The sequence below is a fragment of the Tachypleus tridentatus genome, unplaced genomic scaffold (assembly GCF_004210375.1).
Source record: "Tachypleus tridentatus isolate NWPU-2018 unplaced genomic scaffold, ASM421037v1 Hic_cluster_2, whole genome shotgun sequence".
Lineage (NCBI taxonomy): Eukaryota > Metazoa > Arthropoda > Merostomata > Xiphosura > Limulidae > Tachypleus > Tachypleus tridentatus.
Window position 1 is genome coordinate 50,720,675 of NW_027467782.1, and position 241,858 is coordinate 50,962,532.

At 32.0% G+C, this 241,858-nt stretch overlaps 3 protein-coding genes across 11 annotated transcripts; all 3 read left to right on the forward strand.

Annotated features, from left to right (window-relative positions):
* Window positions 1-44,936: 44,936 nt before the first annotated feature.
* LOC143243333 (uncharacterized) lies at window positions 44,937-77,292 on the forward strand. 4 transcript variants are annotated; one of them, XM_076487181.1, is made up of 9 exons: window positions 44,937-45,109; window positions 50,240-51,053; window positions 53,657-53,773; window positions 67,697-67,883; window positions 68,937-68,982; window positions 71,001-72,476; window positions 72,970-73,167; window positions 75,427-75,588; window positions 77,190-77,292. In XM_076487181.1, exons 2-8 carry the CDS (start codon window positions 50,242-50,244, stop codon window positions 75,504-75,506), a joined length of 2,916 nt encoding a protein of 971 aa, XP_076343296.1. In that variant the 5' UTR covers window positions 44,937-45,109; window positions 50,240-50,241; the 3' UTR covers window positions 75,507-75,588; window positions 77,190-77,292. The 4 variants fall into 4 exon arrangements, with proteins under 4 accessions (XP_076343296.1, XP_076343297.1, XP_076343295.1 ...); XM_076487182.1 differs by lacking the exon at window positions 44,937-45,109 and adding an exon at window positions 49,177-49,334 and having other exon boundaries at window positions 71,001-72,314; XM_076487180.1 differs by lacking the exon at window positions 44,937-45,109 and adding an exon at window positions 49,177-49,334 and having other exon boundaries at window positions 71,004-72,476.
* Window positions 77,293-101,791: 24,499 nt separating this feature from the next.
* On the forward strand, window positions 101,792-141,150 carry LOC143243269 (zinc transporter ZIP6-like). 5 transcript variants are annotated; one of them, XM_076487117.1, is made up of 11 exons: window positions 101,792-101,926; window positions 118,183-118,797; window positions 119,234-119,337; window positions 124,785-124,974; window positions 125,983-126,152; window positions 127,232-127,405; window positions 128,241-128,361; window positions 129,763-130,107; window positions 132,072-132,152; window positions 132,631-132,818; window positions 139,837-141,150. In XM_076487117.1, exons 2-11 carry the CDS (start codon window positions 118,302-118,304, stop codon window positions 139,987-139,989), a joined length of 2,022 nt encoding a protein of 673 aa, XP_076343232.1. In that variant the 5' UTR covers window positions 101,792-101,926; window positions 118,183-118,301; the 3' UTR covers window positions 139,990-141,150. The 5 variants fall into 5 exon arrangements, with proteins under 5 accessions (XP_076343232.1, XP_076343235.1, XP_076343237.1 ...); XM_076487120.1 differs by lacking the exon at window positions 139,837-141,150 and adding an exon at window positions 136,198-136,341; XM_076487118.1 differs by lacking the exon at window positions 101,792-101,926 and adding an exon at window positions 117,462-117,924.
* A 4,957-nt stretch (window positions 141,151-146,107) lies between these two features.
* Window positions 146,108-173,338, forward strand: LOC143242587 (uncharacterized). Of its 2 annotated transcripts, none has more exons than XM_076486056.1 (12): window positions 146,108-146,385; window positions 150,081-153,093; window positions 155,009-155,145; window positions 155,508-155,635; window positions 157,377-157,623; window positions 158,186-158,335; window positions 158,463-158,529; window positions 167,949-167,995; window positions 169,450-169,528; window positions 170,290-170,461; window positions 170,727-170,873; window positions 172,129-173,338. In XM_076486056.1, exons 1-12 carry the CDS (start codon window positions 146,304-146,306, stop codon window positions 172,237-172,239), a joined length of 4,380 nt encoding a protein of 1,459 aa, XP_076342171.1. In that variant the 5' UTR covers window positions 146,108-146,303; the 3' UTR covers window positions 172,240-173,338. The 2 variants fall into 2 exon arrangements, with proteins under 2 accessions (XP_076342171.1, XP_076342172.1); XM_076486057.1 differs by having other exon boundaries at window positions 155,009-155,139; window positions 172,129-172,390.
* Window positions 173,339-241,858: the final 68,520 nt, after the last annotated feature.

Here is a 241,858-nt window from a genome sequence, read left to right on the forward strand (position 1 = left end):
TGTAAAGTTACAAAAAACAGGGATAAAGCAACGAAATACACTTTTATATATAAAGTTCTATTGTGAAGTTAAAAGGAACAGGGATAAAACAATGAAATACACTTTTATATATAAAGTTCTATTGTGAAGTTAAAAGGAACAAAGATAAAACAATGAAATACACTTTTGTATATAAAGTTCTTTTGTGAAGCTAGAAGGAACAGGGATAAAACAATGAAATACACTTTTATATATTAAGTTCTATTGTGAAGTTGGAAGGAAAAGAGATAAAATAATTTAATACAGTTTTATATATAAAGTTCTATCGTGGAGTTAAAAGAAACAGGGATCAAACAATGAAATACAATTTTATCCATAACGTTCTATTGTGAAGTTAGAAGGAACAGGGATAAAACAATGAAATACACTTTTATATATAAAGTTCTATTGTGAAGTTAGAAGGAACAGGGATAAAACAATGAAATACACTTTTATATATAAAGTTCTTTTGTGAAGTTAGAAGGAACAGGAATAAAACAATGAAATGTACTTTTATATATAAACTTCTTTAGTGAAGTTAGAAGGAACAGGGATAAAACAATGAAATACACTTTTATATATAAAGTTCTATTGTGAAGTTAGAAGGAACAGGAATAAAACAATGAAATACACTTTTATTTATAAAGTTCTATTGTGAAGTTAGAAGGAACAGGGATAAAACAATGAAATACACTTTTATATATAAAGTTATTTTGTGAAGTTAGAAGGAACAAGAATAAAACAATGAAATACACTTTTATATATAAAGTTCTATTGTGAAGTTAGAAGAAACAGGGATAAAACAATGAAATACACTTTTATATATAAAGTTCTATTGTGAAGTTAGAAGGAACAGGGATAAAACAATGAAATACACTTTTATATATAAAGTTCTATTGTGAAGTTAGAAGGAACAGGGATAAAATAACGAAATACACTTTTATTTATAAAGTTCTATTGTGAAGTTAGAAGGAACAGGGATAAAACAATGAAATACACTTTTATATATAAAGTTCTATTGTGAAGTTAGAAGGAACAGGGATAAAACAATGAAATACACTTTTATATATAAAGTTCTATTGTGAAGTTAGAAGAAACAGGGATAAAACAATGAAATACACTTTTATATATAAAGTTCTTTTGTGAAGTTAGAAGGAACAGGAATAAAACAATGAAATACACTTTTATATATAAAGTTCTATTGTGAAGTTAGAAGAAACAGGGATAAAACAATGAAATACACTTTTATATATAAAGTTCTATTGTGAAGTTAGAAGGAACAGGAATAAAACAATGAAATACACTTTTATATATAAAGTTCTATTGTGAAGTTAGAAGGAACAGGGATAAAACAATGAAATACACTTTTATATATAAAGTTCTATTGTGAAGTTAGAAGAAACAGGAATAAAACAATGAAATACACTTTTATATATAAAGTTCTTTTTCTAAGTTAGAATAAACAGGAATAACACAATGAAATACACTTTTATGTATAAAGTTCTATTGTGAAGTTAGAAGGAACAGGAATAAAACAATGAAATACACTTTTATATATAAAGTTCTTTTGTGAAGTTAGAAGGAACAGGAATAAAACAATGAAATACACTTTTATATATAAAGTTCTATTGTAAAGTTAGAAGGAACAGGGATAAAACAATGAAATACACTTTTATATATAAAGTTCTATTGTGAAGTTAGAAGGAACAGGGATAAAACAATGAAATACACTTTTATATATAAAGTTCTATTGCGAAGTTAAAAGGAACAAGATAAAAAATGAAATACACTTTTATATATAAAGTTCTATTGTGAAGTTAGAAGGAACAGGGATAAAACAATGAAATACACTTTTATATATAAATTTCTATTTGTAAAGTTAGAAGGAACAGGGATAAAACAATGAAATACACTTTTGTATATAAATTTCTTTTGTAAAGTTACAAAAAACAGGGATAAAGCAACGAAATACACTTTTATATATAAAGTTCTATTGTGAATTTAAAAGGAACAGGGATACAACAATGAAATACACTTTTATATATAAAGTTCTATTGTGAAGTTAAAAGGAACAAAGATAAAACAATGAAATACACTTTTGTATATAAAGTTCTTTTGTGAAGTTAGAAGGAACAGGGATAAAACAATGAAATACACTTTTATATATAAAGTTCTATTGTGAAGTTAGAAGGAACAGTGATAAAATAATGAAATACAGTTTTATATATAAAGTTCTATTGTGGAGTTAAAAGAAACAGGGATAAAACAATGAAATACACTTTTATATATAAAGTTCTATTGTGAAGTTAGAAGGAACAGGGATAAAACAATGAAATACACTTTTATATATAAAGTTCTATTGTGAAGTTAGAAGGAACAGGGATAAAACAATGAAATACACTTTTATATATAAAGTTCTATTGTGAAGTTAGAAGGAACAGGGATAAAACAATGAAATACACTTTTATATATAAAGTTCTTTTGTGAAGTTAGAAGGAACAGGAATAAAACAATGAAATACACTTTTATATATAAAGTTCTATTGTGAAGTTAGAAGGAACAGGGATAAAATAATGAAATACACTTTTATATATAAAGTTCTATTGTGAAGTTAGAAGGAACAGGAATAAAACAATGAAATACACTTTTATATATAAAGTTCTATTGTGAAGTTAGAAGGAACAGGGATAAAATAACGAAATACACATTTATATATAAAGTTCTATTGTGAAATTAGAAGAAACACGAATAAAACAAAGAAATACAATTTTATATATGAAGTTCTTTTTCTAAGTTAGAATAAACAGGAATAAAACAATGAAATACACTTTTATATATAAAGTTCTATTGTGAAGTTAGAAGAAACAGGAATGACACTTTTATATATAAAGTTCTTTTGTGAAGTTAGGAGGAACAAGAATAAAACAATGAAATACACTTTTATATATAAAGTTCTATTGTGAAGTTAGAAGGAACAGGGATAAAACAATGAAATACACTTTTATATATAAAGTTCTATTGTGAAGTTAGAAGGAACAGGGATAAAACAATGAAATACACTTTTATATATAAAGTTCTATTGTGAAGTTAAAAGGAACAGGGATAAAACAATGAAATACACTTTTATATAGAAAGTTCTATTGTGAAGTTAGAAGGAACAGGGATAAAACAATGAAATACACTTTTATATATAAAGTTCTATTGTGAAGTTAGAAGGAACAGGGATAAAACAATGAAATACACTTTTATATATAAAGTTCTATTGTGAAGTTAGAAGGAACAGGGATAAAACAATGAAATACACTTTTATATATAAAGTTCTATTGTGAAGTTAGAAGGAACAGGGATAAAACAATGAAATACACTTTTATATATAAAGTTCTATTGTGAAGTTAGAAGGAACAGGGATAAAACAATGAAATACACTTTTATATATAAAGTTCTATTGTGAAGTTAGAAGGAACAGGGATAAAACAATGAAATACACTTTTATATATAAAGTTCTATTGTGAAGTTAGAAGGAACAGGGATAAAACAATGAAATACACTTTTATATATAAAGTTCTATTGTGAAGTTAGAAGGAACAGGGATAAAACAATGAAATACACTTTTATATATAAAGTTCTATTGTGAAGTTAGAAGGAACAGGGATAAAACAATGAAATACACTTTTATATATAAAGTTCTATTGTGAAGTTAGAAGGAACAGGGATAAAACAATGAAATACACTTTTATATATAAAGTTCTATTGTGAAGTTAGAAGGAACAGGGATAAAACAATGAAATACACTTTTATATATAAAGTTCTATTGTGAAGTTAGAAGGAACAGGGATAAAACAATGAAATACACTTTTATATATAAAGTTCTATTGTGAAGTTAGAAGGAACAGGGATAAAACAATGAAATACACTTTTATATATAAAGTTCTATTGTGAAGTTAGAAGGAACAGGGATAAAACAATGAAATACACTTTTATATATAAAGTTCTATTGTGAAGTTAGAAGGAACAGGGATAAAACAATGAAATACACTTTTATATATAAAGTTCTATTGTGAAGTTAGAAGGAACAGGGATAAAACAATGAAATACACTTTTATATATAAAGTTCTATTGTGAAGTTAGAAGGAACAGGGATAAAACAATGAAATACACTTTTATATATAAAGTTCTATTGTGAAGTTAGAAGGAACAGGGATAAAACAATGAAATACACTTTTATATATAAAGTTCTATTGTGAAGTTAGAAGGAACAGGGATAAAACAATGAAATACACTTTTATATATAAAGTTCTATTGTGAAGTTAGAAGGAACAGGGATAAAACAATGAAATACACTTTTATATATAAAGTTCTATTGTGAAGTTAGAAGGAACAGGGATAAAACAATGAAATACACTTTTATATATAAAGTTCTATTGTGAAGTTAGAAGGAACAGGGATAAAACAATGAAATACACTTTTATATATAAAGTTCTATTGTGAAGTTAGAAGGAACAGGGATAAAACAATGAAATACACTTTTATATATAAAGTTCTATTGTGAAGTTAGAAGGAACAGGGATAAAACAATGAAATACACTTTTATATATAAAGTTCTATTGTGAAGTTAGAAGGAACAGGGATAAAACAATGAAATACACTTTTATATATAAAGTTCTATTGTGAAGTTAGAAGGAACAGGGATAAAACAATGAAATACACTTTTATATATAAAGTTCTATTGTGAAGTTAGAAGGAACAGGGATAAAACAATGAAATACACTTTTATATATAAAGTTCTATTGTGAAGTTAGAAGGAACAGGGATAAAACAATGAAATACACTTTTATATATAAAGTTCTATTGTGAAGTTAGAAGGAACAGGGATAAAACAATGAAATACACTTTTATATATAAAGTTCTATTGTGAAGTTAGAAGGAACAGGGATAAAACAATGAAATACACTTTTATATATAAAGTTCTATTGTGAAGTTAGAAGGAACAGGGATAAAACAATGAAATACACTTTTATATATAAAGTTCTATTGTGAAGTTAGAAGGAACAGGGATAAAACAATGAAATACACTTTTATATATAAAGTTCTATTGTGAAAGTTAGAAGGAACAGGGATAAAACAATGAAATACACTTTTATATATAAAGTTCTATTGTGAAGTTAGAAGGAACAGGGATAAAACAATGAAATACACTTTTATATATAAAGTTCTATTGTGAAGTTAGAAGGAACAGGGATAAAACAATGAAATACACTTTTATATATAAAGTTCTATTGTGAAGTTAGAAGGAACAGGGATAAAACAATGAAATACACTTTTATATATAAAGTTCTATTGTGAAGTTAGAAGGAACAGGGATAAAACAATGAAATACACTTTTATATATAAAGTTCTATTGTGAAGTTAGAAGGAACAGGGATAAAACAATGAAATACACTTTTATATATAAAGTTCTATTGTGAAGTTAGAAGGAACAGGGATAAAACAATGAAATACACTTTTATATATAAAGTTCTATTGTGAAGTTAGAAGGAACAGGGATAAAACAATGAAATACACTTTTATATATAAAGTTCTATTGTGAAGTTAGAAGGAACAGGGATAAAACAATGAAATACACTTTTATATATAAAGTTCTATTGTGAAGTTAGAAGGAACAGGGATAAAACAATGAAATACACTTTTATATATAAAGTTCTATTGTGAAGTTAGAAGGAACAGGGATAAAACAATGAAATACACTTTTATATATAAAGTTCTATTGTGAAGTTAGAAGGAACAGGGATAAAACAATGAAATACACTTTTATATATAAAGTTCTATTGTGAAGTTAGAAGGAACAGGGATAAAACAATGAAATACACTTTTATATATAAAGTTCTATTGTGAAGTTAGAAGGAACAGGGATAAAACAATGAAATACACTTTTATATATAAAGTTCTATTGTGAAGTTAGAAGGAACAGGGATAAAACAATGAAATACACTTTTATATATAAAGTTCTATTGTGAAGTTAGAAGGAACAGGGATAAAACAATGAAATACACTTTTATATATAAAGTTCTATTGTGAAGTTAGAAGGAACAGGGATAAAACAATGAAATACACTTTTATATATAAAGTTCTTTTGTGAAGTTAGAAGGAACAGGGATAAAACAATGAAATACACTTTTATATATAAAGTTCTATTGTGAAGTTAGAAGGAACAGGGATAAAACAATGAAATACACTTTTATATATAAAGTTCTATTGTGAAGTTAGAAGGAACAGGGATAAAACAATGAAATACACTTTTATATATAAAGTTCTATTGTGAAGTTAGAAGGAACAGGGATAAAACAATGAAATACACTTTTATATATAAAGTTCTATTGTGAAGTTAGAAGGAACAGGGATAAAACAATGAAATACACTTTTATATATAAAGTTCTATTGTGAAGTTAGAAGGAACAGGGATAAAACAATGAAATACACTTTTATATATAAAGTTCTATTGTGAAGTTAGAAGGAACAGGGATAAAACAATGAAATACACTTTTATATATAAAGTTCTATTGTGAAGTTAGAAGGAACAGGGATAAAACAATGAAATACACTTTTATATATAAAGTTCTATTGTGAAGTTAGAAGGAACAGGGATAAAACAATGAAATACACTTTTATATATAAAGTTCTATTGTGAAGTTAGAAGGAACAGGGATAAAACAATGAAATACACTTTTTTTATATATAAAGTTCTATTGTGAAGTTAGAAGGAAACAGGGATAAAACAATGAAATACACTTTTATATATAAAGTTCTATTGTGAAGTTAGAAGGAACAGGGATAAAACAATGAAATACACTTTTATATATAAAGTTCTATTGTGAAGTTAGAAGGAACAGGGATAAAACAATGAAATACACTTTTATATATAAAGTTCTATTGTGAAGTTAGAAGGAACAGGGATAAAACAATGAAATACACTTTTATATATAAAGTTCTATTGTGAAGTTAGAAGGAACAGGGATAAAACAATGAAATACACTTTTATATATAAAGTTCTATTGTGAAGTTAGAAGGAACAGGGATAAAACAATGAAATACACTTTTATATATAAAGTTCTATTGTGAAGTTAGAAGGAACAGGGATAAAACAATGAAATACACTTTTATATATAAAGTTCTATTGTGAAGTTAGAAGGAACAGGGATAAAACAATGAAATACACTTTTATATATAAAGTTCTATTGTGAAGTTAGAAGGAACAGGGATAAAACAATGAAATACACTTTTATATATAAAGTTCTATTGTGAAGTTAGAAGGAACAGGGATAAAACAATGAAATACACTTTTATATATAAAGTTCTATTGTGAAGTTAGAAGGAACAGGGATAAAACAATGAAATACACTTTTATATATAAAGTTCTATTGTGAAGTTAGAAGGAACAGGGATAAAACAATGAAATACACTTTTATATATAAAGTTCTATTGTGAAGTTAGAAGGAACAGGGATAAAACAATGAAATACACTTTTATATATAAAGTTCTATTGTGAAGTTAGAAGGAACAGGGATAAAACAATGAAATACACTTTTATATATAAAGTTCTATTGTGAAGTTAGAAGGAACAGGGATAAAACAATGAAATACACTTTTATATATAAAGTTCTATTGTGAAGTTAGAAGGAACAGGGATAAAACAATGAAATACACTTTTATATATAAAGTTCTATTGTGAAGTTAGAAGGAACAGGGATAAAACAATGAAATACACTTTTATATATAAAGTTCTATTGTGAAGTTAGAAGGAACAGGGATAAAACAATGAAATACACTTTTATATATAAAGTTCTATTGTGAAGTTAGAAGGAACAGGGATAAAACAATGAAATACACTTTTATATATAAAGTTCTATTGTGAAGTTAGAAGGAACAGGGATAAAACAATGAAATACACTTTTATATATAAAGTTCTATTGTGAAGTTAGAAGGAACAGGGATAAAACAATGAAATACACTTTTATATATAAAGTTCTATTGTGAAGTTAGAAGGAACAGGGATAAAACAATGAAATACACTTTTATATATAAAGTTCTATTGTGAAGTTAGAAGGAACAGGGATAAAACAATGAAATACACTTTTATATATAAAGTTCTATTGTGAAGTTAGAAGGAACAGGGATAAAACAATGAAATACACTTTTATATATATAAAGTTCTATTGTGAAGTTAGAAGGAACAGGGATAAAACAATGAAATACACTTTTATATATAAAGTTCTATTGTGAAGTTAGAAGGAACAGGGATAAAACAATGAAATACACTTTTATATATAAAGTTCTATTGTGAAGTTAGAAGGAACAGGGATAAAACAATGAAATACACTTTTATATATAAAGTTCTATTGTGAAGTTAGAAGGAACAGGGATAAAACAATGAAATACACTTTTATATATAAAGTTCTATTGTGAAGTTAGAAGGAACAGGGATAAAACAATGAAATACACTTTTATATATAAAGTTCTATTGTGAAGTTAGAAGGAACAGGGATAAAACAATGAAATACACTTTTATATATAAAGTTCTATTGTGAAGTTAGAAGGAACAGGGATAAAACAATGAAATACACTTTTATATATAAAGTTCTATTGTGAAGTTAGAAGGAACAGGGATAAAACAATGAAATACACTTTTATATATAAAGTTCTATTGTGAAGTTAGAAGGAACAGGGATAAAACAATGAAATACACTTTTATATATAAAGTTCTATTGTGAAGTTAGAAGGAACAGGGATAAAACAATGAAATACACTTTTATATATAAAGTTCTATTGTGAAGTTAGAAGGAACAGGGATAAAACAATGAAATACACTTTTATATATAAAGTTCTATTGTGAAGTTAGAAGGAACAGGGATAAAACAATGAAATACACTTTTATATATAAAGTTCTATTGTGAAGTTAGAAGGAACAGGGATAAAACAATGAAATACACTTTTATATATAAAGTTCTATTGTGAAGTTAGAAGGAACAGGGATAAAACAATGAAATACACTTTTATATATAAAGTTCTATTGTGAAGTTAGAAGGAACAGGGATAAAACAATGAAATACACTTTTATATATAAAGTTCTATTGTGAAGTTAGAAGGAACAGGGATAAAACAATGAAATACACTTTTATATATAAAGTTCTATTGTGAAGTTAGAAGGAACAGGGATAAAACAATGAAATACACTTTTATATATAAAGTTCTATTGTGAAGTTAGAAGGAACAGGGATAAAACAATGAAATACACTTTTATATATAAAGTTCTATTGTGAAGTTAGAAGGAACAGGGATAAAACAATGAAATACACTTTTATATATAAAGTTCTATTGTGAAGTTAGAAGGAACAGGGATAAAACAATGAAATACACTTTTATATATAAAGTTCTATTGTGAAGTTAGAAGGAACAGGGATAAAACAATGAAATACACTTTTATATATAAAGTTCTATTGTGAAGTTAGAAGGAACAGGGATAAAACAATGAAATACACTTTTATATATAAAGTTCTATTGTGAAGTTAGAAGGAACAGGGATAAAACAATGAAATACACTTTTATATATAAAGTTCTATTGTGAAGTTAGAAGGAACAGGGATAAAACAATGAAATACACTTTTATATATAAAGTTCTATTGTGAAGTTAAAGAAGGAACAGGGATAAAACAATGAAATACACTTTTATATATAAAGTTCTATTGTGAAGTTAGAAGGAACAGGGATAAAACAATGAAATACACTTTTATATATAAAGTTCTATTGTGAAGTTAGAAGGAACAGGGATAAAACAATGAAATACACTTTTATATATAAAGTTCTATTGTGAAGTTAGAAGGAACAGGGATAAAACAATGAAATACACTTTTATATATAAAGTTCTATTGTGAAGTTAGAAGGAACAGGGATAAAACAATGAAATACACTTTTATATATAAAGTTCTATTGTGAAGTTAGAAGGAACAGGGATAAAACAATGAAATACACTTTTATATATAAAGTTCTATTGTGAAGTTAGAAGGAACAGGGATAAAACAATGAAATACACTTTTATATATAAAGTTCTATTGTGAAGTTAGAAGGAACAGGGATAAAACAATGAAATACACTTTTATATATAAAGTTCTATTGTGAAGTTAGAAGGAACAGGGATAAAACAATGAAATACACTTTTATATATAAAGTTCTATTGTGAAGTTAGAAGGAACAGGGATAAAACAATGAAATACACTTTTTTTATATATAAAGTTCTATTGTGAAGTTAGAAGGAACAGGGATAAAACAATGAAATACACTTTTATATATAAAGTTCTATTGTGAAGTTAGAAGGAACAGGGATAAAACAATGAAATACACTTTTATATATAAAGTTCTATTGTGAAGTTAGAAGGAACAGGGATAAAACAATGAAATACACTTTTATATATAAAGTTCTATTGTGAAGTTAGAAGGAACAGGGATAAAACAATGAAATACACTTTTATATATAAAGTTCTATTGTGAAGTTAGAAGGAACAGGGATAAAACAATGAAATACACTTTTATATATAAAGTTCTATTGTGAAGTTAGAAGGAACAGGGATAAAACAATGAAATACACTTTTATATATAAAGTTCTATTGTGAAGTTAGAAGGAACAGGGATAAAACAATGAAATACACTTTTATATATAAAGTTCTATTGTGAAGTTAGAAGGAACAGGGATAAAACAATGAAATACACTTTTATATATAAAGTTCTATTGTGAAGTTAGAAGGAACAGGGATAAAACAATGAAATACACTTTTATATATAAAGTTCTATTGTGAAGTTAGAAGGAACAGGGATAAAACAATGAAATACACTTTTATATATAAAGTTCTATTGTGAAGTTAGAAGGAACAGGGATAAAACAATGAAATACACTTTTATATATAAAGTTCTATTGTGAAGTTAGAAGGAACAGGGATAAAACAATGAAATACACTTTTATATATAAAGTTCTATTGTGAAGTTAGAAGGAACAGGGATAAAACAATGAAATACACTTTTATATATAAAGTTCTATTGTGAAGTTAGAAGGAACAGGGATAAAACAATGAAATACACTTTTATATATAAAGTTCTATTGTGAAGTTAGAAGGAACAGGGATAAAACAATGAAATACACTTTTATATATAAAGTTCTATTGTGAAGTTAGAAGGAACAGGGATAAAACAATGAAATACACTTTTATATATAAAGTTCTATTGTGAAGTTAGAAGGAACAGGGATAAAACAATGAAATACACTTTTATATATAAAGTTCTATTGTGAAGTTAGAAGGAACAGGGATAAAACAATGAAATACACTTTTATATATAAAGTTCTATTGTGAAGTTAGAAGGAACAGGGATAAAACAATGAAATACACTTTTATATATAAAGTTCTATTGTGAAGTTAGAAGGAACAGGGATAAAACAATGAAATACACTTTTATATATAAAGTTCTATTGTGAAGTTAGAAGGAACAGGGATAAAACAATGAAATACACTTTTATATATAAAGTTCTATTGTGAAGTTAGAAGGAACAGGGATAAAACAATGAAATACACTTTTATATATAAAGTTCTATTGTGAAGTTAGAAGGAACAGGGATAAAACAATGAAATACACTTTTATATATAAAGTTCTATTGTGAAGTTAGAAGGAACAGGGATAAAACAATGAAATACACTTTTATATATAAAGTTCTATTGTGAAGTTAGAAGGAACAGGGATAAAACAATGAAATACACTTTTATATATAAAGTTCTATTGTGAAGTTAGAAGGAACAGGGATAAAACAATGAAATACACTTTTATATATAAAGTTCTATTGTGAAGTTAGAAGGAACAGGGATAAAACAATGAAATACACTTTTATATATAAAGTTCTATTGTGAAGTTAGAAGGAACAGGGATAAAACAATGAAATACACTTTTATATATAAAGTTCTATTGTGAAGTTAGAAGGAACAGGGATAAAACAATGAAATACACTTTTATATATAAAGTTCTATTGTGAAGTTAGAAGGAACAGGGATAAAACAATGAAATACACTTTTATATATAAAGTTCTATTGTGAAGTTAGAAGGAACAGGGATAAAACAATGAAATACACTTTTATATATAAAGTTCTATTGTGAAGTTAGAAGGAACAGGGATAAAACAATGAAATACACTTTTATATATAAAGTTCTATTGTGAAGTTAGAAGGAACAGGGATAAAACAATGAAATACACTTTTATATATAAAGTTCTATTGTGAAGTTAGAAGGAACAGGGATAAAACAATGAAATACACTTTTATATATAAAGTTCTATTGTGAAGTTAGAAGGAACAGGGATAAAACAATGAAATACACTTTTATATATAAAGTTCTATTGTGAAGTTAGAAGGAACAGGGATAAAACAATGAAATACACTTTTATATATAAAGTTCTATTGTGAAGTTAGAAGGAACAGGGATAAAACAATGAAATACACTTTTATATATAAAGTTCTATTGTGAAGTTAGAAGGAACAGGGATAAAACAATGAAATACACTTTTATATATAAAGTTCTATTGTGAAGTTAGAAGGAACAGGGATAAAACAATGAAATACACTTTTATATATAAAGTTCTATTGTGAAGTTAGAAGGAACAGGGATAAAACAATGAAATACACTTTTATATATAAAGTTCTATTGTGAAGTTAGAAGGAACAGGGATAAAACAATGAAATACACTTTTATATATAAAGTTCTATTGTGAAGTTAGAAGGAACAGGGATAAAACAATGAAATACACTTTTATATATAAAGTTCTATTGTGAAGTTAGAAGGAACAGGGATAAAACAATGAAATACACTTTTATATATAAAGTTCTATTGTGAAGTTAGAAGGAACAGGGATAAAACAATGAAATACACTTTTATATATAAAGTTCTATTGTGAAGTTAGAAGGAACAGGGATAAAACAATGAAATACACTTTTATATATAAAGTTCTATTGTGAAGTTAGATAAAACAATGAAATACACTTTTATATACAGGGATAAAACAATGAAATACACTTTTATATATATATAAAGTTCTATTGTGAAGTTAGAAGGAACAGGGATAAACAATGAAATACACTTTTATATATAAAGTTCTATTGTGAAGTTAGAAGGAACAGGGATAAAACAATGAAATACACTTTTATATATAAAGTTCTATTGTGAAGTTAGAAGGAACAGGGATAAAACAATGAAATACACTTTTATATATAAAGTTCTATTGTGAAGTTAGAAGGAACAGGGATAAAACAATGAAATACACTTTTTTATATATAAAGTTAAAACAATTGTGAAGTTTATTGTGAAGTTAGAAGGAACAGGGATAAAACAATGAAATACACTTTTATATATAAAGTTCTATTGTGAAGTTAGAAGGAACAGGGATAAAACAATGAAATACACTTTTATATATAAAGTTCTATTGTGAAGTTAGAAGGAACAGGGATAAAACAATGAAATACACTTTTATATATAAAGTTCTATTGTGAAGTTAGAAGGAACAGGGATAAAACAATGAAATACACTTTTATATATAAAGTTCTATTGTGAAGTTAGAAGGAACAGGGATAAAACAATGAAATACACTTTTATATATAAAGTTCTATTGTGAAGTTAGAAGGAACAGGGATAAAACAATGAAATACACTTTTATATATAAAGTTCTATTGTGAAGTTAGAAGGAACAGGGATAAAACAATGAAATACACTTTTATATATAAAGTTCTATTGTGAAGTTAGAAGGAACAGGGATAAAACAATGAAATACACTTTTATATATAAAGTTCTATTGTGAAGTTAGAAGGAACAGGGATAAAACAATGAAATACACTTTTATATATAAAGTTCTATTGTGAAGTTAGAAGGAACAGGGATAAAACAATGAAATACACTTTTATATATAAAGTTCTATTGTGAAGTTAGAAGGAACAGGGATAAAACAATGAAATACACTTTTATATATAAAGTTCTATTGTGAAGTTAGAAGGAACAGGGATAAAACAATGAAATACACTTTTATATATAAAGTTCTATTGTGAAGTTAGAAGGAACAGGGATAAAACAATGAAATACACTTTTATATATAAAGTTCTATTGTGAAGTAAAACAATGAAATACACTTTTATATATAAAAGGAACAGGAACAGGATAAAACAATGAAATACACTTTTATATATAAAGTTCTATTGTGAAGTTAGAAGGAACAGGGATAAAACAATGAAATACACTTTTATATATAAAGTTCTATTGTGAAGTTAGAAGGAACAGGGATAAAACAATGAAATACACTTTTATATATAAAGTTCTATTGTGAAGTTAGAAGGAACAGGGATAAAACAATGAAATACACTTTTATATATAAAGTTCTATTGTGAAGTTAGAAGGAACAGGGATAAAACAATGAAATACACTTTTATATATAAAGTTCTATTGTGAAGTTAGAAGGAACAGGGATAAAACAATGAAATACACTTTTATATATAAAGTTCTATTGTGAAGTTAGAAGGAACAGGGATAAAACAATGAAATACACTTTTATATATAAAGTTCTATTGTGAAGTTAGAAGGAACAGGGATAAAACAATGAAATACACTTTTATATATAAAGTTCTATTGTGAAGTTAGAAGGAACAGGGATAAAACAATGAAATACACTTTTATATATAAAGTTCTATTGTGAAGTTAGAAGGAACAGGGATAAAACAATGAAATACACTTTTATATATAAAGTTCTATTGTGAAGTTAGAAGGAACAGGGATAAAACAATGAAATACACTTTTATATATAAAGTTCTATTGTGAAGTTAGAAGGAACAGGGATAAAACAATGAAATACACTTTTATATATAAAGTTCTATTGTGAAGTTAGAAGGAACAGGGATAAAACAATGAAATACACTTTTATATATAAAGTTCTATTGTGAAGTTAGAAGGAACAGGGATAAAACAATGAAATACACTTTTATATATAAAGTTCTATTGTGAAGTTAGAAGGAACAGGGATAAAACAATGAAATACACTTTTATATATAAAGTTCTATTGTGAAGTTAGAAGGAAGATAAAACAATGAAATAACAGGGATAAAACAATGAAATACACTTTTATATATAAAGTTCTATTGTGAAGTTAGAAGGAACAGGGATAAAACAATGAAATACACTTTTATATATAAAGTTCTATTGTGAAGTTAGAAGGAACAGGGATAAAACAATGAAATACACTTTTATATATAAAGTTCTATTGTGAAGTTAGAAGGAACAGGGATAAAACAATGAAATACACTTTTATATATAAAGTTCTATTGTGAAGTTAGAAGGAACAGGGATAAAACAATGAAATACACTTTTTTTATATATAAAGTTCTATTGTGAAGTTAGAAGGAACAGGGATAAAACAATGAAATACACTTTTATATATAAAGTTCTATTGTGAAGTTAGAAGGAACAGGGATAAAACAATGAAATACACTTTTATATATAAAGTTCTATTGTGAAGTTAGAAGGAACAGGGATAAAACAATGAAATACACTTTTATATATAAAGTTCTATTGTGAAGTTAGAAGGAACAGGGATAAAACAATGAAATACACTTTTATATATAAAGTTCTATTGTGAAGTTAGAAGGAACAGGGATAAAACAATGAAATACACTTTTATATATAAAGTTCTATTGTGAAGTTAGAAGGAACAGGGATAAAACAATGAAATACACTTTTATATATAAAGTTCTATTGTGAAGTTAGAAGGAACAGGGATAAAACAATGAAATACACTTTTATATATAAAGTTCTATTTGTGAAGTTAGAAGGAACAGGGATAAAACAATGAAATACACTTTTATATATAAAGTTCTATTGTGAAGTTAGAAGGAACAGGGATAAAACAATGAAATACACTTTTATATATAAAGTTCTATTGTGAAGTTAGAAGGAACAGGGATAAAACAATGAAATACACTTTTATATATAAAGTTCTATTGCGAATTTAAAAGAAGGACACAGGGATAAAACAATGAAATACACTTTTATATATAAAGTTCTATTGTGAAGTTAGAAGGAACAGGGATAAAACAATGAAATACACTTTTATATATAAAGTTCTATTGTGAAGTTAGAAGGAACAGGGATAAAACAATGAAATACACTTTTATATATAAAGTTCTATTGTGAAGTTAGAAGGAACAGGGATAAAAAATGAAATACACTTTTATATGTAAAGTTCTATTGTGAAGTTAGAAGGAACAGGGATAAAACAATGAAATACACTTTTGTATATAAATTTCTTTTGTAAAGTTACAAAAAACAGGGATAAAGCAACGAAATACACTTTTATATATAAAGTTCTATTGTGAAGTTAAAAGGAACAGGGATAAAACAATGAAATACACTTTTATATATAAAGTTCTATTGTGAAGTTAAAAGGAACAGGGATAAAACAATGAAATACACTTTTATATATAAAGTTCTTTTGTGAAGTTAGAAGGAACAGGGATAAAACAATGAAATACACTTTTATATATAAAGTTCTATTGTGAAGTTAGAAGGAACAGAGATAAAACAATGAAATACACTTTTATATATAAAGTTCTATTGTGAAGTTAGAAGAAACAGGGATCAAACAATGAAATACACTTTTATATATAAAGTTCTATTGTGAAGTTAGAAGGAACAGGGATAAAACAATGAAATACACTTTTATATATAAAGTTCTATTGTGAAGTTAGAAGGAACAGGGATAAAACAATGAAATACACTTTTATATATAAAGTTCTTTTGTGAAGTTAGAAGGAACAGGGATAAAACAATGAAATACACTTTTATATATAAAGTTCTATTGTGAAGTTAGAAGGAACAGGGATAAAACAATGAAATACACTTTTATATATAAAGTTCTATTGTGAAGTTAGAAGGAACAGGGATAAAACAATGAAATACACTTTTATATATAAAGTTCTATTGTGAAGTTAGAAGGAACAGGGATAAAACAATGAAATACACTTTTATATATAAAGTTCTATTGTGAAGTTAGAAGGAACAGGGATAAAACAATGAAATACACTTTTATATATAAAGTTCTATTGTGAAGTTAGAAGGAACAGGGATAAAACAATGAAATACACTTTTATATATAAAGTTCTATTGTGAAGTTAGAAGGAACAGGGATAAAACAATGAAATACACTTTTATATATAAAGTTCTATTGTGAAGTTAGAAGGAACAGGGATAAAACAATGAAATACACTTTTATATATAAAGTTCTATTGTGAAGTTAGAAGGAACAGGGATAAAACAATGAAATACACTTTTATATATAAAGTTCTATTGTGAAGTTAGAAGGAACAGGGATAAAACAATGAAATACACTTTTATATATAAAGTTCTATTGTGAAGTTAGAAGGAACAGGGATAAAACAATGAAATACACTTTTATATATAAAGTTCTATTGTGAAGTTAGAAGGAACAGGGATAAAACAATGAAATACACTTTTATATATAAAGTTCTATTGTGAAGTTAGAAGGAACAGGGATAAAACAATGAAATACACTTTTATATATAAAGTTCTATTGTGAAGTTAGAAGGAACAGGGATAAAACAATGAAATACACTTTTATATATAAAGTTCTATTGTGAAGTTAGAAGGAACAGGGATAAAACAATGAAATACACTTTTATATATAAAGTTCTATTGTGAAGTTAGAAGGAACAGGGATAAAACAATGAAATACACTTTTATATATAAAGTTCTATTGTGAAGTTAGAAGGAACAGGGATAAAACAATGAAATACACTTTTATATATAAAGTTCTATTGTGAAGTTAGAAGGAACAGGGATAAAACAATGAAATACACTTTTATATATAAAGTTCTATTGTGAAGTTAGAAGGAACAGGGATAAAACAATGAAATACACTTTTATATATAAAGTTCTATTGTGAAGTTAGAAGGAACAGGGATAAAACAATGAAATACACTTTTATATATAAAGTTCTATTGTGAAGTTAGAAGGAACAGGGATAAAACAATGAAATACACTTTTATATATAAAGTTCTATTGTGAAGTTAGAAGGAACAGGGATAAAACAATGAAATACACTTTTATATATAAAGTTCTATTGTGAAGTTAGAAGGAACAGGGATAAAACAATGAAATACACTTTTATATATAAAGTTCTATTGTGAAGTTAGAAGGAACAGGGATAAAACAATGAAATACACTTTTATATATAAAGTTCTATTGTGAAGTTAGAAGGAACAGGGATAAAACAATGAAATACACTTTTATATATAAAGTTCTATTGTGAAGTTAGAAGGAACAGGGATAAAACAATGAAATACACTTTTATATATAAAGTTCTATTGTGAAGTTAGAAGGAACAGGGATAAAACAATGAAATACACTTTTATATATAAAGTTCTATTGTGAAGTTAGAAGGAACAGGGATAAAACAATGAAATACACTTTTATATATAAAGTTCTATTGTGAAGTTAGAAGGAACAGGGATAAAACAATGAAATACACTTTTATATATAAAGTTCTATTGTGAAGTTAGAAGGAACAGGGATAAAACAATGAAATACACTTTTATATATAAAGTTCTATTGTGAAGTTAGAAGGAACAGGGATAAAACAATGAAATACACTTTTATATATAAAGTTCTATTGTGAAGTTAGAAGGAACAGGGATAAAACAATGAAATACACTTTTATATATAAAGTTCTATTGTGAAGTTAGAAGGAACAGGGATAAAACAATGAAATACACTTTTATATATAAAGTTCTATTGTGAAGTTAGAAGGAACAGGGATAAAACAATGAAATACACTTTTATATATAAAGTTCTATTGTGAAGTTAGAAGGAACAGGGATAAAACAATGAAATACACTTTTATATATAAAGTTCTATTGTGAAGTTAGAAGGAACAGGGATAAAACAATGAAATACACTTTTATATATAAAGTTCTATTGTGAAGTTAGAAGGAACAGGGATAAAACAATGAAATACACTTTTATATATAAAGTTCTATTGTGAAGTTAGAAGGAACAGGGATAAAACAATGAAATACACTTTTATATATAAAGTTCTATTGTGAAGTTAGAAGGAACAGGGATAAAACAATGAAATACACTTTTATATATAAAGTTCTATTGTGAAGTTAGAAGGAACAGGGATAAAACAATGAAATACACTTTTATATATAAAGTTCTATTGTAAAGTTAGAAGGAACAGGGATAAAACAATGAAATACACTTTTATATATAAAGTTCTATTGTGAAGTTAGAAGGAACAGGGATAAAACAATGAAATACACTTTTATATATAAAGTTCTATTGTGAAGTTAGAAGGAACAGGGATAAAACAATGAAATACACTTTTATATATAAAGTTCTATTGTGAAGTTAGAAGGAACAGGGATAAAACAATGAAATACACTTTTATATATAAAGTTCTATTGTGAAGTTAGAAGGAACAGGGATAAAACAATGAAATACACTTTTATATATAAAGTTCTATTGTGAAGTTAGAAGGAACAGGGATAAAACAATGAAATACACTTTTATATATAAAGTTCTATTGTGAAGTTAGAAGGAACAGGGATAAAACAATGAAATACACTTTTATATATAAAGTTCTATTGTGAAGTTAGAAGGAACAGGGATAAAACAATGAAATACACTTTTTTATATATAAAGTTCTATTGTGAAGTTAGAAGGAACAGGGATAAAACAATGAAATACACTTTTATATATAAAGTTCTATTGTGAAGTTAGAAGGAACAGGGATAAAACAATGAAATACACTTTTATATATAAAGTTCTATTGTGAAGTTAGAAGGAACAGGGATAAAACAATGAAATACACTTTTATATATAAAGTTCTATTGTGAAGTTAGAAGGAACAGGGATAAAACAATGAAATACACTTTTATATATAAAGTTCTATTGTGAAGTTAGAAGGAACAGGGATAAAACAATGAAATACACTTTTATATATAAAGTTCTATTGTGAAGTTAGAAGGAACAGGGATAAAACAATGAAATACACTTTTATATATAAAGTTCTATTGTGAAGTTAGAAGGAACAGGGATAAAACAATGAAATACACTTTTATATATAAAGTTCTATTGTGAAGTTAGAAGGAACAGGGATAAAACAATGAAATACACTTTTATATATAAAGTTCTATTGTGAAGTTAGAAGGAACAGGGATAAAACAATGAAATACACTTTTATATATAAAGTTCTATTGTGAAGTTAGAAGGAACAGGGATAAAACAATGAAATACACTTTTATATATAAAGTTCTATTGTGAAGTTAGAAGGAACAGGGATAAAACAATGAAATACACTTTTATATATAAAGTTCTATTGTGAAGTTAGAAGGAACAGGGATAAAACAATGAAATACACTTTTATATATAAAGTTCTATTGTGAAGTTAGAAGGAACAGGGATAAAACAATGAAATACACTTTTATATATAAAGTTCTATTGTGAAGTTAGAAGGAACAGGGATAAAACAATGAAATACACTTTTATATATAAAGTTCTATTGTGAAGTTAGAAGGAACAGGGATAAAACAATGAAATACACTTTTATATATAAAGTTCTATTGTGAAGTTAGAAGGAACAGGGATAAAACAATGAAATACACTTTTATATATAAAGTTCTATTGTGAAGTTAGAAGGAACAGGGATAAAACAATGAAATACACTTTTATATATAAAGTTCTATTGTGAAGTTAGAAGGAACAGGGATAAAACAATGAAATACACTTTTATATATAAAGTTCTATTGTGAAGTTAGAAGGAACAGGGATAAAACAATGAAATACACTTTTATATATAAAGTTCTATTGTGAAGTTAGAAGGAACAGGGATAAAACAATGAAATACACTTTTATATATAAAGTTCTATTGTGAAGTTAGAAGGAACAGGGATAAAACAATGAAATACACTTTTATATATAAAGTTCTATTGTGAAGTTAGAAGGAACAGGGATAAAACAATGAAATACACTTTTATATATAAAGTTCTATTGTGAAGTTAGAAGGAACAGGGATAAAACAATGAAATACACTTTTATATATAAAGTTCTATTGTGAAGTTAGAAGGAACAGGGATAAAACAATGAAATACACTTTTATATATAAAGTTCTATTGTGAAGTTAGAAGGAACAGGGATAAAACAATGAAATACACTTTTATATATAAAGTTCTATTGTGAAGTTAGAAGGAACAGGGATAAAACAATGAAATACACTTTTATATATAAAGTTCTATTGTGAAGTTAGAAGGAACAGGGATAAAACAATGAAATACACTTTTATATATAAAGTTCTATTGTGAAGTTAGAAGGAACAGGGATAAAACAATGAAATACACTTTTATATATAAAGTTCTATTGTGAAGTTAGAAGGAACAGGGATAAAACAATGAAATACACTTTTATATATAAAGTTCTATTGTGAAGTTAGAAGGAACAGGGATAAAACAATGAAATACACTTTTATATATAAAGTTCTATTGTGAAGTTAGAAGGAACAGGGATAAAACAATGAAATACACTTTTATATATAAAGTTCTATTGTGAAGTTAGAAGGAACAGGGATAAAACAATGAAATACACTTTTATATATAAAGTTCTATTGTGAAGTTAGAAGGAACAGGGATAAAACAATGAAATACACTTTTATATATAAAGTTCTATTGTGAAGTTAGAAGGAACAGGGATAAAACAATGAAATACACTTTTATATATAAAGTTCTATTGTGAAGTTAGAAGGAACAGGGATAAAACAATGAAATACACTTTTATATATAAAGTTCTATTGTGAAGTTAGAAGGAACAGGGATAAAACAATGAAATACACTTTTATATATAAAGTTCTATTGTGAAGTTAGAAGGAACAGGGATAAAACAATGAAATACACTTTTATATATAAAGTTCTATTGTGAAGTTAGAAGGAACAGGGATAAAACAATGAAATACACTTTTATATATAAAGTTCTATTGTGAAGTTAGAAGGAACAGGGATAAAACAATGAAATACACTTTTATATATAAAGTTCTATTGTGAAGTTAGAAGGAACAGGGATAAAACAATGAAATACACTTTTATATATAAAGTTCTATTGTGAAGTTAGAAGGAACAGGGATAAAACAATGAAATACACTTTTATATATAAAGTTCTATTGTGAAGTTAGAAGGAACAGGGATAAAACAATGAAATACACTTTTATATATAAAGTTCTATTGTGAAGTTAGAAGGAACAGGGATAAAACAATGAAATACACTTTTATATATAAAGTTCTATTGTGAAGTTAGAAGGAACAGGGATAAAACAATGAAATACACTTTTATATATAAAGTTCTATTGTGAAGTTAGAAGGAACAGGGATAAAACAATGAAATACACTTTTATATATAAAGTTCTATTGTGAAGTTAGAAGGAACAGGGATAAAACAATGAAATACACTTTTATATATAAAGTTCTATTGTGAAGTTAGAAGGAACAGGGATAAAACAATGAAATACACTTTTATATATAAAGTTCTATTGTGAAGTTAGAAGGAACAGGGATAAAACAATGAAATACACTTTTATATATAAAGTTCTATTGTGAAGTTAGAAGGAACAGGGATAAAACAATGAAATACACTTTTATATATAAAGTTCTATTGTGAAGTTAGAAGGAACAGGGATAAAACAATGAAATACACTTTTATATATAAAGTTCTATTGTGAAGTTAGAAGGAACAGGGATAAAACAATGAAATACACTTTTATATATAAAGTTCTATTGTGAAGTTAGAAGGAACAGGGATAAAACAATGAAATACACTTTTATATATAAAGTTCTTTTATTGTGAAGTTAGAAGGAACAGGGATAAAACAATGAAATACACTTTTATATATAAAGTTCTATTGTGAAGTTAGAAGGAACAGGGATAAAACAATGAAATACACTTTTATATATAAAGTTCTATTGTGAAGTTAGAAGGAACAGGGATAAAACAATGAAATACACTTTTATATATAAAGTTCTATTGTGAAGTTAGAAGGAACAGGGATAAAACAATGAAATACACTTTTATATATAAAGTTCTATTGTGAAGTTAGAAGGAACAGGGATAAAACAATGAAATACACTTTTATATATAAAGTTCTATTGTGAAGTTAGAAGGAACAGGGATAAAACAATGAAATACACTTTTATATATAAAGTTCTATTGTGAAGTTAGAAGGAACAGGGATAAAACAATGAAATACACTTTTATATATAAAGTTCTATTTGTGAAGTTAGAAGGAACAGGGATAAAACAATGAAATACACTTTTATATATAAAGTTCTATTGTGAAGTTAGAAGGAACAGGGATAAAACAATGAAATACACTTTTATATATAAAGTTCTATTGTGAAGTTAGAAGGAACAGGGATAAAACAATGAAATACACTTTTATATATAAAGTTCTATTGTGAAGTTAGAAGGAACAGGGATAAAACAATGAAATACACTTTTATATATAAAGTTCTATTGTGAAGTTAGAAGGAACAGGGATAAAACAATGAAATACACTTTTATATATAAAGTTCTATTGTGAAGTTAGAAGGAACAGGGATAAAACAATGAAATACACTTTTATATATAAAGTTCTATTGTGAAGTTAGAAGGAACAGGGATAAAACAATGAAATACACTTTTATATATAAAGTTCTATTGTGAAGTTAGAAGGAACAGGGATAAAACAATGAAATACACTTTTATATATAAAGTTCTATTGTGAAGTTAGAAGGAACAGGGATAAAACAATGAAATACACTTTTATATATAAAGTTCTATTGTGAAGTTAGAAGGAACAGGGATAAAACAATGAAATACACTTTTATATATAAAGTTCTATTGTGAAGTTAGAAGGAACAGGGATAAAACAATGAAATACACTTTTATATATAAAGTTCTATTGTGAAGTTAGAAGGAACAGGGATAAAACAATGAAATACACTTTTATATATAAAGTTCTATTGTGAAGTTAGAAGGAACAGGGATAAAACAATGAAATACACTTTTATATATAAAGTTCTATTGTGAAGTTAGAAGGAACAGGGATAAAACAATGAAATACACTTTTATATATAAAGTTCTATTGTGAAGTTAGAAGGAACAGGGATAAAACAATGAAATACACTTTTATATATAAAGTTCTATTGTGAAGTTAGAAGGAACAGGGATAAAACAATGAAATACACTTTTATATATAAAGTTCTATTGTGAAGTTAGAAGGAACAGGGATAAAACAATGAAATACACTTTTATATATAAAGTTCTATTGTGAAGTTAGAAGGAACAGGGATAAAACAATGAAATACACTTTTATATATAAAGTTCTATTGTGAAGTTAGAAGGAACAGGGATAAAACAATGAAATACACTTTTATATATAAAGTTCTATTGTGAAGTTAGAAGGAACAGGGATAAAACAATGAAATACACTTTTATATATAAAGTTCTATTGTGAAGTTAGAAGGAACAGGATAAAACAATGAAATACACTTTTATATATAAAGTTCTATTGTGAAGTTAGAAGGAACAGGGATAAAACAATGAAATACACTTTTATATATAAAGTTCTATTGTGAAGTTAGAAGGAACAGGGATAAAACAATGAAATACACTTTTATATATAAAGTTCTATTGTGAAGTTAGAAGGAACAGGGATAAAACAATGAAATACACTTTTATATATAAAGTTCTATTGTGAAGTTAGAAGGAACAGGGATAAAACAATGAAATACACTTTTATATATAAAGTTCTTTTTGTGAAGTTAGAAGGAACAAGGATAAAACAATGAAATACACTTTTATAGGAGTTCTATTGTGAAGTTAGAAGGAACAGGATAAAACAATGAAATACACTTTTATATATAAAGTTCTATTGTGAAGTTAGAAGGAACAGGGATAAAACAATGAAATACACTTTTATATATAAAGTTCTATTGTGAAGTTAGAAGGAACAGGGATAAAACAATGAAATACACTTTTATATATAAAGTTCTATTGTGAAGTTAGAAGGAACAGGGATAAAACAATGAAATACACTTTTATATATAAAGTTCTATTGTGAAGTTAGAAGGAACAGGGATAAAACAATGAAATACACTTTTATATATAAAGTTCTATTGTGAAGTTAGAAGGAACAGGGATAAAACAATGAAATACACTTTTATATATAAAGTTCTATTGTGAAGTTAGAAGGAACAGGGATAAAACAATGAAATACACTTTTATATATAAAGTTCTATTGTGAAGTTAGAAGGAACAGGGATAAAACAATGAAATACACTTTTATATATAAAGTTCTATTGTGAAGTTAGAAGGAACAGGGATAAAACAATGAAATACACTTTTATATATAAAGTTCTATTGTGAAGTTAGAAGGAACAGGGATAAAACAATGAAATACACTTTTATATATAAAGTTCTATTGTGAAGTTAGAAGGAACAGGGATAAAACAATGAAATACACTTTTATATATAAAGTTCTATTGTGAAGTTAGAAGGAACAGGGATAAAACAATGAAATACACTTTTATATATAAAGTTCTATTGTGAAGTTAGAAGGAACAGGGATAAAACAATGAAATACACTTTTATATATAAAGTTCTATTGTGAAGTTAGAAGGAACAGGGATAAAACAATGAAATACACTTTTATATATAAAGTTCTATTGTGAAGTTAGAAGGAACAGGGATAAAACAATGAAATACACTTTTATATATAAAGTTCTATTGTGAAGTTAGAAGGAACAGGGATAAAACAATGAAATACACTTTTATATATAAAGTTCTATTGTGAAGTTAGAAGGAACAGGGATAAAACAATGAAATACACTTTTATATATAAAGTTCTATTGTGAAGTTAGAAGGAACAGGGATAAAACAATGAAATACACTTTTATATATAAAGTTCTATTGTGAAGTTAGAAGGAACAGGGATAAAACAATGAAATACACTTTTATATATAAAGTTCTATTGTGAAGTTAGAAGGAACAGGGATAAAACAATGAAATACACTTTTATATATAAAGTTCTATTGTGAAGTTAGAAGGAACAGGGATAAAACAATGAAATACACTTTTATATATAAAGTTCTATTGTGAAGTTAGAAGGAACAGGGATAAAACAATGAAATACACTTTTATATATAAAGTTCTATTGTGAAGTTAGAAGGAACAGGGATAAAACAATGAAATACACTTTTATATATAAAGTTCTATTGTGAAGTTAGAAGGAACAGGGATAAAACAATGAAATACACTTTTATATATAAAGTTCTATTGTGAAGTTAGAAGGAACAGGGATAAAACAATGAAATACACTTTTATATATAAAGTTCTTTTGTGAAGTTAGAAGGAACAGGGATAAAACAATGAAATACACTTTTATATATAAAGTTCTATTGTGAAGTTAGAAGGAACAGGGATAAAACAATGAAATACACTTTTATATATAAAGTTCTATTGTGAAGTTAGAAGGAACAGGGATAAAACAATGAAATACACTTTTATATATAAAGTTCTATTGTGAAGTTAGAAGGAACAGGGATAAAACAATGAAATACACTTTTATATATAAAGTTCTATTGTGAAGTTAGAAGGAACAGGGATAAAACAATGAAATACACTTTTATATATAAAGTTCTATTGTGAAGTTAGAAGGAACAGGGATAAAACAATGAAATACACTTTTATATATAAAGTTCTATTGTGAAGTTAGAAGGAACAGGGATAAAACAATGAAATACACTTTTATATATAAAGTTCTATTGTGAAGTTAGAAGGAACAGGGATAAAACAATGAAATACACTTTTATATATAAAGTTCTATTGTGAAGTTAGAAGGAACAAAGATAAAACAATGAAATACACTTTTATATATAAAGTTCTTTTGTGAAGTTAGAAGGAACAGGAATAAAACAATGAAATACACTTTTATATATAAAGTTCTATTGTGAAGATAGAAGGAACAGGGATAAAACAATGAAATACACTTTTATATATAAAGTTCTATTGTGAAGTTAGAAGGAACAGGGATAAAACAATGAAATACACTTTTATATATAAAGTTCTATTGTGAAGTTAGAAGGAACAGGGATAAAACAATGAAATACACTTTTATATATAAAGTTCTATTGTGAAGTTAGAAGGAACAGGGATAAAACAATGAAATACACTTTTATATATAAAGTTCTATTGTGAAGTTAGAAGGAACAGGGATAAAACAATGAAATACACTTTTATATATAAAGTTCTATTGTGAAGTTAGAAGGAACAGGGATAAAACAATGAAATACACTTTTATATATAAAGTTCTATTGTGAAGTTAGAAGAAACAGGGATAAAACAATGAAATACACTTTTATATATAAAGTTCTATTGTGAAGTTAAAAGGAACAGGGATAAAACAATGAAATACACTTTTATATATAAAGTTCTATTGTGAAGTTAGAAGGAACAGGGATAAAACAATGAAATACACTTTTATATATAAAGTTCTATTGTGAAGTTAGAAGGAACAAAGATAAAACAATGAAATACACTTTTATATATAAAGTTCTTTTGTGAAGTTAGAAGGAACAGGGATAAAACAATGAAATACACTTTTATATATAAAGTTCTATTGTAAAGTTAGAAGGAACAGGGATAAAACAATGAAATACACTTTTATATATAAAGTTCTATTGTGAAGTTAGAAGGAACAGGGATAAAACAATGAAATACACTTTTATATATAAAGTTCTATTGTGAAGTTAGAAGGAACAGGGATAAAACAATGAAATACACTTTTATATATAAAGTTCTATTGTGAAGTTAGAAGGAACAGGGATAAAATAATGAAATACACTTTTATATATAAAGTTCTATTGTGAAGTTAGAAAGAACAGGGATAAAACAATGAAATACACTTTTATATATAAAGTTCTATTGTGAAGTTAAAAGGAACAGGGATAAAACAATGAAATACACTTTTATATATAAAGCTCTATTGTGAAGATAGAAGAAACAGGGATAAAACAATGAAATACACTTTTATATATAAAGTTCTATTGTGAAGTTAGAAGGAACAGGGATAAAACAATGAAATACACTTTTATATATAAAGTTCTATTGTGAAGTTAGAAGGAACAGGGATAAAACAATGAAATACACTTTTATATATAAAGTTCTATTGTGAAGTTAGAAGGAACAGGGATAAAACAATGAAATACACTTTTATATATAAAGTTCTATTGTGAAGTTAGAAGGAACAGGGATAAAACAATGAAATACACTTTTATATATAAAGTTCTATTGTGAAGTTAGAAGGAACAGGGATAAAACAATGAAATACACTTTTATATATAAAGTTCTATTGTGAAGTTAGAAGGAACAGGGATAAAACAATGAAATACACTTTTATATATAAAGTTCTTTTGTGAAGTTAGAAGGAACAGGGATAAAACAATGAAATACACTTTTATATATAAAGTTCTATTGTGAAGTTAGAAGGAACAGGGATAAAACAATGAAATACACTTTTATATATAAAGTTCTATTGTGAAGTTAGAAGGAACAGGGATAAAACAATGAAATACACTTTTATATATAAAGTTCTATTGTGAAGTTAGAAGGAACAGGGATAAAAAAATGAAATACACTTTTATATATAAAGTTCTATTGTGAAGTTAAGAAGGAACAGGGATAAAACAATGAAATACACTTTTATATATAAAGTTCTATTGCGAAGTTAAAAGGAACAAAGATAAAAAATGAAATACACTTTTATATATAAAGTTCTATTGTGAAGTTAGAAGGAACAGGGATAAAACAATGAAATACACTTTTATATATAAAGTTCTATTGTGAAGTTAGAAGGAACAGGGATAAAACAATGAAATACACTTTTGTATATAAAGTTCTTTTGTGAAGTTAGAAGGAACAGGGATAAAACAATGAAATACACTTTTATATATAAAGTTCTATTGTGAAGTTGGAAGGAAAAGAGATAAAATAATTTAATACAGTTTTATATATAAAGTTCTATCGTGGAGTTAAAAGGAACAGGGATAAAACAATGAAATACACTTTTATATATAAAGTTCTATTGTGAAGTTAGAAGAAACAGGGATAAAACAATAAAATACACTTTTATATATAAAGTTCTATTGTGAAGTTAGAAGGAACAGGGATAAAACAATGAAATACACTTTTATATATAAAGTTCTATTGTGAAGTTAGAAGGAACAGGGATAAAACAATGAAATACACTTTTATATATAAAGTTCTATTGTGAAGTTAGAAGGAACAGGAATAAAACAATGAAATACACTTTTATATATAAAGTTCTATTGTGAAGTTAGAAGGAACAGGGATAAAACAATGAAATACACTTTTATAAATAAAGTTCTATTGTGAAGTTAGAATGAACAGCGATAAAACAATGAAATACACTTTTATATATAAAGTTCTATTGTGAAGTTAGAAGGAACAGGGATAAAACAATGAAATACACTTTTATATATAAAGTTCTATTGTGAAGTTAGAAGGAACAGTGATAAAACAATGAAATACACTTTTATATATAAAGTTCTATTGTGAAGTTAGAAGGAACAGGGATAAAAAAATGAAATACACTTTTATATATAAAGTTCTATTGTGAAGTTAGAAGGAACAGGGATAAAACAATGAAATACACTTTTATATATAAAGTTCTATTGTGAAGTTAGAAGGAACAGGGATAAAACAATGAAATACACTTTTATATATAAAGTTCTATTGCGAAGTTATAAGGAACAAAGATAAAAAATGAAATACACTTTTATATATAAAGTTCTATTGTGAAGTTAGAAGGAACAGGGATAAAACAATGAAATACACTTTTATATATAAAGTTCTATTGTGAAGTTAGAAGGAACAGGGATAAAACAATGAAATACACTTTTATATATAAAGTTCTTTTGTGAAGTTAGAAGAAACAGGAATAAAACAATGAAATACACTTTTATATATAAAGTTCTTTTCTAAAGATAGAAGGAACAGGGATAAAACAATGAAATACACTTTTATATATAAAGTTCTATTGTGAAGTTAGAAGGAACAGGGATAAAACAATGAAATACACTTTTATATATAAAGTTCTATTGTGAAGTTAGAAGAAACAGGGATAAAACAATGAAATACACTTTTATATATAAAGTTCTATTGTGAAGTTAGAAGGAACAGGGATAAAACAATGAAATACACTTTTATATATAAAGTTCTATTGTGAAGTTAAAAGGAACAGGATAAAAAAATGAAATACACTTTTATATATAAAGTTCTATTGTGAAGTTAGAAGGAACAGGGATAAAACAATGAAATACACTTTTATATATAAAGTTCTATTGCGAAGTTAAAAGGAACAAGATAAAAAATGAAATACACTTTTATATATAAAGTTCTATTGTGAAATTAGAAGAAACAGGGATAAAAAAATGAAATACACTTTTATATATAAAGTTCTATTGTGAAGTTAAAAGGAACAGGGATAAAATAATGAAATACACTTTTATAAATAAAGTTCTTTTGTGAAAGTAGTAGGAACAGGAATAAAACAATGAAATACACTTTTATCTATAAAGTTATATTGTGAAGTTGGAAGGAACAAAGATAAAACAATGAAATACACTTTTATATATAAAGTTCTTTTGTGAAGTTAGAAGAAACAGGGATAAAACAATGAAATACACTTTTATATATAAAGTTCTTTTCTAAAGATAGAAGGAACAAGGATAAAATAATGAAATACACTTTTATATATAAAGTTCTATTGTGAAGTTAGAAGGAACAGGGATAAAACAATGAAATACACTTTTTATATAAAGTTCTATTGTGAAGTTAGAAGAAGCATGGATAAAACAATAATATACACTTTTATATATAAAGTTCTTTGGTGAAGTTAGAAGGAACAGGAATAACACAATGAAATACACTTTTATGTATAAAGTTCTATTGTGAAGTTAGAAGAAACAGGGATAAAACAATGAAATACACTTTTATATATAAAGTTCTTTTGTGAAGTTAGAAGAAACAGGAATAAAGCAACGAAATACACTTTTATATATAAAGTTCTCTTCTAAAGATAGAAGGAACAGAGATCAAACAATGAAATACAATTGTATCTATAACGTTCTATTGTGGAGTAAGAAGGAACAGGGATAAAATAATGAAATACACTTTTATATATAAAGTTCTATTGTGAAGTTAGAAGGAACAGGGATAAAACAATGAAATACACTTTTATATATAAAGTTCTATTGTGAAGTTAGAAGAAACAGGAATAAAACAATGAAATACACTTTTATATATAAAGTTCTATTGTGAAGTTAGAAGGAACAGGGATAAAACAATGAAATACACTTTTATATATAACGTTCTATTGTGAAGTTAGAAGGAACAGGGATAAAATAATGAAATACACTTTTATATATAAAGTTCTATTGTGAAGTTAGAAGGAACAGGGATAAAACAATGAAATACACTTTTATATATAAAGTTCTATTGTGAAGTTAGAAGGAACAGGGATAAAACAATGAAATACACTTTTATATATAAAGTTCTATTGTGAAGTTAGAAGGAACAGGGATAAAACAATGAAATAGACTTTTATATATAAAGTTCTATTGTGAAGTTAGAAGGAACAGGGATAAAACAATGAAATACACTTTTATATATAAAGTTCTATTGTGAAGTTAGAAGAAACAGGGATAAAACAATGAAATACACTTTTATATATAAAGTTCTATTGTGAAGTTAGAAGGAACAGGGATAAAACAATGAAATACACTTTTATATATAAAGTTCTATTGTGAAGTTAGAAGGAACAGGGATAAAACAATGAAATACACTTTTATATATAAAGTTCTATTGTGAAGTTAGAAGGAACAGGGATAAAATAACGATATACACATTTATATATAAAGTTCTATTGTGAAGTTAGAAAAACAGGGATAAAACAATGAAATACACTTTTATATATAAAGTTCTATTCTGAAGTTAGAAGGAACAATGATAAAACAAAAAAATACACTTTTATATATAAAGTTCTTTTTTGAAGTTAGAAGGAACAGGGATAAAAAATGAAATACACTTTTCTATATAAAGTTCTATTACGAAGTTTGAAGGAACAGGGATAAAACAATGAAATACACTTTTATATATAAAGTTCTATTGTGAAGTTAGAAGAAACAGGGATAAAAATGAAATACACTTTTATATATAAAGTTCTATTGTGGTGTTAATACGAACAGGGATAAAACAATGAAGTACACTTTTATACATAAAGTTCTTTGGTGAAGTTAGAAGGAACAGGATAAAACAATGAAATACACTTTTATATATAAAGTTCTACTGTGAAGTTAGAAGGAACAGGGATAAAACAATGAAATACACTTTTATATATAAGTTCTATTGTGAAGTTAGAAGGAAACAGAGATAAAACAATGAAATACACTTTTATATATAAAGTTCTATTCTAAAGTTAGAAGGAACAGGGATAAAACAATGAAATACACTTTTATATATAAAGTTCTATTGTGAAGTTAGAAGGAACAGGGATAAAACAATGAAATACACTTTTATATATAAAGTTCTATTGTGAAGTTAGAAGGAACATGGATAAAACAATGAAATACACTTTTATATATAAAGTTCTTTGTGAAGTTAGAAGGAACAGGGATAAAACAATGAAATACACTTTTATATATAAAGTTCTATTGTGAAGTTAGAAGGAACAGGGATAAAACAATGAAATACACTTTTATATATAAAGTTCTATTGTGAAGTTAGAAGGAACAGGGATAAAATAATGAAATACACTTTTATATATAAATTTCTATTGCGAAGTTATAAGGAACGAAGATAAAAAATGAAATACACTTTTATATATAAAGTTCTATTGTGAATTTAGAAGGAACAGGGATAAAACAATGAAATACACTTTTATATATAAAGTTCTATTGTGAAGTTGGAAGGAACAAAGATAAAACAATGAAATACACTTTTCTATATAAAGTTCTTTTGTGAAGTTAGAAGGAACAGGGATAAAACAATGAAATACACTTTTATATATAAAGTTCTCTCTGAAGTTAGAAGGAACAGGGATAAAACAATGAAATACACTTTTATATATAAAGTTCTATTGTGAAGTTAGAAGGAACAGGGATAAAACAATGAAATACACTTTTATATATAAAGTTCTATTGTGAAGTTAAAAGAAACAGGGATAAAACAATGAAATACACTTTTATATATAAAGTTCTATTGTGAAGTTAGAAGGAACAGGGATAAAACAATGAAATACACTTTTATATATAAAGTTCTATTCTGAAGTTAAAAGGAACAGGGATAAAAAAATGAAATACACTTTTATATATAAAGTTCTATTGTGAAGTTAGAAGAAACAGGGATAAAAAATGAAATACACTTTTTTATATATAAAGTTCTATTCTGAATTTAGAAGAAACAGGGATAAAACAATGAAATACACTTTTATATATAAAGTTCTATTGTGGAGTTAATAAGGAACAGGGATAAAACAATGAAATACACTTTTATATATAAAGTTCTTTGTGAAGTTAGAAGGAACAGGGATAAAACAATGAAATACACTTTTATATATAAAGTTCTATTGTGAAGTTAGAAGGAACAGGGATAAAACAATGAAATACACTTTTATATATAAAGTTCTATTGTGAAGTTAGAAGAAACAGGAATAAAACAATGAAATACACTTTTATATATAAAGTTCTCTTCTAAAGTTAGAAGGAACAGAGATAAAACAATGAAATACAATTTTATATATAAAGTTCTATTGTGAAGTAAGAAGGAACAGGGATAAAATAATGAAATACACTTTTATATATAAAGTTCTATTGTGAAGTTAGAAGGAACAGGGATAAAACAATGAAATACACTTTTATATATAAAGTTCTATTCTGAAGTTAGAAGTAACAGGTATAAAACAATGAAATACACTTTTATATATAAAGGTATATTGTGAAGTTGGAAGGAACAGGGATAAAACATGGAAATACACTTTTATATACAAATTTCTATTGCGAAGTTAAAAGTAACAAAGATAAAAAATGAAATACACTTTTATATATAAAGTTCTATTGTGAAGTTAGAAGAAACAGGGATAAAAAATGAAATACATTTTTATATATAAAGTTCTATTGTGAAGCTAGAAGGAACAGCGATAAAACAATGAAATACACTTTTTATATAAAGTTCTAATGTGAACTTAGAAGGAACAGGGATAAAGCAATGAAATACACTTTTATATATTAAGTTCTATTGTGAAGTTGGAAGAAACAGGGATAAAACAATGAAATACACTTTTATATATAAAGTTCTATTCTGAAGTTAGAAGAAACAGGGATAAAACAAAAAAATACACTTTTATATATAAAGTTCTTTTTTGAAGTTAGAAGGAACAGGGATAAAACAATGAAATACACTTTTTATATAAAGTTCTATTGTGAAGTTAGAAGAAGCAGGGATAAAACAATAATATACACTTTTATTTATAAAGTTCTATTGTGAAGTTTGAAGGAACAGGGATAAAATAACTAAATACACATTTATATATAAAGTTCTATTGTGAAGTTAGAAAAACAGGGATAAAACAATGATATATACTTTTATATATAAAGTTCTTTGGTGAAGTTAGAAGGAACAGGAATAACACAATGAAATACACTTTTATGTATAAAGTTATTTGTAAAATTAGTAAAAACAGTGATAAAGAAATGAAATACACTTTTCTATATAAAGTTCTATTGTGAAGTTGAAGGAACAGGGATAAAAAAATGAAACACACTTTTATATATAAATATCTCTTGCGAAGTTAAAAGGAACAAAGATAAAAAATTAAATACACTTTTATATATAAAGTTCTATTGTGAAGTAAGAATGAACAGCGATGAAATAATGAAATATAGTTTAATATATAAAGTTTTATTGCGAAGTTAAAAAAAACAAAGATAAAAAATGAAATACACTTTTATATATAAAGTTCTATTGTGAAGTTAGAAGGAACAGGGATAAAACAATGAAATACACTTTTATATATAAAGTTAATTTCTAAAGTTAGTAGGAACAGCGATAAAACAATGAAATACACTTTTTATATAAAGTTCTAATGTGAACTTAGAAGGAACAGGGATAAAGCAATGAAATACACTTTTATATATTAAGTTCTATTGTGAAGTTGGAAGGAAAAGAGATAAAATAATTTAATACAGTTTTATATATAAAGTTCTATCGTGGAGTTAAAAGGAACAGGGATAAAACAATGAAATACACTTTTATATATAAAGTTCTATTCTGAAGTTAGAAGAAACAGGGATAAAACAAAAAAATACACTTTTATATATAAAGTTCTTTTTTGAAGTTAGAAGGAACAGGAAAAAAACAATGAAATGTACTTTTATATATAAACTTCTTTAGTGAAGTTAGAAGGAACAGGGATAAAACAATGAAATACACTTTTATATATAAATTTCTATTGTGAAGTTAGAAGGAAGAGGAATAAAACAATGAAATACACTTTTATTTATAAAGTTCTATTGTGAAGTTAGAAAGAACAGGGATAAAATAACGAAATACACATTTATATATAAAGTTCTATTGTGAAGTTAGAAAAACAGGGATAAAACAATGATATATACTTTTATATATAAAGTTCTTTGGTAAAGTTAGAAGGAACAGGAATAACACAATGAAATACACTTTTATGTATAAAGTTATTTGTAAAGTTAGTAGGAACAGTGATAAAGCAATGAAATACACTTTTCTATATAAAGTTCTATTGTGAAGTTTGAAGGAACAGGGATAAAAAAATGAAACACACTTTTATATATAAATATCTCTTGCGAAGTTAAAAGGAACAAAGATAAAAAATTAAATACACTTTTATATATAAAGTTCTATTGTGAAGTTAGAATGAACAGCGATGAAATAATGAAATATAGTTTAATATATAAAGTTTCATTGCGAAGTTAAAAAAAACAAAGATAAAAAATGAAATACACTTTTATATATAAAGTTCTATTGTGAAGTTAGAAGGAACAGGGATAAAACAATGAAATACACATTTATATATAAAGTTAATTTCTAAAGTTAGAAGGAACAGGGATAAAACAATGAAATACACTTTTATATATAAAGTTCTTTTGTGAAGTTAGAAGAAACAGGAATAAAGCAACGAAATACTTTTTTATATATAAAGTTCTCTTCTAAAGATAGAAGAAATAGGGATCAAACAATGAAATACAATTTTATCTATAACGTTCTATTGTGGAGTAAGAAGGAACAGGGGGAAAAATAATGAAATACACTTTTCTATATAAAGTTCTATTGTGAAGTTAGAAGAAACAGGAATAAAACAATGAAATACACTTTTATATATAAAGTTCTATTCTGAAGTTAGAAGGAACAGGGATAAAACAATGAAATACACTTTTATATATAAAGTTCTATTGTGAAGTTAAAAGGAACAGGAATAAAAAATGAAATACACTTTTCTATATAAAGTTCTATTACGAAGTTTGAAGGAACAGGGATAAAACAATGAAATACACTTTTATATATAAAGTTCTATTGCGAAGTTAAAAGGAACAAAGATAAAAAATGAAATACACTTTTATATATAAAGTTCTATTGTGAAATTAGAAGAAACAGGGATAAAAATGAAATACATTTTTATATATAAAGTTCTATGCGGAGTTAATACGAACAGGGATAAAACAATGAAGCACACTTTTATACATAAAGTTCTTTGGTGAAGTTAGTAGGAACAGGTATAAAACAACGAAATACACTTTTATCTATAAAGTTCTACTGTGAAGTTGGAAGGAACAAAGATAAAACAATGAAATACACTTTTATATATATAGTTCTTTTGTGACGTTAGAAGAAACAGGAATAAAGCAACGAAATACACTTTTATATATAAAGTTCTCTTCTAAAGATAGAAGGAACAAGGATAAAATAATGAAATATACTTTTATATATAAAGTTCTATTGTGAAGTTAGAAGGAACAGGGATAAAACAATGAAATACACTTTTTATATAAAGTTCTATTGTGAAGTTTAAAGAAGCAGGGGTAAAACAATAAAATACACTTTTATATATAAAGTTCTCTGGTAAAGTTAGAAGGAACAGGAATAACACAATGAAATACACTTTTATATATAAAGTTCTATTGCGAAGTTAAAAGGAACAAAGATAAAAAATGAAATACACTTTTATATGTAAAGTTCTATTGTGAAGTTAGAAGGAACAGGGATAAAACAATGAAATACACTTTTATATATAAAGTTCTATTGTGAAATTAAAAGGAACAGGGATAAAATAATGAAATACACTTTTATATATAAAGTTGTATTGTGAAGTTAGAATGAACAGCGATGAAATAATGAAATACAGTTTTATATATAAAGTTCTATTATGGAGTTAAATGGAACAGTGATAAAACAATGAAATACACTTTTATATATAAAGTTCTTTTGTGAAGTTAGAAGAAACAGGAATAAAGCAACGAAATACACTTTTATATATAAAGTTATCTCTAAAGATAGAAGGAACTGGGATCAAACAATGAAATACAATTTTATCTATAACGTTCTATTGTGGAGTAAGAAGGAACAGGGATAAAACAATGAAATACACTTTTTATACAAAGTTCTATTGTGAAGTTAGCAGAAGCAGGGATAAAACAATAATATACACTTTTATATATAAAGTTTTATTGTGAAGTTAGAAGGAACAGGGATAAAACAATGAAATACACTTTTATATACAAATTTCTATTGCGAAGTTAAAAGGAACAAAGATAAAAAATGAAATACACTTTTATATATAAAGTTCTATTGTGAAGTTAGAAGAAACAGGGATAAAAAATGAAATACATTTTTATATATAAAGGTCTATTGCGAATTTAAAAGAAACAGGGATAAAAAATGAAATACACTTTTATATATAAAGTTCTATTGTGGAGTTAATACGAACAGGGATAAAACAATGAAGCACACTTTTATACATAAAGTTTTTTGGTGAAGTTAGTAGGAACAGGAATAACACAATGAAATACACTTTTATATTTAAAGTTCTATTGCGAAGTTAAAAGGAACAAAGATAAAAAATGAAATACACTTTTATATGTAAAGTTCTATTGTGAAGTTAGAAGGAACAGGGATAAAACAATGAAATACACTTTTATATATAAAGTTCTATTGTGAAATTAGAAGGAACAGGGATAAAACAATGAAATACACTTTTATATATAAAGTTGTATTGTGAAGTTAGAATGAACAGCGATGAAATAATGAAATACAGTTTTATATATAAAGTTCTATTATGGAGTTAAAAGGAACAGTGATAAAACAATGAAATACACTTTTATATATAAAGTTCTTTTGTGAAGTTAGAAGAAACAGGAATAAAGCAACGAAATACACTTTTATATATAAAGTTATCTCTAAAGATAGAAGGAACTGGGATCAAACAATGAAATACAATTTTATCTATAACGTTCTATTGTGGAGTAAGAAGGAACAGGGATAAAACAATGAAATACACTTTTATATATAAAGTTCTATTGTGAAGTTAGAATGAACAGGAATAAAACAATGAAATACACTTTTTATATAAAGTTCTATTGTGAAGTTAGCAGAAGTAGGGATAAAACAATAATATACACTTTTATATATAAAGTTTTATTGTGAAGTTAGAAGGAACAGGGATAAAACAATGAAATACACTTTTATATACAAATTTCTATTGCGAAGTTAAAAGGAACAAAGATAAAAAATGAAATACACTTTTATATATAAAGTTCTATTGTGAAGTTAGAAGAAACAGGGATAAAAAATGAAATACATTTTTATATATAAAGGTCTATTGCGAATTTAAAAGAAACAGGGATAAAACAATGAAATACACTTTTATATATAAAGTTCTATTGTGAAGTTGGAAGGAACAAAGATAAAACAATGAAATACACTTTTATATATAAAGTTCTTTTGTGAAGTTAGAAGAAACAGGAATAAAGCAACGAAATACACTTTTATATATAAAGTTCTCTTCTAAAGATAGAAGGAATAGAGATCAAACAATGAAATACAATTGTATCTATAACGTTCTATTGTGGAGTAAGAAGGAACAGGGATAAAATAATGAAATACACTTTTATATATAAAGTTCTATTGTGAAGTTAAAAGGAACAGGGATAAAACAATGAAATACACTTTTATATATAAAGTTCTATTCTGATGTTAGAAGTAACAGGTATAAAACAATGAAATACACTTTTATATATAAAGTTCTGTTGTGAAGTTAGAATGAACAGCGATGAAATAATGAAATGCAGTTTTATATATAAAGTTCTATTGTGGAGTTAAAAGGAACAGGGATAAAACAATGAAATAGACTTTTCTATATAAAGTTCTATTGCGAAGTTTGAAGGAACAGGGATAAAACAATGAAATACACTTTTATATATAAAGTTCTTTTGTGAAGTTAGAAGGAACAGGGATAAAACAATGAAATACACTTTTATATATGAAGTTCTATTGTGGAGTTAAAAGGAACAGGAATAAAACAATGAAATACACTTTTATATATAAAGTTTTATTGTGAAGTTAGAAAGAACAGGGATAAAACAATGAAATACACTTTTATATATTAAGTTTTATTGTGAAGTTAGAAGGAACAGGGATAAAACAATGAAATACTCCTTTCTATATAAAGTTCTATTGTGAAGGTAGAAGGAACAGGAATAAAACAATGAAATATACTTTATATATAAAGTTATATGGTAGAATGAGATGAAGCAGGTTAAAACAACCAAGAAAATAGTAAATCACATTTACCCTGTTTGAACACTAGTCTTTTAGTTTCAAATGCAGTTTTAGTGAGTTTTGTGCATTTGGTATTATTAAACATGGCCTTCAGAATTCGTGTTCGTGTGAAGTTAAAGATGTGAAACGTTTGTTAGGATATTAGGCCTAAGTTTTCATTTGGCATCCTTTTCACGGTATTTTCGTAACAAAAGCGTTTATATTTTATGAAAATATATATATAATAACTGGAAAAATATATTCACCCTGTCTATGATTTCAGTGAAAATTACAGTTTTGTAAAACAGCAGGTAATAGTGGCCGTGGAATTGACAGACTGATTGAAAACGTCTTAGGAAAGCACGGGACTTGAATATATCATTCTTATAATGTACGATTAACCATCAGCACTTGAAGGTAATTATAATTACTTGTCTAGTAAAGTTAATAAACTCTAAATAGCTTTAGACTCTTTCTAAAATGTATTCTCTGCAGCTTGTGTAAACACAATTTGGCATACTTTCACAATGCAAAAATACTCTTTCATGCAAACAAAAGAAAACCTGGATCAGTACTATTTAGCACGTTATGAACTCAAAGTTTTCTTACTTTGGCAACAGGATAAATTATACTCTTCAAAACAAGAAACGCAAAAGGAATATTTTTGTTATTTTGAAGAGAAATATATGTAATAACGTTACAAGCTAAGAGTATGTGATGTTACACGTGTTAAGGCACTGATTGTCAGACCAAAATGACAATAAAAGTTGTGCACTTTGAAAACGAAGGAAAACATCGGATTTTTTGCCAAAACGCATACGTGTCCAATAAATTTGTTTGAGAGATCTGCATGTTCTGCAAGTGCAACATATGCAAAATCCTTATAAAGGTGACGGGTTCTCGGTTTCCATAGCTCAGTGTTAAGCCACCGACACGCAATACAGTTACGCCAAGACTGACTGAAGCACAACGCAACAACGCCATTGGTCGTTTGATCTCGATCAGATTTTGCCAGAGCTGTGAATTTACACCCAAGCACCATCACAAGGCTATGGAATCGTCACCAACAACATGGATCAACTCGTGACTGTCCACGATCTGGCAGACCTCGTGTGACCACGCCCACACAAGATCGCAACATCCGGTTACGTCACCTTCGGGATATGACCACCACTGCGACGTCTACTGCCTCAACCACACCAGGGCTGCGTAGGATTTCTGATCAGACCGTACGCAACCGTCGACGAGATTCTTAGGCCCCATGTGCAACCCATCATTGTGATCGTCAACGACGTTTTTCAACATGACAACGCCCGTCCTCACACAGCCCGATTCACCACTGTCTTCTTGAGACACCACAACATCAACGTTCTTCCCTGGCCCTCCAGATCACCAGATTTAAACCCCATCGAACATCTTTGGGACGAGTTGGACCGACATCTCCGATGGCGACAACCTCAACCGCAACTCTACCTCAGCTTGCAGCAGCTTTGCAGGCTGAATGGACAGCCATTCCACAGGATGTGATTCGTCATCTCATCGCTTCCATGGGCAGGAGATGCCAAGCAGTTATTGATGCTCACGGGAGGCATACTCGTTATTGACGTTGAGTGACGTTAAACTTCACCTAGTGAGCGTGGACTTCACCTTTGCAGACTTTGGATGTTCAGCAGTGAATGTGCAATGTTTCACACATGTCATACAGAACTACCTGAAATAAACTTGTTAACAATTTGTCTCATATTTTGCCTTTTGCGTTTCTTTTTTTCAAGAGTATATTTTAAACTTTGCTAGAACCTAAACTTTATAATAAGTTCCTAATTAGAAAATAAAACCTGCAAATGAATTATTGAGAAATACTTTAATTTTCATCAGTTCATCTGAATCGATTTCTAATTGAAAAAATATTAATTATTTCTTTCTCAAAAAATGTTCACAGCTCTCACGTATTTGTAACCTAGCTTTCTGTCAAAGAGATTGTTTGTTTTTGGAATTTCGCACAAAGCTACTCGAGGGCTATCTGTGCTAGCGTCCCTAATTTAGCAGTGTAAGACTAGAGGGAAGGCAGCTAGTCATCACCACCCACCGCCAACTCTTGGGCTACTCTTTTACTAACGAATAGTGAGATTGACCGTCACATTATACGCCCCCACGGCTGGGAGGGCGAGCATGTTTAGCGCGACGCGAACCCGCGACTTTCCGATTACGAGTCGCACGCCTTACGCGCTTAGCTATGCCAGGCCTCTGTCAAAGAGAAAAACGCTGATATCAACTTAGAATTTTCTAAACGTTCCCATCCTATCTTAACGTTAAACGCCCTCTTTCTAACAAATAAATTACAATATTAAAAATAAAGATCACAAGCTGTTCAGTTCGTTAAAGATCTCTTCGTCAGGTGTATTAACAAATTTATGTGATATAAAGAAAAAACCCTAGATTCAAAATATGCTTTCACGAGCTGAAAGTGTGAATAATAATAAGAAACAGAGAAACATCACCACAGTGAAAACATTAAAATTCAATGTTTAGTTTTCTAAGAATTGTCTTGGAAGAGTTAATGTTGTGATTCCACTTAACGGATAGCTCCGTAATGACCTGTTAGACTTGCTGTGGGTGAGCAAAACATTATATCTTAATTCCTTAATTCAGTCTGTAAATATCTTTTTTCTTCTATTTATTCGACATTTCGGAATACACATATTCACTCACCACCAAATAATTCTTCTCTTTAAACAAAATCCACGTACTTTAAACAGTAACTCATGAATCGGAGTAAACTTTTGTTTTTCCTTCTCGGTTGCAGTACATAGGTGTATTTATTTATCATCACTATTTTTTATACCCACACAGTACATAGGTGTACTTATTTATTATCACTATGATTCTGTACTCACACAGTCTATAGGTGTATTTATTTATCATCACTATGATTCTATTCCCACAAAGAATGTATATGTATTTATATATACCATCACTATGATTCTATAACCACGCAATTTACTTATGTATTTATTTATCGTCGAGTTAATTCTATACCCTCACAGTATATAGGTGTATTTATTTGTCATTACCATGATTCTATACCCACACATTATATAGATGTATTTGTTTATAATCACTGTGATTCTATACCCACACATTATATAGATGTATTTGTTTATAATCACTGTGATTCTGTACCCATACATTATATCGGTGTATTTTCTATCATCACTATTACAGTAATGAAGAGAACGATTATTTCTAAAATACACTTTCAAAAAGAGAGAGTGAGAAATATTGGAATAAAGCAAAGAGGAAAGAGTGAGATATTCTGAATGCTAAGGTTTGGATTTTTAATTATAGTATGTGTAGTTTCTTTCATCATATATTCGTTATCATTTCATAAATAAACACGATGTGGTAATGTTTCGTCATGTTCTTAAGACACTGTACAATCACTCGTACATAGCTGTAAAGCCCTCTGGACAAGCAAGACTTTTCGCCACTTACAATATTCGCCTTAGAACACATAAGTCTCCTCTATATTCTCACAATGAAACGTTATCACATACACATCCTTAGACTACTTTAAATTCTAATTATAGATGTAATTATCACGAACCGTTAATAAAAGAAAGTCTACGTATTATAAATAAAAAGCCTCAACAGATAATGCAGCTCTTCCCTACCCCTTATTTTATTCAAATATTTCTATTATCTCTATTTGGCCAAGTGGTTACGGCGCTCTCCTAATCTAAGGTTTGTGGGTTTGAAACTCAGTCGCACACACCAAATATGCTCGCTCTTTCAGCCGTGTGGATGATATAATGTAATTTTCAATCCCATTGTTCTTTGGTAAAAGAGTTGACAGTTGGTGGTGATGGTTAGCTGCCTTCCCTCTAGTTTTACACTGCTAAATTTGGAACGGCTCTTTTGAAAATAGTACCACGCTGGTACAACTGTAAGTCTACAGGTTTACAACGCTAAAATCAGGAATTCGATTCCCCTCGGTGGACTCAGCAGATAGCACGATGCGGCTTTGGTTTAAGGAAAACACAAACACACTTTTGAAAATAACTATTTTATAATTTCCTAACACTATTCGTTGTGTTTCCCCTTCAGTAATTATACTAAATATTGTTGCCTTCATTATTATTACAGATTTACTGAAGATGAAAAAGTGTAATTCCGAAATTTCATTAATGATGTTTACAACTGTTACCATGGCTCCGTTATTTATTATCAGACTTCGTTTCCACTGAATGAATCAAGTTTATTTATTATTTTTGTTGTTATTGCTGGTTCTCCCTCTTTCAAGTCCCTATGTTTCCATTACAAATGTTTATGGTTGTTAAAACATTTTATTCTGCCTCAAGCTACTATTTGTAATTATTGTCTGTATTTACTGTAAGATATTTTATTAGCAAGTGGTTTTGCGCAAAACTACACGAGGGATATCTGAGCTAGCCGTACCTAATTTAGCAGTGTAAGACTATAGAGGGAAAACAGCTAGTTATCACCACCCACTGCCAACTTGGGCTACTCTTTTGCCAACGAGAAAGAGCTGAAATGGCGAGTATGTTTGGTGTGACGGGAATTCGAACCCGCGACCCTGAGATTACGAGTCGAATGCCTTAACCACCTGGCCATGCCGAGCCTGTTAGCAAGTGTAGGGATTTAGTAGACATTTCTTTGAGCACATAAACATTCATTGCCTTCTTGTATGGAGACCTGAAACATTTATTACAATAAACTGATATTTACTATGTTGTTATTATTTAGTCAATGAAATATGACAAATATAAATTATATATGTAGAATATGTTCTGATTTTCCAGAAAGAAAATTATACTTATACGTTTTCGAATACCCTATTAATTAATTATTTGTCCGCTAGATGGTGCAAAAGAATACGTTAGGATATCTTGTTGACATCGACAATAAAGTTTGGTTAAGAATTAAGGTTGTTTGTAATGAAGTTGACGTGTAACGAAATGTGATTGGTAGAATAATTGATATGAACATTTCAATTAGTAATTTGAAATATATTATCGAAGTATACAGACTTAGAGTGGCTTATTTTTAAAGATTGGTGAGTTGTATTTGGTTAATATTATAATACAGTGTATTCTGTGGTTGTATGTTCTCCTAATAATTACAATTTCAGACTGGCAGGTATGACCCAGAAGGAAAAAATAGAATTGCAAACCATAATTGAAACACCATCCAGAATGTATGTTTTATATTATTGTTGAAAGTTGGACCTATAGTGATGCTGATAGGAAATGTGAGCCAAAAGAAAGGACAATTAAATGGAAAGAGTGTTTATGGGAAGTTTACTTATTTTTTATTTTTTTAATTTCGCACAAAGCTACTCGAAGGCTATCTGCACTAGAAGTTTACATCAGTTCGTTTTATATAACAAACTTTTAAATCGTAGAGCAGAGAGAATCTTAAGTTTAGAATATTTGTGACTGATAGAGAGAATCAAAGAAGAGTGGTGAATGGTGATCTAGTGTTTAGAGGTGTATTTTAGAGGTAGAGACAAATTAATTTTAGTTAAGGTCTATAATTTTCATTAATCATTCAACAGTAGTTTCTCATCATAAGTTACTAATAAATTAACATGTTGAATGTCACTGTTTTTATTTTGAGTTCATTTATTGCTAGTGTAATTTCAGTTCTGTTATAAAGATAGTTTTGCATTATTGACTTACTATATGTATTTATAACTAACCTAAGTCTTCTAAGTTAAATGAGCTTTGGGAAGTATTAGCTTGGATTATTGTTGAAAAATATTAATAATGGGGATACTGAACTGACAAGATAATGCATTCTATTCTTTATAAGTAAAGAAATCTGAGAAGGATGGCTTTAATTAGTTATACTGGTTACAAGGTCAATTTTTAGTTTTTCTCTAAGTACTTACTTATTTTGTTTGGAAATTAATAATATTTTACAAAAGAACATGGAACAAATGAATGTGATAAAGTTATTTCATTAATAATGATATTGATAAACATAAATTTGATTTTATAACACTACCGGCTACAATTCACATCGAAGATGGATGACTTTTCAATCATACTGTATTTAACTTGTTCAACTGCAAAGTGTATCAAAGAATCTCATTAGTAGAAGGAATATATTATTACAGCAGAGGAAATTAACATTATAAAAGTAAGACACGTCATCAGAACCTATATCATTGTGTAAAAACCAAAGCTCATATCTACATAATCTGTGTAATTGAAATTAAGTTACATGTAATTACTTGCATATGTCTGTAATAGTAACTTTTGTCACCTGTATTTGTCATCCCTTCTGCTGTGATTTAATACCTGTATTTTATTGTAAGTTCTTTGCATAAAAATCTTATAATAAATGAAGTGTGTTAACATAGGAAACTTTATTTCTTATACACTTCATTCTAAATAAACCAAATGTATTTGTTTAGCCATTTGTGCATGAATGTGTAGTGATTTTAATGAAAGGTAAGGATCACAGGAAAATAACTAAACTTGGTTTACAGCAGGTTCAGATAAAAATAAAATCAGTACAAAAATATGTGAGGTACACAGAGTTTCATACTCTCAAATCAAATCTAATTGTGTATGGATATTTTCAAGTGGTTACATTTTTCAGTGGTTCAACAACTTGTCATCAAAGATACTGTATCTCTTGATAAATGAGTGACTAGTCCAAGTGCTCACTAGGATTTTATATTAAATTTGTTGGTGGTTGAAAACCTAGTACATGACAGTAGCAGGTGTTATTTTTAAACAAATGTGTAATATCTAATTCCATTATCCAAAGCGGGGCTCTTCTGTGGGCAGTGAAGTTGTTTGTTTGCACATGGAGCCAACTTGAAGGGGGCATAAATTTCCTGATTGAGTAACAAAGCAAACTAATGGCTTTATACCTGCATCAAGGCAGCTCTTCCAGATAAAATGAACAGTTCCACACCGCTTGTAAAATGTGAGCTTACAGTTGACTGCATATGTATCTTTGGCTTGTTTACTAAGAATTCAGCAGTTAGTTGTATTCAGATTTCAAACTGTGCTTGTTGATAAAATGGAAGTTGTTTTTGTTTTTTTTCAGTTTTTAGTAATTATAATAATTGGTTGTAACTACTTATAAGAAGTTATTTTGGATGCCATCAAACATTGGTATGGCCCCAGTAACACATCACAATTTCATTCTGAAAATTAAAACTGGGACTTCAGGTTCATAATTTGTATTATATTTATCTTAAATATGTTTGAAATATTAAATTTATATTATGATTTAATTACATACTAATAAAATGGAAAAACTATTTTTTTAGTAATGTAACTAAATGTATTTTAGTTATGTATTTTCATCTGAAAATATTACTGTTGTAGTTATAGAAATAGGAGAGCAAAGTGTCATATCACTAACATGTAGCTTAACATTTTAACATGTTCACCTCTTCATATTATAAAATCTTTCAGGCTAAAAGACATTGGTAGTATTATTAAAATTTCAGTATTTATTAAGCATGTTGTCTAAACAGTTTAATATGATTAATAAATCTCCCTGTAGTAATTGTTTTATACTTGTGTAAGAATAGCACTTGGTATAAACAGTAAAGATCTCGTTAGGTTTTTAGGTCCCGTATTAATGACAGAATTATTGGATGTTTTTATCAAGATATAGACTAAATTTATAAAAGGTAAAAATCTTAATAAATACATAAATACACTGATAAGATTATTAATGGCTTTTGAATACCAAAAGCTGAGGCTATGGAAACTTGTACCCAGGAACATTTCTAAGCAAATGTGTTTCTTTCTTTAGAGTTTTTAGATTATGGAGTTTGCTTGATGATATATTGGATAGTTAATGGTTTGGATTTTTTTTAAGAGTTTGGTATTTAGATGTTTGTTTAGTGGGTTGATGTTTGTCTTCATTATTTTTTGAAGTACAGAAAAATGCATCGCTAAACAATGTTTCTTTCATTGCTTCCTGTAATGGATAAACAGTATCTCGTGTAAGTTCTTTTCACTACGTAATCATGGATTCACCCATACGTGGTGTAAGATGTTGTTGAGGCTTAGAGTTTAGTCTGTAATCTTCAAAAATCTAGAAGTGACATGTTTCAATTGTTTAGAGTCATTGGTGTTTGAAACTCATCCCACATCAATTATGTTACTGAGTTTAAGGAGTGCATAACAGGAAGAGAGAGCCTTGTCTGTTGCTTTGCAAAACTTTTGTTTAAACTTTAAGTTTGTGGATGAGCCACTTATGTCAATATTTTAGATGTTAAAAGTTGGTATTTAAAAATAGATCTAACTTTTGGAATCCATATGTACATTATTTAGTTTGAATGTAATCTTTCATACAAAAGCCCACATATAATGTTAGGTTTGTACCTTGTGTTCTGGGAATATTAGTATAGACAGAGTAACAGAACTTTCTAAGCAGTAACATTTTTACAAGAATGCAGTAAGTCTTAAACACTTGAAATAACTAGGATACATTTATGAAAATAGAAAAATAGGTATAATTATTGAACCAGCCAGAGTGTTCAGGAACAATGAATAGTAGAGCAAGTTTTAAAAAAGCCATTCAGATGTTCAACATTAAGTTAAGTTCTAGCTTGTGGTACAATTTTCTGTGATATATCAGATACTGAATTGTTTTATGTGCAAGATAAATATGTAACTTAATATATATTATCTATGGGGTTTTCAGTCTGTTTTACTTCACCATATAGTAACTTGATTTAGGTTTGTGACTAATGTTATAACACTATTGTAAAAATTGTTAAGGGACTGATATATTAATTTACTGTAACTGTGTCCTCAACTCATTTGATTGTGACACTTTTCAGTGGAAACCTCTATTATATATTGTTTTGTGTTAAATGTATTGCATGACAGACTACATTAACTAATGGGCTTTGTTTATACCCATACAGTGTCACATGAACACGTGTATTAGATTATAAGGAGGGAGTGGCCTTAGAGTTGGTCATGTATAGCTGTGGGAGTGTTACAAACCAGTTTCACAGGTTTATAATATACCTGTAGACTTCGTGTACATGTATTTTGTAAAGATTTGATTTTCTCATGTTTTTGGAATAAAATATTTTATATTCTTCTTATTGAATATTTAACTAAAAGTTCATTGTGTATGAAATTTAAAATATATTTAGAGTTTCAATTAACTATTACATTCTTATCTCTATTCATATCATGAGAGATATGTATGTTTGTGTATATACATATGAATGCATGGTACAACACTGTATAATCTTTGTTTTAGCCTTGAATAGTGTATCATGTCCAAAGGTGAGTTTGAAATTTCCTACCACCATGAAAAAGGATATTTCTCTTCAAACATTCCAAACTTTTAGATAAATAGAAAATATTAACACACATCTTTATGTTCTTTATTATTTGTCTCTAAACAAACCTGGCATTGAAAAGAGCTATTATTAAGAAAAATATTTTGTGTAAACATGTGTTAGTTTTCATAATGTTTTGACTAGACACATGTAATATCTTGTAAACATATAAAGTGAAAAATTTGTTTTTGCCTTCTGTATATAAAACTTTGTAATATTTCATTTTAAAAGTTTTTGATTTTGTTAAGGATAGCTATCAGAATTATAGCATTTGGATCAATAATTAATTAATACTTTATTTACTTTAGTCAATGTTATAATGTTATTTTAACATGTTTTCTCATGCCTTGTTCTCCTTAATGAATGGGTGGGTAGAAGCACATTATTAGTGGTACACTGTCACAGTTTTGTCAAGCTGGGTTGTAGCATATTATTAGTACACTGTCACAGTTTTGTCAAGTTGGGTAGTAGTGTATTATTAGTGGTACACTGTCACAGTTTTGTCAAGTTGGGTAGTAGTGTATTATTAGTGGTACACTGTCACAGTTTTGTCAAGTTGGGTAGTAGTGTATTATTAGTGGTACACTGTCACAGTTTTGTCAAGTTGGGTAGTAGCATATTATTAGTGGTACACTGTCACAGTTTTGTCAAGTTGGGTAGTAGCATATTATTAGTGGTACACTGTCACAGTTTTATCAAGTTGGATAGTAGCGTATTATTAGAAGTACACTGTCACAGTTTTGTCAAGTTGGATAGTAGCATATTATTAGTGGTACACTGTCACAGTTCTGTCAAGTAAATGTTTACATTGAAGAGACGTAACTCAACTTTCTTTACCTGTTGTTATAGACATGTCAAACAAAGACCACATGAACAGCATATCAAAGGAAGAGATTGAAACAGATGTTCACTGTGGAAAATCCAGAAGTGTTTCAGAAGAAAATAAAAATTCAGAACTCACTGGAGATAATGCCACAATCTCAACATCTTTACTAGAAGGTAGAAATGATCCACTAAATGCTCAGCTAACACCAACACACAATTACTGTTTTTATACACCTCAGAACAGCTATATTGATACATTCTTGTACAACCATCACAAAGAACCATCTGATCCATTCCTTGTTTTACCTGACATAGACAGTCAGGAAATGGTTAAGAAAGTTACTAAAAAGAGAGAACAACTAAAAGACCCTGATGAAGCCACAGATGTATTCTCTGGTCAACATGAGACTGTCGTAAAGAGTATTGTGAATTATGGTAGTGAAACAGTTCCAAGTACTGAACTGCTGTCAGGCAATGTGTTACATCAGGGAGAAATGGGAGACATCCAAGATCTACAAGAAACTAGTGGTTCCTTATTAAATACCAATCTTACAAACATAAGCAATGCATGTAGCAGATGTGAACCATTTATGTCTGAATCCCTAGAAAAGGAAAACAAATGTGGAAATAAGGGTAGTGCTCAACATGCAGAAATTGGCTTTAAGTCAGATGAAGCAGGAGATTCTGGATACATTGATGTTTCAGGAAGTGAATCTTCTTCAATTTCTCCTCTTAGTCCAGATGATGAATTAGTATTCCACAAGTCTGCCACTTCCATCTTATCAGATGACAATGTCTCAGCAGAGAAGCAGCTAGGAGAGTTCTCTTCTGACATTTGGTAGGTTCTGTCTGCCTGGGTATTATTGTGCTGTAAATGTAATTATAGTAAAGAAACGTTTTCTTTACTGGAAAATGTGTTTACCCTGCAGTATATATTGTTATATATATATATATATATATAATAGCCTTCTAAATGGATGCCTATGTAAATTTGATGTATTTACCCTTGTTTTACAATGAAACATGACAATGCATATTTATTAAACTAGTAAAATATATTTTTGAGGGAGTCACACTGAAGTTTACTATTTGTAACCTAATAATATTATGTTCTGAATATAATCTCATGTTAGCTTACCTTGTTTAGCCCAACAGTGTTATTTTCTGAATAAGATCATATGTAAGATTATGTTGACTAGTCTAATAACAGTCATATGCTGTAAGTGTGTGTCCAGTGGTGTAGAACTCCCAGAGTGAACTGGATCACTATTGTAATCTTATAGTGTTATTAGACTAACTGTCATGTCCTGTAATAAGATTGTGTGTCCAGGGATGTAGAATTCCCAGAGTGAACTGGATCACTATTGTAATATTAGTGTTAATAGACTGTCATGTCCTGTAATAAGATTGTGTGTCCAGTGATGTAGAATTCCCAGAGTGAACTGGATCACTACCATGTCCACTAGTAGAGTTAGTCCACACTGCTCATTATGTACAGTCTCTCTCTTAGGAAATAGTATAAAGGACCGTATGGTTACTCTTAACTTAAGAGCAGGTGCTGGAGCATGTAGTGGTAGAATGTTATGGTTGTTAAAACACTTCAGAAAATATTACTTACTGTTACACTGTTTTTAAAATATAGACTTTTTTAAACTTATAATGTACGTGATATAGAGTTAAGTCTGTTTTATTTATTAGCGTTGGAAAACAAATGTGTATGTTTTTACATACATGTATATATATTTTTCTCTGCAAGTGGGTTTTCTCCTCATCACGGATCACGTCTTTTAATATCGTTTGCTTTGCTGACAATTATTACAAAAACGGAAGTTGAATGAAAATAGAATTATATATATATATATATGGTACCCATAACTAGCGTTGCACTTTGTTTCTTTGTTTTCTTTTTAATGGACTCCCAAGAATAGACATTAGGTTTAGTGCGATATATTTATCCTGGTGGTAAATCACATCAGACAAATTTTGGCAAGGCTCCAACATTATGTATATGCTTATGTCAGTTCACTTTGTTAAGCTTAAAAATCTGAATAAGAAAGAAAAATATGTGTACATGAGATAATATATGTAACAACGTTAACCACCTAGTGTAATATGTTATAATAATTTCCATACATTGAATAAACAAATAGTTACTAAAATAAATCCGTATGTAACAACGTTAACCATCTAGTGTAATATGTTATATTAACTTCGATATATTGAATAAACAGTTACTAAAACCTGTATTAACAATGTTAATCTCTTATAAATTTCCTGACAAATTTAATAAACAACTAATAACTGAAGCTAACTAGTTTGTTTTACTTTAATGTAGCATAATTTATACCCATTATTTAAGTTTTATTTTTTGTTAATGGTACAGTAAATAACAAACGAAGATTTTTTGTCACCAGAAATAACGTATCACATTTTCAAAATAATTTGTTAACAATGCTTACGTCAAGAAATTTACGGAAAACGTTCTGCAGATTTAGTTTGTTATAAACGTGCCGTAATGAGCAAAAGAAACGATAAAATAATTATTTGTGACAGTTACAGGTTCAAATATTTTAGGTTATTAGTGGTGACTAAAGAACTATACACCTAATTGAATTAGTGGTGTTGAAGCTTAAGTAATTAGAGGTTAGTATAAGATAGTTAATGCTCTAATTTGCATATTTGTTAAGACAAATGTTGCTGAAAAGATTAGAAAGTTGGACCACATTTCCAGCTGGTATTATTGATTTTGTTGTGTGTGTTAAGCGACCTGCTTCTTGCAACACAGTTGACTGAGCATGCGTAACTTTACCAATAGCGTCTTTTATCGTACGATGAAATATAGTATGTATATAATAAAAAAATAAGCAAACAATTTTGTATTTCGTGAATTTGATTTCTTGTACACATTTTTGTACCGATTATCAGATTTTTATTTAAAAGTTGTGAATTATAATATTTTCCTGACGTCGGTAACCTATAACGTTATTGATTTAATTCAACCATGTAGTTGGTCGCTTGCGATCTAGAATATCCTTCCTTAGGTGGTATCATTTATTTAGTTTTTCAACTTGAGTAGAAATATTGGTGGTATCATATTATTAACTTACGTATTGAACTCGCTAAGGAATCAAAGTAGTGCGAAATGCCATCTGTTGAATATGAAATTACTGAATATGCGTCGCTTTTGTACAAATATAAGAGTAATATTGAACCGTAAGTTTTTCTTTCTGATATATGAATAAACATTCAAGTTATCTGTTCGTGGATTACATATATGTACGTTAGTGATATCTTTATTTGACTTCCACGCCTGTTTTTATTTCTGTTTAGTGTATTGTCGGTTTAATAGTTTCAAGAAGTTGAGTTACCGCTTATGTAATGCATAAATGATAAAACAAATTAGTAGTATAAATAAACTACCTGTGAAATATTCTATTGAAGGAATGAAAATGCAGATTGCAACCTGAAGAAAAATGACAGAGTGGTTAATGTGGAGAAAGACAAAATCATCGTACATGGGCGTCTTTCCCCAGATGATTCAGATACTGCCAAAGATCGGTAAATATCTGTAGACATACTTAATTCACATAAATCTGCTTCAGAATAAAATGTACAAAATTAATGATATTTTCTTCTATCTCAGAGTTTACATTGGAAACATTAGTGTTTATGTTTGTCAACCACTTAGCTATTTATAACAGATGTCTCTATGGGTAATTGAACTTAGGTTTTACTTAAAATATATAAATAATCTAATAATTTAAATTGTGATAACTCGCATAGATTATCTTACATTTTTTTATAATTAAAATCCATCTCCCATTTATTTACCCAACTCACTGAATGATGTAAATCCTTTTGTAACATAGCAACACCCAAGAATTTAATACTATCAGCAAATTTAATCAATTTATTGACTATTCGTTCGTCTGTGTCATTAATGTAAATCAAAGAGAGGAAAGTTCCTAAGACTGAGCCGTAACGTACACCAGTCGTAACAGTTCTACATTTGTAACATTTGGCCAGTTTGACCAAACTTTATTTGTAACAACCTTATGTTTTCTTCCACCCAGTTGCTCTTCTATAAACTTTGCTAACTTATTCCTTACGCTTGTTAAAACTGTCAAAAAATTTCTGAGACAAAGTTTTCCCTCAGTGAAACCAACTTGGCTCTGAAATAAAATCATAAACTTTGTTAAATGACTTTGTAAACCATCTTTTATCAGGCTTTCCAAACTTTTCATACAACACAAATATAAATACTAAATACATTAGCTAACCAATCCTCTGATACTTGTTAGAAACATCTAGTATACTTGACTAACTATGAAGAAATCCTATGTTTCTTTGCTTGTTCAAGGCTTTACATATGAAATTAATAGATTAGTTTGTCATCTGCACATACAGAGATGCCATATTAAATTAGTTTATGTTCAAAATTGTGTGACTTGTTTGTAAGTCCAGGAAGAGGTTGAGAGGGGATTTAGTGTATGTACTGTCAGCTCAGAAATTGCTAATTTAGCTTAACAACAAGTTAATAGCTGTATTTAAGTACATTTTTGGAAATATATTTCTGACTGTATTAATAGAAGTTGTATTATATGCTGTGGTACTATTATTGGAAGACAAAACAGTTTTCTGTACATTGAATAACTCAAGGTGAAGCAAAACAATAACTTAACAGACTATGGATAAACAAATGTCTTATACACAGAAAATCAGATATGTTGTAAAATTAATTGTGAGATATGTCTGACAAAGTACATCTGGCTTGGACTCTAACAAGTCAGAATGTATAGTAATGTTAACTACAAAGTAACTTGATCTCTGTCAAGTTGGAATGTATGGTAGTGTTAATTACAAAGTGACTTGGACTCTGACAAATCAGGGTGAATGCTTATATTAATTACAAAGTAACATGGACTTTGAAAATTCACAGTGTGTGGTAATGTTGATTACATAGTAACTAGAACTCTGAGAAGTGTGTGGTAATGTTGATTACAATGTATTTAGATTCTGACAGATCAGAGCTGATGGTAATTTTCACATCTAGAATAAAGATTTATTTTCCAAGGTATGCATTACAAAATGTGTTTCCATAACCTCTGAAATGCACAGATATATTTTCTTCTAGAAACTGTGCATAACGTATCAGGTATTTACTCTTATCTATGAAAGACTTGCTATATTGGAAATGTACAGAAAAATGAATTTATATCTGACAGAAAATTCATAACTCCATGTTGAATGGAACTTTATAAAAGATTATGCTATGAGAATGTTGATCTCCACCTATGGACACAGGGTAAAAACACATAATAATATTAAGGATATTTTATTTTGTTTTAAAGTGGCTTTTTCTAAGTCTTCCTTGTGATTTAATCTCTGGTTCTTGTATTAATTTTGTAAATAAAAATTCAAGATTGTACAGAGTTAATTAGTTCCAAGAATTGTGTTTCAAACCAACTACAAAACAGGTTTCAGAACAAATGTAATCTAAACCTCATTAATCATTGTTTACTTTTTAATAAAATCTTAATTTAAAAAAATAAATTTTAAGAATCACAAAATATTTTAATGAATACCAACTCTATAACTTATATTAATTAAGTAAAATTACTTCAGCTACAGGTTAAAATAAAATTTATGTTTAATAATGCAGTTCAGGAAGAAGGATTACTGATCTAATGAGACTATGTTCATTCAAGGAGAGTTATTACAGATCTAATGAGACTATGTTCATTCAAGGAGAGTTATTACAGATCTAATAAGACTATGTTCATTCAAGGAGAGTTATTACTGATCTAATATGACTATGTTCATTCAAGGAGAGTTATTACTGATCTAATAAGACTATGTACATTCAAGGAGAGTTATTACATATCTAATAAGACTATGTTTATTCAAGGAGAGTTATTACTGATCTAATAAGACAGTATGTTCATTCAAGGAGAGTTATTACAAATCTAATAAGACTATGTTCATTCAAGGAGAGTTATTACAGATCTAATAAGACTGTATGCTCATTCAAGGAGAGTTATTACAGATCTAATAAGACTGTATGCTCATTCAAGGAGAGTTATTACAGATCTAATAAGACTATGTTCATTCAAGGAGAGTTATTACTGATCTAATAACACTGTATGTTCATTCAAGGAGAGTTATTACAGATCTAATAAGACTGTATGCTCATTCAAGGAGAGTTATTACAGATCTAATAAGACTGTATGCTCATTCAAGGAGAGTTATTACTGATCTAATAAGACTATGTTCATTCAAGGAGAGTTATTACAGATCTAATAAGACTATGTTCATTCAAGGAGAGTTATTACAGATCTAATAAGACTATGTTCATTCAAGGAGAGTTATTACAGATCTAATAAGACTGTTCATTCAGGGAGAATTGTTACAGGTTTAATAATACTGTATATTCATTTAGGGAGAATTATTACAGATCTAATATCACTGTATATTCATTGAAGGAGAATTATTACAGATCTAATATCACTGTATATTCATTGAAGGAGAGTTATGATAGATCTAATAACACTGTTCACTCAAGGAGAGTTATGATAGATTTAATAACACTATGTTTATTCAGGGAGAGTTATGGTAGATCTAATAACACTGTATGTTCATTGAAGGAGAATTATTACAGATTTAATAAGACTGTATGTTCATTAAGGGAGAATTATAACAGATTTGATAAGACTGTATGTTCATTCAGGAAGTATTATTACAGATCTAATAACTCTGTATGTTCATCCAAGGTGAGTTATGATAGATGTAATAAGACTGTGCTCATTCAAGGAGAGTTCCTACAGATTTAATAAGACTACATGTTCATTCAGAGATAATTATTACAGATTTAATAACACTGTATGTTTATTCAGGAAGAATTATTACACATTTTATAAGACAATGTTCATTCAGGGAGAATTATTACACATTTTATAAGACAATGTTCATTCAGGGAGAATTATTACACATTTTATAAGAATGTTCATTCAGGGAGAATTATTACAGATCTAAAATCACTGTTCATTCAGGGAGAGTTACTACAGATTTAATAAGAGTGCATGTTCATTCATGGAGAATTATTACAGATTTAATAACACTGTATCTTCATTCAGGAAGAATTATTACAGATTTAGTAAGACTGTATGTTCATTCAGGGAGAATTATGATAGATCTAATAAGACTGTTCATTCAAGGAGAGTTATGATAGATCTAATAACACTGTATGTTCATTCAAGGAGAGTTATGACAGATTTAATAAGACTGTGTTCATTCAGGGAGAATTATGACAGATTTAATAAAACTATGCTCATTCAGGGAGAGTTACTACAGATTTAATAAGAGTGCATGTTAATTCAGGGAGAATTATTACAGATTTAATAAGACTGTATGTTCATTCAGGGAGAATTATTTCAGAGTTAATAAGACCCTTCCAGTCAACAGGAGGTCAAGTGTATTTTTGTTAATGTTGCCAGTGATCAGCTGATTCCTGTGACATCTTTTGGGCCTTTGTTGTGGCTGTCACAAGGAATGCCAGAAGAGGTCCTGAGGCTGAAAATTCTGTCTCCCTGTTCTGTGTGCATGAGAGACTCTCTACTCTGGCATGCTGGTTGCTGGCACAAGAGTGTTATATCTTGAAGAAAGAGTGACAGCTGGTTTGTTGCTTCTGCTGCAAGTTGGTCAATCATCTTAATTTACTTGACCCCAGCATGGCCTGGGACACACACAAATGTGGGAGACTTATCACAGAGATAAGGTGTATCCTCTCTCTGCTCATCAGGTAACCAGCCACTCTGGATTCTCTGCAACACTGCCATGGAGTCAGTGGCAAACACAACTGTGGCAACATCAGAGGATTCTCAGACAAGCCATCCAAGAGCTCTCTTGACAGCCTCAAGTTCCATCCTGGTGCTACTTGTGTACAGGGTGCATGCTCCAGACTTCTCAATTATTGGTGTGCCATCCAGAAATGTAGCAAATCTCCAATCTTTTCTCATGATCTATGGTGTGAATGAGCCATCCATTGCAATGATGAGATTTCTTTTCTGGCTACCCCTCGGTGTTGATTTGTGTATGTGGTGAGGAGACCTCTCAGGGAAGGTTCTGTTCTTTCAGTTTACCTCCTCTGGGATTTAAACATCCACCCACATGTTTGCCATGCATGGCAACCTGAGAAGGGGAGGAAAGGATCCTGGTGGTTGAGGGGTCTAACTTTAACACACCCCTTTGGCCTTGAATTCCTGTAGACGGGCAGCCTTAGGGTGGCCCCCTTTGGGTCATTCAGCTGGTCCACGTAGGCTGTGGTTAACCAAGTACTAATGTTGTATGTTCTCAACAGGTGTTGTGGACATTATATCTGATGCTGGTGTTTGGGTATAGCTCATGAAACCCTGGCATTGCTGCAGTGTCCTTGTTTAACACTGTAGTACAGCCCCTCATAGGGCTCCATGGTGGGTGGGGTCAGTGAGCACCAAAATTTCTCTTTCTTTATTGTGGATACTTCAATTAAAAATCTTAATAAAATAGTGAAAAAACAATCTATAGGTACACAACCACATCTTGACAATTCTAAGCAGCAATCTTCACCATCTGTACCACCTGTTGTACCTCATTTTCTTATATTGCACTCACATTCAAACAAATCTTCAGGGCAAATGTCTGCCTTTTTTCATTCAGAATGGACTAGAGGGACTTGCTAGCTCTCCATAGTTAGTAAAAAAGCTTCGATCTGGTGACATATTGGTGGAAACATCCACACCTCAACACAGTGAACTCCTGTTGCATTCAAAGGTTCTTGGGGGGACATACCTACAGAGGTTACACCTCATGCTACTTTGAATTCATTGTGAAGAGTTATTGTTGAGAGGGATTTGAAGAACATCCCAGAGTCAGACATTCTCGCTGATTTCTCCGCCCAAGGAGTCTCTACAGTGAGGTGTATCTCCACTCGCAAAGATAGAATTATGGTGCTGACCAATGTCCTCATTCTGACATTTATGTCACCATGTCCACTGGTTATCTTAATTGCAGAGTACGGCCATATATTCCAAACTCTTTCCGATGTTTCCAGTGTCAATGATTCGGTCACTCGAAGACATCATGTCGTGGTTCCTTGACATGTGCTCATTGCAGTGGCAAGAATAATGATGCCTATGAGTGTGAAACAGACCCTCATTGCATCAATTGCAATAGCTCTCACCCATCCTACTTTTGTTCTTGCCCTAAATGTTTGGAAGAATAAGAGGTGTAGCATTTGAAAACGATTTATAACATTACCTATCCTGAGGCTCGAAAATTGCTGTCCACCTCATCTCGAATCCCAAGGTCCACATGCTTTGTTCCTCTCTCACCTCAAGATGCAAAACAATCATTTTTTTACATCCTCAGTCTCTGGAATCCCCTTTCAACTGCAAAGACCTGCTGAATTGACCAACGGCAGGATCCATGGAGGTCGATAGACCTCCCTCGAATAAGGAAAGTAAGGAAAAAAGACGTGGTCATAAACAAAATGGTACTCCTACCAATTCACTTGCAAATAAATAAAAATGGCCACCCTGATACAATGGAACTGTCAAGGTTTACGTTCTAATCTAGCTGACATCAAAACACTGATTGCTTCCTACTATCCTGTTTGTCTTTCCTTACAGGAAACATTTCTGAAACGTGCCAATACAGTCACCTTTTGGCAGGTTTTTTATACAGAAATGACAGGATGTGTGATGGACGAGTGCATGGAGGGGTGGCACTGTTGGTTGATCAGCATGTGCCCACACTGTCTTTGCCACTCGTCACATTTTTGGAGGCCGTAGCCATCCATGTTTCCTTGGGTCATACCATCACTATTTGTTCTCTCTAGCTGTCACCTGAAGAGACATATGATCTATCAGACCTTGATGCTCTCATTGAACAGTTGCTGTCTCCCTTTTTCATCCTGGGGGACTTTAATGGACATCATCCCCTCTGGGTAAGTGCTGGTATTGACAGGAGGGGTTGCTCTGTAGAGCATATGCTCTCTAATCACAATCTTTCTCTTTTCAATACTGGTTCTTCTCTTTATTTCCATGCACTTACTCAGTCCTTTACTGCTATTGGTCTCTCAATTTGCTCCCCTTCATTATTTTTCCATTTTTTATGGAGGGTTGAAAATAATCCACGAGGCAATGATCGTTTTCCTATAATTTTGAGAGACTGGCCGTGGTCAATGCCACCCGATCCACATGCCCTGGTGGAAGCTGGGTCAGGCAAACTGGCCCTCTTTTACTGCCCTTGCAGAACTTGATCCTGCCATTATCTGTAAGCCATCAATATACGACTGTGTGGCAGCAGTAACTGACTGTATTATACAAGCAGCTGCTCAATGTATTCCTAAGACTTCAACACATTTTCCACTATATCCTCATCCATGGTGGAATCCTGCCTGCCACATGGCACAGAACGCTATAAATGAGCCTGGGGTATTTTTCGTAGATATCCCACACTCTCAAACCGCATTGCTTTCCAGCAGGTCCGTGCACATGCTCGATGGGTAAGATATCAAAGCCAGAAGGAATCTTGGATTAAGTTCACAACCAGCATATCCTCTACCACCAGTTCCAAAGTTATTTGGGACAAGACTCGAAAGGTCACTGTGCTATATCACTCTGTCCTCCTCTCAATCGTGCTCTCTTATGGTCAGGAAGTAACTGATACCAAGAGCATTGCTGATACTCCAGGTGAAAGCTTTTGCCAGGTATCTAGCACTTCTCCTCTTCTTCCATCTTCTTAGCCATCAAGACTCGGGCAGAGCAATCACCTCTTTCCTTTCAAGCTGATTGTCTCTATGACTATAATCATCCCTTTACACTGGTGGAACTCAAACTGGCCCTTCATCTGTCTGGCAGTACATCAGTTGGACCTGATGATATACACTATGAGAGGCTGCACCATCTATCTCATGCTTCTCTTACTATCCTTCTGGTTGTTTTTAACCAGATCTGGAAGGAGAATGTTTTTCCTGATGTCTGGTGCTAGACTATTGTCCTGCTTTTCTCAAAGCCTGGGAAGGATCCCAAGATTCCTTCAAACTATTATCCAGTTGCCAGTTGCTTTGATGAGCTGTCTCTGTAAGACCTTAGAGAGGATGGTTAATGCTCATCTTGTTTGGTTCCTTGAATCAAACAACCTCCTCTCGCCCACCCAGTGTGGGTTCCGACAACAGTGCTCTACCATGGACCACCTGATTCGACTTGAAGTGTCAATCAGAGAAGCCTTTCTCAAATGACAACATCTTGTATCGATATTCTTTGACATTGAGAAGGCTTATGATACAAAACAAAGGTATGACATTTTGTGAGACTTCCATATATATGGATTACGTGGCCATTTGCCCATTTTTATTAAAAATTTTTTAATGGACAGGAGGATCCGAGTTTATGTGGGTTCGACACTTTCCCATTCTTTTCTACAGGAACTTGGAGTCCCTCAGGACTGTGTTCTGAGTGTCACACTTTTCAGTATAAAAATTAATGTCATCACTGTTGTAAACTGGTTTTATATTGACAACTTTCCCATCTCATGTCAATCGTCAAACATGAGGTATATTGAGTGGCAGCTACAGAATGCCCTCAATTGTTTACTGAAGTGGACCACAGTAAACGGCTTTACATTCTCTCTCTCGAAAACCGTTTGCATGCACTTTTGCCACCAACGGGGTATTCACTCTGATCCTGAACTCTGTATCGGTGAAGTTGTGCTGCCTGTGGTCTCTGAGGCTAAGTTCTTAGGGCTTATCTGTGACTGTAAGCTAACCTTTATACCACACATCAAGCAGCTATGGGTCAAATGTACAAGAGCACTGAACATCCTCCGTGTCCTCTCTACCACCATTTGGGGAGCAGATCAACATTCTATGCTAAAGATATATTGTGGTCTTATTTGATTGAAACTCAACTATGGATCACTGGTCTATGGCTCTGCCAGATTATCAGCCTTAAAGATGCTAGACCCTATTCATCATCAAAGACTTCGGCTCTGCACTGGGGCTTTCTGCACTTCCCCAGTTCAGAGCTTGTACATAGTCTCATGAACCTTCTTTGCACCTCCACCTTTTGCAACTGTCTTTACTATATGCTTCAAAACCTCATTCCTTACCAAAGCATCCCACCTGGGGTTCTGTTTTCCTTCCTCAATGGGCCATACTTTTTCAGACCAGATGGCCTGTCATTGAATTGGGTCTGTCCTAGGATAATATTGTGGTATCCACTGGTCAGCCCATCCCACCATGGCTTCTTATAGTCTCCAAATGTTACCTATCTTTAAGTCATCTGAGAAAAGTAGACACTACCAATTGGAAATACTGTCTGTTATTTGCTGAACATCTTTTGAACCATCCTTCCATTCCTATTTATACTTATGATTCAAAGTCAGGTGACTGTGTGGGTTCTGCCATGGTTTGTTGGTTTGTTGGTTGCACACAGAATCCCCTCTACAGCTTCTGTCTGAAGTTGACCATAACATTAAGTAACTGTAAACCAGGACTGGAAAGGCCAACTTCAAGTGACTGATAGTGGTTTTTGTACTTACCTGTTTGTCTTCCTGGTGAGTTATAATTATTACAGTCAAGCTACAGAAAGTCCTTTACAACTTGAATAACTGTAGTTTTCTCTTGATGTTGTAGACTACATGTAAACATTGGTTTTATGCTATTTTTTAACTTTGTTTTGTTTTACCTTAATTTCCTTTTATGAATTTTACTGAATTTACTTTTACCTTTTTACCAGACGTTTGGCACAGATAGCCTAGCTGCTTTGTGCCATAAAATACTAAATCAACCAACCAACCCTTCTGGCCAAGTTACTGGAACATCTCCTGGCATGCCACTTCTGCTGCACCTTGCGGCAACTCTCTACAATCTCTTTTGAACTTGACAATCACTGCAGGTTGGCATGGCCATTCTTCTTCTGCAGATCAAAGCCATGTAGGTTGGTTGGAAAGGGAATATGAATTGCAGATCTTTCCAATGCAGCTATTTCAAGCCATGACTTCCTCTTAGATGCGACCTAGATGTTACTTCAAATCTTGTGTGGTGTAGAGAACATCTTTGTTGGTTGGATGGTTCAGCAGTGAAAGAGTACTTCTTTTCCTGGCTTTAGCACAGCACTTATGAAAGCATCTGTCCAGACTTCTGGGATGACTCCTGACTTCCAGCTCTGTTCATAAGTCTTTGCTAAGCTCTGGATCACCTCTGGTGGCAGGTCTTTAACATTCTTCACAGTGATGCTATCTGGTCTGGGTGGTCCTTCCTTGCTGGTCCTGATGGCATCCATCATACTTTCCATGTTGAAGCACTGCATGGACTCACTCAACTTAACCATCTCTTTAATTTGATTCCTGACCACTATCCTGTTATCCTGGTTATTGTGACTACTTTGATTGATGAATCTAGCAAGAAAGGCTTTTCCTTGGTCCTCTTTGGTGAGTAGTACTTGTCCAGAGTCGCTGTACAAAGTGGTTCTTCCAGAAGACCTTCGAGCTTTCAGCTTGTTATGGAACCTCCAAAACTCCCTGGTGTTGAGGTTGGACTTATCACATAACCTATCCCATTGTGCTCTGATGGTTCTAGATGCAGTTCTCTTGAACCTTGAAGTAGCATGGTTTTCAGAAATATTGCTCAAAGTCTTTCTTTTCTGTTATTTTCTTTGCAGGCTGCATCCACTTCAGGATTCCACCAGTTTAGAGCATTCTTGTATGTGATTATGGTTCTTGGAGGTTTCTCTTTCCTGATCCTGTTCTTGACAGTAGCCCAAATCCTGGTTTTGTCCCTCTGACTGTACAAAGCATTCTTCCTTGAAGGAGTGACATGATGGACCTGGTAAAAGAAGCATAACTCACACATGAAGTAGTCAATCCCAACTCGGTAGCTCCTCCAAATGACCAAATCCCTGGCATCTGCATTTATCAGTGCCAGGTCAATCACAGTATCAGGGTCTTAATATTCCTCTGCAAGCCTTGTAGGTTCTTCAGTGTTGAGGAGGCAAAGATTTAACTCAGCAAGGGCCTGAAACAGTTCTAGGCTATTTTTGTTACAGCCTGAGAAACCCCAGGTGGTGTGGCATGAATTGAAGTCTCCCAAAATGACAAATGGGCTATAATTGAAGCTCAAGCCCTGAATGAATTTCCTACTCTTTACCACTTGGTGCACAGTCATAGGCCATGATGAGTGGGCTGGGTAGTTTGGGGTCAGACACTCTCACTAACTGGACCTTCCTGTTGTGGGTGTTGTATTCTTGGTCATCCAGACATTCCACTATAATAGTGCTACATATCCTCCTAGTGATGGCTAGTCTACTATTGCCTAACAGTCTATCCAAAGTCCATCATCCCAGATCAAATTCAGCATTGTCTTGAAGCTTGGTTTCCAGCAGATGTATCAGGTCAGATGTCCCAATTACCTTCTCTAACATAAGTTTGCTTCCTCTTTTTTCCCTGATGTTGCAAGAACTATTACAGAGTTCAATAGACTATATGTTTATTCACAGAGAATTATGATAGATCTATTAGGATTGTGTGTTCTTTCAAGGAGAGTTATGATACATATAATATCACTGTATGTTCAATGAAGGAGACTTATGATATATATGTATATAAGACTGTTCATTCAATGTGAGTTATGATAGATATAATGAGACTATGTTCATTCAACGAGAGTTATGATAGACATAATAACACTATGTTCATTCAACGAGAGTTATGATAGAAATAATATTACTGTATGTTCATTCAAGGAGTGTTATGATAGACATAATAACACTATCAGTGATGTCGAGAAACCCACTTGTTGAGAAATTTATGTGCAAAAATGGCTCGTTTAGGTTGAGAAAATATTTTACTTAGAAGAGCGAACAACGTTTCGACCTTCTTCGGTCATCGTCAGGTTCACAAAGAAAGAGGTAACTGGTCGGAAGCTGACCACATGTTTGAAAGGGGTTGTGTAACTGAGTGTCGAAATGTAGAGGGCGGTATTAGATGTTTGAATATATAATTTTATTTATTTTATTATATTAATATAGGTATAAAGGCATTCCTTTATATTGGTTTATTTTGGGTTTAAGTTGTTGTATAAGTAAGGCTTCTTTAATTTTGCGTTTGTTTATGTTTGTTTCTTTATTTAGTATTTGAGTGTTTTCTATGGTTATGTTGTGTTTATTTGACTTGCAGTGTTCGAAAACGTGTGAAGGTGACTTTTTTATGTTCTTTGAATCTGGTTTCCATTTTTCTACTTGTTTCTCCAATATAGAAGTCGTGGCAGTTATCACATTGTATTTTATAAATAATGTTGGTGTGGTGTTTGTCAGTGTAGTTTTACATAGTATAGACCTCAGTTTTGTGCCTGGTTTTGAATAAATTTGGAATTAACTGGAATGTCATATTTTGTTACTAATTTTGCCAAATGTTGGTTATTTGTTTGCTGATGTCAGGAATATATGGTATACAGCAGTATATGGTTTTGTGGTTTTTTGACTCGTGAGATATATTTACTTTAGTTGGTTGAATTTGCTTTCTGTCTAGGTGTGTGCGTATAATGTTTTCTACGGTTTGTGGAGGAAACTTATTGATGTTGATGAAGTATTGTTTTATTTTGTCTAATTCATCGTTAATTTTATCTGGTGAGCATAGTTTTATGGCTGTGTTTATTTGGTTTCTTAGTATGTTGAGTTTTTGTTTTGTTTCATGTGCTGAGTCCCAAGGAATGTATAGTCCAGTATGGGTGATTTTTAGGTGGACTTCTGTTTTGAATTGTGTGTCAGTTCTTGTAATTCTGAGGTTAAGAAATGATATTTGATTGCTTTCTTCCTGTTCACATGTGAAGTTAATGTTGGGATGTATAGAGTTAATGTGATTGAAAAAATTAAGTATGTGTTCTGTAGATGTGAATCCCGCAACCGTGTCATCTACATATCTGTACCAGTATAGTGGTGGATGTAATGCTGTGTTAATTGCTTGTGTTTCAACTTGTGTCATAAAAATATTGGCTAGAACTGGTGATACTGGGTTGCCCATGCTTAGGCCATTTGTTTGCATATAGTTGTGGTTGTTGAACATGAAGTTTGTCTTTATCGTGGTGAATTCTATGAGGGTTGCTAACTGGTTACTGGGAATTTCTATAGTTGGGTTAGGGTCTCGGATATAGAGTTCTAAGGCTATCTTGCAGGCTTCAGTGGTTGGAACTTCTGTAAACAAACGTAAACAAACGCAAAATTAAAGAAGCCTTACTTATAGAACAACTTAAACCCAAAATAAACCAATATATAGGAAGGCCTTTATACCTATATTAATATAATAAAATAAATAAAATTATATATTCAAACATCTAATACTGCCCTCTACATTTCGACACTCAGTTACACAACCCCTTTCAAATATGTGGTCAGCTTCCGGTCAGTTACCTCTTTCTTTGTGAACCTGACAATGACCGAAGAAGGTCGAAACGTTGTTCGCTCTTCTATGTAAAATATTTTCTGAACCTAAAAGAGTTGTTTTTGCATATAAAAATAATAACACTATGTTCATTCAACGAGAGTTATGATAGAAATAATATTCTGTATGTTCACTCGAGTGTTATGATAGACATAATAACACTATGTTCATTCAACAAGAGTTACGATAGATCTAATAGTATTATGTTCATTCTAGGAGAGTTATAATAGACATAATGAGACTATGCTCATTCAAGGAGAGTTATAATAAATCTAATATCTCTGTATGTTCATTTGAGGAACATTATAATATAAAATCACTGTGTGTATTCAAGGAACATTATCATAGATATAAATATCACTGTTCATTCAAGGACAGTTATGATATAATAACACTATGTTCATTCAGTGTGAGTTATGATAGACATAATATCACTATGTTTTTTGAAGGAGCATTATGATAGATCTAATAAGACTATATATTAATTCAAGGAGATTTACAATACATGTAATAATACTTCATACGAGGAGAGTTATGATAGATATAATATCACTGTTCATTCAAGGAATGTTATGATATAATATCACTAAGTTTATTCAAGGAACATTATCATAGATAAAATATCACTATATGTTCATTAAAGGAGAGTTATGATAGATATAATAACACTATTTTCATACAAGGAGAGTTACGATAGATATAATAACTAATTTCATTCAACGAGAGTTATGATAGAAATAATATTACTGTATGTTCATTCAAGGAGTGTTATGATAGACATAGTAGTACTATGTTCATTCAATGAGACTTATGATAGAAATAATATCACTGTATGTTCATTCAAGGAGAGTTATTATAGAAATAATATCACTATGTTCATTCAAGGTGAGTTATGATAGATGTAATATCACTATGTTCATTCAGTGACAGTAATGATAGATACAATATCACTATATGCTCATTCAAGTAACGTTATGGTAGATATAACAACACTGTATGTTCTTTCAGAGGTACAGAAAAAGAAGATATTGGACAGAAATATTCATATAATAAAACAACTGACAGTAGCAAGGATAAGAGAAATGATTGTGATATTCATCCTTATATCTACCCTTCAGAAACTGTGGAATTTCCTGACAGCCCCCAACATCTGAGTCTGGTCAGAGAGAAGTTTAAAAAGAATACTGAAAATATGGTAATTTATGGTAGTTTAAAAATAACACTAATAATATGGTAATTTTAGTTTTCCAATTACAGAATGATCTAACTAAGAAGTAGAATATTTTTTGGTAATTTTCTTATAGATAATTTATTGTAATAAGTCTGTTATAGGTACTATTCATTATTTATACATGAAATACAAGTTTGAAATATTGTATTAATTACATTATAAGTTTGCTTGTAAATTGCTGTATAAACGACTGGAACAGTGTAAGTGCTTGTACTTTTATGGTTCTTTCTGAAACTGTGTACACTATCAGTATGCTACTGTACTCATATCCTTACATTAGAAGGGAAGAAATCCCATGATATTTGTATTTTATATCCATTTCCTTAAGTAGTTTTAATATCATAAATCAAACACTAAGGTTTACTTGATGTTGTGTGCTGTCATTGTGTTCATTACAGTTAAAACTTTTTGTCACATATATTTTAACACACTTTAATCACACACTGTATTTATTACTTATAATAATATTTCTATATTCATCGACACAATTTTAAGCAAATGTTAGTGAATAAAAGAAATGATTGGATCTAAAATGACATCTAATATTGGTTTTAAACCTTGTGGTACAGTAATCTCTTCTGTATGTCCTTTTTTTTTTCATTTTTTTTATTATAAAAACTGCATTTATGAATAACTGGATTTAATTTTAATAGCTATACCAATTTATTTTGTAATGTTTTTTATTCTAAGGTTTTTAAGATGTTTTATTTATCTAACATTTTTCGTGAGCTTGTATTAGCTCTATTTGATTTAAAATGGTTGATTTCAAGGAAACTGTCAAAGTTTCCATTTTAAGCCAGAAATGAAACATTTTCAAGTTTAAAATCATATGCTTAAAAGTTTATTTTTGTTTCAGTGAAATGTACATTGTAAGAATTAAGAAATGTTGTATTTGTTACTGTGAAAATGAATCTTCTAAACTTACCATCCTAACAAATAGAATAAGAATTGTTACATTTTAGATAGGGTTTTTGTACCTTTCAGTGTGGTAAATTTGTAATAAATATTTTTTCACAGGATGATGAGCAAGTGAAGATGTTAGGATCAGAAAACTCAAGAAATGGTAGTGAACTTAAATATTTAAACATGTGCTTACTTTTCAGTTGTCTATTAATTGATAACAGTGCTAAAATAAGTATTGCTTTTCAACTATAGTATGTATGCTTTTCTAATTATCATTGTTTGTTGATAGCCTTTAGGTTTGTAAACGTTTCATAGTAACGTATGTAACTTCTAAAAGAAACCGATATTTATTTTGTCTTAAATTATGACATTTAACTTTTAGTGTATTTTCACTATGTACTTTATTTAGTTGAAATGTACAATACTAATGACTGAATTATTTCATTAATTAACTTGGGAAGTTTATTTTATACCTGTGAATTTTGTGAAGTGTTTGTGGTGAGTGTTTGTTTACATGTCTATATGTACTGCTTCTTATTCCTTGGTTATCTAATATATACATGCACAATGCTTGTAACTATATAGTGTTTCATCTCATATGTTTCTATCAATATTAAGTTTTTCATAACATGCAAGTGAAAGGTTTGTGTAAAAGTTACGTTTTACACCATATGAAGAACATTGTAAAAAATTTGTCACAACAGCAAAATACCATAGAAAGAAGAAAAAGTATAACAAACTGTATAAACATGTTATCAGTGATAGTACTGTCTGTGTAAACTAGGCCTACCAACACCATGTTGTCAGTCATATTAAAATAAATACAAGGAAGATTATAACAAACTGTATAAACGTGTTATCAGTGATAGTACTGTCTGTGTAAACTAGGCCTACCAACACCATGTTGTCAGTCATATTAGACTAAATACAAGGAAGAGTATAACAAACTGTATCAACATGTTATCAGTAACAGCACTGTTATCTGTGTACACTAGGCCTACCAACACCATGTTGTCAGTCATATTAGACTAAATACAAGGAAGAGTATAACAAACTGTATCAACATGTTATCAGTAACAGCACTGTCTGTGTAAACTAGGCCTACCAACACCATGTTGTCAGTCATATTAGACTAAATACAAGAAAAAGTATAACAAACTGTATAAACATGTTATCAGTGATAGCTCTGTCTGTGTAAACTAAGCCTACCAGTTTTCAGTTGATAGTCCATCAAACTACATAATGCATGGAATTTTACTGTATTGCAAAATTAATGTAATTATTCATGATTCCAGTGGAATGTGTTTAAGACTTAGAATATATTTTATAATAGTTCTTGGTCTAGCAAAGCCTCTTGAAGAGGATATACTTTTACAATCTAAATCATTAGATAAAGAACAGTTTAAGTTTTATTTTCTCGTTGATAGAAGAAAACTGTGATTACAGTTATAACCTCTGAACCATGACTGTTCTTCTGTTTTAACTTTTGTTTCTACCAGCTTTTTCAATTATCTGCAGAATTATGTAAAAATTTCCAATTTTGAAGGTATTGATTTAAAATAGCAGAAAAATCCTTTAAACAGATTTGATACATGTTATTCTAAAAATATCTTATTTATACAACGTATGCTATTTAAGGATTATCTGATGTATAAAATATGTGCCATTTTTGACTTATTGACCTGTATAATGCATGTCATTCTTAGTATCTTAAAAACTTTGGATTTATTACTGCTTGTATATATAAATTTTGCATAAATCAAATTTGTTATTTTTTGAGGTTTTCACATTTTTTTGTGATGCAGGACAGTTTTTATTTTATGTAGCTGTAAAATCTTGTATCTCTCAACAAGTTTGTTAAACCGTATTTTGATGAATATTGTATTTGTGTCTACATGTTGAGTGTTGGTAAAAACACTTTATATTTGTTGTTGTGCATGTTATATTTTTATATTTGTTGTTGTTGTATTTGTTTGTTAAATGTTTATATGATTATTTTCTTGGTTTCCTACATCTATATCTCTGATAGATTTAATTATTTCATCTATATATGCATGTTTATCTTTATTTGGATTGTTCTTTATTGATATGCTCATTAGTTATTTATGTTTTGCATGTTAAGCCTTTTTATCATAATTTTATTTATTATGTTATAAACTGCATGCTACTGTTTTTCAGAAGATTCTTCACTTATGACTGAGGATAGTACCCATTGTGAGGGATTTTCACTTAACACAGAGGATTACTTTGAAGATAATTTAATGGCATCACATATAAGTACACCTCCTGACAGTATAGAACATAAGGATTTTGGGACAGATAGTATAAATGTTTTTGGTTCCAAAGAAATGCAATCTCTCCATATTAATTCCAACCCTGAGCCCTTCAGTATGTTTCCCAGTATAAGTGACATGCCATCAACAGATCAGAGTTTTTCCAATGATACATTGGGCTTCGATCAAAGCTTGTCTACAGAGATATCAGGACTGTCTTTTGACTCACCTTTTGTGCCAGAAATGGTCCATAGTCACCATCAAAACCAAATTTCTTCAACACCATTGTTTGAGGACACAGTTTGTAACAGAATAAAATCCACAAGTCCATATGATGTTTTCACTATTAGTGAAGAAACCTTTGATAGCCTTGTGTCAGATGGAATAGCTGGAGATGAAGCTCCAGATGTGTGTCTTCTACAGAAACTTAAAACATGTTTTGATCAAGAAAGAATCAAGGATATTTATACGTTAAGTGGCCGACTACAAGATATTCTCAGCCCAGTGGAAATTGAAGAGATTCTGTCACACACCAATGTTTATTGTAAATTTATTAAAGATGAAGTAATTGAGGTTCTCTCTTTGGCCCATTCTGAGATGATGTCTGGAAACTTCAATGAAAAACCAAGTAGTGAAGAATTAAACAGTGTTGTAGTTGAAGATACAAATGTGAATGTGGAACCAGCAGAAGTTAAAAATGTTCATCTAAATGTTGGAGTAGAAAATATGGAAGTTTCAAAAGAAACATGTTTTGTAAATAAACAATTAACTGAAAACAATGTCACCATTTGTCCTACAGGTGAAGTAACTGATTGCCAAAATACAGAATTGGTCAAAGATAAAGATTTTTCTTTTAAAGATTTATCAGAAAGAGATAATTGTATTCAATGTTCCAATGAACAAAAAGACACTTCATCTTCAACAGATAAGTACCAGTTCTTTAAAGAGGAGAATAGTAGAAAGTATGATGAAGAAGATTGTTCACTTCCAGTAAACTATCCAAAAACATCTCTTGTTCTGGAGGTTGGTCTACTGGAAGAAGATGCTATGAAAGAAAGAAAGCATCACAGTTCTAAAGTAACTGTTGTCAATCCTGATGGAAGTTTAACATCTTTACTAGTGGCCTCACAAGCACATAAAGAAACCTATGGTGCAAGTTCCAGAGATGCCGGTGAAACTAATACAGGTTTGAAGTTTTATGAAGAGAAAAATGTGAAAGGTAATTATACGTGTAGTTCTGGGGCCAAAGAACCCGAAAGTATACTGAACTCTAACCTAGAAGCTATTTATGACACTGGAGAAAGAATCACTGGTAGTAGCACAAGTTTGAAAGAAAGTAGTCGTTATGATGGGGCAGATGCTTGTGGAATAGAACAGTCAGGTTTGTTGAGTTCCACAGGAATTATGACTTTTGTCTGTAATGGTGATGATGGATTACTTTCAGTCAAGTTATTTGGTATTTTTATTTTTACTTTCTTTACACAATTTGAAATAGTATTATGTTGGGTGATAATTTAACTAACATGTTCGTAAAGCATGCATTATAACACCTAATAAACATGCACTGTGTTTGAAATGGAATAAGCTATGTCTTTATTTACTGTTGCTGGTGGAGAAATAACACTTTGTAGTTTATTTGATATAGAAGACTGTAGTTTATTTGATATAGAAGACTAGTTTATTTCATATAAAAGACTAGTTATTTTCATGTGTGTATTTACAGTATATACACATTTAAAATAAAGCTACACAATCATCAACCACTATGAGACATAAATATTTACCATGTTATTGTAAAACTATTTTTTCTCACTGTGTGCTGTACTCCTGATTGGCTGAACAAATGGAATTTTCTAAAGATTTTGTGCTTTCAGACCGACCATCAAGTTTGACATTTGATGATAACACCTTTAAAAGAAAAAAAATTGCCTTCCGTTACCTGGACATTGTAGCTGGGAATGATGAAGACCAAAAGAGTTTTTCATCCACCAGTAATAAGAGTGATGCTGATCCAATGTCCCCAGTGGATGACCTTGAAACACCTGATGACCTGGATGAAAATATATTTGAAGGTAATGTACTAAATTATCATAAGTAACATTTTATTTACTTATTGTAAATTATTATGAATATATTACCAGATATTCATTTGTTATGTTACAGTCTTGTCCTTCCAACAAAAATAAAATTATTTTATTTTACCACTTTCAGTAAAGGTATCATACAATGTTTTATGGAGTTATATTTGAAATTTAATTAATTTTCACATGATGTACATGCATTCTGTTTTATCATTTTAGTTTGTATATCTTTATTAATAAAGCTTCTACAATATTTATAAACACAAACTATTAATAATTAAAAGGACAAATGTACAGTTTTGTCATCAGATCTTTTCCATTTGTTGAAATATCAGTAGATATATCAGTGATATCACTCTCATTTGAGGCTGTCCATAATCTAATTTGTCATGGAATTGAAACAGGGGATTCTAAGGCAGGCTGCTTTTGTTAAGGATCCAGAACAATCTGGAGAGAATTTGGACTCTCCTTTTCCAACATTTTCATTTATTAGGTTGGCTTCTCATGAAACCAATTTGAATTGGTCACCTTCTGAGCAATTTCATCAGTTAGTCAATTTGGTTTGTGAGGTTTCAGGATTTTTTCCAGTTGCCTTTATATCTATTCCTTCCTTAATGGCTGAAGGGTCTGAGGGTGACTACTTAGTTGTTTTTTTTTTCACCTGATATTGCTGTTCATCCTGGGAGATTTTACTGCTCAATTACGTGACAGGATAGCTATGCCTTTTTAACCACATTTGTCTGAACAGCATGCTTTGGCTTATCATTGCCAGGAGGATGTATATTTAGATTCCCAAAGACTTGATCTTCTTTTGGATATCTGTGGTCCTAGACTGCCTCTCTGATCACTTTGAACAGATCACAGTTTTAATTTGGTTCATTTGCTTTTACTACTGTTCTGAAATATTTATCTTTCCTCCAGATTTTGTCAGAATTCTGTCAGCATTCCTCACATCAGATTGAAAGTAAATTGGATCCTTTGCTGAGTTCTACTGTGGTAAGATTGTCAGCTTCTCTTTCTTTTCTTTCCTGGCTGGTATGTTGTAGGTATTTATTTGGTAGAGATGCCTTGTTAGAGGGAGTTTGTTTGCCTATTATAGTCCTATGTGAGTTATGTGAGGCTCCTTTTCTTTATCTCTTGATGTTTGCAGGCATCCCAGAGCCATTGGAATCACAAATCAATGTTGTCCATTAGCATTCTTCATTGTCATTATTGGACTCTAGGCTCTTTTTGACTCTTGCTGAAAGTTGTGTTTTGACTGCTTGTCATGTGCCTCAGTCTCTGGCTTATTCTCCTTGATCTGTTTGTACTTAGAAAATATTCTATCCTTATCTTTGAGGGTCCTTCACTCAGGTGGACTGCCATCAATGGCATCAGTGACTACCCTATGTAATGAGGTCTGTGAGAGCAAAATGACAATATTTTCTGATCATCTGAAATTCTTCCATCACAGATCCATGAGTACTTCAGGTTCTGGTGCCAGACTTGGTTGTTCAGCTCACTTCTCCACCTCCATTATCCTCCCAACAGTTGTATTCCACCACCACCCCAACAGATCTGCAGAGTATGGATCTATATTCCAAGGATGTCAGAGAATTATTGGTTAATGGAGTTGTAGAGAGAGCTGATTCTGTTCTTTCCAGATTTCATTCCCATTTATTTGTTGTGCCCAAAAAAATTGGAGATTGGCAGCTGATCCTCAATCATTTATTTGTGCTTTTGGTCAATGTTGTATGCACATGCATTATTAAAGTGAGAAATTTAAGGATATGTGATTAACCCAATTGTCGCAGCACTATGAGAAAAGGTTTTTATGACACTGTAGGGTAAATTTTCTTGTTGCATCAAACAGCTATAAATGTCAAATCAAATAAATCCAATTATAACATCCAAAGGATTAATCTAGCAGCTTGATTTAACAGTTTCTGGTTAAACGTGCATTAGGCTTAAACAACAGTTGAAAACTTTGAAATATTAGAATTATTATTTTTTGAATAGTTATCATAAGTTATAACTATTTTTGAACTAATTTAGGGATTTTTTTCTGCATTGTTTAAATAAACACAGTAAATATTTTCTTGTTAGTGAAAGAATATTTATTTTTTCTGTTCTTTGGTCTATTTCTAAAAATGATTAGTTTATTTCAAGTTCCAAGATAAAGATTAGGTCTCTGAATCATCTTTCAGTTTGAACTTATATGTAATAATTACTGTGTACACCATTCATAATGAAATTTTTTATTATTGTTAGACGAAGAAAAGGAAATCAAAATTATAGATCCAATTCCTGAAATTTCTGCTGCAGAAGAACTGGAAGAGGAACGATGGTGACGTAGCTGTTGGATAGGTGGCGCTGAGAAGAAAGTGGACATGAAAGTTATACAACCTTACAAAAATGTTTTATCTCATGGAGGTGAATATTCAGAAGACTGTAATTATGAACTCATAGAAATCTAACAACTTCCATATGGCTAAGTTTAACCTTTAATTAGTTATATGTGCTGTAATCGGCAAAGCTTAGTCCAGGTAATAGTTATTACTAAGTACTCCAGACCTTATCACACTACCTGTAACTAGTAATATGTAGTCTGTACTATACCAAGTAATATGCAATACAGAGTGTAACTAGTAATATGTAGTCTGTAGTGTAGCTAGTAATGTGTAATACAGACTGTAACTAGTAATATGTACTCTGTACTGCAACTAGTAATATGTAATACAGCCTGCAACTAATAATATGTAGTCTGAACTGTAGCTAGTAATGTGTAATCCAGACTGTAGTTAGTAATATGTAATCCATACCCTAACTAGTAATGTGTGGTCTGAACTGTAGCTAGTAATGTGTAATCCAGACTGTAGTTAGTAATATGTAATCCATACCCTAACTAGTAATGTGTGGTCTGTACTGTAGCTAGTAATGTGTAATCCAAACTCTAGCTAGTAACATGTAGTCCATACTATAACTAGTAACATGTAGTCTGTACTGTAGCTAGTAATATGTAGTCCATACCCTAACTAGTAACATGTTGTCTGTACTGTAGCTAGTAATATGTAGTTCAAACTTTAACTAGTAATATGTAGTCCATACCCTAACTAGTAATGTGTAAAAGAGTGTAACTAGTAATATGTAATCTGTACTCTAGCTAGTAATATGTAGTTCAAACTTTAACTAGTAATATGTAGTCTGTGCTGTAGTTAGTAATGTGTAATCTAGCTTGTTGTTACTAGTATGTAGTCCAAACTGTAGCTAGTAATATGTAATTCAGGCTTTATCACACTATCTGTAACTAGTAATATGTAGTCTGTACTGTAGCTAGTAATATGTAATTCAGACTGTAGCTAGTAATGAGTACCTAATAATATGAAACCCAGATGATAATTAGAAAAGTGTTGTCCTGACTGTCGTTGGTGATTTATAATCCATCCTGAACATTTATAAGTACTCTCTATGACATATTCTGCCATTCATTCCCAAGTATCACTTTCATATTACTCATAGTTTACATTTCCAAATTTTTAAATAAATATTTAGGTGTTTCTAAATAACTAATTTTTTTCAGTGAATGCTTACAGAATCTTACTGGTTTTATTATAACCATGAATCTTCCAATGTTGTTTTTTTATCATATTTTACTTTTTAAAGATGTTGAGAAGGAAACTTTAATTTATACATAAAAACATTCAGGATATTATAGGCTGTTACTTTGTTCAGTTTTATTACTAACAATAATTATTTAATTTTACAGTTGTATCTCCCAGGTTATTTTATTATGTAGGAATTACTTGCTAACAATAATTATTTTATTATACACTCATATCTCCTATGTTAATTTATTATGGAGTAATTACTTGCTAACAATAACTATATTATTTTCCCAGGTTATTTTATTATGTAGAAATTACTTGCTAACAATAATTATTTTATTATACACTCATATCTCCTATGTTAGTTTATCATGGAGTAATTACTTGCTAACAACAATTATCTTATTTTATTTCTCTTTTGTACAATAGGGTATTTTGGGCCCACTAGAAATGCTATCATTGTATTTAGTGCTTGCTACCTTCCAGATCGTAGTCGACACGATTACAACTATGTGATGGATAACTTGTTTATGTAAGTTCAACATCATTGTTTTGTCTTTGTTTTAAATTGCAGGAACCTGGGTAAGACATGTTTATTTATTGTGTTATTCACTTTATAAAGTACATTCATAATATCTACTTATAATTTTTGGTCCATTACAAAGTTTATGCTGTTTTGCCACTTTATTTAATTTTTCTGAAGTTTCATGTGACTATATAAAAGAGATATGTGCATCATCTGTAACACACACATCATATTCTCTGCTTTATTTTTTCAAGTTCCATGAGTCTAATGAATGTGCATATTGTATTTGAGGTAATTAATATTAATTTTCCTGTAATCTAATGCAAACTAACGTAAATCCATAGAATAATTATACTGTAGAGCTTTTGAAATATATTTATAAAAGTTTGAAGTAAAGTTTCACTTTTTAATCCTGACATTTTGAACAGTACCCACAAACTTTGGCTGGAGGGATGCTATTTGTTAAAAATTCTGTATTGTTATTAAGATATATTGTGACAGTGTTGAATAAACATTGTTCAGGTACTTGGTAACAACCATGATAAACTTTGTTATTGTTCAGTTACTTCGTAACAACCATGGATAAACTTTGTTATTGTTCTCTAACTTGGTAACAACCATGGATAAACTTTGTTATTGTTCAGTTACTTGGTAACAACCATGGATAAACTATTTTATTGTTCAGTTACTTGGTAACAACCATGGATAAACTTTGTTATTGTTCTCTAACTTGGTAACAACCATAGATAGACTATTTTATTGTTCAGTTACTTGGTAACAGCCATGGATAAACCTTGTTATTGTTATTAAGTTACTTGGTAACAGCCATGGATAAACCTTGTTATTGTTATTAAGTTACTTGGTAACAACCATGGATAAACTTTGTTATTGTTCATTTACTTGGTAACAACCATAGATAAACTTTGTTATTGTTCAGGTACTTGGTAACAACTTTGGACGAACTTGTTGCTGACGACTACGTTCTGATCTATCTCCATGGAGCAACTCAACATAACTGCTTGCCAACATTTGGGTGGTTAAAAAGATGCTACTATATGATTGACAGAAAGTGAGTTTTATGATTTATAGTATGAATGATATTCCATATAAAAGTGATATATATTTCAAGTTTAATTTTTTTTTTGTACATTCTGAAAATATTTATAGTTATTTGTAATAATGATTAGCACATTTTATGATACTTACAATTTGAACAAATGAAATCAGTCCTTTCTTAATAATTATTTACAATCTTAAATAAAGGACTGATTTATGTAATAAGTGAGAAAGCTTAGATTATAAGTCTTTAAAACTCCAATATTATTTATATAATGGTTTAAAGCTGGTGTAACTGTCTTCTCTTTGTTGAGGTTGTTATTTTGTTATCAGTGAAAGATATGAATTCTGTTACTACTAGCATTTCAGAAAACATAAATTGTAAGGATAGATTGGGATTCATGCTAAGAATATAAGAACTTCTTAAGTGAAAATGAATGTCTTTTAAACACTTGTGTTAATTATCAAAAAGTGTTTCACAAAAACTCTGGTTGTACCATCAACAAAGAAACTTGCACAGCCGTCATGTAATAAGTATATAAAGTGTTTGTTCGTAACTAGTTACGTTACTCTGTATTTTAATCTGATTTTACACTGAATATTTTATGTTACATATAACAGTTTTAACATATTTAATTCTAGAATACATTTCTAATAACTTGAAAGAATATTGCACCATATTGCCTGCTTCTAAAATGTTGGTTTTTACACATCTGTGATATATGATTTTGTACTAATGCTACACTGAACAAATGTTATGATATGATGAAATTTTTTATATAAAATTACATATTATGATAAATTTACAGAGCTATGTATTTTTTTTCTTCCTCATAGATTGAGAAAAAATTTGAAGAGATTGTGCATTGTTCATCCCACATTCTGGGTAAAAGCTCTTGTCCTTATGATCAAACCCTTTATCAGGTAGCTGAAATCATTCACTTACTGGTCTAGAATGTGATAAACAAATGTTCCATTCAAAACACTATAAAATATGAAAAGCCAAACCTAAGATCAACTTTTGTAAGTGATCAAGGATCACAGTAGAGTGATGGTTTCAAAGAAAGTAACATCATTCAGACAATTCTTATAATTCTTAAATATTCCAGTTTAATATAAAGCATAAAAAATGAATGACAAAAAAGACTAGTAACTCACTTGTTCTCAAGCAAACTGTCAGCTCATTTCAAAATTTACTGTAAACTTACAAAAAGAAGATGTGTCAATTTTTTGCAACAGTGTTAACTTATTTCTGTACTACTATAGTAAAAGGTGGTGTATTATTGTTTATGTAGGTACATTGTCTTGTGTTTTCTCTGAAGTCATTTAGAAATATTCTATTATTCTTAAATGGTTACTGTTAAGACTCATCAGAGAGTCTTTATATAAGTGTTAAATAAGGAGATAAAACCTGATTATTTCTTCACACTGATGTGTCTTAGTCTGATTTTATCCTCTTTTGTTTATTTTAATGTAAAATTTACAATTTTTGATGGACCCTCTGGATCTATGTAGATGTATGTATGTGTGTTCTGTGGCAATATCCCATCTCTACCTGCACTTACTTTTGGGTCATTCAGTTTATATAACAATATAAACACTATAATTATTAAAAGTACAGGTTTACATGAAATTTCTGAGCATTCTGTGTAAATTCTTTACAGATCAAACATGTGGTTACTGTCTTGTATACAGTTTCACCAAGGTTATTACTAAACGAAAGTTTCCATGTCTAATTTTAGACATCTTTCCTACCAATTTTAGTACACTTCTATAAATTACACCATTATTTATGAACTCAGAAAGTAACAATGTTTAAATATAAAAGGAATAGAACCTTGGTAAAAAACTCACTTTTACCTGGAGGGTCATTGGTTATACATGAAACTTTTAAAGAAGTAAAAAGACATTTTAGAATGTGTTGTTTTTTTATAGAAACTTTTTTGTTCTGTATATCAAACAATTTGTAACCAAAAAAATCTTGATTTCAGCTCTAAATTCAGTAGGAAGTTGGAGTTTGTGCACAGCCTAAAAGATCTGTCCATCATAATTCCAATGGACAGTGTTTGCATTCCTGACAGAGTGAAACAGTAAGTGAAACACTATGAGACTCAACCAACACTATTTTATTGTGTAATTGTACACAGTTTAATTTTCAGCTGTTGTTTGTTCTGTAGTAGACAAGAAAATTTGAAACCAGGTGTTTTGTAGAGTTACAGTCTTTCTTTGTGTGTATACTAAATGTTGTCAGTTTTAGTGTTTCTTTAAATTGAAAGGAAGAAAAAGCAAAGTATTGTTTGAATTTTTATAAAGTTTAGATCAAAAGAAAAGATCTTTCAGAAGATAGTTTTAGTGTATCTTAACCACTTGATACATTTTTTTACTATTAATGTTATATTAAAGTATGATGTATTCTGTTGTGTGATGTAATAATATATTGTTTATCTTAAAGATTTGCTGTGTTGCTTCAGAAAGATGGTGGTGTTACTTGCGTATTAATTTGAATTTGAATATTTTTGTTAATGCTAGATAGTATAAATATTGTTGAAATTATTATACATTAAAGTTGAAAGTTTATAACAAGCATGTGAAGTTCTTAACTAGAATAAATTGTTTGTGAGATAAATGTTTGTTCAAATGAAGAAGTCTGATAATAAAATAGTAGAGGGCGTTATTGTTTGTCTAGTCATATATCATAATATTTAGTTGAAAAGACAGAACGTGAACATATTCATAGATGATGTATTCTAGCTGTAGGTTTACCAAACAGTTTCTGTTATAAGTAGTATCAGCTAAGACTCGCATTACACAACACATTAAGGTGACTCATCTCCTGATACAAACTGACAAGTACTCCCTAAATAAATATATCTACAGCTGATAATTCCTGGCCTTTATTAAGAAAGACGAGTAAGGTTTTCTGTGGTTTCATCAGATTTCTAGATGTACTGACTGACCTACCTTTGGCAAAGGATCTTGTTCTGTTTTGTTATTGGAAGTTAGGGTATGGCATTGCTAGCTTTTCTCTATATTTGCATATTTCTTATAGTTATTGTAGTTGTTGAAAGAGTGCCAACAATCAGAAATTAATTTTGAGTATACTATGTTAGTGTCATAAAACTTGTCCTTATGTTAGATAATTTTCAGATGGTAAATCACAGAAAGAAATGAAATATATATACTTAACTGTACAGGAGACTTGTGGTCTAGTTGGTTTTAATCATAAAAGTAACTTGTTATACTAATTACACTATAGTGAATATATCCCATGATTTCTATTAGAAGTATAAATAACTCTGCACTGTTTAGTATGGTTTGTTTTCACTCTCAAGAACTAAGGATTTATATTAAAAATAAAGTACTAAAGCAACATTTTAAGACTTGTATATAAAGAACTGCAAACACCTATCTAAGTATGATTATATGTAAAAAAATAAGTACCTATGTAAGTATCATTATTTAAAGAACCATAACCAAGAATTTAAATATCATTATATAAAGAACTATGACCATCTGTTTAAGCATCATTATTTAAAGAACCATAACCATCTATTTAAGTATCATTATATAAAGAACCATAACCATATGTTTAAATATCATTATATAAAGAACCATAATCATCTGTTTAAATATCATTATATAAAGAACCATAATCATCTGTTTAAATATCATTATATAAAGAACCATAATCATCTGTTTAAGTATCATTATATAAAGAACCATAACCATCTGATTAAGTATCATTATATAAAGAACCATAGCCATCTGATTAAGTATCATTATATAAAGAACCATCTGTTTAAATATCATTATATAAAGATGTGTAACCATCTGTTTAAATATTATATAAAGAAATGTAACCATCTGATTAAGTATCATTATATAAAGAACCATAACCATCTGCTTAAGTACAGTTATATAAAAAACTATAAGTATCTATTTAAATATACAGTCTGGTGTTGTAACAGTATCATTACACATCAGTGGTAGGCATATAATTCCATACTCTGGTGTTGTAACAGTATTGATGCAAATGAGTGATTGATAGATATTTCCATAATCTAGTTATGTAACAGTATTGTTACACCTCAGTGATAGATAGATGCTTCCATTGGCTGGTTATGTAACAGTACTGTTACACATCAGTGGTAGACAGGTACTTACATAGGTTAATGTTGTAACAGTATTGTTACACACCTTATACTTTGTTAAAAGGTTTTGAAAGGAAATTTTTTTAACCTAAATATATATATGTTTGTACATAATGAATAGATTTTGTCTAGATAATACTGGTTATTGAGAAATATTTAAGATTCTATGTAAGAAACAAACCTGGAATTTGAAAAGATTCATTATGAACTGTTCTATATATATAATCCAAATAATTCAGAATAGTTTTTCAGTACCAAGGCCATCCAAAATAAAAATAAATTTATACTTTCTACTAAGTTACTTGTTTAGTGTAAATCTTTTATTATATATTTAAAATTGATAAGTTATTTTCTTTGATACCAGTATATTCATCATTTATTTCTGTTAACAAGTTCTTTCCAATAAGTGTAGATTTCAACATATGATTTTGCTATATTTTTTACATATACTTTCTTACTGGAGATTTCTGTAGTGTTTTCTTCACCACGTATACCAAAGTGGCTAGAGTTTCTCGATCTGTCTTCTAGATAAATTTTTTATGAAACATAATGTTAGTTAGGGATTCTATCTAACATTGATACACCTTACGTTTAAATGGTGCTGTAGTTATATCTTCAGAATGAGTGGCTGGTATTGTTCTCGAAAAGTTTTACTGTATCTTTTAACGCTGCAAGATTTGATGAACAAAGTGCAGATGGAGGCTACAAACTCCTTGAACAGGTAATAGTTTGAAACAGTTACAATTCCTGAAACACAGATTACCTTTAAAAGGTATAATACTGCACTTTACATTTAACAATAGTACTTCACTGCATGCATAGTTATTTTATTATGATTAAATTTTCCTAAATAAAGTCAATTTGCTGGTAGAAATGAAAATTTAAATATTTTATTAGTTCTAAGTGGTTTGGTCTTTTCCATTTGGTCTTTTTGTATTACATTTGAAACCTCACTAAATAACCTAAGAAATGTTGCTTCAATTACTAATTGTATGATTGACACAATACTATATAAGTTACTAAAGGTATTTAATAAGCAGTTGTTGTTTTTCGGGTATTTCCCTCTGCATATTTATAAATTTCATACATAAAATTGATACTTTGTACTTGATGAAACTATGTAGATATAGAATTGAAGAAAACAAATGGAATTTCACAAATATTCAGTTTATTACCACTATTCTGTAAATATTAAATAATTTACATTTTTTGGAGTTTGCTGGTTTTTTAAAATAATTGCTTAGATAGACATCAGTTTTTAGTTTTTTTCTCTGCAATTATTTGCATTCTTTGAAGGTTTTGTTAAATTTGTCTAAAATAAATCACTTTTATTATAATACTGAAAAGTGATTAAAAAACTTGAAATCATTATAGTTACATAATGTTTCTGATTTTTCCTTATCTAGGTTAGAGTTTGAAACAAGGAGTAACTAGAATGGACAATGCAGGTGTTTTTGCCATCTCACTGTAGGTTATATCTGATGGATTTGTTATTACATTATAAAAACCCAAGTTTCATATGTTTTTCTGAGTTTAGAGAGGCTTCACTGACAATCACTTTACACTTTTGTTTTGATTGCATATCGTCCAAGACTTTGACTATAACATGCTTAACACCAGTTTCAGTTAACTCTCAGTTTCAAAACCTTACTTCTGTTGTTACTTTCTTTAATATATGACTGTTTGTATGTATTTTCTGTGGTATTTGTTGTATATAATATCAAGTATAATAATTTGATTTATTCATTGCACAGTCAGGAACTGTGCTGTCATATAATTTTTACACATTTTGTTATCAGTTCGACATGATGTAAATATAAACAACTACAACCTTGATATCAGATTCAAGTTTGCTGTGAATTATGTCATTTATTTTCAAAAGGTTAATTAGGTTTTGCTTTCGAGAAGTTTCAGTGTTGAATAAATTTAGTTGTAGAAAAAAGTATTGGTACCTTACACAAAATGTAATAAAACGTAGTAATTAATGAATATTAGCCCGTAATTACTGTGATGAAGGCAAAGTTCCACCATTTCTGGTGACTTTAATTTTCATAAAAAAGTATTATAATGTATTAAATACCTGTAAAACCTTAGCAGAACTAATTTAAAAAGAAAATGATTATTTGAAAACCATTATATAGTAATTAAGTTGCATTATAAAATCAGTAGTGATAATAGGTAATGATCTAAGGAGATGGATTCTTCCTTGAGAAAAGTGCTTGTCACATACCACACCCTGTGGTCAATACAGATTCAGCTGAAAGTGGACATCCATTCAGGGTTGCTGTAAACCACTTTATAAAAATCACCTAAACTTGTATTTATTAGACATATCCAGAGGACCTGAAACATTCCTCCAAAACCATTTTGTGTTCCAATGGGTTGAAAATAGAAATGTTTCTAAAAAATGGCCCACAATACCATTAAAAACCTTCAGTAAAAAACAGCTATAGTTAAAATTAAATTTATGTTATATGGTCATAGACTGATTGGTAGTAAGTTTATCTCTCGAAACAACAATGAACCAAAGCAAAGTCAGTTCTGGAACTGAAGAAACCCATCATAAAGTGATGAATGAACTTTTATAATCAGCAGATCTCAATCCAACAGAAATGTCTTGGGCTAATCTGAAACAAAAAAGCTGTAACCAACACTGAGTCTGAGCTGATGGAATGTATAAGATTTCTCCATTTAATTTACAAGTTAAAAATTAATATAAATGTGTGAAAACTATTGTAAAATCAAAAGGAGAAAATACCAAACAACAAAGCAGAAATACAGTGCATTCATCTTGAATTCCTTAAATAAAGGGTGTTTGTGATAGAAATTATCTTTAAATTTCTATTACATATGTGATTAAATTAGTAATTTTGTACCCTCACATATGGTGTAATAAGTTAATACTTTTATCTGCCACTGTACATTTTTTATATTATAATGTATCATTACATTTACTGGTGATAGTTCTTATGTGTATACATAACTATTAACATACATTTATCAGTAAAACTTTAAGGTGTTTGCTGTTAAAGTGAGATGTTTGAAAGGTTTGAAGTTACTGTGGAGATGAATGTGTTACTTAAGCAGAATGGTATTTTTGTTGTATAGATAGGTGTATCAGAGTTTCTTTCAACATTGCATGGGTTATTGTTTTGGCTTAAAGTACATGAAAAGCATTTAAATATTGTTATTCAAATGTTATTAACGTTGTACCTACTTTGTGGACAGAGCTACAGCTGGAATCTTTTTAAGTAAAATAAGCTGAGAATAAGCAACAGTGTGTGTTGATGATAAATAAACTACACAAATGTATGTGCCCTAGACTCGCACTGTGTTTGTTAGTATCAACATTAGTTCTTTCCCAGTTATTTTATATACTGAATGATTAGCTGGTTTTTAACCTGACGTTATGTTTTCATGAATTGTTATGCTTTAGAGAATGTTTTACATACCAAGTTTATTGTTATGATATCGTGTGTAGCCTTTGTTTTTATTTTCACATGATCTTAGCTTGTTGATTTATGTACAGTATCATTTATGTAAGTTTGTGGCAATCAAACAGTAATTACATTGTAATCCTTCAGGGAAGTCCTCAGATGGGTGTTGGCTGGTATTTGATCCTGGATCTTCTTGGTGGAAAGTCTCATGTATTGTCCACTTCATTACAATCTAAATAATTATTTGAATGTTCTCAGGGGAGACATTTGTGTTTTATGTTGTGTGAAAGTGTTACAAGTTTGGTTTCTTTACTTATTTGTGGCCCACATCCCATAATTTATTTATTATTTCACTTCATCTTGTGTTCTTCTGTGGCATTATTGCTATCAGTAATACTGAGTCTTGTGCATCCATTGTACTCTTTAATTCTAAATTTGTTTGTGTATTGTTTATTTAATGTATTTAGGTAGCTCACAATGTGTTCTAATTGTGAGTATGTTATGGTGTGAATTCTGAGTACTTTCCTTAATTTATGTATCCTTTTGATTTCAGAGAATACAGTCGAATATCTGTAACTATCTTCTTTATCAACTGTTTGGAATGTCTGTTGTTAAGAAGGGTTGTTATAATGTGTCTCTCTTCCATCTCTAACTTCTTTGGTATTGTAAATCTTCTTCATTCTGGAAACTAGGACTTAGCTATGACTTATACTGTACACTAGGACTGAGCTATGGCTTATACTGTACACTAGGACTTAGCTATGACTTATACTGTACACTGGTACTTAGCTATGACTTATACTGTACACTAGGACTTAACTATGTCTTATACTGTACACTAGGACTGAGCTATGACTTATACTGTACACTAGGACTGAGCTATGTCTTATACTGTACGCTAGGACTTAGCTATGACTTATACTGTACACTAGGACTTAGCTATGACTTATACTGTACACTAGGACTTAGCTATGGCTTATACTGTACACTAGGACTGAGCTATGGCTTATACTGTACACTAGGAGTGAGCTATGACTTATACTGTACACTAGGACTGAGCTATGACTTATACTGTACACTAGGACTGAGCTATGACTTATACTGTACACTAGGACTGAGCTATGACTTATACTGTACACTAGGACTTAACTGTGGCTTATACTGTACACTAGGACTTAGCTATGACTTATACTGTACACTAGGACTTAATTGTGGCTTATACTGTGCACTAGGACTTAACTATGTCTTATACTGTACACTAGGACTGAGCTATGACTTATACTGTACACTAGGACTTAGCTATGACTTATACTGTACACTAGGACTTAGCTATGACTTATACTGTACACTAGGACTTAGCTATGACTTATACTGTACACTAGGACTTAGCTATGGCTTATACTGTACACTAGGACTGAGCTATGGCTTATACTGTACACTAGGACTGAGCTATGACTTGTACTGTACACTAGGACTGAGCTATGACTTGTACTGTACACTAGGACTGAGCTATGACTTGTACTGTACACTAGGACTGAGCTATGACTTGTACTGTACACTAGGACTGAGCTATGACTTGTACTGTACACTAGGACTGAGCTATGACTTGTACTGTACACTAGGACTGAGCTATGACTTATACTGTACACTAGGACTTAACTGTGGCTTATACTCTACACTAGGACTTAGCTATGACTTATACTGTACACTAGGACTTAATTGTGGCTTATAGTGTACACTAGGACTTAGCTATGACTTATACTGTACACTAGGACTGAGCTATGACTTATACTGTGCACTAGGACTTAACTGTTGCTTATATTGTGCACTAGGACTTAGCTATGACTTATACTGTACACTAGAACTGAGCTATGACTTATATTGTACACTAGGAGTGAGCTATGACTTGTACTGTACACTAGGACTTAGCTATGGCTTATACTGTACACTAGGACTTAGCTATAACTTATACTGTACGCTGGTACTTAACTATGGCTGATTTATATTGTTTTATACTAGGACTTAACTATGGCTTATACTGTACGCTGGTACTTAGCTATGGCTTATACTGTACACTGGTACTTAGCTATGAGTTATACTGTACACTAGGATGTAGCTGTGATTTATACTGTATGCTAGGATGTAGCTTTCATTTATACTGTATGCTAGGATGTAGCTATGATTTATACTGTACACTAGGGCAGCTATCGATTATACTTATACTGTACACAAAGTCTTAGGTTTGATTTATGATGTGCATTAGGACTTGGGTCTGATTTATATTGTACACTAGGTTTTAGCTGTGACTTATACTGTACACTAGGACTTAACTATGGCTTATACTGTATGCTGGTACTTAACTATGTCTTATACTGTAGACTGGTACTTAGCTATGATTTATACTGTACATTAGGATGTAGCTATGATTTATACTGTATGCTAGGATGTAGCTATGATTTATACTGTACACTAGGGCAGCTATAGATTATATTGTACACAAAGTTTTAGGTTTGATTTATGATGTGCATTAGGACTTGGGTCTGATTTATATTGTACACTAGGACTTAGCTATGACTTATACTGTAGACAAGAATAGCTATCAATTATACTGTACACAAAGACTTAGCTGTGATTTATAAAGTATTGACTGAACAATACTATTTTCATGCTAGTATTAATAATGCATACTAAGTCTTAGTGTTAAAGTTTGTACAGGGTTGAAACTAGTGTTCATATTATGTGATAGTCCTCACTAGTGTTAGGGTTGTATACTTATTTTATAATTCTTCTGTGTTATTATGTGTGTGACATTCTTGTAGCTTATATTATTTTTAAATTGTACTTTATTGTCTCTTTATTGAATCATAATAAGATACTTTTTCAGGTGGTTATATCTTATTTAACCATATTGAGATGGTGTGTTAGTAGTGAGTCATAATTTTGCATTTAAATTTCACAGACGTGGTTAATTTGTCGTAGTGATTGATATGTACTATATAGCTATTCATACTATTTCTGGTAGGCCATTTTGTTATGAGAAAGACATGTTTTCTCTTGTTACTTTATGTCAGTCTATGTAATTAAAAGTGTTCTAATTAAGTTGCTCATATGAGCACAAATTAATGCATATTACTGTATCAGTTTCATTATGTTAAGCCTAACAATAATTTATTGTTTATATACCCACCTTGGGGAAAGGAATATATTCAAACATATGGCTTTTAATGCTTTCTTTCTATGTAATTAGTTCCAGCAAACTAAAGTAGTTTTAAGTATCTTAAGGTAGTATTAACTTTGCTGTTTTCTATAAAGCTGAGTTAAGTACAATATTTAATAAATCTCAAATATAAAGGAAGAACTAATCAATTAGAGATGTGCAATGACACTTCAAAAATGGTGCTTACAGAAACCAGTGCTATGAAACTATTGATAGATTCTTATGTCCCCTTGTTACAGGTTAAGTGTATAACTTCCAGCTAAAGCTCTGATTCTGTGTTAGTTAACTGTGATGAAATGGGTGCTGTGTAGAGGGTATTTATAATACAAAAGTAAGGAACACAATGATGTTTTAACTGTTAAAGTTAACATTTGTAAGGGTAAGGACCATAAGAATATAACTATTGTCAGATTGTTATTTAAATATCTAATAATTAGTTTCAATATTTAGAAATAATTTTAGCAACTGTAAGTAAACAATACACAAATAGAAAACTTAGAAAATTAAGTATGTTTATGTTAATAATAGTTCATGTTGAAATGAAATAACAAATCCATATTATGAACATATATTGTAAAATAATGCAGGTTAGGAACTTCCAAGTAAAGGAAAACAAGTAATAGAACCTTTATGATTAAACTGTAAGCCTCAAGCAATGAAACCTTCATGATTAAAGTGTAAACACTTTATTAAAGTTATCCCATAATTGATCTATGTAGAAATGTCATATGTTCAAAAACACACAAATGGTATTATGATTGGAAGTGTTAACTTTGACCCATCTTGTACATCACTTGATAATACAGTTACATCTGTAGATTAGAGAGTTGTATGTTGGACACAGAAGTTTTGAGCAGAATGGAAATGAAACAGGAAATGTCTAACAAAATATTAGAAGATATTTAGACTTGTTTCCTTATCTGAATCTTTATATTAGAAGGTATTTAGACTTGTTTCCTTATTTGAGTCTTTATGTTAGAAGGTATTTAGACTTGTTTCCTTATTTGAGTCTTTATGTTAGAAGGTATTTAGACTTGTTTCCTTATTTGAGTCTTTATGTTAGAAGGTATTTAGACTTGTTTCCTTATTTGAGTCTTTATATTAGAAGGTATTTAGACTTGTTTTCTTGTTTGAGTATTTATATTAGAAGGTATTTAGACTTGTTTCCTTATATGAGTCTTTGAAATCTTATGCCTGTAACTTTTTTTAACTCTGTTACTAAAGATTTGTTTCTTAATTCTTTGCACTGGCTAAACTCTCATTTTTCATTTATTAACAAATTTACAACCAAGAACTTTTACCACTGTCATAAGTTTTTATATGAAGTTCAGAAGTTTTTGTGGTGGTTGATTGAAGTCTGTAATATTAAAAGTGTAATTAATTTCTTCACTTATATTAACACCTAATCATACACAAGTTTTGAAATCTAGAGAGTGATTTAATTTCCAGATTGCAAAGTGTTAAATCTTTCAGTGTAGTAAATCATTGTCACTCAGTTAACTGAAATGTAGATTTAAACTGTCTTTTAGCTCATTTGAAAATATTAGCTTTACTGTGAGAAGAACTGAAGAAATCAGAGAATATTTTGTTATTCTTGTAACTTGATTGTGAATTATTGACATGATTTGCAACACGTACTTCGTCCAGTAATCCACCCAGGTGATTCGTCCATGAAACTTTCTAGTTTTGTTTATATATTAAGTTTTAATTACTTTTAAAGTATTGTTATAGCTACATAATCTTGTATTACAATTATTACCTTCATTGAGTCTCTGTCCATATATTCCTTCTTGTAAGATATTGGTTTCAAAAATAAATTCATCATCTTACTTCCATCCAAACAACAAAATTGATATTTTTGTCAATTGTTGATCTCACTGGTTGCTCTTTTGTGGTATTAAGGTATAAAGTTTATGACTGGAGCTAATTTTGTCTGTAACACAATTTAGAAATAAACAAATAATCATAAATAGTTTGAAACAAACTGTCTTTCAGAGCGGTATCCATTTGAATAGTGACAAAATTATCACACTTGAACACTAATGAAGCACTTTGTTTGCAATGAGTACATGATTGATACAGTGCTTTGTACGTGCTGCTGTTCTTTTAAGACACTCTGCCATTATATATGTGCCATCTCTGTATTCAGTAAAACCCTTGCCTTTTAATTATTTTGATGTAACATTAATTCTTATGTTTAATATGCACAGAGAAATAAGGTGTTTTTTGTTATATAACAGAGGAGTATAATAAGAACAGTTTCTTTTGTTTATAAACTGATTGTAGAAACGACATTCTGTACAAGAATGCTATCCAAACATTTACTGTAAAATAAAGAATAAAGGCAGTTTTAAGCTCTCAAAAATTGCATTGTTTTATTTCAAACTTTAAATACATAGATAAAAATGACATCTAATTCAACCTATTTTAGATATACCCCAGTTTATTAAAGGTAATATGTTGAGCATAGAGGTTTTTCCTTTTTTAATGAGTTTATTGTATGTAAAATGTGACACTATTATTGGAACCATATAACACATGACACTTATTGACACCACTGTATTGTACATTATATTTAGTTTGTTTTTTACTGAGTTTCCTGTATTATATGTAAAATGTGACACTGTTATTGGAACCATTGTGTTTTATATAACACATGACACTGTAATTGACAGCACTGTGTTGTACATTAAATTTAGTTAATATAACATTTGCTCTTGTTATTTAGTCTACTGTAATGTACACAAATGTACTGTGTTGCCTATAACATTTTGTTTTGTTACTGGACTTGCTGTTTTATACATAAAACATGGCAGAACTTTTAATGGCAGTTTATTACATAAGCTGATAACAGTAATCCAGCATAGCCACGGGTTCGAATCCACGTCACACCAAACATGCTTGCCTTTTCAGCCGTGGGGGCATTATAATGTGACGGTCAATCCCACTATTCGTTAGTAAAAGAGTAGCGCAAGAGTTGGTGGTGGATGGTGATGACTAGCTGCCTTCCCTCTAGTCTTATACTACTAAATTATGGACGTCTAGTTCAGATAGCCCTCGTGTAGCTTTGCGAAATTGAAAACAAACAAATATGTTCTTAACAATACTAGTAAAAATATTTTTTCTCAACTAGAACCTAACCCATTCAGAATCTTAAACTAGTGATCTCTTTTCTACAGAACATAGTTTTAAATCAGGGGCCTTTATATTATTGGTTCCATAATTTATCTTGTAAACTTTAGTAATACTACGTTTTTAATCCTTTTTTAACTCAAGAGAAACTCACTAACCCATCAGTCACTTTACTGGTAGCAAGGGCCCAATTTAACAGAAACTCACTAACCCATTAATCACTTTACTGGTAGCAAGGGCCCAATTTAACAGAAACTCACTGACCCATCAGTCACTTTACTGGTAGCAAGGGCCCAATTTAACAGAAACTCACTGACTTTACTGGAATCAAGGGCCCAATTTAACAGAAACTCACTAACCCATTAGTCACTTTACTGGTAGCAAGGGCCCAATTTAACAGAAACTCACTAACCCATCAGTCACTTTACTGGTAGCAAGGGCCCAATTTAACAGAAACTCACTAACCCATCAGTCACTTTACTGGTAGCAAGGGCCCAATTTAACAGAAACTCACTAACCCATCAGTCACTTTACTGGTAGCAAGGGCCCAATTTAACAGAAACTCACTAACCCATCAGTCACTTTACTGGTAGCAAGGGCCCAATTTAACCAGACATTAGCAGTGGCCTTTTGCTCTCTTTCCAACAATCAAATTAGCTAGTTTTTTTTACTGATATGAAAAGGAATCACAGATGCAGAGTCAAATGTGGAACAAATCTACACTTTCTTTTTCCAGGTAACAAATAATGCCCTGAATAAAAACTAACAAATTAGTAAGACACGATTACTTTAGTGAATTCATATTGACTTTCATACACAACACTTCACTGATGCTTTTTTATATACAATACAAGGACAAGAGAATATTTTGTCATTATTTCAATTTTTGGGACTGATTCTTCCATGTCATTACAAAATGTAGATTTCAACACTATAGTAATGCTTCACTGATACCTATTGACAACTGAATGAACTGGGGATGAGAATAATCATTTTTTTAGAATTCCCCTATACCTGTATCAAGGGCATGTCATAAGGGTTCTGCTACCTGTATCAAGGACATGTCATAAGGGTTCTGCTACCTGTATCAAGGGCATGTCATAAGGGCTCTGCTACCTGTATCAAGGGCATGTCATAAGGGCTCTGCTACCTGTATCAAGGGCATGTCATAAGGGCTCTGCTACCTGTATCAAGGGCATGTCATAATGGTTCTGCTACCTGTATCAAGGGCATGTCATAAGGGTTCTGCTACCTGTATCAAGGGCATGTCATAAGGGTTCTGCTACCTGTATCAAGGGCATGTCATAATGGTTCTGCTACCTGTATCAAGGGCATGTCATAAGGGTTCTGCTACCTGTATCAAGGGCATGTCATAAGGGTTCTGCTACCTGTATCAAGGGCATGTCATAAGGGCTCTGCTACCTGTATCAAGGGCATGTCATAGGGCTCTGCTACCTGTATCAAGGGCATGTCATAAGGGCTCTGCTACCTGTATCAAGGGCATGTCATAATGGTTCTGCTACCTGTATCAAGGGCATGTCATAAGGTTCTGCTACCTGTATCAAGGGCATGTCATAAGGGTTCTGCTACCTGTATCAAGGGCATGTCATAATGGTTCTGCTACCTGTATCAAGGGCATGTCATAAGGGTTCTGCTTGAATGAACATACTGATCAAATTTAGAGTCTGAAATAATTGTCATGGTATCCTTTCTCCTGTGCCAAAGGAGAAATAAACTCAGTGATACAGATGTTAAGAATCTTCATTCATGTTGCCTTTAGGACAAAAGGAAGACTGCCACTGATCTAAGGCGTAAGATAAAGAACCAGATGACAGAAAAGTGTCCAGATATACAGTATAAAAAAGATTCAACAATAATGGAATATTTGGTCGAGTAGCAGTTTAAACAAAAAAAAAAAAAAACATGTTTACTTCAATCTCCAAATATTGTCATCACTGAAATTCGCCAAAAAAGTACAAAACTGGTTAGTGTTGATGATTGAAAAAAGGGAGTTATGGACGGATGAGTCCAAATTTGAAATGTTTGGTTCAATGTATTGGTTGTACGTCTGGTAGAAGATGGGTGAGAAATACGTACGCCAATTTATGGCACCTACCATGAATAATAGTGGAGGCAGTGTAATGGTTTGGAATGTTTTTCTCCAGAGACGGTAAGAGATACTTGCAAGATACATGATATAATAGACCAGCACATATACCATCAGATGCTGATCCGTCATGGTATACCCAGAAGTTTGTGTATTATTGGTAAATAATTCTCTCACCGAGAAGATATGACCTCAAACATTCATACAACCTTTGCAGATGATACAGAGGTTCCCACAGAGCTCTGATTTCAACTCTGTTGAGTGGATCTAGAATTTGATAGATTAGAAATTTAGCAACTCAAAAGTTTTTTCCAAAGAAACTTTATGGGAGTGTATTAGAGACATTTGGAGTAAAATCCCAAAGGACACGTTGATTAGATATGTTGCAACAGTACCTCAAAGACTATCTATCGTTATTAAAATAAAAGGGAAACCCAAAATATGAACTGTTTGCTGAACTCAAGCACTTCCACTTAGTTTATGTTGTACTAAATATGAAGATTAATAATATTTTGATGTTTCACCTGTGATTTGCCTTCCATTGTTTCATGAAAATTACTTGAAACCTCAATTTTTACTTTCTCTAACACTTTCACACAATACTGTAGGATGTTTTTGCAATATAGAAGTGAAGCTGTAATTTATATGGCAGGTATTATTACCGCTATTAATAAATGATTATAAGCGACTCTCCAACCATTAAACTCTTGCATACTCTATTCGCTTATTAAGCATGAAAGATGTGAGGTCTTGTATCCAATTTATAATTCCCTTTAAACTCTTGGGGAAACCTCTTACTATAGTTCTCTCAACTATCTGACTGAATATGATATATATTTGCCCCCCAGTGACTCAGCGGTGTGTCTGCGGACTTATAACGCTAAAAACTGGGCTCCGATACCCGTGGTGGACAGAGCACAGATTGCCCATTGTGTAGCTTTGTGCTTAATTAACAACAACAACAATCATCTTTATATCTACAACCCTTTCAGTAATGGAGACATTATAACGTAGCAGACAATACCACAACTGGTTTTAAAGAATATCTCAAGAGCTGGTAGTATTGACTGGCTGCCTTCTCTCGAGTTTCTTATTCAGTTCAGTTGGGTGAGCAGAAAAATGGCAGTTTCTGTTAAACATTTCTAGTAAGGCAGATTAACACACACTGTTAAACTTTACATCTTTCTAGTGAACAAATTCGCCTGGATTATCTAAACATCTGAGTAGGTCGATCAGTTACTTTGAATAGAAGGGACGTATAATAATAGTATACAACAATAGTAAAGGTTCAAATCAATCAGTTGACAATAGTAGTAAGCTTTAAAATAATCTACTTTTCCCGTTTGTCTGTTATTGGTATAGTGTTACATTAGACAGCTACTAATTTATTACAGGACTTTCCACAAAATGAACGATTTTTCTCCTACTTTTAGTGCATCCTTCGACTAAAATTCTCTGAGAACAATTCTGTCATTATCCGTACTTTAATACTCTGCTTATATCTTCATAGACATCAGAGAAGAAACAACTTCTAAAGCATTTTGATCGCTTAGATTTCGCAATCATAAATAGCTGCAACTTGTCACTACCACTTGCACTGGCACAAGAAGCAACTGTTATGAAATATTGATACTTTACTGTACTTTGAACTCTGTGGTTTACTAAAGAATGACGAAGCTACGACTTATAGAATATTCCAGTCTCATTTATACTGTAGGTCTCTATCAGTTCACAACCTATCAGAGCTTTTGGTATACTTTATATTCCTGTTTTGATTGGCACATCCAATCTTACCGCCCAGCTTTGTTTGTTTTTTTTTTTGTGTTCTTCGAAACGTTGTAGCCATCCACAGAGCATCCAAGTTGATTAGCGAGTCGATAAACATTTTATCATTAATATTTGTTAATGTAACATCACAAATTCATAGATATTACATTGGATGAGTAACACGACAAATTCATAGATATTAAACTGGATGAGTCCTTTCAATGTCTTGCCCTTCTTTACTGATTTGGATCTTCTGGAAAGTTAATCCACTTATCTTTGATGAGAATGATGTTAGATGTGGTTTACTTCTCTATGATATTTTGTCGTATATTTAAATGGCTACTGTTGATATCAAGGTTTACAGTTGTATAAACAAACATCGCATTTTAATTATGCTGATATTTTTAAACGTCTTCGTTTTGAAGCATTGTGACTTGAGATTAATATAGCATGAATCATTCTGACGACCTCTCGATATCTGTTATACTATAGAACTCTACTGTGAAGGTCGGTACCCACTAGTTAGTACGGGAGTTTATGGTCTTTAGTTTCTATTCTGATTAAACCCTGCTTGGAGCCATGTACAAAGTGAATAATGTCCAATGAAAATGTATGTTTTTTATAAGAATTTACTGCTCGTATCATGGGTTATTGATCAAATTTCCCATTGTTAAGATTTGCTATTATGAAAAATCATCCGAATTGTGAGCAGTCCGGATTTTGTGGACTAACGAAAGATCAATGTTTGCACACTGTTAACCTGAAGATGACCTAAAAATATCGAAACGTTGTTCTCTTCTTTATTTTAATAAAAGTTTTAATACCCATACCAGCCATCTTGAGATACGTGTTTTCGCAAAAATTAAGCTATATCGTGGAGCCCCCAGTTGAATCGAGTGGAGGTCACATGAGTTCAGCCATTTTCCCCCCTCTTGCTCTTTATGAAATGGCACTTCTACTTGAAACAATAAATTTTGATCCATTTTAAGAATGCAGTAGTATTGATACAAGACTTATTAACTGTTTAAAACGTCCATTTCAACATTAAACTCCACACGAGGCTGGACATGAAAATAGCAGTTTATATAGACATTGTTTTTTTGTTTTTTGAATTTCGCAAAAAACTACTCGAGGGCTATTTGTGCTAGCCGTCCCTAATTTAACAGTGTAAGATTACAGGGAAGACAGCTAGTCATCACCACCAACCGCCAACTCTTGGGCTACTCTTTTACCAACGAATAGTGAAATTGACCGTCACATTATAACGCCACCACGGCTGAAAGGGCGGGCGTGTTTGGCGCGACGGGGATGTGAACCCGCGACCCTCAGATTACGAGTCGCACGTCTTAACACGCTTGGCCATGCCGGGCCTAACAAAGGGAGTAATATGTGGTCCTCATTTGATACTTTTCTTAGGCAGTATTTAAGGGTTCTTATGGATTGGCCATGCCGGGCCCTTATATGGACATATATAGTGACGTACACCATGTAATGTCTGATACAATTTTTACTCAAATGTTAACATTGTCTAATTTGTAACGATCTTACTAATGGGTCCGTAAATAGACGAGCTTTTACATTAAACATATAAATATAACGGAAGTTTCTAATGGAGTCATGTGATATTAAAGCAAAGTTAAGGTATTTTCTACCGCTACTTATCGTAATGTTTTATAACTGTACTCTGCATATACTTTTAGTCACCTCGTCAACAAACGAAGCTGTATATTATATATTTTTCCACCAACTACGCGCTTGTGCAAATTAATTGAAACAAGACGGAAAATTACGTTTTCAATTTTTTGCGTTTAATTTCTGAGAATCCAAAAATTACCCACAAATTAATACATGATATGACCGCCTTTATTTTTCAGAAGATCGTTAATCCGCTTTGGCATCGAGTCCACGAGTTGATTGCAATCTTTACTAATTTTTGGATTGCGGTACCATACCTCAATTATGGCCTCAATTAGCTTATCTTTCTAGTACAGTCTTTTCCCCGAAGTCTTTCTTTACAAATCGCCCAAAGATTTTCAATAGGATATAAGTCCGAAGAGTTTCCAGGCCAGTCCAGCACCTTTATTTCCGTTGTAGTCATAAAATTCTTCACAAGTTTCGATGTGTGGCACAGAGCCAGATCTTGCTGAAAATGCCAGATCCATTTGGAAATATCTTTTTCAATTCTGGAACGACTCTTCTCTACAAAACTTCGATGTACTGTGGTCCTCGCATTATACCTTCTACGATATGTAAGCCTCCGACGTCATAGTAGCTGAAAAAGCCCCAAAACATCTTCTTCAAGGGATGTTTTACGAACTGATTGATGTGAGGTTCTCGAAGTTTTTCACCTGGAGATCTGCGAACATGCAGACTTATTTGACTCTGTACGAATAAATGAGTCTCGTCACTGAATAACACCTTCCTCCATTGTTCTTGCGTCCAGTTCTTGTATTTCAGACCTCATTGATACCGTTTTTTCTTCATTGAGTTGGTAAGAAGTTGTTTTTTGACTGGTCACCTTGCCCTTCTAACGCAATTTCGAATGACGTAATATTCCTCAACATTTCTTCATATATCCCAAAAATAGTTCGACCGTACTGCAAAACACAGCTAATGACGCCGTCTGTGTGAAAAAATGACTATTAAAAGAAATCAGCGGATCTAGCGAGTCTACACCGGCCGCCATATTGAAAATATTGTAAAATGACCATTTGTTTCAATTAATTTGCACAAGGGTGTATATAACGTATAAGGATAACAAGTAATCCGTTAGTTCACCTACCCTGCCCCGCCCATTAAATTAAACTTACCAAACACTGAAAATCAGCCATTATATTCAAACATTTAGCAAGTCTTTCCTTAAATTTTCTGCTTTTACCACATTTCAAGATAAACCACTAGAGAGGCGAGTTACCCTGTTAAAAAAATCTAAGATGACCACCTGCCCTTCAAAGTTTGTATTTGTGTTTCCTATTTATACTGTTCTCAAGTACAAACACAAAAGTGTAGCGACAAGGGATTGCGCCTATAATTACTTTTTCTTTTAACTTTTGTTTCCAATCTGTAACTTAGATGGAACTTTTGTTTACTGCAGATGGCGGTTTATTAATTAACAATACAATTTTTTTTTCAACAATGAGCTTTACTACTAATCTTCAAACGCACGTTTTAGATTCAAATATAATTTATTATATAAACCAGCTGAGGTAAAATGTATCTCATGGCGGCTGATATGGATATTAACGCTTTTACTAATAAAGCAGAGAACAACATTTCAACCTTCTATGCTTTATAAGTAAAAGTGTTAACAACACCCATACCAGCCACCCTGAGATACATTTTTACTTCAAGTGGATTTCTCATCATCATGATACCAGTTGAAGCTTCGTACTGTCAGTTACAGTTCTGTTAAAGTGCAAAGTTCCTGAAAAGGCTGTAACATGAAACACTGAGTGTCTAGTAACGTTGGTAAAAGAGTAGCCCAAGAGTTGGCGGTGGGTGGTGATGACTAGCTGCCTTCCCTCTAGTCTTACACTGCCAAATTAGGGACGGCTAGCACAGATAGCCCTCGAGTATCTTTGTGCGAAAATTCCAAAAAAACAAAACAAAAAAAAAACACACACCAATATACAGAAATCAAGTAAATTTTGAATTGCCATCTATTGCTTTAAATGTACACTTCAAACCGGAAATTTCGTAAGGGAAGTTGTCAGTAGCTTTGATCTTTACCTGGTTTACGTATTGTGATTGAACTTTCGAATATTTAAGTTTGTAACTGTGCGTGTTTTAACATAGAATGGTATAGTATATTATCAGTAATTAGTCTAGATTTCTTTTTTAACCTAGAAAACCTGCTTAATTTTTGAAAACCTATACATAATCGTAGAGAACAGAATTAATGTTGTCAAAATTTCGTAATATACTATCTCAGTATCTGAACTGACATTTTAAGTAAAAAAGATCGAATTCGAACTCGAAGCCATTCTGATTTTTTTTTATTTTTATATATTTGTTGTTATGCCAATGAAATCATTAGTTTTTTACTAAACTGCACAATTACCACAACTTACATTGGTTTAATCTTGTTTGTTTTTTTAGGCTCGTTTCTTCAGAGAACAGGATATTGATGGTACGTATTCCCTTTTTTTTTTCTTTTTCTTTTAGTTTTTTCGTGGCCTGGATAAAATGGAATTAGACATAGCTATAAGATTAATGCACTGTTTCAGAAAATACAAAATTTAATTATATTTCTTTTTGGTTATTTAATTAAAATGAATGAAATAATTTGTCACACTCTTTTCCAGAATTTCGTGATTGTTTTTATCTGAATGCCCGAAGTGGTCAGATACGTGGTTTAGATGAGCTTACGCTTATAATGAGATCGCTTGGGATGAACCCAACTATTACAGAACTGAAGAAATATTTTAAAGACAAAGGTATTTCAAAAGTTGTCAAACATTTGTAAATTGAAAACAATGTTTTTCTTGTGTGGTAGTAATCTATGTTTTTGGTTCTTCTGAAAAATAAAACCCAGCATAAATACATTTTTTAAACCATAAGTATTTGTTTTCAATACCGATATATTGTTAAGGTTTGTTCGTTTTCTCTCATTACATTTGTAAATATCTTGTAAGCATTTCAAAAACTGGGAAAACCTGTCAGTAAAAGATTGGATTAGTAAGGAGCACCAGTACAAGTCTTGTTGCTACTCTTTGTTAATGGCTGAAAATGTTCATTAACAGTGAGTGATCAAACTGACAAAACAATGCATTCTAGTTGTTTATAAGTAGAAATGTAAGAAAGCTATATTTAATTAACTGAATTTATTGCCAAGTTGCTTTTTAGTTTCTAAGTACATAACTTGCTTTGATCAGAATGTAATCACTGTATAATCTGTATAATCAGAGTGTATTTTTAAACTTGCAGTGTTAGCATGTTTAATACAAAGTGCCAGACACTTTGGTTTTGGATGCATTTCTGAAAGTTTTTGTTCTTATTAATGAATTAAGAACAAGGTACTGATTTTCTTATGACTGAAATTGTGAGATAATTTCTACCAGTAGTTTATTGTGTTTTTAGCTTTTGATTTATACTGTTCACAGGAAAAGCCTGTAATATATGTAGATATGTACAAGCTGAGATATTTGTGGAATGCTTTTAAATACACATGTTACCATGGATATTATCACTGTAAAAACTGTTGTTGTTGTTTTTTTGTTTACAACATTTGAAAGTCTTTTCATTTAGTTTATTTTGTTATCAAACTATACCTGTAGTAAAACAAACTTGTGATAACCATTAACAAATAGTGTTTTGTATATGTGTTATCACAGTGTTGAGTGTAACTGTGTGTTTATATCACAGACACTGGTTTTATTCTATTTTATACAATATATAGTTAATGTTAGTTGGTCATGCACAATGACATTTTGTTTAAAGCTATAGTTCTTTGTACATGTATTATTGTTACTGGAAAGCTGAACTCTGGTTATGTATGTTGTTTAATAAAATCTATAAACACTATATGTGTTACCACTGAATAAAACCTTTAAACCAATGTATCCTGTTTTTCTTGTTACATTTGATTTAGGTGGAAAGATTTCTTTTGCTGACTTTTTGGATATTATGCACACACACACAAAGAAAGAGAATGTTCCGGAAGAAATAATAAATGCATTTAGAGCTACCGATAAGGGAAAAAGTGGACAGATTTCTGCTCGAGAACTGCGACGTATTCTTGTTAACTTGGGGGAGAGACTGAACTTTAAAGAAGGTAAATTTGAATTTAATATTCATGTCATTGGCATGATCATGGGAAAACTTAGCAGTGTTTTTATTATTCTTTATGTTTTCAGCAAAACACTAATGTGCTAATAGGACTTTGTTGGAGACATTTAATTGTATTTATGATAACATATTTTTGTCACATATCAGACACCACTTATAAAGCTTTGGTAGCTATTTGTTTGGGAAGAACTTGTTTGTTTTGTCATTTTCTTGTAGGCTTGGAGTATTAGCAGTTATAACGTAATCTCCAATAGACAATCATGTTTTTAGGCTATGTTCTGAGACTAGCTGCACTTCTGTACTATAGTTGGTATTGTAAAAACTTACATTTTAATATAACCACTTCTCTACTACAGTTGACCCCTTGGTGTGGATTCCCGTATGTGGTGAGGGGACCACCCAGGGAAGGTTCTGTTCTTTCAGTTTACCTCCTCTGGGATCTAAACATCCACCCACGTGTTTGCCGTGCGTGGTGATCCGTGAAGGGAAGGAGAGGATACTGGTGGTTGAGGGGTCCAACCCTAATGCACCACTTTGGTCATGAATTCCTGTAGATGGGTGGCCTTGAGGTGGCATCCCTTGAGTAAATTGGCTGATCCACTTGAGCTAGGGTCAACCAAGTACCAGTGTTGGATGTTCTCAACAGGTGTTGTGGACATTGTATCTGATTCTGGTGTTTGGATATAGTGCTCACAAGACCCTGCTTTGCTGCAGTGTTCTTGTTTGACATTGTAGTGCATCCCCTTGTAGGGCTCCATGGTGGGTGGGGTCAGTGGGTGCCAAAATATTTCCTTTCTTTATTATGGATACTACAATTAAAAATCTTAATAAAATAGTGAAAAAACAGTCCATAGGTAAATGACCATGTCTTGAAGATTCTGAGCAGCAATCTTCAATATCTGTAACACCTGTTGCATCTCAGTTTCTTATCCTACATTCTCTCTCAATCAAACCTTTAGGGCAAATGTCTCTCTTTTTCATTCAGAAGGGACTAGAGGGACTAGCTCTCCTAAGTCAGTAAAAAAGCTTGATCTGGTGAGATGTTGGTGGAAACATCCACATCTCAACACTGAACTCCTTTTGCATTCAAAGGCAGTTGGGTATAAACTTATTGAGGTTACACCTCATGCCACTTTGAATTCATCATGAGGAGTTATTGTTGAGAGGTATTTACAGAACATCCTCGAGTCAGAGATTCTCACTGGTTTCTCCACTCAATAAGTTTCTGAAGTGAGGCATATCTCCACTCACAAAGATGAAATTACGATGCTGACCCATGTCCTCCTTCTGACATTTACATCACCACGTCCACCTGCCACCATCAAGGCAGGTAATCTTAATTGCAGGGAATGGCCATACATTTTAAACCCTCTTCGATGTTTCCAGTGTCAGTAGTTTAGTCACTCAAAGACGTCATATCGTGGTTCCTTTACATGTGCTCATTGCAGTGGCAAGAACCATGATGCCTGTGAGTGTGAAATGGACTCACATTGTATCAATTGCAATGGCTCTTACCCCTCCCACTTTTGTTCTTGCCTTAAATGGTTGGAAGAAAAAGAGGTGCAGCATTTGAAAATGATTCATAACATTACTTTTCCAGAGGCTTGAAAGTTGCTGTTCACCACTTCATCTTGGACATATTCTGCTGCACTTTATTCCACAACTGCAGTGGGAGTGCAGTTGGATCTCTCTGTGCCTCCAAAAGAATTGTTCTCAAACCAGATAAAAAGTCTTTTGACCTCCATGGTTAAAAAGGTTGATGAATCAACTTCAACACCCATCTCTGTCCCTTACATACATTCCAACAAATCCCAAGATCCACTTCCTTTGGTTCTGGGTATAGGCATTTCCTTGGACACGTCTTCTTCTCCCACCTCAAGATGCAAAATGATCTTTCAGTCACTGGAATCCCCTTCCAACAACAAAGACCTGCCCAACCAATCCAGGGCAGGATCCATGGAGGTTGATAGATCTCACTCAAATAAAGACAGTAAAGAAAAAGATGTGGTCATAAACAGTTGAGCTCTCCACCCAATTTGCCTACACATAAATAAAAATGGCCACCTCGATACAATGGAACTGTCGAGTTCATATTTTAATCTGGATGAGGTCAAAACATTGATTGTTTCCTACCATTGTGCATGTCTTTCCTTACAGGAAACATTTCTGAAACCTGCCAATACAGTCACCTCTTTACAGTTTTATTTGTACAGAAATGGTAGGCTGTGTGATGGATGAGTCATGGTGGGGTGGCACTGTTGGTTGATCAGCATGTGCCCACCCTGTCTTTGCCACTTGACACACCCTTGGAGGCTGTAGCCATCCATGTTTCCTTGGGTCATACCATCACTGTTTGTTCTCTCTACCTGTTGCCTGAAGAGACATATGATCAATCAGACCTTGATCCTTTCATTGAACAGTTGTCATCTCCATTTTTAATCATTGGGGGACTTTAATGGACATCATCCCTTATGGAGAAGAGCTGATACTGATAGGAGAGGTCTCTCTGTAGAGTGTATGTTGTCTGATCACAACCTTTCTCTTTTCAGTACAGGTTCTTCTACTTATTTTCATGCATATAGTCAGTTCTTTACTGCTGTTTATCTCTCCGTCAGTAACTGGCTGTATTATACAAGCAACTGCCCAATGTATTCCTAAAACCTCAACACATTTTCCACTATATCCTCATCCATGGTGGAATCTTGCCTGCCACATGGTACAGAAGGCTAAAAATGGGCCTGGGATACTTTTCGTAGATATCCCACCCTCTCAAACCTCATTGCTTTCCAGCAGGCCTGTGCACATGTTTGGTGGGTAAGACATCAAAGCCAGAAGGAATCTTGGATTAAGTTCACAACCAGTATATCTTGTACCACCATTTCCAAATTCATATGGGACAAGACTCGAAAGGTCAGTGGGCAATATAATTCTGTCCCTCTCTCAATCTTGCTCTTTGGTGGCCAGCAAGATGCTGGTACCCAGAGCATTGCCAATACTCTCAGTGAAAGCTTTTTGCCAGGTATCTAGCACTTTTGCTTCTTCCTCCACCTTCTTAGCCATCAGGAATTGGGCAAAGCAATCACCTCTTTCCTTTCAAGCTAATTTTCTCTATGATTATAATCATCCCTTTACACTGGTGGAACTCAAACTGGCCCTTCATGAGTCTGGCAGTACATCAGTTGGACTGGATGATATACACTATGAAATGCTGTGCCATCTATCTCATGCTTCTCTTGCTATTTTTCTGATTTGTTTTTAACCAGATCTGCCAGGAAAATGTTTTTCCTAATGCCTAGTTCCAGGCTATTGTCCTACCTTTCTCTAAGCTTGGGAAGGATCCCATGATTCCTTCAAAGTACTGTCCAACTGCTTTGACAATCTGTCTCTATAAGACCTTAGAGAGGATGGTTAATGTTCATCTTGTTTGGTTCCTCAAATCAACTAACCTCCCCTCACCCACCCAGTGTGGGTTCTAACAACAGCACTCCACCATGGACCACTTGATTTGACTTGAAACATCAATCAGGGAAGCCTTTTTCAAGCGGCAACATCTTGTATCAATATTCTTTGGCGTTGAGAAGGCTTATGATACAATTTGGACGAATGGCATTTTGCAAGACCTCCATATATATGGGTTAGGTGACCATTTGCCCATTTTTATTAAACATCTTTTAATGGATAGGAGATTCCAAGTTCACAGGGTTCAACACTTTCCCGTTCTTTTCTACAGGAACTTGGAGTCTGCTAGGGCTGTGTTTTGAGTGTCACACTTTTCAGTATAAAAATTCATGCCATCACTGAAAAACTCACTCTTACTGTTGCAAATGGGCTCTATGTCGACGACTTTCACATTTCATGTCAGTCGTCGAACGTGAGGTATATTGAGCAGCAGCTACAGACTGCCCTTAATCATTTACTGAAGTGTACCACAGGAAACAGCTTTAACTTATCTCTCCCTCAAACTGTTTGCATGCACTTTTGCCACCAACGGGGTATTCACTCTGATCCTGAACTCTGTATCGGTGAAGTTGTGCTACCTGTGGTCCCTGAGGCAAAGTTCTTGGGGCTTATCTTTGACCCTAAGCTTACTTTTATATCACATATTAAGCAGCTATGGGTCAAATGTACAAGAGCACTGAACATCCTCCATGTTCTCTTTTCCACCACTTTGGGAGCAGATCGATGTTCTATGCTAAAGATATATCGTGCTTTTATTCGATTGAAACATGACTATGGATCAATAGTCTATGGCCTTAAAGGTGCTGGACCCCATTCATCATCAAGGACTTCAGCTCCACACTTGTGCTTTCTGCACTTCCCTAGTTCAGAGTCTTCTTTGCACCTCCGCTTTTGAAACTGGCTTTACTATATGCTTCGAAACTTTGTTCTTTACCAATGCATCCCACCTGGGGTTGTGTTTTCCTTCCTTGGTGGGCCATACTTTTTCAGAACAGATGATCTGCCATTGCTCCTTTTGGCCTTCATATCCAGACACAGTTGGATGAATTGGGTCTGTCCTTGGATAACATTGCTGTATCCACTGGTCAGCCCATTCCACCATGGCTTCTTACAATTTCCAAATGTTACCTATTTTTAAGTCATCTGAGAAAATCAGACACTCCCAATTGGAAATACTGTCTGTTATTTGCTGGACATCTTTCGAACCATCCTTCCGTTCCTATTTATACAGATGGTTCAAAATCAGGTGACTGTGTGGGCTCTGCTGTGGTTTGTTGTGGTTCGGTAGTTGCACACAGAATCCCCTCTACAATTTCTGTGTTCACTACTGAACTGTCTGCCATTTCTCTTGCCTTGGATCACATAGACACTAAGCAGTACTCAAATTACACTATTTATACTGACTTTCTTAAATCTCTACTAGTCCTGTAAATGTTTCACCTTAGTTCACAACCTGTTCTTGCTGATATTCAAAACCAACTGGTCCATTTCTCTTTAACATCTACTTCTATCCAGTTTTTCTGGATACTTGGCCACATTAATATTTGCGGCAACAAGTTCGCTGACACCGCAGCTAATTCTATCTGTTCTTGCACTATCACTACTGCACCTGTTCCGTACATGGATTATGTTCCTGTATTCTAAGCTTGGCTCCATGCCAGCTGGCAGCTGACTTAGAATGAGCAACATGTAAACAAGCTTTTCCAAATAAATCCCTATATTGGATTTTGGGCGTCTTTCTTCCTCAAGGATCGGAAAGAGGAAGTTGTTCTAACTAGACTACACATTGGTCACAGTTTTTTAACTCATTGATTTCTTTTATCTGGAATTGATGCACCAATGTGTAGTCTGTGTAACACTCGGGTCACAATAAGCCACATTTTACTTTCTTGCCGTTGTTATGACCCTCAGTGACAGCACCATTTTAAACATGTTTTGTCCCAAGGTTTGTCCATAACATTAGATAGTGTTATTGGTGATGGTGACAGTGTCCACCTTGGTAATGTTTTTAGTTTTGCAAAGGCCATTAATCTTTTTAATGCCATTTAAGTTTTTAATTTATCTATTAGACCTTTTTTAATATGATTCCCTTTTAAGAATCAAAGTCCGTCTATTTTGATTTGAAATTAGAAAATGGCCGTAACGTCAATTAACTCGGAACCAGAACTGGAAAGGCCAACTTCAGGTGACTGACGGTGGTTTTTGTACTTACCTTTTAGTCTTCCTGATGAGTTATGATAATTACAGTTATGTTACAGAAAGTCCTTTACAATTTGTATTACTATAGTTTATTAACGTTGTAGACTAGATGTAAATATTGGTTTTATGCTATTTATGTTTTTTTAAACTTTGTTTTGTTTTACCTTAATTTCCTTTTATGAATTTTACTAAATTTATTTTAAGATTTTACCAGATGTCTGGCACAGATAGTTTAGCTGCATTGTGCCATAAAACACCAAATCAACTACAGATGATATTGTACAAACTGACATTTAACAGAACCACTTCTCTACTATAGTTGGTATTGTACAAACTAACATTTTAATGTAACCACTTCTCCACTATAGTTAGTATTGTACAAACATTTTAACGTAACCACTTCTCTACTACAGTTAATATTCTACAAACGTACATTTTAACATAACTTCTCTTCTATAGCTAATATTGTACAAACTAACATTTTACATTTTAGTTCTGTACTATAGTTGGTATTGTACAAACTAACATTTTACATAACTACTGCTGTTCTGTAGTTGGTATTGTACAAACTTACAATTTACATAACTACTTCTATACTGTAGTTGGTATTCTACAAACTAACATTTTACATAACTACTGCTGTTCTGTAGTTGGTATTGTACAAACTAACATTTTACATAACTACTGCTGTTCTGTAGTTGGTATTCTACAAATAATTTACATAACTACTTCTATACTGTAGTTGGTATTGTACAAACATTTTACATAACTACTTCTATACTGTAGTTGGTATTGTACAAGTTTACATTTTAACATAACTTCTCTACTATAGAAACTAACATTTTAACATAACCACTTCTGTACTATAGTTGGTATTGTACAAACATTTTAAAATTACCACTTCTCTACTATAGTTGGTATTGTACAAACTGATATTTTAACATAACCACTTTTCTACTATAGTTGGAATTGTACAAACATTTTAAAATTACCACTTCTCTACTATAGTTGGTATTGTACAAACTAATGTTTTAACATAACTGCTTCTCTGCTATAGTTGGTGTTGTAGAAACTAACATTTTAACATAACTTCTCTACTATAGTTGGTATTGTTGAAACTAACATTTTAACATGACCACTTCCGTACCATAGTTGGTATTGTAAATATTTACATTTTAACTTAAACACCTCTCTGCTACATTCAATATTGTACAAACTTACATTTTAAGATAACCACTTCTCCACTATAATTAGTATTTTACAAACTAACATTTTAACATAATCACTTCTCTAATACAATTGGTATTGTACAAACTAACGTTTTAACATAACCACTTCTCTACTATAGTTGGTATTGTACAAACTAATGTTTTAACATAACATCTTCTCTGGTAGTGTTTTTATTGTATAAACTTAGAGTAACCTAGTCATGTCTTTGAAAGTCAGTGTAATGTTTTTGTGTTATGTGTAGTTTTTCTATATATAAGTCAGTGTAATTTTTTTGTGTTGTGTAGTTTTCTATATATATTTTTCAGTGGATCGCATCTTCAGGGAAGCCAATATTTCCCCAAATGGGTACGTCAGATACGAGGAGTTTGTTCGTGTTGTTTGTGCTCCAATTCCAGATTATTACTAATTAAACAATTACATATAAGAAATTTATCAACGTTTTTGTTTATCAATAATTAATTTATGGTACATGTGGTTGTGGAAAATTGATTTTATTTTACTATGATAAGTGGAAGAATTCTGAATTTGAATGTTTTTTTTTTAAGTATTTATATATTTTTAACTATTAGATGTGTTTAATATTTTTATGATGAAATTATTAACAAGAGAAAACCAGTATTAGTAATAATTTGTCCATCATTACATTTCTTTCATTGTAAATAATGATGATTCATTTGACATTTTAGTCAAACATTTATATAGTTATTGTCATATTTAAAAGTAGTAATGAACGAATATGTACATGTAATCAGTAGAGAATAAAAACCTGTTTTGTATTTTCATGGTAATAGTAGAAGTTTTAAAGTTGTTCTTTGTCTAAATTATAGTATATCACCAGTTACTTTTGTGTTGTACTTTATCTAAACTGTAGTATATCACCAGTTACTTTTGCGTTGTACTTTATCTAAACTGTAGTATATCACCAGTTACTTTTGCGTTGTACTTTATCTAAACTGTAGTATATCACCAGTTACTTTTGTGTTGTACTTTATCTAAACTGTAGTATATCACCAGTTACTTTTGTGTTGTACTTTATCTAAACTGTAGTATATCACCAGTTACTTTTGTGTTGTACTTTATTTAAACTGTAGTATATCACCAGTTACTTTTGTGTTGTACTTTATCTAAACTGTAGTATATCACCAGTTACTTTTGTGTTGTACTTTATCTAAACTGTAGTATATTGCCAGTTACTTTTGTGTTGTACTTTATCTAAACTGTAGTATATCGCCAGTTACTTTTGTGTTGTACTTTATCTAAACTGTAGTATATCGCCAGTTACTTTTGTGTTGTACTTTATGTAAACTGTAGTATAATATCACCAGTTACTTTTGTGTTGTACTTTATCTAAACTGTAGTATAATATCACCAGGTACTTTTGTGTTGTACTTTATCTAAACTGTAGTATAATATCACTAGTTATTTTTGTGTTGTACTTTATCTAAACTGTAGTATATCACCAGTTACTTTTGTGTTGTACTTTATCTAAACTGTAGTATAATATCACCAGTTACTTTTGTGTTGTACTTTATCCAGACTGTAGTATAATATCACTAGTTACTTTTGTGTTGTACTTTATCTAAACTGTAGTATAATATCACTAGTAATTTTTAAAATAGACTCTATTTCTGATTCTACCAATTTACTTCTGCATGTGATCGAACCAAACCCAAGAAGTCTTCTAATGTCATAAAACATAGATAGCTAGGAAGAGATTTCCCACCTCCAATAATTTTTTTCTCAATCAAACTACTGAAAGAAGTAATTTCAACTGACAGTTTAAAGAAGAACACATTCTGGTCACCACAGCCAGGTGGGAATCACACTACAGTTGAAAATGAATGAATTCGATACCTTAACAATTATGATAAAACATTGTTTATTACATAATTTTAATTTAAGTTTATTAAATACTATTGAATTACATTTCTAACATTTTAACTTATTGGATAGGAGGTTTTCAAATTCACGAGATAAACAAAATGGTACAAAGCTGTTAATTATATAAAGAACAATTATCTGGTTGAGCCATTAGTAATGTGGACATCATAAAGAACACACGTCTCATGTGGTTGAGTCAGTAGTTATATAGACGTCATGAAGAATAATTCTGTAGTTCAGGCATTAGTTATATGGATGTCATATAGAACAATTATATAGTTGTCATGGGTTGTATAGATGTCATAAAGAACAATTCTCTAGTTGAGTCATTAGTTCTATGGACACCATAAAGAACAATTATCTAGTTGAGTTATTAGTTATACAGACGTCATGAAGAACAATCATCTGGTTGAGTCATTAGTTATATAGATACCATAAACACAGTTCTGTAGTTCAGGCATTAGTTATATGGGCATCATAAAGAACAATTATCTAGTTCAGTCATTAGTTATTTAGACCCTCATAAGTAACAATTCTTTAATTGAGTCATTAGTTATGTAGATGTCATGAAGAATTGTCTATTTGAGTCATTAGTTATATCAACATCATAAAGAACAATTGTCTATTTGAGTCATTAGTTATATGGACTTCATTTAAAACAGTTCCAGTTTAATAATTAAATTGTTTGGTTTTTATATTAGACAATTCTCCAGTTGAGTCATTAGTTATATGGGCATCATAAAGAACAATTATCTAGTTCAGTCATTAGTTATTTAGACGTCATAAAGAACAATTCTTTAATTGAGTCATTAGTTATGTAGATGTCATGAAGAATTCTCTGGTTGAGTCATTAGTTATATGGATGCCATGAAGAATTGTCTATTTGAGTCATTAGTTATATCAACATCATAAAGAACAATTATTTAGTTGAGTCATTAGTTATATGGACATCATAAAGAACAATTATCTGGTTGAGTCATTAGTTATATGGACATCATAAAGAACAATTATCTGGTTGAGTCATTAGTTATATGGACGTCATAAAGAACAATTATCTGGTTGAGTCATTAGTTATATGGACGTCATAAAGAACAATTATCTGGTTGAGTCATTAGTTATATGGACGTCATAAAGAACAATTATCTGGTTGAGTCATTAGTTATATGGACGTCATAAAGAACAATTATCTGGTTGAGTTATTAGTTATATGGACTTCTTCCTACACTTATGTTATTTCTTGCTTGTTGAAGAAACTGTTGACATCAGTTTTCAACATTTTTGCTGACACCATCACATGTGTGGAGAGTTTTGAGACTTCGACCTCTGGAACGAAAGTTTCCTGCTTTCAACATTTTTTGTGTTTCTTCAGTGTTGTGTAAATATGTTCTAGAAATTTAAGAATGTTAATTCAACTGAAGAATAAAATTGTCGCAAAATTATCACATTGTAGAATTAACTGTAAGGGCCGATATGTCAAGGATTTCAGTTGTGGGTAAATGTGTTCTGTGGATATTATGTGTCAGTATGAAGGTTTTTGATTGAGACCTTCAGCCTAATAAAGAGAACCAAGTGTAATCTGTTAATATCTTCATACGGGTTTACTGCTACTCTCTTTACTGAACTTTGTGTTACTATATATACTTGTAGATGTCGCTAACCTCGTTTTAACCCCTCTTTCCCGTACACCGTCCAAAAACTCGTATTTATAAATGCACGTGATATATCACGTGCCTTTTGGCGCTGCTTGAATATGGTTTTCATATTTTTATCGTCCTCAAAGAATTATCTCAGCAATAAATGTATAAAAAAGTCGTTTCTTTACCGTCTTATGTCATTATAAGTCTCTCAATTGTCCAATGTTCTATAACAGTGGTACATGTACCACTAAGCGTTGTAACAGAGATTTCTCCACGCGAACATTAGCACTAAAATACATTTGTAACTAAAATATATATAATACATATGTTTATATTAAAACATTCCATCTTCAACCCAAATTCATGCCCTTTCGGTGGTAGGTCTATGGATTTACAACGTGAAGATAATTTCCCTCAGTGGACACAGCAAATAGCTCTAGTGGTAAGTCTCCGGACTTACAACGTTAGAAACCAGATTTCGATACGTGATGGGCAAATCACAGATAGCCCGTTGTGTAGCTTTATGGTTAATTACAAACAAACAATTCCAATGTGGCTTTACGATAAAACACACATTCCTATATTCGTGGCTTCCACAGGATCTCCAACTAACATGTTTATAGTAATACGAGCTCAAGCTAGCATACTCTAGTTTTGCTTAACAAGCTAACAGCTAAACGTACTGCTTCCTAGCAAATCTCTAGACAAAAACTTAATATTGTATTTAACCTCTGTACAATGTATTAAAACTAGTAAACATGTATAGTGCAAAACCAGAGGAATAGCAGGGCCACTTGTGAAATTCACAGAATTGTGGTGAAACAGAGAAATAACAGGGCCATTTGTGAAATTCACAGAATTGTGGTCAAACCAGAGGAGTAGTAGGACCACTTGTGAAATTCGCAGAATTTTGATCAAACAGAGGAGTAGCAGGGCCAATTGTGAAATGCACAGAATTATGATCAAACAGAGGACTAACAGGGCCAGTTGTGAAATTCACAGAATTATGATCAAACCAGAGGAGTAGCAGGGCCACTTGTCAAATTCACAGAATTATGATCAAACAGAGGACTAACAGGGCCAGTTGTGAAATTCACAGAATTGTGGTCAAACCAGAGGAGTAGCAGGGCCACTTCTGAAATTCGCAGAATTTTGATCAAACAGAGGAGTAGCAGGGCCAATTGTGAAATGCACAGAATTATGATCAAACAGAGGAGTAACAGGGCCAATTGTGAAATTCACAGAATTATGATCAAACCAGAGGAGTAGCAGGGCCACTTGTGAAATTCGCAGAATTATGATCAAACAGAGGAGTAGCAGAGCCAGTTGTGAAATTCACAGAATTATGATCAAACAGAGGAGTAGCAGGGCCAGTTGTGAAATTCACAAAATTATGATCAAACCAGATAAGAATCAGAGCCAGCTAATTTTACACCTTTTTTGTTTGTAATCATCAACCATATATTAAAATGTTTCAATCTAGAGTTTAAACGATATAACAGAACTAGTCTTGACAAATTTGATCTCCCTCCCCCCCTAAAAAAAAAAAGACTAAATTTTTCCCTTATATGTTCAAAATATCATAGAAATAAAATATACCTCATACAAAGCACTCATTACTATATCATGTTTGGACGTATCTTTAGAGAGTCAGCTTTGGCATGCCTACGGACTTATACTGTTAGAAACCAGGTTTCGATATTCGTGGTGGGCTGAGCACAGGCAGCAGTGAACTATATAGACATATATTCAGGTAGCCGGTGAGCGAGTATTGTATTACCAGTTGTTAACTGTTCTAAAGTATAGTCAAATAAACGGTAGGTGACGTGTGTATAGCTGATAAAAATATGCTTATGCTATTAAACCACATAATGAAAGGAAAGTGTGATTGTAACACACAATTGTTACCATAGCTAGTAAGAGATACTGGATAAATGAAAAAAGAAATTGCATATATTCTCTAGTTTTTTCTTGGTTTCCAACCATAAAGGATACTAAAAAATTGGATAAAATGGCATCTATCGGTACAGCTCGTAACTAAATAAAGAGTAAAAATAAGAAATTATCACCTGTTATCGTAATTTCCAACTAAAATTATTTCACTCCGAACACAATTACTCCTGTAATTGTTATACAGGACAGAAGTCAGTTTCAACAAACTTGGGATAACTTTTGTCATAATTGTTATACAGGACAGAAGTCAGTTTCAACAAACTTGGGATAACTTTTGTCATAATTGTTATACAGGACAGAAGTCAGTTTCAACAAGCTTGGGATAACTTCTATCTTGATTATTATGTACGACAGAAGTTAGTTGGTTTTATATAGTTCTTGAAGGCAACATTGTAACCGTATTACATTGTTTTATGTACCAACAAATTTTTATTTCGAAACATTTACAAACACTTTGTTTTATGAGAAAGTCATGAAATCTTTCTCGGAATAGGTTTTATAAAAAATTAGTTGGTCAAGATAGTGATTTTATTTATTTAAATTTGTGGCAGTTCAGATGTATGTGTGAATTGAATTTACGAATAAAAGTTTGAGACTTAGAAATTATGGCTTGCAAATCAAAAATTCAGTTAAAAATTAGAAACGTTAATAGAATGGAATATTTACATCATTGTATATATTTAGAATCATTTGTCTAAAAATGTTAAAATAATAAATGAATGACTGATATTCAATAAAAAGTAAGTATTGGAATACACGTGAGAAACTACATAAGTAATATCTCTTGGAAAGTAAGTTTGTTGGAAAATGTAGAAGAAACTACAGAAATGCTGCCAAGAGCCAACTTTTCTTCTCTATACCAAAATATAAAAGTGAAGAAAAGGAAAAGGAAAATAATAGGGAGAGATATTTCTTGACCTAAACTTTTACACGACTTAATATTTTATATAACTTAGGTTATTAAATCAAATATCTTTTGTTTACAGGATACGTAAAAAGAGTAAAAAAGCCAGAATAAAACAACAAGCATAATTAATTCAAGAATCACTGATAACAATATACAAATACTTTACTTTCGATTTGGTATTTTCATACAAACTGGAAGACACTTTTCTCCATTTAATATTTTTTCGTTAGTAAAATATGTGTCCTCCAGTGCCCTTAACGGCGACAACTGTTTTCTCTTTGTCCCTTGAGAATGTCAAGCTAGGTCTGTCGAAATTAGCAGGGAGTTTTTTTATATATTTAGTGAATTATTTAATTATTTGTGTATTGTTATGCTGGTTTATTATTATTGTTTTGGATTCTTGTGATTGACTAGTTTGATTTTTTTTACCTTCAATTATAGTTTGCAAATTACTTTACCTTTGTATTTTACGTTATCCATTGAAAGTCTGGATTTCAAAGATTTAATGGTCTTGGTTTCAGTAACTAATTCTTGTTTAGATTTTGTTGTGAGATTATTGAACTACGGCCTAGGGGTGAAGGTTAGAAGCCTCGTTTCTCGTGCAGTGTTATCAAATTTCGTTCTACTGAAACCAGAAATTTTGCGCTTCACTCGTAACTGTCATCAATTTTCCTCTTTTCCACGTTTTACCTTAAATCTTTGGATTTAACAAATTATCTGCGGATTATCTAAGTTCTCACTGTTAAATAATCTAAATTTTAAATACAGTTGTTGGGTTTAAATTAACACTGTCCAATGATCTATATTTTCAATACTGATATCAGACATCAAGAATATACAGTGACCATTATTTAATACTGATATTAGACATTAAGACTGTCCAGTGACCATTATTTAATACTGATATTAGACATTAAGACTGTCCAGTGACCTTTATCTAATACTGATATTAAACATTAACAATGTTCAGTTACCTTTATTTAATACTATTATTTGAAATTAAGAATATAATCAATACTGATATTAGACATTAAGACTGTCCAGTGCCCTTTATTTAATACTAATATTAGACATTGAGACTATCTAGTGTCCTTTATTTAATGCTGACGTTTAGCATTAAGCTTATCTAGTGACTTTTATTTAACAGTAGTCATGACTTTCATCAGTTTATTAACGTATTGTTGAGTAGTAATGACAGTAACGTCTGAGTTTAGTCAGTTTATTAAAGTATTGTTTAGTTTTCATGACTTTAATCAGTTTATTAAAGAACTGTTTAGTTTTCATGACTTTAGTCAGTTTATTAAAGTATTGTTTAGTTTTCATGACTTTAGTCAGTTTATTAAAGTATTGTTTAGTTTTCATGACTTTAGTCAGTTTATTAAAGTATTGTTTAGTTTTCATGACTTTAGTCAGTTTATTAAAGTATTGTTTAGTAGTCATGACTTTAGCAGTTTATTAAAGTATTGTTTAGTTTTCATGACTTTAGTCAGTTTATTAAAGTATTGTTTAGTAATCACGACTGTCATCAGTTTATTAAAGTATTGTTTAGTAGTCACGACTGTCATCAGTTTATTAAAGTATTGTTTAGTAGTCATGAGAGTAACTTTAGTAACTTTAGTCAATTTATTAAGGTATTGTTTAGTACTGATGACAGTAACATCTTACATTAGTCGGTTTATCAAATAAAATATTATTTAATAGTTACCACAGTAATGTTTAACTTTCGTCAGTTTATTAAGGTATTGTTTAGTAGTCATGACGGTAACGTGTGACTTTCACTAGTTCATTAAGGTATTGTTTAGTAGTCATGACGGTAACGTGTGACTTTCATTAGTTCATTAAAGTATTACTTAGTCGTCATGATAGTAATGTCTTACTTTAGTCAGTTTATTACAATATTGTTTAGTTGTCATGACAGTTACGTCTGACTTTCGTCAGTTTATTAAGGTATTGTTTAGTAGTCATGACGGCAACATGTGACTTTAGTCAGTTTATTAAATTATTGTTTACTAGTCATGTTTTTAGACAGTTTATTAAAATATTGTTTAGTAGTCATGACTTTCGCCAGTTTATTAAAGTATTATTAAGAAGTCATGATTTTCGTCAGATTATTAAACAATGGTTTAGTAGTCATGATTTTCATGAGTTTATTAAAATATTGTTTAGTAGTCATGACTTTCGTCAGTTTATAAAAGTATTGTTTAGTAGTCATGACTTTCGTCAGTTTATTAAAGTATTGTTTAGTAGTCATGACTTTCGACAGTTTATTAAAGTATTGTTTAGTAGTCACGAGTGTGTGACTTGATACTTAGGTTAATGATGTGTTATTTTGTAGTTATTTTAATATTTTCTAATGATCAATATAATAAAGTTAATTGTTCATACTGTCCTATAATACCCCACAGATTAAACGTTCATTGGTGCAACAACTCGCTTTTAGTTATTATATCTTAACTGAACACAAAATATTCCAAATTAACTACTTACACTATCTACAATTCTTCGCACATTAACTGTTTCTAATGATTGTTTGTTTATTTAGAATTGAATACAAAGCTATTCAATGGATTATCAGAGCTCTGCCTACCACGGGAATCGAAACCACGTTTTTAGGGACGGGAGTCCGCAGACAGCTGTTGTGCTACCAGAGAGCCTCTTGTTTAGATTAATTTCTCGACTATCCATAATTCAATACCGACTAAAAAAAGCCGTTCTATGGTTTGTTTATGTTGTATATAAGTCACTAAATGGCATAATTTACTTCTATTTATTATAAATCAGCTGCTTTCTTAAGAATATTTTGTGTAAAAAATACAGTTTAAAGTTTTGTTATAAATATACAACTCTTTCCTCTACCGTTTTTCTTTAAAAATAATAATTAACTTTTACTTTCAAAAAGCTATTATCATTTAGATTTTTCACATAGTACACTAATGTTAAAAGCGTTTAACTTTGTAAGTTGTTATTTCAATGTAGAACAAACTGTAAACTCCAATATCCGCTTTCCACAAGGGGATTGGTTCACAGTTATACAAGGACATGGACACATGACTTGACTAGATCATACTATCCAGAGGGTTCAAACGCACTACATAATGAAGACCCTTGGAACTGTTCCTTGTACAACTATCTACTTTACGGTGATTAGCTGGTTCCTACGTGGTTGTTTTACTCATGAAGGTTCGGTTGTTACATTATCTAACCACTCAACTGCCGAGTCCAACAACGATAAACTAGACCACCGTATTTTTATAAAAGAAATATTTCACAAGTACGGACACAATGGTGTAATTACATTCGAAGGTTTTGAACATTTGTTGGAAAGCCTAGGTATTGGTCAAATTGTAATACATGACCATGACTTACAATCTCACAGAGAAGAGAATTACGTTTTCCGAGAAAAACATCAGAACCATAATCATACTGCCAGAAAAAATGGACGTTTAGGGAGTACCCACAGTCACGAGACCACAAATGTTAATAAGGGTGCTCTTAAGCCTTTAGTTCAACACGGATTAGTAGAGTCATCGACGAGCGAAAGGAAGTCCCACGGCGACAGAATACAAAAGAAGGAAAGAAAACAAAATAAGGGTTCGTAATGAAAAATTATATTATCTTTATTTCACACACTCGAGAAACTTAGCTTATAATAAACGTAAGCCTAATGTTATTACTTATAGTTTATTTAAGTATAATTAACATTTAATCAGCTGTTTACACTGTTATCTCAAGTTATCATGGTTGTTTATAGTGTATTCAAGTACAATTAACGTTAAATTAGTTGTTTACACTGTTAATTCACCAAGTTATCATTGTTGTTTATAGTGTATTCAAGTATAATTAACGTTAAAAGGGCTATTTATACTGTTAACTTATCAAGTTATCATTGTCGTAATTTATTAACGTGTAGTTAATGTTAAATCAGCTGTTTATATTGTTAATTCAGTAGATGTTTCTAGTGAATTATGTCTCATTAATTTGCGAAATATTTTGACTTGACTGTGAAGTAACAGTTGGTGTTCTGTAGTAAGAGATACAGATGAGGACGAACTTTTGTCTAACATCACCAATGTCTACTCGGAGGAAGAAAACCTGTCCAGTTACCCCATATATATTGTGACGGGACAAAAGGTTGGTGGAATACCTTAGCCTAACTAGTCTCTAATGTGTACATTGGCTTTAAATTAATAAATATCCGAATAAATAATTGTTATCTACAATGAGAGGTTAAATTAGCTTAAGCAGACAAGATCAGTGCTGTTAAATATATTAAAACAGTTTCCAATAAGAACTGTCAAAAATGTAGACTAGAGTCAGGAATAATCTGTTTGAAAATAGTTTAATGAAAGTCATATCTGAAGAGCTAAGTACTATCAAGATATAGACGTATTGGTATAGTTTAATGTACGTCAGACCTGAAGAGGTAAGTACTACCAAGATATCGACGTATTGGTACAGTTTAATGTACGTCATGTTTGAAGAGGTAAATACTACCAAGATATCGACATATCGGTATAGTTTAATGTACGTCAGGCCTGAAGAAGTAAGTACTACCAAGATATAGACGTATTGGTATAGTTTAATGTACGTCAGACCTGAAGTGGTAAGTATTACCAAGATATAGACGTATTGGTATAGTTTAATGTGAGTCTGACCTGAAGAGGTAAGTACTACCAAGATATCGACGTATTGGTATAGTTTAATGTACGTCAGACCTGAAGAGCTAAGTACTACCAAGATATAGACGTATTGGTATAGTTTAATGCACGTCAGACATGAAGAGGTAAGTACTACCAAGATATAGACGTATTGGTACAGTTTAATGTACGTCATATCTGAAGAGGTAAGTACTACCAAGATATCGACATATCGATATAGTTTAATGTACGTCAGATCTGAAGAGGTAAGTACTACCAAGATATCGACGTATTGGTACAGTTTAATGTACGACAGGCCTGAAGAGGTAAGTACAACCAAGATATAGACGTATTGGTACAGTTTAATGTACATCAGATCTGAAAAGGTAGGTACAATCAAGATATAGACTTATTGGTACAGTTTAATGTACATCAGATCTGAAGAGGTAAGTACTACCAAGATATAGACGTATTGGTATAGTTTAATGTACATCAGATCTGAAAAGCTAGGTACCACCAAGATATAGACGTATTGGTATAGTTTAATGTACGTCAGGCCTGAAGAGGTAAGTACCACCAAGATATAGACTTATTGGTACAGTTTAAGGTAAGTTAGATGTAAATAGGAACAGCTGTGTAGAAAACGACGTACTGTTGGAATATAATGAATGAGAACCGTAGTAGCTTGAACAGCACTTTAACATGAGGTGATAAACCTATCTGATATTTCTGTTTTTAAGACTTAATTGTTTTGTTAATTTTTTAATATGCAACTAAGAGGGTTTTCACGTTGTAGCTAAAATGGATCTGATATACTGTTGCTTAATAAACATGTGCAGGAAAAGAAACCCCACCTGATCCTTGATCTACATGTTCGTAACATGAAGGTCACGTGGTAAACCTACCATGTCGCTGGCCTTTAGGCACAAGGTAAGCCTTTGATGGATTAAGGACAGCAAGGTGGTGTCTCGCTCGTCGTCTTCAGGTGTTTTAAGAGAAAAGTGTTCTGAAGACGCTACAAAACTGACCTACATATACCATTCTTTCTTAGCTATGTAGTTGATCTCAGGAATAGATCTGTATTTATATCAATATGTATTGTCATATTGTTGTACAACCTTTAAATCATGTATTTCAGAAGTGAGTTGTAGCTAATATCACTCACTTCTAAATGAGTAGAACGCTGTATTAGTAAACGGTATCATCACAGATATTCTTTGCGTTATTTTTTGTATATCACAGGCCGAGAGTTACAATAGATATGCACTGATTGTATATCACAGATCCAGATCTATAATAGATATACATTGGCTGTACATCACAGATCTAGATCTATAATATATATCCACTGACTGTATATTATACATCATAGATCTAGATGTATAATAAATATACACTGACTGTACATCATAGATCTAAATGTATAATAGATATACACTGACTGTACATCACAGGTCTAGAGATATAATAGATATACACTGACTGTACATCACAGGTCGACAATTATATATACATGTGCATTTTGCGTTGCTAGATGCAACCATTTATTTGAGTAGAACTTCGAAAGATGAAAATAAGAAAAGGGAAAATAAAAATAAAAAAAACTTTTTAGCATTTAATAAGGAAAATGTGAACACTATGAAATTTGCCTAAATACTAGTTGGTCAAAAGTTTATGACCATACAGAAACGAAGCATTAATCAGTAAACACGTAACGAAATTTAGTCATTTGTGTTCAAGCATTAGCGTTGTCAACATCTCCCACTGACATCTCCTGTGTTACGTTGGGTAACAACATGGCAAAGGCTAAAAAGTTGATAGAGTTTGAACGTGGCAGAATTGTTGAGCTGTAAAAACAAGGTCTCTCTCAACGTGTCATCACTGGTGAGATTGGGCGTAGTAAAACTGCTGTTGAAAATTTCTTGAAAGACCCTGATGGATACGGAACGAGAATTTCAAGTGGTCGGCTCAAGAAAATTTCGCCGGCTTGAGCAGAAGGATTCGACGGGTTGCCCGGTAAGACACCAGCCGATCGTCGAACCAGATTAAGACCCTTACGGACGCAGAATGCAGCTCAAAAACAATAAGACGGTATCTCCAAGAGAAAGGCTTTAAAAACCGAAAATGTCTTCAAAGCTCACATCTCCTTCCACACCACGAAATAGCTCGGTTAAACTTTACTGAGAAGCACCAAACATGGGACGTAGAAAAGTGGAAGAAGGTTTTGTTCCCTGATGAGAAAAAAATTTAACCTGTGTGGTACAGATGGCCTCCAACGTTACTGGCACGATAAGGATATCCCACCGGAGACATTTTTTGTACGACACAGTGGAGGAGGTTCCATCATGATCTGGGGTGCTTTCTCCATCCATGTAACAATGGAGCTTCAGGTTATACAGGGGCGTCAAACAGCAGCTGGTAACATTGGCATGTTGGAGAGAGCATCGTTATTGACTGAAGGCCCTCGCTTGTGTGAAAATAACTGGGTCTTTCAGCAGGACAACGCTACAATCTACAATGCCCCCCAGGACAAAGGACTTTTTCATGGCGAATAATGTGATTCTTTTGGACTATCCAGCGTGTTCACCCAAACTGAACACCATTGAAAATGTTTGGGGATGGATGGCCATGGAGTCTATAGAAATGGACGTCAGTTCCAAACAGTTCATGATCTTCGTGAAGTCATCTTCACCACTTGGAATAACATTCCAGCCAGCCGTCTGCAAACGCTTATATTGACCATGCCAAAGCAAATGTTTGAAGTTATTCGCAATAACGACCGTGCAAATCACTACTGAGACCTCTTGTTTGGCATTTCCTACCCTGTTTAGGACTTCTTTTTGGTATAGTCTTAAACTTTTGACCAGCTAGTATTTAGGCTAATTTCATAGTGTTCACATTTTCCCTATTAAATGTTAAAAAATTTATTTTCATTTTCCCTTTTCTTATTTTCATCTTTCGAAGCTCTACTCAAATAAGTGGTTGAGTCTAACAACACAAAATGCATATGTTTTCTGTATGTTCACTGACCTTAAGATTTTGGCCAGCAGTATATATATATAGATAACAAAGATCGGTACAGCTCGACAGTTATATATATATATAACATCGTTACAATTCGACAGTAATATATATATATATGTGTGTATATAAACATCGTAACAGTTCGACAGTGGTATATATATAAACATCGTTACAGTTCGACAATTATATACATATATATGTAAACATTGTTATAGTTCGACAGTTTTATATCTGTTTATATATTTAATAAACATCGGTACAGTTCGACAGTTATATATATATATATATATGTATTTATATAAAGATCGTTACTGTTCAACGTTTATATATATATATATATACATCGTTACAGCTCGACAGTTATATATGTATAAAAATCGTTACAGTTCGGCATGACAAGAGGTTTGAGGACTAAACGACAACACTCAGCTGTAAACTTTAACAATACTACAGACCTGTGGACTAAACGACTCAGTTGTAAAGTTTAACAATACTACAGACCTGAGGACTAAACAACAACACTCAGCTGTAAACTTTAACAATACTACAAACCTAAGGACTAAACGACAACAGTCAGCTGTAAACATTAACATGACGACAGTTCAAATTTTATTGTTCCTTGTGTTATTTAAAGCTACTGAAATGAATATTTTGGAAGTTAAAACAGCCGGTGTTTTGCTTTGCCCTATCTGCCTCTTCACACGTCCACACTACTTTATTCATTGGTGTTTAGAAGGGTGGAACTTTTTACTCAGGAAGTACGCTGTTACGTTATTAATCAATTTCATCCTGCTCATTACTGTGCAATCATACATCTGAATACAGGATATATGTATAAAGGTTTGTTTTCTATCATCAGGAAATTTGGATCAACAGATCTACATGAGACGAGCGGGTAGCATGTGAACAAGTTTTATTTACTAGTAATTTAAATTGATCCATGTAAGTTTTGGAAGACACGATGAATATTATTTACGTACGTAATGAACTTGAAAATTGAACGTGTGCATCTGCTGGAAACTTTGGCGCACATGGCCTTTTTATCTTTAATGTAGAGATTAACAGTTATGTAGCATTGTTTAATCTAGAAATGGCAATCAGTATGGTGCTGTTTAGAGTAGAAATGACAGCTGATATGACATTGTTTACTCTAGAAATAACAGCTGTTGTGGTGTCGCTTAGAAACGACAGTTGATACGCTTTTATTTAGTATAGAAATGACAGTTGGTATGGTGGTATTTAGTCTAGAAACGACAGTTGATGTGATATTGTATAATTTAGAAATGATAGTTGATGTGGCATTGTTTGGTCTAGAAATTATAGTTGATGTGATATTGTATAATTTAGAAATCATAGTTGATGTGGCGTCATTTGGTCGAGAAATGGCAGTTGAGTGGTGTTGTTTGGTCTAGAGGTTACAGTTGACGTGATATTGTGTAATTTAGAAATGGTAGTTCATGTGATATTGTATAATTTAGAAATGACAGTTGATGTGATATTGATAATCTATATTGAAGTAGAAAGCACAGATATATTTTCTACCTATATTTTCGAAACACTTTGAATTAAAAATGCTCATTACACAACTGTTTTATGAAATTAACTTTTACATGAATGTTGTTCCTATTAAAATTAAAATGTAACAATGTGGAAATATTGGAAGTTTTATATCTCTGTTAGTTTTACGGTAAATGTAATGATGTTTCAAACCTCGGTACATCTTTACAATGTTTTACGATAAGTATATTGGTGTGTTTCGAATCTTTGTATATGTTCACATTGTTTTACAGTATTGATGTCTTTCAAATCTCTGTTCATGGGTCAATATTTTACAGTTAATGATGGAATGTTTTAATTCAATACTTGTGTTTACAATAACGATGATGACATTCTTCAAATCTATGTTCATGTTTACAGTGTCTTACAGCCACAGAAATTCTACATTCTTTTGATATAAGCACAGTGAACAGTTTGATCACTCCTGTAGACTTCCTCCATCTTTGCCCAGCTATCATCTACGAGCTAGAGCAGCGGCACTGCAAAGATTCAGTTTTATGGCATTTGTATGATCATGAAGAAGACGAATTCATTACTAACAATTCTTATGGTGAGTACAATTTTACTGAGATGTTACAAAAGCTGAGTGTGTTACAGTAAATTGATTTCGAAACCTCACCTCGCTTTGCATTCCATGCCATGCCATTATATTTGGTAATGCTTTATCAGGTGATCGTGTACTTCTTAGAGTAGACTTGCAAAGTAGGTTTTACTGCTAAGCTGTATTATGAGTCTATTATGTTAAAAGCACACCACCTTTCCCTAAATGCTCTCCATAATCAATGGTTTCTGAGCATCCGTCTGTTCGGACAGAAATGATTGAAAACAGTGCCCAACAATTCTTGATTTCTATGTCTTTGTATGGAATATTGTGAAAACCATTTCATTCTCCAACTGTTTGACATTTGTGATGGTTGAAGATATGTACCATGGAAGTGATTTGTGTCAATTTTCCAGAGGAAGATCATTCTTGGTCATGTTGCATAGTTTTGCGTGAGATCCGTGGACGGTTTTTTGGATTTGAATTTTGTGTTCATGAACTCTAACCTGCTACGTGACGCTGAACTTTTTACATGTCTCTTTCTAGATGGTTTTAGGTAAACAACTTTATCATAATTTGTTTATTTTATAGTAACATTAATTACAATAAATCCCCAATATAAATACGTTATTATGATCAGAGTGTATTAATACTTTCCATTCGGAAGTATATTACATGCTCCACCCAAAACTCATCAGTTTTTGATGGCATTACACAATGTCAACATGTAGTTCTTACATATGATGGCCCATTGCGATTTTACATCGGTCGTGGCTGTTGATTTACAATTGTAAATCGTTTAATATAACGTACTGAACCCTCGGTATTTAATTATTTTTTCATCCAATATTTTATTGAGCTAAATTAAGTGTTGATAGTGGAGAAATCACAAAAATAATCAGAAGCTAAGCTTGAGTATGCAAAAGTTAAAATGTTTATCAAAATCTTGTTTTATATAAAGGTGTTTGGGCCAAATTAGAGTTTTCTAACCAACAGATACAATTCTCTTTAACACAGTTTGGGCGTATGCGTCGGCTTCAGTTGTAATAATAAGTCTTTGTGGACTTATAAGCGTTGCTGTGTTGCCAATCATACAGCGACTGTTTTACCAAACACTTCTTCAGTTCCTAATTGGCCTTGCTGTTGGAAGCTTGTCAGGAGATGCCTTCCTGCATTTGCTGCCTCACGTAAGTGTGGATGTTTGTATCTTGTTTAAAGTAATTCAGACCTTTGAGGATGCTCAACTCTAAAAGTCCCTTGTGAGACGTAATTCTCTTGTATAAGTCTTTCACCCCTTATCTGAGGTATTTGTAAACAAGCTTGGGAATAAATCAATATAAATTGGAAAGTAACCCACAGAAACGTATGTTGATTAGAATCTTTTTTATTACCTGACCATGTAAGTTATTCACGACCTTCACTCAATCCACCACATAAAGTCCATTATCCACAGAAATTCCAAACAATAAAACATCCTGCAAGATGGGAGACAGCTCTTATCATTAAGGATATGTCTAAAAAAATTTTATGCCAGGTGAGTCACATTGTTTTTTATTATTGATGACATACCTGCTAAAACGTTTCGCAAGATGGTAAACTGTTGTTAACACTAATATCATATCTGATAAAATGTTATACCAAATGGGAGACCGTGTTATCTTTAAACACATATGTGATAAAACGTTTGCATAACAATGTGTATGTTGAAAGGAATTTGTTGTTTTTTTTACTATTAACCCGAGGTTTGGTATTTCTTTAGTGCAATAATTGTAGATGGGACGTCTATCACTCATCCATTCTTATATTCACGTCTACTCACTCATCCATTCTTATATTCATCACCACCCACCGCCAACTCTTGGGCTACTCTTTTACCAACAGTGATGCATGTAAGGTTCAGATTGAGATACGCGCTAGCATTTAATAACTGTTGTGGTCTTACATCCCATGTAATTTTACATAGAATAAAATTATCAATGGGCCTCCATTAATACCATGGGCCCTTGAGATTAGCCCACTCTAGTTCCTACCTAAATACGTCACTGTTCATTCTATGTTCAAAGTCGTGCTTCAAGTTTTCTTATGACCACTCATTCACTTTTAATAAATGCTTTTTTACCTTTAAGGGAGTTTGATAGGTAGGCAGGCATGTATCTCCACATATAAATGGATGAATCATGAATTTAAAAAAATTAAAAGCTCCATTAATAATTCAGTTAATTTTCTCTTACTGAGTAAAAACAAACTTTTATGGTGATTTTTTTAGGCTATGGAACAAGGAGATTCTCACAGCCACGATACAAAAGGAGAGTCAGTGTGGAGAGGGTTAGCTGCATTAGCAGGTGTTCACGTTTTCTTTTTTGCAGAAAGGGTGTTGAATCTTTTGGCAGGTTATAGAAGCAAAATGAAGGCCAATTCTAAAAGAAATAAAAAGATTAAGGTATTACAATTACATTTAATTAACTTATACCATGGTTATTATTTAATATTAGAACGTTGTTTATGTTAAGGGATAAATATACAACACTTTCTTTTCCAACATTATATTATAGAATGGTTGTTATGATTAGATATACCACACTGTGTTTATCTAACATTAGAACATTGTTTATAGAGTTAAATATACTACACTATTATCTAACTATATACTGTTATGGTTATGTATACAACAGTATATTTTCTAATATTAAATCGTAGTTAATTAACATCACTGTACAAAATTTCTAACATCAGAACATGGTTATTAGGGTTAGGTATTCTTTTTTTTTTTATATATATAATAATTTTTAAGCCTGATAAACTTTAATGACCACAATACGTTTTCTGTTTTAATCCTACTGTGATTGAAACGGATAACTGATGCCATTGTACTCACTCTTGTTTGTAACTTGAAGATTGTTACAATTTGAACGTAATTGTTTCAATTATAATTTTATTGTATGTCTAAAGTGTGAATGTGTTTGATTAATCATTCAATGATTTTATCATCATTTGATAAACTTAATTTTTGACTTCTACCATACATTAGGGATGTAACGTTTAAAAAAAAAATTATGCTTAATGAATTTGTCACCTTAATCAATATACAAATGTGGTTTGTGAAGTTGTTAGTTTAATTAATAGAGGAATGTGGTTAGTGAAGTTGTCAGTTTAATTAATGCATGAATAATATTTATAATTCAAACAACTGTATTTACGTATGTTTATTGTGTATTACTGTTAAAAGTGAAACATTTGTTATAGTTAACTGAAAAATTATTGAATATTTCTTGAAGTTTGCTTTAGTACCAGATATATCCAGGATAAAATCAGATGATGTCAGAGTTATTGGAGAGAAGCTGTCATATTATCAGAAAAGTTCGTTAAGTTTTGTTTCAGAAGTACAGACCATGAAAAGTAAGTTTAGTTCTTGAAAATCTGAAACTTATTTATTGACAAAATACTATCATATCATTGTATTACGTTTGTTGTTTTATGCTGCCTGACAAATTTATAGTAAAAAAAGTATTTTAATAACTTTAAGACCCTGCAGGGCTGTGTTATTAGATTTAAAGAGAGTAATGTTTGCTGTCATTTTTAAAACAAAGTAAATCTCAGCTGTATTTACTATCACAGTAAAATGTATTCAGAATAACGTAATTTTAGCATATGTTAAATATATGTAAATGAAATTATTTTTGAAATTTTACAACTGCATGTCGTGTAGTTTATTCTGAAAATTGAAATTCAAGAATCTTGATGGAATTAACTTTAAAGAAAGAAAATTTCATTCAAATGTAAATTGTAATTTCTATTAACCTGTTTTGTTGATGCAAAGAGAGCCTTAATGGGCTAAAGGATTGGCTTTAATAAAGTTTCAATATCACCAAGTTTTGAAGTATAGAATAAACACCAGGTGACCAGACAGTTTCTCCTTAGTATACCATGTGATCAGATAGTTCTTTCTAGGTACACCAAATGAGACAATTCCTTCTTAATTCACTTAGTAGTCAAATAGCTTTTTCTTAATACACCATATGATGAAACATTTCTCCTTCAGTACACCATAAGAAAGTTCCTCTTTAGAACACCAGGTGATCAGATAGTTCTTTCTAGGTACACCAGCTGATGAGACAGTTCGTTTTTAGTACACCAGGTAACTAGATAAGTTCCTTAGTACATCATGTGATGAGACAGCTGCTCATTAGTTCACCATGTTATCAAATTGTTCTTTCTTACTAGATCAGATGACAAGACAGCTCCTTCTTGGTAAAACCCAGCATGGCCAGATGGTTAGGGTCTTGATTCGTAATTAGAGGGTCATGGGTTTAAATCCCCATTACACCAAACATGTTTGTCCTTTCAGCCATAGGGGCATTATAATGTCACAATCATTCCACTATTCATTGGTAAAATTTAAAAGAGTAGCCCAAGAGTTGGCAGTGGGTGGTGATGACTAGCTGCATTCCCTCTGGTCTAACACTGCTAAATTAGGGACAGCTGGTGCAGATAACCCTCATGTAGCTTTTGCAAAATTCAAAACAAACCAAACCAATCATCTTTGATACAGCATGTGATGAGACAGCTCCTATCTCATGTACCAGGTAACCAGAGAGCTTTTCCTTAGCTCACCTTGTTGCCAGACAACTCCTACCTAATATATCAGGTGACCAAATAGCTCCTACTTAGTTCACTATATGATCAGAAAGCTCTTCATTTGAAGTTTAGTTGAGCATAATGCCATCACTGCTCCACAGTAATTGAGTAAAAGCATATGGTTGTTGAAAATATGCTGATGCTAACCATTACTGTTTCTAGGGCTACATGATTCTTCTGAAAATAATAAAGAACTTGAAAGAGAAGTCCATGAAGAGCTACTTTCTTGTAGTACTAATTCTTCTGTTAGAAATAACACTGTAGATGGTATAGGGAATCCAGAAGATTTGCATCCAAAGTCAATAGAAGATAGAGAAAAATGTCACAAGGATGCTGTTGGTATTCATCATGATACTAAAGATACTTGTTACGCTATTACCGTTACTGACTCTCATCAGGATGAAGGCCATGGACATTGTCATGAAATTCCAACCACTGTATCTGCTGTAGCATGGATGGTTATCATGGGAGATGGACTGCACAATTTTTGTGATGGACTTGCAATTGGTAATTTTCCATGTTTAATGTTATTACTTTTCATTGTCTTTTTCAATTCAAATAACAACAAAGTGATAATAAAAACTCCAAGCACTTTTGAACATATATTGGCCTTCATTTCTTGTGGTTCTTAAAAAGAGTGAAGTTTAAATATTTAGAGAATATAGAATAATATTTTCAACATTTCTGATTTTGAGTGAAATTGTTATCCATGGTAACTTTTAGTTTTATAGATATTAATACTAACTTCTAGTGTGAACAAGTTAAGAGTGAATGTAGTATCAGTATAGCTAATTAAGTATATTTTTGTCATTTATAAAGTTTACAATATATTTGGTACTGTTATTTTAAGTATACTTACATATAGCATATAATGCATTACCCTTTAGTATTTTAATATATTTGGTACTGTTATTTTAAGTATACTTACATATAGCATATAATGCATTACCCTTTAGTATTTTAGTTTTAGATTGAAATAGCTGTTATATATATGTAAAAACGGCTCGTTTGGGTTGAGAACATTTTTTGTGTAGAGGTCTAAACAACGTTTCGACTTTCTTTGGTCATCATCAGGTTCAATTTTCTTAACCCAAATGAGCTGTTTTTACATATATATTTCTCTACAAGTGGGTTTTCTCAACATCACTGAAATAGCAGTTATCTTTTCATTCCTTCTACCACATTGAAGTAATGTCCCATTGTATACCCATCTTTGTCAGCGACCTAGTATTAAAATCTCTGTAATTATTCTTTTGGGTTTGTCAAAAGTTCTATTAACTTTAGGATCAGTTATATATTTGTCACAATGTTGTATTAAACTTATAACCTATATCTTTTGATCTGCTGTGTGTTGTAATTAGATTTAGAAACATCTCTATATATTTCAGTTTCTCAACATGTTGTATTGAAATAATAATAAATACTTATTTTGATTTAATATGACGTTGCAATTAGATTTAGCAGAATCAATATATATTTAGATCTGTCAGAATGTAGTAATAAATTATCTATCATACAGAAATAACTGTGTTCTTTATACAATATGGTGACCAGTTTAAATAGATGCCAATTGTCAATTTATTATAAAATATCAAAAAGTCTACATAAGTATTGATAAAACTAATCCAGTTAGTACTATTAGATAACACCTATGTAATTTATAAGACTATTTTATAATTTTAGTCAATATTAATGCAGTAATTAGTACATGAATGTTGACTCAATGTATGAAATACTCTAATAAGTACATAGGTGTTAACTAATAGTTCTAACTAAACCAATGTTGACTAAAACTGTGAAATAGTATAATCAGTATATAAGTGTTAACTAATATTACTAACTAAACTAATGTTGACTAAAACTATGAAATAGTGTAATCAGTATATAAGTGTTAACTAATAGTTCTAACTAAACCAATGTTGACTAAAACTATGAAATAGTCTAATAAGTACATAGGTGTTAACTAATAGTTCTAACTAGACTGGTAAGTACATGACTGTTTCATAAAACTTTGAAATAGTCTGATCAGTTCATAGGTGTTAACTAATAGTACTAACTGGACCAGTTCATGAGTGTTGACTCAATGTATGAAATACTCTAATAAGTACATAGGTGTTAACTAATATTACTAACTAAACTAATCTTGACTAAAACTGTGAAATAGTGTAATCAGTATACAAGTGTTAACTAATAGTTCTAACTAGACTGGTTAGTACATGACTGTTTCATAAAACTATGAAATAGTCTAATCAGTACATAGGTGTTAACTAATAGTACTAACTAGACCAGTTAGTTCATGAGTGTTGACTCAATGTATGGAATACTTTAATAAGTACATAAGTGTTAACTAATAGTAGTTAGTACATGAATGTTTTTTTGGCATAACTTTTTGACTTGGAACTCTTAAAACTCGATATTCCTTTTCTAGTTTATGAAATTATTTAAACACTTGAAGTCTTGTTCTTTCCCAGGTGCCGCTTTTGCTTCAGACATATCTGGAGGAATTAGCACTACAACAGCTGTGTTTTGTCATGAATTACCACATGAATTAGGTGGGTGACATTTAAAGGACTTTCATATTTTATCTTCATAAAATGTTTTATTATCAGCAGTATGTGTCACTGACATTTCAGTGGTTACATTTTCTTACTGAGAAGAAATTTAAACTTTTCTTTAATATGGCTTAAGCTGGTGACCTGGACACTCATAACCTATAAACTTAGGGCTCAAACACCATCACTAAACATTCTTGCTCTTTTATTCATGAAGACATAATGTGATGGTCAACATTACTGTTCCATGATAAAGCGTAGTTGAAGAATAGGATGCTGGTGGTGTTAACTGGATGTTCCCGTAGTTCCTTACTTCAAAATTAGGAACAGCTAGCACAGATAGCCCTCATATAGCTTTATGGTGTATGTTTTTTTTAAATGGTAAGTTACTGGAAAGTCATTTGAGATTGTTATAAATATTTTTATAAGTAAAACCAAGAAAGACGTGTTTTACAATGGTGTTTCCTTTTAATTTCAGGGGATTTTGCTATGCTTTTAAAGGCAGGAATGAGTGTTAAACAAGCTTTATTATATAATGGTTTGTCATCCATGTTGTGCTTCTTGGGAATGATTATTGGGGTTTCCTTGGGCAACATTAGTTCTGCTAACATGTGGATCTTTGCTGGGGCAGCAGGCATGTTTCTTTATATTGCTTTAGTGGATATGGTGAGTGTACACTGTCAATATTCTTAACATGTAATCAACTTTGGCTCATCAGTTCACTACTCATTTTTATATAATCGTTTTTCCTACTTTAAATAGAAATTCACAATTTTTAGTTTGTTGTGTTTATCGTACTTTAATACAAAGTCACAATTTTTATTTTGTTGTGTTTATCGTACTTTAATACGATAATTTTTATTTTGTTGTAAGCATGTATAATATCTTAAGTACAAAGTAACAATTCATTTTTTCTCCTAACCAGTATATCTACATTTAGAACAACATTTTGTTTATTTTCCCTACAAGGTTTAATGATATAATTCATTATCAAATACTTATAATATATTTTATCATGTAATTTGTTTTTACTTAATCTGTCTTCAAAATGATATTTCTTAACATTTCCTTACCAGAAGTAAGAAGTGTTTTATTGTTCATATTATTTAGAGTAATGAATGTTTCCAATATAATAAGTTACAAATTCATTACTTGCATGAAGTGTATTGATAAATGTTCTTCTCTTTTGTTACATTGTATTAATAATTACATTAATAGTTCAGTTCTAATTTCACTGTTCAACAATTGTTTCCACCTATATTAATTGTTCTGTAGTTAGAGATTTCTGATGTGTAATGCTTCAGTAAACACATTATATATATATATATATATATATCTATGTTTAACTTAATGTTTCTTTGAACACATGAACAAAGGAACTGATGTTCTGTGGTAGGATATATCTGTTTAATATATCTATATGCACTGCTGGTCAAAATCTTAAAGCCAATGAACATAAAGAAAAAATATGCATTTTGCGTTGTTAGACTCAACCACTTATTTGAGTAGAGCTTCGAAAGATGAAAATAAGAAAAGGGAAAATAAAAATAAAAAACCTTTTAGCATTTAATAGGGAAAATGTGAACACTATGAAATTAGCCTAAATACTAGCTGGTCAAAAGTTTAAGACTATACCAAAAAGAAGTCCTAACAGGGTAGGAAATACCCAACAAGAGGTCTCAGTAATGAGTTGCATGGCTGTCGTCGCGAATAACTGCAAACATTCGCTTTGGCATGGAATGCTATTCCAAGTGCTGAAGATTGCTTCACAAAGATTATGCACTATTTGGAACTGATGTCCATTTCTATAGACTTCCCTTGCCATCCACCCCCAAACATTTTCAGTGGGGTTCAGTTTGAGCAAAAACTCTGGATGGTTCAAAAGAATCGTGCTATACACCAGGAAAAGTTCTGTGTCCTGCGGGCATTGTGGATTGTAGCATTTTCCTGCTGAAAGATCCAGTCATTTTCACACAAGTGAGGGGCTTCAGTCAATAAGGATTCTCTCTTCAATATGCCAGTGTAGCCAGCTGCTGTTTGGCGCCACCGTATAACCTGAAACTCCATTGTTCCATGGAAGGAGAAAGCACCCCAGATCATGGTGGAACCTGCTCCACTATGTCATGTAGAAAATGTCTTTGGTGGGATATCCGTATTGTGTCAGTGACGTTGGAAGCCATCTGTACTCATCAGAGAACAAAACCTTCTTCCACTTTTCTACGTCCCATGTTTGGTGCTTCTCAGCAAAGTTTAACCAAGCTGTTTCGTGGTGTGGAAGGAGGCGTGACCTTTGAAGACGTTTACAGTTTTAAAGCCTTTCTCTCATAGATACCGTCTTATTGTTCTTGAGCTACATTTTGCATCTCTGAGGGCCTTAATCTCGTTTGACGATCAGCTGGTGTCTTGCTCAATAACCCATCGAATCCTCCTACTTAAAGCCAGCAAAATTTTCCTGGGCCGACCACTTGAAATTCACATTCTGTATCTCTCAGGGTCTTTTAAGAAATTTGCAACAGCAGTTTTACTACACCCAATCTTACCGGCAATGGCACATTGAGAGACCTTGTTTTTGCAGCTCAACAATTCTGACACGTTCAAACTTTGCCAACTGTTTACCCTTTGTGATGTTTTTACCCAACGTAACACAGGAGATGTCAGTGGGAAATGTTGACGCTGCTAATGCTTGAACATAAATGGCTAAATTTCGTTACGTGTTTACTTATTAACGATTTGTTTCATTATGGTCTTAAACTTTTGACCAGCTCGTATTTTGGCTAGTTTCATAGTGTTCACATTTTCCCTATTAAATGCTAAAAAAAGTTTATTTTCCTCTTTTCTTATTTTTATCTTTCAAAGCTCTACTCAAATAAATTGTTGAATCTGATAACACAAAATGCATATTTTTTCTTTATGTTTATTGGCCGAAAACTTTTGGCCAGCAGTGTATATAAGCAGTGTTTAACTTAATGTTTCTGTGAACATATGAACAAAAGAACTGATGTTCTGTTGTGAGAGGTCTCTGTTTAACCTAATGTTTGTGTGAACATATGAACAAAAGGAACTGATATTGTGTGGTAGGATATATCTGTTTAATATATATATATATATTTAAAGTAGTGTTTCTGTGAACATATGAACAAAGGAACTGATGTTCTGTAGTAGGATATATTTGTTTAGCTTAATGTTTTTGTCAACATTTGAACAAAGGATCTGATGTTCTGTGGTGAGAGATTGTTGTTCAACTTAATGTTTCTGTCAACATATGAACAAAGGAACTGATGTTCTGTAGTAGGATATATTTGTTTAGCTTAATGTTTTTGTCAACATTTGAACAAAGGATCTGATGTTCTGTGGTGAGAGATTGTTGTTCAACTTAATGTTTCTGTCAACATATGAACAAAAGGAACTAATGTTCTGTAGTAGATTATATCTGTTTAATATATATATATATATGTGTGTGTGTGTGTGTGTGTGTGTATATATATATGTCTATTTTTTGCTTAATGTTTCTTTGAAAATATGAACAAAAGGAACTGATGTTCTATATCAGGGGTCACCAAACTACAGCCCTCGAGGTCATTTTGTCTGGCCTGCCAGCAGCTAGCTGCTTGGAAATAAAAAGTGACATTTCATCAAATGTTCGATTGTCATAACAAAATAAATCACACCAATGGTTGCTTTAAGCTGGCAAACACAAGACGTTATGATAAAAAGAAACAAGGCTGTCATGAGCATTTTTAACCAATAGGAAAATTTTTCTTTCATCCTTGCTGCCCATTTATTCATATCGAGGCACGTATCTATGAAAGCATTAGGATTTGGAAAACAAGTACAGACTTAACTCTCGTCCTATAGGCATGTCTTGTAAATTTAGCAGCTTAGGGTTACCGCTTTAGCAAGCTCATTTCTCTTAGTAGTCAGGTTATGCGCTTTTCATAACTCATTCTTAGGTAAGTGTCATGACAAACGTATGTTTCAATATATTTGTGCGTTCTTGGACCAGTACAATACTTTTCTCACAGTGTTCTGTGTTTTTCATTTTCAGTTCCTATTTTTTTTTCACCCATCGTTAAGGCTGCTTTTAAAAGATGAAAAGTGGACTCTGAGTGTCGTGAAGAATGGGGAGAAAAGCACTTCTTTGTGGAAACCAGAAAGCTACAGAAAGGCATCGAAAGTGTTGCCGTTTTGAAAGAGTACAATCTTCGGCGTCACTATGAAACAAAACATCTATCAATATATTTGAAATTTTCAGGAAAGTTCCATTCTGAGAAATTTGAATCCATGAAACGTGTTTTTGATTCTCAAAAGAATCTCTTCACAAGAAAGTTTGCTGAAAATGAATCTGTCACTCGTACAAGTTACAAAATAGTGCATAGGATGGTAGAGCGAGGAAAACCTTTTACTGACGGCAACTTTATCAAAGAGTGTAAGATGGAAGCAGCAAATGAGCTGTGACCTGAAAAAGCAATTTCTTTGAAAGTATCAGCCTTTCAGCAACTTCAGTTGTATGGAAAGCAGAAGAACTTGGAGAGAACATCGCATTACAGATACGCCAAAAAGTTAGAAACTTCCTATGGTATTCTCTGGCACTGTATGAGTGTACTGATTTCTCGAGTACGTCACAACTTCTCGTGTTCATTCATGGAGTTAATTTGGACTTTCATATGATGAAAGAGTTGGCATCAGTTTGCGGCATGCACAGAAGAACAACTGGAGAAGACATTTTCATGGAAGTGCATAAAACTTTGCAAGACTATAACCTTCAGTGGAATCAGCTTAGAGGTGTAACAGTTGATGGAGGAAAAAACATGGCTGGAGTAAAGAAGGGTCTGGTGGGGCTGATCAGGAAACAGTTGGAAGATCTTCAACTCCCAAGCGCTCTGTTCATACACTGCATCATACATCAGCAAACACTCTGTAGAAAAAACTTAGATATTTCTTGCGTACTGAAACCAGTCATGTCTGCAGTGAACTTCATTCGGGGTCATGCGCTTAATCATCGCCAATTCAAGGCGTTTCTTGAAGAAATTGATTCGGATTTCTGTGACTTGCCTTATCACACGGCAGTGGGGTGGCTCAGCTGCAGTAAATTCTTGTCTTGTTTTTATAAGCTGAGAAGAGAAATAGATATATTTCTTATCGAGAAATATAGAGCTGATCCACTTCTGTCAGATCCAACCTGGTTGACAAAGATGTCATTTTTGGTTGACATCACATCCCACATGAATGAATTGAACTTGAAACTTCAGGGGAAGAATAACCTTGTCTGTGATCTTTATAGAATCATTAAAGGATTTCGGAGAAAGCTGTCATTGTTTGAAGCACATTTGGAAGGAGGTAACCTCTCTCATTTTCAGTGTTTCAATGAGTTTCATGCTGGAATCACAGAAGATGTCAACCTGGAGTTTCAGAAAAAGATTATTAGTGATTTAAATAAACATTTTTAGAGAGATTTTCGGATCTCGACAGAATCGAAAGTGACATTCTCCTTTTTCAGAATCCTTTTGATTGTGTCATTGATGACGTACCAGTGGAACTTTAGCTGGAGGTCATTGATTTGCAAGGAAATGACTTGTTGAAAGCAAAACACAGAGAGGGGCAACTTATTGAATTTTACAGCTGCATACCTGAAGATGATTTTCCAAAGCTGAAGCAGTTCACATCTGGTATGGCATCAGTGTTCGGAACAACTTATGTCTGTGAACAAGAATTTTCAAAAATGAAGTATGTGAAGTCAGTACATCGATCAAGGTTGACTGATGAACATTTGAAAACAATTTTAATGATTGGATGCAGCAATTCAAAACCAAACATTGAAGATATTTTGAAAGTCAAAGGCCAATTTCATAAATATCACTAACATTTTTGTGGCTTAGTGAAATTCAGATACGTACTTACCATGTGTGATGTAACAATTGTTTTTGCTAATGTCACCTTCTTTGATAACCTTTTGGTAAATAAAAATGTTGGTTGTATTTCTGTTTGTGTTTTATTATATGTGTGTATTGCATGCTACTCCCACATGGCTAATGTGGCATCCTAAACTTAGTGTTAAGTCTTTTACAGAGAGCTTTAGTTCTAGCTTATGAGTATTGAACATATTGATCATGTGGCCTGCACTTCTCATTCCCCAAGTAATCTGGCCCCCTGTGAAAAAAGTTTGGTGACCCCTGTTCTATATGGTGAGAGATTGCTGTTTAACTTAATGTTTCTGTGAACGTGTGAACAAAGAAACTTATGTTCTGTTGTGAGATACATGTGTTTAATATATATCTATAATATATAATGTTTCTGTGAATGTGTGAACAAAGGAACTGATGTTCTGTTGTGAGATATATGTGTTTAATATATATCTATAATATATCTATGTTTAACTTAATGTTTCTGTGAACATATGAACAAAACCAACTGATGTTGTGCAGTAGGATATATTGGTTTATTATATATATAATATATATATGTTTAACTTAATGTTTCTGTGAACTTATGAACAAAAGCAACTGATGTTCTGTAGTAGATTATATCTGTTTAATATACATATCTATGTTTAACTTAATGTTTCTGTGAACGTGTGAACAAAGGAACTGATGTTCTGTAGTAGGATATAACTGTTTTATATATATATATATATATATGTTTAACTTAATGTTTCTGTAAACTTATGAACAAAAGCAACTGATGTTCTGGAGTAGATTATATCTGTTTAATATACATATCTATGTTTAACTTAATGTTTCTGTGAATGTGTGAACAAAGGAACTGATGTTCTGTAGTAGGATATAACTGTTTAATATATATATATATGTTTAACTTAATGTTTCTGTGAAAATATGAATGAAAGGAACTGGTGTTCTGTAGTCAGAGATCTCTGTTTAACTTGATGTTCCTGTGAAAATATGAATGAAAGGAACTGGTGTTCTGTAGTCAGAGATCTCTGTTTAACTTGATGTTCCTGTGAAAATATGAATGAAAGGAACTGATGTTCTGTAGTCAGAGATCTCTGTTTAACTTGATGTTCCTGTGAAAATATGAATGAAAGGAACTGGTGTTCTGTAGTCAGAGATCTCTGTTTAACTTGATGTTCCTGTGAAAATATGAATGAAAGGAACTGATGTTCTGTAGTCAGAGATCTCTGTTTAACTTGATGTTCCTGTGAAAATATGAATGAAAGGAACTGATGTTCTGTAATCTGAGATCTCTGTTTAACTTGATGTTCCTGTGAAAATATGAATGAAAGGAACTGATGTTCTGTAATCTGAGATCTCTGTTTAACTTGATGTTCCTGTGAAAATATGAATGAAAGGAACTGGTGTTCTGTAATCTGAGATCTCTGTTTAACTTAATGTTCCTGTGAAAATATGAATGAAAGGAACTGATGTTCTGTAGTCAGAGATCTCTGTTTAACTTGATGTTCCTGTGAAAATATGAATGAAAGGAACTGGTGTTCTGTAGTCAAAGATCTCTGTTTAACTTGATGTTCCTGTGAAAATATGAATGAAAGGAACTGGTGTTCTGTAATCTGAGATCTCTGTTTAACTTAATGTTCCTGTGAAAATATGAATGAAAGGAACTGGTGTTCTGTAATCTGAGATCTCTGTTTAACTTGATGTTCCTGTGAAAATATGAATGAAAGGAACTGGTGTTCTGTACAATTTTTGAACAAATTTTTTCATGTTTTCTGTAGGTTCCAGAATTAGGATCAAATAGTAGTCATCCAGGACATAACACGATTCATCAGTTAGGTGTCCAACTTCTTGGAATATCAGTTGGAACATCTGTCATGTTACTAATAGCTCTGTATGAGCATGAGCTAAAGTCTGCTTTAACAAACAAATAGGAATTCCTAGTTTCCCAGGTATCTAATACAAGGAAAACAGAGATTCTGTAACTTTATTAACAAATCATTGAGAGAACCTTGTTTGTTACCTTACTGCTTCACCAAACTCAAAAAAACAAACTTGTAGTAGTAAAAAAATGTGATTTTTCTAGAAATGTGGAATAACAAACAATGTGGAAAGACATTTCTTATGTTTATATTCTATATAGGTGTGTTTTAAACACATGGTGGCTTCTGTGTAATATCTAAAATCAACAGAGGTTACTTGACTAATTAAAGTGCCTCTGACATGAGAGATCAAGAATCCATATAATTTACATTAAATAATTATTACATCTTGATATAAATATATGGATTTATAAGAAACATTTACAAGTAGCCATAATACTCTATCAACCTGTACCTAACATTGATGCTGAAAGATGGGATATTTTAAGACATTATATTGGGTATTAATAGGGGATTTTACAAACAACTTCCTTTTTTAAGCAGAATGAAACACTAAAAAATGGGATATTTTAAGATGTTATATTGAGTTTTAAAAGGGGATTCTACAAACTTGCTTTTTTTAAGTAGAATCAAACTTTCACTAAAAATGGAATATTTTAAGATGCTATATTGAGTTTTAAAAAAGGATTCTACAAACTTATTTTTAAGTAGAATCAAACTTTCACTAAAAATGGAATATTTTAAGATGCTATATTGAGTTTTAAAAAGGGATTCTACAAACAACTTATTTTTTAAGTAGAATCAAGCTCTCATTATAAAATGGGATAAGATTTTCCAAGATGACTTATTCTTCAACTGAATTCTCAACATTGTATAGCATTACCATGATAATTGAGAATCAAGCTTCTGTTAAATATTCCTCTGTAGGGTTCTTTAGAAAGTTTGAATTAAGAAGCTTATTCCTGTAACAGATTTCAATTAAGAAGTTTAATCTTATTGTGGCTTTCTGAGATAGGATTTTGTGACAAGCATGTGGATTTCTAGAATACTTCAACAGAAGTTAACAGTCATCAAATAGAAAAGTTCATCATACCTTCAGTCATAATTTAAGCATACAAACTGTTCAAAGTATAGCATCTATCTTTTAGTCTTTACTGTGTTTGAAATATTTTGTAATAAATATGGTTTGAATAGGTATTCCCCAACCCGTGCTATAAATGGTATTGAATGTTATATTTCAAAGCAGCATACATAACATTAAGAGATAATCCAACAATGTCATCTTCACACCAGGCACTCTACAATAATATTCAACTCTATGAAATTCTAAAAGCAGAACTTTCTGACCTTTACAGAAACATATATTTAAGGTAATCCTGAGTCCCACATAAGCATAGAACTGAAAAGGTAAATTAAACTTCAAGTAAGGATATTTTCATGGGTGCCAGTTAACTGCAAAACTAAAGTTTTAAACAAAATAAAAATGGTCTATGAATCTTGAATAACTACAACAAATATCTGTTTAATTACACATGCTTACCAAACATCATGTGAAACTTAACAACTGATAAATTCATCGACATCTAAAAAACAATAATTTGTTTTACAATTTATGTATTGTAATTTTTAAATTGGTAATATTTGTTTTAGGTGAATTTTGAATTTCTGTCTGGTATATAACAAAAGATAGTTTGTATAGTAGCCCTTGTTCCAACAATATTATTTAAAGTAATGAAATAAACCATTCAAAACTTTCAAAATTTCAACTTCTTAAATAATTCGTGAAATCTGTTTGTGATCTTTCAAATGCATACATAACCCACTTACTCCATCATATACCCATCAAACTTGACTAGATCTACAACATTATATACGACTTAACTTCATCATTCATTCACTAAACTCGGTGGATAGATATACAACTTTATGACTCAGTAACGCCATCATTGATTCATTAAACTCTAGGTGGCTCTACAAGTGTGCATATGATTCAGTAACTCCATTATTGATTCACTAAACTCATTGAATAGATATAGAACTTTATATATGACTCAGTAACTCCATCATCGATTCACTAAACTCTGGATGGTTCTACAAGTGTGTATATGACTCAGTAACTCCATCATCGATTCACTAAACTCTGGATGGTTCTACAAGTGTGTATATGACTCAGTAACTCCATTATTGATTCACTAAACCTGAAGCTTAGATTTCAAACCTCATGTATTAGCCAGTAATTCTATCACTGACCTTCTAAACTTGATCACTGGATCATCAATTTCACATATGATCCAGCAAACTTTAACTGGATTTACAACATTATATACAACCACTAATTCCTAGCTTAATGGCTAAATTTATACGTGAGTCATTAATTCCATAATTGACCCTTGAAAGTCGACGTAACATTATATTTCTAACATTATATAAGACCTTATAATTTCGTCATTGATTCACGAAATTTAGAGAATAGATCTACAACATTATGTACAAGTTACTAATTCCATTATTGACACATCAAACTTAATGACAAGATCTCTAACTTTACACATGAGCCACTAATTCTAATATTGACACATCAAACTTAATGACTAGATCTTTACACATGAGCCACTAATTCTAATATTGACACATCAAACTTAATGACAAGATCTTTACACATGAGCCACTAATTCTAATATTGACACATCAAACTTAATGACAAGATCTTTACACATGAGCCACTAATTCTAATATTGACACATCAAATGTGATGACTAGATCTCTAACTTTACACGAGCCACTAATTCTAATATTGACACATCAAACTTAATGATTAGATCTTTACACGAGCCACTAATTCTAATATTGACACATCAAACTTAATGATTAGATCTTTACACGAGCCACTAATTCTAATATTGACACATTAAATGTGATGACTAGATCTCTAACTTTACACGAGCCACTAATTCTAATATTGACACATCAAACTTAATGACTAGATCTTTACACATGAGCCACTAATTCTAATATTAACACATCAAACTTAATGACTAGATCTTTACACATGAGCCACTAATTCTAATATTAACACATCAAACTTAATGACAAGTTCTATAACTTTACACATGAGCCACTAATTCTAACATTGACACATCAAACTTAATGACAAGATCTCTAACTTTACACGAGCCACTAATTCTAATATTGACACATCAAACTTAATGACAAGATCTATAACTTTACACATGAGCCACTAATTCTAATATTGACACATCAAATGTGATGACTAGATCTCTAACTTTACACGAGCCATTAATTCTAATATTGACACATCCAACTTAATGACTAGATCTTTACACATGAGCCACTAATTCTAATATTGACATATCAAACTTGATGACTAGATCTTTACACATGAGCCACTAATTCTAATATTGACACATAGAACTTAATGACAGGATCTATAACTTTACACATGAGCCACTAATTCTAATATTGACACATAAAACTTAATGACAAGATCTATAACTTTACACATGAGCCACTAATTCTAATATTGACACATTAAATGTGATGACTGGATCTTTACACATGAGTCACTAATTCTAATATTGACACATTAAACTTAATGACTAGATCTTTACACATGAGCCACTAATTCTAATATTAACACATCAAATGTGATGACTAGATCTCTAACTTTACACATGAGCCACTAATTCTAATATTGACACATCAAACTTAATGACTAGAGACTAGATCTCTAACTTTACACATGAGCCACTAATTCTAATATTGACACATCAAACTTAATGACTAGATCTTTACACATGAGCCACTAATTCTAATATTGACACATCAAATGTGATGACAAGATCTCTAACTTTACACGAGCCACTAATTCTAATATTGACACATCAAACTTAATGACAAGATCTATAACTTTATAGATGATCAATACATCAAACTCAATGAGTGGATTGATTTAAGATTGAATCTACAACTTAATTAGTAGTTCTCCAATTCTGTGACTGAATGTTCAAATTACTAACTTTACATCCAGATTTATAACTGTTCTCACACTCATTGGTTGAGCCTTCAATGAAATATCTGTAACTCTCTGATTTAGTATTTGTGTTTGTTTGTTTTTGAATTTCGCGCAAAGCTACACGAGACCTATGTGCGCTAGCCGTCCCTAATTTAGCAGTGTAAGACTAGAGGGAAGGCAGCTAGCTGTCATCACCCACCGCCAACTCTTGGGCTACTCTTTTACAACTAATAGTGCAATTAACAGTCACATTATAACGTCCCCACGGCTGATAGGGCAAGTGTGTTTGATGTGACGGGGATTCGAACCCGCGACCCTTGGATTACGAGTCGAGTGCCTTAACCACCTGGTAATGCCGGGCCGATTCAGTATTTAAATATGTTCATATTTTAAGCTTTACCATGTATGTAATAATATTTTTAAATTAATTAATATGTGTCTGCACCTCAAGCTTCATGACTGGACATCGAGATCTATGTCTTAGCGTCAAAATCTATGAGTATTCTTCCAATTCTGAAAGTTAACAGAAACTTATTGCCTCAAGCAAACGCTCTACCACTTCTGTGCCATGAAATATGGATTTGAAACTATCTTAATTAATGTTAGTCAAGCACTGAAAGGCATTGAGAATGTACTGCCTACAGTATCCATACGTGTGTTTGGTTAAAGAGTATTATGTGAACAAATAACGAAATAATCTATAGTTTGTGAGGAATATGAACAGATGAGCTCATGAGAAACAAAAATGACAAAAGGCCTGATACTTTAGTCTTCTCTTCTTAGGGTTCGCGCCCGCGTCGCGCTAAACATGCTCGCCCTCCCAGTCGTGGGGGTGTATAATGTGACGGTCAATCCCACTATTTGTTGGTTTTACCAACTATACTATCTTGGAGTAGCCCAAGAGTTGGCGGTGGGTGGTGATGACTAGCTGCCTTCCCTCTAGTCTTACACTGCTAAATTAGGGACGGCTAGCACAGATAGCCCTCGAGTAGCTTTGTGCGAAATTCCAAAACAACAACAACAACAACTCTTCTTAGGGTAAATGTATAAGTTTGGTTTGGTTCGCGGGTTCGAATCCCCGTCGCACCAAGTATGCTTGCCCTTTCAGCCGTGGAGGCTTTATAATGTGACGATCAATCTCGCTATTAGCTGTAAAAAGTAGCCCAAGAGTTGGTGGTGGGTGGTGATGATTACCTGCCATCCCTCTAGTCTTACACTGTTAAATTAGGGACGGCTAGCGCAGATAGCCCTCGAGTACCTTTGTGCGAAATTCAGACAAACAAACCAAAATTAACAGGTTAGCACTGAAATGTCCTTGGTGGTTATGGAATAGAGGTTACGAAACAATGTCGTCAGTTAGCAAAAGAAAGTGAGTTTGTATTCTTAAGCGTATTTTTCTTTATTCAGTTCTACTTGGTATTTTACCGAGACTTGTTTGATCGTTAAAGGCTCACAAGCTGTTCACTGTTTCATCAGAAGCGATTGTCCACAGTTTCTTGTTTTTGTATCTAACTAGAGATTGTCTTTATTATCCTTTCATATTAAATTTCTATATTTTTTAAGTAAATTAAAATTCGGTAAAGTTTTAAACTACAAAACACTTCCTTTGGTTCCTTCCTGTGCTGTGTGATAATTAGTTTAATCTGGAAACACTTCCAAACATGAAATACAAAGAACTTTCAGTTCTTCTTAAGTAACACTGGTTTTTAAAGTAGTTTGTTGTTGTACCTTTCTAAATGTTTCAAACCTGCCATACTTACTGTACTTACTTTTCACGTCAATTAACAACACTATTTATGTTTTCGAGCATTTTCTTCTTTTCAATTCAAAATACTCTTTAAAAAAAGTGGAATTGAAGTTTTGCGTGCACCATTGACAACAGTAAATTGGTTGAAATTATATTATTAATTTGCCTTAACCCTGATCTACCATTTGTTACCTTACGTTATTTCCAGGGTCACTGACCAATAGTCCAACGTAGAATCAAATAATAAGGTTGTTGTTCAATCTGTAGTTACATGACATGCATGGATATTCAACCTTGACACCGCGAAGCTAATTTTGTTTTGAGTACAGGTAGAACAAAAACGAACTTCCACCTAACACTGAACAGTCAGAAACCTGTTTTGTCTCATCATAGTCACTGGTCAACAGTGAAAGTGCGAGTGTTCAGAAAGAATTCCTTTGTAACGTGGCTTGCGCTACAATCATCATGTCGTTCTAGTCAGGAGCAGACAACGAACTTTATTGTTAAAGATTGAGCCACAATCTTTAGACATTTAAAAATAAAACTGAGCCTGACTGTAGGATTTCAGGTGGATTTCTGATCACAATGAATTCTTGTAAATGCTTGCTAACTCTTGTTGCAAAACTAAGTTTCGTTCTCTTCACTATGAGCGAAAATGTTCAACAAGGTGAGTTCATTTAATGTTTTTATTCTTGGTACAATTGTTCAGCAAATATTTAGCGTAAACTAACTCTACTGACAAAGAAAGTTAATTTCACAGAAATGTTTAAAAATTATTAATTTTTTGTTCTTATTGTACGTAAAATTGTTCAACAAAATGAATAAACCTACGGTTATTGTAAGTAATACCATTCATCAAGGTAAATAAATTTAGGGTTATTGTAAGTAATACCATTCATCAAGGTAAATAAATTTAGGGTTATTGACAGTAATATCATTCATCAAGGTAAATAAATGTAGGGTTATTGTCAGTCATATCATTCATCAAGGTAAATAAATTTAGGGTTATTGACAGTAATATCATTCATCAAAATGAATAAACTTAGGGTTATTACCAGTAGAAATCTTTAATCAGATGAGACAATCACAGTTTTCTATTAAAGTTTAATGAAAAATATAAATAAAGTAAATTAATGTAGGATCAGTGTCAAATGTTTATAAAAGAGGTAAAATAGTAAAGTTTTATAAGACAACTATAAAAATATAAAGAATAAAACAGCAACACAAATTTACTGAATCAATTTGTTTGTTTGTTTTGGAATTTCGCACAAAGCTACTCCAGGGCTAGCCGTCCCTAATTTAGCAGTGTAAGACTAGAGGGAAGGCAGCTAGTCATCACCACCCACCGCCAACTCTTGGGCTACTCTTTTACCAACGAATAGTGGGATTAACCGTCACATTATACACCCCCACGGCTGGGAGGGCGAGCATGTTTACTGAATCAAAACAAGCACCATCCGAGGCTGTCATAGAATAATGATTTGTTATGTTGTGTTCTTTGCTTGGAGGTGTTTCAATCAATATAATGTTAGTGGGTTGCGTTTGTTACGTAGACTTATTTCAGTTAATAACATATTTTAGTGACTGGTATTATTTTGAGTTGAGACCCATAATTAAAATATACAACTTGCCAAAGAAGTACGTTTCGCATTATTTAATAAAGTTTTTATCGCTACCTAGTGGAAATAATATACTAATTGGTTATATAGAAACACAATGCTGTGAGGTTTACACTTTTCAAAATATGAACACGAAATGATTTCAATGTATACTTTAAAGATTATTTTTTATCGGACAAAGCAGGTATAATTTATAAGATGTTAGCGTTGAATTTTAACAGCACTTAACATGAAATCCTTCAAAGAGCATGTATAGTCGTAACATGAAACATCTTCACCTATCCAACAATGGTAACACTTCATAGAACCAGTAAAAGAACACTGGAATGCATCGTGTTTGAATAACTTTAACTTTTGACCTACGTTGTTTCAGGTTAAAGTAATTAGAGGTTAACAACCTCATAATTGAGACTGATTTTGTTTCTGGATGAGTTCCTCTGATTCAGTTATCTTGGACAGTCTGAAAGTTTGTCTCACGATAAATGCTTATTACAGCAAAGTTACAATCTAGCCCCTCTAATGACTTGGATATGAAGTCTTCGTGTATACAAAACTTATCGCACAAAGTGTTTGATGTGTGAGGTTTCCCACCCCTATATTCCACGTTTTTGAAATAGAAGTACTAAAGGAGAGGGGATGGGGTGTAAAGGGGTGATTCACTCCATGGATTCCATGGAGTAGTCTGAAGAAAGTAACACATGCAAAGTTGACAAACAGAGTAACAAGCTCCCAGATGCCTTTAAATAAAAAGTACCAAGAGAACAGAAATGTTTTGAACTAATTTGACTAACTTCGAAATTTCTGACAATTTGTTCCATTCACTGGGTGTTTTTGTTGTCTTTTTTTTTTACTAATTTTAAGAAACATCTTAAAGTTAACATAGTCCGCGCATTCTGTGAGATGTGATCACTGAAAAATTATTGGTACATTAGAAAAAATGTCATTGCGGTTTGATACACATGGTCAGTGTAATGTTAGAAAAAGCAGTGCAATTGCATGGCGACACGGGGTCAGTGCAGTGTGAAAGCCTTTACGTGTGAGCAATCAGTTATCGTAACAACGATTTTGACTAACAACCCGCTGCACATGTTATAATTTCAAAGGTTAGAGAGATGTTTCCCAGAATGCAGTTTGTTTTCTTTGTCAGCTGGTTATCCTTTCAGGGAATCCAACATCTACACACATCTGCTGCTATCTCTCATGTAATAATATTTTGAGAAGCTGACGTCACTCACTCATCAAACATGTTTCTGTACCTTATTTGATTTCTAACTGCATTTCGAAGTACCTCACTTCATAAACTCTGTTTCACGGTGGAAAATTTACAAAGCTAATGTCTGGGGTTCGATTTTTCGTAGTGGTTACAGGAAATAGCCAATGTTGTTTTGTCTTAAATCGAATAAAGAATCAAACATTCTGAAATTAAAACCAGTTAAACTTTTAATCTGAGAGGCTGCTCCTTAATATTCTAAAGATAAAAATAGAAATTATCTTTTAAAACTATTGCAAAATTTTTCTAAACTATGAGAAGAAATAAACATTACTCTTCTTTTGATTGTAGGTTTAAAAACCGAAGTGTTACACATTTCAATTACATTTCCCAAGACAAAATACGTGAAGAAACATCACAGAATAATCTTTATTAATGAATTGTTAACCTATTATTTCTTAGTTAGATTATTTGATCTATAATGCACTCTGGTCCTTCACAATTTGAATGCCTGCATTACACCTAATAATTATATTCTGATATTTTTGAAGAAAAAAAAAGGCCCAAAACTACAATATTTTATATAATCCTCAAAAGTTTGTTTGTAGTTCAGCACAGAACTAGACAATAGGCTACGTGTGCTATCTCCATTATGGGTATCGAAACCCAGCTTTTAGCACTTTAAGTCCCGCAGATTTGGCGCAGTATTTTCTAATTGAGCAAGAATGTAGGTGTTAATATACAGTTTCCTTCAAGTTAATATAAGTATTAAATGATATAGTACACCAGACGGTTACCGAGTTGTTAAGGTTGACAATACTTTAAAGGAAAAGATTCTATTAAGTGCAACATCACAGGACTTACATTAAGTTGGTCCAATAAACTAGAAAGTGGTTGGGTCAAAATGATGCCTGTTTGTTATAGGTTTTCAATTATGTCAATTTACGTACTAAACAACAGAGCCCTCTATAAGCAGAATGTAAAAATGAGAAAATATTTCTATAAATACGTGAAAAATTAACTTATAACTGAGAATACAAATACATTGGTTCTTATATGCCACTTATATGCTAATATATGCTACTGATAACCATTCGTTACTATATTTTATTACGATTTTGTTTTTCCCTCGAATGAGCTACGTGCGAGATTTTGTTTTTTAACTGTGAGCTGCAGTACAATAATCGTTTATTTCTGAAGGTTTTGGCTTTACTTTTATACCTCTATAGTAATTTTGATCAGTATTGCATAACATGATTTGCTTATTATAATGAAACTTGTGGTTCACAGAGTTGGATAACTTTAACGATAACCCTTTATATTAACCATTTACTTGTTTGTATGTAAGAGAGACCATTTCAGAAAATACATTTTTATAGCTTGAAAGTAAATATCTAATGTGTGAGGCTACTTCAAAAGGAATTTAACATGTTACTACACAAAACACTTATACGAAAAACAGTGTAAAGTTAATAGCAACTATACATTAGTACATGATCTGAGGTTCAACAACTGATATTTATCTTTATACAGCAATAGTAAGATCCGGCTTAACAAGCTTCAAGATTGTCTCATCTGCAATATTCCCAAGTTTACCTGTTCCACACCTTTCGTCCAGCCTATCAAACGTAAAGTCATCACAGTCCTCGGAAGATGTTAGCCATTTTTCTACAGACATATTACAGTCCTCTGAAAGTACTAATCCTTTATCTAGTTTATTGGATACAGAATTATTACAATCTTCGGAAAAAGTTAGCCATTTTTCTACAGACATATTACAGTCCTCTGAAAGCACTAACACTTTATCCAGTTTATTGGATACAGAATTATTACAATCTTCGGAAAAAGTTAGCCATTTTTCTACAGACATATTACAGTCCTCTGAAAGCACTAACACTTTATCCAGTTTATTGGGTGCAGAATTATTACAATCTTCGGAAAAAGTTAGCCATTTTTATACAGATATATTACAGTCCTCTGAGGGCGCTAACCATTTGTCCAGTTTATTGGATGAAGAATTATTACAGTCCTCTGAAAACACCAACCTTTTGTCCAGTTTACTAGATGCAGAACTATTACAGTTCTCTACTACAATTCTTCAACCAGCTTCAACAAAACGGCTTTTAAATACTAATTTATTACGTCAGATAATGAGTGTAAAGCATGATAATACTTATAAAAAACAGTTCAATACAAGTAATAAAATTAGTTTTATTTCATCAGTTCCTTCTGATTTAGTTTCTTCAACAGTAACAGAAGATAATCGTAAGTATGGCTACATAAGTTTGACGCTAGGAGCTCCAAACCAAATAGTTAATGTCGTAGATAAAATAGCAGAGGCTAGCAAACCCTATAATAATTTTTTTGTAATTCAAGACCTGTCTAATTTATTTCATATGATGGAGTTAAGTGAGACTGAAGTAAGAGTTACGGAGAATTCAAGATTATATAGTATTATACATAATTCTATTACAAATCCTCTGCTGAGTATTGTTAATGATGACGTAATAATTGGGAAAAAAGATTCTAGTGTTTCATCCAATCCTGAACCGTCTATCTACCAATCTTTCATGTTCTTAGGAAGTGAGAAAGACGATTCTAGTGTTTCATCCAATCCAGAACCGTCTATCTACCAATCTTTCATATTCTTAGGAAGTAGGGAAAACGATTTTAGTGTTTCATCCAATCCAGAACCGTCTATCTACAAATCTTTTATGTTCTCAGGAAGTAGGGAAAACGATTCTAGTGTTTCATCCAATCCAGAACCGTCTATCTACCGATCTTTCATGTTCTTAGGAAGTGAGAAAGACGATTTTAGTGTTTCATCCAATCCAGAACCGTCTATCTACCAATCTTTCATATTCTTAGGAAGTAGGGAAAACGATTTTAGTGTTTCATCCAATCCAGAACCGTCTATCTACAAATCTTTTATGTTCTCAGGAAGTAGGGAAAACGATTCTAGTGTTTCATCCAATCCAGAACCGTCTATCTACCAATCTTTCATGTTCTTAGGAAGTGAGAAAGACGATTCTAGTGTTTCATCCAATCCTGAACCGTCTATCTACCAGTCTTTCATATTTTTAGGAAGTGAGGAAGATGATTCTAGAGGATCTTTCTTTACAAATGAATTTCACAAACTTATTCGTCCAACGTCTTCTGCTGTTTTAACACCTGATGAAGTGGATTACAGTAAAGACGATTCGTCAATAGATAAAATTAGTATTTTAGAAATCCTAGAGAAACAAACCTCTACAGTAAAGTTATACCGTGGACTACAGTCGAGCCACGTTAACAATCGAGATCCAACAAAATTCCCAGTAACTAATATTAATGACAATGACTCGCATGTTAATACAATGAACCCTTTTCATGTTAATACAATTAACCCTTTTCGCTTGTTAAGTTTAAGATTTACAGAGGACGTGGATGACGGGTTAGATTCAGATATTGAACCAACAGAAAGTGACTCCATGCTACTTGGTCTTGACCGAGAAAAAACAAAACTTAAAACTGAGGAAGCACTTTTAGATATTTCTTCCTCTTCCAGCTACCTGTTCGAGGAACCATCTTATCATGAAAGTTTATTTACTTTTCCTTCTGTTGGAGAAGATCCGACTGACATCACTGCTCCCAGTTATTCTTCCACGTTGATGTCTAATATGAAACGTTTCAGCCATTTTCCAACTGAAAATTACCATCTTCTTCTTAGGATCAGTAATATTTCATCTAATGCAGTCAGAACCATGTTGAAAAGTCCTTTACCTCTTAATATACTCAAGACAATAAGTACACCTTATGTTCAATCATCCCACGCCTTTGGACCAGAAATTCTTAATTCTCGGCTGGTTACACAAAAAAATGATTTTATACCAACAGCTCCATTCACAGGGTTGGCTCCTGTGTTTTATCTCAACTCACGACCCTCTCAAGTGAGTAATGCTAAAAAAGGTAAAGAACCGGAGGTAATAACTGAACCGATCAAGTTTTATTTCACCGTGACTCATTCTACAGGAAGGTCTGGAATATCTAAAGAACGTGAACAAGGTGATTCCATCGTGCAAAATGAACACGTTGTCTCAGATTCCAAAATAGGAAATAAGAATACAACCGATGTAAATGTTTATAATTTTCGCTCAGAGCTTTCTGTTAGAGAGTCTGATGTAAAGTTCATTCACACCAATTCTGGAGAATCAATTCTTGAAACTAGATCAGAAACCAATCAATTTTTGTCACCACAAGATCTAGGACCAACGAAAAATCGAAATTATGAGGAGATTGTCACTGTTTATGGATCCGGAACATTGAGTGATGACACTACTAAACGAACAAGTAGATGGAGTTTTCCAACGGGCCGTCCATATGTTGTGCCAATAGATATTGAAGATGTTCGTCCTTTTGTTGGATCTGGACCTTCTGATGGCTTGATAGGGAACAACAACACTCCACGGTTTCCAAGTGGTAAAAGAGGACAGAATCATCAGACCAGACCAGGTGTGGAGCCACCTCTTCACAAGGCACCGTTCAGACCTCGGCCTCCGATAATCAGGTGAGATTTACCAAGGCTCTTACAAATGCATAAATAGAACAAAAATATAAGAAAACTAGAGTAAAAGTTTTTCTTTATAGAAAATTCTCACCAATTAACTGTTGAGATTGTTTTTTTACAAAAAAAATATCTATCTAAAATATCTATCTTTTAATGTAGCGTTTTTCATAGGTTAGTGTTTCTTTATGTAAGCAAAACTGTGTTTTGCATTTCTATGTTTACATATTTCAATTCCAAATATTTTTATTCTTAACTGTAGATCATTTTCTTTTAAAATGATTATTCATTTAATTTAGAGCAAAGTTATTCGAGGACTATTCGCATCAGCTATTCATAACTATTAAGTGATATACTGTATAAACATCACCCACTGTCAGTTGTTTGGTTTATCCTTGTCAGTCTGAATCATTGGAGTTGATACTCACCATAATAACGTAACCATGGCCTCAAAGTGCGAAGCGTGTATTTCTTTTGGTCGTAACGGGTTGTGAATCAGGAACACTCAATCCACTATATTATTGATTAGGTTGTGCCCTCACGTTTATTGTTATTATTTATACACGTTTCATGCCATTGTTTTAGTCACTTTTAGAACCGTCAAAGAAAACATTCATGCGTAATAATTGTTTGAATACATTCATTGTGTAGTAATTGTTTTAATACATTCATTGTGTAATAATTGTTTTAATACATTCATTGTGTAGTAATTGTTTTAATACATTCATTGTGTAGTAATTGTCTGAATACATTCATTGTGTAATAATTGTTTGTTTAAATGGTTAACTCATGATTCATTAAACTGTTTTTTTTCTCCTTGTCTGGTAAAGGTTTTAAATTAAGTTCGATAATTGAATACATTTTACATTATTATACTATAATTTCAATAACGGAAGAATACTATTTATCGTCAAATATAAATAACGAACATATTTTTAAATGTTAACACTTAAAAAAAAGTTATCAAACCAAATTTTTTTGTTTATCGAATATTAAGCGATCACAAGTTTTAGGAGTTTTCTTGAAAAGTCCAATCTGGTATGGTCCTTGTTTTTCCAGGTAGTTTTCATGGCAGTAAAAGAGTGAATTGCGTTTGTTTGAGTTAATAAATGAGAAAGTTTATAAGCCAGAAAAAGAGTCACTGAGATTTGTTCTATTACTTAATGGCCTGGCGGTTAAGGCGCTCGCCTCGCAATCTGAGGGCCGCGGTTTCGAGTCCAATTCATACGAGATACACTCGTCCTTTCAGCGGTGGGGCGTTATAATGTAAGATGCATCCCACTATTTGTTGCAAAAAATAATCCAAGAGTTGACAGAGAGTGGTGATGACTAGCTGCCTTCCTTTTAGTCTTACACTGCTAAATTAGGGATGGTTAGGGCAGATAGTCATCATGCAGCTTAGCGCGAAATTCAAATCAAACGCTCTTTTACTTAATTATAAAGTTTACATCTTAGAAAGAAGCCATTACCGTTTGTTAGTTAATTAATGAGACAGTTACATGTCAGGCAGTATTGTAGTGGTATATTTAAACTAAGAATAGGCCTGGTGGGAAGGGTGCTCGATTCGCAATACCTGGGTTGCGGATTCGAATCCCTGACCCACCAAATATGCTCACCCTTTTAGCGCGGGGGCGTTATAAAGTCACAGTAAATCTCACAATGCGTTGATAAAATAGTAGCCCAAGAGTTGCCGGTGAGTGATAATGTCTAGCTGCCTTCCCTATAATCTTTCACTGCTAAAATAGGCACGGCAAGAAATAGGTAGCCCTCGCGTAGCTTTGTGCGGAATTCAAAAGAAACAAACATACAAACCTTGTTTTTTCAGAACTTTAGGAGATAGTTTACACGTGAGTTTTAACCATCATACAATAAAGATATAAAATAAATAAATGCACAAATATATTTGTTCATGTTTCAGGATTGATACTTGTATAATCGGCGATGCCTCGTCTTGTGACGTCACCCTGAATGAATGGTGTAAAACAGAACTTGGTATAAGTGCTTGTCACTGTCGGCCAGGCTATGCTAGACCTGGAGCACGAGGTCCTTGTACGCGTAAGGCTTTTTTTTTTTTTTTTCATGTTACTGTGATAAATTAAGAAAATTATGTTTTCTTCGTAGGTATTTTGACACTATGAATAAAGTAATACCGTTAACTACTAGATTTAAATGAAACTTTTGTTTCTGTTTCCACGATGCTTCACTGGCAGTAAATACCGTGTTTTAACGGTAATGTGTGGTTTAGTATTTGTGGCTTAGCTCCAATAATTATTCTCCCAATATTCTACTTTAACTACACCTACAGTGTAAAATATTCTTACAGTGGATTATATTCGTGATATTTGTCATTAATAAGAGCTTGTAAAAAACATTGATAGAATTGTTTATAACAATATGCCAACGTATTATTTTTACAGCTGTTGTTTCTTTCCTGCTGGTGATGAAAGCTGATCGTCTTGATAACGATAACATGAAATTTAGTCAACTTTATCACAACCCAAATTCACAGGAATTTCAGCTCTTGGAATATGAGGCTGAAAATGCTGTAAGTCTTGATTCAATAACCACTTATTGTGCATGAATGTAGAGTTTGCTTCATTTTATTTGTCGCTCGTGTTTAGTTTTAGATGGAAACTTTCTTCACTTTGTGTGCATGAATGTAGAGTTTGTTTCACTTTATTTGGGCTCGTGTTTAGTTTTAGATGGAAACTTTCTTCACTTTTTGTGCATGAATGTAGAGTTTGCTTCACTTTATTTGTCACTCGTGTTTAGTTTTAGATGGAAACTTTATAAACTTTTTGTGCATGAATGTAGAATTTGCTTTACTTTATTTGTAGCTCTGTTTAGTTTTAGATGGAAACTTTCTTCACTTTTTGTACAAGAATGTAGAATTTGCTTCACTTTATTTGTAGCTCTGTTTAGTTTTAGATGGAAACTTTCTTCACTTTTTGTACATGAATGTAGAATTTGCTTCACTTTATTTGTAGCTCTGTTTAGTTTTAGATGGAAACTTTCTTCACTTTTTGTGCATGAATGTAGAGTTTGCTTCACTTTATTTGTCACTCGTGTTTAGTTTTAGATGAAAACTTTATAAACTCTTTGTGCATGAATGTAGAGTTTGCTTCACTTTACTTGTCGCTCGTGTTTAGTTTTAGATGAAAACTTTCTTCAATTCAGGAATATTAGTTTTTTCCTTCGCCCCCGTCCTCGTCTGATGTTTTAAAATAATGTGAGGCTCGACATGGACAGGTGGGTTTCGGCGTTAGACTCGTAATCTGAGGGTCGTGAGTTCGAATCCCGGTCGCACCAAACATGCCCGCCCTTTCAGCCGTGGGGGCGTTATAATGTGACGGTCAATCCCACTATTCGTTAGTAAAACAGTAGCCCAAGAGTATGCGGTGGGTAGTATATGACTAACTTTTTTCCTCTAGTCTTGCACTGCTAAATTAGGGACGGCTAGCTCATACAGCCTTTATGTAGCTTTGCGCGAAATTCAAAACAAATCCAGTTCCTTTCAGGAAACATTTCTGAAACCTGCCGATACAGTCACCTTTCACCAGTTTTCTTTGTGCAGAAATGATAGATTGTGTGATGGACGAGTGCACACCTTTGGAGGCCGTAGCTACCATGTTTCCTTTGGTCGTACCATTACTGCTTGTTCTCTCTACGTGACGCCTGGAAAGACCTACGATCAATCAGACTTTGTTGTTCTCGTTGAACAGTTGCTGTCTCCCTTTTTAAAACTGGGGTTATTTAATTTACATAATCCCCTCTGGGGAGGTATTGATATTGATGGGAGGGGTCGCTCCATAGAGCGTGCGCTCTCAGATCACCAACAAAACAAAACCTTCGTCCCCTCTAGTGAAAATTAATTTTAATTAAACTCAAATTGGACTACTTATAAGCGTATTAGGATTTTACTCTTGACTTCAGTTTTTCTCTGAGATGAACTCTCGCTGAAAGTTAGCAGTCACACACTGAATTATTAAAAGTTAATTTTATCTGTAGATATTTTATCTCGAGATGACAAAGTTGATAAGCTTGAGGTCTTGTAGCATTTCATAGTTTAATTTTTAAAATTTATATCATTGGCTAATTCTATTTATTTTTTAAAATAATTTTAATAATTTGATGCAGTGTTCCCAACCGTAAAGTAATTTCATTGTTTTCATTACTGTTAGAAACAGTAAAACAGTGAAAGTGTTACTTAATATGGTTTATCTCTCTTTCTTGTACATTGATGAAAGTTATTGAATCTACGAACGATGTTTTTTTTATTACTTTAGTTGAGCTCTTTGTTTCCATCTACTACTCTGGCCAAGGAATTTTTAGGGGTCAAAGTTAATACGTTCTATAATATCGGTGGTATTTTCTTGGTAAATGCTACTGTAAAACTTAAGGAAACTGAGACTACTAAAAGGACTTCGGTGAAACAGCAGCTGAAAAACGAACTGAATAAAGTGATAAACCAAAAAACTGAAGACAGTCAGCTACATATAGAAGAACCTCTCAGTCCAGTTCCGTTGGTAGAAGGTATGAAAAACTTCATCACATCTACATTAGCCTTTGTGATTTAAAGATTTCCTACAGAAGAAAAACTGTCTTCTGTTTTGAAATTTTATATAAAAACTATATGATATTATTCTACAATTATAAATTAACAAATTTTTAATAATTAGGTTATTATGTGTATTTACTTAAAATAACAAGTGAAATTACACAAATATTTCAACCTTTCACGAAAGGGGACGAAGAGGGACCACAACGTTCCTGAACACCCCAGTTGGAGAGAGAATTCTTACGATTTCTCTCTCTCTAAACTAAACCCCTGACACGTTAGTTTGCGTTTGCGTTTTACAAATATTTGTGTGTATGTATATAGCTAATGTGTATTATTTAACAGTTCGCGTGAAACCATGCACATCTAATGTGTATGTGTTTAACACAGCATGCTAAATCATACAGTAATTGTGTTTACGTATCTAATACAGTATCTTAAACCATACAGTAATTGTGTGCATGTTTTTAACACGTGTCCTCGTGTGAATATGTTTTATAGTACATTTATTAAAGTGTTAAACTGTATATTTCTCAGATTTCGATGAATGTGCTGATATAGATACAAATGATTGTTCCAAGAATGGTTACTGTGTAAATGAGCTTGGCTCATTCCAGTGTCATTGTAAACCTGGATTTTCAGACAAGTTTAAAAATGACCGATGGAAGGCAGGACGACATTGCCAAGGTATGTAATTAGTCTTATATCAGCTTTGTTTCAAATTGTTTAAACATGTTGATTATTAATTTACAAAGAAAACTTGAAGACTGATATTAATATTAGAACATAAAGGTTTCTCCTTATCTATATCTAGCTTGTTCGTCAGAGTTCTGTAACAACCATGGAGTGTGTGTCGTCAGTAAAGGAACCGCTGTTTGCAAGTAAGTCCCAATATAAATATATCACTGTTGCTACAGTCAGAGTTACATTGTACAAATATATCACTGTTGCTAGAGTCAATTTCTTAGCATTAATATATCACGTTTGCTAGAGTCAGTTCCTTAGTATTAATATATCACTGTTGCTACAGTCAGTTCCTAGGTATTAATATATCACTGTTGCTACAGTCAGTTTCTTGGTATTAATATATCACTGTTGCTACACTCAGTTCCTTGGTATTAATATATCACTGTTGCTACAGTCAGTTCCTTAGTATTAATATATCACTGTTGCTAGAGTCAATTTCTTAGTATTAATATATCACTGTTTGCTAGAGTCAGTTCCTTAGTATTAATATATCACTGTTTCTACAGTCAGAGTTAAATTGTACCAATATATCACTGTTGCTACAGTCAGAGTTAAATTGTACCAATATATCACTGTTGCTACAGTCAGAGTTACATTGTACCAATATATCACTGTTGCTACAGTCAGAGTTACATTGTACAAATATATCACTGTTGCTAGAGTCAATTTCTTAGCATTAATATATCACGTTTGCTAGAGTCAGTTCCTTAGTATTAATATATCACTGTTGCTACAGTCAGTTCCTTGGTATTAATATATCACTGTTGCTACAGTCAGTTCCTTGGTATTAATATATCACTGTTGCTACAGTCAGTTCCTTGGTATTAATATATCACTGTTGCTACAGTCAGTTCCTTGGTATTAATATATCACTGTTGCTACAGTCAGTTCCTTGGTATTAATATATCACTGTTGCTACAGTCAGTTCCTTGGTATTAATATATCACTGTTGCTACAGTCAGTTCCTTGGTATTAATATATCACTGTTGCTACAGTCAGTTCCTTGGTATTAATATATCACTGTTGCTACAGTCAGTTCCTTGGTATTAATATATCACTGTTGCTACAGTCAGTTCCTTGGTATTAATATATCACTGTTGCTACAGTCAGTTCCTTAGTATTAATATATCACTGTTGCTAGAGTCAATTTCTTAGTATTAATATATCACTGTTTGCTAGAGTCAGTTCCTTAGTATTAATATATCACTGTTGCTAGAGTCAATTTCTTAGTATTAATATATCACTGTTTGCTAGAGTCAGTTCCTTAGTATTAATATATCACTGTTTCTACAGTCAGAGTTAAATTGTACCAATATATCACTGTTGCTACAGTCAGAGTTACATTGTACCAATATATCACTGTTGCTACAGTCAGAGTTACATTGTACAAATATATCACTGTTGCTAGAGTCAATTTCTTAGCATTAATATATCACGTTTGCTAGAGTCAGTTCCTTAGTATTAATATATCACTGTTGCTACAGTCAGTTCCTTGGTATTAATATATCACTGTTGCTACAGTCAGTTCCTTGGTATTAATATATCACTGTTGCTACAGTCAGTTCCTTGGTATTAATATATCACTGTTGCTACAGTCAGTTCCTTGGTATTAATATATCACTGTTGCTACAGTCAGTTCCTTGGTATTAATATATCACTGTTGCTACAGTCAGTTCCTTGGTATTAATATATCACTGTTGCTACAGTCAGTTCCTTGGTATTAATATATCACTGTTGCTACAGTCAGTTCCTTGGTATTAATATATCACTGTTGCTACAGTCAGTTCCTTGGTATTAATATATCACTGTTGCTACAGTCAGTTCCTTGGTATTAATATATCACTGTTGCTACAGTCAGTTCCTTGGTATTAATATATCACTGTTGCTACAGTCAGTTCCTTGGTATTGATATATCACTGTTGCTACAGTCAGTTCCTTAGTATTAATATATCACTGTTGCTACAGTCAGAGTTACATTGTACAAATATATCACTGTTGCTGGAGTCAGTTCCTTAGTATTAATATATCACTGTTGCTAGAGTCAATTTCTTAGTATTAATATATCACGTTTGCTAGAGTCAGTTCCTTAGTATTAATATATCACTGTTGCTAGAGTCAGTTCCTTAGTATTAATATATCACTGTTGCTAGAGTCAGTTCCTTAGTATTAATATATCACTGTTGCTACAGTCAGTTCCTTAGTATTAATATATCACTGTTGCTACAGTCAGTTCCTTGGTATTAATATATCACTGTTGCTACAGTCAGTTCCTGAGTATTAATATATCACTGTTGCTACAGTCAGAGTTACATTGTACAAATATATCACTGTTGCTGGAGTCAGTTCCTTAGTATTAATATATCATGTTTGCTACAGTCAGTTCCTTAGTATTAATATATCACTGTTGCTACAGTCAGTTCCTTGGTATTAATATATCACTGTTGCTACAGTCAGTTCCTTGGTATTAATATATCACTGTTGCTACAGTCAGTTCCTTGGTATTAATATATCACTGTTGCTACAGTCAGTTCCTTGGTATTAATATATCACTGTTGCTACAGTCAGTTCCTTGGTATTAATATATCACTGTTGCTACAGTCAGTTCCTTGGTATTAATATATCACTGTTGCTACAGTCAGTTCCTTGGTATTAATATATCACTGTTGCTACAGTCAGTTCCTTGGTATTGATATATCACTGTTGCTACAGTCAGTTCCTTAGTATTAATATATCACTGTTGCTACAGTCAGAGTTACATTGTACAAATATATCACTGTTGCTGGAGTCAGTTCCTTAGTATTAATATATCACTGTTGCTAGAGTCAATTTCTTAGTATTAATATATCACGTTTGCTGGAGTCAGTTCCTTAGTATTAATATATCACTGTTGCTAGAGTCAGTTCCTTAGTATTAATATATCACTGTTGCTAGAGTCAGTTCCTTAGTATTAATATATCACTGTTGCTACAGTCAGTTCCTTAGTATTAATATATCACTGTTGCTACAGTCAGTTCCTTGGTATTAATATATCACTGTTGCTACAGTCAGTTCCTGAGTATTAATATATCACTGTTGCTACAGTCAGAGTTACATTGTACAAATATATCACTGTTGCTGGAGTCAGTTCCTTAGTATTAATATATCATGTTTGCTACAGTCAGTTCCTTAGTATTAATATATCATGTTTGCTACAGTCAGTTCCTTAGTATTAATATATCACTGTTGCTAGAGTCAATTTCTTAGTATTAATATATCACTGTTGCTAGAGTCAATTTCTTAGTATTAATATATCACGTTTGCTAGAGTCAGTTCCTTAGTATTAATATATCACTGTTGCTAGAGTCAGTTCCTTAGTATTAATATATCACTGTTGCTACAGTCAGTTCCTTGGTATTAATATATCACTGTTGCTACAGTCAGTTCCTGAGTATTAATATATCACTGTTGCTACAGTCAGAGTTACATTGTACAAATATATCACTGTTGCTGGAGTCAGTTCCTTAGTATTAATATATCATGTTTGCTACAGTCAGTTCCTTAGTATTAATATATCATGTTTGCTACAGTCAGTTCCTTAGTATTGATATATCATGTTTGCTACAGTCAGTTCCTTAGTATTGATATATCACTGTTGCTAGAGTCAGTTCCTTAGTATTGATATATCACTGTTGCTAGAGACAGAGCCACTACCAGTAAAAGTGGGTTTTCTCGGGTTATTCATTGGATCTGTTGATCTCAGCCCTGAAAAGAGGCCCATCTTTAAGTACCTAAACTTTTGTAAACTGTAGTCATGTGTGTTAACTGTGCTGGCTTTGCATCTTCTTGCTGTGACCACAACTACACCAGTAGATATTTTCTAGAGACTGTGAGCTGCAGCTTCTCGTCTGAATTTTCACACGCCTACCGTCTCGCAGCTTCGACTGACGCGCTTCAAAGATATAATAAACCTGTTAACATTACAAAGTAATTCAGTACCACGACTCTAATTCAGTAAATAAGTGTTACTCCAGTTAATAAGTTTCAATTTATCTGCTAAATTAACTCTAGCCGCGTGTGGGGTGAAGAGAAACAAGTTTCTGACCGCCCCAGGTTATTTTTCGCTCCCCATTCGGGGGAACAAAACAATATTTTAACTAAAATACCTACCAAGAAATAACAGTCCGAACCACTTGGTATGAATATATCAGTGTTGGTATAGTCAGTTCCTTAGTATTAATATATCACTGTTGCTAGAGTGAGTCACTTAATCCCATCGGTGTGGATTCCTGTACGTGATGAGGGGACCTCCCAGGGAAGATTCTGTTCTATCAGTTTATCTCCTCTGAGATCTAAACATTCACCCACGTGTTTGCTGTGCGTGGTGAGCCGTGAAGGGAAGGAGAGGATCCTGGTGGTTGAGGGGTTCAACCCTGACACGTCATTTTGGCCTTGAATTCCTGTAGACGGGAGGCCTTGATGTGGCTGCCTAGGATCAATCGGCTGGTCCACTTGGGCTAGAATCAACCAAGTGCCAGTGTTGGATGTTCTAAACAGATGTTGTGGACATTGTATCTGTTTGGGTATAATAATTACAAAACTCTGGCATTGCTGCAGTGTCCTTGTAGTGCGTCCCCTCGTAGAGCTCCATGGTAGGTGAGGTCAGTTGGCGCCAAAACATTATTTTTTATTATGGATCTCCCAAATAAAATCTTAAGTAAAATAGTGAAACAAACAGCGCATAGGTAAACGACCACGTCTTGAAGATTTTGAGCAGTAATATTCAACATCTGTAACACCTGTACCTCATTCCTCTCTCAGACAAATCTTTAGAGCAAACGTCTTCCTTTTTTGTTCAGAAGGAACTAGAGTTGGGGATATTGAGGTTACACCCCATGCTACTTTGAATTCGTCACAAGGAGTTATTGTTAAGAGGCATTTGAAGAACATCCCCGAGTTGGAGATTCTCACTGGTTTCTCCACCCAAGGAGTTTCTGTAGTGAGGCGTATCTCCACTCGCAAAGATAAAATTATGTTTCCGACCAATGTCCTTATTTTAACATATACATTATGGCGTCCGCCTGTCACTATCAAGCCAGGTTATCTTAATTGCAAGGTACGACCATACATTCCAAACCCTCCCAGATGTTTTCAGTGTGAGCTGTTTGGTCACTCAAAGACATCATGTTGTGGTTCCTTGACGTGTGCTCGTTGCGGTGACAAGGACCACAATGCCTATGAATGTGAAACAGACCCTCATTGCGTAAATTACAATGGTTCTCATCCATCTTACTTTCGTTCTTGCCCTAAATGTTTGGAAGAAAGAGAAGTGCAGCGTTTGAAGACGATTCAAATCTTTACTTATCCTGAGGCTCGAAAGTTGCTGTCCACCACTTCATATCGGACATATGCTCCTGCACTTCATTCCACTACTACAGTGGAAGTGCAGACAGATCTCTCTGTGTCTCCAAAAAAATCGTTTTCAAAACAAATGAAAATTCTTTTGACCTCCATGGTTAAAAAAGTTGATAAATCAACTTAACACCCATCTTTGTCCTTAACATACATTCCAACAAATCCCAAGATCCATATCCAGGTACTTGGATCTTCGTCTTCTGCCCCAAGATGCAAAACGATTATTCGTTCACGTCCTCGGTCGCTGGAATCCTCTTCCAACGACTAAGACCTGCCCAATTGATCTAGGGCAAGATCAACAGACCTCCCTCGAATAAAGAAAAAATACGTGGTCGTAAACAGATGGGCTCTCCACCCAATTCGCCTACACATAAATAAAAATGCCTACCTTGATACAATGGAACTGTCGAGGTTTATGTTCTAATCTGGATGACATCAAAATACTGATTGCTTTCTATCATCCTGTATGTCTTTCCTTACAGGCGACCTGGCATGTCCAGATGTGGTTAAGGCACTCAACTCATAATCCGAGGGTCGCGGGTTCGGATCTCCGTCACGCGAAACATGCTCGCCCTTTCAGCAGTGAGGCATTTAACTGTGACAGTCAATCCCACTATTTATTGGTAAAAGAGTAGCCCAAGAGTTTGCAGTGGGCGGTGATGACTAGCTGTTTCCCTCTAGACTTATACTGCTAAATTAGAGACGGCTAGGGCAGATAGCCCTCATGTAGCTTTGCACGAAATTCAAAACAAATCAAATTCCTTAGAGGAAACATTTTTGAAACCTGTCAATACAGTCACCGTTCACTAGTTTTCTTTGTACAGAAATGACAGACTGTGTGATGGACGAGTGCATGGAGGGGTGGCACTATTGTTTGATCAACATGTGCTCACACACCTTTGAGGCCGTAATCATCCATGTTTCCTTTGGTCGTACCATCACTGTTTGCTCTCTCTACCTGTCGCCTGGAGAGACTTACGATCAATCAGACTTTGGTGCTCTCATTGAACAGTTGCTGTCTCCCTTTTTAACCTGGAATACTTTAATGGACATTATCCCCTCTGGGGAAGTTCTGATATTGATGGGAGGGTACGCTCTTTAGAGCATATGTTCTATGATCACAACTTTTCTCTTTTCAATACTGGCTGTTCTACATATTTACCTGCTCCTAGTCAATCCTTTACTGCTATTGATCTCTCAATTTGCTTCCCTTCACTATTCTTCCTTTTTGTTTGGAGGGTTAACAATAATCCACGAGGCAGTGATTATTTTTCTATAATTTTGAGAGAGACTGGCCGTGGTCGATTCCACCCGACCCGCGTGCACCAATGAAAGCCGTATCGAGCAAACTAGTCCTCTTTTACTGCTTTCGCAAAACTTCATCCTGCCATCGTCTGTAAGCCATCAATAGACGACTGTGTAGCAGCAGTGACTGATTGTATTATACAAGCAGCTGCTCAGTGTATTCCTATAACCTTGACACGCTTTCCACTATATCCTCATCCGTGGTGGAATCTTGCCTGCCACATGGCATGGAAGGCTAAAAATGAGCCTGGGATACTTTTCGTAGGTATTCCACACTCTCGAACCATATCGCCTTCTAGCAGACCCATGCACCTACTTTGTGAGTAGGACGTCAAAGCCAGAAGGAATCTTGGATTAAATTCACAACCAGCATATCTTCCTCCACCAGTTCCAAAGTCATATGGGGCAAGATTTGAAAGGTTAGTGAACAATATAATTCTGTTAACCTCTCGATCTTGATGACCAGGAAGTAGCTGGTACCCAGAGCATCGCTAATACTCTAGATGAAAGCTTTTGACGGGTATCTAGTATCATCCTCCACCTTCTTAGCCATCAAGACTCAGGCAGAGTGTTCACCCCTTTCCTTTTGAGCTGATTGTCTCTATGAATATAATCACACCTTTACACTGGTGGAACTCAAATTGGCCCTTCTTTGGTCTGGCAGTACATCGGTCGGACCTGATGGTGTACGCTACGAGATGCTGCATCATCTATCTCATGCTTCTCTTGTTATTCTTCTGATCGTTTTTAACCGAACATAGCAGGAGAATGTTCTTCCTGGCCAGGCTATTGTACTACCTTTCTATAAGCCTGGGAAGGATCCCAAGATTTATTCAAACTGTCGTCAAATTGCTTTGATGAGCTGTCTTTGTAAGACCTTAGAGAGGATGGTTAATGCTCGTCTTGTTTGGTTCCTCGAATCAAGTAACCTTCTCTTGGTTCCGACGACAGCGCTCCACCATGGACCATTCGATTCTACTTGAAACATCCATCAGAGAAGACTTTCTCAAACAACAACATCTTGTATCAATATTCTTTGACATTGAGAAGACTTATGACACAACATGGAGAAGTGGCATTTTGTGAGACCTCCATTTATATGGGTTACGTGGTCATTTGCCCATATTTATTAAAATTTTTAATGGATAGGCGATTTCAAGTTCGTATGGATTCGATAATTTCCCGTTTTTTTCTACAGGAACTTGGAGTCCCTCGTGGCTGTGTTTTCAGTGTCATACTTTTCAGTATAAAAATTAATGCCATCACTGAACAATTCCCTCTTACTGTTGCAAACATGCTTGCCCCTTTCAGCCATAAGAGCGTTATAATGTGATGGTCAATTCCACTATTCGTGGGTAAAAGAGTAGCTCAAGAGTTGGCAGCAGGTAGTGATAACTAGCTGCCTTCCCTCTAGTCTTACACTCCTAAATTAGGACAGTTAGCGCAGATAGCCCTCGCGTAGCTTTGCACTAAATTAAAAAACAAACAGAGTCAAAGCTACATAGTATAAATATATCAGTTTTGCTAAAGTCAGAGTCACTTAGTACAAATATATCACTGTTGCTCGAGTCAGTTTCTAAATATATCACTATTGCTTGAGTGAATTTCTTAGTATATCACTGTTCCTAGAATGAAGTACTTAGTAAAAGTATATCACTCTTGCTTGAGTCAGTCACTTAGTGTAAATATATCAGTGTTGCTTGAGTCAGTCACTTGGTGTAAATATATCAGTGTTGCTTGAGTCAGTGACTTGGTGTAAATATATCAGTGTTGCTTGAGTCAGTGACTTGGTGTAAATATATCACTGTTGTTTGAGTCAGTGACTTAGTGTAAATATATCACTGTTACTAGAGTCAGAGTCACCTAGTGTAAATATATCACTGTTGCCTGAGTCAGTCACTTGGTGTAAATATATCACTGTTGCTTGAGTCAGTCACTTGGTGTAAATATATCACTGTTGCTTGAGTCAGTCACTTGGTGTAAATATATCACTGTTGCTTGAGTCAGTCACTTGGTGTAAATATATCAGTTGCTAGAGTCAGTCACTTAGTGTAAATATATCACTGTTGCTAGAGTCAGTCACTTAGTGTAAATATATCACTGTTGCTAGAGTCAGTCACTTAGTGTAAATATATCACTGTTGCTAGAGTCAGTCACTTAGTGTAAATATATCACTGTTGCTTGAGTCAGTCACTTGGTGTAAATATATCACTGTTGCTTGAGTCAGTCACTTGGTGTAAATATATCACTGTTGCTTGAGTCAGTCACTTGGTGTAAATATATCACTGTTGCTTGAGTCAGTCACTTAGTGTAAATATATCACTGTTGCTAGAGTCAGGGCCACTTGAGTAAATCTCTGGTTTTTTAAAATTGAATTCATAGAAAGTAAATGATTCAGTTGTTTTGATACTAAATCACTAGTCACTTTGTGACGAGGAACTGATTTATAGAAAAGAAGCCAACCTTTGTCATTATTAACTGATTCATAGAGAAAAACTTAACCTTTGTCATTAGGAATTGATCTATAGAAAACAAGCAAACCTTGGTTCTTAGGACTTGGTTCATTGAAAACAAGCCATCCTTTGTTCTTAGAACTTGGTTCATTGAAAACAAGCCAACCTTGATTCGTAGGACTTGGTTCATTGAAAACAAGCCATCCTTTGTTCTTAGGACTTGGTTCATTGAAAACAAGCCAACCTTGATTCTTAGGACTTGGTTCATTGAAAACAAGCCAACCTTGGTTCTTAGGACTTGGTTCATTGAAAACAAGCCATCCTTTGTTCTTAGGAATTCACTCATAGATTGTGTTCCTTCATGAAACTCCTTATCTAGATGATTTTATTTTTATTTGTTTTAGATGCTCGGACAATTATATGGGTACCCACTGTGAGATTGACAGAGAGGGTAAGTTATTATTTTTCTTTTTCCAAGCTTTTTACCCTTATTACTATTACTATATACTTATTTTTATATACATAAAACTCAAAACTTGTTTACCATTATTACTGTCACTATATACTTATTTTTATATACATAAAACTCAAAGCTTGTTTACCATTATTACTATCATTATATAAACATAACCCTCAAAGCTTGCTTAACATTATTACTGTTATTATACACTCATTTTCATACCCATAACCTTCAATGCTTGATTACCATTATTTGTGTTATTATATACTCATAACCTTCAAAGCTTGTTTACCATTACTACTGTTATTATGTACTTATTTTCACAGTCATAACTCTCAAAACTAATTTTGTCATCATTATTATGAGATGTTTTATTTACCATGGTAGCAAATCATCATATTTCCATGGTTACTGTATTAAAAATGAACAAAAATATAGTCCAAAACTGTTAATAACTTACTTCCTGAAACAATAGTGATAAACAATTCATTATTAACAAGTGTTGAACAATTTGTTATTAACAATAGTGATAAACAGTTCATTATTACACTGTTTCTAGTGATATTATCTAGATGAATAACCAAACCTTCAGAAACATCACAGAATCATTTATTGAAGGATACATTACTCAATAACAATGTATCAACATTTGTTGACTAGACATTAGCCAAACTATGCTAGGTCCTCCAAGATAAACAAAACATAGTAGCCTGTCTACAAGATATATCTAAACATGTCTTCATGATTCGTGCCCAGAAGGTACAGAAAAAAAAGACAAACAGTTTCACTTTCTCATGTGAAAGCAACTTCACTAAAATTCCATATCTTATGACCAAGTGAGTGTTTTATTTCTTAGATTATGTCATGTTAAAACAATTATTTACTCTAAATAATAATTTAGAGTATTATGTGCCAATCTTGGATCATCCATTACTACTGTAACCATCACAATGTTAAACCACCTTGTTTCTTTACAGTATTAAGTGTTGTTCTCAGATCAAGTATCACTACTATAGCCATCATCATCTTTACATCATGTTAAACCACCTTGTGTCTTCAGATAATTAGGTGTTGTTCTGAGACCATCCATCACTACTGTAGCCTTGTGTTTCTTTACAGTATTAGATGTTGTTCTCAGACCATCCATCACTACTGTAACCATCATCATCTTTACATCATGTTAAACCACCTTATGTGTCTTTAGATAATTAGGTGTTGTTCTGAGACCATCCATCACTACTGTAGCCATCATCATGTTAAACCACCTTGTTTCTTTACAGTTCTTCTATAGATGTTCTCAGATCATCCATTGCTACTGAAGCCTGCATCATGTTAAACTGCCTTGTGTTTCTTTACAATACTAGGTGTTGTTCTCAGACCATCCATCGCTACTGTATCCACCATTATCTTTACATCATGTTAAACAACTTTGTTTCTTTTCCCAGTATTAGGTGTTGCTCTCGGAGCATCCATCGCCGCTGCCATCATCATCATTGTAGCACTGATCTGCCTGTATATCTGGAAGTAGGTATTTTATTTCTGTAAATTTAAACAATCTGAAAACACCCACATATAAACAATGGACAACTTCATTCTATAGAATAAAGTATTTGTTTATAGAGAAATGAGAAGTATTGTTGTATCTCATTTCAAATCTTTATGATCGGCCTGGCATGGCCAGGTGGGTTAAGGCATGTGACTCGTAATCTGAGGGTCATGGGTTCAGATCCCCACCATGCCAAACATGCTTGCCGCTTCAGCCGTGGGGGCGTTATAATGATATGGTCAATCCCACTATTCGTTGGTAAAAGAGTAGCCCAAGAGGTGGCAGTGGGTGGTGATGACTAGCTGCCTTCCCTCTAGTCTTACACTGCTAAATTAGAGACAGCTCGTGCAGATAGCCCTTGTGTAGCTTTGTGCAAAATTCAAAACAAACCAAACCAAATCTTTATGTTTTATTCATAAGTTTATCACATAAACTTTCTGTACACCAAACTGAAGAATTATTTAAATACATATTGTTGTATTGAAGTAAGAGGTAAAAGTCCATAAAGAATTTAACTTAATTATTGTGGTACTGAGTTTAATAAAGTGGAACTTCCCTAAAGAAATGAATTTGGAGTTCAATAAATTTTGTAGTCTTTCAGTTAATAAATGAAAATTTCTTAAAAAAGCATCAATATTGAAGATAATAATTGAATATCTTTAGAAAATAACTTCAATAAGGTTTATTTTCTAATGAAGTTGAGAAGTGCACCTGAAAGATTATATGTTTTTATTCCTAGTCGAAGGTCTGATAAAAATGAGGAAAGGATGGGAACTTCTCGTTCATCTAGGATTGGTCAGATTTATAATTATGGCAACAAAAGTAGCACTCCAAGAAGATCCAATGGGCTATCAGTAGAAGATCGACTGAGGTGGCATCAAATCACTGATACAGTTGGACATGTATACGAGGTGACTCAAACCATACTAAGTCTTCCAGAAACTGAGATAGAGATGTTAACATTTTTCTTTGGCAAATACTCTCAGTAATAATAAGATTTACTGAATTTCTGACAATTTGTTACTTGAAGCCAAGTACTCAGGAAAATACATGAGAAGATATTGTGTTCTTTAAAGATTTATGTAAACCAATATTTACTACAATTTTCATTAAAATTATTTGTTGTTCGATATACATTAACTAATATTTATCCAAACTCTTTTTGTTTTTTCTCAGCCTCATCATGCAGTCAAACAGTTAAGGACATCAGTTTCTCCAATTCAACACCATGTATATGCAGCACCCACTAGCATTCACAGTCCTGTCTCGGACGAAAACCACCAAAGTCGGCCGTTAAGACCTAGTTCAAGAGCTCCTCACTTGGTAAAAATAAACGTCTCCTACTTATCTGCTTCAGCTAAAATGTGGAATGATTATGAAGAACTAGACAATTTTATTGAACTGTCAAAGTTTTCACTGATAATCATAACTGAATAATTTTATTGAACTGTCTCAAAGTTTTCACTGATAATCATAATTGAATAATTTTATTGAACTGTCTCAAAGTTTTCACTGATAATCATAATTGAATTATATTGAACTGTCTCAAAGTTTTCACTGATAATCATAATTGAATAATTCTATTGAACTGTCTCAAAGTTTTCACTGATAATCAAAATTGAATAATTTTATTGAACTGTCTCAAAGTTTTCACTGATAATCATAATTGAATAATTCTATTGAACTGTCTCAAAGTTTTCACTGATAATCATAATTGAATAATTTTATTGAACTCTCTCAAAGTTTTAGTTCATAATCAAGAATTGAATAATTTTATTGCATTAATTCATAGTTAAGGATAGTGGAAAAAAATTTGAAAATTCTTTATATTGAATTAGTTTCCTTAGATAATTTTCTACAATACATCCATGAATTGTTGCGTTTTATGTATCAGTTCTCTCATCTAATTCTATATAATTATTTTTCATTTATTACTATTTTTCTTTTATTTTTTTACAAATTCTTTGATATGGTTACATATTTGTTATTTTTCATCAATTATCTTTGAAATCCACCCATTCATTTCCTGACTTTTTCTTCATCAATCCATTCATATTCTTCTTTCTTGTTTCCTGCATCTCTTCAAACTATATTCCATTTTTTATTATTTACATTTCTTATCTTTCAAATTTCTACAAGTTTTGTTCTCTCTTTATCCTGTGTGTGTGTGTATATATGAATATATCCGCATCGTAATTTACGAATTATATAAATGTAAATTCGTTCTTTATGTACATATTTAAGGAGTTTTTTAATATAGTTTTCCGACTATTGGTATACGTATCTTAAGTTATTGTTTGGAATAATTTCTTAGCCACACATATATAACTTTAAATTATGATATAATAAGTGAGGTATTTTGGTGTTATTAATGTTACAGAACAGTATACATTAATTTAACAAATATATCTTAAAATTAAGTCTTAAGTGACTAATAGTGGCAGGAATGTTTTTGCTCTTTTAACAATTTGATTAAAATTTAAAAGAAAGCTTATTAGTCAGTACTGGTGCTGTGTCTCAGTTGTTACGCTTGAGGTTACAAGTAAAATACACGTTTTGTTTTATTATTATTTTGAAGTCTGAATCAAGTGGGCCTTACCATAATGCGAACCAAACATCAAGAGACGAACACAGTTCGAATGTTAACCAAGGCTACGTGTTCTGGAAACCAAGATCTTACTTTAGCTGAAACAATGGTTCATTAAGCCAGTCCATTAGAAATGATGCGTATTTGTCGGATATGTCAAGCCTTGTTACTTGGCTCATCAGAAACGGAGTTAAAAAAACAGGCCTACGTGATTTGTAAAGATTGGTTCATGAAAAACCAACTCATGACAAAAAAAAATTAATTCTAAAACCACACGGATTGGATTTGAATGAAGACACCAGCCAACATGAAAGGTCTAACTTTGGACCAGCGAGTATGAAATTAAATATTACAAAAGTGATTAGTCTGATACGAGTTTATTGATTGACAGTGATAACGTCACGTGTACAGAAAGAAAAAAAGCCAAAGAAGAGAAATATAAATCCAGCAGTGACATCTAGTGACATATTGTAAGGACTGTTATATGTGATATTATATTTAACCGAAAGGTAACATCTAATGACATATTGTAAGGACTGTTATGCGTGGTATTATATATAACCAGACGGTAACATCTAGTGACATTTTATAAGGACTGTTATATGTGATATTATATATAACCAGACGGTAACATCTAGTGACATTTTATAAGGACTGTTATATGTGATATTATATATAATCGAAAGGTAACATCTAATGACATATTGTAAGGACTGTTATACGTGGTATTATATGTAACCAAAAGGTAACATCTGGTGATATATTGTAAGGACTGTTATATGTCATATTGTATATAATTCACTGCTTCCATTCAATAAAATCTTGTAAGGACTGTAGTATGATGTGATATTATGTATAATCTGCTGGTCCCTTTCAATTAAGTTGTTAAGTACTGTTACGTGTGATACTACATTCAGGAAACATCCAGTAAAATAGTTAAATATCGTAATATGTGACATTACAGATGTAATTATTAAACACTGTTTTGTGTGATTAGGGTTTTCTTTTTATATTTATATATAATTGTTTTATCTGAGACGGACAGTGGACTTCCAGCTATATATGACGTTCATGGCACTACTTACTCTGTTAAAGATTGATAGATGGTAGCACTATGGCCGTTTGTATTTGGTCCCAATTAAATTATAAGCCATTATGTATACCCGCATTTTTAAAATAATAAAATTTTCTTTTTTGCTTATATTTGTGTGTGCGTGTGTGCTTGCCTGTTAGAAGAACATCACTGAGTTTAATTCCACAGTTTAATCAAATTAATATCTTCAGAATATTTGATTTAATCAGGGTTCAACTTTATGAACAAAATTTTGCCCAGGTAAATCTTTTAACATGATGGTGAACGTGAGCCTGAAGTACGTGTGCCCTCTTTATTTTCTTAACTTTATACTTGTTTAAACTAAATCTTTTGAAAATAGAATTTTTATTGTGTACCTGAATTTATCTTAACAATATACCAAGTTAAAACGGATTTAACACCACCAAGCTCCAGATTTTATCTTAACAATGTACCAAGTTAAAACGAATTTAATATTACGAAGCTTCAGATTTTATCTTGCCCCCCAGTGGCTCAGCGGTATGTCTGCGGACTTACAACACTAAAAACCGGATTTAGATACCTGTGAAGGGCAGAGCACAAATAGCCCATTGTGTACCCTTGTGTTTAATTTCAAAACAACAACAGATTTTATCTTAACAATATACCAAGTTAAAACGAATTTAATACCACAAAGCCCCTAATTTTATCTTAACAATATACTGTGTAACTTTTGATATAATTTTGTAATTTAACTTCTGCAGGGAATAATATTAAGAACCTTATAAATGCATTTTAGATAATCTGATTTATTCAGAAATACTATACGTATTTTTTGTAGGCATCTCTCATTGCTTCATAATTTTTTTTACCGGTTGCTACAGTACAGGTTTTTATAGTATGAGTAACCTATCATGTATATGAACATTTCACAATAGTGTAGACAACTGTGTTGGAGAACTGTGTATTAGTGTGGTTTTAGGTGATATTATATGTTTCTAAGAACAATAGTTCATTAACATGAACCTTGCATCTAATTCGTATTGTTTGTTATACTAAACTATAAAAGAAACAAGTTCCGTGATGTCAAAGGCAAAACTTGTTCAAATTATAAAACTATCTTGTATTTCATATTAGTAGAATAAAAACTTGCTCAAAGTCAAAAGCAAAATTTTATTTAGTATTCTATATTGTCAAAATAAAAGCATGTTTAGATTATAAAACTATTTGTTGTTCCATTTAAGCAGGATAAAACTGTTGTGTTTCTTACTGTCTGAATAGAAAGTTTTTACTTTTTACTGATTACTGACTTAAATTTCTTGTTATTTTATTTTCAAATTCTTATCATGCATCTAATGAAATACAAAATACGTTCATACATTAATAAAACATTCAAATTGTTTGATGAATAAAGACTGACACCCAGACATGTTTAGGAAAATCAAAAGTTAGGGCATGTTTTCAAGTGATTAATAAAATATTGAGTTGATTCTCACATTAATTGTGTGTCTTGTTTTAACATCTTTCTGTCATGTGGCTAGAGTTCACCTTTATTACCTATTGCATTAGGTGTGCCTCTAACAACTCACATTTGTATACTTGCAGACATGATATACTATATAACATCTTAATTGTGTGTTTTGTTTTAACATATTTCTGTCATGTGGCTAGAGCTCACCTTTATTACCCATTACTAAGGCTCATTAAGTGTGCCTCTAACAGCTCACATTTGTGTACTTGCAGACATGATATACTATGTAACATCTTAATTGTGTGTTTTGTTTTAATATCTTTCTGTCATGTGGCTAGAGCTCACCTTTATTACCTATTACATTAGGTTTGCCTCTGAGTTGTGAGTTGTCACATTTGTATACTTGCAGACATGATATAACATCATTTACCTTTCTCACAAAAACTCACTAGCCAGACAAAATCACTTATGAACACATGCTGTTGCAACAAACAAGCTGAAGTAGCATAGTTACTGTTGATAAGCAACAAGTTGGCCAATAAAACCAGTTATCAATAAATACAAGTTTACGTAGTATCAGTAGATGTTGTTGGTAACCAACAAGCTGGTGTATTGTAACTGCATGTCAGTAGATAGTGAGTGTTGGTAAGCAACAAGTTAATGTGGTATAATTACATGTCAGTAGATAGTGAGTGTTGGTAAGCAACAAGTTGGTGTGGTATAATTACATGTCAGTAGATGCTGTTGGTAACCAACAAGCTGGTGTGTTGTAACTACATGTCAGTAGATAGTGAGTGTTGGTAAGCAACAAGTTGATATGGTATAATTACATGTCAGTAGATATTGTTGGTAACCAACAAGCTGGTGTGTTGTAACTACATCTCAGTAGATAGTGTTGGTAAGTTGATGTGATATAATTACATGTCAGTAGATAGTGAGTGTTGGTAAGCAACAAGTTGATATGGTATAATTACATGTCAGTAGATAGTGAGTGTTGGTAAGTTGATGTGGTATAATTACATGTCAGTAGATAGTGAGTGTTGGTAAGTTGATGTGGTATAATTACATGTCAGTAGATAGTGAGTGTTGGTAAGTTGATATGGTATAATTACATGTCAGTAGATAGTGAGTGTTGGTAAGTTGATGTGGTATAATTACATGTCAGTAGATAATGAGTGTTGGTAAGTTGATGTGGTATAATTACATGTCAGTAGATATTGTTGGTAACCAACAAGCTGGTGTGTTGTAACTACATGTCAGTAGATAGTGTTGGTAAGTTGATGTGGTATAACTACATGTCAGTAGATAGTGAGTGTTGGTAAGTTGATGTGGTATAATTACATGTCAGTAGATATTGTTGGTAACCAACAAGCTGGTGTGTTGTAACTACATGTCAGTAGATAGTGTTGGTAAGTTGATGTGGTATAATTACATGTCAGTAGATATTGTTGGTAACCAACAAGCTGGTGTGTTGTAACTACATGTCAGTAGATATTGTTGGTAACCAACAAGCTGGTGTGTTGTAACTACATGTCAGTAGATAGTGTTGGTGAGTTAATGTGGTATAATTACATGTCAGTAGATATTGTTGGTCAAATAACGTTTCCGTCATTATCATTTTGTTTCAATTTTAGAAATTAACCATAATTTCTAGTAGCTTCAGTAACTTGTTTAAACATTACAAGTTATTACTAAAACAACACGTTTCAAGTATCGTCAAGCAAGCCATTTTTTGAGTGGGTAAAGATGAAACGGTAAGGGTATTGAGATCACCATTAATACATAAAGAGTAGAAGCAGACGGATCCTGTTGAGTCGGTATCATAAACACTTTCAAGATTTAAACAGTTAATTTTGCATATTAACACTTAAGCATATCACAGTTTGTTTTCCTTTGTTGTAAAGACTGAGAACTCGCAGCATGCGTTTCATTGTAACACAGAAATACTTTTTTAACCCCCATGCATTTCATTGTAACACAGAAATACTTTTTTAACCCCCCAGGAAGCAAGGTGTGGAACCAGATATATTCTTTAGCGGCTTTGAACAGTTTTTATATGACAAAGAGAATGATCATAGTTTACAGTAATCTTTAATTATTGTTGCTGAGAAAACTACATTAAACCATGCTTATGGTCCGTACTGACATCTAAAACCATTCTCTACTAACAAAGAATATAACCGGAGCCATTTCATGTATATTGATATGAAAATTCTGTAGTTTGAAAAAAAATATATTTTATGACGTGTAAACGACATTTACTAACGCATTCCACAATTTTTATAATGTTTTCATACAGTTTGTTTTTAAAAAGGATATTAATAATAATAATATAATATTATTAATATTAATTTCAGTTGTTAATACCAGAGCATTATACTGCTCGAAAACGTCACCGAATAAAACTGTTGCTGCACTGTGGGTTTCTGGAAGTTCAAAACATAGACTGTCCAGCATTTTCTTAACTTAAACATATTTATTCCTTTCTAATAAATATAAATTTATTTACATGTAAACCATTTTATGGCACTTTCCCTTTTGTAACACGAGGGTTATCTGCGCTCCTAATTTTGCAATATAAGACTACAGGGAAGGCAGCTAGTTATCACCATCCATCGCCAACTCTTGGGTAACTCTTTTACCAACTAATAGTGGGATTGATCGTCTCATTATAACATAACCACGGCTGAAAGGGCGAGCATGTTTGATGTGACTTGGATTCGAACCCGCGACCCTCGATATACGAGTCGAGTGCCTTAACCACCGGGCCATGCCTGGCCCTGTAGGATAATAGGTAGAAGGAATGTCTCAGCCTGAGGGGCAAACTGCGATATACACATGTATAGTAGTAACGTGGTGGTGTGCTTTAGCCAAAACCTGGAAGTATCTGGAATTGTACATCAGGTCTGTGGTGGGAAAAGCGTAACGCCATCGGCACATCATTTTAATCGTAACTGCATCCGACACCAGGTTCGCTGTTAATGGTAGGAGGGAGGAATGCCGCAGCAGGAAAAAAGCAGTTTGTCAGACAGAAATATAATGAAACCTTTCAACATCTTAAATTATACATTATGTCTGCAGTAGAAAGTGCTATATGCCATCGACACCTACAGAATACCAATGCCATACTCTCAACTGAATGGTATGATGCACCATTCAGGAGGACAGGCCTCTATGTTCCACCACTTCAGTAAATAGAAACTGGCAAATGGCGAGGATTCCAATACTCTTCTAGAAGAAAGAAAGAGAAAAATACACGTTTGAATATCTTGAGGAATGCGCCATCAGAGGTAGTGCAACGGATGCCTACAATACCTAATCTCTACAGAACACCCCATATCCACAGTACCTGTAACCTAATCTCTACAGAACACCCCATATATACGGTACCTTTAACCTAATCTCTACAGAACACCCCATATCCACAGTACCTGTAACCTAATCTCTACAGAACACTCCATATATACGGTACCTTAAACCTAATCTCTACAGAACACTCCATATTTACGGTACCTTAAACCTAATCTCTACAGAACACTCCATATCTACGGTACCTGTAACCTAATCTCTACAGAACACTCCATATTTACAGTACCTTTAACCTAATCTCTACAGAACACTCCATATCTACGGTACTTGTAACGTAATCTCTACAGAACACTCCATATCTACGGTACCTGTAACGTAATCTCTACAGAACACTCCATATCTACGGTACTTGTAACGTAATCTCTACAGAACACTCCATATCTACAGAACACTCCTTATTTACGGTACCTTTAACCTAATCTCTACAGAACACTCCATATTTACGGTACCTTTAACCTAATCTCTACAGAACACTCCATATCTACGGTACCTGTAACCTAATCTCTACAGAACACTCCATATCTACGATACCTTTAACCTAATCGCTACAGAACACTCCATATTTACGGTACCTTTAACCTAATCTCTACAGAACACTCCATATTTACGGTACCTGTGGCCTAATCTCTACAAAACACTCCATTTTTACGGTACCTGTAACCTAATCTTTACTGAATACTTCATATTTACGGTACTTTTAACCTAATCTCTACAGAACACTCCATATTTATGGTACCTTTAACCTAATCTCTACAGAACACTCCATATCTACAGTACCTGTAACCCAATCCTGTTTCGGCATACATATACACACATCCAGCACCTGATGGTATCTGAAACTGTACATCAAGTCCGCGGTAGGAAAAGCGACAATATAATTGACAACGAACATGGTCACACGATGGACAGTGAGGACTGTCAAAAAAAAGTGTACCTAATCAGACATCACTCGCCGTATAATGTGACCCAAAATACACTAACAAAGAGATCTCTGTGAAGAAAGAAATAACGAAAATACGGTAAAGAAAATATGGTTTTGGTATAAGAGAGATTGTCGATGAATCTGTGTTGCGTTCTTGCTGGTGAAGAGCTGGAAATTTTTCACCGATAGAGGACAGCACCAATCGAGAAAAAGCTATTTTGTGAGAGAGGATATGGTATCAGAACTCCAATTCCTTAATAAAAGTGTGATATTTGAAAGGGTAATAAGCAAGCTTCAGTGAGCAAAAGAAACAGTGTGAAATAAACCTAGTCTATATTGTTTACGCAAGAGTTTTTATCAATGGTTTTGTATAATTCAAATTATATTTAAAAATCCCTTGATTTTGTTTTTAGTATACTCAATCTACATGAACCAGTAGAAAAATCTTCGTGTTACTACAAGCATAAACATTAACTATGTTTTTTTGTTTGCAGCAATAAGTTATTGATAAATTATTGAAATTTTGACATTTATGTTCAAAAACAACGTAGAGAACATAAAAATAAACATTTTAGGCACGTCGAAACGTACAAAACAACGGGGTAGGCCGTAACTGAATGCAAATCGTTTGACAATAAATAAAAGTGCTTTAGATATTATTCAAAAAAATTCCTACGATAAAGAGTGTTTGTTGTATTGCACGTGCAAAATACAAATCACATTTCTCGCTATTTACTACAAAATTGTAGGTTTTGTTCATATAAACAATATGATTGTTTTCATTGTACACGAAAGGTCACCAATATTGTAATGTTTAGAATTATTCCATTTAATTGGCAGAGTTAGTTGACGTATAGAAAGAGACCAAGTTACAAAATTGTTGCTATATTCGAGTATTTATGTTGTTGCTAAATTGGGGGCACGGTTTCAACATCAATCTTTGTGTTCTAAGTTACTGGAACATAGACTGGGTGTGGCTTCAACCTTTGTGTTCTAAGTTACTGGAACATAGACTGAGTGTGGTTTCAACCTTTGTGCTCTAAGTTACTGGAACATAGACTGAGTGTGGCTTCAACCTTTGTGCTCTAAGTTACTGGAACATAGACTGGGTGTGGCTTCAATCTTTGTGTTCTAAGTTAGTGGAACATAGACTGGGTGTGGCTTCAACCTTTGTGTTCTAAGTTACTGGAACATAGACTGAGTGTGGCTTCAATCTTTGTGTTCTAAGTTACTGGAACATAAACTGGGTGTGGCTTGAATAGTTGCGTGCTTAAATGACTGGAACGTATAGCTGACTGAGAGTAAACTTTGTTTTCTTAAATGGTTGAAACGTAGACTGGGCGTAACTTTAATCCTTTTGTTCCAAAGGCATTCAAACGTAAAGAACGTCTGCCTCGTGTTCTGAAATGACAAGAACGTGCTTCAAACCTCGTGTTCCCATTAGAACGTAACTAAAGAATGGCTGTAATACACCTGTTGTAAATATCGCAAACAAACATCCAGGCATACAGTGTTTCTTTAACCTCTACAGTAACGTCGCTGGCGTACTTGTCTCTTGTCAAGCGAAATAAAAACTAGTTTACAGTGTACTGTGTTCACTGGAGAAACAATGTTCGAAACTCAAACACGATTTTCCGCATAGTTCGACTTGTCTTTCACCGTGACTAGCTGGACAATAATTAATCGAGAAACATGGGAAGCGAGCGAGCAATCCGCTGAACTGATAAAAGCGATTTTTCACCTGTTAACACAAATATTCAATCTGTTTATTACGTTGTACCTAGATAAAGACTGTGTCATTTAAATGTGTCCAATCTGTTTATTACTTTGTACCTAGATAAAGAATGTGTCATTTAAATGTGTCCAATTTGTGTATTACGTTGTACCTAGATAAAGAATGTGTCATTTAAATGTGTCCAATTTGTTTATTACGTTGTACCTAGATAAAGAATGTGTCATTTAAATGTGTCCAATTTGTTTATTACGTTGTACCTAGATAAAGAATGTGTCATTTAAATGTGTCCAATCTGTTTATTTCTCACGCAACTCAAGATTCAGTTGAGTTATCAGCCACTCTTGTTTATTGATTGAATCTGCTGTTATTTCCGGGTCTGCTTGTTTAATATGTTGGAAAATCGGTTTTATTTGAAAATACCACACCTAGCATAAAATAAAAACAATAACTGTAGACTTGGTTCACTTGGGTCATGTTTCTTACATTTATGTTCATTCATGATCTAAAAAACAAATAGACATGTAACTCAAAATTAACAAACAAATGAACGAATCTTTTATTATAAAATCCTTCTTTCCTCAATTGATGAAAACGCACACTGATCAGGACTGAATTTTTTATTTCTCAAGAGATCAAAACGTACACTGATCAGGACTGAATCTTTCATTTCTCAAGAGATGAAAACGTACACTGATCAGGACTGAATCCTTCATTTCTCAAGAGATCCAAAGGTAAACTGATCAGGATTGAATCCTTGATTTCTCAAGAGATCAAAACGTTCACTGATCAGGACTGAATCCTTCATTTCTCAAGAGATCAAAACATACACTGATCAGGATTGAATCCTTGATTTCTCAAGATATTAAAACATAAACTGATCAGGATTAAAGCCTTGATTTCTCAAGAGATCAAAACGCACACTGCTCAGGACGGAATTTTTCATTTCTCAAGAGATCAAAACATACACTTATTAAGACTGAATCCTTGATTACTCAAGATACCAAAACATACACTTATCAAGACTGAATCCTTGATTACTCAAGAGATCAAAACATACACTTATCAAGACTGAATCCTTGATTTCTCAAGAGATCAAAACATACACTTATCAAGACTGAATCCTTGATTTCTCAAGAGATCAAAACATACACTTATTAAGACTGAATCCTTGATTACTCAAGATATCAAAACATACACTTATCAAGACTGAATCCTTGATTTCTCAAGAGATCAAAACATACACTTATTAAGACTGAATCCTTGATTACTCAAGAGATCAAAACATACACTTATTAAGACTGAATCCTTGATTTCTCAAGAGATCAAAACATACACTTATCAAGACTGAATCCTTGATTTCTCAAGAGATCAAAACATACACTTATTAAGACTGAATCCTTGATTACTCAAGATATCAAAACATACACTTATCAAGACTGAATCCTTGATTTCTCAAGAGATCAAAACATACACTTATTAAGACTGAATCCTTGATTACTCAAGAGATCAAAACTTACACTTATTAAGACTGAATCCTTGATTACTCAAGAGATCAAAACATACACTTATTAAGACTGAATCCTTGATTTCTCAAGAGATCAAAACGTAAACTGATCAAGACTTGATTTCTCAAGAGATCAAAACGTAAACTGATCAAGACTTGATTTCTCAAGAGATCAAAACTACATGAGTCAGATATGGTTGTTTCTCAAAAGTTAGAAAGTGTTCAATGACAGGAAAAATCACAATTTAATAATATTTAATGGCTCCTTAAAATAATATTAACTTATACTCGTGTTTGAGAAATTTGTCATAAAAAAAGATGTTATATTTGTCAAACAACGTAGTAAGTTTAAGGATTGAATAAAAACTATACTAGTTATAAACAATAACTAGGTTTTGTTTCCTCAAAAAAATATCTGCTAAAAAATATTAACTAATATTTAGTTAATACACTAAAGCTGTCAGGATGTTCCTTAAAAATGTTAACAGACAAACATAGACAGAGTGTTTCTTCAGGAATGTTAATAGACAAACACAGGCAGAATGAAGGATCGTCTGCAGTGTTGAAGCTATTTTAGTTAATTAGAACGTAAAAGGCTGTCTAAGTAATGAATCTATTGTTATAATAAAGAATTGTCTGAAACAATGAAACTATTCTGGTTAATTAAAACGCAAAAGGCTGTCTAAGTAATGAAACTCTTGTTATAATGAAGGATCTTCTGAAATAATGAAACTATTCCGGTTAATTATGAAATGAAAGATTGTTTAAAGTAATGAATCTATTGTGAAGAACATCAATGACTGTTTAAAGTAACATGTTTGTACCTACGTAGTAACGTGTTTGTTGTTTGTACCTACGTAGTAACGTGTTTGTTGTTTGTACCTACGTAGTAACGTGTTTGTTGTTTATACCTGTTTAGTAACGTATTTGTTGGCTGTACCTACGCAGTAACTTCTTTGTTGTATATACCGGTGTAGTAATGCGTTTGTTGTCTATGTAGTAACATTTTTGTTGTTTATGCCTATGTAGTAACGTGCTTGTTGTTTATGTGTGTTTTCATATAGCTGACGAGTATTAATATATACATATACATTTATAAACACACATTCATATATAAATATTTACATCTCTCTCCAATGTATACTATTCCAGTAGATAAAAAAGCGGTAAAATACAAGGAACATTCTTATTGACACTGTAATAATGGACAATACCCAGAACATTGTTATATCCAGTATAAGTTCACTATCCACATTGTACTAGTTACACTAACTATCTTACATGGGCCCTACTAATCAATTTAAGGTGTCGTTTATAAATACTTTTAGTTTTAGGTCGACAAAATGTTTTCTTCAAAGACTTTTAATTTGAAAGAAATATACAAATTAATGAATTTCCCAAGCCGAATACTTGTGTGATCTGTAAGTAGTAGTTTTACTAGTTTTGTTCGTTTTATCTATTACACGCACATCTTAACTGGTCGAAACGGTTTGAAATTGGTTTATTTCTATTGAATATTTCACAACATACTATCAGGTAACATACATTAGTTTTATTACTTGAACCTCCTCTTGATGTAAAACCTCATTTCCTAGTTGTCAAGTTCCGTCTGCAACAGAATCCATTTAATAGCAACAAACAATTAAATAAACTTTTCATTTGTTTTATCGTAAATGGCTTTCCCAGATGACGCTCTTGCTATGTTGATACGTAATGGAAATTAACAGCTGTGATTTGAAAGTGAATAGGGAAGATAACAGGAACACTGTTATTCGAAGTGTCATGGCTTATACTCCTGGGTAAGATATTGGTACAAAGAAAAGTGCACTTTAATTACTCATGGCGTTCATTATATTTATGGTTGGACCTAGGATAACCACAAGTGCACTTTAATTACTAATGATATATTTTATACTCGTGGCTAGGCCTAGGGTAACCACAAGTGCACTTTAATTACTAATGATATATTTTATACTCGTGGCTAGGCCTAGGGTAACCACAAATGCACTTTAATTACTAATGATATATTTTATACTTGTGGCTAGGCCTAGGGTAACCGCAAGTGCACTTTAATTACTAATGATATATTTTATACTCGTGGCTAGGCCTAGGGTAGCCGCAAGTACACTTTAATTACTAATGATATATTTTATACTCGTAGCTAGACCTAGGGTAACCACAAGTTCACTTTAATTACTAAAAGTTATACTGGTGGCTAGTCCCAGTATAACCACAAGTGCACTCTCATTTGTAAATACATTGTTTATAATCCAATGTAAGGAAATGGGCACAACCCCAAGATAACTTTCGTTAGTAAGGGCACTTTTTTACTCGTGGAAAGACTTTGGTATCACCATAAAAACACTTTAATTCCCACTGACATGTTACACGTAACACAAAGAATACAGTATGTTGGACATAATATGTGGCGTACTTAATGGACTTCACTACTTTAATGTAACAGACACATACAGCAAATTACGTAAGTAATAAATTAGGTTAAATTTGCCGTAAAAACCAATGCCGAAACATAACATAAAGTTACCTAAAATAGCAATAAAAGCAAGGAAAGAAATAAGAAACATTGCATATGCTTCGAAAGTTTGCATTTTTCTACTGTTTTATATTCTGATAGGGTTAATTAATTAAATTTCTAAAATATTTAATAACTACATAATGAAAAAGTTCGTGAGTAGCTGTTCTGCGTAAATTAACTTGTCTAATTATATATAAATGAACTTTTAAATATTTTGATTACTTACAAAGTAAAATGAAATGTTACCAAGAAATAGGCTCAGTAAATAAGAGAAATAAAAAAATCGCTTGATAGATCTCCAAATAAAAGTAAAGTAAGTTTTACAATTAAACACGAACCAGCTGTTGTAGTTAGACTTTCTACATTTAGTTTAGTCAGTGGAAGATTTGAGGTTGTGTAAGCCCAAGGTCAAATAGATTTTGTGGGTCCGACATCCCATGTAACTTTACATAAAATAAAGTTATCAATGAGCCCTCATTAAGACTATGAACCCTGAAGCTGAGTCCGTCCAAGCCGGTATTTAGTCTACCTAAGGGAATTAATTATATTCATTAACGGAGAAATATTTTATACATTACGATAAATATATAAAAAAACTTCCAATTTCTTCAATACTGGAATACCAACACATTATTACACATAGATCATTATACATACAATATAGAACCTTTTCATAGCAATATTACATTTAAACCAACACATTATTACATATAGATCATTATACATACAATATAAAACCTTCCCATACCAATATTATATTTAAACCAACACATTATTACATATAGATCATTATACATACGATATAAAATCTTCTCATACCAATAGTACATTTAAACCAACACATTATTACACATAGATCATTTACATACAATATAAAACCTTCCCATAACAATAGTGCATTTAAACCAACACATTATTACACATAGATCATTATACATACAATATAAAACCTTCCCATAACAATAGTGCATTTAAACCAACACATTATTACATATAGATCATTATACATACGATATAAAATCTTCTCATACCAATATTACATTTAAACCAACACATTATTACACATAGATCATTATACATACAATATAAAACCTTCCCATAACAATAGTGCATTTAAACCAACACATTATTACACATAGATCATTATACATACAATATAAAACCTTCCCATTACAATCGTGCATTTAAAGTAACACATTATTACACATAGATCATTATACATACAATATAAAACCTTCCCATAACAATAGTGCATTTGAACCAACACATTATTTCATATAGATCATTATACATACGATATAAAATCTTCTCATACCAATAGTACATTTAAACCAACACATTATTACACATAGATCATTATACATACAATATAAAACCTTCCCATACCAATATTACATTTAAACCAACACATTATTACATATAGATCATTATACATACAATATAAAACATTCCCATACCAATATTACATTTAAACCAACACATTATTCCACATAGATCATTATACATACAATATAAAACTAGGAAATTTTCCTGACAATAAGCGGAGTTTAAGATTGGAAAAAATAATTTATTATTTTAGAATATTTAAGAATGTTTGTTACATCACCAAATGTTTTAGCTTCTACATTATAATCTAATAACTTTTGTATCATAATGTTTCTATTAATTATTAATGTTTTCAAAATTAAAATATCCTCATCACCAGTTACTCGAATCTCACTTTTGTGTATCGAAGCAAGAAAAGCACTATTACAGTTTTGGTTCTTGGAATGGCAACATAATTCTGATGTTTACTTTAAAACTAAGTTGTTGTTTACGAATATTAAGTTTCATTTCGTAAGATAGATACTAATGTCTGTTCCTACGATGTTACTACGTAGATACTGTTGTCTGTTCCTAAGATGTTACTATATAGATACTAGTGTTTGTTCCTAAGATGTTGCTATGTATTTACTAGTGTTTGTTCCTGAGATGATAGTATTATGAACACTGTTCCTAAGATGTTACTATATAGATAATAGTGTATGTTCCTATGATGTTTCCATATAGATACTAGTGTTTGTTCGTAAAATGTTTCTATATAGATACCAGTGTCTGTTCCTAAGATGTTACTATATATTTACTTGTGTCTGTTCCTGAGATGTTACTATATATTTACTAGTGTTTGTTCCTAAGATATTACTGTATAGATACTTGTGTTTGTTCCTGAGATGGTAGTATTATGAACACTGTTTTTTATATAGCAATAACCTCAAAACTAAAACATCTGTTATCACACCAAGAAAGTTTCTGATTCTATAATGATGCTGAAGATTTTGATAGCACTCCAACAACTACTGTGTTGGCTCTTTTTCTATTAGTAGCCAGTGCATAGCACGTCGTCAGTTTTCTGATTTTGTCAGAAGATACTCATAAAAGAAGTTGACCAATAGCTGTCTGTATTTCGGTTTAAACCACTAGAGGGCAGTCTATAAGTCAAGTAAGAACAGGAATTGTATCATTTTATCTTCAAAATTAATATTGTCTTTCGGAAATAAAACCACTAATATTTATTGTATTTTATTTATAATATACACCAATCTTATTCATGTTTGAAGAAATTATTTAGACGTTGGAAATAAAAACTAAAAGTGATCTCAAAACGGCTGGTATGGGTATTATAACTTGTATTAGAATAAACTAGAGAACAACATTTCGACCTTCTTAGGTCATCTTTATTCTAATAAAATTGTTAATACCCATAACAGCCGTCTTGAGATATATTTTTACTTCATCGGGTTTCTCGTCATCTTGAAAAAGTAAAAGTGTTTACTTTGAAACAGTAATGTAATAAATCCTATGAATTTATTGTCCTATTTCATATACGTTTAGGAATATTAGCTTACCTGGCAACACTAAATCTCAGGTCCGGCATGGCGTGTTAAGGCGTGCGATTCGTAATCTGAGGGTCGCAGGTTCGCATCCCCGTCGCGCCAAACGTGCTTGCCCTCCCAGCCGTGGGGGCGTTATAATGTGACGATCAATCCCACTATTCGTTGTTAATAGAGTAGCCCAAGAGTTGGCGGTGGGTGGTGATGACTAGCTGCCTTCCCTCTAGTCTTACACTGCTAAATTAGGGACGGCTAGCACAGATAGCCCTCGAGTAGCTTTGTGCGAAATTCAAAAACAAACAAACAAACTAAATCTCAAAAAGCATTGTCTGTTAATGTGGTTTAAAGTTAACAAATACTACATAACGTGCTATACCTTGTTCTGTTTAATGTAACTTTATCTTGTTTTGTTTAATGTAACTGTATATTGTTCTGTTTAATGTAACTATATCTTGTTTTGTTTTGTCTGTTAATGTGGTTTAAAGTTAACAAATACTACATAACGTGCTATACCTTGTTCTGTTTAATGTAACTTTATCTTGTTTTGTTTAATGTAACTGTATATTGTTCTGTTTAATGTAACTATATCTTGTTTTGTTTAATGTAACTATATATTGTTCTGTTTAATGTAACTGTATATTGTTCTGTTTAATGTAACTGTATATTGTTCTGTTTAATGTAACTGTATATTGTTCTGTGTAATGTAACTAATACAATACCTACTAATTAATGAATACATGTAGAAAGTATAATAAAAATAGATGGCAGAAAACTAATGCTTGCGATTGAGAGACTGATAAAGAACACCGACAGTAGAGACAACCAATAACAGATTGATTACTCACGCTTAACTAGAAACAACCGACTGGTTTCAACCTTGAATTTTGAAATTCTCTTCTTGTCCTGGAACAAGCCACGTCTATATATTAGGCTAGCTCGCAGAATTCAGTCAATGATGAAAACAGTTACCGTTTTACGATTAGAGTATGTCATATTTACCGAAATTAAAGGTTGTCTCGAGTTTTGTACAAATTTTTTTGCTCAAAGAGCGAAACGTAGAATACAAAATAATCAAAGAACGAATTAGAAAATCCTACGCAACTGTTTTGGTCTTCGTGTAAAATGATTTAAAGATATTTTCATTGAGGAACTTTAACAGATTCAAACACAATTCGCAGTAAAATTGAACTGGCACTTCGTACTGGTCTTTAATAAATCTATAAGATAGACATGCTTAGGTATAGATATGAATATAGTTTAAGATTAGTGACTTAGTCTCTAGATTAAACGTACCATATATAATATGTATGTATATATATATATGATTTAGAAATTTCAGTGCACTATGTTGTTATCTACTACTGTATATTGTATAGTGATATTAAACATACCATATATATATGTATGTACGATTTACAAACCCAGTGTACTATGTTGTTAACTGTTACTGTATATTGTATCGTGATATTAAAGGTAGTATATATATATATATATGTACGATTTACAAACCCGGTATAGTATACTGTTATCTATTACTGTACATGGTATCGTGACATTAAAGGTAGTATATATATATATATGTATGTACGATTTACAAACCCGGTATAGTATACTGTTATCTATTACTGTACATGGTATCGTGATATTAAACGTAGTATATATATATATATATATTTACAAACCCAGTGAACTATGTTGTTATCTATTATTGTAAAAAGCATCGTGATATCAAACATAGTATGTGTGTGTGTGTGTGTATACCAAGTGTTATACGTTGTTAGATTAGACAGAGTGTTTCTGAAGATAAATATTCCCACTTGTTAATATGACAGAGAGACTGAACTTAAAAATCTAATAATACACCTACTGGTTTTTACGATCCTTATTAATAGATCTACTGGGCTTACGTTGTAATATATTAATATCTATACTTTGATCCTTACTTATTTATCCTATTTGAGTGCTTGTAGATGAGTCTCTTCTTCTAATGGATTAGTAGGTTGGGTTTATACTTAGTAATATACTTATGGATTGTAAGGTAGGTCTATACTTAGTAATATACTTGTGGGGTGGTAGGGGAGTCTATGCTTTATAATATACATGTGGATTAGTAGGTGGGTCTATACTTAGTAATATACACGTGCAATGATACATGGGTCTATTCTAGTAATATACTTGGGAATTAGTTGGTGAGTCTGTATTTTGTAATATACTTGTGGATTGGTAGGTGGATCTATACTTAGTAATATACTTGTGGATTGGTACATGGTCCATACTTAGTAATATACTTATGGATTAGAAAGTGGGTCTAAACCTAGTAATATACTTGTTGATTCGTAGGTGGGTCATTACTTAGTAATATACTTGTGGATTAGTAGGTGGATCTATACTAAGTAATATACTTGTGCATTTGTAAGTGGGTTTATACATATAAATATACTTCTGCAGTGGTAGGTGGGTCTATACTTAGTAGTATAACTATAATGTAGTTATGGCTTGGTAGTTGGGTCATTACTTTGTAAAATACTTATAGATTGATAGGAGGGTCTGTATTTATTAATATACTTGTGGATTGATACATGGGTCTACATTTATTAAGATACTTGTTGATGGGTAGGTGGGTCTATACTTAGTAAAATACTTCTTTATTGGTAGGTGGGTCATTTCTTAGTATTATACTTATGGATCAGAAAGTAGGCCTATACCTAGTAATATACTTGTTGATTGGTAGGTGGGTCATTATTTAGTAATATATTTGTGGATGTGTAGGTTGGTCCATAGTTAGTAATGTACTTATGGATTGGTAGGTGGGTGATTACTTAGTAATATACTTGTGGTTTGGTAGGTAGGTCGTTACTTAGTAATATACTTGTGGATTGGTAGGTAAGTCCTTACATAGTAATGTTTTTGTGGATTTGTAGTTTGATCTAAACTTAGTAATATACTTGTGGAGTTGTAGGTGTGTCTATACTTAGTAATATAATTTTGGCGTGGTAGGTGGATCTATACTTAGTAATGTACTTCTGGATTGGTAGGTGGTTTTTACTTCGTAATATATTTATGGATTGTTAGGTGAGTGTACTTTGTTATATATTTTTTGATTGGTAGGTGGATCTATACTTAGTAATATACTTGTGGATTGGTTGGTGGGTTTATACTTAGTAATATACTTGTGGATTGATAGGTGAGTTTGTACTTATAAATATGCTTGTGGATTGGTAGGTGGGTCGATACATGGTGATATATTTGTGGATTGTTAGGTGGGTTTTTACTTAGTGATATAGTTTTTCATTGGTAGGTAGGTCCTTACTTAGTAATATACTTGTGGGGTTGTAGAGTGGTCTGTACTTAAGAATGTACTCATGCATTGGTAGGTGGGTCCTTACTTACTAATATACTTCTGGATTGGTAGGTAGGTTTTTCCTTAGTAGTATACTTGATGGTTGGTAGGTGAGTCTGTACTTTTTAAAATATTTGTGGATTGGTAAGTGGATCTATATTTTGTAATATACTTGTGTAGTGGTAGGTGGGTCTACACTTATTGATACACTCATGCATTGATAGGTGAGTCTATTTTTAGTTATACACTTATGGATCAGTAGGTGTGTTTATACTTAGTAATATACTTGAGGATTGGTAGGTGGGACGTTACTTGGTAATATTCTTATGGATTAGTAGGTGTGTCTATACTTAATAATATACTTGAGGATTGGAAGGTGGGTCCGTACTTAGTAATGCACGTGTGGATTGGTAGGTGGGTCCTTATTTAGTAATATACTTGTGGACTGGTAGGTGGGTCATTATATAGTAATATACTTTTTTATTGGTAGGTGGTTCCTTACTTAATTATATAGTTGTGGATCGGTAAGTGGGTCATTACTTTGTAATATACTTGTGGATTGATAGATGGGTTCTTGTTAGTCGTGAGTGTTGAATACTTTATTAAGTTCTTTACTTTTTATCATATGACAGACTTCGTGTTACCTTATTTATAGTTTTTTGTAGATATTGAATTTTTTAACTGGATTTCCAACCTCTTGTAACCTTAGAAGTTCATTAGGTAGTAATTGTGGTTTTATATTAAATGTTATTTAAAAACGTTCCTTGTATATTCAGAAAGTATCAGATAGTTTTGGCTCTAACTGACCTATCACAGAATCATGTATGTATAATGTACAAAGTAGACCTGGGAATATGACTTTGTTATATTATCTTAAGTTTCACTTTTGTTTTCTGTAATGACAGAAGGCCACACCTGATATAATGTCCGATATAACGATCTTTTCTCTGTGGTGTATTGGTCATTGTTTTTTACTTGAAATATTATCGCTAAATCTATTTCGGTCTTTCTGATGTCATGTTACTATGGTTTCAGCACGATCACCGATAAGAGTTAAAATATAAAGTTCCACCTTTGAACCAGAGAACCGATGGACTACTTTTTCAGTGGTTTTATGAAAAAAAAAACACTCACAAAAACCACCAACCTCTTACTCATGTGCACACTATATCTGACAAATATACTTTAACGTTTCATATAAAAACATTACAGAATACACAAGAGAGATTGAATATAATATACCTCCTCCATCATGAGCTGATATCAGTGTGTATCACTAATTCTACACGTTTTTATGTGCTCTTAATAATGTGCTCATAGCTTGATAAACTACAAATAGACAAACGCGTGAAAACAAATAACTTGGCTCCGTGTACTTTGAAATTGATTGAATATATTCTTGTTTATAATTATCTACTTTTTTACTATTTAAAACATCCTAGTGTAGCAACAGTTTTAAGAATATTCAGAGCTTAACTTCTGATTAAGCTAGCGCACATCCAGAAATCTGTAGTGTAACTTTCGGCTTGAAACATACCCATAGATAAAGCAGTAAGACGTGAAAATAAAAGTAGCTTCGAATAAACTAACCCTACCTTAGTTCACAGGGTGATATTAAAAGTAATATAAATTAAACCTAACGTAGGTTACTAGATACGTTTACCTGTAATATGTCACAACATATTAGCTGGTAACACTAGTTTTTTATGATATGAGCTGAAAATACAGTAGCTTATGTTGTATATTTAAGTATGATATTAACAAAGTATTTTAACAAGATCGAAAACATTGCACACGTCTAACTTCGTTATTTCGTTTGGTGTGGCCAGGTGGTTAAGGCTCTTGACTTGTAATTTGAGGGTCGCGGGTTTGAATCCTCTTCATATTAATCATGCCCGCTCTTTCAGCCGTGTGGGAGTTATAATGTGATGATTAGTCCCATTATTCGTTGGTAAGACAGTAGCCCAATAATTGGCGGTGGGTGGTGATCACTAGCTGCCTTCCCTTTAGTCTTACACTTTTAAATTAGGGACAGCTAACACATATAGTTTTCGTGTAGCTTTACGCGAAATTCAAGAAACAAACAAACACTTCCTTATAAGTACCATTATTGTTCGATTTACATTTCAAAATTTCCCTGTCTAAAAAATTGGTCTTTTAATATATTTATGTAATGGATAAAGAAAACGAAATTTGGAACTGAACTAATATCGAACAGTTTTTGTTTTGTAGCTAGTCATCACCACCCACCACAAACTCTTGGGCTACTCTTTCATCAACGAATAGTGGGATTGACCATTACTTTATAACGTCCCAAGACTGAAAGGGCGAGGATGTTTGGTAATAGGGATTTGAACCTGTGACCCTCATATCACGAGTCGAGACTCAAACCACCTAGCCATGCCGAGCCTGATATTAAACGTATAACTTGCGTATCTGTTCTACAATTGATAGGACTTGTGCAATGCAAGTCATGAGTTCCAACAAAATCCGAAAGACTGATCTTCCATTTCACATCGCTAAGTTCTTTACTAAACAATATTTTTATATTACAACAAATTTTGTATGAATACTAAACACACACATCATGTTTCCTGCCAAATAAAAACATCATAGCTTCCAGGATAACGGAAAGGTCTTCCGATTTCATCTGAATCTGGATCGATATATAATACGTGACGATCTCTAGCAAGTACAACCATTGTTTTCTTCAGAGTTTCTACAGAAAACGAAATGGTTATTTGATGTCCTCCCATTATTTGAGAGTATCATGTTTGTAAACATCTAACAATCCTATGAACTCGAGTCAAGCTTAGAAGGAAAATAACGGATGAAATTTGAGTTTCCTACGAATTACACCCAAGAATGTTTACATATCGATGAAATACAGCAAAAACCAAAGTTTAACTTACTGTTCCTTCTAGACATACGTTGAAATTGTGAAGGAAAAGCACAAACTATGTAGTTACTTTAGAATTGTTATGTGTGAAAAATAATAAAATAATGTAGTTTTAATATATCGTTGTTTCTCACTATCAGCTACTTGTACACTTGTTAACTAACAACGGCCTGTAGTTTTAATATGTCGTTGTTTCTCACTATCAGCTACATATACACTTGTTAACTAACAACGGTCTGCAGTTTTAATATGTCGTTGTTTCTCACTATCAGCTACATATACACTTGTTAACTAACAACGGCCTGTAGTTTTAATATGTCGTTGTTTCTCACTATCAGATACATATACACTTGTTAACTAACAACGGCCTGCAGTTTTAATATGTCGTTGTTTCTCACTATCAGCTACATGTACACTTGTTAACTAACAACGGCCTGTAGTTTTAATATGTCGTTGTTTCTCACTATCAGCTACATGTACATTTGTTAACTAACAACGACCTGTAGTTTTAATATATCGTTGTTTCTCACTATCAGCTACATGTACACTTGTTAACTAACAACGACCTGTAGTTTTAATATATCGTTGTTTCTCACTATCAGCTACATGTACACTTGTTAACTAACAACAGACTAGTTTTAATATATCGTTGTTTCTCACTATCAGCTACATGTACACTTGTTAACTAACAACGGCCTGTAATTTTAATATGTCGTTGTTTTTCACTATCAGCTACATATACACTTGTTAACTAACAACGGTCTGCAGTTTTAATATGTCGTTGTTTCTCACTATCAGATACATATACACTTGTCAACTAACAACGGCCTGTAGTTTTAATATGTCGTTGTTTCTCACTATCAGCTACATATACACTTGTTAACTAACAACGGCCTGTAGTTTTAATATGTCGTTGTTTCTCACTATCAGCTACATGTACACTTGTTAACTAACAACGGCCTGTAGTTTTAATATGTCGTTGTTTCTCACTATCAGCTACATATACACTTGTTAACTAACAACGACCTGTAGTTTTAATATATCGTTGTTTCTCACTATCAGCTACATGTACACTTGTTAACTAACAACAGACTAGTTTTAATATATCGTTGTTTCTCACTATCAGCTACATGTACACTTGTTAACTAACAACGGCCTGTAGTTTTAATATGTCGTTGTTTCTCACTATCAGCTACATATACACTTGTTAACTAACAACGACCTGTAGTTTTAATATATCGTTGTTTCTCACTATCAGCTACATGTACACTTGTTAACTAACAACAGACTAGTTTTAATATATCGTTGTTTCTCACTATCAGCTACATATACACTTGTTAACTAACAACGGCCTGTAGTTTTAATATGTCGTTGTTTCTCACTATCAGCTACATGTACACTTGTTAACTAACAACAGACTAGTTTTAATATATCGTTGTTTCTCACTATCAGCTACATATACACTTGTTAACTAACAACGGCCTGTAGTTTTAATGTGTCGTTGTTTCTCACTATCAGCTACATGTACATTTGTTAACTAACAACAGACTGTAGTCTTAATATATCGTTGTTTCACACTAAAAGTTTATCCTCTGGTGCAGAAATAACCCAGTAGTTTACAGTGATTGTTGTAGTTATAAAATGCTTGTTATTACTAATAGTTTACCGTCTGGTTCAGTAATAATCCAGTAGTTTACATTGATTGTTGTGGATATAAAATGATTGCTGTTACTAATAGTTTATCGTCTGGTTTAGTAATAGTCCAGTAGTTTATGGTGATTGTTTTCGTTATGAAATGTTTTTGTTACTATACATTTAACATATTTGAAGAATTCGGTTTTTAACTAAAACACTCAACTCAGTTCGGCTGGTAGAAAATAGGTTTTCGTCATCTGGATATTTTCTATTCAGTTTTTTTATATGGTCGATTGATGGCAGTAGTGGTTTAAATGTTTTAGTTTTGTTTTCTTTATCGTTTAGGTGGTCTGTTTATTGCCTAAAGGAGTTTCTTCACAATCATGGCAATATGTCTTTGTAAGCATCTCAATTCATTATCCTACTGTGCCTAATGATTGCATGATCAATCATTTGAGATCATTTTATCCTTATTGAGTAGAATTAAAGCTGCTACATTATTAGATCCTAAATTACCTTAACCTCTGAAGGCTGTTTTAGTTGTTTATTGTTCAATTTCCGTTAAAGTGCGTGTTTAAGTCTAAGTTCCGTATTTCACGTGGAGCGTGTAGATAACTTGGCAGGTGTTTAACGTATTCCAGAAATTTAGCTAAAGTTAGGTATCACGTAAGTCACTGAGAAAATAACCTTCAGGTAAATCACTACCATGTGGAATTTGGTGTTATAATCGACAAAAAAAGTTATGTAGAACTGATTATTTGTAAATCATTATAGTAGTTGGTTAACACGTAAATACTGTGGTAATTAGCTATCATGCAAATAAGTTATGTGCAACTGATTATTGTGTAAATCATTATAGTAGTTCGTTAACACGTAAATACTGTGGTAATTAGCTATCATGCAAATAAGTTATGTGGAACTGATTATTGTGTAAATCATTATAGTAGTTGGATAACACGTAAATACTGTGATAATTAGCTATCATGGAAATAAGTTATGTGGAACTGATTATTGTGTAAATCATTATAGTAGTTGGATAACACGTAAATACTGTGATAATTAGTTATCATGGAAATAAGTTATGTGGAACTGATTGTTGTGTAAATCGTTATAGTAGTTGGTTAACACGTAAATGCTGTGATAATTAGTTATCATGGAAATAAGTTATGTGGAACTGATTATTGTGTAAATCATTATAGTAGTTGGATGACACGTAAATACTGTGATAATTAGCTATCATGCAAATAAGTTATGTGGAACTGATTATTGTGTAAATCATTATAGTAGTTGGATAACACGTAAATACTGTGATAATTAGTTATCATGGAAATAAGTTATGTGGAACTGATTATTGTGTAAATCATTATAGTAGTTGGATAACACGTAAATACTGTGATAATTAGCTATCATGCAAATAAGTTATGTGGAACTGATTATTGTGTAAATCATTATAGTAATTGGTTAACACGTAAATACTGTGATAATTAGCTATCATGCAAATAAGTTATGTGGAACTGATTATTGTGTAAATCATTATAGTAGTTGGATAACACGTAAATACTGTGATAATTAGCTATCATGGAAATAAGTTATGTGGAACTGATTATTGTGTAAATCATTATAGTAGTTGGATAACACGTAAATACTGTGATAATTAGTTATCATGGAAATAAGTTATGTGGAACTGATTGTTGTGTAAATCGTTATAGTAGTTGGTTAACACGTAAATGCTGTGATAATTAGCTATCATGGAAATAAGTTATGTGGAACTGATTATTGTGTAAATCATTATAGTAGTTGGATAACACGTAAATACTGTGATAATTAGCTATCATGCAAATAAGTTATGTGGAACTGATTATTGTGTAAATCATTATAGTAGTTGGATAACACGTAAATACTGTGATAATTAGCTATCATGGAAGTAAGTTATGTGGAACTGATTATTGTGTAAATCATTATAGTAGTTGGATAACACGTAAATACTGTGATAATTAGCTATCATGCAAATAAGTTATGTGGAACTGATTATTGTGTAAATCATTATAGTAATTGGCTAACACGTAAATACTGTGATAATTAGCTATCATGCAAATAAGTTATGTGGAACTGATTATTGTGTAAATCATTATAGTAGTTGGATAACACGTAAATACTGTGATAATTAGCTATCATGGAAATAAGTTATGTGGAACTGATTATTGTGTAAATCATTATAGTAGTTGGATAACACGTAAATACTGTGATAATTAGTTATCATGGAAATAAGTTATGTGGAACTGATTGTTGTGTAAATCATTATAGTAGTTGGTTAACACGTAAATACTGTGATAATTAGCTATCATGGAAATAAGTTATGTGGAACTGATTGTTGTGTAAATCGTTATAGTAGTTGGTTAACACGTAAATGCTGTGATAATTAGCTATCATGGAAATAAGTTATGTGGAACTGATTATAGTGTAAATCATTATAGTAGTTGGATAACACGTAAATACTGTGATAATTAGCTATCATGCAAATAAGTTATGTGGAACTGATTATTGTGTAAATCATTATAGTAGTTGGATAACACGTAAATACTGTAATAATTAGCTATCATGGAAATAAGTTATGTGGAACTGATTATAGTGTAAATCATTATAGTAGTTGGATAACACGTAAATACTGTGATAATTAGCTATCATGCAAATAAGTTATGTGGAACTGATTATTGTGTAAATCATTGTAGTAGTTGGATAACACGTAAATACTGTGATAATTAGCTATCATGGAAATAAGTTATGTGGAACTGATTATTGTGTAAATCATTATAGTAGTTGGATAACACGTAAATACTGTGATAATTAGCTATCATGGAAATAAGTTATGTGGAACTGATTGTTGTGTAAATCGTTATAGTAGTTGGTTAACACGTAAATGCTGTGATAATTAGCTATCATGGAAATAAGTTATGTGGAACTGATTATAGTGTAAATCATTATAGTAGTTGGATAACACGTAAATACTGTGATAATTAGCTATCATGGAAATAAGTTATGTGGAACTGATTGTTGTGTAAATCGATATAGTAGTTGGTTAACACGTAAATACTGTGATAATTAGTTATCATGGAAATAAGTTATGTGGAACTGATTGTTGTGTAAATCATTATAGTAGTTGGATAACACGTAAATACTGTGATAATTAGCAAACATGGAAATAAGTTATGTGGAACTGATTGTTGTGTAAATCATTATAGTAGTTGGCTAACACGTAAATACTGTGATAATTAGCTATAAATAAATAGCATATACGTGTGAAACTGGTTATCTTGCTAGTCACAGTAATTGGTGGTCATGGTGTAAATACCTTAATAACTGGCTATGATGTAAGTTACTGAAGACTTGTAAGATTTGTTGATAGATCAATGTACAATAAGCACACGCATATAAGGGTTAACATTTTATTTATAAAGAATAACCAGACGTTAGGAAATACAAAGAATGGAGAAAGAATAGCATTTTTGAAACTCTGGCTTTGAGATGTTTTACCTAAAATAGCTAGAGACTGACTTCCCTCTTCATAATTAGTCTAAAGGAAGAGAGATTCGTCATATCTAAAATAGCTAGAGACTGACTTCCTTCTTCATAATTAGTCTAAAGGAAGAGAGATTCGTCATATCTAAAACAGCTAGAGACTGACTTCCCTCTTCATAATTAGTCTAAAGGAAGAGAGATTCGTCATATCTAAAATAGTTAGAGACTGACTTCCCTCTTCATAATTAGTCTAAAGGAAGAGAGATTCGTCATATCTGAAGTATTAGCATCACGTTTCTATGAGAGAAGATAAACGCTAGGAATTTGCAGAACTTTGGAGAGAGAGTTACTTTTCAGAAATGTCTCATCATTTGTGAAGCTGTTTAACTCCACACGCCTATGTTTAAATCTGATTAGTTAGAAATTAATTTAAGATAGTGTAATGATAATGACGAACGCAGGATTAACTTTTACCCTTTCGGACCAGTTTTCTTTTAATCACTTGCTCCATCGATTTTCTATCTAAAGCAAGAAGAACACGTTTTCACACTTTTGTTTAAATTCTTTCATAAATTTAAGGGAAGAGTGTGTGGAATTAGAAATATCCTTTGGTAACAACTATTATCTGTGGGCTTTGTACGATACCTGTCAGATTATAAGGTGAAGAGTGTGTGGAATTAGAAATATCCTTTGGTAACAACTATTATCTGTGGGCTTTGCGTGATACCTGTCAGATTATAAGGTGAAGAGTGTGTGGAATTAGAAATATTCTTTGGTAACAACTATAATCTGTGAGCTTTGTGTGATACCTGTCAGATTATAAGGTGAAGAGTGCGTGGAATTAGAAATATCCTTTGGTAACAACTATTATCTGTGGGCTTTGTGTGATACCTGTCAGATTATAAGGTGAAGAGTGTGTGGAATTAGAAATATCCTTTGGTAACAACTATTATCTTTGGGCTTTGCGTGATACCTGTCAGATTATAAGGTGAAGAGTGTGTGGAATTAAAAATATCTTTTGGTAACAACTATTATCTGTGGGCTTTGCGTGATACCTGTCAGATTATAAGGTGAAGAGTGTGTGGAATTAAAAATATACTTTGGTAACAACTATTATCTGTGGGCTTTGTGTGGTACCTGTCAGATTATAAGGTGACAGTTCCTTTCGGGGTATCTGGATCGACATCCAGTGAGTTTTATAAGTCTTTAGCTCAAGTATCATAAATGTTTCTGTGAACAATATGTTACTATGAATATCTTCTTACAATAACTTTTTATATAAACTTTAATTTATGTATCACGAATGTTCTGGGAACAATGTGTTACTGTTAAGATATTCTTACAATAAGTTTTTATATAAGTGTTTAGATCATATATCATAAATGTTTTTGGTAACAATGTGTCACTCTTAAGGCATTCTTACAATATTTGTTTATAAAAGTGTTTAGATTATACGTTCTTGAACGTTCTTGGTGGCAATGTATCGCTGTTAAGATATTATTACAATAACTTTTTCAAAAGTGTTTAGATCATATATCATGAATGTTATTGGTGACAGTGTGTCACTCTTAAGGCATTCTTACAATAGATTTTTATAAAAGTGTGTAGATTATATATAGTGAACGTTCTTGGTGGCAGTGTGTCACTGTTAAGACATTCTTACAATACGTTTTTATAAAAGTGTTCAGATTACATATATGAATGTTTTAAGTCACAGTGTCACTGTTAACGTATTCTTACAGTAGGTTTTTTAAAAGTGTTTGGATTATATATCATGAATGTTTTTGGTGACAGTGTGTCACTGTTAAGATATTCTTACAATAAGTTTTTTATAAAATGTTTAGATTATATATCATGAATATCGTTGGTGACAGTGTGTCACTGTTAAGATATTCTTACAATAGGTTTTTCAAAAGTGTTTACATTATATATAATGAATGTTTTTGGTGACATTGTGCCACTGTTAAGATATTTTTCCATAAAGTTTTATACAAATCTTTACTATGTTAACTTAAAAGGACAAATATTATATAAATAACTCATCATTGGTATCAACTTTAAATCATTATGTAATAAGAACATTATTAAAGTAAGTGAACTAAACGAAGTGTTAATTATTTGTGGACCAAATCATAGTTTATTTTACGTTACAAATGTCATCTTCTATGGCTTTTACATGTGATAAATTGCTAATGCAATATTTCCTACAGTAGACGACAATTTACATGAGAATGACCATATGAATGGTGGAAACGTTACAAATATCTGCTCCAAAGAGCTGTGTCTCTAAACTTTAGAAAGTCATTAGTTTATATACCACTGACGAAAGTTGCTGCCTTCCCTCGGGTTATTGGTTGATATATTCTATATTACTCTGTCTATCTCTATATTCTGAACCTGTTTTATAATAAAATAACACTTAAACAGTTGGAACGTCTTTTTATGTTGTTTTTTTTTAGAAATTAAAATGGGGTAAAATGCTACTATACTTCACGTTATCTAAACAACATAAAAGTCAGTGTGTGTCACATCACATCACACTTGATTTCTCGAAATAAGAGGATCCATAAAAGCCATAATGCATTTATACAGATAGAATAGCTCCTTATATGTTTGTCTGAATGATTTTAATGATGAAGCTGTGAGTATTGGTAATATTTGAAGAAAGTGTGAGATAACCTAGCTTAGAGCCAAGGGCATAAGGTGTTGTGAATATTTGAAGAAAGTGTTTTTATAATGATATCATTCAGTAAGTATTGTTTTTCTATTGTCATAATTTGATATAAGCTGTTTTTATAATGATATCATTAAGTAAGTATTGTTTTTCTTTTGTCATAATTTGATATAAGCTGTTTTTATAATGATACCATTAAGTAAGTATTGTTTTTCTATTGTCATAATTAGATATAAGCTGTTTTTATAATGACATCATTAAGTAAGTATTGTTTTTCTATTGTCATAATTGGATATAAGCCATTTTTATAATGATATCATTAAGTAAGTATTGTTTTTCTATTGTCATAATTTGATATAAGCTGTTTTTATAATGATATTATTAAGTAAGTATTGTTTTTCTATTGTCATAATTGGATATAAGCCATTTTTATAATGATATAATTCAGTAAGTATTGTTTTTACTATTGTCATAATTGGATATAAGCTGTTTATATAATGTAATCATAAAGTAAGTATTGTTTTTTTATTATCGTCACTGGATAGAAGCTGTTTCTATAATGATTCATTAAGTAAGTATTGTTTTTCTAGTGGCATAATTGATAAATGATAATTTAATAAATGTTGATTTCTACTTATAGGTTGGTTTTATGAATTCTGCACAGTTGTACAGTTTTTTTTAAAACAAAATCGTGTTGTGTTGTCTACAATGCCTCATGTTTTAACATTTTAAGTTCTTAAACTTACTCTTCTACTACCAGGAGGTTCTAAAATTGGTAGTAATTTCAACTCAGTTAATATGCACAGTAACGAACAAGCAGAAAGTGGAACTAGAAATCGTTGAACGACTGGCCTATGTTTATAAGTGTATGCTAACTATACATGATGACCTCAGAAAAGCAAGGAAAGTATTAATAAATAATTATCTGGGTTCAGCAGTGTATGTTAACAACACGTGACCTAATAAAACAAGGAAACTATTAATAAATAACTATCTGGGTTCAGCAGTGTATGCTAACAGCACGTGACCTAAAAAAACAAGGAAAGTATTAATAAATAATTCTCTGGGTTCAACAGTGTATGCTAACAACACGTGACCTAAAAAAACAAGGAAAGTATTAATAAATAATTATCTGGGTTCAGCAGTGTATGCTAACAACACGTGACCTAAAAAAACAAAGAAAGTATTAATAAATAATTATCTGGGTTCAGCAGCGTATATTAACAACACGTGACCTAAAAAAAACAAGGAAATTATTAATAAATAACTATCAGCAGTGACATGAAATTATTGAACACTTTCCTAATCTTTGAGAAGAGGATTATGTTTGCACTCTAAGAGTGTTTCGATTTATTGATTTTCAACAGAGCTCTTAACAAATGACGTTGTTTATTCCGTACTGCAATAACTTAAAGTATAAATAGAATCTGAAAGCTGTTTAGTCATTCGTACGCCATGAAAAAATCAAACCAAGAAGCTACTTCAAAAAAAATGTATGTTTAATTTCTACTTGTTGATTTATAGTTATGATGTAGATTATCAAGTGGCTTTGTTTAGTTTATAAAATTATAGGTCCTTCGTGTTGGTGATATAAATTATCAAGTGGTTTTCTTTAGTTTAGTTTATAAAATGGCAGGTCCTCCTTGTTGGTGATGTAGATTCTCAAGTGGCTTTTTTAGTTCGTAAACTGACAGGTCCTCTTGTTGGTGTAAGTAAAATGTTTTTAACAGACATGTCAAACACTTTCGCAGTTAAATGTAAATTATCTATTCGAAAATTTACCCTTTTTCCACTGAACTGATTTCACAAATTTAACCAGCTAACCTGGTCATCAGAAGATATTAATTTCAATATCGCATTTAATCTCTGTGACCTACTCAAAATTTCATGTCCATAATTAATTTTTGGCAGTTAATTCATAGCCTTTATCTTTTAGTGCTTTTATGAATCTTTTGTAGTTATTAATTTAATTATTCTTTATCTCTATATGCAACAAAACATTGAAACTAATACAATAATGATCATTTGCACCCACATGTTCTCCTATTTCTTTGTTTGAAATTAACGATAAATCTAAAATAACTTTGTTTTTAGTGGGTCCCTTCATTAATTGTTGAAAATAAAGACTTTAAACAGTTTCCAAAACTCTTTCCTGGTGGTTAGGACTCACGACTCTTAATGTGACGGTCGAATCCACGTCACCCAAAACATGCTCGCCCTTTCATCCGTGGTGGCGTTAAAATGTAATGTTCAATACCACTCTTCGATGGTAAACGAGTAATTCAAAAGTTGGAGGTTGGTGGTGATGACGAACTGCATTCTTACTAGTCTCACACTGCTAAATTAGAGACGGCTAGAGCAGGTCGCCCTCATGTAACTTTGAGCGAAACTGAAAACAAACAAACCTTTCTCCCTTATGGCTTAACTCTAGTATTTCCCAGTCTATATACATATTTATAATTAAAATCACCCATTAACAACTGAAATCTTACTCTCATTGTAACTTTTATCACAAACTTCATCAGTATCACCTTGTTGTCTGCAACAAATTCCCACTAAAATATTTTTTTTTCCTTTTTATCCACCAGTATTATTGTTTATTACCGTAGTTTATTTGTCTTAACAAACCATATTTAAATTATCATTGTTGATTAATGTAACGTACTTGTCTAAACAACAATATTTAAATTATCATTGTTGATTAATGTAATTTACTTGTCTAAACAAACAATATTTAAATTATCATTGTTCATTAATGTAATTTACTTGTCTAAACAACAATATTTAAATTATCATTGTTGATTAATGTAATGTACTTGTCTAAACAAACAATATTTAAATTATCATTGTTGTTTAATGTAGTTTACTTGTCTAAACAAACAATATTTAAATTATCATTGTTGATTAATGTAATGTACTTGTCTAAACAAACAATATTTAAATTATCATTGTTGTTTAATGTAGTTTACTTGTCTAAACAAACAATATTTAAATTATCATTGTTGATTAATGTAATGTACTTGTCTAAACAAACAATATTTAAATTATCATTGTTGTTTAATGTAGTTTACTTGTCTAAACAACAATATTTAAACTATCTTTGTTGATTAATGTAATGTACTTGTCAAAACAAACAATATTTAAATTATAATTGTTGATTAATGTAATGTACTTGTCTAAACAATCAATATTTAAATTATCATTGTTGATTAATGTTATTTACTTGTCTAAACAAACAATATTTAAATTATCATTGTTGATTAATGTAATTTACTTGTCTAAACCAACAATATTTAAATTATCATTGTTGATTAATGTAATGTACTTGTCTAAACAAACAATATTTAAACTATTTTTGTTGATTAATGTAATGCACTTATCTAAACAAACAATATTTAAATTATCATTGTTGTTTAATGTAATTTACTTGTCTAAACAAACAATATTTAAATTATCATTGTTGATTAATGTAATGTACTTGTCTAAAGAAACAATATTTAAACTATCTTTGTTGATTAATGTAATGTACTTGTCTAAACAAACAATATTTAAATTATCATTTTTGATTAATGTAATGTACTTGTCTAAACAAACAATATTTAAATTATCATTTTTGATTAATGTAATTTACTTGTCTAAACAAACAATATTTAAATTATCATTGTTGATTAATGTAATGTACTTGTCTAAACAAATAATATTTAAACTATCTTTGTTGATTAATGTAATTTACTTGTCTAAACAAACAATATTTCAATTATCATTGTTGATTAATGTAATGTACTTGTCTAAACAAACAATATTTAAATTATCATTGTTGTTTAATGTAGTTTATTTGTCGAAGCAGACAATATTTAAATTATCATTGTTGATTAATGTAATGTACTTGTCTAAACAAACAATATTTAAACTATCTTTGTTTATTAATGTAATTTACTTGTCTAAATAAACAATATTTAAATTATAATTGTTGATTAATGTAATGTACTTGTCTAAACAAACAATATTTAAACTATCTTTGTTTATTAATGTAATGCACTTATCTAAACAAACAATATTTAAATTATCATTGTTGTTTAATGTAATTTACTTGTCTAAACAAACAATATTTAAATTATCATTGTTGATTAATGTAATGTACTTGTCTAAAGAAACAATATTTAAACTATCTTTGTTGATTAATGTAATGTACTTGTCTAAACAAACAATATTTAAGTTATCATTGTTCATTAATGTAATTTACTTGTCTAAACAAACAATATTTAAATTATCATTTTTGATTAATGTAATTTACTTGTCTAAACAAACAATATTTAAATTATCATTGTTGATTAATGTAATGTACTTGTCTAAACAAATAATATTTAAACTATCTTTGTTGATTAATGTAATTTACTTGTCTAAACAAACAATATTTCAATTATCATTGTTGATTAATGTAATGTACTTGTCTAAACAAACAATATTTAAATTATCATTGTTGTTTAATGTAGTTTATTTGTCGAAGCAGACAATATTTAAATTATCATTGTTGATTAATGTAATTTACTTGTCTAAACAAACAATATTTAAACTATCTTTGTTTATTAATGTAATTTACTTGTCTAAATAAACAATATTTAAATTATAATTGTTGATTAATGTAATGTACTTGTCTAAACAAACAATATTTAAACTATCTTTGTTTATTAATGTAATTTACTTGTCTAAATAAACAATATTTAAATTATGTGTGTGTGTTTTCTATTAGCAAAAACACACATTGGATTATCTGTTGAACCTACCGAGGGGAATCGAATGCCTCATTTTAGTTGTAATTCCGTAGACATACCGCTGTATTAGCGGGGAACATTTAAATTACCCTTGTTGATTACCGTAATGTACTTGTCTAAATAAACAGTATTTAAATTATCATTGTTCATTAATGTAATTTACTTGTCTAAATAAACAATATTTAAATTATCGTTGTTGATTTACTTGTCAAAAATCAACAATGTTTAAATTATTATTGTTGATTAATGTAATTCATATATTTGAATTGTTTGTTTTGAATTTCGCACAAAGCTACTCGAGGGCTAATTGTGATAGCAGTTCCTAATTTAGGGGTGTAAGACTAGAGGGAAGGCAGCTAGTCGTCATCACCCACCGCCAACTCTTGGGCTACTCTTTTACCAACGAATAGTGGGATTGACTAAAACATTATAACGCCCCACGGTTGAAAGGGCGAGCATGTTTAGCGCGACGGGGATACGAACCTGCGACCCTCGGATTGCGCCTTAACACGCTTGGCAGTCATATGATTGAATATAGATTTCCAACAACCTTTTAAATTAGTTACATTATGTTATTCTATAGTGTTATTATAACAACAGAGATTTTCTGCGCTTGTTATAAACGTACAAACAATACGTCATGTTATATTAATAACAAAGAATGATAATTAGGTTATGCTTTTTCTTCCGGAGACTTTATTGTCTATAATAACTCATCGGAATGTAATACATTTAACGAAAACTCTGTAAATATTTTGAAACGGAATATAATAGTTTTGTTAAAATAATTCGTTTTGTTACAATGTTCACAAACTACGTGGCTCTTCAGGAGCGATCTCATTAACCAGCTACGTACTGTGGTGACAGCCATCTTTGTAACCAGCTACGTACTGTGGTGACAGCCATCTTTGTAATTCATTATTTAGCAGCTGTCATAAAAGGAAACTCATCAGAAAAGTAATTAATGTTGATAAACAGATTTGGTAATTTTAATCAATTATACAAGTAAAACATTAAACCAGAAAATACCCACATTGTGTAATTGTTTCATTTATTTTTAAAAATATACAACTTTGTTTTCACTGAAAAAGTAATGTCCTTTAAGAATTTACCTGGTGACAACCTTTGTTTTCACTGACAAAATGATGTCCTTTAACAATTTACCTGGTGACAACGTTTGTTTTCACTGATAAAATGATGTCCTTTAACAATTTACCTGGTGACAACGTTTGTTTTCACTGATAAAATGATGTCCTTTAACAATTTACCTGGTGACAACGTTAGTTTTCACTGATAAAATGATGTCCTTTGACAATTTACCTGGTGACATTTGTTTTTATAAATAAAACGATGTCCTTTAACAATTTACCTGATAATAACCTTTGTTTTTACTGATAAAATGATGTCCTTTGACAATGTATCTAGTCACAACCTTTGTTTTCACAAATAAAAGAATGTCCTTTAACATTTTAACTTGTCACAACCTTTGTTTTCTCTGATAAAGTGATGTCCTTTAACAATTTACCTGGTCACATTTGTTTTTACGAATAAAATGATGTCCTTTAACAATTTATCTAGTCACAACCTTTGTTTTCACTGATAAGTTGATGTCCTTTGATAATTTACCTAGTCACAACCTTTGTTTTCACTGATAAAGTGATCTCCTTTGAATATTTACTTGGTCACAAACTTTGTTTTTGCAAATAAAGTGATGTCCTTTAATAATTTATCTAGTCACAACCTTTGTTTTCACTGATAAAGTGATCTCATTTGAATATTTACTAAGTCACAAACTTTGTTTTTGCAAATAAAGTGATGTCCTTTAATAATTTATCTAGTCACAACCTTTGTTTTAACTGATAAAATGATATCCTGGTGACAACCTTTGTTTTCACAAAAAAATGATGATTTTTAACAATTTACTTTTAGTGATAAAGTGATATCTTTTAACAGTTTACCTTGCCACAATTTTTATTTTCATTGATAACGTGATGTCCTTTAACAATTTTCCTGGCCATACGTACTTTATATGTCACAACCTTTATTTAAATGACGAGTTAGTTTTTTCATAGTCCCATGGAATGAAACTTTCTATAATAATATATAGTGATGTAAATTTTACGATTTTCATTTGAAAGGCTGGTTATAGTTATCCACAGTCCAATAAGAGGAAAATAAATACAATAATTTATATTGTTTTGTCGACACCTTGACGTACGCGATTATAACTGAATTGGGACTGTTATCTCTACATGTTTTACAGTACAGTTACGAACCAAATTGGATCTTCTGTCTTTATTATTTTTTATGACGTGATATTTCATATTCATTGTTTTACTTGTTTGTTTTTATTATAACAAAGCCACATCAGGCTATCTGCTGATCCCACAGAGTGGTATAGAACCCTTGATTTTAGTGATGTAAATCCGTAGACCTACCCCTGTACAATCGGGAGACTTATTTTACATATTTCATGAGCTACTCTATGATGTTTATATCTTTAGACTCACTTAATGAGATATTTATATTAATCGTAAGCTTAAGACGTTTTGATAAGGTGTTCTTATTGGTTGTTAGTGTAAAACCGATCTGATGAGGTATTCTGTATTATTCATTATTGTTAAACTGGTCTAATCAATTATTCTATATTAGTTGTTGTTGTTGGAATGTTATAATGAGCTAAGTGATAGTGATCCTTATTATTGGACCCGTCTCATGAAGTATTCTGTATTATTCATAATTGTTATACTGGTCTAATCAATTATTCTATATTAGTTGTTGTTGTTGGAATGTTATAATGAGCTAAGTGATAGTGATCCTTATTATTGGACCCGTCTCATGAAGTATTCTGTATTATTCATAATTGTTATACTGGTCTAATCAATTATTCTATATTAGTTGTTGTTGTTGGAATGTTATAATGAGCTAAGTGATAGTGATCTTTATTACTGGACCCGTCTCATGAAGTATTCTGTATTATTCATTATTGTTAGACTTGTCTAATGAGGTATTCTGTATTATTCATTATTGTTAGACTTGTCTAATGGGGTATTCTGTATTATTCATTATTGTTAGACTTGTCTAATGAGGTATTCTGTATTATTCATAATTGTTAGACTGGTCTAATCAATTATTCTATATTAGTTGTTGTTGTTGGAATGTTATAATGAGCTAAGTGATAGTGATCTTTATTACTGGACCCGTCTCATGAAGTATTCTGTATTATTCATTATTGTTAGACTTGTCTAATGAGGTATTCTGTATTATTCATTATTGTTAGACTTGTCTAATGGGGTATTCTGTATTATTCATTATTGTTAGACTTGTCTAATGAGGTATTCTGTATTATTCATAATTGTTAGACTGGTCTAATCAATTATTCTATATTAGTTGTTATTGTTGGAATGTTATAATGAGCTAAGTGATAGTGATCCTTATTACTGGACCTGTCTCATGAAGTATTCTGTATTATTCATTATTGTTAGACTTGTCTAATGAGGTATTCTGTATTATTCATTGTTGTTAGACTTGTCTAATGAGGTATTCTGTATTATTCATTATTATTAGACTTGTCTAATGAGGTATTCTGTATTATTCATAATTGTTAGACTGGTCTAATCAATTATTCTATATTAGTTGTTGTTGTTGAAATGTCATAATGAGCTAAGTGATAGTGATCCTTATTACTGGACCCGTCTCATGAAGTATTCTGTATTATTCATTATTGTTAGACTTGTCTAATAAGGTATTCTGTATTATTCATTATTATTAGACTTGTCTAATGAGGTATTCTGTATTATTAATTATTGTTAGACTTGTCTAATCAATTATTCTATATTAGTTGTTGTTGTTGAAATGTCATAATGAGCTAAGTGATAGTGATCCTTATTATTGGACCCGTCTAATGAGGTATTCTGTATTATTCATTATTGTTAGACTTGTCTAATGAGGTATTCTGTATTATTCATTATTGTTAAACCCATCTAATCAATTATTCTATATTAGTTGTTGTTGTTGGAATGTTATAATGAGCTAAGTGATAGTGATCCTTATTATTGGACCTGTCTCATGAAGTATTCTGCATTATTCATTATTGTTAGACTTGTCTAATGAGGTATTCTGTATTATTCATAATTGTTAGACTTGTCTAATGAGGTATTCTGTATTATTCATTATTATTAGACTTGTCTAATGAGGTATTCCGTATTATTTATTATTGTTAGACTGGTCTAATGAAGTATTCTATATTATTCATTACTGTTAGACTGGTCTAATCAATTATTCTATACATTTGTTAATGGTGGACTGTTGTAACAAGATACTCGTTATTGTTTGTTATTGGTACATTTACACAACTAAGTTTATTGAAACTCCGACAAGAGGGTAGTGTTATCAATTGCAAAATATAAAAATAACGATAGGGAAAAAGAATTAACAAAAACAAAGAAACATCAAAATAAACACTAACACAAGGAATGTGTTAACCATGTTACAAAAAACAGGAAGGAACTGTCACCTATTACGTCCGGTACAATGAGAGACAGAAACTCTTTTTGATGATGTCTACTACAGTAACAAAAAGAAACTTACTGATGATGTCAGGTTCAACGAAAACAATAAACTGTTGCTAATGATGTCTGGTACAATGACAATAAGAAATAGTTACTAATGATGTCTGGTACAACGACAATATGAAACTGTTACTTATGATGTCTAGTACAACGACGAAAAGAAACTGTTGCTAATGATGTCTGGTACAATGACAATAAGAAATTGTAACTAATGATGTTTTGTACAACAACAATAAGAAACTTTTACTAATGATGTCTGGTACAACGACAATATGAAATTGTTACTAATGATGTATTGTACAACGACAATTAGAAACTTTCTTATTATGTCTGGTACAACGACAATAAGAAACTGTTACTTATGATGTTTGGTACATCGACAATAAGAAACTCTTACTTATGATGTTTGGTACAACAACAAGAAGAAACTTATTTATAAAGTCTGGTATAAAGTCAAATAAGAAACTGTTTACGTGTAACGAAGAGACGTGAAGTCCATTTTATTTTATCTGTATAATCAGCGATTCTCATATCTCTTGAAGTGTTGACTGTGCAGATTTTGTCTTGTCATTTCCAATATTTTATCGAAATTTCGAAAACCAGAGATAAATCTGTGATTTAACCCCTAGACGAGAGTTAAACAAACCCATTGTGAAAAAATAATTTATTCTGACGTTTATTGTTCAATGTACCATTTGTATTAAGGTGTTTTATAGTTAACAATGTGTTAGATCTGACGAATTAAGAAATTAGCTAAAGTTTTAATAAACATTTTAGGTCTCAGTACGTTTTTGTTTTTTTTTACGAATGACTTAAAGCTCAATAAAACAGATTTAGCCAGTAAGACACCAATTTGACAATGTCCTTGATGGTATGAAACGCCGAAAGTTACGAGATAACTAGTTCCCTGAAACCATTTATTTGTACGAATCAGTGATATTAACTCAGCCATTTTATAATTTCAAACTGGCTTTTTAAGTTTTAAATAACTTTAATTGATTATTGTCGTCCAAGTGAACATACGAAAAATATTGAAATCAAGCCATCGATCAGCTCGAGACAGTTAAAATAACCGTTATAAACTCAGTTAGAAAAAGTGCTTTGCGAAGAAAACGAGAGCCGCGAACCTCGTACCCACTGCCTTGTAAATTTTGTTTTTCGACTGATTTATTTCTAACAATTAGATATGGAGAATATTTTGTTTCCTACAAGTAATTTCAATAATCTAATATTTCTTCAAGTACGATCTATTTCTTAAAAGAAATTCCAACTTTTTATCTGTGACGTAACAGAAACTAATGTTCAATAATGTATTTTTCGATCACGTTTTGTAGATGAATGTGTTTATCTTATGTTCCCATATTCAGTGTTTCTAAAATGCTTATTACTCTACCATAACGTAAACAAACAACAACACTGAAATGATAATCTGTGTTAATATAATGTAACAGGAAAAATATTATATATTTTTTATTATTTAAACCACATTATGACAAAACTGGTAAGATAAATATTATACACGTGCAATGAACTATTAAATACGTTCTAATTACATTATGAAAGCTAAACGTTACAATGAGTCTGAAGGTGTTATACCAACACGTTCAAACTGAAACATTTTTAAATATTCTGTAAAACGAACATTTCATCAGAACTTATTTCAAATGGGAAACATTGTACAACATTACTGCGAGAGCTGAACGTGTTATAATAACACTCTGAGAGCTAGAAAAAAATATACAGTAATATACCTATATATATACAAAAGAAAGAAGCAAAGTCACCCAATAAAGTTAATTCGTTCACAAAAAAAGATTTATTTCCATAAGCAGAGGTTACTTTTCACGGTGCTCAGAACAGAGCACTTAGTTTGAACCAAATTAAATAAAAACAACACAGTATAAAAAACCTTTATAAATTAATACAACTTGGTGGAATTCATGGTGTACACAGCTTTCACAACAGAGAAATAAAGAATTCCAGACTCTATTCTCTGTCATTACGAAAAAATTCCCATTTCAAACTTCACTTAAATCTTTACATACCTTGAGGGTTAATTGTACTGGACAAGTCAACATTAGTGCTTCGTTTGTTGTAGAATACAGAAATAATACAATTTACTCAGAAAACGACGTGATGTTATTGTTCCATTTTCACTCAATACATTTCTCATAAAGCGCCGAAATTTTATATAGAATTGTAAAGGTCTCTATATATACCATACCAACAATATATACACTCTTCAACGAATGGACGTCAAACCATACGAAATAACGCTTTAACAAAGAACTGAGGTGTCATTAATATAAAATCACTTAACTAAACAAACCTGTCATCTGTTCCGAAATTACATTAAATTCTTCAACAGTAAGCTATGATAAGATGGAGAAGTCAGGATTTACTAATAAAACAATAGTAAATTAATGAATAACAATGACAAGATGGAGAAATCAGGATCTACTAGTAAAACAATAGTGAATTAATTAATAACAATGATATGATGAAGAAGTCAGAATCTACCAGTAAAACAATTGAGAATTAATTAATAACAATGATAACATGGAAAGGTCATGATCTACTTGTAAAACAATAGTGAACTAATTAATAACAATGGTAAGATGGAGAAGTCAGGATCTACCAGTAAAACAAGAGTGAACTAATGTATAACAATGATAAGATGGAGAAGTCAGGATCTACTAGTAAAACAATAGTGAATTAATTAATAACAATGATTAGATGGAGAAGTCAGGATCCACCAGTAAAACAATAGTGAATTAATGAATAACAATGATAAGATGGAGAAGTCAGGTTCTACTAGTAAAACAATAGTGAACTAATTAATAACAATGATAAGATGGAGAAGTCAGGATCCACTAGTAAAACAATAGTGAACTAATTAATAACAATAATAAAATGGAGAAATCAGGATCTTCTAGTAAAACAATAGTGAATTAATAAATAACAATGATAAGATGGAAATGTCACGATATACTTGTAAAACAATAGTGAATTAATTAATAACAATGATAAAATGGACAAGTCAGGATCCACGAGTAAAACATGAGTGAACTGATGTATAACAATGATAAGATGGAGAATTTAGGATCTTCTAGTAAAACAATAGTGAATTAATGAATAGCAATGATAACATGGAGAAGTCAGGATCTACTAGAAAACAATAGTGAACCAATTAATAACAATGATAAGATGGAGAAGACAGGATCTACTAGTAAAACAATAGTGAATTAATGAATAGCAATGATAACATGGAGAAGTCAGGATCTACTAGAAAACAATAGTGAACCAATTAATAACAATGATAAGATGGAGAAGTCATGATCTACTAGTAAAACAATAGTGAATTAATTAATAACAATGATAAGATGGAGAAGTCAGGATCTACTAGTAAAATAATCGTGAAATAATGAATAACAATAATAAGATGGAGAAGTCAGGATGTTCTACAAAAACAATAGTGAATTAATGAATAACAATGATAAGATCGAGAAGTCAGGATCTTCTAGTAAAAGAATAGTGAATTAATTAAAAACAATGATATGATGGAGAAGTCAGGATCTACTAGTAAAATAATAGTGAGTTAATTAATAACAATGATAACTTGGATACGTCAGGATCTACGAGTAAAACAGTTGTCAACTAATAAATAACAATGATAAGATGGAGAAGTTAAAAAGCCGTGAAACAATAGTGAACAAATGTATAACAATGATGCGATTGTGGTGACCATAGTGTAAGCACTAGAAATCAGAGTCAATACGAGAGTAATCCATTAAATCAGAGTCAATACGAGAGTAATCCATTAAATCAGAGTCAAGAGTGGAGTAATCCATTAAATCAGAGTCAATAGTGAAGTAACCCATTAAATCAGAGTCAAGAGTGGAGTAGTTTATTAAATCAGAGTGAATAGTGGAGTAATCCATTAAATCAGAGTCAATACTGTTGTACTCCATTAAATCAGAGTCAACAGTGGAGTAATCCATTAAATCAGACTCAATAATGGAGTAATCCATTAAATCAGAGATCAATAGTTACGTAATCCATTAAATGAGAGTCAATATTGGAGTAATCCATTAAATCAGACTCAATAATGGAGTAATCCATTAAATCAGAGATCAATAGTGGAGTAGTCCATTAAATCAGAGTCAATAGTGGAGTAGTCCATTAAATCAGAGTCAATAGTGGAGTAGTTTATTAAATCAGAGTGAATAGTGGAGTAATCCATTAAATCAGAGTCAATACTGTTGTACTCCATTAAATCAGAGTCAACAGTGGAGTAATCCATTAAATCAGAGATCAATAGTTACGTAATCCATTAAATGAGAGTCAATATTGGAGTAATCCATTAAATCAGACTCAATAATGGAGTAATCCATTAAATCAGAGATCAATAGTGGAGTAGTCCATTAAATCAGAGTCAATAGTGGAGTAGTCCATTAAATAAGAGTCAATAGTGGAGTAGTCCATGAAATCAGAGTCAATAGTGGATAGTCCATTAAATCAGAGAACAATAGTGGAGTAATTCATTAAATCAGAGTCAATAGTAAAGTAGTCCATTAATTCAGAGTCAATAGTGGAGTAGTCCATCAACCATTAAATCAGAGATCAATAGGGGAGTAATCTATTAAATCAGAGTCAATAATGGAGTAATTCATTAAATCAGAGTCAGTAGTGGAGTAATCCATTAAATCAGAGTCAATAGTGGAGTAATTCATTAAATCAGGGTCAATAGTAGGGTAGTCCATTAAATCAGAGTCAATAGTGAATTAGACCATTAAATCAGAGTCAATAGTGGAGTAGTCCATTAAATCAGAGATCAATAGTGGAGTAGTCCATTAAATAAGAGTCAATAGTGGAGTAGTCCAATAAATCAGAGTCAATGGTAGAGCAGTCCATCAAATCAGAGTCAATAGTGGATAGTCCATTAAATCAGAGTCAATATTGGAGTAATCCATTAAATCAGACTCAATAATGGAGTAATCCATTAAATCAGAGTCAATAGTGGATAGTCCATTAAATCAGAGTCAATAGTGGAGTAATTCATTAAATCAGAGGCAATAGTAAAGTAGTCCATTAATTCAGAGTCAATAATGGAGTAATTCATTAAATCAGAGTCAGTAGTGGAGTAATCCATTAAATCAGAGTCAATAGTGGAGTAATCCATTAAATCAGACTCAATAATGGAGTAATCCATTAAATCAGAGATCAATAGTGGAGTAGTCCATTTAATCAGAGTCAATAGTGGAGTAGTCCATGAAATCAGAGTCAATAGTGGATAGTCCATTAAATCAGAGTCAATATTGGAGTAATCCATTAAATCAGACTCAATAATGGAGTAATCCATTAAATCAGAGTCAATAGTGGATAGTCCATTAAATCAGAGTCAATAGTGGAGTAATTCATTAAATCAGAGTCAATAGTAAAGTAGTCCATTAATTCAGAGTCAATAGTGAAGTAGTCCATTAAATTAGAGATCAATAGTGGTGTAGTTTATTAAATCAGAGTCAATAATGGAGTAATCCATTAAATAAGAGTCAGTAGTGGAGTAATCCATTAAATCACAGTCAATAGTGGTGTAGACCATTAAATCAGAGTCAATAGTGGAGTAATCCATTAAATCAGAGTCAATAGTGAAGTAGACCATTAAATCAGAGTCAATAGTAGAGTAGTCCATTAAATCAGAGTCAATAGTGGAGCAGTCCATTAAATCAGAGTCAAGAGTGGAGTAGTTTATTAAATCAGAGTCAATAGTGAAGAAGTCCATTAAATCAGAGTCAATAGTGGAGTAGTCCATTAAATCAGAGTCAATGGTGGAGCAGTCCATTAAATCAGAGTCAAGAGTGGAATAGTCCATTAAATCAGAGTCAAGAGTGGAATAGTCCATTAAATCAGAGTCAATAGTGGAGTAATCCATTAAATCAGAGTCAATAGTGGAGTAGTTTATTATATCAGAGTCAATAGTGGAGTAGTCCATTAAATCAGAGTCAATGGTGGAGCAGTCCATTAAATCAGAGTCAAGAGTGGAATAGTCCATTAAATCAGAGTCAAGAGTAGAATAGTCCATTAAATCAGAGTCAATAGTGGAGTAATCCATTAAATCAGAGTCAATAGTGGAGTAGTTTATTATATCAGAGTCAATAGTGGAGTAGTCCATTAAATCAAAGTCAATAGTGGAGTAGTCCATTAAATCAGAGTCAATAGTGGAGCAGTCCATTAAATCAGATTTAATAGTGGAGTAATCCAATAAATGAGAGTCAATAATAAAGTAGACCATTAAATCAGAGTCAATAGTGGAGTAGTCCATTAAATTAGAGTCAATAGTGGAGTAATCCATTAAATCAGAGTCAATAGTGGAGTAGTCCACTAAATCACAGATCAATGGTAAAGTAATCCGTTAAATCAGAGTCAATAGTGGAGTAATCCATTAAATGAGAGTCAATAGTGGAGTAATCCATTAAATGAGAGTCAATAGTGGAGTAGTCCATTAAATCAGAGTCAATAGTGGAGTAGTCCATTAAATCAGAGTCAATAGTGGAGTGGTCCATTAAATCAGAAATCAATAGTGGAGTAATCCATTAAATCAGAGTCAATAGTGTAGTAATCCATTAAATCAGAGTCAATAGTGGAGTAGTCGTTTAAACCAGAGTCAATAGTGGAGTAGTCCATTAAATCAGAGATCAATAGTAGAATAGTCCATTAAATCAGAGATCAATAATAGAGTAGTTCACTAAATCAGAGTCAATAGTGGAGTAATCCATTAAGTCAGAGTCAATAGTGGAGTAGTTTATTATATCAGAGTCAATAGTGGAGTAGTCCATTAAATCAGAGTCAATAGTGGAGTAGTCCATTAAATCAGAGTCAATAGTGGAGCAGTCCATTAAATCAGATTTAAAAGTGGAGTAATCCATTAAATCAGAGTCAATAATAAAGTAGACCATTAAATCAGAGTCAATAGTGGAGTAATCCATTAAATCAGAGTCAAGAGTGAAGTAGTTTATTAAATCAGAGTCAATAGTGAAGAAGTCCATTAAATCAGATTTAATAGTGGAGTAATCCATTAAATCAGAGTCAATAGTAAAGTAGACCATTAAATCAGAGTCAATAGTGGAGTAGTCCATTAAATCAGAGTCAATGGTGGAGCAGTCCATTAAATAAGAGTCAAGAGTGGAATAGTCCATTAAATCAGAGTCAAGAGTGGAATAGTCCATTAAATCAGAGTCAATAGTGGAGTAATCCATTAAATCAGAGTCAATAGTGGAGTAGTTTATTATATCAGAGTCAATAGTGGAGTAGTCCATTAAATCAGAGTCAATGGTGGAGCAGTCCATTAAATCAGAGTCAATAGTGGAATAGTCCATTAAATCAGAGTCAAGAGTAGAATAGTCCATTAAATCAGAGTCAATAGTGGAGTAATCCATTAAATTAGAGTCAATAGTGGAGTAGTTTATTATATCAGAGTCAATAGTGGAGTAGTCCATTAAATCAAAGTCAATAGTGGAGTAGTCCATTAAATCAGAGTCAATAGTGGAGCAGTCCATTAAATCAGATTTAATAGTGGAATAATCCATTAAATCAGAGTCAATAATAAAGTAGACCATTAAATCAGAGTCAATAGTGGAGTAATCCATTAAATCAGAGTCAATAGTGGAGTAGTCCACTAAATCACAGATCAATGGTAAAGTAATTCGTTAAATCAGAGTCAATAGTGGAGTAATCCATTAAATGAGAGTCAATAGTGGAGTAATCCATTAAATGAGAGTCAATAGTGGAGTAGTCCATTAAATCAGAGTCAATAGTGGAGTAGTCCATTAAATCAGAGTCAATAGTGGAGTGGTCCATTAAATCAGAAATCAATAGTGGAGTAATCCATTAAATCAGAATCAATAGTGTAGTAATCCATTAAAGCAGAGTCAATAGTGGAGTAGTCGTTTAAACCAGAGTCAATAGTGGAGTAGTCCATTAAATCAGAGATCAATAGTAGAATAGTCCATTAAATCAGAGATCAATAGTAGAGTAGTCCATTAAATCAGAGTCAATAGTGGAGTAATCCATTAAATCAGAGTCAATAGTGGAGTAGTCCACTAAATCACAGATCAATGGTAAAGTAATCCGTTAAATCAGAGTCAATAGTGGAGTAATCCATTAAATCAGATTTAATAGTGGAGTAATCCATTAAATCAGAGTCAATAGTAAAGTAGACCATTAAATCAGAGTCAATAGTGGAGTAGTCCATTAAATCAGAGTCAATGGTGGAGCAGTCCATTAAATAAGAGTCAAGAGTGGAATAGTCCATTAAATCAGATTTAAAAGTGGAGTAATCCATTAAATCAGAGTCAATAATAAATTAGACCATTAAATCAGAGTCAATAGTGGAGTAATCCATGAAATCAGAGATCAATAGTAGAATAGTCCATTAAATCAGAGATCAATAGTAGAGTAGTCCATTAAATCAGAGTCAATAGTGGAGTAATCCATTAAATCAGAGTCAATAGTGGAGTAGTCCACTAAATCACAGATCAATGGTAAAGTAATCCGTTAAATCAGAGTCAATAGTGGAGTAATCCATTAAATCAGATTTAATAGTGGAGTAATCCATTAAATCAGAGTCAATAGTAAAGTAGACCATTAAATCAGAGTCAATAGTGGAGTAGTCCATTAAATCAGAGTCAATGGTGGAGCAGTCCATTAAATAAGAGTCAAGAGTGGAATAGTCCATTAAATCAGATTTAAAAGTGGAGTAATCCATTAAATCAGAGTCAATAATAAAGTAGACTATTAAATCAGAGTCAATAGTGGAGTAATCCATGAAATCAGAGTCAATAGTGAAGTAGTCCATTAAATCAGAGTCAATAGTAGAGTAATCCATTAAATCAGACTCAATAATGGAGTAGTCCATTAAATCAGAGTCAATAATGGAGTAATCCATTAAATCAGAGATCAATAGTGGAGTAGTCCATTAAATCAGAGTCAATAGTGGAGTAGTCCATGAAATCAGAGTCAATATTGGAGTAATCCATTAAATCAGACTCAATAATGGAGTAATCCATTAAATCAGAGATCAATAGTGGAGAAGTCCATTAAATCAGAGTCAATAGTGGAGTAGTCCATGAAATCAGAGTCAATAGTGGATAGTCCATTAAATCAGAGTCAATTGTGGAGTAATTCATTAAATCAGAGTCAGTAGTGGAATAATCCATTAAATCAGAGTCAATAGTGGAGTAATCCAGTAAATAAGAGTCAATAGTAGGGTAGTCCATTAAATCAGAGTCAATAATGGAGTAATCCATTAAATAAGAGTCAGTAGTGGAGTAATCCATTAAATCACAGTCAATAGTGGTGTAGTCCATTAAATCAGACTCAATAGTGGAGTAATCCATTAAATAAGAGTCAATAGTGAAGTAGACCATTAAATCAGAGTCAATAGTGGAGTAGTCCATTAAATCAGAGTCAATAGTGGAGCAGTCCATTAAATCAGGGTCAATAGTAGGGTAGTCCATTAAATCAGAGTCAATAGTGAATTAGACCATTAAATCAGAGTCAATAATGGAGTAATCCATTAAATCAGAGTCAATAGTGGAAAGTCCATTAAATCAGAGTCAATAGTGGAGTAATTCATTAAATCAGAGGCAATAGTAAAGTAGTCCATTAATTCAGAGTCAATAATGGAGTAATTCATTAAATCAGAGTCAGTAGTGGAGTAATCCATTAAATCAGAGTCAATAGTGGAGTAATCCATTAAATCAGACTCAATAATGGAGTAATCCATTAAATCAGAGATCAATAGTGGAGTAGTCCATTAAATCAGAGTCAATAGTGGAGTAGTCCATGAAATCAGAGTCAATAGTGGATAGTCCATTAAATCAGAGTCAATATTGGAGTAATCCATTAAATCAGACTCAATAATGGAGTAATCCATTAAATCAGAGTCAATAGTGGATAGTCCATTAAATCAGAGTCAATAGTGGAGTAATTCATTAAATCAGAGTCAATAGTAAAGTAGTCCATTAATTCAGAGTCAATAATGGAGTAATTCATTAAATCAGAGTCAGTAGTGGAGAGATCCATTAAATCAGAGTCAATAGTGGAGTAATCCATTAAATCAGAGTCAATAGTGGAGTAGTCCATTAAATCAGAGTCAATAGTGGAGTAGTCCATTAAATCAGAGTCAATAGTGGAGTGGTCCATTAAATCAGAAATCAATATTGGAGTAATCCATTAAATCAGAGTCAATAGTGGAGTAGTCCATTAAATCAGAGTCAATAGTGGAGTAGTCCATTAAATCAGAGTCAATAGTGGAGTGGTCCATTAAATCAGAGATCAATAGTAGAGTAGTTCATTAAATCAGAGTCAATAGTGCAGTAATCCATTAAGTCAGAGTCAATAGTGGAGTAGTTTATTATATCAGAGTCAATAGTGGAGTAGTCCATTAAATCAGAGTCAATAGTGGAGTAGTCCATTAAATCAGAGTCAATAGTGGAGCAGTCCATTAAATCAGATTTAAAACTGGAGTAATCCATTAAATCAGAGTCAATAATAAAGTAGACCATTAAATCAGAGTCAATAATAAAGTAGACCATTAAATCAGAGTCAATAGTGGAGTAATCCATGAAATCAGAGTCAAGAGTGGAGTAGTTTATTAAATCAGAGTCAATAGTGAAGAAGTCCATTAAATCAGATTTAATAGTGGAGTAATCCATTAAATCAGAGTCAATAGTAAAGTAGACCATTAAATCAGAGTCAATAGTGGAGTAGTCCATTAAATCAGAGTCAATGGTGGAGCAGTCCATTAAATAAGAGTCAAGAGTGGAATAGTCCATTAAATCAGAGTCAATAGTGGAGTAATCCATTAAATCAGAGTCAATAGTGGAGTAGTTTATTATATCAGAGTCAATAGTGGAATAGTCCATTAAATCAGAGTCAAGAGTAGAATAGTCCATTAAATCAGAGTCAATAGTGGAGTAATCCATTAAATTAGAGACAATAGTGGAGTAGTTTATTATATCAGAGTCAATAGTGGAGTAGTCCATTAAATCAAAGTCAATAGTGGAGTAGTCCAATTAATCAAAGTCAATAGTGGAGCAGTCCATTAAATCAGATTTAATAGTGGAGTAATCCATTAAATCAGAGTCAATAATAATGTAGACCATTAAATCAGAGTCAATAGTGGAGTAGTTCATTAAATTAGAGTCAATAGTGGAGTAATCCATTAAATCAGAGTCAATAGTGGAGTAGTCCACTAAATCACAGATCAATGGTAAAGTAATCCGTTAAATCAGAGTCAATAGTGGAGTAATCCATTAAATGAGAGTCAATAGTGGAGTAATCCATTAAATGAGAGTCAATAGTGGAGTAGTCCATTAAATCAGAGTCAATAGTGGAGTAGTCCATTAAATCAGAGTCAATTGTGGAGTGGTCCATTAAATCAGAAATCAATAGTGGAGTAATCCATTAAATCAGAGTCAATAGTGTAGTAATCCATTAAAGCAGAGTCAATAGTGGAGTAGTCGTTTAAACCAGAGTCAATAGTGGAGTAGTCCATTGAATCAGAGATCAATAGTAGAATAGTCCATTAAATCAGAGATCAATAGTAGAGTAGTCCATTAAATCAGAGTCAATAGTGGAGTAATCCATTAAATCAGAGTCAATAGTGGAGTAGTCCACTAAATCACAGATCAATGGTAAAGTAATCCGTTAAATCAGAGTCAATAGTGAAGTAATCCATTAAATGAGAGTCAATAGTGGAGTAATCCATTAAATGAGAGTCAATAGTGGAGTAGTCCATTAAATCAGAGTCAAGAGTGGAATAGTCCATTAAATCAGAGTCAATAGTGGAGTAATCCATTAAATCAGAGTCAATAGTGGAGTAGTTTATTATATCAGAGTCAATAGTGGAGTAGTCCATTAAATCAGAGTCAATAGTGGAGTAGTCCATTAAATCAGAGTCAATAGTGGAGCAGTCCATTAAATCAGATTTAAAAGTGGAGTAATCCATTAAATCAGAGTCAATAATAAAGTAGACCATTAAATTATTGACTCTGATTTAATGGACTACTCCATTAAATCAGAGATCAATAGTGGAGTAGTCCATTAAATCAGAGTCAATAGTGGAGTAGTCCATGAAATCAGAGTCAATATTGGAGTAATCCATTAAATCAGACTCAATAATGGAGTAATCCATTAAATCAGAGATCAATAGTGGAGTAGTCCATGAAATCAGAGTCAATAGTGGATAGTCCATTAAATCAGAGTCAATAGTGGAGTAATTCATTAAATAAGAGTCAGTAGTGGAGTAATCCATTAAATCACAGTCAATAGTGGTGTAGTCCATTAAATCAGAGTCAATAGTGGAGTAATCCAGTAAATAAGAGTCAATAGTAGGGTAGTCCATTAAATCAGATTCAATAATGGAGTAATCCATTAAATAAGAGTCAGTAGTGGAGTAATCCATTAAATCACAGTCAATAGTGGTGTAGTCCATTAAATCAGAGTCAATAGTGTAGTAATCCATTAAATAAGAGTCAATAGTGAAGTAGACCATTAAATAATAGTCAATATTGGAGTAGTCCATTAAATCAGAGTCAATAGTGGAGCAGTCCATTAAATCAGAGTCAAGAGTGGAGTAGTTTATTAAATCAGAGTCAATAGTGAAGAAGTCCATTAAATCAGATTTAATAGTGGAGTAATTCATTAAATCAGAGTCAATAGTAAAGTAGACCATTAAATCAGAATCAATAGTGGAGTAGTCCATTAAATCAGAGTCAATGGTAGAGCAGTCCATTAAATCAGAGTCAAGAGTGGAATAGTCCATTAAATCAGAAGTCAATAGTGGAGTAATCCATTAAATCAGAGTCAATAGTAAAGTAGTCCATTAATTCAGAGTCAATAATGGAGTAATTCATTAAATCAGAGTCAATAGTGGATTAGTCCACTAAATCACAGATCAATGGTAAAGTAATCCGTTAAATCAGAGTCAATAGTGGGGTAATCCATAAAATGAGAGTCAATAGTGGAGTAATCCATTAAATGAGAGACAATAGTGGAGTAGTCCATTAAATCAGAGTCAATAGTGGAGTAATTCATTAAATCAGAGTCAATAGTAAAGTAGTCCATTAAATCAGAGTCAATAATGGAGTAATTCATTAAATCAGAGTCAGTAGTGGAGTAATCCATTAAATCAGAGTCAATAGTGGAGTAATCCATTAAATCAGGGTCAATAGTAGGGTAGTCCATTAAATCAGAGTCAATAGTGAATTAGACCATTAAATCAGAGTCAATAGTGGAGTAGTCCATTAAATCAGAGATCAATAGTGGAGTAGTCCATTAACTAAGAGTCAATAGTGGAGTAGTCCATTAAATCAGAGTCAATGGTAGAGCAGTCCATCAAATCAGAGTCAATAGTGGATAGTCCATTAAATCAGAGTCAATATTGAAGTAATCCATTAAATCAGACTCAATAATGGAGTAATCCATTAAATCAGAGTCAATAGTGGATAGTCCATTAAATCAGAGTCAATAGTGGAGTAATTCATTAAATCAGAGGCAATAGTAAAGTAGTCCATTAATTCAGAGTCAATAATGGAGTAATTCATTAAATCAGAGTCTGTAGTGGAGTAATCCATTAAATCAGAGTCAATAGTGGAGTAATCCATTAAATCAGAGTCAATAGTAAAGTAGTCCATTAATTCAGAGTCAATAGTGAAGTAGTCCATTAAATTAGAGATCAATAGTGGTGTAGTTTATTAAATCAGAGTCAATAATGGAGTAATCCATTAAATAAGAGTCAGTAGTGGAGTAATCCATTAAATCACAGTCAATAGTGGTGTAGACCATTAAATCAGAGTCAATAGTGGAGTAATCCATTAAATCAGAGTCAATAGTGAAGTAGACCATTAAATCAGAGTCAATAGTAGAGTAGTCCATTAAATCAGAGTCAATAGTGGAGCAGTCCATTAAATCAGAGTCAAGAGTTGAGTAGTTTATTAAATCAGAGTCAATAGTGAAGAAGTCCATTAAATCAGATTTAATAGTGGAGTAATCCATTAAATCAGAGTCAATAGTAAAGTAGACCATTAAATCAGAGTCAATAGTGGAGTAGTCCATTAAATCAGAGTCAATGGTGGAGCAGTCCATTAAATCAGAGTCAATAGTGGAGCAGTCCATTAAATCAGATTTAATAGTGGAGTAATCCATTAAATGAGAGTCAATAAAAAAGTAGACCATTAAATCAGAGTCAATAGTGGAGTAGTCCATTAAATTAGAGTCAATAGTGGAGTAATCCATTAAATCAGAGTCAATAGTGGAGTAGTCCACTAAATCACAGATCAATGGTAAAGTAATCCTTTAAATCAGAGTCAATAGTGGAGTAATCCATTAAATGAGAGTCAATAGTGGAGTAATCCATTAAATGAGAGTCAATAGTGGAGTAGTCCATTAAATCAGAGTCAATAGTGGAGTAGTCGTTTAAACCAGAGTCAATAGTGGAGTAGTCCATTAAATCAGAGATCAATAGTAGAATAGTCCATTAAATCAGAGATCAATAGTAGAGTAGTTCATTAAATCGGAGTCAATAGTGGAGTAATCCATTAAGTCAGAGTCAATAATGGAGTAGTTTATTATATCAGAGTCAATAGTGGAGTAGTCCATTAAATCAGAGTCAATAGTGGAGTAGTCCATTAAATCAGAGTCAATAGTGGAGCAGTCCATTAAATCAGATTTAAAAGTGGAGTAATCCATTGAATCAGAGTCAATAATAAAGTAGACCATTAAATCAGAGTTAATAGTGGAGTAATCCATTAAATCAGAGTCAAGAGTGGAGTAGTTTATTAAATCAGAGTCAATAGTGAAGAAGTCCATTAAATCAGATTTAATAGTGGAGTAATCCATTAAATCAGAGTCAATAGTAAAGTAGACCATTAAATCAGAGTCAATAGTGGAGTAGTCCATTAAATCAGAGTCAATGGTGGAGCAGTCCATTAAATAAGAGTCAAGAGTGGAATAGTCCATTAAATCTAAGTCAAGAGTGGAATAGTCCATTAAATCAGAGTCAATAGTGGAGTAATCCATTAAATCAGAGTCAATAGTGGAGTAGTTTATTATATCAGAGTCAATAGTGGAGTAGTCCATTAAATCAGAGTCAATGGTGGAGCAGTCCATTAAATCAGAGTCAATAGTGGAATAGTCCATTAAATCAGAGTCAAGAGTAGAATAGTCCATTAAATCAGAGTCAATAGTGGAGTTATCCATTAAATTAGAGTCAATAGTGGAGTAGTTTATTATATCAGAGTCAATAGTGGAGTAGTCCATTAAATCAAAGTCAATAGTGGAGTAGTCCATTAAATCAGAGTCAATAGTGGAGCAGTCCATTAAATCAGATTTAATAGTGGAGTAATCCATTAAATCAGAGTCAATAATAAAGTAGACCATTAAATCAGAGTCAATAGTGGAGTAGTTCATTAAATTAGAGTCAATAGTGGAGTAATCCATTAAATCAGAGTCAATAGTGGAGTAGTCCACTAAATCACAGATCAATGGTAAAGTAATCCGTTAAATCAGAGTCAATAGTGGAGTAATCCATTAAATGAGAGTCAATAGTGGAGTAATCCATTAAATGAGAGTCAATAGTGGAGTAGTCCATTAAATCAGAGTCAATAGTGGAGTGGTCCATTAAATCAGAAATCAATAGTGGAGTAATCCATTAAATCAGAGTCAATAGTGTAGTAATCCATTAAAGCAGAGTCAATAGTGGAGTAGTCGTTTAAACCAGAGTCAATAGTGGAGTAGTCCATTAAATCAGAGATCAATAGTATAATAGTCCATTAAATCAGAGATCAATAGTAGAGTAGTCCATTAAATCAGAGTCAATAGTGGAGTAATCCATTAAATCAGAGTCAATAGTGGAGTAGTCCACTAAATCACAGATCAATGGTAAAGTAATCCGTTAAATCAGAGTCAATAGTGGGTAATCCATTAAATGAGAGTCAATAGTGGAGTAATCCATTAAATGAGAGTCAATAGTGGAGTAGTCCATTAAATCAGAGTCAAGAGTGGAATAGTCCATTAAATCAGAGTCAATAGTGGAGTAATCCATTAAATCAGAGTCAATAGTGGAGTAGTTTATTATATCAGAGTCAATAGTGGAGTAGTCCATTAAATCAGAGTCATTAGTGGAGTAGTCCATTAAATCAGAGTCAATAGTGGAGCAGTCCATTAAATCAGATTTAAAAGTGGAGTAATCCATTAAATCAGAGTCAATAATAAAGTAGACCATTAAATCAGAGTCAATAGTGGAGTAATCCATGAAATCAGAGTCAATAGTGAAGTAGTCCATTAAATCAGAGTCAATAGTAGAGTAATCCATTAAATCAGACTCAATAATGGAGTAATCCATTAAATCAGAGATCAATAGTGGAGTAGTCCATTAAATCAGAGTCAATAGTGGAGTAGTCCATGAAATCAGAGTCAATATTGGAGTAATCCATTAAATCAGACTCAATAATGGAGTAATCCATTAAATCAGAGATCAATAGTGGAGTAGTCCATTAAATCAGAGACAATAGTGGAGTAGTCCATGAAATCAGAGTCAATAGTGGATAGTCCATTAAATCAGAGTCAATAGTGGAGTAATTCATTAAATCAGAGTCAGTAGTGGAATAATCCATTAAATCAGAGTCAATAGTGGAGTAATCCAGTAAATAAGAGTCAATAGTAAGGTAGTCCATTAAATCAGAGTCAATAATGGAGTAATCCATTAAATAAGAGTCAGTAGTGGAGTAATCCATTAAATCACAGTCAATAGTGGTGTAGTCCATTAAATCAGAGTCAATAGTGGAGTAATCAATTAAATAAGAGTCAATAGTGAAGTAGAGCATTAAATCAGAGTCAATAGTGGAGTAGTCCATTAAATCAGAGTCAATAGTGGAGCAGTCCATTAAATCAGGGTCAATAGAAGGGTAGTCCATTAAATCAGAGTCAATAGTGAATTAGACCATTAAATCAGAGTCAATAGTGGAGCAGTCCATCAAATCAGAGTCAATAGTGGAGTAATCCATTAAATAAGAGTCAATAGTGAAATAGACCATTAAATCAGAGTCAATAGTGGAGTAGTCCATTAAATCAGAGTCAATAGTGGAGTAATCCATTAAATCAGACTCAATAATGGAGTAATTCATTAAATCAGAGTCAGTAGTGGAGTAATCCATTAAATCAGAGTCAATAGTGTAGTAATCCATTAAATCAGAGTCAATAGTGGAGTAGTCCATTAAATCAGAGTCAATAGTGGAGTAGTCCATTAAATCAGAGTCAATAGTGGAGTGGTCCATTAAATCAGAAATCAATAGTGGAGTAATCCATTAAATCAGAGTCAATAGTGGAGTAGTCCATTAAATCAGAGTCAATAGTGGAGTAGTCCATTAAATCAGAGTCAATAGTGGAGTGGTCCATTAAATCAGAGATCAATAGTAGAGTAGTTCATTAAATCAGAGTCAATAGTGGAGTAATCCATTAAGTCAGAGTCAATAGTGGAGTAGTTTATTATATCAGAGTCAATAGTGGAGTAGTCCATTAAATCAGAGTCAATAGTGGAGCAGTCCATTAAATCAGATTTAAAAGTGGAGTAATCCATTAAATCAGAGTCAATAATAAAGTAGACCATTAAATCAGAGTCAATAATAAAGTAGACCATTAAATCAGAGTCAATAGTGGAGTAATCCATGAAATCAGAGTCAAGAGTGGAGTAGTTTATTAAATCAGAGTCAATAGTGAAGAAGTCCATTAAATCAGATTTAATAGTGGAGTAATCCATTAAATCAGAGTCAATAGTAAAGTAGACCATTAAATCAGAGTCAATAGTGGAGTAGTCCATTAAATCAGAGTCAATGGTGGAGCAGTCCATTAAATAAGAGTCAAGAGTGGAATAGTCCATTAAATCAGAGTCAAGAGTGGAATAGTCCATTAAATCAGAGTCAATAGTGGAGTAATCCATTAAATCAGAGTCAATAGTGGAGTAGTTTATTATATCAGAGTCAATAGTGGAGTAGTCCATTAAATCAGAGTCAATGGTGGAGCAGTCCATTAAATCAGAGTCAATAGTGGAATAGTCCATTAAATCAGAGTCAAGAGTAGAATAGTCCATTAAATCAGAGTCAATAGTGGAGTAATCCATTAAATTAGAGTCAATAATGGAGTAGTTTATTATATCAGAGTCAATAGTGGAGTAGTCCATTAAATCAAAGTCATTAGTGGAGTAGTCCAATTAATCAGAGTCAATAGTGGAGCAGTCCATTAAATCAGATTTAATAGTGGAGTAATCCATTAAATCAGAGTCAATAATAATGTAGACCATTAAATCAGAGTCAATAGTGGAGTAGTTCATTAAATTAGAGTCAATAGTGGAGTAATCCATTAAATCAGAGTCAATAGTGGAGTAGTCCACTAAATCACAGATCAATGGTAAAGTAATCCGTTAAATCAGAGTCAATAGTGGAGTAGTCCATTAAATCAGAGTCAATAGTGGAGTAGTCCATTAAATCAGAGTCAATGGTAGAGCAGTCCATTAAATCAGAGTCAAGAGTGGAATAGTCCATTAAATCAGAAGTCAATAGTGGAGTAATCCATTAAATCAGAGTCAATAGTGTGGTAATTCATTAAATCAGAGTCAATAGTGGATTAGTCCACTAAATCACAGATCAATGGTAAAGTAATCCGTTAAATCAGAGTCAATAGTGGGGTAATCCATAAAATGAGAGTCAATAGTGGAGTAATCCATTAAATGAGAGACAATAGTGGAGTAGTCCATTAAATCAGAGTCAATAGTGGAGTAATTCATTAAATCAGAGTCAATAGGAAAGTAGTCCATTAAATCAGAGTCAATAATGGAGTAATTCATTAAATCAGAGTCAGTAGTGGAGTAATCCATTAAATCAGAGTCAATAGTGGAGTAATCCATTAAATCAGGGTCAATAGTAGGGTAGTCCATTAAATCAGAGTCAATAGTGAATTAGACCATTAAATCAGAGTCAATAGTGGAGTAGTCCATTAAATCAGAGATCAATAGTGGAGTAGTCCATTAAATAAGAGTCAATAGTGGAGTAGTCCATTAAATCAGAGTCAATGGTAGAGCAGTCCATCAAATCAGAGTCAATAGTGGATAGTCCATTAAATCAGAGTCAATATTGGAGTAATCCATTAAATCAGACTCAATAATGGAGTAATCCATTAAATCAGAGTCAATAGTGGAGTAATTCATTAAATCAGAGGCAATAGTAAAGTAGTCCATTAATTCAGAGTCAATACTGGAGTAATTCATTAAATCAGAGTCAGTAGTGGAGTAATCCATTAAATCAGAGTCAATAGTGGAGTAATCCATTAAATCAGAGTCAATAGTAAAGTAGTCCATTAATTCAGAGTCAATAGTGAAGTAGTCCATTAAATTAGAGATCAATAGTGGTGTAGTTTATTAAATCAGAGTCAATAATGGAATAATCCATTAAATAAGAGTCAGTAGTGGAGTAATCCATTAAATCACAGTCAATAGTGGTGTAGACCATTAAATCAGAGTCAATAGTGGAGTAATCCATTAAATCAGAGTCAATAGTGAAGTAGACCATTAAATCAGAGTCAATAGTGGAGTAGTCCATTAAATCAGAGTCAATGGTGGAGCAGTCCATTAAATAAGAGTCAAGAGTGGAATAGTCCATTAAATCAGAGTCAAGAGTGGAATAGTCCATTAAATCAGAGTCAATAGTGGAGTAATCCATTAAATTAGAGTCAATAATGGAGTAGTTTATTATATCAGAGTCAATAGTGGAGCAGTCCATTAAATCAGAGTCAAGAGTGGAGTAGTTTATTAAATCAGAGTCAATAGTGAAGAAGTCCATTAAATCAGATTTAATAGTGGAGTAATCCATTAAATCAGAGTCAATAGTAAAGTAGACCATTAAATCAGAGTCAATAGTGGAGTAGTCCATTTAATCAGAGTCAATGGTGGAGCAGTCCATTAAATAAGAGTCAAGAGTGGAATAGTCCATTAAATCAGAGTCAAGAGTGGAATAGTCCATTAAATCAGAGTCAATAGTGGAGTAATCCATTAAATCAGAGTCAATAGTGGAGTAGTTTATTATATCAGAGTCAATAGTGGAGTAGTCCATTAAATCAGAGTCAATGGTGGAGCAGTCCATTAAATCAGAGTCAATAGTGGAATAGTCCATTAAATCAGAGTCAAGAGTAGAATAGTCCATTAAATCAGAGTCAATAGTGGAGTAATCCATTAAATTAGAGTCAATAATGGAGTAGTTTATTATATCAGAGTCAATAGTGGAGTAGTCCATTAAATCAAAGTCATTAGTGGAGTAGTCCAATTAATCAGAGTCAATAGTGGAGCAGTCCATTAAATCAGATTTAATAGTGGAGTAATCCATTAAATCAGAGTCAATAATAATGTAGACCATTAAATCAGAGTCAATAGTGGAGTAGTTCATTAAATTAGAGTCAATAGTGGAGTAATCCATTAAATCAGAGTCAATAGTGGAGTAGTCCACTAAATCACAGATCAATGGTAAAGTAATCCGTTAAATCAGAGTCAATAGTGGAGTAGTCCATTAAATCAGAGTCAATGGTAGAGCAGTCCATTAAATCAGAGTCAAGAGTGGAATAGTCCATTAAATCAGAAGTCAATAGTGGAGTAATCCATTAAATCAGAGTCAATAGTGTGGTAATTCATTAAATCAGAGTCAATAGTGGATTAGTCCACTAAATCACAGATCAATGGTAAAGTAATCCGTTAAATCAGAGTCAATAGTGGGGTAATCCATAAAATGAGAGTCAATAGTGGAGTAATCCATTAAATGAGAGACAATAGTGGAGTAGTCCATTAAATCAGAGTCAATAGTGGAGTAATTCATTAAATCAGAGTCAATAGGAAAGTAGTCCATTAAATCAGAGTCAATAATGGAGTAATTCATTAAATCAGAGTCAGTAGTGGAGTAATCCATTAAATCAGAGTCAATAGTGGAGTAATCCATTAAATCAGGGTCAATAGTAGGGTAGTCCATTAAATCAGAGTCAATAGTGAATTAGACCATTAAATCAGAGTCAATAGTGGAGTAGTCCATTAAATCAGAGATCAATAGTGGAGTAGTCCATTAAATAGAGTCAATAGTGGAGTAGTCCATTAAATCAGAGTCAATGGTAGAGCAGTCCATCAAATCAGAGTCAATAGTGGATAGTCCATTAAATCAGAGTCAATATTGGAGTAATCCATTAAATCAGACTCAATAATGGAGTAATCCATTAAATCAGAGTCAATAGTGGAGTAATTCATTAAATCAGAGGCAATAGTAAAGTAGTCCATTAATTCAGAGTCAATAATGGAGTAATTCATTAAATCAGAGTCAGTAGTGGAGTAATCCATTAAATCAGAGTCAATAGTGGAGTAATCCATTAAATCAGAGTCAATAGTAAAGTAGTCCATTAATTCAGAGTCAATAGTGAAGTAGTCCATTAAATTAGAGATCAATAGTGGTGTAGTTTATTAAATCAGAGTCAATAATGGAATAATCCATTAAATAAGAGTCAGTAGTGGAGTAATCCATTAAATCACAGTCAATAGTGGTGTAGACCATTAAATCAGAGTCAATAGTGGAGTAATCCATTAAATCAGAGTCAATAGTGAAGTAGACCATTAAATCAGAGTCAATAGTAGAGTAGTCCATTAAATCAGAGTCAATAGTGGAGCAGTCCATTAAATCAGAGTCAAGAGTTGAGTAGTTTATTAAATCAGAGTCAATAGTGAAGAAGTCCATTAAATCAGATTTAATAGTGGAGTAATCCATTAAATCAGAGTCAATAGTAAAGTAGACCATTAAATCAGAGTCAATAGTGGAGTAGTCCATTAAATCAGAGTCAATGGTGGAGCAGTCCATTAAATCAGAGTCAAGAGTGGAATAGTCCATTAAATCAGAGTCAAGAGTGGAATAGTCCATTAAATCAGAGTCAATAGTGGAGTAATCCATTAAATCAGAGTCAATAGTGGAGTAGTTTATTATATCAGAGTCAATAGTGGAGTAGTCCATTAAATCAGAGTCAATGGTGGAGCAGTCCATTAAATCAGAGTCAAGAGTGGAATAGTCCATTAAATCAGAGTCAAGAGTAGAATAGTCCATTAAATCAGAGTCAATAGTGGAGTAATCCATTAAATCAGAGTCAATAGTGGAGTAGTTTATTATATCACAGTCAATAGTGGAGTAGTCCATTAAATCAAAGTCAATAGTGGAGTAGTCCATTAAATCAGAGTCAATAGTGGAGCAGTCCATTAAATCAGATTTAATAGTGGAGTAATCCATTAAATGAGAGTCAATAATAAAGTAGACCATTAAATCAGAGTCAATAGTGGAGTAGTCCATTAAATTAGAGTCAATAGTGGAGTAATCCATTAAATCAGAGTCAATAGTGGAGTAGTCCACTAAATCACAGATCAATGGTAAAGTAATCCTTTAAATCAGAGTCAATAGTGGAGTAATCCATTAAATGAGAGTCAATAGTGGAGTAATCCATTAAATGAGAGTCAATAGTGGAGTAGTCCATTAAATCAGAGTCAATAGTGGAGTAGTTCATTAAATCAGAGTCAATAGTGGAGTGGTCCATTAAATCAGAAATCAATAGTGGAGTAATCCATTAAATCAGAGTCAATAGTGTAGTAATCCATTAAATCAGAGTCAATAGTGGAGTAATCCATTAAATCAGGGTCAATAGTAGGGTAGTCCATTAAATCAGAGTCAATAGTGAATTAGACCATTAAATCAGAGTCAATAGTGGAGTAGTCCATTAAATCAGAGATCAATAGTGGAGTAGTCCATTAAATAAGAGTCAATAGTGGAGTAGTCCATTAAATCAGAGTCAATGGTAGAGCAGTCCATCAAATCAGAGTCAATAGTGGATAGTCCATTAAATCAGAGTCAATATTGGAGTAATCCATTAAATCAGACTCAATAATGGAGTAATCCATTAAATCAGAGTCAATAGTGGAGTAATTCATTAAATCAGAGGCAATAGTAAAGTAGTCCATTAATTCAGAGTCAATAATGGAGTAATTCATTAAATCAGAGTCAGTAGTGGAGTAATCCATTAAATCAGAGTCAATAGTGGAGTAATCCATTAAATCAGAGTCAATAGTAAAGTAGTCCATTAATTCAGAGTCAATAGTGAAGTAGTCCATTAAATTAGAGATCAATAGTGGTGTAGTTTATTAAATCAGAGTCAATAATGGAATAATCCATTAAATAAGAGTCAGTAGTGGAGTAATCCATTAAATCACAGTCAATAGTGGTGTAGACCATTAAATCAGAGTCAATAGTGGAGTAATCCATTAAATCAGAGTCAATAGTGAAGTAGACCATTAAATCAGAGTCAATAGTAGAGTAGTCCATTAAATCAGAGTCAATAGTGGAGCAGTCCATTAAATCAGAGTCAAGAGTTGAGTAGTTTATTAAATCAGAGTCAATAGTGAAGAAGTCCATTAAATCAGATTTAATAGTGGAGTAATCCATTAAATCAGAGTCAATAGTAAAGTAGACCATTAAATCAGAGTCAATAGTGGAGTAGTCCATTAAATCAGAGTCAATGGTGGAGCAGTCCATTAAATCAGAGTCAAGAGTGGAATAGTCCATTAAATCAGAGTCAAGAGTGGAATAGTCCATTAAATCAGAGTCAATAGTGGAGTAATCCATTAAATCAGAGTCAATAGTGGAGTAGTTTATTATATCAGAGTCAATAGTGGAGTAGTCCATTCAATCAGAGTCAATGGTGGAGCAGTCCATTAAATCAGAGTCAAGAGTGGAATAGTCCATTAAATCAGAGTCAAGAGTAGAATAGTCCATTAAATCAGAGTCAATAGTGGAGTAATCCATTAAATCAGAGTCAATAGTGGAGTAGTTTATTATATCACAGTCAATAGTGGAGTAGTCCATTAAATCAAAGTCAATAGTGGAGTAGTCCATTAAATCAGAGTCAATAGTGGAGCAGTCCATTAAATCAGATTTAATAGTGGAGTAATCCATTAAATGAGAGTCAATAATAAAGTAGACCATTAAATCAGAGTCAATAGTGGAGTAGTCCATTAAATTAGAGTCAATAGTGGAGTAATCCATTAAATCAGAGTCAATAGTGGAGTAGTCCACTAAATCACAGATCAATGGTAAAGTAATCCTTTAAATCAGAGTCAATAGTGGAGTAATCCATTAAATGAGAGTCAATAGTGGAGTAATCCATTAAATGAGAGTCAATAGTGGAGTAGTCCATTAAATCAGAGTCAATAGTGGAGTAGTTCATTAAATCAGAGTCAATAGTGGAGTGGTCCATTAAATCAGAAATCAATAGTGGAGTAATCCATTAAATCAGAGTCAATAGTGTAGTAATCCATTAAATCAGAGTCAATAGTGGAGTAGTCGTTTAAACCAGAGTCAATAGTGGAGTAGTCCATTAAATCAGAGATCAATAGTAGAATAGTCCATTAAATCAGAGATCAATAGTAGAGTAGTTCATTAAATCGGAGTCAATAGTGGAGTAATCCATTAAGTCAGAGTCAATAATGGAGTAGTTTATTATATCAGAGTCAATAGTGGAGTAGTCCATTAAATCAGAGTCAATAGTGGAGTAGTCCATTAAATCAGAGTCAATAGTGGAGCAGTCCATTAAATCAGATTTAAAAGTGGAGTAATCCATTAAATCAGAGTCAATAATAAAGTAGACCATTAAATCAGAGTTAATAGTGGAGTAATCCATTAAATCAGAGTCAAGAGTGGAGTAGTTTATTAAATCAGAGTCAATAGTGAAGAAGTCCATTAAATCAGATTTAATAGTGGAGTAATCCATTAAATCAGAGTCAATAGTAAAGTAGACCATTAAATCAGAGTCAATAGTGGAGTAGTCCATTAAATCAGAGTCAATGGTGGAGCAGTCCATTAAATAAGAGTCAAGAGTGGAATAGTCCATTAAATCAGAGTCAAGAGTGGAATAGTCCATTAAATCAGAGTCAATAGTGGAGTAATCCATTAAATCAGAGTCAATAGTGGAGTAGTTTATTATATCAGAGTCAATAGTGGAGTAGTCCATTAAATCAGAGTCAATGGTGGAGCAGTCCATTAAATCAGAGTCAATAGTGGAATAGTCCATTAAATCAGAGTCAAGAGTAGAATAGTCCATTAAATCAGAGTCAATAGTGGAGTTATCCATTAAATTAGAGTCAATAGTGGAGTAGTTTATTATATCAGAGTCAATAGTGGAGTAGTCCATTAAATCAAAGTCAATAGTGGAGTAGTCCATTAAATCAGAGTCAATAGTGGAGCAGTCCATTAAATCAGATTTAATAGTGGAGTAATCCATTAAATCAGAGTCAATAATAAAGTAGACCATTAAATCAGAGTCAATAGTGGAGTAGTTCATTAAATTAGAGTCAATAGTGGAGTAATCCATTAAATCAGAGTCAATAGTGGAGTAGTCCACTAAATCACAGATCAATGGTAAAGTAATCCGTTAAATCAGAGTCAATAGTGGAGTAATCCATTAAATGAGAGTCAATAGTGGAGTAATCCATTAAATGAGAGTCAATAGTGGAGTAGTCCATTAAATCAGAGTCAATAGTGGAGTGGTCCATTAAATCAGAAATCAATAGTGGAGTAATCCATTAAATCAGAGTCAATAGTGTAGTAATCCATTAAAGCAGAGTCAATAGTGGAGTAGTCGTTTAAACCAGAGTCAATAGTGGAGTAGTCCATTAAATCAGAGATCAATAGTATAATAGTCCATTAAATCAGAGATCAATAGTAGAGTAGTCCATTATATCAGAGTCAATAGTGGAGTAATCCATTAAATCAGAGTCAATAGTGGAGTAGTCCACTAAATCACAGATCAATGGTAAAGTAATCCGTTAAATCAGAGTCAATAGTGGAGTAATCCATTAAATGAGAGTCAATAGTGGAGTAATCCATTAAATGAGAGTCAATAGTGGAGTAGTCCATTAAATCAGAGTCAAGAGTGGAATAGTCCATTAAATCAGAGTCAATAGTGGAGTAATCGATTAAATCAGAGTCAATAGTGGAGTAGTTTATTATATCAGAGTCAATAGTGGAGTAGTCCATTAAATCAGAGTCATTAGTGGAGTAGTCCATTAAATCAGAGTCAATAGTGGAGTAGTCCATTAAATCAGATTTAAAAGTGGAGTAATCCATTAAATCAGAGTCAATAATAAAGTAGACCATTAAATCAGAGTCAATAGTGGAGTAATCCATGAAATCAGAGTCAATAGTGAAGTAGTCCATTAAATCAGAGTCAATAGTAGAGTAATCCATTAAATCAGACTCAATAATGGAGTAATCCATTAAATCAGAGATCAATAGTGGAGTAGTCCATTAAATCAGAGTCAATAGTGGAGTAGTCCATGAAATCAGAGTCAATATTGGAGTAATCCATTAAATCAGACTCAATAATGGAGTAATCCATTAAATCAGAGATCAATAGTGGAGTAGTCCATTAAATCAGAGACAATAGTGGAGTAGTCCATGAAATCAGAGTCAATAGTGGATAGTCCATTAAATCAGAGTCAATAGTGGAGTAATTCATTGAATCAGAGTCAGTAGTGGAATAATCCATTAAATCAGAGTCAATAGTGGAGTAATCCAGTAAATAAGAGTCAATAGTAAGGTAGTCCATTAAATCAGAGTCAATAATGGAGTAATCCATTAAATAAGAGTCAGTAGTGGAGTAATCCATTAAATCACAGTCAACAGTGGTGTAGTCCATTAAATCAGAGTCAATAGTGGAGTAATCAATTAAATAAGAGTCAATAGTGAAGTAGACCATTAAATCAGAGTCAATAGTGGAGTAGTCCATTAAATCAGAGTCAATAGTGGAGCAGTCCATTAAATCAGGGTCAATAGTAGGGTAGTCCATTAAATCAGAGTCAATAGTGAATTAGACCATTAAATCAGAGTCAATAGTGGAGCAGTCCATCAAATCAGAGTCAATAGTGGAGTAATCCATTAAATAAGAGTCAATAGTGAAATAGACCATTAAATCAGAGTCAATAGTGGAGTAGTCCATTAAATCAGAGTCAATAGTGGAGTAATCCATTAAATCAGACTCAATAATGGAGTAATTCATTAAATCAGAGTCAGTAGTGGAGTAATCCATTAAATCAGAGTCAATAGTGTAGTAATCCATTAAATCAGAGTCAATAGTGGAGTAGTCCATTAAATCAGAGTCAATAGTGGAGTAGTCCATTAAATCAGAGTCAATAGTGGAGTGGTCCATTAAATCAGAAATCAATAGTGGAGTAATCCATTAAATCAGAGTCAATAGTGGAGTAGTCCATTAAATCAGAGTCAATAGTGGAGTAGTCCATTAAATCAGAGTCAATAGTGGAGTGGTCCATTAAATCAGAGATCAATAGTAGAGTAGTTCATTAAATCAGAGTCAATAGTGGAGTAATCCATTAAGTCAGAGTCAATAGTGGAGTAGTTTATTATATCAGAGTCAATAGTGGAGTAGTCCATTAAATCAGAGTCAATAGTGGAGTAGTCCATTAAATCAGAGTCAATAGTGGAGCAGTCCATTAAATCAGATTTAAAAGTGGAGTAATCCATTAAATCAGAGTCAATAATAAAGTAGACCATTAAATCAGAGTCAATAATAAAGTAGACCATTAAATCAGAGTCAATAGTGGAGTAATCCATGAAATCAGAGTCAAGAGTGGAGTAGTTTATTAAATCAGAGTCAATAGTGAAGAAGTCCAATAAATCAGATTTAATAGTGGAGTAATCCATTAAATCAGAGTCAATAGTAAAGTAGACCATTAAATCAGAGTCAATAGTGGAGTAGTCCATTAAATCAGAGTCAATGGTGGAGCAGTCCATTAAATAAGAGTCAAGAGTGGAATAGTCCATTAAATCAGAGTCAAGAGTGGAATAGTCCATTAAATCAGAGTCAATAGTGGAGTAATCCATTAAATCAGAGTCAATAGTGGAGTAGTTTATTATATCAGAGTCAATAGTGGAGTAGTCCATTAAATCAGAGTCAATGGTGGAGCAGTCCATTAAATCAGAGTCAATAGTGGAATAGTCCATTAAATCAGAGTCAAGAGTAGAATAGTCCATTAAATCAGAGTCAATAGTGGAGTAATCCATTAAATTAGAGTCAATAGTCGAGTAGTTTATTATATCAGAGTCAATAGTGGAGTAGTCCATTAAATCAAAGTCATTAGTGGAGTAGTCCAATTAATCAGAGTCAATAGTGGAGCAGTTTATTAAATCAGATTTAATAGTGGAGTAATCCATTAAATCAGAGTCAATAATAATGTAGACCATTAAATCAGAGTCAATAGTGGAGTAGTTCATTAAATTAGAGTCAATAGTGGAGTAATCCATTAAATCAGAGTCAATAGTGGAGTAGTCCACTAAATCACAGAATCAATGGTAAAGTAATCCGTTAAATCAGAGTCAATAGTGGAGTAGTCCATTAAATCAGAGTCAATGGTAGAGCAGTCCATTAAATCAGAGTCAAGAGTGGAATAGTCCATTAAATCAGAAGTCAATAGTGGAGTAATCCATTAAATCAGAGTCAATAGTGTGGTAATTCATTAAATCAGAGTCAATAGTGGATTAGTCCACTAAATCACAGATCAATGGTAAAGTAATCCGTTAAATCAGAGTCAATAGTGGGTAATCCATTAAATGAGAGTCAATAGTGGAGTAATCCATTAAATGAGAGACAATAGTGGAGTAGTCCATTAAATCAGAGTCAATAGTGGAGTAATCCATTAAATCAGAGTCAATAGTAAAGTAGTCCATTAAATCAGAGTCAATAATGGAGTAATCCATTAAATCAGAGTCAGTAGTGGAGTAATCCATTAAATCAGAGTCAATAGTGGAGTAATCCATTAAATCAGGGTCAATAGTGGGGTAGTCCATTAAATCAGAGTCAATAGTGAATTAGACCATTAAATCAGAGTCAATAGTGGAGTAGTCCATTAAATCAGAGATCAATAGTGGAGTAGTCCATTAAATAAGAGTCAATAGTGGAGTAGTCCATTAAATCAGAGTCAATGGTAGAGCAGTCCATCAAATCAGAGTCAATAGTGGATAGTCCATTAAATCAGAGTCAATATGGAGTAATCCATTAAATCAGACTCAATAATGGAGTAATCCATTAAATCAGAGTCAATAGTGGAGTAATCCATTAAATCAGAGTCAATAGTAAAGTAGTCCATTAATTCAGAGTCAATAATGGAGTAATCCATTAAATCAGAGTCAGTAGTGGAGTAATCCATTAAATCAGAGTCAATAGTGGAGTAATCCATTAAATCAGAGTCAATAGTAAAGTAGTCCATTAATTCAGAGTCAATAGTGAAGTAGTCCATTAAATTAGAGATCAATAGTGGTGTAGTTTATTAAATCAGAGTCAATAATGGAGTAATCCATTAAATCAGAGTCAGTAGTGGAGTAATCCATTAAATCACAGTCAATAGTGGTGTAGACCATTAAATCAGAGTCAATAGTGGAGTAATCCATTAAATCAGAGTCAATAGTGAAGTAGACCATTAAATCAGAGTCAATAGTAGAGTAGTCCATTAAATCAGAGTCAATAGTGGAGCAGTCCATTAAATCAGAGTCAAGAGTTGAGTAGTTTATTAAATCAGAGTCAATAGTGAAGAAGTCCATTAAATCAGAGTCAATAGTGGAGTAGTCCATTAAATCAGAGTCAATGGTGGAGCAGTCCATTAAATCAGAGTCAAGAGTGGAATAGTCCATTAAATCAGAGTCAAGAGTGGAATAGTCCATTAAATCAGAGTCAATAGTGGAGTAATCCATTAAATCAGAGTCAATAGTGGAGTAGTTTATTATATCAGAGTCAATAGTGGAGTAGTCCATTCAATCAGAGTCAATGGTGGAGCAGTCCATTAAATCAGAGTCAAGAGTGGAATAGTCCATTAAATCAGAGTCAAGAGTAGAATAGTCCATTAAATCAGAGTCAATAGTGGAGTAATCCATTAAATCAGAGTCAATAGTGGAGTAGTTTATTATATCACAGTCAATAGTGGAGTAGTCCATTAAATCAAAGTCAATAGTGGAGTAGTCCATTAAATCAGAGTCAATAGTGGAGTAGTCCATTAAATCAGATTTAATAGTGGAGTAATCCATTAAATGAGAGTCAATAATAAAGTAGACCATTAAATCAGAGTCAATAGTGGAGTAGTCCATTAAATCAGAGTCAATAGTGGAGTAATCCATTAAATCAGAGTCAATAGTGGAGTAGTCCACTAAATCACAGATCAATGGTAAAGTAATCCATTAAATCAGAGTCAATAGTGGAGTAATCCATTAAATGAGAGTCAATAGTGGAGTAATCCATTAAATGAGAGTCAATAGTGGAGTAGTCCATTAAATCAGAGTCAATAGTGGAGTAGTTCATTAAATCAGAGTCAATAGTGGAGTGGTCCATTAAATCAGAAATCAATAGTGGAGTAATCCATTAAATCAGAGTCAATAGTGTAGTAATCCATTAAATCAGAGTCAATAGTGGAGTAGTCCATTAAATCAGAGTCAATAGTGGAGTAGTCCATTAAATCAGAGATCAATAGTAGAATAGTCCATTAAATCAGAGATCAATAGTAGAGTAGTTCATTAAATCAGAGTCAATAGTGGAGTAATCCATTAAATCAGAGTCAATAATGGAGTAGTCCATTAAATCAGAGTCAATAGTGGAGTAGTCCATTAAATCAGAGTCAATAGTGGAGTAGTCCATTAAATCAGAGTCAATAGTGGAGTAGTCCATTAAATCAGATTTCAAAAGT

Excerpts from the sequence above, each read along its gene's own strand:
- LOC143243333 (XM_076487179.1), top strand. Across the intron at positions 67,884-68,936 it reads AAAAGAATACTGAAAATATG|GATGATGAGCAAGTGAAGAT; the intron begins GTAATTTATGGT and ends ATTTTTTCACAG. Across the intron at positions 68,983-71,000 it reads ATCAGAAAACTCAAGAAATG|AAGATTCTTCACTTATGACT; the intron begins GTAGTGAACTTA and ends ACTGTTTTTCAG.
- LOC143243269 (XM_076487117.1), top strand. The coding sequence starts at position 118,302 with ATGAAGACCCTTGGAACTGTTCCTTGTACAACTATCTACTTTACGGTG. Across the intron at positions 118,798-119,233 it reads GGAAAGAAAACAAAATAAGG|TAAGAGATACAGATGAGGAC; the intron begins GTTCGTAATGAA and ends GGTGTTCTGTAG. Across the intron at positions 130,108-132,071 it reads TTGTGATGGACTTGCAATTG|GTGCCGCTTTTGCTTCAGAC; the intron begins GTAATTTTCCAT and ends GTTCTTTCCCAG.
- LOC143242587 (XM_076486056.1), top strand. The coding sequence starts at position 146,304 with ATGAATTCTTGTAAATGCTTGCTAACTCTTGTTGCAAAACTAAGTTTC. Across the intron at positions 153,094-155,008 it reads CCTCGGCCTCCGATAATCAG|GATTGATACTTGTATAATCG; the intron begins GTGAGATTTACC and ends TTCATGTTTCAG. Across the intron at positions 158,336-158,462 it reads GGCAGGACGACATTGCCAAG|CTTGTTCGTCAGAGTTCTGT; the intron begins GTATGTAATTAG and ends ATCTATATCTAG.